This window comes from Xenopus tropicalis, chromosome 1 (assembly GCF_000004195.4).
Source record: "Xenopus tropicalis strain Nigerian chromosome 1, UCB_Xtro_10.0, whole genome shotgun sequence".
Taxonomy (NCBI): Eukaryota; Metazoa; Chordata; class Amphibia; order Anura; family Pipidae; genus Xenopus; species Xenopus tropicalis.
Genome location: NC_030677.2, coordinates 195,635,766 through 195,879,558, shown reverse-complemented (window position 1 = coordinate 195,879,558; position 243,793 = coordinate 195,635,766). Strand labels below are relative to the sequence as shown.

General features: G+C 42.3%; 4 protein-coding genes across 5 annotated transcripts; 1 reads left to right on the top strand and 3 right to left on the bottom strand.

Annotated features, from left to right (window-relative positions):
* The first annotated feature begins 1,061 nt into the window (after positions 1 to 1,061).
* Positions 1,062 to 43,522, top strand: c7 (complement component 7). Its single transcript, XM_031894371.1, has 18 exons — positions 1,062 to 1,169; positions 4,719 to 4,780; positions 5,894 to 5,966; positions 6,707 to 6,848; positions 7,870 to 8,011; positions 8,946 to 9,084; positions 11,460 to 11,597; positions 13,918 to 14,161; positions 18,143 to 18,256; positions 19,509 to 19,675; positions 21,969 to 22,197; positions 24,001 to 24,178; positions 25,004 to 25,091; positions 35,821 to 35,953; positions 36,489 to 36,680; positions 40,026 to 40,122; positions 41,560 to 41,744; positions 43,131 to 43,522. Exons 1-18 carry the CDS (start codon positions 1,077 to 1,079, stop codon positions 43,301 to 43,303), a joined length of 2,589 nt encoding a protein of 862 aa, XP_031750231.1. The 5' UTR covers positions 1,062 to 1,076; the 3' UTR covers positions 43,304 to 43,522.
* Positions 43,523 to 49,993: 6,471 nt separating this feature from the next.
* c6.2 (complement component 6, gene 2) lies at positions 49,994 to 96,847 on the bottom strand. Its single transcript, NM_001006863.1, is given in 18 exon segments — positions 49,994 to 50,622; positions 51,864 to 52,102; positions 59,531 to 59,621; positions 60,652 to 60,843; positions 61,524 to 61,656; positions 62,981 to 63,089; positions 63,880 to 64,051; positions 64,431 to 64,656; positions 65,265 to 65,431; positions 66,639 to 66,761; positions 68,259 to 68,499; positions 70,979 to 71,179; positions 72,634 to 72,781; positions 73,358 to 73,493; positions 90,479 to 90,623; positions 92,698 to 92,854; positions 95,112 to 95,258; positions 96,836 to 96,847. Coding segments are annotated over 17 exon segments (2,805 nt in total). The 5' UTR covers positions 95,255 to 95,258; positions 96,836 to 96,847; the 3' UTR covers positions 49,994 to 50,440.
* Positions 96,848 to 98,744: 1,897 nt separating this feature from the next.
* Positions 98,745 to 130,710, bottom strand: c6.1 (complement component 6, gene 1). Of its 2 annotated transcripts, XM_002940118.5 has the most exons (18): positions 130,251 to 130,708; positions 126,328 to 126,474; positions 125,985 to 126,141; positions 124,827 to 124,971; positions 122,953 to 123,085; positions 119,299 to 119,446; positions 117,625 to 117,828; positions 116,424 to 116,664; positions 114,864 to 114,989; positions 112,119 to 112,285; positions 111,053 to 111,278; positions 109,797 to 109,968; positions 108,323 to 108,434; positions 106,933 to 107,065; positions 104,629 to 104,820; positions 103,165 to 103,255; positions 100,345 to 100,583; positions 98,745 to 99,053 (listed from the first exon to the last, which is right to left on the bottom strand). In XM_002940118.5, exons 2-18 carry the CDS (start codon positions 126,468 to 126,470, stop codon positions 98,878 to 98,880), a joined length of 2,805 nt encoding a protein of 934 aa, XP_002940164.2. In that variant the 5' UTR covers positions 126,471 to 126,474; positions 130,251 to 130,708; the 3' UTR covers positions 98,745 to 98,877. The 2 variants fall into 2 exon arrangements, with proteins under 2 accessions (XP_002940164.2, XP_031750227.1); XM_031894367.1 differs by lacking the exons at positions 98,745 to 99,053; positions 100,345 to 100,583 and having other exon boundaries at positions 103,170 to 103,255; positions 104,581 to 104,820; positions 130,251 to 130,710.
* Positions 130,711 to 153,687: 22,977 nt separating this feature from the next.
* Positions 153,688 to 221,849, bottom strand: plcxd3 (phosphatidylinositol-specific phospholipase C, X domain containing 3). Its single transcript, XM_002940119.4, has 3 exons — positions 221,661 to 221,849; positions 184,565 to 185,273; positions 153,688 to 154,086 (listed from the first exon to the last, which is right to left on the bottom strand). The coding sequence occupies exons 1-3, from the start codon at positions 221,761 to 221,763 to the stop codon at positions 153,933 to 153,935; spliced, it is 966 nt and encodes a 321-aa protein (XP_002940165.2). The 5' UTR covers positions 221,764 to 221,849; the 3' UTR covers positions 153,688 to 153,932.
* Positions 221,850 to 243,793: the final 21,944 nt, after the last annotated feature.

Below are 243,793 nucleotides of genomic sequence, written 5' to 3'. Positions count from 1 at the left end.
GTGAAAGATACAATGAGCCAGAAGCAACTGGAACCATTAATATTCCACTCTCAGATATGTCTGGCTCGGCCCAAATAAACAAGTAAAGGTCACACGCTCTCCTCATCTGCAGAATTATAACCCCTTGCAAAAACATTAAGCAATATATTGTATATATGGGGTTGTACAATATTTTTTTATTAGCCTTAAGGTATGAAGTTCCAAATGATGGGAACACCCTTTGTTGGGAAAACCCCAGGTCCCCAGCATTCCAGATAATAGATTGTATACTTGTAATGTGATATGAATGCATCATTTCTGCCCGGGGTGCTGGAGGGCAAATCCTGTCTCTGTCTCTATCCTGACCGTATTCATTAAAACATTTTAACTGTTTTAACCTTAATTTCTACACAGAAGCATTGTGTTGTACAGTGTATGTTACCATTCTGCTTCTTACCATGGGGCTTCTAGAGATATCCTTAAAGGGTAGTTTTTTAATTATTTCCGTTTTTGTTCAGCAATTCTCTAGCTTGGCGTTTCAGCAGCTATTTGGTTGCTAGGATCCAAATTACCTTAGCAACCAGGGTGTGGTTTGAACGAAAGACTGATACATAAATAGGAGAGGACCTGAATAGAAAAATAATAGTAAAAATAATTAAACTGTAGTCTGACAGAGCAATAGTCGTTTGGCTCAGGGGTCAGTGACCCCCATTTGAAAAATGTAAAGAGTTAGAAGTAGAAGGCAAATAATTAAAAAACTATTACAAACACATAACGAAATAGAAATAGAACTGGCCTTTTGACTAATAGAACTGGCCTTTTTTAATGCATCAAAATGAACCTCCCCTTTAATGAATTAAAAAATGAAATGTTTGGGTATTTTGCAGGCACCAACAGATCATGAAAGCCACATTTGGCTTCATTTGCACTATTATTCTGCACAACATAAGCAGCAGCAGGGGGTTAAGGGCTGATACCAAATGGTAGGGTGCTAATGAGGGTTCAGGGAGAAGAAGGAGGGGGGAGGAATAACAATAAACAGGATGCAGAGTTCACTCAAGGGACTCATCTGATTGGAGGGAAATAGAACCGCTGAGATGCTGAAGTGCAGCCAATCTTCTGCACAGCATTACAGTCTGCAGCAGAGCCTCCTTCCTACAGATCTTCCAGCTCCATCGGCAAACATGAGGGTAAGGGCAGATTATAAGGGGGGCACTTTTTGGGATATCATGTTGCTTAGGAATAGGGTTGCCACCTTTTCTGGAAAAAAATACCGGCCTTCCTATATTATTATGTATTTTCCTTATTAATAACATTGGCATCAAGCATCATTTTTACCAGCCAGGCTGGTGATATATCATGTACTTGGGAAGAGGTTTGTGCTGTTTAATATCCATTAAAATTCAATGAAGATAATCCACTTCAGACTGGATTAGTTTAGCTAGTCATACCTTCTTTTATTGTAAGTCTTATATTTCCTTAAGGTCTTTTTTGTACCAGTAATAGTACTTTCTTAAGCAAAAAAAAATTATATTATTTAGGGATATACAAGAAAATGCAATTCTAAGCAACCTCTCATTCTAAGCAACTTTCCAGCTTGTATTCATCACACATTTTCCGTGGTTTTAAACTTGTTTTTAAATGTAATTGCTATTAAAATGTCTGGATGTTTGTATTCTCTGCACAGCTGGTTCTCACGCTTGAAATGTGGCATCTGTATAACAGATTCGGGTACATTATTTCACGAGTCAAGAAAACTTTAAATTCTGCTGCCAGAAAATGCTTCCTTCCCAGACTGTGACAGTTTCCCAGATTTATGTGATTTCTTCTGTCATATCAACTTGCTCCCTTCTCTATTCTAAGCTGGTCTTTGCAATGTGCATTTTTGTCTTTTCCATGTACAGGTATCAGACCCCTTATCTGGAAACCCATTATCCAGAAAGTTCTGAATTAGGGAAAGCCCATTTTTCATAGACTCCATTTTAATCAAATAATTCACATTTTTTAAAAATGATTTCCTTTTTTTCTGTAATAATAAAACAGTACCTGTACTTGAACCAAACTAAGATATAATTACCCCTTATTGGGGCAGAACAGCCCTATTGGGTTTATTTCATGGTTAAATGATTCCCTTTTCTCTGTAATAATAAAACAGTACCTGTACTTGATCCCAACTAAGATATAATTACCCCTTATTGGGGGCAGAACATCCCTATTGGGTTTAATTAATGGTTAAATGATTCCCTTTTCTCTGTAATAATAAAACAGTATCTGTACTTGATCCCAACTAAGATATAATTACCTCTTATTGGGGGGAGAACAGCCCTATTGGGTTTAATTAATGGTTAAATGATTCCCTTTTCTCTGTAATAATAAAACAGTATCTGTACTTGATCCCAACTAAGACATAATTACCCCTTATTGGGGGCAGAACAGCCCTATTGGGTTTATTTAATGGTTAAATGATTCCCTTTTCTCTGTAATAATAAAACAGTACCTGTACTTGATCCCAACTAAGATATAATTACCCCTTATTGGGGGCAGAACAGTCCTATTGGGTTTATTTAATGGTTAAATGATTCCCTTTTCTCTGTAATAATAAAACAGTACCTGTACTTGATCCCAACTAAGATATAATTACCCCTTATTGGGGGCAGAACAGCCCTATTGGGTTTATTTAATGGTTAAATGATTCCCTTTTCTCTGTAATAATAAACCAGTACCTGTACTAGATCCCAACTAAGATATAATTAATCCTTATGGAAGGCAAAACAATCCTATTGGGTTTAATTACTGTTTAAATAATAAACAGTATAATAATAACAAGATCCGTTCTGAATTATGCCCTGCCGCTCCTATTGTCACAGGGGAACCCCGGAGCTACCGCCACCACATGACCAGGCAGTAGCTCCCTTTCTTACCAGCATCAGTAAGTCTAGTTAGTCTGTGCCTAAAGAATTGGTGTCACTCACACACTGGAAATAGCACCAATTGGACTTCCACACAATTGCGTCAGGTGTAGCAAAAAATTATATTCCCAAAAGCATTTTGGGCATGGGACCCTAAAAGAATTTTTGCTTTTAGACCCAATAAAGATGAGTTCTGTGGCAGTTTGGCCCCCACATGCCCAGGTGCTGCCCCTGCCTGCCCATATGGATACAGAACTGCTGAAGGCTTTCAATACTGTATTTGTGGAAGGCTCCCATTGGAGTGCAAAGAGCTGAATGTGTAAACTGAGGGCCAAAAACATGGTGCTTTGTAAATGAGACCGGCAGTCTCTGGGTTTTATTCCTCTGATATGTAACACTACCTTTATAATTCATTGTGTAGTTAAACATTCCATCAGGGTGAAAGGTTGAAGTAAGAAGGCCCCAGATCCCACCCCGGCTGTACTGTCAAACTGACACTTACCAGGCTAAATTGCTTTAATCTTGGTGTAAACTCTCAGAGATAAGGCGGTTTAGGATTGTATCAAGGTTATCTGCTTTTTTTTTACAAAAGGCTTCTTGACATTGGCAATATTGTCCTATAACTAGGTATTTCGATGGAGGGAAACGTAAATGTCTAACTGTAGATTATTTCAAAATTATTTAAAAGGAGGGTTCTTTGGTTTCTGAGGGAGGATTAATTCATCAACCAAGTTATTTTAGTTGAGTTATTGAAAAACTTGAAATTGCTGTATTTCAAGACACTACACTAAGCACCAGAGGTCTTTATACCCTATGGGTGGGGGGAATTCTGACTTCCAGTGCTTAGGGAAATGTCAGTGGCTGTGTTTTTGTGCTGCTAAAGCTCTGAAAATACAATAAATTGGTGAAACAAGTGCCAGCCCTCAGGCTATTGGGTCCTTCATTGAGTTAGAATCAATATGGTTTCAACATTGCTTTTAGTTAGATACTTTTTAACTGGGTTAAGCCAAGTTTTCCTGTAAGGCCAACAGAACAACACCAGAGACTCATGTATACATGCCATACGATATTGAGGTTTGCAATAAAACAACTGTTGAACAAAGCATCTCTCAAAAACACTTGACCCCTAATTTTATCATACAGGAGAGCTCTACAATATTACATATTTTTTTTGTTAGGCCATCTTTTGAGAGTCAGTGGCACTGCACATGCTCAGTGTACTCTGGGTCACTGATGAGAAGCCAGACTTATGGTAGAGTTGGGTACCCCACGAAATACCTGCAAAACGGTCTGGTTTTGGGCAGAGATCCCCCATTTTTCTGACCATGCAGGCAGTTCACGGGTAATCCACCTGGGTACCTGACTAAGGTTTGGGAATGATCCCTCGCACGCCCTTCTTTGAGGATACAGCAATTTTTTTCCCTTACCCTTCAGATCTGTCTCTAGAGTGATGTCACTTCTGGTATATGGTGACATCACTTCTGGTTTTGCCAGTCAGGGGTCAGTAGGTAAGTTACCTATTTGCTGTCTGGGTGGAGTAGTAGGTCTGGGTCGGGGGACATATTGGGGGGAACCTGTGCCTTACTCTAACTTACAGGTTGTTGGAAATGTTCAAAATATTAGCAGTAATGAGTGCTGAAGTAAAGAAGGATAGCTACCGGGGCACCTTCTGAGGCACAGAGCATTACAGCCAAATGGCCTCAAACATAATGTGTAGTGTTTAGTTCTCCTTTAAATGTGTCTGGTTTAAGTGGCAGAGCCTGTGTATTTTCCAGTTCATATTATTGACAATAATTGAAACATTCATAAGAATTTTGATTTTCATTGTAGGTGGAGGCGGTTATAGCACTTCTCCTGGTGGAAACATTCCATGTGTCTCCTGTGTTCTCCAGGTAAGATACTGAATGAGCACCACAAGCAAGGTCACTAGCGGAGATATATATATATATATATACATACTAGCGGGAAAATGTGTTTTTTCACACACAAAAAAAAAAAATTTCCAAATGACTTTGTTGCATTCGGCACAAGAATAAATGCCCATTGACTCTATGCATTTGCTGCAAGAAGAAATGCAAGAAAAAACGCTCATTGACTTTAATGTATTTGGTGAATATTTTCAGGGAAGTGAAACGCAACAGTTTTGCTTGTCACTAACTACAATATTATAACTGTCTACTAAACACTATTACATTGCAATATACACATTTTTGCTATTATTTATGTTAGGTTTTTTTCAGTTTGTGACTGCGAGTACATTAGACAGTTTAAAAAGTTGGATCCTCGCAGTAAGAAAATGTTAATGTTACCTATAAGGCTAATGGCACGCGGGGCCTTAATAATTCTCTGAATAATAATTTCCCTGAATAATTCTTCCTGTCTGTAAAAGCTGATAAGCTCCGCCCACAAGGAATGGACAAAATAACCCCCACCCATTAAATGATAGTTTATGGCCACGGATTAAGGTGGCCATACACTATAAGATCCAGTCAGTTGGCAAGATTGCCAAATGAGAGGATCTCTTCACCAATATGCTCAACCAAGGTGGCTGATATTGTAGTAATCCGATCAAATGGCAACGATGGGAATGAGACCCATCAGAGCGAGGACTGCATCAATGAGCCAACCAATGGGGAAATCAAACCTGCCTCATCGACATCTGGCCAATCTGACTAGGCCCGTTGGGGACCCCCATACACGGGCAGATAAGCAGGCGAAATGGTGTAAAGGATCCGAAGTAGTATAATGGGAAGCGCTTGTCACTGTGGGTAGAGGCAATTTTCACCCTGAACACACTGTAGTCTGCATTTTTAGGCCAAAAACTGCCAGGTAAGAGGTCTCCATTATACACAAAAGGAGGTGGGTTTCAGATATTTTGTATTTGGTGGAATTACGTGATGAAAAAAATACCTTGTCTCTTTTCTTAGGAGAGAAGGAAAGCAACATTTATGTTTCATGGAATTTTATTCTAGTAAATATGATATCAGAATCAATATTTTTTACAGTGTGGCCCCTGTACATTGCAAATGGAGTGAGTTTGGTTCTTGGTCAGACTGTGATGGCTGTTCTAAAACTCAGGTAAGATCTCATTGTATTGAGTGGGATCCAGCCTCTGGATGTCAGGGGATGCTGGGAATTATAGCACAGCAACAGCTTGAAGGTGGAAATCCCTTATTGTATATGGATGCTGCTCTGCAGGTCAAAGTGTGTGGCCTGGAAGCAAAGCTATTTCGTGGGCTGGTGGGGGCCTACATCTCAATGCCAATTCCACCATTTACTTTCCAAATTGGTCTTCTCCATTCACCCAGGAGATGATGAGGAGTTCATCCTGCACAGGACGTATATGAGCAAAATAACTGTTTTCATTTATTTTTAATGTAATCCTAAAATTAATTTTTACTATGTATCGAGATGGTTTTGTTTCTATTGTATTCATCAAAAAACAGATTCATACTGGTGGTGTAACATATACCACTGGGGCCCCCTGCAAAGAATCTTTGAAGGGGCCCAGCAAGCACCAAAGCCTCTACCAGCCCCCCCACCCCCGCTGAGAACAGATGAAGTACACCCCGCAGTCCTCCCCTCGTTCCCAGGCTCCCCTCATTATAGTTATAACACTGTTCATACTGACCGTGGATTCATTTTTTATTACTCATTTTTTCTTGTCTTTCTCTTCTGGCCCTTTTCTCTTAAATAATAAATTTATTGGCTACAGGTTGCTAAGGCAAATAAAATGGGGGACATAGGGCGCCAAATGTTATTCCTTAGACAAACTTGCCTTTTACATTGTTTCTCCATTTCTGTTCTGATGCTTGCAGACCCGCAGACGGACCGTAGAGGTTTACGCCCAGTTTGGGGGCTTGGAATGTTCTGGAAGTGCCTATGAGACGCAGCCATGTGTTCCTACAAGAGGGTGCCCAATAGAAGATGGATGTGGTGACCGATTCAGATGCTCCTCAGGTAAATAAAGACCAAGAGGCGTGTAGATCAGTGTCTGTCAGCCCTTATAGAGTGATTGTTTGGTCTTGGAGATCACTCTTGGCTAAGATGATTTTCCTACTAAATACAATTTCCTACTAAATTAATTATAAAGGAACAAATGGATATATATATTCTGCTCATTGCTGTCATTGTGACTGTACAAGGAGTATAAAGAGTGCCAACATGGTGAAAAAGAATTAACTGAATCTGGTTTCAGCACTAGAAAGTTGTGATGGTTAGGTTCTGTGTTTTTGGGGCTTTTCTTGGTTAAAGCACCTCTTTCAGGTTCAACATTTGGTCCGACCCTCAAGCTCCAAACAAGGCTGCAATAACCATTCAATCCTGCTCTCAAGAATATCTAGGATGGCAATTTCTGGTTTTATTCTAATCCCACTCTAACTGGCCTTTGGGAATCACTGGTCTAAATAGTCATAAAAACATACATACATAAGATTATAAAGCTACAGGTCGGAAATAGGTAGAAAGAGGAGGACAAGGGGAGAAACAGGCATGGTTTGGAGTGGTTAAGAGAAGTTTGGGCTTGGCCAGGTAAACATATAAAGCCCCATAATTTCTAGGGTCAACTCTGCCAAGATCAGCTGGCAGTTTCCCATCAACCACTGTACCCCAATAATATTATCTTTGTAGATGCAAAGGATCATCTGCCCTGTGGCCATATTCCACATTCTATGCCGCTTTGCTAGAGGCTTTCCCACGATGCTAGTGCTTGGTTTAAAAAGGAAGCTTGATCTGCAGAATGAACAATCCTATAAACCATTAGATTTCCAATTATAATGAACATTTTTTTTACCTAATCATATGACAATCTAGCAATACTTCCTCCCAGAAAATGTCAGTTTTAGAATGGCAGCCTTAATCATTCTCACTACCGCTAGCTCTGTGTATGAGCAGCTATAGGTAGGGCTGGCTGCCAATCCAGAACCGCTGGAGAAAGGCTGGTAACCACTTCACAACAACTGTTTTCCCTTTGTACCACTAGGGCAATGCATCAGCACTTCACTTGTGTGCAACGGGGACCATGACTGTGAAGAGGACAGTCTTGATGAGCACCAGTGTACGGTTTTGCACAAAGTCTGTGATATAGACAAATATCCTCCTAACACGGAACTCACTGGATTAGGGTATGTAACAGGAATTCCATTGTGCCAGTGGATAAAACTAGCGTGGCACCCAGAGCATCTTATTTCTATTGAAAGCATATGGGAAGGTTCCTTCATGTTTCTTGACTGGTCTTCCATCCTGAATACCATATATTGAGGTTGTACATTGGAGGGGGTAGGGTTAATAGTAGTAATGTACAACATTTTTGATGCATCGTGAAGGTAGTTTGAGAAGGCATAGAAAATCCTCTGTGCTTGTGGTATAAATAAGAATTAATTTACTATACATGAAAAAACACAATTATTTTGTGGGAATATAAAATGTGCCTTATATCTTCACCACATCCAATAGAAACCTCACAATTTTATTTACGGCACAACATTTTTCAATCATTGGGTGCAAGTTACACCAAAAATGTAGGCAAACCATTTCCCTTTACCCCCCCACCCACCCATCAACCCATGTGACTCAAGTCTTAAGCTCCACCTTGTGGCCACAAGACATTATTTTAACAAAAGCATTTTTCCATAGAACTTTCATCTTCTTAAGGCATTATACATCAGCTCCAGCAAACAGTATTTTATTACTTGTGCAACCCTCCTTGGGTTTAGAAAGTCCATTGATCCATGAGGTTTGTCCCATGACACCTTCCTGCAGGGATATGTGAGGTCAAAGAGCCATAGACTAACCCGTCAGAATTAAAGCACTGGATCAAGTGCTGCCTAACTCGGGGGGTTCCTAATCCAAGAGAACTCTGTGCTCCCTATCTCCCCAAACAACTGTATTTTATTTGTTTATTTTATTCTAGTCCTTTTGTTCTTGTATGCACCTCTGATCACAGTCTTTTGTAGCCAATATCTTGTCATAGCTCAGCGCTGTTCTTTACACTGTATGACATATTCCTTTCCATAGATATGATATATTTTGACATTTAACTACAAATTCCTTTTCCAGTTACAATGCCATCACTAGGAAGTTTACCAGAAATGTCATTCACACAAGAAGCTTTGGTGGGAAGTGCCGAAAAGTATTTAGTGGGGACACCAGAGACTACTATAGACTGAGTGAGAATGTCCTGACTTACACTTTTAAGGTACAGTATAAGAAATAGCCTGGAACACTGCAAACCTGAATCGCTGGAAGGATGTTCCATTCTCTATTCAAACTGGGCACTTTAGTATTAGAAAATGTGTCAAAATTCTATATATGTACCATTGCATTTCAATTGCAAGCACCTTGTATGAGTTGCTCAGTTAGAGCTTATGGTATGAGGCCCCAGGGATGGTTTAGGAAAGTCAGATAGGACCTTTGCACTGGGCCTATTACATCAAAGAGGCCCTGGAGGTACTTACTGCTTCAGGTACTGCCAGTTTTACCAGTAATTCATGTGTGTGTGACTTAGTCTTCAGTTGTGGAACCTCATGTATGTTGGAGACAGGGTGTTGTAAAACCATATCTCTCAGGTGTAGATCAATAATTGGGTCAAAGTGGTTCTAAAAGAGATTCTGTCATGATTTTTATGGTCTACTTTTTATTTCTAGATTACACTGGTTACATAGCAAATAATTCACTCTACCATGTAAAATTTTATTCTTCAACCAACAAATGTATTTTTTTTAGTTGTAATATTGGTGTGTAGGCGCCATCTCAGTGCATTGTGCCTGAGTCTGAGCTTTCAGAAGGAGCCAGTGCTACACATTAGAACTGCTTTCAGCTAACCTATTGTCTCTCCTACTCCCATGTAACTGGAGAAGTCCCAAGCCGGACTTGGATTTCTTACTATTGAGTGCTATTCTCATATCTATTGGCAGCTGCTATCTTGCTACCTTCCCATTGTTCTGCTGATTGGCTGCTGGGAGGGGGGAGATATCACTCCAACTTGCAGCGCAGCAGTATAGTGTGACTGAAGTTTATCAGAGCACAGGTCACATGGCTGTGGCACCCTGGGAAATGAGGAATATGGCTAGGTCCCTACTCTAATCCTTAATAAGCTCCTTGATGGAGCTCAGGATGCTCACTAACTACCCTATTCCTATCACTCCTGCTGTGATCTATCCAGGATACATATAAGATACAGGATACATACAAGATACAGGATACATACAAGAAACACAAGCCAGTACACACTGGGAATTTCCAAACATGACTTTTATTCAATCAACATTTTATTCCTTACCTGGGACCTTTGTCAAGGTCCAATATGAGCGCAATTACAAGCAACATTTATAGACTTACCCCTGAGTAAACCACAATCAGTGCACACCCCTCACCTCCAACAGCGTTATGGGAAAGAGAGGCAGGAATACAGAAGTGATTAAGAAAAGAAATCTGAAAGACAAAAACCAAAAAGGACATTTTTGGAGTGTCGGCCTGAACCCTCCTGCAGGTTTTGGTCCTGCCCACACATCACTACTGTCAGATTATTATATCTATTATTTATATGATCACTTGCTCGTGTGATCTGGTATTGATTGAAAAGACCTCAAAATTGTCACCTTTGAGTTAACTTTTTGTATGTTGTAGAGCAGCGATCCCCAACCAGTGGCTCGGGGGCAACATGTTGCTCACCAACCCCTTGGATGTTGCTCTCAGTGCCCCCAAACCAGGTAGTTATTTTTGATTCCTGACTTGGGGGCAAGTTGAATAAAAACAAGATTTCCTACCAAATAAAGCCCCCTGTAAGCTGATAGTGTGCATAGAGGCTGCCTAATAGCCAATCACAGCCCTTATTTGGCTCCTCCATGAACTTTTAAGGTGCTTGTGTTGCTCTCCGAGTCTTTTTACATTTTACTGTGGCTCACGAGTAAGAAAGGTTGGGGACCCCTGTCGCAGAGAGTAATATTCTGAAACAATTTGCAACTGGTCTTCATTTTTTATTATTTGTGTTTTTTTAGTTATTTCACTTTTTGTTCAGCAGCGCTCCAGTTTGGAGTTTCAGCAGCTATCTGGTTGCTAGGATCAAAATTACCCTATCAACCAGGGAGCATTTCGAATGAGAGGCTGGTGTATGGATAGGAAATATACTGAATAGAAAAACAAATGATAAAAAGTAACAATAACAATATAATTGTAGCCTCACAGAGCAATAGTTTTTGGCTGCCGGGGTCAGTGACCCCTATTTGAAAACTGGAAAGAGTCAGAAGAAGAGGTCACATAGTTCAAAAACTATAAAAAAATAAATAATGAAGACCAACTGAAAAGTTGCTTAGAATTGTTCATTCTATAACATGACTAAAGGTTAATGCAAAGGTGAACCACCCCTTTAAAGTTCTTTGTCAATGTAATTACTGTTGCAAGTTTGCTTGTCCTTTCCTGCATTGCTGGTTCTGATTGCGACGTACATGTACAACTGAAATAATGCAGTAGAAAGTTCTTCTCAAGCCAAGACTCCAGTTGTACCCGTCATTATGCAGAATTTGTATTTTAGCTTTCAGATCCTTCAGGTTCATTGTTTCCCTTTCTTTGTAGGTGTCAGTAAAGAATGATTTTAGCTATGACTTCTATAGCAGCACCTGGTCTTACGTGAAGGAAACCGAATCAAGAACAACGTCCAACTACGGATACCATCACTATCACAAAAATACACAATCCAACACTAAGGAAAAGGTAAAAGCCTCTCAGAGATTACAGAATGGAGATTTTAGCAGCATTAAATATCTTACACTTTTTATAAGCAGTTTGCGTTCTCCCATTTATAGTTATTTGCTTATAATTTCCTGAGCAGTTGTACCAGTAAGTACAAGGGAATACCAGTGTTGTAGCCCTAATTTGGGGGTATCTCCCTGTGCCTGTCAAAGTTCTGCTTTTGCATCTGCTTGACTGGCCACACCCCCAATGACATCATGGAAGACACCTGGACTACACAATAGGAGGGCAATGGGTAGTGTTTTGGAAGGTTGTGTCCAGCCTGTGTGACTGATTATGAAGGCTAAAACAATAACCTACAAAGGTAACAACTTTGTAGTCCATATCAAAGAAGTATCCCAAACTCAATACAAAGTCTTGTCTTAAAAAAAAAATCAAATTTTTATTCAAATATCCATCTTAAAAGCATACAGACCCCACAGAATGCCACTTTTAAGATGGATATTTGAATAAAAATGTGATTTGTTAATAGAAGACTTTGTATTGAGTTTGTGATACTTCTTTAATATGGACTACAAAGTTGTTGTCCAACTGGTGGCCTGCGGCCCCCCATCTATCTGGCTGCTGTGACTGCTTACCTTTGTGTAACTGATCACACCTCAGACAGACTATAGGAACTGTGCCAGCATTGTGTCACTGTATATACTGCAGTACAAACTGTTTATCTTGGAGTGGTCATGATCAGTTACTTGTGGAGTCATGATATGTTTCCCTGTCTCATTCATTACTCTGCTTGTCCTGCCCTACTCTGCCTGTGCATGCCATACTCTGCCTGCCCTATGCTGCCTGTATGTGCCATACTTTGCCTGCCCTGCCTGTGTGTGCCATACTCTGCCTGCCCTGCCTGTGTGTGCCATACTCTGCCTGCCCTGCCTGTGTGTGCCATACTCTGCCTGCCCTGCCTGTGTGTGCCATACTCTGCCTGCCCTGTCTGTGTGCACCATAATCTGCCTGCCCTGCCTGTGTGTGCCATACTCTGCCTGCCCTATGCTGCCTGTATGTGCCATACTTTGCCTATCCTGTCTGTGTGTGCCATACTCTGCCAGTGTGTGCCATACTCTGCCTTCCCTGCCTGTGTGTGCCATACTCTGCCTGCCCTACCAGTGTGTGCCATACTCTGCCTGCCCTGCCAGTGTGTGCCATACTCTGCCTGCTCTGCCAGTGTGTGCCATACTCTTCCTGCCCTGCCTGTGCGTGCCATACTCTGCCTGCCCTATGCTGCCTGTGTGTGCCATACTCTGCCTGTCCTGCCTGTGTGTGCCATACTCTGCCTACCCTGCCTGTGTGTGCCATACTCTGCCTGTGTGTGCCATACTTTGCCTACCCTGCCTGTGTGTGCCATACTCTGCCTACCCTGCTGTGTGTGCCATACTCTGCCTGTGTGTGCCATACTTTGCCTACCCTGCCTGTGTGTGCCATACTCTGCCTACCCTGCTGTGTGTGCCATACTCTGCCTGTCCTGCCTGTGTGTGCCATACTCTGCCTCTGTGTGCCATACTTTGCCTACCCTGCCTGTGTGTGCCATACTCTGCCTACCCTGCTGTGTGTGCCATACTCTGCCTGCCCTGCCAGTGTGTGCCATACTCTGCCTGCCCTGCCTGTGTGTGCCATACTCTGCCTGTGTGTGCCATACTTTGCCTACCCTGCCTGTGTGTGCCATACTCTGCCTGCCCTGCCTGTGTGTGCCATACTCTGCCTGCCCTGCCTGTGTGTGCCATACTCTGCCTGCCCTGCCTGTGTGTGCCATACTCTGCCCGCCCTTTGCTGCCTGTGTGTGCCATACTCTGCCTGCCCTGCCTGTGTGTGCCATACTCTGCCTGCCCTTTGCTGCCTGTGTGTGCCATACTCTGCCTGCCCTGCCTGTGTGTGCCATACTCTGCCTGCCCTTCGCTGCCTGTGTGTGCCATACTTTGCCTACCCTGCCTGTGTGTGCCATACTCTGCCTGCCCTTCGCTGCCTGTGTGCCATACTCTGCCTGTGTGTGCCATACTTTGCCTACCCTGCCTGTGTGTGCCATACTCTGCCTGCCCTGCCTGTGTGTGCCATACTTTGCCTGCCCTTTGCTGCCTGTGTGTGCCATACTCTGCCTGCCAAACTGGGGAGCTGCTGAACAAACAGTTAAATACATCAAAAACCAACAAAGGAAAAATAAAATTAAGAGCACTTGCAGAAAATCACAGTCTACATTATACTCAAAGTTAATATAAAGGGGAACTACCCCTATCTGAAGGTTTGCATACATCATATAATAATAGTAATACTGTTTCTTTTACATTTTCAGAACTACCAGCTGATGGTTATAAAGAACTATGTAGAAGTCGCTCAGTTTATAAACCAAAAACCAGAGTTTCTCATTCTCTCCGAGCCCTTTTGGAAAGAACTGGCCAGTCTCCCCTCTGTCTATGAATACACCACCTACCGAAAATTTATAGAGAAATACGGCACTCACTTTCTCCAGTCGGGATCCTTGGGAGGAGAATACAAGTTTCTATTTTATCTTGAGTCAGAAAAAATTACTTCAAATGGTAACGTACTGATCCTGTTTTACATTCAGCTCATTGATACCATAGTTACATAGTTACATAGGGTTGAAAAAAGACCAGTGTCCATCAAGTTCAACCCATCCAAGTAAACCCAGCACACCTAACCCACACCTACCAATCTATATACTCACATACATAAACTATATATACAACCACTAGTACTAACTGTAGATATTAGTATCACAATAGCCTTGGATATTCTGATTGATCAAGAACTCATCCAGGCCCCTCTTAAAGGCATTAACAGAATCTGCCATTACCACATCACTAGGAAGGGCATTCCCCAACCTCACTGCCCTCACCGTGAAAAATCACCTACGCTGCTTCAAATGGAAGCTCCGTTCCTCTAATCTAAAGGGGGGGCCTCTGGTGCGCTGATTGTTTTTATGGGAAAAAAGAACATCCCCCAACTGCCTATAATCCCCTCTAATGTACTTGTACAGAGTAATCATGTCCCCTCGCAAGCGCCTCTTTTCCAGAGAAAACAACCTCAACCTCGACAGTCTCACCTCATAGCTTAAATCTTCCATCCCCTTTACCAGTTTAGTTGCGGTCTCTGCACTCTCTCCAGCTCATTAATATCCTTCTTAAGGACTGGAGCCCAAAACTGCCCCCCATACTCAAGGTGAGGCCTTACCAGGGACCTATAAAGGGGCAAAATTATGTTCTCATCCCTTGAGTCAATGCCCTTTTTTATACAAGACAGCACTTTATTTGCTTTAGTAGCCACAGAATGACACTGCCTGGAATTAGACAACTTGTGATCTACAAAAACCCCTAGATCCTTCTCCATTAAGGAAACCCCCAACACTCTACCATTCAGTAGATAGTTTGCGTTTATATTATTTCTACCAAAATGCATAACTTTGCACTTATCAACATTGAACCTCATTTTCCAGTTTGCTGCCCAGTTATCTAATTTTGTCAAATCGCTCTGCAAAGCGGCAGCATCCTGCATGGAACTTATAGTTTTGCACAATTTTGTGTCATCAGCAAAAATAGAAACAGTACTGTCTATGCCCACCTCCAGGTCATTAATAAACAAGTTAAAAAGCAAAGGCCCAAGGACTGACCCCTGCGGTACTCCACTAACCACACTGGTCCAATTAGAAAATGTTCCATTTACAACCACTCTTTGTACTCTATCCTTCAGCCAGTTTTCTATCCAATTACAAATATTATGTTCTAGGCCAATATTCCTTAATTTGATCATTAACCGTCTGTGAGGTACTGTATCAAACGCTTTAGCAAAGTCCAAGTAGATGACATCAACTGCCATTCCAGCATCAAGGTTCCTACTCACCTCCTCATAAAAGGCAACTAAATTAGTCTGGCAAGATCTGTTACGCATAAAACCATGCTGGCACAAACTAATAGTATTGTGAACTGCAATGTATTCAAGTACCCTATCCCTTATTACCCCTTCCAAAAGTTTTCCTACTACTGATGTCAGACTAACAGGCCTATAGTTTTCAGGCTGAGAACGGGATCCCTTTTTAAATAATGGCACCACATTAGCAATCCGCCAGTCTCTCGGCACCATGCCAAACCTCAATGAATCCTGAAAAATTAAGGGAAGAGGCTTGGCAATCACAGCGCTCAGCTCATTTAATACCCAGGGATGAATCCCATCCGGTCCTGGACCTTTGTTTACCTTTACATGTTCAAGTCTCTTTTGAATTTCCTCCCGAGTGACCCATGCGCCAGTAGCTAAATTACTAGAACTGGGCATATTACAAGGGAAGCCTTCATTATCTGGCTCCTCAGATGTATAGACAGATGAAAAATAAGAGTTCAAAATTTCAGCTTTTTCCCCGTTCTCATCAACCAACGTACCCCCCCCGTGATAATAAAGTTCCCACCCCTTCTTGCTTCATTTTTTTACTATTCACATAATTAAAAAATAATTTTGGATTCTTTTTACTCCTAGCTGCAATATCCCTTTCCATCTCTATTTTAGCTTGCCTGATAGCTTTTTTGCATGCTTTATTTGCTTCCTTGTACCTGATGAAAGTTTCCGCTGTCCCAGCTAACTTGAATGCCCTAAAAGCACGTTTTTTCTTACCAACCTCGACAATAACACTTTTATTCAGCCATAAAGGTTTTGCTTTGCGCTGCCTCTCCTTGCTTACAAGGGGGATATACTGTTGTGTATACCTACAAAGCAATGTTTTAAAGATGTTCCATTTTCCTTCTGTGTCTAACCCCATGAAAAGCCTTTCCCAGTTGACACATTGCAGAGATGCCCTTATACTGGCAAAGTCTGCACGTCTAAAATTGAGTGTTTTAGTTACTCCCTTATAGCGCTGTCTCTGCAGCATTATCTCAAAGGAGACCATGTTGTGATCACTGTTCCCCAAATGCTCACCCACACAAAGGCCAACAGCTTCCATCATCCCCTTTTACTAGTTGGTGGGGGAAGCAGGGAGTTGCTGAAGTTTGCCCATCACTGCTTCTGCCTCAGCCTGACCAAGGCATTGGGTGTATGCTGAGTCAATGTGGTCTATTAGAGTTTGGTAGAGTCGTTTGTGCTTTCTTAGAGAAGTATAATCAGATCAAGGCATCTCCTTCTATTACTAAAGCTGGCCATACACGCACCGATAATATCATACAAAACCTCATTTCGTACAATATTCGTGCAGGAGGCTGCTGATATCGCTCGACTCGCCGATCGGTTAAAAGATTTTGATCGGGCGCCATAGAAGGCGCCTGAGCAAAATCTGCTTTCAGAGCTGAATCGGCAGAAGGAGGTAGAAATCCTATTGTTTCTACCTCCTTATCTGCCGTTTCAGCCCTGATGAACGTTAGTGGTGGATTGGAACGATCTTTTGTGCGACCGATGGTCGCACGAAAGATCAAAAATCGCCACGTGTGTGGCCACCTTTAGGCAAGCTTTTGAACCCTTAACAGGATTAATTAGTGAAACACTAAAATAAGAAACCTAAGCAAAACAAAGGAAGCAACTGCACTACAATTTTAATGGCTAAATGCAATCACCAGTGTTTGTGGCAGCTATCCAAATGCCTGTAGCTAGGGTTGCCACCCATCCAGTATTGAATTGGCCTAGCCAGTGAAACACCAGTGAAACACTAGGGGCTAATATTACAAATTTACCAGTAATGTGCTTGTTGGAAAATCTGTAACTCCCTCTCATTTAGACCCTGACTTTCCCTCGTAAGCCATGATCCACTCCAGTTCCGGCTCCAGTTTAAGAATTGTACCTCTTCTTTGCCCTGATTCATGTAGGGTTGCCACCCGTCAGACCTGAGAAGCCTTTCTGAAAATTAGGAAAAATGGGCAGGCAGTTTCTGGTTTTGACCTGGACAGCCCAGTTTTCAGAAGGGCTTTCCTAGATTAGCCTCGCCCTGTTACCATCCCAGCCCCACCCTGTGACATCACTGTCTCCACTCTGTGACATCACTGTCTCCACCCTATGACATCACTGCCCTTCCCTGCCCGGCTTTCGGCAGGGAGAAAAGTGTCAACCCTAGATCTATGCACTGTGTCATCAACCTGCCCACCTGTACATCCAGGCTGGTATTATAGTTTTTTAAAAGTGGCAACCCTACTTGACAGGGTGGGACTGGGGGGCACGTCGGGAGAGGGAGATTGGTGGGCTGGGGGAGCGCTGGCGGGTATTGGGTCTGACATTGACACACACCAGTCAGTTAACCAGCTTGTGTGTTTTTGGAGCGTGGGAGGAAACCCATATACAGGGCTGTATTTAGGTATGGTGCAACCCTAGGCACCGGACTTAAACACACCCCCACTTCAGACACCGGAATTAACAACATATGGTAAAGATCAGGTGACTGTAATTCCAAAATTACATTATACTCCATGAAAAGACCTGAAAATATTTTTTAGTTCCAGCTTTTTGTCTCGAAACTCGAATCTCTCCCAGAATCTTTAAAAAAAATTTATTGTTGTGGTATTTCCAAATTGTGCTTTTTTTCTGTCTAGGTGTCACCATAACAGATATGCAGTCATGTACATCCAAAAGTACAGGTTTCCTCTTCTTTCATCACTCATCGACGGAATGCAAAAAATTAAATGAAGTCATTAAACAATCATCAGGTAAGGATGAGTGACATTTTAATGGTCAGTCTGCACTTATACTGCGCTTATACCCTGTGTAATCCGCCTCGTGGGGCTTTACAGCCTCTAACACACACCTCGTTGTTTGCCTTGTTGAATTGATTGTTTCATTTATAGATTCCTTAACTAAACCACACCCCAAGGAGTATTGATAACACCCCCAAAGAGTAGCGATAGCACCCTCCAAGGAGTAGTTATAGCACCCCCAAGGAGTAGCGATAACACCCCCAAGGAGTAGCGATAACACCCCCAAGGAGTAGTTATAGCCCCCCCAAGGAGTAGCAATAACACCCCCAAGGAGTAGCGATAACACCCCCAAGGAGTAGTGATAGCACCCCCAAGGAGTAGCGATAACACCCCCAAGGAGTAGTGATAGCACCCCCCAAGGAGTAGCGATAACACCCCCAAGGAGTAGCGATAGCACCCCCAAGGAGTAGCGATAGCACCCCCAAGGAGTAGTGATAACACCCCCAAGGAGTAGCGATAACACCCCTAAGGGCTCTGGCACACGGGGAGATTAGTCGCCTGCGACAAATCTCCCTGTTCGCGGGTGACTAATCTCCCTGAGTTGCCATCCGAGAGCCATCAGTTGCCATCCCACTGGCGAACATGTAAGTCGCCGGTGGGATGGCACACGCGGCGGCGCGATTTCGGCAAATCACCAAAAATGCCTCGAGAGGCAACTTCGGCGATTTGCCGAAATCGCCTGCGCAGTGTATACCATCCCACTGGCGACTTACATGATCGCCGGTGGGATGGTAGTTCGGGGAGATTAGTCGCCCGTGACAGAGCCCTAAGGAGTAGTGATAACACCCCCAAGGAGTAGCGATAACAATCCTAAGGAGTAGCGATAACACCCCTAAGGAGTAGTGATAACACCCCCAAGGAGTAGTGATAACACCCCTAAGGAGTAGTGATAACACCCCTAAGGAGTAGGGATAACACCCCATCTTACACAAGCCAAAATTTGGCTCAGTGGCAGCCAGGCCTTATTTAAGCCTGCAAATGAAATGAGTAAAGTGCAATTTCAAGCACAATCACCATGTTTTTTACCTATAATTTTAATAATTTGGTATTGTGGGTAAAAAACATGGCGATGGTATGTGCTCAGTACAGGGGCAAGCAACCACAACTACTAAAAACTATACATGGGGAGCGTTTAACAGCCCTCCCTCTCATGTCTCATGCTTCCACTACTCCCTTGTTTCCATGTGTTGTGTATTGTGCGTAGGATCCTCAGGCAGAGAGGTGCGAGGGGACGTGTTTGCGCAGGGAGGAGAAGCGAAATTCGTTGCTGGGCTCAGCTCTTTCTCTCTAGACAACCCACAGGCAAATGAGAACCGCTATGCCTCCTGGGCTGGGTCTGTGTCCAATCTGCCAAGTGTTATCAAACACAAGGTGCGTATTTGTATTGCTTCCCACACTGTACTGATCATTTCTAATGAATGAGAACCAAATTATCAGTTACAAATGCCCTTAGTGCTTGCATCTTGCTGCATCTGGCTGCAGTGCCTTGAGTGGTGCATCTGCTGAAAAGTGCAGAATACTGTGCTCTCCGGGGGGAAAAAAGCTGCCTTATGGTATAGTATGCACTGTTGCCATTGTGTGTGAGCAGGAGAGGGGAAGAAACTCTATATTCTGCCCCCTTGTCTGGGCACCATGCTTGCTGCCTCCATGGCTATGCTGGTACCACACCTACTGCATGTTAGTATTAATGTACAGACTGAACAGTAGATGTCTCCCTTGGGCAGAGGATCCTACACATCGGCTTCTATATTCAGTAATAAAGCAGCAATATAACCAAAGCTCTTGGTCTGCTGACTCCCCTACTGGAGTGAAAACCTATAATGAACCTATTTACTCTGTGGTGGGTGGGGGAACCCTACGTGCAGTTGAGGGTTGGAGGGTAAGAGGGAACCCCATGTCCCGGTCAGCCATCTGTCCACCACTCCCAAACTTTAAGGGTCTGGAGAGGGGGAATACAATGCAGCAGGCCCCCCCCAATAGCCGTGGGGTCTGCTGTATTTTAGTTACACCACTGTATTCACTGAAAGGTTAAGAGATTGTAAGGCTCATATGTGGGGGCAGGTGGAAGAATGCTCGGCAGTCAGCTGCAATTGGGGTGATTGTATGTGCACCCACAATTGGTGTTTAAATCAGTGGGGGGCACTTGGTTGCTTGCCTATGAAACTAATAATCCCTTGGATGATGCCATTAATGAGGGAAGACTTAGACAAGTTAGAGTTAAAGTTAACGTTAGGTTAAATTAATAATGAAGGGAAAAGGGGCAAAAATGCCCCTGAAAATATCATTACCCTCTTAAGACATTTTTGCCCTTTATTAACAGTTTTTGTTGAATTAAAGGGCTAGCTCACCCTAATGTTACCTTTAATACTCACTCCTATTCTTAGCAACTTTTCCACTGGTTTTATTTTTTATCCTTTTTGAATGAATGACCACATTCTACTTCTACTTCTTTCCAGCTTTCAAATATGGGGTCTCAGCCCCCGGCAGCCAAAAACTGCTGCTCTGCGAGGCTACAGTTTTATTATTACTTATTATTACTTATTATTACTTATCATTCATATTTAGGCCCTCTCTCATGCATATCCCAGTCCATTGTGCAACTTATTGCCTGGTTCCTGGGGTAAATTGCAACCAGATAGCTGCTGATTTAAAAATCTAAATCATTTAATGCCAGAAATAATAAATTAAGACTGATTGGCAATTGTCTCAGTTTGTCACTGTCTGCATCATACTAAAACTTAAGTTAAAGGGGAACTACCCCCTAAATAAAAGGATAAAAGAAAGAGTTAACACTGTGCCATGCATTCCCTGGCTGCCCTCTGGTTCCCTGTCCTTTGTAAGGGCTTCCAATTTGTCATCCACTACTTTGCCTGCCGTTTCTTCTTAAAAAGCCTTGGCGTCTGGGAAGATTGGACAGAAAAAGCAATTGAGGATGTGACTGATACAGGAATGACCTATCTGCATGATAAATGATTTCATGTGAAAATATGTTATCAGTGTGCTCGGCATTCTGCTCACGTCTGCTCACTCAAACCTGGCCCTGCCACAATGTATAGGTGACTGCCAGAACACCCCCGTCATTAATGTCACTTTCCTGTGACCAGTTTGGTGGGACACCTGCGCTGTGAAACTGAGCCCAATTATGTAGACGGACGCTAGCGAACCATGGAAGTCATGGACACGGCCAAAAATCTTTGTTTCCTCGTCTGCTGATTCCCCATCCACATGCTGAAAAGGCACATTGGCATATAGGTGCCTCACTGGACAATCATGAACTTAAAAATCTGCCCCTAAGGTGCCAGGAGGACCAAACGTTCAGCAGTGTGGTCAAAAGTGTCCAAAACGATTGGCCAAGTATGAACGGTGGAAAAGCTAAGAACTGAGATGCTCCTGATTAACCTGATTCTTATATTTTATTCAGGGCGGTTTTAGGGAGGGGAAGAATCATGGTGGTCCCATTGGGAAACATGTAGATTAAAAAGTACATATTAAAAGTATGGGATTCACTGTTCAGAAACCCATTATCCAGAAAACTCCACATTACAGAAGGGCCATCTCCCACAGACTCCATTTTAATCAAATAAAACTAATTTTAAAAATGATTCCCCTTGTAATGTAACTTGTTGCCCAGCCCCTTGGTTCTAATTATCTGATGTGTCTGCAGACAACCCCTCTATATGAACTGGTGAAAGAAGTGCCCTGCGCCTCGGTGAAAAAGCATTACCTGAAGAGAGCCATAGAGGAGTACATGAGTGAGGAGAGCCCCTGCCGCTGCAAGCCGTGCAAGAACAAAGGCGTGCCGGGCGTGGAAGGGACGCAGTGTGTGTGCTACTGTAAGCCCAGCACCTATGGGCCTGCCTGTCAGTATGGAGTTCTGGTCGAGGGAGATCCAGGTATGTTCTACAACATATTCTCTCTCACACACATTAACATGTATTTCCCAGCACATACAGCTATTATGTGTGCACAGAATGCATGCCATTAACTCCACCCAAACATAACTTTTTGAAAAATAAACATAATCTCAAGCAACTTTGCAATATATATCAGTTAAAAAATACGCAGTCTTTTCATGATGTTTAATGTAATAATATGGTTTGGAACAGTTCCCTAAGCCCCGCCCCCTGTTCCCCTGCTGATCTGACTGGCTACTTTGAGACTCAAATAAAACAGTAGTCGCCTGTCCTCAGCCTGCCTTCAGCCTGCATCCTCCCAATCCCACAATTCCCTGCTGCACACGTGATGTCAGTAAGGAAAGGAACATCTCAGTGCAATGCATTGTGGGTTATGTAGTTCCTGCATGCTGTCTGTAAGCTGTGGAGAAGTTGTTACAATTTGTAACATCTGTGTTTTAGTCCCTCCTCCCCTGCGAGAAAGAGAGGAACTGTTTTGCAGCTGTATTTCAGCCTATAAGAATGGTATTTATTCATGCTTTTTTGTAGGAACAGATTACAGTGATAGGTATATTAGGGTTTCGGTGCTGTGTGGGGCTCTTTAACAAATTTTGGTTCAGAAGCCAAAGTTCCCCTTTAAATGCAGACATCCATAATTATATGATACTTACAGTTATCTACTATATGTGCCATAACCACAGAACTTGCCATACACCTTTCATAGATTTATTTACATTCATTTCATGTACTGTACCCTGGGGGGCAAGTGCTAGTGCAGTAGTGCTCCTAATTGAACATTCTGATGCGGGCATTGCCTCCTGATACCTACGTTCCTTCCCTTACCCACCCCACTTGGATCGAGTTCTGCCTAACACAGCTGCAAGAAGGAGTGTAGAAGCCTGTCGCCATTCTTCAAATGCCCCAGATGTGCAAAGTGGGAAACAAATGGTGCATTGTGCATCCTGCATTGTGCTACCCTTTTCTGTGATTTCCAGCAGTATTCCTAAAGGTTTCCATACACGACCCGATGTAGGGGCAGCAACGACGGGCCTGCCCGACCGACATCTGGCCTCAAATCAGGCAGATATCGATCGGGCAAGTTAAAAAATTCAGTCGGATCGGGGACCACATCGGCTCGTTGATGCGGTCCCCAAACCGACTACGCCCATTACCGTCGTTATAACTCGATCATTTGGCCCTGTAGGTGGGGATATCGGCAGAAGATCCACTCGCTTGGCGACCTTGCCAAGCGAGCAGATCTTGACGTGTATGGCCACCTTAAGTGGGGGTCATTCACAATGCAAACCTGTGCTTGACCCAGTCCAATGCATCAATTTATATACCCGCACACATTTGAAGAATGGCAGCTGACCTCCTTGGGAGAGGCACATAGACAGGGCAGAGCTAGCTGCACCTCCTGATGGGGGGCTGTCTTGCTTAGTGCAGCTTTACTTAACGCTCTATTGACAAATGAGTGTATCTATTGACAAAACTGTGGATTCAATATGTTGAGGCTATGGACACTTAGGGGCACATTTATCAAAATGTGAGTTAAGAGCTTAATAAATAAAAACTCACCCATGTTCTGTTTATTACTATGGGATTTTTTGAAGCGTATTTATCAATGGGGGCAAGTTAGAACTCACCATTTGATAAATATGCTTCTAAAAATCCCATTGGAATGAATAGAACATGGGTGAGTTCTTATTTACACAATAAATGGGTGTATACAATGAACATACAGATTTACATACAAAACGACCAATAGGGTACAGTTTTACATGGCTGTGCTTACTTTTGCAGCGGTAGTCGATGGCAGTTGGAGTTGCTGGTCTGCTTGGAGCCTCTGCCTGAGTGGATCAAGGAGAAGAGTTAGGAACAGAGTCTGTAATAACCCAGCACCAAGTGGAGGCGGACTGAAGTGCATCGGAGATTCAATAGAAAGTCAGCAATGTGAGGACTCGGAACTGGAACATTTACGGTATGTTCTCCTGCAATAAAGGGATTTCGATATATCAGAGGTTTCTACACTGTGGAGCTCAGAGCAGTAGCAAGGGAAGCTAAACGGCTGGGTAGGGGTGTCATTAGGCAGAATGTATGTTTGGCCTTACACAGATACTCTTTAAAACAAACCCTGAGTATATTGGGTGCAATTAGAAGCTCTTTGGTATTCTAGGGGCTATGGCTGAATGACTACTACATCAGTGTATCATCAGTGGCTCCTGGGTTTGATTCCAACCAGGGCATCTGTTCTCCCAGTTTCCTCCAGGTACTCCACAAACATACAGACAGGCCCCTGAAATAATTAACCTTAATGTGTGAATGTGATAGGGACCTTAGACTGTAAGCTCCACTGGGACAGGGGATGATGTACAATCTCTGTAAAGTGCTGTGGGAATGTGTCTGCACTATTTAAATACCAGGGGAAAAAAGGCATGTAACCTCGTTAAGGTCACATTTACATTAAATTATAGTATGATGTAGACGTGAAATTCTGAGACAATATGCAATTGGTCTTCGTGTTATATATTTTGTGGTTTTTGCATTATTTAACTTTTTTTCCAGCAGCTCTCCAGTATAGTATTTCAGCACCTGTCTGGTTGCTATGGTCCAGAAAGTCTAGCTTACCCTAGCAACCTAGCAAAAGGTAAACCACCCCTTTCAACAGGGGTTTGAAAATGAAAGATCCAAAAACCATTATAAAACTTAGCATCAACAAGCAACCACAGCCAGATGATTATTCTATGGAGCTGTATGTTTGTTCCTATTTATATGTAACCGTAATGCTTTTTTCCTCGGTCTGTAGTACCGTCGAGCCCCACTGCTTTGATATCTCTATAGTACCTACAGAATTTTGCCCACCCGCTCCTCTTCTGGAAAATGGATTTATCCAGGTAATGCACAGCGGTTATATTCAGTATTCAGCATTTCCATTAACTGACCTGTGTATGTGTGAGTACATGAGGCTTTTCACAAAAAAAATAGTGTATCTATCCACTCACATACAGACCCATACTGACCTATCTATCCACTCTTATACAGACCCATACTGACCTATCTATCCACTCACATACAGACCCATACTGACCTATCTATACACTCACATACAGACCCACACTGACCTATCTATCCACTCACATACAGACCCACACTGACCTATCTATCCACTCACATACAGACCCATACTGTCCTATCTATCCACTCACATACAGACCCATACTGACCTATCTATCCACTCACATACAGACCCACACTGACCTATCTATCCCCTCACATACAGACCCACACTGACCCATCTATCCACTCACATACAGACCCACACTGACCTATCTATCCCCTCACATACAGACCCATACTGACCTATCTATACACTCACATACAGACCCACACTGACCCATCTATACACTCACATACAGACCCATACTGACCTATCTATACACTCACATACAGACCCACACTGACCCATCTATACACTCACATACAGACCCATACTGACCTATCTATACACTCACATACAGACCCATACTGACCTATCTATCCACTCACATACAGACCCATACTGACCTATCTATCCACTCACATACAGACCCATACTGACCTATCTATACACTCACATACAGACCCATACTGACCTATCTATCCACTCACATACAGACCCATACTGACCTATCCACTCACATACAGACCCATACTGACCTATCTATCCACTCACATACAGACCCACACTGACCTATCTATCCACTCACATACAGACCCACACTGACCTATCTATCCACTCACATACAGACCCACACTGACCTATCTATCCCCTCACATACAGACCCATACTGACCTATCTATCCACTCACATACAGACCCATACTGACCTATCTATACACTCACATACAGACCCACACTGACCTATCTATCCACTCACATACAGACCCATACTGACCTATCCACTCACATACAGACCCATACTGACCTATCTATCCACTCACATACAGACCCACACTGACCTATCTATCCACTCACATACAGACCCACACTGACCTATCTATCCACTCACATACAGACCCACACTGACCTATCTATCCACTCACATACAGACCCACACTGACCTATCTATCCACTCACATACAGACCCATACTGACCTATCTATCCACTCACATACAGACCCACACTGACCTATCTATCCACTCACATACAGACCCACACTGACCTATCTATCCACTCACATACAGACCCATACTGACCTATCTATACACTCACATACAGACCCATACTGACCTATCTATACACTCACATACAGACCCACACTGACCTATATATCCACTCACATACAGACCCACACTGACCTATCTATCCACTCACATACAGACCCATACTGACCTATCTATCCACTCACATACAGACCCACACTGACCTATCTATCCACTCACATACAGACCCATACTGACCTATCTATCCACTCACATACAGACCCATACTGACCTATCTATCCACTCACATACAGACCCATACTGACCTATCTATACACTCACATACAGACCCATACTGACCTATCTATCCACTCACATACAGACCCATACTGACCTATCCACTCACATACAGACCCATACTGACCTATCTATCCACTCACATACAGACCCACACTGACCTATCTATCCACTCACATACAGACCCACACTGACCTATCTATCCACTCACATACAGACCCACACTGACCTATCTATCCCCTCACATACAGACCCATACTGACCTATCTATACACTCACATACAGACCCATACTGACCTATCTATACACTCACATACAGACCCACACTGACCTATATATCCACTCACATACAGACCCACACTGACCTATCTATCCACTCACATACAGACCCATACTGACCTATCTATCCACTCACATACAGACCCACACTGACCTATCTATCCACTCACATACAGACCCATACTGACCTATCTATCCACTCACATACAGACCCATACTGACCTATCTATCCACTCACATACAGACCCATACTGACCTATCTATACACTCACATACAGACCCATACTGACCTATCTATACACTCACATACAGACCCACACTGACCTATCCACTCACATACAGACCCATACTGACCTATCTATCCACTCACATACAGACCCACACTGACCTATCTATCCACTCACATACAGACCCACACTGACCTATCTATCCACTCACATACAGACCCACACTGACCTATCTATCCCCTCACATACAGACCCATACTGACCTATCTATACACTCACATACAGACCCATACTGACCTATCTATACACTCACATACAGACCCACACTGACCTATATATCCACTCACATACAGACCCACACTGACCTATCTATCCACTCACATACAGACCCATACTGACCTATCTATCCACTCACATACAGACCCACACTGACCTATCTATCCACTCACATACAGACCCATACTGACCTATCTATCCACTCACATACAGACCCATACTGACCTATCTATCCACTCACATACAGACCCATACTGACCTATCTATACACTCACATACAGACCCATACTGACCTATCCACTCACATACAGACCCATACTGACCTATCTATACACTCACATACAGACCCATACTGACCTATCTATACACTCACATACAGACCCACACTGACCTATATATCCACTCACATACAGACCCACACTGACCTATCTATCCACTCACATACAGACCCATACTGACCTATCTATCCACTCACATACAGACCCACACTGACCTATCTATCCACTCACATACAGACCCATACTGACCTATCTATCCACTCACATACAGACCCATACTGACCTATCTATCCACTCACATACAGACCCATACTGACCTATCTATACACTCACATACAGACCCATACTGACCTATCCACTCACATACAGACCCACACTGACCTATCTATCCACTCACATACAGACCCACACTGACCTATCTATCCACTCACATACAGACCCACACTGACCTATCTATCCACTCACATACAGACCCACACTGACCTATCTATCCACTCACATACAGACCCATACTGACCTATCTATCCACTCACATACAGACCCACACTGACCTATCTATCCACTCACATACAGACCCACACTGACCTATCTATCCACTCACATACAGACCCATACTGACCTATCTATACACTCACATACAGACCCATACTGACCTATCTATACACTCACATACAGACCCACACTGACCTATATATCCACTCACATACAGACCCACACTGACCTATCTATCCACTCACATACAGACCCATACTGACCTATCTATCCACTCACATACAGACCCACACTGACCTATCTATCCACTCACATACAGACCCATACTGACCTATCTATCCACTCACATACAGACCCATACTGACCTATCTATCCACTCACATACAGACCCATACTGACCTATCTATACACTCACATACAGACCCATACTGACCTATCTATCCACTCACATACAGACCCATACTGACCTATCCACTCACATACAGACCCATACTGACCTATCTATCCACTCACATACAGACCCACACTGACCTATCTATCCACTCACATACAGACCCACACTGACCTATCTATCCACTCACATACAGACCCACACTGACCTATCTATCCCCTCACATACAGACCCATACTGACCTATCTATACACTCACATACAGACCCATACTGACCTATCTATACACTCACATACAGACCCACACTGACCTATATATCCACTCACATACAGACCCACACTGACCTATCTATCCACTCACATACAGACCCATACTGACCTATCTATCCACTCACATACAGACCCACACTGACCTATCTATCCACTCACATACAGACCCATACTGACCTATCTATCCACTCACATACAGACCCATACTGACCTATCTATCCACTCACATACAGACCCATACTGACCTATCTATCCACTCACATACAGACCCACACTGACCTATCTATCCACTCACATACAGACCCATACTGACCTATCTATCCACTCACATACAGACCCATACTGACCTATCTATACACTCACATACAGACCCATACTGACCTATCTATACACTCACATACAGACCCACACTGACCTATATATCCACTCACATACAGACCCACACTGACCTATCTATCCACTCACATACAGACCCATACTGACCTATCTATCCACTCACATACAGACCCACACTGACCTATCTATCCACTCACATACAGACCCATACTGACCTATCTATCCACTCACATACAGACCCACACTGACCTATCTATCCACTCACATACAGACCCATACTGACCTATCTATCCACTCACATACAGACCCACACTGACCTATCTATCCACTCACATACAGACCCACACTGACCTATCTATCCCCTCACATACAGACCCATACTGACCTATCTATACACTCACATACAGACCCATACTGACCTATCTATACACTCACATACAGACCCACACTGACCTATCTATCCACTCACATACAGACCCATACTGACCTATCTATCCACTCACATACAGACCCATACTGACCTATCTATCCACTCACATACAGACCCACACTGACCTATCTATCCACTCACATACAGACCCATACTGACCTATCTATCCACTCACATACAGACCCACACTGACCTATCTATCCACTCACATACAGACCCATACTGACCTATCTATCCACTCACATACAGACCCATACTGACCTATCTATCCACTCACATACAGACCCATACTGACCTATCTATACACTCACATACAGACCCACACTGACCTATCTATACACTCACATACAGACCCACACTGACCTATCTATCCACTCACATACAGACCCACACTGACCTATCTATACACTCACATACAGACCCATACTGACCTATCTATCCACTCACATACAGACCCACACTGACCTATCTATCCACTTACATACAGACCCATACTGACCTATCTATACACTCACATACAGACCCACACTGACCTATCTATCCACTCACATACAGACCCATACTGACCTATCTATCCACTCACATACAGACCCATACTGACCTATCTATCCACTCACATACAGACCCATACTGACCTATCCACTCACATACAGACCCATACTGACCTATCTATCCACTCACATACAGACCCACACTGACCTATCTATCCACTCACATACAGACCCACACTGACCTATCTATCCACTCACATACAGACCCACACTGACCTATCTATCCCCTCACATACAGACCCATACTGACCTATCTATCCACTCACATACAGACCCATACTGACCTATCTATACACTCACATACAGACCCACACTGACCTATCTATCCACTCACATACAGACCCATACTGACCTATCCACTCACATACAGACCCATACTGACCTATCTATCCACTCACATACAGACCCACACTGACCTATCTATCCACTCACATACAGACCCACACTGACCTATCTATCCACTCACATACAGACCCACACTGACCTATCTATCCACTCACATACAGACCCACACTGACCTATCTATCCACTCACATACAGACCCATACTGACCTATCTATCCACTCACATACAGACCCACACTGACCTATCTATCCACTCACATACAGACCCACACTGACCTATCTATCCACTCACATACAGACCCATACTGACCTATCTATACACTCACATACAGACCCATACTGACCTATCTATACACTCACATACAGACCCACACTGACCTATATATCCACTCACATACAGACCCACACTGACCTATCTATCCACTCACATACAGACCCATACTGACCTATCTATCCACTCACATACAGACCCACACTGACCTATCTATCCACTCACATACAGACCCATACTGACCTATCTATCCACTCACATACAGACCCATACTGACCTATCTATCCACTCACATACAGACCCATACTGACCTATCTATACACTCACATACAGACCCATACTGACCTATCTATCCACTCACATACAGACCCATACTGACCTATCCACTCACATACAGACCCATACTGACCTATCTATCCACTCACATACAGACCCACACTGACCTATCTATCCACTCACATACAGACCCACACTGACCTATCTATCCACTCACATACAGACCCACACTGACCTATCTATCCCCTCACATACAGACCCATACTGACCTATCTATACACTCACATACAGACCCATACTGACCTATCTATACACTCACATACAGACCCACACTGACCTATATATCCACTCACATACAGACCCACACTGACCTATCTATCCACTCACATACAGACCCATACTGACCTATCTATCCACTCACATACAGACCCACACTGACCTATCTATCCACTCACATACAGACCCATACTGACCTATCTATCCACTCACATACAGACCCATACTGACCTATCTATCCACTCACATACAGACCCATACTGACCTATCTATACACTCACATACAGACCCATACTGACCTATCTATACACTCACATACAGACCCACACTGACCTATCCACTCACATACAGACCCATACTGACCTATCTATCCACTCACATACAGACCCACACTGACCTATCTATCCACTCACATACAGACCCACACTGACCTATCTATCCACTCACATACAGACCCACACTGACCTATCTATCCCCTCACATACAGACCCATACTGACCTATCTATACACTCACATACAGACCCATACTGACCTATCTATACACTCACATACAGACCCACACTGACCTATATATCCACTCACATACAGACCCACACTGACCTATCTATCCACTCACATACAGACCCATACTGACCTATCTATCCACTCACATACAGACCCACACTGACCTATCTATCCACTCACATACAGACCCATACTGACCTATCTATCCACTCACATACAGACCCATACTGACCTATCTATCCACTCACATACAGACCCATACTGACCTATCTATACACTCACATACAGACCCATACTGACCTATCCACTCACATACAGACCCATACTGACCTATCTATCCACTCACATACAGACCCACACTGACCTATCTATCCACTCACATACAGACCCACACTGACCTATCTATCCACTCACATACAGACCCATACTGACCTATCTATACACTCACATACAGACCCATACTGACCTATCTATACACTCACATACAGACCCACACTGACCTATATATCCACTCACATACAGACCCACACTGACCTATCTATCCACTCACATACAGACCCATACTGACCTATCTATCCACTCACATACAGACCCACACTGACCTATCTATCCACTCACATACAGACCCATACTGACCTATCTATCCACTCACATACAGACCCATACTGACCTATCTATCCACTCACATACAGACCCATACTGACCTATCTATACACTCACATACAGACCCATACTGACCTATCTATCCACTCACATACAGACCCATACTGACCTATCCACTCACATACAGACCCATACTGACCTATCTATCCACTCACATACAGACCCACACTGACCTATCTATCCACTCACATACAGACCCACACTGACCTATCTATCCACTCACATACAGACCCACACTGACCTATCTATCCCCTCACATACAGACCCATACTGACCTATCTATACACTCACATACAGACCCATACTGACCTATCTATACACTCACATACAGACCCACACTGACCTATATATCCACTCACATACAGACCCACACTGACCTATCTATCCACTCACATACAGACCCATACTGACCTATCTATCCACTCACATACAGACCCACACTGACCTATCTATCCACTCACATACAGACCCATACTGACCTATCTATCCACTCACATACAGACCCATACTGACCTATCTATCCACTCACATACAGACCCATACTGACCTATCTATCCACTCACATACAGACCCACACTGACCTATCTATCCACTCACATACAGACCCATACTGACCTATCTATCCACTCACATACAGACCCATACTGACCTATCTATACACTCACATACAGACCCATACTGACCTATCTATACACTCACATACAGACCCACACTGACCTATATATCCACTCACATACAGACCCACACTGACCTATCTATCCACTCACATACAGACCCATACTGACCTATCTATCCACTCACATACAGACCCACACTGACCTATCTATCCACTCACATACAGACCCATACTGACCTATCTATCCACTCACATACAGACCCACACTGACCTATCTATCCACTCACATACAGACCCATACTGACCTATCTATCCACTCACATACAGACCCACACTGACCTATCTATCCACTCACATACAGACCCACACTGACCTATCTATCCCCTCACATACAGACCCATACTGACCTATCTATACACTCACATACAGACCCATACTGACCTATCTATACACTCACATACAGACCCACACTGACCTATCTATCCACTCACATACAGACCCATACTGACCTATCTATCCACTCACATACAGACCCATACTGACCTATCTATCCACTCACATACAGACCCACACTGACCTATCTATCCACTCACATACAGACCCATACTGACCTATCTATCCACTCACATACAGACCCACACTGACCTATCTATCCACTCACATACAGACCCATACTGACCTATCTATCCACTCACATACAGACCCATACTGACCTATCTATCCACTCACATACAGACCCATACTGACCTATCTATACACTCACATACAGACCCACACTGACCTATCTATACACTCACATACAGACCCACACTGACCTATCTATCCACTCACATACAGACCCACACTGACCTATCTATACACTCACATACAGACCCATACTGACCTATCTATCCACTCACATACAGACCCACACTGACCTATCTATCCACTTACATACAGACCCATACTGACCTATCTATACACTCACATACAGACCCACACTGACCTATCTATCCACTCACATACAGACCCATACTGACCTATCTATACACTCACATACAGACCCACACTGACCTATCTATCCACTCACATACAGACCCATACTGACCTATCTATACACTCCCATACAGACCCACACTGATCTATATATCCACTCACATACAGACCCACACTGACCTATCTATCCACTCACATACAGACCCATACTGACCTATCTATCCACTCACATACAGACCCACACTGACCTATCTATCCACTCACATACAGACCCATACTGACCTATCTATCCACTCACATACAGACCCACACTGACCTATCTATCCACTCACATACAGACCCATACTGACCTATCTATCCACTCACATACAGACCCACACTGACCTATCTATCCACTCACATACAGACCCACACTGACCTATCTATCCCCTCACATACAGACCCATACTGACCTATCTATACACTCACATACAGACTCATACTGACCTATCTATACACTCACATACAGACCCACACTGACCTATCTATCCACTCACATACAGACCCATACTGACCTATCTATCCACTCACATACAGACCCATACTGACCTATCTATCCACTCACATACAGACCCACACTGACCTATCTATCCACTCACATACAGACCCATACTGACCTATCTATCCACTCACATACAGACCCACACTGACCTATCTATCCACTCACATACAGACCCATACTGACCTATCTATCCACTCACATACAGACCCATACTGACCTATCTATCCACTCACATACAGACCCATACTGACCTATCTATACACTCACATACAGACCCACACTGACCTATCTATACACTCACATACAGACCCACACTGACCTATCTATCCACTCACATACAGACCCACACTGACCTATCTATACACTCACATACAGACCCATACTGACCTATCTATCCACTCACATACAGACCCACACTGACCTATCTATCCACTTACATACAGACCCATACTGACCTATCTATACACTCACATACAGACCCACACTGACCTATCTATCCACTCACATACAGACCCATACTGACCTATCTATACACTCACATACAGACCCACACTGACCTATCTATCCACTCACATACAGACCCATACTGACCTATCTATACACTCCCATACAGACCCACACTGATCTATCTATCCACTCCCATACAGACCCACACTGACCTATCTATCCACTCACATACAGACCCATACTGACCTATCTATACACTCACATACAGACCCACACTGACCTATCTATCCACTCACATACAGACCCATACTGACCTATCTATACACTCACATACAGACCCACACTGATCTATCTATCCACTCACATACAGACCCATACTGACCTATCTATACACTCACATACAGACCCATACTGACCTATCTATACACTCACATACAGACCCACACTGACCTATCCACTCACATACAGACCCACACTGACCTATCCACTCACATACAGACCCACACTGACCTATCTATCCACTCACATACAGACCCATACTGACCTATCTATCCACTCACATACAGACCCATACTGACCTATCTATACACTCACATTCATTAACCATATACACCAACATCAATACTAACTGTAGATTTTAGTTTCAATATGAATGTAACATAATATTGTAAATAAATAATCCATAAACTGTTCAATTTAAGGATTCTAACCCACCTTATCCTGCTGGAAGACGTATTGTATATACATGCAAGGAGGGATACGCTATGGTTGGGGACCCAATAGCACAATGTGGAGAAGACCTCAAGTGGCAGACAGGGCAGATGAGATGCCAGCGTGAGTTTAAGGGGGTTATAGTGATTTTCCAGCTTTGTTTCTTATTAAAAAATGTTGCTAAATTATTTAACAAAGGGATTGGGATTTCTTCATCTGTTATGAAGCTACTAATACAACCAGAGCCTCAGGCCCAGCCTATAGGTATGTGTGAAATTTCACTCTTCTCTCCAGTTAGAAAACACAGCAGATTCTTGTATAAAGTCTAATTCCTTTAATTTAGATACCGTATATTGGCAACCTCGCCAAATGAGCGGATCCTTCCCCCATATGCCCACCTAAGGTTTTGGCCCTAGGGCTAAATAATTAGATTACAATGATGGGGGATATAGGCCATTGGGATGAAGACTGCGTAAATAAGCCAATGTGATCCACAATCCAACAGGAACAGGATTTGATTGCCAAAAAAGAACCAGTTGGTCCATTTTGTCTGTCATGTTGAGCTCCTGAAGGCCAGGCTTAGGATACATGATATAAGATTCCTGTATTTGAGCTGAACATTATACTCTAACACTTTTTCCTGTGCTTTATCACACAGAAATTATGTGTTCACCCCCAGTCCTGCCGGGTATTGTAACATTTGTTCCTGAGAAAGATGCCTATGAGATTGGAGATAAAATAAGCCTTTCATGTTCTTTTGGGTTGGACTTAGAAGGGCCACACACCATTTCATGCACATCCAGTCTCACTTGGTTACCTAGCATCAACAATATCGACTGCTCGGCTAAAGGCAAGTATGCAGAATAAATGTTCTATATTATGTAGGGTCGTGGGGCTGTGGTATTAGGTTTTAGGCCCAAAAGCATATCTGGGGGAAATGTTGTTTTAGAATCTAAAACCATTTTTGGGTGTCTTAAAGTCTTGAGTAAATATTTCAAGCACAGCAGTTTAGTTGTACTCTACAGTGGCACCCCATGTTCAAGGGGAACTTTGACTTCCAAACCAAAATTTGTTAAAGGCCCCCACACAAGACAGATGCCGCTAATATACCTATCACTGTAATCTGTTTCTTCAAAGAGTATGAATAAATACCATTTTTATATGCTGAAATCCGGCTGCAAAACAGTTCTTCTCTTTCTGCATCATTTAAATTGTAGCAGGGGAGGAGGGACTAAACCATTGATCTTACAAATTGTAACAACTTCTCCAAGCTTACAGACAGCATGCAGGAACTACATAACCCACAATGCATTGCACTGTGATATTTCTTTCCTTATTGACATTATGTGTGCAGGGAATTGTGAGATTTGAAGGTTTACAACTGGTTTATCGTCACTTATGCTCCTAGGTTTGCCACCTTTTTTGCTATTAATACCAGCCTTTAGGTTGTGGGCAGGCAGTGATATCACTTGGGGGTGAGGAAATGGGTGGGGTAGGCAAGGGAATGTAACATAGTAACATAGTAACATAGTAAGTTGGGTTGAAAAAAGACATACGTCCATCAAGTTCAACCATAATGCCTATACCTAACCTGCCTAACTACAAGTTGATCCAGAGGAATGCAAAAAACCCCATCTGAAGCCTCTCTAATTTGCCTCAGAGGGGAAAAAATTCCTTCCTGACTCCAAGATGGCAATCGGACCAGTCCCTGTATCAACTTGTACTAAGAGCTATCTCCCATAACCCTGTATTCCCTCACTTGCTAAGAATCCATCCAGCCCCTTCTTAAAGCTATATAATGTATCAGCCAGTACGACTGATTCGGGGAGGGAATTCCACAACTTCACAGCTCTCACTGTAAAAAATCCTTTCCGAATATTTAAATGGAACCTCCCTTCTTCTAAACGGAGTGGGTGCCCTCGTGTCCGTTGGAAGGACCTACTGGTAAATAAAACATTAGAGAGGTTATTATATGATCCCCTTATATATTTATACATAGTTATCATGTCACCTCTTAAGCGCCTCTTCTCCAGTGTAAACAGACCCAACTTGGCCAGTCTTTCTTCATAACCGAGACTTTCCATACCCTTTACCAGCTTAGTTGCCCTTCTCTGGACCCTCTCTAGCTCAATAATGTCCCGTTTGAGCACTGGAGACCAAAACTGAACAGCATATTCTAGATGGGGCCTTACCAGTGCTCTGTAAAGGGGAAGAATAACCCCCTCCTCCCGTGAATCTATACCCCTTTTAATACAGCTCAGAACCTTGTTTGCCCTTGCAGCTGCTGCCTGGCATTGCTTGCTACAGCCAAGTTTATTATCTACAAGGACTCCAAGATCCTTCTCCATTATGGATTTGCCTAGTGCAGTCCCATTAAGGTTATACGGGGCTTGCATATTTTTACATCCCAGGTGCATGACCTTACATTTATCCACATTAAATCTCATCTGCCACTTAGCTGCCCAGATTGCCAGTTGGTCAAGATCCTGCTGCAGGGATGTCACATCCTGGATAGAATTGACTGGTCTGCAGAGTTTTGTGTCATCTGCAAACACTGATACATTACTCATAATACCCTCCCCTAAGTCATTTATGAACAAATTAAACAAAAGTGGACCCAGTACAGAACCCTGAGGGACCCCACTGAGAACCTTACTCCAAGTAGAGAATGTGCCATTAACAACCACCCTCTGTACCCGATCCTGTAGCCAGTTTTCTATCCATGTGCAAACGACTTCACTAAGACCAATAGACCTTAGCTTAGAAAGCAGTCGTTTGTGGGGAACGGTATCAAATGCTTTGGCAAAATCCAAATAGATTATATCTACTGCATCCCCACTGTCCAGCTTCTTACTTACCTCATCATAAAAAGCAATTAAATTGGTCTGACATGACCTGTCCTTCATAAAGCCATGCTGATTACTGCTCATAATGCCATTCTCCACTACATAATTTTGAATGTGATCCCTTAACAAGCCTTCAAATAACTTGCCCACCACGGATGTCAAACTTACAGGCCTATAATTGCCAGGCTGAGATCTTATTCCCTTTTTAAATATGGGAGTGACATTCGCCTTCTTCCAATCACTAGGTACCATACCTGATGAAAGAGAGTCTGATGAATGGATGAAGGAATTGGCGGATGGGGTGGGGAATTGGGGGGGGGGGGTCGGGATGGGGATAATAGGCAAGGCAGAGGCTAGCTTCTATATAAAAGGAGGTGATCTGCCATGGAAAGAGTCAGGGAAGGAAGAGATTGTAGGTAGGGTGGCCACCCATGCAAATCTACCGGCATTTATATTGCCCATAAATTTGTAATACTGGCACCGGCCCTAGCTGGTGATTTGCTATACCGACTGGCTGGCAACCCTATATGGTTCTAATTATATTAATGATCAATTTTCATTTGTAGGAAGAACTTTCACTCCATAAAAGTAAAATAAAAGTAGCATGAAGACCAATTTTTGTGCCCCAGCCCAGGTGAAGACTTCCCAGTCTATTGGCAGCTGAAAGTCACATAGAGATTAGTGCTGCTCGCTAGAGCAGTCAAAGAAAACATAGTTTCTGAAAAACTTGTTCAAAATTTGCCATTGCAAATAACCACATCAGAACGGCAGCAGCAAAGCAACAGAAGCTTGCCCAAGGTCATGGTGTTGGCTTTTATTGCAAGGTGTTTGCTAAACAGTGCACGGGCGGCATATTTAGTCCAAAATTATCTTTCACTTCAGCCTTATTAGCGTTAATGAGAAGCCTAGCAACGTAATCCATGCACAGTAGGGAGATAATTGAACGAAATGTCAGGCTGCTCCATCTTTATTGTCTCTATCAAGTTCATGTTAATGCAGCTGTAAACTCATTTTTATAGTTTGTGGCCTTTAGGATTGTAAGGTTTATTAGACATTATGGGATTAATAGGATTCTGAAAGCTCTTGACATTTTTGTTATTGTGTAGCCTAGTGAAAAGCAGCGGCATCAGGCGCTAGGGCTGCTCCGGCAATCAGCAGTTAATGCTAAGCAGTTGGATTACAGATTGATTTATAGCAGAGGCCCAGCCTACAGTCCTCCATCTGTTGTTGATTATAGTAGGAGATGTTGCTGGACCAAAAGACCTACGACATACAAGCAATATTGGAATTAACCTAAAAATAAGGAAGAGCTTTAACAAATGAATAATCTCCGTGCATTTGATTCACAGCTACGCCAACAACTGCCCAGTCAGTTAGAAGTCAATGTCAACCATGGGAAAAATTTGAGGATGGGAAGTGCTCCTGCAGAATGCCGTATGAGTGCGGGTATGGCCTGGCTTGTTGCATCATTTGAACAAATAACTAAACATTAACACTGTTTGGTAAAGATATATCTAATAAGGTCCCACATTTTAGATAGTTTTTTATGTTTAACTTCATGGCAAGAAGGGTAGGGTACTATTCTGCAGCTATTAAAATACACATACTAAACATTTGGAACTTTATTATTATCCCTATAATGTATTTTTATTGCTGATAATTGCTTGTAACCAGTCCATAAAAGCTCTACATTGCAGCCCTACCATAAGGCAACAGCCAATGTCTATCAGCTTTGTCAGGACACATTTTTCTGGCCAGTCCCTAACACTTGCCACAAGCCACATGGAACCAACTCTCCACCTCGCACTTTACGCTCAACTCTATCTTCCCATGTAACCCAGAGGCAACCCAACATACTGGAAGCCACTCGGGACTGGTCAGACTTCAAAACTACCTACAGTACATACTGACAAGCACATTTTCTGCATACATGTTTAGATATATTAATTATAACACAGAATATGAGAACAGGTCTCTTTAACACATTGTCATTGCTGCAATACTTGTTGTACACTTAGATTGTAAGCTCTACGGGGCAGGGACCTCCTTCCTACTGTGTCTCATACCACATGACACTTATATATATATATATTTATTGTATTTATTTATTATATCACTTGTCCTCCCTGTGTGTAATTTTGTATTCCGTAATATTGTACAGCGCTGCGTACCCTTGTGGCGCTTTATAAATAAAGTTATACATACATATACATACATACATACATAAAAAAATTGCTTTTTAGCAGTGCCAGCAATACCATGCATAACGCTTACTGTTGTGGGACTTTCCATTTATTCTCTAAAAGTTTTTCTGCATCTCCTCTAGATTCACAGAGTTGTTTTGGTAGATGGAGCATTCCTCCAGTGCAATTAGCACTGGTGGCAGGCCCGGACCATGGGGTCTGCTTCCTCTATAGCAATAGAAATCTCCCCTCCCCAACTGCTCAGAGACTGAGGGAAGCAGGGGGGCTAGGGACGCTGGTAGGGGGTGGGGAGTGGATCAGTGCAGAATTCTGGGTAGTAATCACTGTGTGTTGGCCCCCTCCAAAGATTTTTTGCAGGTGCCTCAGCACCATTGGCCAAGTTGTGCCACTGTATTAGCCCTGGAGCCTGCAGATTTTATAGTCAGCTTGTTTTTAAAAGGATGAGGGGGAAGCACTGGAAGCCAATCCTGCTATTCCAAGCATTTAAGAAATGTACTTGAGAATTTTTGGATATATTTTTGGGATAATCAATTACAAAGGCACATCCTATGTTGTTATGTGGAGAAGGAAGTAATAGTTCCCACAGGAAGTCTGCCTTCTCTTTTGTAGTTTGTATATAGAGTTATGAGGTAGTAAAAAAACATGTTTCATTCGCTGAATGTATTTGCCAATATTACAGGGCATCGCTTGATGTATGCGCAGTAGATGGGAGGAACAATAAAAACATCGCACTCACTCTCTGTAAAATGCATGCCCTGCTGTGCCTGGGCAGAAAATACACCCTGACAAGTGACGCAAAGTGCAAGTTCCCTGCGGCCGCTGAAAGATCATGTGACTCATGCTATCCGTGGGAACAATGTAAAGGTAATTAATCCATTATTAGCCTAACTAAAGAAATAGGGCAGAAATGTTGTACATAATGTTTTGTGCTTCTGTACCAGCCCAAGGCAACCCCAGCCCTTTAGCAGGGAAGATCTGTGCCCCCAAAGATGCCCCAGTAGCCCCCCATCTTCTTTTCTGCTGATTCCCTGCTCTGTGCTGCTGTCACTTACCTGAGCTTAGGGAGTGGCTAAAATATGTAGTATACATAGAATATAAATAACGTAATATAAGGCTAATAGTAATTGATTCAGATTCACAGTACGTGGCAGCTCTGAAACCAGTGCAATCTGCATCACACCAGAATTTAATATTCAGCCCTGTAACATCAACTTATATGACCAACCTCATTTCCTGCTTGATAACTTGCAAAGACCCCTAAGCTCAGCTTCTCAACAGCTGCCCAGAGCCCACTGAGCATGTGCAGTGCCACTGACACTTCTAACAAAATCCATAGACATCTGCATAGAGCACCATTGTTGGGAAAAAAGGAGGAGGCACAATTCTAGAAAATGTTTATTGCAGTTTCGTTGTCCATCTAATTATAAATAGTGGCACATGGCTTTATAAAATGTCTGTTAAAACATCTGTGGCCTTCAAAGCCTCTCCAGGTGTCCAAAATGGGACCCTTGCATCTGGAAACACTTTTCATAGCAATACTGCGTACTTTGGGCCTTATAACTTGACCATCAAGACACTCGGTGTCCACAGACTGCACGATTCCAGTCAGTCTGGCCAGACGATTTCAAATGCACGTGGATCTGTTTTGTTTGACCATTTTTTCACATGGCTTATTAGAAAATACAAAATAAGTAGATTTAAACCTGATTTTACTTACCCCTTACCATTTTAAAGGAGAAGGAAAGGCAGTTTGGCATTTTATTGCCAATAGATTAGCCACATTAGTGCTTGTACTGACATTTTAGCTTGGTCTTAGTAGCTTCCTGCTGCTGGTAGCATAGCTCACACATTCTAATGGGAGGGGGAGTGAATTATTATGAATTCTTATGGGAGGGGGAGTAGGAGAAGGGAGAGAGGAGAGAGATCATTAATTTTTCCTGAATTTTAGTTTCTTTTTTTAGACTCTTCATATTCAAATGCATTTTAATGGGAGCCTTTCCCATATTTTACATCATCATTTTGTTCCATTTCCCTAAGTAACTCCTGTTTATCCCCCTGTATTTTCAAGTTTTTTTTATGTTTATGCCATTTTTGCAGAAAAACCCTGATTTCAAGTACCCCCATTTTACCTTTTCCCAGTTTTCTTTTTTTTTTTTTTTTCCAGGTCCCCGGAAAAACATATAAAATCAGGGTTTGGCTGTATTCTTAAATTAGTCTGCTTATTAAACCTTCCTTCCCTTCTATTTGCAGCTCAGACAAAGAAATGTGTCTGCGGAGAAGCTGAGACTTGTGCCAACGAAGGAATCAGCATTTGTGTCAATGTCAATGGCAAACTGCAAACCATGAGCGAATGTGAAGCCGCGATCCGCAAGTGCCAAGGGGAGAATGCTATCATTGTCAGCATAAGCCCTTGTGATGTATAGGGGGATACGCGGAATTTCATGGTTCATTTATTGTGCTGCTATAAAGTATGTCAAAGCAGCTCAGCAGTGCTCCGCTCAGGAATCCATTTGTATGAAGTATTAGAGTTTTCTATGGAAGGAATCAGATTCTGATGCTGAAACATGCCATGTACTTTTTCTTTTTAGATTTTTTAATCACTTTATAAATAAAACTTGGTCCGTTAAACAGGCACCCAATTACCTAATGCTTAATTATTTCTTTTTACAAATTGGTTTTATTCTATTTCCCTTAGATATTTTTGAGCTTTACTTGTCTTATTACTGTGCTTTCTCAATCTCATATACCTAATGCAGTGTGCCGCGGGTGCATTGCCCATTGCTGCTTTGTACTGGAACCAGGTGAGGTCTGTCAGCGACTCCCAGCATCACTGTGTTGCTTGCAGCAAGATGGAAAATGTTAGGGTGAGGAACTCGCAATTAAATTGTTATGACAAGGCTATAGTTAAATGGAGGTACCCGTCACTCCGGGGACTATCAGCTTAAACCAATATCAGCTTAACCTGCAAATTTTTTGAGTTGTCACACAAAAAACAGGGTCAAAGTTTTGTGACTTCGAGGAAAGGGACCTCCGCCATTGACTTCTACATGAACTTTGCAGGTTTAACCTGTCAAATTGTCGAATTCAGCTTTGAGCCATTTAGATGCATAGTAAATCTTAAAAAAGTCACAGCGTTTTTCTCTTGCGAGTTTTAGCACTAAAAATCCAAATCGAGAAAAAAAAAAATCACATGGTAAGTAAATGGGCCCCTTAATCTACAGGTGTGGGCCCCTGTATATGGAGGCTGTACCGTATCTCTCAGGATAAGTCAATAAAATGGCACCAGTGGTTCTTTAACTTAAACAGTAAAGGCTTCATTACCAGGATGTTGCATAGATGTACTGGGGAACAGATAGGCACAAGAGATATGAGCACCCCTCACAAATACAGATTCAGGCTTCCAGTACTTTGCCCCTTAGACTTTTTTATTTTATGTGACCATGACTTTTTCCTCACTTGGCAAATTTTTGTCACTCAGAATGTTTGAAGCGAATCCATGCCTCGCGAAAAAATTCGCTCATCACTAACTTAACTTATCTAAAAGCATACAAAAGGTTTATACAGACTTTTTAATCATTTTCAGTATGCATATGATGACCATGACTATGTGACTATGTACTATGGATATCAGCTGCTTCATTGATGAGACAGGTTTGAAAATGGAGTCTGCTGATTGGCCAGCTGGTTGGATACTATAAGTGATTAGCCCATGTATGGCTGCCCTTAGGTAATTGAGTCACAACCACAATGATGCTGGACAAGTGGCAAACAACTGTGAAATTTTAAGTTAAATACATGATGAATTTCTTCTTAAATTGCACTTTGCATATGGCACATAAATAAGTAAATGACCCTTAATGAGTATTAATGACAAGCCCTACAAGTTTGTTTTTTTACCTAAGTCTGGAAGGTCATTGCTTCTGATTCACAAGGCCAGAACTAGGGTTAGGCAGAAAAGGCAGCTGTCTAGAGCACAACTATGCAGGGGTGCAGGGGTGTGATAACAACAAAATATTAAATGATATACTCAGTTCCTATTCCTATCCTGGGTTACTAGTCCCTGAGTTCCTGAAGGAGCAAGCGGGAGCAGGACTAGGGGAAGACTGGGGTGGTGTAGGACTGTAGGTGGTGTGCTGGGGAGGAGTCTGGGGTAGCAAGCAGAAGTGGGGTCTGCTAAGGCGAGTGTCAGATGGTGGTTGGCTGGGGTAATATATTAAATAAAAACTGGTGGTATTGGGGTTGGCTTGGGTGGCGTGGGGCTGGGGTGATATGTAGGGGAGGTGTTGGGGGTCAAGGGTCACAAGCCAAAGGTGGCTTGTGATGAGCATTGGACAGAAGGTGGCGGGAGGGTGGGGGCACAAGAGGTACCTGCACTGGCTCTGCCAATATACAGTGGTGTGAAAAACTATTTGCCCCCTTCCTGATTTCTTATTCTTTTGCATGTTTGTCACACTTAAATGTTTCTGCTCATCAAAAACCATTAACTATTAGTCAAAGATAACATAATTGAACACAAAATGCAGTTTTTAAATGAAGGTTTATGTTATTAAGGGAGAAAAAAAAACTCCAAATCTACATGGCCCTGTGTGAAAAAGTGATTGCCCCCCTTGTTTAAAAATAACTTAACTGTGGTTTATCAATTTCAATTTTCAATTTCAATATCAATTTCTGTAGTCACCCCCAGGCCTGATTACTGCCACACCTGTTTCAATCAAGAAATCACTTAAATAGGAGCTACCTGACACAGAGAAGTAGCCCAAAAGCACCTCAAAAGCTAGACATCATGCCAAGATCCAAAGAAATTCAGGAACAAATGAGAACAAAAGTAATTGAGATCTATCAGTCTGGTAAAGGTTATAAAGCCATTTCTAAAGCTTTGGGACTCCAGCGAACCACAGTGAGAGCCATTATCCACAAATGGCAAAAACATGGAACAGTGGTGAACCTTCCCAGGAGTGGCCGGCCGACCAAAATTACCCCAAGAGCGCAGAGACAACTCATCCGAGAGGCCACAAAAGACCCCAGGACAACATCTAAAGAACTGCAGGCCTCACTTGCCTCAATTAAGGTCAGTGTTCACGACTCTTTTTAACTGTTTAAACACAGAGGCGGCGCTCACATCAAATAAATGTGATAAATTAAACCAATGATTATTTATTAATTAATTGAAATAGAAAACATTCATATATAAGAATACATCTTGGCATTAAAAATAAAGTACATCAATACATAAATACATAAAAAATATAATCAGAGATATATTATACAATTTGAGAACCTAGAGTGAATATGGGTCTAAAAATTCATAAAAGGAGAAATATAGATAATCGAGGGATATAATCCTTACTAAAATTACAATAGTAAGTTCAATATAATAGGGTAACTACACCAATATCCTAATCCATAATAAAAGAATAAAAACAGACTGCTATAATATCTAGTCCCCGGATGCAGTAATTAAAAGGTGTAAATAACCCCCATAGGGAACTAACTCCCAAGAATACCACCCAATAGGTAGGGGAAGCCAGAAAAAATAATAGTAGTAGTAGTACTGAGGATAAGTGTTCTAATGAATAACCAGACTCCTGGTGTATGGAGTAATAAATAGCGTTACCAATTGCTATATGTTTTACACACAAACACCACTTGCGAGCTGGTATATATAATAGGTAAAGAGAAAATCCCCCACGCTTAGAAATAAACAAAGTGACACCCTCTGTCCCGGCCGGGAACTTACTCAGGTCACAGTGAGTTACAAGCCTTCCGGAGGATTGCGCTCCTACACGCGGCGCCGCCGTTGCGCTCCTAATGATGACGTCACTACAGTGAGCCAAGGATCGTCACTACAGTGAGCCAAGGATCGAGCTACGGGTCCTCCTGGGTTACAAAATCCGACGCGTTTCGCGCACCTGCGCTTAATCATGGATTAGTCAATCACAGGGATCACCTCTCATTTATATACCCCTCAGTATTACATAGACCTACCCCCCTCCCCTGCTGCAAATGTTAACCCTTGGGTGGTAATCCTAAAATCTAATAATCATAAACCCTACCAATTGACCTATAAGCTTATAAATACTAGCTAAATAAAATGAAATGATACAGCCCCACAAGGTTAAATGATCTACCTTCAAAAAAAATAATATCAACAGCAATATCAAAAGTAACTCATAATAATCATTGATTACAACAGATAAAACTACCAATCGTAACCATTAATGAAACTGCCTAAACAAAGGTGCCTGATAAATGTATTGCTATATCAACATATAGAAACATATACAATAATCTTTACGCCTAATATTAGAGTTTAAAGGCGATTCTCATAGCTATCCCCAGGGGTTACCTCACTAGTCCTCCAGTGATGCTGCCATCTAGTGGTTAACTTAAAAAAGATTTTACGTTCCAATTTTCATTAAAACCTATCGGTTCAAAAGTGTTCAATGAGAACATCCAAAAAGATTCCCTTCTATCTAGGGCCATAAGTCTATCTCCCCCTCGATAATCCACTTCTATATGTTCAATCGCCCAGGCCTTAAGGTGTCTAGCATCTGATGTATGTACATCTTTGAAGTGCCTATATAGTGGTATTTCTGTAGATCCTAATCTGATTTTCCGAATGTGTTCATACAGTCTAGTGCGAAAAGATCTTATAGTGCGTCCCACATATTTTCTGTTACAACTGCATTCTATTATATAGACTACATACTGAGACCAACAAGAAATATGGCCCTTAATAGAATATTTTTTCTCTGAATTATAGTAATTAATGCTTACAATCTTCTTCGGACAATAATTACATTGGGAACAGTTACCGCATCTATGCCATCCCCTAGAGGTCATGTTGTCTGTCCTATCTATTCCCTTCGAGATACTGGAAAAATAATTTAGAATAGATTCTCCTTCGAACGTAGAGTTTTTTCTATGTAGTTTTAATACAGTGGGCATTAGGATATCTCTTAAAGTCTTGTCGTGTTCACGACTCCACTATAAGAAAGAGACTGGGCAAAAACGGCCTGCATGGCAGATTTCCAAGGCGCAAACCACTTTTAAGCAAAAAGAACATTATGGCTCATCTCAATTTTGCTAAAAAACATCTCAATGATTGCCAAGACTTTTGGGAAAATACCTTGTGGACCGACGAGGCAAAAGTTGAACTTTTTGGAAGGTGCGTGTCCCGTTACATCTGGCGTAAAAGTAACACAGCATTTCAGAAAAAGAACATCATACCAACAGTAAAATATGGTGGTGGTAGTGTGATGGTCTGGGGTTGTTTTGCTGCTTCAGGACCTGGAAGGCTTGCTGTGATAGATGGAACCATGAATTCTACTGTCTACCAAAAAATCCTGAAGGAGAATGTCCGGCCATCTGTTCGTCAACTCAAGCTGAAGCGATTTTGGGTGGCCTAGTCAAAGTCCTGACCTGAATCCTATTGAGATGTTGTGGCATGACCTTAAAAAGGCGGTTCATGCTAGAAAACCCTCAAATAAAGCTGAATTACAACAATTCTGCAAAGATGAGTGGGCCAAAATTCCTCCAGAGCGCTGTAAAAGACTCGTTGCAAGTTATCGCAAACGCTTGATTGCAGTTATTGCTGCTAAGGGTGGCCCAACCAGTTATTAGGTTCAGGGGGCAATTACTTTTTCACACAGGGCCATGTAGGTTTGGATTTTTTTCTCCCTAAATAATAAAAACCCTCATTTAAAAACTGCATTTTGTGTTTACTTGTGTTATCTTTGACTAATAGTTAAATGTGTTTGATGATCAGAAACATTTTGTGTGACAAACATGCAAAAGAATAAGAAATCAGGAAGGGGGCAAATAGTTTTTCACACCACTGTATCTCAATGGAAAAGATTCTGCTTATGGCAGACACTGCATGTCACCGGGGGACATTATTCTGATAGCTATAGAATTTCGAAGCAATACATAATTGTAGAGCGTTTGCTGCTGAGTATTGAATGGTTTTCTCATGTCTGATCAAAAGTTATTCCTACATGAACACCTGCCCTGCGGAGGTCATTATGTTTCCTTGCCTGAATAGCAATAACCTGCCAATTGCATTTATACAATAAACTGAGTGTAACGATAGCTTGTAAATAATGTATATTTTCAGATTTAAGGGTTTAATACAAGTTTGCACATTCCTGGTAATTTCTCTTTTAACTTAAACACCACTATAACACCGACTTGCTGGATCAGAATAAAGCACATGAACCTGAAATGAATTCCCAGGATTCCAGGGGAGCGAGCACTGACTAAGAATCCTCCTAACCGAGTGCAATTATACCCTTCAATGTGGTAATTTCATTCTTTATTCCTGCTATAAATGGAAGCCTACAGTACATTTGCATGTAAAGGTCACAGCAGCGTGGCGCTTGGAACAATGACGCCGATGGAATAAAATGATAAGATTCTAGTGATTATCACCTTTTTAACAATGCGCCGGTTTTGTTGAATTCGCATACATTTCCAGCTTTGTTTCCATAGCTCCGGTACTGCTATGATCACATGACTTGGCGCAGCACAACAGCCAAAATAACACTTAGCGACTTCATGAAATTTACTGAAAAAAGGAAAATGCCCTGTAATTCAAGTTTACTGCAGGTCAGTCCCAAAGAGCATTGGCTGAGTCTCTCTTATATTTGTATATAATTACACATGTGAAGCCTTTGCTAAAACATATCTCCACCCAAACACAAGTAAAGCTAAATAAACATAATTTCAATCAACTTTGTAATATACATTCATAAAAAAATCTGCAGGCTTTTGATGTTTAATGTAATAATATGGTTTGTAACAGTTCCCTAAGCCCCGCCCCCTGTTCCCCTGCTGATCTGGCTGACTACTTTGAGACTCAAATAAACTGTAACAGTAGTCACCTGTCCTCAGCCTGCCTTCAGCCTGCATCCTCCCAATCCCACAATTCCCTGCACACGTGATGTCAATAAGGAAAGGAACATCACAGTGCAATGCATTGTGGGTTATATAGTTCCTGCATGCTGTCTGTAAGTTGTGGAGAAGTTGTTACAATTTGTAACATCAATGTTTTAGTCCCTCCTCCCCTGCCAGGATTTCAAATGATGCAGAAAGAGAAGAACTGTTTTGCAGTATTTCAGCATATAAAAATGGTATTTATTCATACGTTTTGAAAGTACAGATTACAGTGATAGGTAGATTGTAAAGGGGGCCATACACGGGCAGGTTAAGCTGTCTGTTCAGGTCCTTCAGACCAATTCGTGAGCTTATCTGTTCTTAAATGGGGCTCTCTGACAGGTCTGCTCGACTGAAATCTGGCTTAAAATCAAGCAGATGACAATCATGGAAGCTTGATTTTGCCATCGGATCAAGGACTGCATCGGCATGTTGATGTGGTCCTCGGCCCCATGGCCATTATCCCTGTTGTTGTGATTTGATTGTTTGGCCAAAGGGTCATTTTCTGACAATATAGTGTATTTTGTATTTTCTTCTAAATAATGTAATTCAACTCAATATAAAAATATTACAGTATGTTTAATCCAGTTGCTCAGAAAAAAAAAAACATGGTCCCTGTCGTTGGATCAGTTTGTTGTTGAGCAGGCACCGTCATATAATACTTCAACCTTGATGCTGGCGCATTTGATGGCACCCAATGAACAGAGACTGATGGTCCTTTGTTTTCCTGCAGATCCAACCTTGGCACAGTATTGTACTTCAGAGTTAGGGGGACACTGGGGTGGAAGTAAGCAGAAGCACTCGGACCCTAGAATGAACAGAGAGAGTTAGTGTGAGTCTGCCTCAGCGTCATCTACAAATCTGGTTATTTTGTCAACTGCAGGCCAAGTCATGTGAGATATGTCTACCTGATTTCATTAAAGAGCAATGAAACCCAAAAATCACGAAATCATTAGTTTGGCACCTCCAGTGATAGCTTAATTAAGACACAGGGCCAACACTCCTCTTGTTTAAGAAGTACCCTGGTCCTGTGTAGGTCAGTCAGAGAGAACCAGGACATTTAAGTTGTTCTTCCCAATGATTCTCTGTGGCTCCCGGGCAATTTTCCCTTCTTTTGGTGCAGGGAATTTGTTGGAAGAACAATGGTAGTTGTGCTTTTTATGGAACCTTCCCCAGCCCAGTGCATTTTTTAAAGAAGAGAATTTAGAATGTTCTTGTGTACTGCCCATGGGCAGAGCTGAGCTCTCACAGACTGTTGTAATTACTTTCAGAACCCACTCTTGCCTGCTGCCTGCCAAGCAATGGCCCAGAATAAAACCCTTCTTTTGGGCACTGGCAGCATTGAAATAAGTGATCTCTAGGCAAAAGTGCCTGACCTGCATTCATCTAGATGCCCGGTGTGCTATGAGCCTTAGTTACATAGTTACATAGTAACATAGGGTTGAAAAAAGACCAGAGTCCATCAAGTTCAACCCTTCCAAGTAAACCCAGTACCCACAAACCTATACTTACCAATCTATACACTCACATACATAACTATAAATACAACCACTAGTACTAACTGTAGGTATTAGTATCACAATAGCCTTGGATATTCTGCTTGTTCAAGAACTCATCCAGGCCCCTCTTATAGGCATTAACAGAATCTGCCATTACCCCATCACTAGGAAGGGCATTCCCCAACCTCACTGCCCTCACCGTGAGGAACCCCCTACGCTGCTTCAAATGGAAGCTCCGTTCCTCTAATCTGAAGGGGGGGCCTCTGATGGGAAAAAGAACACCCCCAACTGCCTATAATCCCTCTAATGTACTTGTACAGAGTAATCATGTCCCCTCGCAAGCGCCTCTTTTCCAGAGAAAACAACCCCAACCTCAGGGATGTGTATTGATGGTAACGCTAGACCCAAAGGTAAAAGATATAGTTTTATTTACTTTTTAAACACCAACATTTCAAATATCTAAATTTAATGAACGTTTAGTTTTTCCAGTAGAAAGAAAGTATATTTAAATGTAATATATTTGTATAAACTGAAGCTTAAAACATTGTACCTGAGCACTGCTCCCAGTCATAGCAGAAATCATATCCGCAAGGCTCCTTCTTTGTGCTGCTCACAGCCAGAGACACCCGGGTACGGTACCAGTCCAATTGGTCTCTTTTGCAGGGACCGTTATCCAGAAATTGCAGCTTTTTATGGCCCAGGCAGTTTTCAGCCAAAAATTTGCAACGGGATATGGTAACTGGATTCTGAGTAACAGCATCCAAAATGCAGAGATCTTCAGTAAAATGCCTGAAATAACAAATAAAAGGGGAAAATGCTACATTAGGGGTTATTGTTACCTTTTTCCAGAAATTTTATTTTATTGATAGCTACAGTCAGGTCTGGAATTCAAAATGGGCCCTGGCATTTCAAGTACACAGAGGCCCAAACAACCCCCCACCAGCCCAATAAATAGTGACTGTCAATGGCACCTTACAGCAGCCCCTCTGGCATTTGCCAGAACCCACAGATTGCCAGTCTGGGCCTGGCTATAGCATGTGACTGGTCAGACAGATAAACAGAATGCATAAGGAGACTGATAATGTAAAGCAGTGGCCTCATCCTGGTACCCGCAGGCCCTGCACAAAATTTTATTGGTGGGCCCCCACTGCCTCAAGAAATGTGTGCTAGAATAACCCTCCAGCACTTGAGGTTCAATACAGTAAGGCAGGCAGTGAAATAAGAAATGGTCTGCGCTTACTGAAGTAGACATGATACCCAGGTGTGCCACCCTGGACCACTGGCGCTGGGAGCAGAAAAATGACAAAATATTCATGCAACAAGAAAATGGCAAAGAAAGTAAAATAATCACAGTGTAGAGCTCTTCCAGTTAAAATGAGGGGTCTGCCATCTCTGCAGGATACTTCTGCCAAATGCTACCCTATATGAAAGGTGGGCTAGTGGGCCCCCTATCCTGGTGGGCCCTGGGCAAATGCCCCTTTTGCCCAGTTATTAAAATGGCCCTGGCCTGATCCATAATGATAAAAGAGTCAGGTAGTAAGTTAGAAAAGAACTCGAAAGTTCATACATGCTCTGCAAATTGGTCCCAACAGGGGAACTGGTACCTGCCTCACAGGGGCAAAATAGATTTTATTCTTTTATAGTTTGTTGAATTTATTCTTAAACTGGCACTTAATAATGTATATTTGCTCATATGTACTTTATCTGTACTTTGGCATTTGTATGAGGATGGACAGCTATATAATAACCGGTAACAATCACAGTGCAAGGTCACCGTCAGATTTTGCATTGTGTTTTTGCTTCCCCCATGAATGAGATCTGTCTATAGGTGGGCGCACACTAGCTGTCACTTTACAGTATCTGACCCAGACCTACCTGTGGGTCAAACTGACTAATGTGTGACTGCCAATGACAGGGATGGCCAATTGCTTGGGTTCCACTCCTTTAGGGGATGGCTATTAAACCTATAGTATATTTATGATCACTAGGAGTTCTGTTCTGTTAAAGGGGACCCACTGTTCACTCTATGGGGGGAATTCACAAAAATGTCTGTAGGGACCCATAGGTATTAGAGTCCCTATGGCTTTAAATCCCTACTTCCTAGTTCCTAGTGCTGTTGCTGGGCAAAGCACCATGTATCTAGTTCATACTATATTGTGCCTTATTGGTTTACTAAGTGTAGGGACCCATAGGGTTAAGCTCCCTATGGTGTTATCCCTTATTCTTATCTAATCTGTATTGTTATAGGGCAGAGCCCTCTGATCTCAGGTTACTGTTATTAGGCTGCCCTCTATAGGTTTAGCCCAGGTTGACCACTCCCCTTGGCAGACTATATAGTGTCTTGCACAAGGAAGTGGCTTCCTCTTTTGGCTGCATGCTGTGTTCTGGACAGATCCCAACTGAGCCTGGACCAGAACATAGGCCCAGAAGCCATTTGTACCCTAGGGGACCACCTACCCTAGTGCTAAGTCGGGGACAGGGCCCCGTGAACGAGGTTAAGCCAGCACAGACAGATTTGTTATAGCACCCTCTAGGAGAGGTGATTGTAGTTAGATTATTTAGTAAGGGCAGAAATAGCCCCAACCAGGAGTTGTAACTAAAGGGTTTAGTCTACCCAGGCTTTGTGTGCCATTTCTGAGGACCGCGGTTAAGACGTAGTATTCAGGCAGTTCCTCACCCTGATCAATAGTCGGCCGGAGGGATCCATTCCAGATAAAGGGCATCCATTCCTGAATTCAGCTAATCCTATGTGCATTCTCCAAAGGGGTTATTCTGTGCCTAAAGTGTCACATCTGCTGTACAATCTGTGACCATCATACATTGCTGTGTCTGTGAGTATACCCTGCTGCACTATCACTTTGTGCCTTTCAATAAATTGTACTATAGTTGATCAGCAAGAATCCTCTGGCGTCCATCTTTTATCACCTGCACACCACACATCAGCTAGTTGTAGTTCCACTACACCCTCGCTCCATCCTGATTCTCCCATATAGCGGAGGCTCACCCCTTTGTATTAAGTGTCGCAAATGTAACCCATGCTCTCTATTTACCACTAGCCTGGGTTTATTTCAAATTGGGTCAGAAAAGCGTTACATTTTTGGCGCCCAACGTGGGGCTCGAAGGGTTAAATTCATTTTGAAATTATCGGAGCCATTACCTGAGGGGCTGAGTAAATGTGTGTGTGTTGCTTTAAAACTTGCTGACAGGCACTGCCGGACGCGTTAGGCAAAAGGCACCTGCAGTCCTGATCGTAATTGCACAGTACTAATTGGCCGTGGGTTCGGGCTTGAGGATTCCCCCCGTGAAATCCCATTGGTCGGCGGCGTTGTCAATCACCGCCCCTGAAACTTTGGCGCCCTTTCTGCGAAATCCCGCGAGAGGCGGGTTGTTTGTGAGATTTTGGCGGCCATTTCCCGAGATCGTGACCTCACGGCGGCCATCTTGTGACTCGCATCTGAGCTGAGAGGACGCATGTCAGTGAGCTCCTGCATAGAGCTGTTAGACAAAGTGTTGTGCGGCTGCCAACACCATTCATAAATTACCTGCGCACCTTCTAACAGCATTACCTACCACTGCGGCTGCAGTGGGACGGATATCTGCGCATACCAGGACCAGCGGCTGCGGCCTGGGCAATATTGCACCGAAGTGCACAAGACACAGTGAGTACCCCACGGCTGTGGGTTACCCAATATCTGCATAGCAAGGCGGACCGCGGCTGCGACCGACCTGTAAAGCAGAGACTCTCTAGATAACGGCGATACAGCCTGAACTACTAGCCACAGTAGAGACTGTACATTACGCCTGCCCCGGGATCGCGGCTGCGACCGGGTGAACTGTTACTTCCCAAATAATTGAGCCCCAGGTGCGGCTTCAAGAGGCCATCGCAGTGTGGGACATATTACAGCAAGGAGCTGTGTTACATTGCTGCGGCTGCAGCCATAGTTTTATTTACACTAACATGGCGACCCGCGCTGATAGCCCACCGCCACAGAAGAGATACATGTGGCTGGGTAATTTTGGAGTGGAGTATGGAGATGAAGGGGAGGAAGTGGTAGTGCCATACTGTGGGTGCTGTGGACAGGAGGTCTGTAATGCGTTGCAGGATGTGAGAGCCAGCTGCCCTGCCTGCACCAACAAATGCTGGACCGACCCCATAGTGAGGGTGGAGACCCCCCTCAGAGTCAGTACAAGCCCCATGAGGCCTACTACCCCAATTCCTATCCTAGAACCGAAGGAAATTGTGTCACCACCCCAGGCTGAATCATCTGGGGATATCTTACTGTCCTCTTCTGACCAATCAGGGGAGGTTCTGGACAGTGTCTCAGAAGCGATATGGCCATATAACAGGAAGGCCAAGTCTACAGCCAGTTCTATGGGGGCTGGCATTACCCCTGTGGAAAAACAGCTACAAATGCTGGGGCTCTCTGCCAGGCTGGGCAGAGGCCGTTCTACCGCATCAGAGGGGGCCAGTAGAGGATTATCACCAGGTGGTATACCAATACCTGGACAATCCAGGCGCAAAAACCCCAAACCCAATTGGAGTGCCATGGAGTTCGGGCGCCCCATAGAGAGAGATCCTCAGGGAGAGGAAGCCACTTCTCCACCGTTGCCTCCACAGGAACCGGAGGCTGCCATTGGGATGCCAGATACCCCGCCACCACCTTACAGCTTCAGTAAGGATGAGACCTGCTGGGTGGCTCCGGGCCGTGCAGACCCTGAAAAGTACCGGGCTGTTTCCCGGGTGCAGAGACTGATAAACTCTAAAGTTTATGAACTCTGGCAATTTTATATGCCCTATGCCCCCGAGTGGGTATACGATGAGGTGGACAAGCACCTTGATGAGTGGATCTACGGGGAACTGACCCGTAGAGAGAAGATTGGTTTTGGGGGCTTGCTAACCACCAACCAACAGCGACGCCACCTGGATGTGGACTACCTTGCAAACATCGCCCGAGAGTGGTGGTTTGGCCGGACCGTCCTCAAACACCGGGTTCGTTCTTGTGGCAAGTATCAGGAGGACCGGAACTTCTCCTTGCTGTCTGACCTCCCCAGTGGAGGCAAGATTGATAAGCCCCATCCGGGCTACTACATCTCTTACGAGGCTACGAAAGCAAAGTTTGACCGCAACCTCCATTAGGTGGGTGGAAAACCCCATGCGGTTCTGGATACCCCTCCCTGATGGGATTTTCCCCCGGGTGGGAGGTGGGTAGAATTTCCCTAGCTGTTAAAGGGATTACCCACCATATTTGGGCACCCCTAAAGAGACTGCCGTATTTTTGCCGCCATAGGGTGACCCAGTTCGTTCAGTTATGTCCACAGTGGTGGATTTGTTTCCTATAAGTTGGAACTCTCTCAAGGAGAGACTGTAAAGTTACCAGTTGGGTGAACAAACAAAGACTGCTGCGCCCCATCCCACTTCAACTTCTATTTTCATCTACCTCATCTAAGGGTAGAACCCTCTGCTTGATCCACACCTACGGAGTGCATGTTGGGAGATTCATGAACACTGGGTTAGGGTGGAAGGCCTGGACTTAATAAAGTTGATGGGTGGGGATGTATTACAGTTTAAATTGTGCCCAATAATCGTTTCTTTACAGCCAAGCATGTGCCTGGGGACCCCTGAGTGAAGGCAGGATCGTCCTCATGTGTAAGTGTATCTGTTATATCCCTGTTGCAGGTTACAGGTGGTATATCAAGGATACCTAAGTGTGTACCTGAGCACCACTGTTTAGGGGCAGGAAGGTGACTCAAGAATTCTAAGTATTGTGCCTGTTATACCTCTATTGCAGAGCCAGAAGGTATTTCATGGATCTATATAAGTAAGTGCCTGAGTGATCCATAGTGACACTCATGTATTGTAAACGGTTTACAGAAACGTAACTAGTAACGAAACAGTTAAAATTTTCTGTGCCTTAAAATTTTCCTTTTCAGCTATCCAATGTACCGGATACTCCTCAGGAGAGGGTATCAGAAACGGATGTATGGGTACTGTATTTTTGCACTAAATCAATGCACTACTGTTATTGCTTGAAATGTGTAGTTAATATTATTTGCCATTGCCGGGTCGGAATGGAATTTTCCCCCGGGTGAATGTAGGGACCCATAGGGTTAAGCTCCCTATGGTGTTATCCCTTATTCTTATCTAATCTGTATTGTTATAGGGCAGAGCCCTCTGATCTCAGGTTACTGTTATTAGGCTGCCCTCTATAGGTTTAGCCCAGGTTGACCACTCCCCTTGGCAGACTATATAGTGTCTTGCACAAGGAAGTGGCTTCCTCTTTTGGCTGCATGCTGTGTTCTGGACAGATCCCAACTGAGCCTGGACCAGAACATAGGCCCAGAAGCCATTTGTACCCTAGGGGACCACCTACCCTAGTGCTAAGTCGGGGACAGGGCCCCGTGAACGAGGTTAAGCCAGCACAGACAGATTTGTTATAGCACCCTCTAGGAGAGGTGATTGTAGTTAGATTATTTAGTAAGGGCAGAAATAGCCCCAACCAGGAGTTGTAACTAAAGGGTTTAGTCTACCCAGGCTTTGTGTGCCATTTCTGAGGACCGCGGTTAAGACGTAGTATTCAGGCAGTTCCTCACCCTGATCAATAGTCGGCCGGAGGGATCCATTCCAGATAAAGGGCATCCATTCCTGAATTCAGCTAATCCTATGTGCATTCTCCAAAGGGGTTATTCTGTGCCTAAAGTGTCACATCTGCTGTACAATCTGTGACCATCATACATTGCTGTGTCTGTGAGTATACCCTGCTGCACTATCACTTTGTGCCTTTCAATAAATTGTACTATAGTTGATCAGCAAGAATCCTCTGGCGTCCATCTTTTATCACCTGCACACCACACATCAGCTAGTTGTAGTTCCACTACACCCTCGCTCCATCCTGATTCTCCCATATAGCGGAGGCTCACCCCTTTGTATTAAGTGTCGCAAATGTAACCCATGCTCTCTATTTACCACTAGCCTGGGTTTATTTCAAATTGGGTCAGAAAAGCGTTACATAAGGATGACCACTCCCCTTGCAGACTGATAAAGTGTCTTGCAAGGAGGAGGGCTTCCTCTTTGGCTGCCTTCTGACTCTCAGGTGACATCTCCATCGAGCCTGGGATCAGACTTGGCCCCAGTAAAAGCCATTTGCCCTAGAGTAGCCCCTTGGTACTCTAGTGAAAGTCGGGGACAGGGCCCCGTGAATGAGGTGAAGTTAGCAGAGGGATAGATCCTGTAATAGCACACTCTATATAGTGTGAGACAGGCAGGGCTATCTAGCATGAGCAGAAATCGCTCCACCATAGGAGATCTAAAAAGGGTTTAGCAATACCCAGGCTCTGTTTGCCTTACTGAAGGGACCGCAGTCAGACATAGGTATTAGGCAGTTTCTTCCCCTGATCCACCGTTGCTGTAGGGATCCGGCCCAGTACCAGGTGATCATCCTTAGGATTGCCTATATCTCCTTAGCTACCTCCAACGTGGTGTTACTCTGCATTGCATAACTACAACTGTATTATCTGCTTCACCATCTACCTCAAGATTTGTGAGTATCACCCTGCATCATTCTGTGTGTAACAATAAATGTTAATAGTTGATCAGCAAAGAACCTTCTGGCGTCCTAATTACTAGCACTACTCTATACAGCATCAGGGAGATGTAGTTCAACACCATCCTCATCTCTAAAAACGCTCCTAAAAGTCATCTCCCACTTAGCGGAGGCCCATCCTGGGAAAGGGGGATCGCATGTAACACATGCTCTACCTAATACTAGTCTGGATTGACCCTTTACTGGCCCAACAGGTGTTACATGTCTAAATTGTAGAAAAATGTCTAATTTGCGCCAACTTATTTACAGACCAATTTTCTGTGATTTTTCTATCTCTACCAACATTAACAACATTTTTTAAAATGTGGCAGCATTACAACAAATCAATAAAACTATAAGATACTTTCTGTGAACAGAGCATGGAACTGTGGTGACTTATAATATCTTTATTTATTTAGTACTTATTATAATTATATTATAACTATAATACACACATTTCAGTGTCACGTGATGAAAATTACATCACTAAGAACCAATTATAACTGATGAAATCTCTATATAAGGATACAATTTACAGGATATTTATGGCTCTTGTGTATCATATACATTTATAGTAATATGATGGACAGTTGCCAATGTCAAATATATAAGTGCCTTCCGTTGCTACTCTACTTACCCGCAGTCAGTCTCAGGAGACATACATATACAATCGGAGCCCATCTGCTTCTGTCCTGGTTTGCAGTTCCCTTGTATTACCTTCTGCGTCTCTGCGCAATAAGCAGGAGAATGCAGCGATTAAGACAAATGAATGGTTTTCTTTATTATTTATTAAGCACAAAGTGTTGCTGAGGTTGGCCAGAAGCAGATGTGGATATTCAATGTCATTGTGAGTAACAAATCAGCTATTATTTTAGACCCTGTCTCCTCTTTATGTCCAGCTATGCCCCTGATCTGCCATCTATTCTGCTTATTTTCAAGCAAACCCATTACTTGAACTGCTACTTGCCAAATATGCCCAGACTAATCCAGGAGGGTTAGCTAGTATTCTTTTTCTATTGGTTCAAATAGTGTCTATGTAAGAAGTACTGTGTGAGAGCTTTTGAAAGATTCGCGAAATGGCAAAAATGACGCACGTAAAAAAAATTTGTCGCCCGCGACTATTCTTTTGACGCACGACTATTCTTTTGTCACGGGACTATTCTTTTGACGCGTAACTATTTATTTTGATGCAGCGACTATTTATTTTGACGCCACAACTATTGTTTTGACGCACGACTATTACTGCCCGCAAAATTTTTGGACACAAGGCAAATTTTTTGGCGGCAAATTTTTTATCCGTTTCGCAAAACAATCCGCCAATGGCAAAACGCAGAAATTCGCCGCAAATCAATGCCTGGCGAAACATCACTACTCATGTACTATTAAACCATTACGTGCCATATGAACATAGAACCAAAAGATTCGTGAAACGGCTATTCTTTTGACGCCGCAACTATTCTTTTGACGCTCGACTATTTATTTTGATGCGCGACTATTCGTTTGCCGCCCGCGACTATTTTTTTTGATGCGCGACTATTCTTTTGACATGTGACTATTCTTTTGATGCCCACGACAATTTTGGGACACACAGCGAATTTTGCCTGGCGAAACATTTTGCCCACCACTACTCATGTACTATTAAACCATTGCGTGCCATATGAACGTAGAACCTATGACACAGGCCATAGTGCCTGACAGCTCTTTGATCCCTGCTAGTCTCCCATTTAGAGTTCTCTAAAACAATATAAAGCAATGAACCTTTTCCACAGGTAAGCTGTCTGAGAATGGGTGGGTTCCATTCAAGGTCCCTGCCGCAGGTGTAGCGGGCTGAACCAACAACGACAAAGTCACGGGGACAGCTCACATGGATGCTTTCTCCAACTTTGTAATCAGTTTTATAGTGGTATATTGTTATATCTTCCGATGCTTTTGGCCTGGGACATGTTGTTTCTGAAAGTGAACACACACGTTAGTAATACTGACAGTCTGATAAACAACAAACACGCACAGCAAAGCCCAATGAAACAGGCAATGGAAACAGAGGAGGTAGGAGACTTTTCTGATTGGCTCTTTCACTTTTACTTTTTGAGTCCCCTGATGACTTTGGGCATGCAATGATGGAGGTTTCTTTAAAATGCTGTCCCAGTCCCCAGTGGTCCATATGTGAGATAAAAGGATTTGCTTATGTGTAATTGTGAATGAGGGGGGTGAAGGGGTGGAGGATGGGCATTGCAGTTAAGGGGGGATTTATCAACAATCAAATTGCATTTTTCCCCAATTCAAGTCCTTTTGCAGGAAATCTCCCAAAATTCGAATTATGGTTCAAAAACTCAAATGTCCAATATTTATTAAGGGCAGAAAATCCAAAAAATGAACTTTGGCATTTAAAAGCTTGCAAGTTTAAGTAGAAGTCAATGGAAGTTGTCTTAAGGAAAGTCAAGGCTCCCCAAATCACAAACCCAAAATTTGATAAATAAGCCAATAGAAAGTACCTCTTCAAACACAAATAAAGCCACAAGATCAGTAAGTGCAATAAGCAACTCACCACTCTGTTTTGAATTCCATAGTCAAACTGCTATGTAACATTTTAATGGAAATCATTTAATTTAAGCAAAGACCAAGGCACTTACTAACACACTCTACATCTTCTTGCTTCCATGTTCCATCAGGCAGACACCTTAGGAATGGATATCCAGATAGTTCATATCCTGATACACAAGCGATTTCAATCTGTTCCGCCACATCGTACCAGTTCTTTTCATTCTGTACAGAAGGTGAAGTCTCATTAAAGGGTAGATCAATATTACTAATACACGCCGCCTTTAATTCAAATCACGTAGCTGTTTCTTTAGTCTCCCCAAAAGGCAGAACTTGAGGTCGGCAGAAGGAAGGAGGCCACTAGATAAATCTGTCAGACAGTACTGTGCAAAACTATAAGTTCCATGCAGGATGCTGCCGCTTTGCAGAGCGATTTGACAAAATTAGATAACTGGGCAGCAAACTGGAAAATGAGGTTCAATGTTGATAAGTGCAAAGTTATGCACTTTGGTAGAAATAATATAAACGCGAACTATCTACTGAATGGTAGTGTGTTGGGGGTTTCCTTAATGGAGAAGGATCTAGGGGTTTTTGTAGATCACAAGTTGTCTAATTCCAGGCAGTGTCATTCTGTGGCTACTAAAGCAAATAAAGTGCTGTCTTGTATAAAAAAGGGCATTGACTCAAGGGATGAGAACATATTTTTGCCCCTTTATAGGTCCCTGGTAAGGCCTCACCTTGAGTATGCAGTGCAGTTTTGGGCTCCAGCCCTTAAGAAGGATATTAATGAGCTGGAGAGAGTGCAGAGACTGCAACTAAACTGGTAAAGGGGATGGAAGGGTTAAACTATGAGGTTAGACTGTCAGGGTTGGGGTTGTTTTCTCTGGAAAAGAGGCGCTTGCGAGGGGACATGATTACTCTGTACAAGTACATTAGAGGGGATTATAGGCAGTTGGGGGATGTTCTTTTTTCCCATAAAAACAATCAGCGCACCAGAGGTCACCCCTTTAGATTAGAGGAACGGAGCTTCCATTTGAAGGTGGTTTTTTCACGGTGAGGGCAGTGAGGTTGAGGAATACTACTGTTAGTATTAGTGGTTGTATTTATAGTTTATGTATGTGAGTGTATAGATTGGTAAGTATAGGTTGTGGGTGCTGGGTTTACTTGGATGGGTTGAACTTGATGGACTCTGGTCTTTTTTTAACCCTATGTAACTATGTAAGTTACTGCTTAGCCTGTTATTGTCTCAGCCATTTTGCTGGCTAGATCCTATTATTCACTGCAACTAAAGAGGCTGATGGAATATTCCAACATTTTGCTGGAAAAAGATTTTAGAGACTAACACTGCACCCCACGTCATGGAGACCGGAGGTTTGATGGAGGGCCCTCTGGGGATCGGGCCTGGGCTGCTGGGGCCCACCAGACGGGTTTTTGCCCGGTGCCCCGGCTGCCCAGTCCAACCCTGGGTGGAAACACTGGACTAATAAACTGGATGCCCACTGGGGACACCAGAACAGTTTCATAATAGGAATTAGAAGGGAAATCTTACTGTAAGAAAGGCAATCCCGAGCAGATCAGGTTTAGGGCATCCAGTGTCATGCTCAGGTTGTACCCGATCAGTTTCCTTTTTATCTCCTTCATTAATACACAGGGCTCCTCTGAAAAATAGCAGTAATTGAGAAAGTTATTTAAATTAGGATGATGCTTCACAAACTCACATTAAATGCTTTTAAGTATCCAAGGGTTTTTAGAACAATGGTGGGAAAATCAGTGGAAAAAGCTCAGGGACACTATACAGTGCGTCTAATTGGCGCCATTTCTTAGATTTCTTATAAAGTACGAGGCTGAACAACACCCTTGTTTCATCCCTTTCTGCCAGATGGATCCTTGATGCCCTCCATGCAGATAACTCACCTTTATGAATTAGTACATCCCTGAATAGTAAACGAATAGAACAAAGGCACTTGTATGTATATGTTATATGGGTTTCAGCCATGTTTATCTGTTTCAGCCATGTTTAAATGCAGTGATCCCCAACCAGTGGCTCGTAAGCACCATGTTGCTCCCCATCCCTCTTTGATATTACTCCCAGTGCCCTCAAAGCAGGTGCCCATTTTAACATTTCTGGTTTGGAGACAAATTTTGAAAGCACCAAGACACAGTTTTACTCCAAGCAGAGCCTCCTGCAGTCCACACGGGGCTACCAAATAGCCAATCACAGGCTTTATTTGGCATCTCCAAAGAACTTTTTTCATGCGGGTCCAGCAACACTTTTTACATCTGTGTGTGGCTCATGAGTAAAGAAGTTTGGGGATCCCTGGCTAAATGAGTACATGTTTGTACCCAGTGCACTTGCAAAAGTAAACCAATATTTTATCTGAAGCATTTCATTACAAATAGTATTTTCTACAAAAAACATTACAAAGTGAGCATTTAACTCTCACTTACGTATCTTCAAACAGTGAGATATTACAGTCTTCTTCCTGCGTTGCCTCGCCCTCACAAGGCTTTCCTCCATTACGCGGGTAGGGGTTGTTACATTCCCTTGTCCTTCTTCTGGTAAAGGCTCCATCACATGAGCTCCATGCTTTCCAGCAGCCCCAGGCACCATCAACTACAACTGAATGGAACAAACAAAAATATGTTCAGTTATACAGTTCCCCACAATTAACCACATATTTAGCTCTTGGACCATGTCCCTGTAATGTGTCATTAAGGCATGTGCTTCCATCAGAATGCTAGAAAACTTCCGAATCCTCAAAATGTTGATAAAAGTGGATTATGATGGGATTTTGGTTGATCGTTGGTTGATGTTTTTGTGTCCTCCACCAGTATTTTGCAGAATTCACAAAATACACTTTTATCCACCGTGGTGCAGACAGAGTGGGCACAAATAAATAAATTTAGATGAAAAACAATTTTCACATGCACATTTTGGAGGTATTTTATCAGTTTGGAATAAAATATCCAAACATAACTCTACATATTGTCCAACATACCTGATGTGTAGTCTGGAGTCCTCTTTTCACAGTTATCTCCATATGTCCCAGGCTGACAGATACACAGACACTCAGTGCCTGATAGGACAACCCTGGCGTTATTTGGGCAGGGTGCGCAGATGCATGGGTCAAAGGTCTCCAAATATTTGGCAAATGCTTTCTGGAGATTGCGTTTCTTTGTCACGGCACATGGGATACCAGTAATTAAATCCAGAATTGGTGCTAGCTTTAAGATAAGGGAAGGAGGATCAACATACAGCTGTACTGCTACCATCAAACATTATACTCTGCTCGGTTGGCCTACAGCTGTATAGCTAATAATAATCCCCCACTACCCCATCCTGGCTAAATCATACCACTATGTTAATGTTTCATTATTATGGAACCTATGTAAACTGGACAGTCTGATTTGTGGGTTGCAAAAGAGGCAGGGCTTGCATTGAGAGAGCGTAGGGTTTGAGGGGAACGTCTGTGCTATAGGTGAGCATTATTTTTTTAACTAGATCCCAGTCATCTTCGTTGGCAGGACTTACAACCCAGGGGGCTCAAATAGGCAGCAGGATAATTGTCAGAGGACCTAAGGGGGGGGTTATGGGGCCCCATTATTTCTAATAACAGCCCTGCTGACCCTTAGTACTGTGGGATGCAAGAGCCTAACTCACCTTATGGCAGGATTGACCATGGATCTAACTGCAGGTGTGTCAGCCATAGAAACTGCCATTTGTACGTTTGATGCATAGACCCATCAATTATCATTGCAGCTGCCACTTTATAAGAATTATTAGTAAAAATAGTAATTGCCAATAATATCCATCTAAATGTCATATTGCTTACCTCAAAATCTACAACAACTGGATTGTCAATGGTTGATTTTACCCACTCTTCAAACACAGTGTTTTCTGGAAGTGTTTCTTGCCTCTGCCATGCTAATTTTGCAGCATACTCTGCCCTCCCGCCTTTTATTAGAGAAATAGATTTTTCTGATGCCTGCACAAATGAACCTGCAAAAAATATAGTATGAAGAGTCTCACTATATAATAATTGTCTTTGCTTAGCCAGGATAGACCAAGCACATGGATGAGTAGATCTGAACTGTGGGAAGTACTGTAACTATTCAACCGGACTTGAAAACCGGCCACTGGCTCGTGAGCAACATGTTGCTCACCAATCCCATTAATGTTGCTCTCAGTGACCTTAAAGTTGAAGTTCCTGTAGAAGTTCCAAGCAGTCCTCAGACCTTATTTCGTATCCCCAAAGAACTTTGTTAGGCTTGTGTGGCTCCCCAACAGTTTTTACACTTGCATGGGTAAAAAAGGTTGCGAACTGCTGGTTTAGAGGATCTTAATTTAACATTTTGCCTACCTGGTCCACAAATAAAATAGCAGCCTTGAGCTACTTTATAATATCTCCGAAGTGGACAACACAAAGTGCAATTAAAGCAGGCCACACATCTCCAACCACCAAGGCTAACAACTAGTCTCCTATTGCGATGATCTCTAGACAATATGGTACCTGTGTAAATAGCCTTATTTTTCAAGACCAAGACAAGACTATGTGCAGCAATATATAAGATAAATAAAAACCAAGACCATCAAAATCTGAACCTGACCCAAGACCAAAGAATGGAAGAAGAAAGTCTGACCATTTCATTGTGCCTACGGTATATGGATTTTTGCCTGATTACTACGAGCATAGGAAAGTAGGCTTTCATTATTCATGCTCAGTGTATCTTCGGGCTGCCCAAACATTTGTAATCTTATGAATCTTTTTTTCCAACCCCCTACATAAAACTTTGTAATCTATGTTGATGGCAGATATAAAGTGGCAGATATAAATTTCAACCATTTAAGCACAGTCTGCTTGTGGATTAAGCATACCCAACACAAATATGACTGATGATCAGTCTAATCTCCCTGGTTACAGTCGTAAACTGGTCCCCATGGACCAAAAGATGGAGAAGACCTTATTCATAAATCTAGCACACACGGCAAACTACTTCATCTATCCTAGAAAATATTAACTGTAATATGGCAATCCCAGTAAATGTATTTATCATTAAAAGTAAGTGTTATTAGAAGTAAGTTAATAGCACACAGTTTGTTACTTTTTCCTCTCTCTTTTTTAAATTGGATAAATGGTAGTTGCACCATGTGGTTTATAGGGAACAGTATACAGGGAGTGTGTTGGCCCGTGTGCTTTGTTCTGTACCTTCATAGCGCTCAGACATCTTGTTCCTTGTACACGACTCTCGGACTTTTCTTTTCTTTCTAAAAAACACTCGGTAAGTAATTTCAGTCCTGACACATTCAAGTGACTCTTGATTGGTTAAACCTAATAAAAGAAAAAGGATATTCACTAAAGTTGTCAAGATGGAAAATGTCATTGATATCACATATAACACAGACCAGCGGTTTTCTGAGTTTTTATGTTCAAGTCCCCTTTGTAGCACAAATGTTATAACTGTATAGAAATAGTCCCCAAGTATTCAGGACAACAAATGTCTGCCCCAAGTCTTGGAGATCTGTTTGGTCATCAAACCGGCCACCTTATTCATTGACTTAAACTCCACCTCAAGGAGGACCAGCCTTACAGTTTAGAAGCCTCTGCCCTAGAAGGATGCTGTGCATAATCATTGTCTGGCTAATTTAAATGGGTCTTCATTTATGGAAACGTGTTTCTCCATTGCAATGTTCAGTCTTAAATTATAAGAAGTCTATGAGGAATTCTGGGACCATAGGCTGAAGGTATTATATACCCACAGTGTGACACCTTGTTCAGAAAGTAGCAGCCTGAGTTATAGAACATGATAACAGCTTGCTGTTGGGGATTTTGGGGTGGCTCTTACTGCTAAGCGTATCTAATGCTGCTTTTCTGGAGGTGACCATATATATGATAAGGGATAACTGGTGAGTACTTGGCTATGATGAATGAACAGTAATACAGGTATGGGATCCCTTATCCAGAAACCCATTATCCAGAAAGCTCCAAATTACGGAAATCCCGTCTCCCATAGACTCCTTTTTAATCAAATAATTCAGAATTTTAAAACAGATTTCCCTTTTCTCTGTAATAATAACACAGTATCATGTACTTGATCCCAACTAAGATATAATTACCCCTTATTGGGGGCACAACAGCCCTATTGGGTTTATTTAATGGTTAAATGATTCCCTTTTCTCTGTAATAATAAAACAGTACCTGTACTTGATCCCAACTAAGATATAATTACCCCTTATTGGGGGCAGAACAGCCCTATTGGGTTTATTTCATGGTTAAATGATTCCCTTTTCTCTGTAATAATAAAACAGTACCTGTACTTGATCCCAACTAAGATATAATTACCCCTTATTGGGGGCATAACAGCCCTATTGGGTTTATTTAATGGTTAAATGATTCCCTTTTCTCTGTAATAATAAAACAGTACCTGTACTTGATCCCAACTAAGATATAATTACCCCTTATTGGGGGCAGAACAGCCCTATTGGGTTTATTTCATGGTTAAATGATTCCCCTTTCTCTGTAATAATAAAACAGTACCTGTACTTGATCCCAACTAAGATATATATAATCCTTATTGGATGGAAAACAATCCTATTGGGTTTAATTAATGGTTTATTGATTTTTAAGTAGACTTAAGGTATGGAGACCCAGATTACGAAAAGACCCCTTATCCAGAATACCCTTGGTCCCGAGCAATCTGGATAATGGGTCCTATACCTATACAATTGTTTCCTGCAGTAAGAAGCCTTGGAACAATAATCCCACCAAATAAGTTTTGATGCCATATTTGGTTAATTCGAGTGTTTTTGCAGTAAGATTGTAATTTACCTGAACTTTTCAAATTTTCAGAACTATACTGAAAGAGAAGGTCATAGGAACCACCCATTGAGCCAGCCATGATGTAATGAGTCCCAAAATCATCAAATATCCTGCTATAAAGAGGATAGTTATATTCCAGAGGTAGGTTATTAAGTGCCTTTAGGAAGACATCCGATAGCCAGAGATTGTTCTTCTTCATTGTGAAGTCTGACACCGAGATCACTTTATTGATTCTTATAAATTTAGAACTCTAAAAGGAGAAAAAAGGACAATGTCAATTAATTAGTTAATTGCTCCCTTACTAAATAATGCATAAAGGCTGAATGTGTAAAATAAAGAGTTTATTTTAAAGGGAACTCAGGTAGCAATACAACTGGGATACTTGATGAAGTTCTTAGGGAGTGGTTTAGTTAAATATGCTTCTGCTCCAGGCTACTGCGGTATAATATATAAATCTGTAGCGCTTGATTTATATAGGTATTTGTTTGCAGATGATTTGTCTGTGTATTTGTGTATTGATATCAGCAAACTCAAAAGAAGAAATGAGCATTTTGATAGAGGGCATGCTGGAGAAAAGAAGGAGAAGGCTGGTCTCATTTGTCGTATGCAGAAGAGAACCTTCTAGTCCCTCAGTATCAACCTATACCCTCCATATCAACCCATTGTGCCAGTTTCTGGTGGGGGGAAACCAGTTTAAGGTTGGTGATATCAATATTTATTATGATTTAACCTGTTCTTTCCACTGCCCAATGGTCTCTCTTCTTCTTTCCACCCAGCCTTCATCTCACAGGCCAGCTCCCTCTTTACTATTCACTCTTTATTCTTTCTGCCTCAGGAAAGATTCTCTGCCATTTATTTGTGGATGCCCCAGTTTTGTCCAGGTTAAAGCTCTATAATCTACTAGAGTCATGAATTTATCCTTATAAACTGTGTTTAGTGATGTCATTTCTGTCACAATTCATTGGGACTTGTGTATTATAATAAATAATGCACCCCCTGTTGTAAAATATGAGGATAATAGAAGTCACTTTTAAGTGCCATGACCTGTTATAATGGTTGTGGAACCCCTTGGGGACTTATAAAATCCATATATTTTACAATAGAAATAAAAATTCACCTTACTGATTCACTCACAGCAATTCAACAACAGCCCCTTACTTTAATGGAGAAGGAAAGGTAAAAACTAAGTAAGCTTTATCAGAAAGGTCTATGTAAATACAGCCATAAGCACTCACAGTAATGCTGCACTGAGTCCTCTATTAAAAGAAACACATGATTTCTTGTCTCCTTTTTTGTAAACCTGATATTCCAGTGTCTGACTTCCTCTCTCAGAAACATCCTTAATTCCCGCGGCCAGAGTCTGCGCAGTTCTCTTCTCTCTCCCCTCTCCTGCTCACCCCTCCCAGCAGAATGCTAAGAACTCCCTTCCCCCTCCCTTAGGAATGTGTGATCTGAGCTATAATGGCTAGACTGCCGGCAGGAAGCTACTTATAATGGGCACTAATGTGGCAAATTTATTGGCAGTAAAATGCCAAAATGACTTTCCTTCTCCTTTAAGAGGCCCATTAATCAACATCCTTATTTTCATGGGGTTTTAGAAACCACAAAAAAAACAAATTTTCTCTAAAACCACAAATGCCACGTGATTTATTAAAAACAGCATCATTTATTTTGTTTTTCAACTAATGGATAGTCCAAAAAAAAACCTCCGCTAATACCACGAAGCAAAGAAAGTTCCTTCAGTTGGAATCAAGGGCAGCCGCCTTGGCTTCTCCATGACCTCAACAGCTTTTAGATGGGGTATTTCTACTTTCGGGTTTGTCTCTGTTTTGAAGCATAATAAACACTGAAAAAGTCCCTGTATTGTTTAAAAATGTAATCCCCTGTGTTGTTCACACCTTTTAATCCCTGCATTGTTCACCCCCTGCAGTGTTCACACCTCAGGCTCAGGCTGTAATCACCCACATTGTTCCCCTGTTCACACCTCAGAGTATAGGAGCAGTAGAAACCCACAAATAAACCCTACACACTATAAAAAGAACATATACTGTGGTGGTACTGCAATTAAAAAGTTTTTTAATATATAGTTATTGTGCAGACTGTAGGAGCAGTGCCAGCATTGTGTCACTGTAGGCTGCCTGTGTGCCATACTCTGCCTGCTGTATGCTGCCTGTGTGTGCCATACACACAGGCAGCATAGGACAGGCAGAGTATGGCACACACAGGCAGGGTAGGGAAGGCAGAGTATGACACACGCAGGCAGGGTAGGGCAGGCAGAGTATGGTACACACAGGCAGGGTAGGGCAGGCAGAGTATGGCACACACAGGCAGGGTAGGGCAGGCAGAGTATGGCACACACAGGCAGGGTAGGGCAGGAAGAGTATGGCACACACAGGCAGGGTAGGGCAGGCAGAGTATGGCACACACAGGCAAGGTAGGGCAGGCAGACTATGGCACACACAGGCAGGGTAAGGAAGGCAGAGTATGGCACACACAGGCAGGGTAAGGAAGGCAGAGTATGGCAGGTTTTTGCTGTACTACCACCATTAATATGGCTTTGGTCATGCGATAACATGGGTGTGGTTTTAAAAAGGGGAGTGGTCAAAACTAGCTTCCATTATCGGCCCTCCACCACGGAGGCCAGAAAAATTCCGGCCCTCGGTACCACAGAAGTTGGACAGCACTGATCTAGATAGATGTTTACTCCGTAATTGTATAATCCCCTTTACCTGTTTACGGGAGGCTTGTGCGGCTTCTCTGAAGGATGACGATGAAGTAATTCTTGTGTTGCTCTTTCTGTGGAATAACAAGGGAATCCCAGCAGAGCCCCGTCTTGATGACTGAGATGACCCCGTCCTGCTGTTTTCCTTATCAAAGTCAATCAGGCTGTTGTAAAAAGTGGGCACGGCATCATCCTCTTCATTTCTCAGCTTGTTTGATAAGAAATGGCAGTGCCGTTAAATATACAGTATCAGTAGGTTTCTGGTTCAGGTCTGTGGTCTGTTTGCTGTCACTTAAACTAAATATCAACTATCAAAGGCACTTGCCCTTACCAACCCTTTAAACTTACTGATGTGCATTTGGTTAGTGGACTGTTAAAAAGAATTAAGCTAAAGGATCAAATGATTCACATACACTTGGGTATGATGGCATTGTACTGAGGCTACCTCTTCCCCTGCAATGATTCACATATACTCGGGTATAATGGCACTGTACTGAGGCTACCTCTTCCCCTGCAATGATTCACATATACTTGGGTATGATGCCACTGTATTGAGGCTACCTCTTCCCCTGCAATGATTCACATATACTTGGGTATGATGCCACTGTACTGAGGCTACCTCTTCCCTTGCAATGATTCACATATACTCGGGTATGATGGCATTGTACAGAGGCTACCTCTTCCCTTGTAATGATTCACATACACTTGGGTATGATGGCATTGCATTGAGGCTACCTCTTCCCCTGCAATGATTCACATACACTTGGGTATGATGGCATTGTACTGAGGCTACCTCTTCCCTTGTAATGATTCACATACACTTGGGTATGATGGCATTGTACTGAGGCTACCTCTTCCCCTGCAATGATTCACATATACTCGGGTATAATGGCACTGTATTGAGGCTACCTCTTCCCCTGCAATGATTCACATATACTCGGGTATGATGCCACTGTATTGAGGCTACCTCTTCCCCTGCAATGATTCACATATACTTGGGTATGATGGCATTGTACAGAGGCTACCTCTTCCCTTGTAATGATTCACATACACTTGGGTATGATGGCATTGCATTGAGGCTACCTCTTCCCCTGCAATGATTCACATACACTTGGGTATGATGGCATTGTACTGAGGCTACCTCTTCCCTTGTAATGATTCACATACACTTGGGTATGATGGCATTGTATTGAGTCTACTTCTTCCTTTGTTCAAGACAGAGCCTAACACCCCAAACCTTCTTTTCCCTTTAGACTGCTCTAGCTCATCTAGCCAAATGGACCTTTATCATTGCCCAGTCTAGAAACTGCGACTGTGACCTCATGTTAGCATAAACCAACTGATAAGCTGACTGATCTGTATTCAGTTTGCATATTTGCAAAGTTCAGCTTCAGCAAGTTAGCACATAAATAATGACATTCTGAGTGTATAGTAAGTGACAGTCCCTTGGAAGCGTAATGACAAGTAAATCCATAACAGCACTTGTTAATACAATATGCAGACGCTCGTATTGCTGACTGTGCCAAATGCAAACACTGGGCATGGCGAGCCTTCAGATATGTTCTGTATGTATCATTATCTTGCTGCTTTCAGTACTGGGAAGGTGGCCAAGGAACGTTCAATATGAAACGTGTATATCCGCACTAAAGGCTAAACGCTTACCTCAAATTTAAAGGTATCAAGGTTGGCAGAAAGGCGATATAACTTCCTATTCTGTCCAGTGCCGTTCCCATAAACTTTATCCATTTTTCCACCAAAAAAAGAGTTATCCAGGACTTCTCCCCTGCTTTCCCCAGATAAGTAATTAAATCTGAAAAAGGAGGATTCTGGTTAAAGCCTGTGCATCACATTATTTTTCCATAAGCAATTTATTCATGGTTGTAAAAAGGTTGCAAACTTCGCATATAACACTTTCACAATAACAGAAACATTTCAGTAAATATTGAATAAATGTGATTAAATGTAATTGTTATTAACAGCAGTAACACTTCTATCCCGCACTATTCCCTGTACTGCTGGTCCTGACTATATGTACAACTGAAATACTGAGCCCTTTTTTGCCTCTTTGTTGCCCTTTACAAATGAACCTGATTTACTTTACCCAGGCCAGGATTTGTGGAGAGGCCACAAAGGCCCAGGCCTAGGGCGGCAGAAATTTAGGGGCGGCATGTTGCCCCGCCGCAACAAAATTTTGAAATTTTGCCCCCATACGGAGCAATGGGGACCTCTTCCCACATCTCCGTATGGGAGTTTAAATGTTTGTGCATGTGCGCTCGCGTGCCGTGGGGGGTGTGCAACGGAGGAGGGGGGGCGGATTTGGGGCGCCTGGAACGCAAATCCGGCACTGACTTTACCCATATATAAACTAAAGGCAAAAGGATTTTACCCATTTCCCATTAACTGGATGCCAGGAATGGGCTCAAAGCTTCTCTGTGGTTCTCTTTTTCGACACACTCTTTCATCTGAATTGTCCCCGCAGTCATTATCTCCATTACACTTAAGGTTGAAGGGGATACATCGACCTGTGAACAGAGGAAATCATCATTTATTTTGTATACTGTATATACATATTAACATGTCAGGGCATACTGTATTGGCATCCTTTCAAAAGTTACCAGCAGCAAATGGCAGGGTGCTCTTTCTTTGGTTAACAAAATGAATATTCCCTAGCATTCAGCCTGAATATGAATCCATACAGGTGGAGATTCTGTTCTTTTTTTGTATAATTAAATATTAGGCCCCTAAATGGTCAAAGCTATATTACAGAGTTCCCTTGCTTATAGATGCTAATCGGTACTGTGAATAGGGCTTGTGCCCAACATGATTTTTGCCTATTGTCTTAATCATTAAAAGATATGATTTTTGTTATTAGATTTATAATTTTGGAAAATTCGATTAGCAGTACATAGATAAACCCCCGGCATAAAGGATTTCTATGTTGGTCAGAACCTGTCAAGGCATACTTCCAGGCATGAATGGGCTTAACGGTACATTTGGAGGTCAATGAATGGCGATTTGGGGAGTCTTTATACCTTTTGGTTGAGTTAAAAAAAAATGCATCAGACAGAACATCTTAAATCTCCCCATGCACCATTGCCCTTGTGGAACTTGTAATGTTTATTATGTGATGAATGAAACCGTGCCCTCTTATTATATTATGGCCTTATAATAACATAATACCGTATATACTCGAGTATAAGCCGATCCGAATATAAGCTGAGGTACCTAATTTTACCTAAAAAAACTGGAAAAACCAATTGACTCGAATATAAGCCTAGGGTGGGAAATGCAGCCGCTACTGCTAAGTTTCAATAATCAAAATAAAATACCAATATAGAGAGAAGGCAGTCAGTTATAAGTGAGTTATAACTATGTACCAGTTTTGCCCCCCCATACACAGTACCCCCCATACACAGTATCCCACCCCATACACAGTAGCCCCCCATACACAGTAGCCCCCCATACACAGTACCCCCCATACACAGTAGCCCCCCATACACAGTACCCCCCATACACAGTAGCCCCCCATACACAGTACCCCCCATACACAGTAGCCCCCCATACACAGTACCCCCCATACACAGTAGCCCCCCATACACAGTAGCCCCCCATACACAGTAGCCCCCATACACAGTAGCCCCCCATACACAGTACCCCCCATACACAGTAGCCCCCCCATACACAGTACCCCCCATACACAGTAGCCCCCCCATACACAGTACCCCCCATACACAGTACCCCCATACACAGTAGCCCCCCAATACACAGTAGCCCCATACACAGTAGCCCCCCAATACACAGTAGCCCCCTATACACAGTACCCCCCCATAGGGCTCCACCTTCGTCTTATCACCTTATGTGGCTCCTTGTGTGGCAGCGACAGGCCCTTTTATAAGGTTGCGCCCCGTGCGTAATGACGTCACACGTACCCAGGGGCGCAACCTTATATGGGGGGTACTGTGTGTGGAGGGCACTGTGTATGGGGGGGCTACTGTGTATGGGGGGGCTACTGTGTATGGGGGGCTACTGTGTATGGGGGGCTACAGTGTATGGGGGCTACTGTGTATGGGGGGCTACTGTGCAGGGGGGCACTGTGTATGGGGGGCTACTGTGTATGGGGGGCTCATGTGTATGGGGGCACTGTGTATGGGGGGTACTGTGTATGGGGGGCTCATGTGTATGGGGGCACTGTGTATGGGGGTACTGTGTATGGGGGGGCAAATCTGGTACATAGTTATAACTCACTTATAACTGACTGCCTTCTCTCTATATTGGTATTTTAATGTAGGAGTTGCTATATTGTTTTCCTTAGGTCTTTCAGTATGAGGGTATAGCACATTTGTGTCTGATCCCACCATTTCATCTATATAAAAGGAGTATTTAGTTTTTTAATGGGGTGTGGTAATTGGGGCGTGGCCACAAAAGTGGGCGTGGTAAAAAATAAAATAATAATGCACTGAGATGGCGCCTACACACCAATATTACAGCTACAAATCCATTTGTTGGTTCAAGAATAGCATTTTAAATGGTAGTGTGAATTATTTGCTATGTAACCAGTGTAATTTAGATATAAAACCATAAAAATCATGTCAGAATCCCTTTAATATACCCCAAAATGCATAAATAACTGAGAAGTGACAACTCTCTCATACATTTATGGCCCCCTCAGTAACGACCTTGGAGAATTAGGAAAGACATGTATCCTACAGGGAAACAAATAATCCCAAGCAGTAACAGGTTGGCCAGATGCCCCCTAGCCCTGCAGGAACATTCCCAGGCACAATGATTGTAAATGATTTGGCACAGACAGGACATTTCTGTAACAGTGAATAAACACGGCCAGTCCCCTCTCCTTGCAGGAGAATTAAACACTATTTCTCCATAAAAACTAATTGTTTATAGATTAAAATAAAAATAGTTGCTGTTTGTCACATTGGTAGACAGGTGACATCTCAGCGTTGGCGTTAGGAGCCAGGACAAAATTATTCAGTTGAGTGGAACGGGTTACTTTGTAGAATATTGTTATTAAAAATATTTTTAGCATCAGTATTTTGGCAGAATGTTATGTCCTTAAAGGGCCCATTGCATTTCAGTTCATGTTAAAACAAATACACAAAAATCTTGCATTTGTTTTGCTAAAATCATAGTAAGGGAACTCCTCGATTCTGCCTGTGACAGAGGTCAATACTATATGCATAGAGCTGGCTTTGGGCAGCCAAATCTGGTTAATCTATCCACATCCAGACTGTCAGGGTTGGGGTTGTTTTCTCTGGGAAAAAGGCGCTTGCGAGGGGACATGATTACTCTGTACAAGTACATTAGAGGGGATAATAGGCAGTTGGGGGATGTTCTTTTTTCCCATAAAAACGCCAGCGCACCAGAGGCCCCCCCTTTAGATTAGAGGAAAGGAGCTTCCATTTGAAGCAGCGTAGGGGGTTCCTCACGGTGAGGGCAGTGAGGTTGGGGAATGCCCTTCCTAGTGATGGGGTAATGGCAGATTCTGTTAATGCCTTTAAGGGGGGCCTGGATGAGTTCTTGAACAATCAGAATATCCAAGGCTATTGTGATACTAATATCTACACTTAGTTTTGATGTTTGTATATAGGGTTTATATATGTGAGTGTATAGATAGGTCAGTATGGGTCTGTATGTGAGTATATAGATAGGTCAGTATGGGTCTGTATGTGAGTGGATAGATAGGTCAGTGTGGGTCTGTATGTGAGTGGATAGATAGGTCAGTGTGGGTCTGTATGTGAGTGTATAGATAGGTCAGTGTGGGTCTGTATGTGAGTGTATAGATAGGTCAGTGTGGGTCTGTATGTGAGTGTATAGATAGGTCAGTATGGGTCTGTATGTGAGTGGATAGATAGGTCAGTATGGGTCTGTATGTGAGTGGATAGATAGGTCAGTGTGGGTCTGTATGTGAGTGTATAGATAGGTCAGTATGGGTCTGTATGTGAGTGGATAGATAGGTCAGTATGGGTCTGTATGTGAGTGGATAGATAGGTCAGTGTGGGTCTGTATGTGAGTGTATAGATAGGTCAGTATGGGTCTGTATGTGAGTGGATAGGTCAGTATGGGTCTGTATGTGAGTGTATAGATAGGTCAGTGTGGGTCTGTATGTGAGTGGATAGATAGGTCAGTATGGGTCTGTATGTGAGTGGATAGATAGGTCAGTGTGGGTCTGTATGTGAGTGTATAGATAGGTCAGTATGGGTCTGTATGTGAGTGGATAGATAGGTCAGTGTGGGTCTGTATGTGAGTGGATAGATAGGTCAGTGTGGGTCTGTATGTGAGTGTATAGATAGGTCAGTGTGGGTCTGTATGTGAGTGGATAGATAGGTCAGTGTGGGTCTGTATGTGAGTGTATAGATAGGTCAGTGTGGGTCTGTATGTGAGTGTATAGATAGGTCAGTATGGGTCTGTATGTGAGTGGATAGATAGGTCAGTGTGGGTCTGTATGTGAGTGTATAGATAGGTCAGTGTGGGTCTGTATGTGAGTGTATAGATAGGTCAGTGTGGGTCTGTATGTGAGTGGATAGATAGGTCAGTGTGGGTCTGTATGTGAGTGTATAGATAGGTCAGTATGGGTCTGTATGTGAGTGGATAGATAGGTCAGTGTGGGTCTGTATGTGAGTGTATAGATAGGTCAGTGTGGGTCTGTATGTGAGTGGATAGATAGGTCAGTGTGGGTCTGTATGTGAGTGTATAGATAGGTCAGTGTGGGTCTGTATGTGAGTGTATAGATAGGTCAGTATGGGTCTGTATGTGAGTGGATAGATAGGTCAGTGTGGGTCTGTATGTGAGTGTATAGATAGGTCAGTGTGGGTCTGTATGTGAGTGTATAGATAGGTCAGTGTGGGTCTGTATGTGAGTGGATAGATAGGTCAGTGTGGGTCTGTATGTGAGTGTATAGATAGGTCAGTATGGGTCTGTATGTGAGTGGATAGATAGGTCAGTGTGGGTCTGTATGTGAGTGTATAGATAGGTCAGTATGGGTCTGTATGTGAGTGGATAGATGGGTCAGTGTGGGTCTGTATGTGAGTGGATAGATAGGTCAGTGTGGGTCTGTATGTGAGTGGATAGATAGGTCAGTGTGGGTCTGTATGTGAGTGGATAGATAGGTCAGTAGGGGTCTGTATGTGAGTGTATAGATAGGTCAGTATGGGTCTGTATGTGAGTGGATAGATAGGTCAGTATGGGTCTGTATGTGAGTGGATAGATGGGTCAGTGTGGGTCTGTATGTGAGTGGATAGATAGGTCAGTGTGGGTCTGTATGTGAGTGGATAGATAGGTCAGTATGGGTCTGTATGTGAGTGTATAGATAGGTCAGTATGGGTCTGTATGTGAGTGGATAGATAGGTCAGTATGGGTCTGTATGTGAGTGTATAGATAGGTCAGTATGGGTCTGTATGTGAGTGTATAGATAGGTCAGTATGGGTCTGTATGTGAGTGGATAGATAGGTCAGTGTGGGTCTGTATGTGAGTGGATAGATAGGTCAGTATGGGTCTGTATGTGAGTGGATAGATAGGTCAGTATGGGTCTGTATGTGAGTGTATAGATAGGTCAGTATGGGTCTGTATGTGAGTGGATAGATAGGTCAGTATGGGTCTGTATGTGAGTGTATAGATAGGTCAGTATGGGTCTGTATGTGAGTGGATAGATAGGTCAGTATGGGTCTGTATGTGAGTGTATAGATAGGTCAGTATGGGTCTGTATGTGAGTGGATAGATAGGTCAGTGTGGGTCTGTATGTGAGTGGATAGATAGGTCAGTGTGGGTCTGTATGTGAGTGGATAGATAGGTCAGTATGGGTCTGTATGTGAGTGGATAGATAGGTCTGTATGTGAGTGGATAGATAGGTCAGTATGGGTCTGTATGTGAATGTATAGATAGGTCAGTATGGGTCTGTATGTGAGTGTATAGATAGGTCAGTATGGGTCTGTATGTGAGTGGATAGATAGGTCAGTGTGGGTCTGTATGTGAGTGGATAGATAGGTCAGTATGGGTCTGTATGTGAGTGGATAGATAGGTCAGTATGGGTCTGTATGTGAGTGGATAGATAGGTCAGTGTGGGTCTGTATGTGAGTGGATAGATAGGTCAGTATGGGTCTGTATGTGAGTGGATAGATAGGTCAGTGTGGGTCTGTATGTGAGTGGATAGATAGGTCAGTATGGGTCTGTATGTGAGTGGATAGATAGGTCAGTATGGGTCTGTATGTGAGTGGATAGATAGGTCAGTATGGGTCTGTATGTGAGTGGATAGATAGGTCAGTATGGGTCTGTATGTGAGTGGATAGATAGGTCAGTATGGATCTGTATGTGAGTGGATAGATAGGTCAGTATGGGTCTGTATGTGAGTGGATAGATAGGTCAGTATGGGTCTGTATGTGAGTGGATAGATAGGTCAGTATGGGTCTGTATGTGAGTGTATATATAGGCCAGTATGGGTCTGTATGTGAGTGGATAGATAGGTCAGTATGGGTCTGTATGTGAGTGGATAGATAGGTCAGTATGGGTCTGTATGTGAGTGGATAGATAGGTCAGTGTGGGTCTGTATGTGAGTGGATAGATAGGTCAGTATGGGTCTGTATGTGAGTGGATAGATAGGTCAGTATGGGTCTGTATGTGAGTGGATAGATAGGTCAGTATGGGTCTGTATGTGAGTGGATAGATAGGTCAGTATGGGTCTGTATGTGAGTGGATAGATAGGTCAGTATGGGTCTGTATGTGAGTGGATAGATAGGTCAGTGTGGGTCTGTATGTGAGTGTATAGATAGGTCAGTGTGGGTCTGTATGTGAGTGGATAGATAGGTCAGTGTGGGTCTGTATGTGAGTGGATAGATAGGTCAGTGTGGGTCTGTATGTGAGTGGATAGATAGGTCAGTGTGGGTCTGTATGTGAGTGGATAGATAGGTCAGTATGGGTCTGTATGTGAGTGGATAGATAGGTCAGTGTGGGTCTGTATGTGAGTGTATAGATAGGTCAGTATGGGTCTGTATGTGAGTGGATAGATAGGTCAGTGTGGGTCTGTATGTGAGTGGATAGATAGGTCAGTGTGGGTCTGTATGTGAGTGTATAGATAGGTCAGTGTGGGTCTGTATGTGAGTGGATAGATAGGTCAGTGTGGGTCTGTATGTGAGTGTATAGATAGGTCAGTGTGGGTCTGTATGTGAGTGTATAGATAGGTCAGTATGGGTCTGTATGTGAGTGGATAGATAGGTCAGTGTGGGTCTGTATGTGAGTGTATAGATAGGTCAGTGTGGGTCTGTATGTGAGTGTATAGATAGGTCAGTGTGGGTCTGTATGTGAGTGGATAGATAGGTCAGTGTGGGTCTGTATGTGAGTGTATAGATAGGTCAGTATGGGTCTGTATGTGAGTGGATAGATAGGTCAGTGTGGGTCTGTATGTGAGTGTATAGATAGGTCAGTGTGGGTCTGTATGTGAGTGGATAGATAGGTCAGTGTGGGTCTGTATGTGAGTGTATAGATAGGTCAGTGTGGGTCTGTATGTGAGTGGATAGATAGGTCAGTGTGGGTCTGTATGTGAGTGGATAGATAGGTCAGTGTGGGTCTGTATGTGAGTGGATAGATAGGTCAGTGTGGGTCTGTATGTGAGTGTAGATAGGTCAGTGTGGGTCTGTATGGAGTGTATAGATAGGTCAGTATGGGTCTGTATGTGAGTGGATAGATAGGTCAGTGTGGGTCTGTATGTGAGTGTATAGATAGGTCAGTGTGGGGTCTGTATGTGAGTGTATAGATAGGTCAGTGTGGGTCTGTATGTGAGTGGAATAGATAGGTCAGTGTGGGTCTGTATGTGAGTGTATAGATACGGTCAGTATGGGTCTGTATGTGAGTGGATAGATAGGTCAGTGTGGGTCTGTATGTGAGTGTATAGATAGGTCAGTATGGGTCTGTATGTGAGTGGATGATGGGTTCAGTGTGGGTCTGTATGTGAGGGATAGATAGGTCAGTGTGGGTCTGTATGTGAGTGGATAGATAGGTCAGTGGGGTCTGTATGTGAGTGGATATATAGGTCAGTAGGGGTCTGTATGTGAGTGTATAGATAGGGTCAGTATGGGTCTGTATGTGAGTGGATAGATAGGTCAGTATGGGTCTGTATGTGAGTGGATAGATGGGTCAGTGTGGGTCTGTATGTGAGTGGATAGATAGGTCAGTGTGGGTCTGTATGTGAGTGGATAGATAGGTCAGTATGGGTCTGTATGTGAGTGTATAGATAGGTCAGTATGGGTCTGTATGTGAGTGGATAGATAGGTCAGTATGGGTCTGTATGTGAGTGTATAGATAGGTCAGTATGGGTCTGTATGTGAGTGTATAGATAGGTCAGTATGGGTCTGTATGTGAGTGGATAGATAGGTCAGTGTGGGTCTGTATGTGAGTGGATAGATAGGTCAGTATGGGTCTGTATGTGAGTGGATAGATAGGTCAGTATGGGTCTGTATGTGAGTGTATAGATAGGTCAGTATGGGTCTGTATGTGAGTGGATAGATAGGTCAGTATGGGTCTGTATGTGAGTGTATAGATAGGTCAGTATGGGTCTGTATGTGAGTGGATAGATAGGTCAGTATGGGTCTGTATGTGAGTGTATAGATAGGTCAGTATGGGTCTGTATGTGAGTGGATAGATAGGTCAGTGTGGGTCTGTATGTGAGTGGATAGATAGGTCAGTGTGGGTCTGTATGTGAGTGGATAGATAGGTCAGTATGGGTCTGTATGTGAGTGGATAGATAGGTCTGTATGTGAGTGGATAGATAGGTCAGTATGGGTCTGTATGTGAATGTATAGATAGGTCAGTATGGGTCTGTATGTGAGTGTATAGATAGGTCAGTATGGGTCTGTATGTGAGTGGATAGATAGGTCAGTGTGGGTCTGTATGTGAGTGGATAGATAGGTCAGTATGGGTCTGTATGTGAGTGGATAGATGGGTCAGTGTGGGTCTGTATGTGAGTGGATAGATAGGTCAGTGTGGGTCTGTATGTGAGTGGATAGATAGGTCAGTGTGGGTCTGTATGTGAGTGGATAGATAGGTCAGTAGGGGTCTGTATGTGAGTGTATAGATAGGTCAGTATGGGTCTGTATGTGAGTGGATAGATAGGTCAGTATGGGTCTGTATGTGAGTGGATAGATGGGTCAGTGTGGGTCTGTATGTGAGTGGATAGATAGGTCAGTGTGGGTCTGTATGTGAGTGGATAGATAGGTCAGTATGGGTCTGTATGTGAGTGTATAGATAGGTCAGTATGGGTCTGTATGTGAGTGGATAGATAGGTCAGTATGGGTCTGTATGTGAGTGTATAGATAGGTCAGTATGGGTCTGTATGTGAGTGTATAGATAGGTCAGTATGGGTCTGTATGTGAGTGGATAGATAGGTCAGTGTGGGTCTGTATGTGAGTGGATAGATAGGTCAGTATGGGTCTGTATGTGAGTGGATAGATAGGTCAGTATGGGTCTGTATGTGAGTGTATAGATAGGTCAGTATGGGTCTGTATGTGAGTGGATAGATAGGTCAGTATGGGTCTGTATGTGAGTGTATAGATAGGTCAGTATGGGTCTGTATGTGAGTGGATAGATAGGTCAGTATGGGTCTGTATGTGAGTGTATAGATAGGTCAGTATGGGTCTGTATGTGAGTGGATAGATAGGTCAGTGTGGGTCTGTATGTGAGTGGATAGATAGGTCAGTGTGGGTCTGTATGTGAGTGGATAGATAGGTCAGTATGGGTCTGTATGTGAGTGGATAGATAGGTCTGTATGTGAGTGGATAGATAGGTCAGTATGGGTCTGTATGTGAATGTATATATAGGTCAGTATGGGTCTGTATGTGAGTGTATAGATAGGTCAGTATGGGTCTGTATGTGAGTGGATAGATAGGTCAGTGTGGGTCTGTATGTGAGTGGATAGATAGGTCAGTATGGGTCTGTATGTGAGTGGATAGATAGGTCAGTATGGGTCTGTATGTGAGTGGATAGATAGGTCAGTGTGGGTCTGTATGTGAGTGGATAGATAGGTCAGTATGGGTCTGTATGTGAGTGGATAGATAGGTCAGTGTGGGTCTGTATGTGAGTGGATAGATAGGTCAGTATGGGTCTGTATGTGAGTGGATAGATAGGTCAGTATGGGTCTGTATGTGAGTGGATAGATAGGTCAGTATGGGTCTGTATGTGAGTGGATAGATAGGTCAGTATGGGTCTGTATGTGAGTGGATAGATAGGTCAGTATGGATCTGTATGTGAGTGGATAGATAGGTCAGTATGGGTCTGTATGTGAGTGGATAGATAGGTCAGTATGGGTCTGTATGTGAGTGGATAGATAGGTCAGTATGGGTCTGTATGTGAGTGTATATATAGGCCAGTATGGGTCTGTATGTGAGTGGATAGATAGGTCAGTATGGGTCTGTATGTGAGTGGATAGATAGGTCAGTATGGGTCTGTATGTGAGTGGATAGATAGGTCAGTGTGGGTCTGTATGTGAGTGGATAGATAGGTCAGTATGGGTCTGTATGTGAGTGGATAGATAGGTCAGTATGGGTCTGTATGTGAGTGGATAGATAGGTCAGTATGGGTCTGTATGTGAGTGGATAGATAGGTCAGTATGGGTCTGTATGTGAGTGGATAGATAGGTCAGTATGGGTCTGTATGTGAGTGGATAGATAGGTCAGTGTGGGTCTGTATGTGAGTGTATAGATAGGTCAGTGTGGGTCTGTATGTGAGTGGATAGATAGGTCAGTGTGGGTCTGTATGTGAGTGGATAGATAGGTCAGTGTGGGTCTGTATGTGAGTGGATAGATAGGTCAGTGTGGGTCTGTATGTGAGTGGATAGATAGGTCAGTATGGGTCTGTATGTGAGTGGATAGATAGGTCAGTGTGGGTCTGTATGTGAGTGTATAGATAGGTCAGTATGGGTCTGTATGTGAGTGGATAGATAGGTCAGTGTGGGTCTGTATGTGAGTGGATAGATAGGTCAGTGTGGGTCTGTATGTGAGTGTATAGATAGGTCAGTGTGGGTCTGTATGTGAGTGGATAGATAGGTCAGTGTGGGTCTGTATGTGAGTGTATAGATAGGTCAGTGTGGGTCTGTATGTGAGTGTATAGATAGGTCAGTATGGGTCTGTATGTGAGTGGATAGATAGGTCAGTGTGGGTCTGTATGTGAGTGTATAGATAGGTCAGTGTGGGTCTGTATGTGAGTGTATAGATAGGTCAGTGTGGGTCTGTATGTGAGTGGATAGATAGGTCAGTGTGGGTCTGTATGTGAGTGTATAGATAGGTCAGTATGGGTCTGTATGTGAGTGGATAGATAGGTCAGTGTGGGTCTGTATGTGAGTGTATAGATAGGTCAGTGTGGGTCTGTATGTGAGTGGATAGATAGGTCAGTGTGGGTCTGTATGTGAGTGTATAGATAGGTCAGTGTGGGTCTGTATGTGAGTGTATAGATAGGTCAGTATGGGTCTGTATGTGAGTGGATAGATAGGTCAGTGTGGGTCTGTATGTGAGTGTATAGATAGGTCAGTGTGGGTCTGTATGTGAGTGTATAGATAGGTCAGTGTGGGTCTGTATGTGAGTGGATAGATAGGTCAGTGTGGGTCTGTATGTGAGTGTATAGATAGGTCAGTATGGGTCTGTATGTGAGTGGATAGATAGGTCAGTGTGGGTCTGTATGTGAGTGTATAGATAGGTCAGTATGGGTCTGTATGTGAGTGGATAGATGGGTCAGTGTGGGTCTGTATGTGAGTGGATAGATAGGTCAGTGTGGGTCTGTATGTGAGTGGATAGATAGGTCAGTGTGGGTCTGTATGTGAGTGGATATATAGGTCAGTAGGGGTCTGTATGTGAGTGTATAGATAGGTCAGTATGGGTCTGTATGTGAGTGGATAGATAGGTCAGTATGGGTCTGTATGTGAGTGGATAGATGGGTCAGTGTGGGTCTGTATGTGAGTGGATAGATAGGTCAGTGTGGGTCTGTATGTGAGTGGATAGATAGGTCAGTATGGGTCTGTATGTGAGTGTATAGATAGGTCAGTATGGGTCTGTATGTGAGTGGATAGATAGGTCAGTATGGGTCTGTATGTGAGTGTATAGATAGGTCAGTATGGGTCTGTATGTGAGTGTATAGATAGGTCAGTATGGGTCTGTATGTGAGTGGATAGATAGGTCAGTGTGGGTCTGTATGTGAGTGGATAGATAGGTCAGTATGGGTCTGTATGTGAGTGGATAGATAGGTCAGTATGGGTCTGTATGTGAGTGTATAGATAGGTCAGTATGGGTCTGTATGTGAGTGGATAGATAGGTCAGTATGGGTCTGTATGTGAGTGTATAGATAGGTCAGTATGGGTCTGTATGTGAGTGGATAGATAGGTCAGTATGGGTCTGTATGTGAGTGTATAGATAGGTCAGTATGGGTCTGTATGTGAGTGGATAGATAGGTCAGTGTGGGTCTGTATGTGAGTGGATAGATAGGTCAGTGTGGGTCTGTATGTGAGTGGATAGATAGGTCAGTATGGGTCTGTATGTGAGTGGATAGATAGGTCTGTATGTGAGTGGATAGATAGGTCAGTATGGGTCTGTATGTGAATGTATAGATAGGTCAGTATGGGTCTGTATGTGAGTGTATAGATAGGTCAGTATGGGTCTGTATGTGAGTGGATAGATAGGTCAGTGTGGGTCTGTATGTGAGTGGATAGATAGGTCAGTATGGGTCTGTATGTGAGTGGATAGATAGGTCAGTATGGGTCTGTATGTGAGTGGATAGATAGGTCAGTGTGGGTCTGTATGTGAGTGGATAGATAGGTCAGTATGGGTCTGTATGTGAGTGGATAGATAGGTCAGTGTGGGTCTGTATGTGAGTGGATAGATAGGTCAGTATGGGTCTGTATGTGAGTGGATAGATAGGTCAGTATGGGTCTGTATGTGAGTGGATAGATAGGTCAGTATGGGTCTGTATGTGAGTGGATAGATAGGTCAGTATGGGTCTGTATGTGAGTGGATAGATAGGTCAGTATGGATCTGTATGTGAGTGGATAGATAGGTCAGTATGGGTCTGTATGTGAGTGGATAGATAGGTCAGTATGGGTCTGTATGTGAGTGGATAGATAGGTCAGTATGGGTCTGTATGTGAGTGTATATATAGGCCAGTATGGGTCTGTATGTGAGTGGATAGATAGGTCAGTATGGGTCTGTATGTGAGTGGATAGATAGGTCAGTATGGGTCTGTATGTGAGTGGATAGATAGGTCAGTGTGGGTCTGTATGTGAGTGGATAGATAGGTCAGTATGGGTCTGTATGTGAGTGGATAGATAGGTCAGTATGGGTCTGTATGTGAGTGGATAGATAGGTCAGTATGGGTCTGTATGTGAGTGGATAGATAGGTCAGTATGGGTCTGTATGTGAGTGGATAGATAGGTCAGTATGGGTCTGTATGTGAGTGGATAGATAGGTCAGTGTGGGTCTGTATGTGAGTGTATAGATAGGTCAGTGTGGGTCTGTATGTGAGTGGATAGATAGGTCAGTGTGGGTCTGTATGTGAGTGGATAGATAGGTCAGTGTGGGTCTGTATGTGAGTGGATAGATAGGTCAGTGTGGGTCTGTATGTGAGTGTATAGATGGGTCAGTATGGGTCTGTATGTGAGTGTATAGATAGGTCAGTATGGGTCTGTATGTGAGTGGATAGATAGGTCAGTGTGGGTCTGTATGTGAGTGGATAGATAGGTCAGTGTGGGTCTGTATGTGAGTGTATAGATAGGTCAGTATGGGTCTGTATGTGAGTGGATAGATGGGTCAGTGTGGGTCTGTATGTGAGTGGATAGATGGGTCAGTGTGGGTCTGTATGTGAGTGGATAGATAGGTCAGTGTGGGTCTGTATGTGAGTGTATAGATAGGTCAGTATGGGTCTGTATGTGAGTGTATAGATAGGTCAGTATGGGTCTGTATGTGAGTGGATAGATAGGTCAGTGTGGGTCTGTATGTGAGTGGATAAATAGGTCAGTATGGGTCTGTATGTGAGTGGATAGATAGGTCAGTATGGGTCTGTATGTGAGTGGATAGATAGGTCAGTATGGGTCTGTATGTGAGTGGATAGATAGGTCAGTATGGGTCTGTATGTGAGTGGATAGATAGGTCAGTGTGGGTCTGTATGTGAGTGTATATATAGGTCAGTATGGGTCTGTATGTGAGTGGATAGATAGGTCAGTATGGGTCTGTATGTGAGTGGATAGATAGGTCAGTGTGGGTCTGTATGTGAGTGGATAGATAGGTCAGTATGGGTCTGTATGTGAGTGGATAGATAGGTCAGTATGGGTCTGTATGTGAGTGGATAGATAGGTCAGTATGGGTCTGTATGTGAGTGGATAGATAGGTCAGTATGGGTCTGTATGTGAGGGGATAGATAGGTCAGTATGGGTCTGTATGTGAGTGGATAGATAGGTCAGTGTGGGTCTGTATGTGAGTGGATAGATAGGTCAGTGTGGGTCTGTATGTGAGTGGATAGATAGGTCAGTGTGGGTCTGTATGTGAGTGGATAGATAGGTCAGTATGGGTCTGAATGTGAGTGGATAGATAGGTCAGTATGGGTCTGTATGTGAGTGGATAGATAGGTCAGTATGGGTCTGAATGTGAGTGGATAGATAGGTCAGTATGGGTCTGTATGTGAGTGGATAGATAGGTCAGTATGGGTCTGTATGTGAGTGGATAGATAGGTCAGTATGGGTCTGTATGTGAGTGGATAGATAGGTCAGTATGGGTCTGTATGTGAGTGGATAGATAGGTCAGTGTGGGTCTGTATGTGAGTGTATATATAGGTCAGTATGGGTCTGTATGTGAGTGGATAGATAGGTCAGTGTGGGTCTGTATGTGAGTGGATAGATGGGTCAGTATGGGTCTGTATGTGAGTGGATAGATGGGTCAGTATGGGTCTGTATGTGAGTGTATAGATAGGTCAGTGTGGGTCTGTATGTGAGTGTATAGATAGGTCAGTGTGGGTCTGTATGTGAGTGGATAGATAGGTCAGTGTGGGTCTGTATGTGAGTGGATAGATAGGTCAGTGTGGGTCTGTATGTGAGTGGATAGATAGGTCAGTGTGGGTCTGTATGTGAGTGGATAGATAGGTCAGTATGGGTCTGTATGTGAGTGGATAGATAGGTCAGTATGGGTCTGTATGGGAGTGGATAGATAGGTCAGTATGGGTCTGTATGGGAGTGGATAGATAGGTCAGTATGGGTCTGTATGGGAGTGGATAGATAGGTCAGTGTGGGTCTGTATGGGAGTGGATAGATAGGTCAGTATGGGTCTGTATGTGAGTGGATAGATAGGTCAGTGTGGGTCTGTATGGGAGTGGATAGATAGGTCAGTATGGGTCTGTATGTGAGTGGATAGACAGGTCAGTGTGGGTCTGTATGTGAGTGGATAGATAGGTCAGTGTGAGTCTGTATGTGAGTGGATAGATAGGTCAGTGTGGGTCTTTATGTGAGTGGATAGATAGGTCAGTGTGGGTCTGTATGTGAGTGGATAGATAGGTCAGTGTGGGTCTGTATGTGAGTGGATAGATAGGTCAGTATGGGTCTGTATGTGAGTGGATAGATAGGTCAGTATGGGTCTGTATGGGAGTGGATAGATAGGTCAGTATGGGTCTGTATGGGAGTGGATAGATAGGTCAGTATGGGTCTGTATGGGAGTGGATAGATAGGTCAGTGTGGGTCTGTATGGGAGTGGATAGATAGGTCAGTATGGGTCTGTATGTGAGTGGATAGATAGGTCAGTGTGGGTCTGTATGGGAGTGGATAGATAGGTCAGTATGGGTCTGTATGTGAGTGGATAGACAGGTCAGTGTGGGTCTGTATGTGAGTGGATAGATAGGTCAGTGTGGGTCTGTATGTGAGTGGATAGATAGGTCAGTGTGAGTCTGTATGTGAGTGGATAGATAGGTCAGTATGGGTCTGTATGGGAGTGGATAGATAGGTCAGTGTGGGTCTGTATGTGAGTGGATAGATAGGTCAGTATGGGTCTGTATGTGAGTGGATAGATAGGTCAGTGTGGGTCTGTATGTGAGTGTATAGATAGGTCAGTATGGGTCTGTATGTGAGTGTATAGATAGGTCAGTGTGGGTCTGTATGTGAGTGGATAGATAGGTCAGTATGGGTCTGTATGTGAGTGTATAGATAGGTCAGTGTGGGTCTGTATGTGAGTGTATAGATAGGTCAGTATGGGTCTGTATGTGAGTGTATAGATAGGTCAGTATGGGTCTGTATGTGAGTGGATAGATAGGTCAGTATGGGTCTGTATGTGAGTGGATAGATAGGTCAGTATGGGTCTGTATGGGAGTGGATAGATAGGTCAGTATGGGTCTGTATGGGAGTGGATAGATAGGTCAGTATGGGTCTGTATGGGAGTGGATAGATAGGTCAGTGTGGGTCTGTATGTGAGTGTATAGATAGGTCAGTATGGGTCTGTATGTGAGTGTATAGATAGGTCAGTGTGGGTCTGTATGTGAGTGGATAGATAGGTCAGTATGGGTCTGTATGTGAGTGTATAGATAGGTCAGTGTGGGTCTGTATGTGAGTGTATAGATAGGTCAGTATGGGTCTGTATGTGAGTGTATAGATAGGTCAGTATGGGTCTGTATGTGAGTGGATAGATAGGTCAGTATGGGTCTGTATGTGAGTGGATAGATAGGTCAGTATGGGTCTGTATGGGAGTGGATAGATAGGTCAGTATGGGTCTGTATGGGAGTGGATAGATAGGTCAGTATGGGTCTGTATGTGAGTGTATAGATAGGTCAGTATGGGTCTGTATGTGAGTGGATAGATAGGTCAGTATGGGTCTGTATGTGAGTGGATAGATAGGTCAGTATGGGTCTGTATGGGAGTGGATAGATAGGTCAGTATGGGTCTGTATGGGAGTGGATAGATAGGTCAGTATGGGTCTGTATGGGAGTGGATAGATAGGTCAGTGTGGGTCTGTATGGGAGTGGATAGATAGGTCAGTGTGGGTCTGTATGTGAGTGGATAGATAGGTCAGTATGGGTCTGTATGTGAGTGTATAGATAGGTCAGTATGGGTCTGTATGTGAGTGGATAGATAGGTCAGTATGGGTCTGTATGGGAGTGGATAGATAGGTCAGTATGGGTCTGTATGGGAGTGGATAGATAGGTCAGTGTGGGTCTGTATGTGAGTGGATAGATAGATAGATAGATAGATAGATAGATAGATAGATAGATAGATACTAGATAGATAGATAGATACCAGATAGATAGATAGATACTAGATAGATAGATAGATAGATAGATAGATAGATAGATAGATAGATAGATAGATAGATAGAAAGATAGATAGATGGATAGACAGATAGATAGATAGATAGATGGATAGACAGATAGATACATAGATATACAGACAGTTCCATGGATTTGGCTCTTATGGACCTGTACATGCCCGGGAATATCTAACCATATGTACCCAGCTTGGTTCTGCAGGTGATTTTGTTGGTAAAACAGTTGAAGTTACCTGAGACGCACTGAAATTTCCCAGAACAGTCCAACTGCTCTATTTTGCATAGTTTCGCAGGGACACATATCCGCGATTCAACCAATGCTTCTGTGCAGCCTTCCCCGCCAAACTGGGAGGGACGTTCCAGTGACCGTGTACGAAACTGAAAAAAACATTGTGAGACAGCAAATTTAAAGTTAGACCTCTGATATTATTTAATAAAGGATTATCTGACCAATAATGATTGTAGTCACATGGCTCAGACTGCAGTGGTTTAAGCAGCCATAAATCAGATCATTATATATATCAGATCATAGATTATAACTAATGAACTTAGAGATTTGTGCGTACAGTGTGGCCCACTTGACCACATCCCTAAGGGCTCTGGCACACGGGGAGACTAGTCGCCCGCAACAAATCTCCCTTGTCGCGGGCGACTAATCTCCCCGAAATGTAATCCCACCAGTGAGAATGTAAATCGGCGGTGGGATGGCATACGCGGTACCGGAGATTAGTGGTAGGGCACCTCATGTTTTTGTGTTTCATTGCCCTAACACAGCGAAGCGCTATGCTTTTGCTCTCCGCTTCATCCACACAGCACCCCAGAGATCTGTAAATCAGCCCTATGGGCTGTATGAAAACCTCATATCTCAAATCTGATTGGAGATAAACTGCAACCTGCATGTCTCTGATAATCCGACGGACTATGTTCCTTATGCCTCTGGTTTCAAAGCAATGAAATTGTAAGAGGATGGCCTTTTATCTGAGTACTTCTGGGGCTATCCTGCAGCAAGCCCTTTGCAGACGTGGGGAAATGTTTATTATAGTGTGTAAGCAAACATCATCGGTGATCAAATATGAACTGGGATTCAAAATAGGCCCTGACATTCTAAGTACACAGAGACCCAGACAGCCCCCCCCCCTCACCGGCCCAATCAGGATCGGACTGGGGGGTGCAGGGCCCATCAGGGCTGCCGCCCCCAGTGCCCCCACTGGCCGTGTCCCCCACACCCCCTAACCCCCCCTAGCCCCCCCGCAGGGCCCCCACCCAACGTCCTCCCCAGAGCGTGCATAAGGTTAACACGTCAGGGGGGGAACGGTCAGCCGGGGAGTGCCGGCAAGGGTCGGGTCTGGGCAGCCGGGGCCCACCGGGTTTTTTCCCAGTGTCCCCACGACCCAGTCCAACCCTGGGCCCAATAAATAGTGACTGTCTGTGGCATCTTACAGCAGCCCCTCTGGCATTTGCCAAAATCCACAGATTGCCAGGTTGGGGCTGCTGATTATGTTTCCCATAGCAACCAATAAGTATTTTGCTTTTGTTTTCTAACTTGTAGGTGACCATTAAAATCGAAATGCTTATTGGTTGCTATGGGAAACATCACCAGCGATGTTGGTTTACACACTATAAGAAACATGCCCCATAGTATATAGTCAATATTTCCCTTTAACAGCAAAGAGAGTTGGGCAGAACCATGGAAAACATCGTAACATATAACATATATAATTAGCCAGGTACTGGTACGTACAGCCTTAGCGTACACGATGCAAGGGCCTTGCACAAAAAAGCAGTGACTGGAGAAAACTAGTTTCTATAGGTAAAGTAAACAACTGTTTTGGAACATTATTATGTTATATACTGTATACACTACAGCTGTGTGTTGCTGCACTTTACTGCTATGACAGTTACCCTTTAAGTTACTCGGTACCTCGCTGTCTGAAGGCTCCTTCTATGCCTCTGTCTTCCATTTCACTTCTCTAACCCAAATTATCAGCTCACTTCACATCTGAAAAAGGGCACCTTCTCCGTTATAATTAACTGCTAACTGGCCTCGTGTTTTATGTTTAATTCATTTGCCAATTTAACCTCTGGAAATGAGTCCATTCTGCATGCGGAGCCAGAGGAAAATGATGTATTAATATTTCATCAAAGAGTCAAACCATAGGGATATAGCTGCCTACCCCAGTCCATGTCATTCAGTCCTCCCTGTATTAGTGGCTCTGTATCAGTAACAAATAATAACAGTGTACATTATAGCACTAGTCTGGCATGAATTCAAGGCAAACTAAAATCTATAAAAGAATATGGCTACAAATGATTTATTGTATATACTGAACTTACTGCACCAGCAATGAAGTTCAGCTGCCCTATAACAGTAACGATCCAGGCCTTTAAAGTTGTTTGCAGGAGGTTGCCATCTTGGATCTTGTTAGGCCATTTTTTAATTGGATTGACTTACTTGTTTTTTAAGGCAGGGATCACAATCAGACCAAGAACCAAAATCCCCGAGCTTGCAGTTGATTGGACAGGACTGTTCATTGCATGATCTGGTCTCACGCATTGTGCACAATCCGCCACAGTTATGTTTCCAATAGTAATCATCATAGGAAATAGTCCTGTAAATATGTATATACAGTATATGAAAGAAAATATGTAGCATGTATGTAGAATAATTGCCATTTTGTTTTCGGTTTATGAGTAAGGCTTATCTCTGATTTATTTGCTTTGTGACACAGGGTAAAGTGTAATAATATAATATCAGAGTAAGCATAGGACATATCTATCTATCTATCTATCTATCTATCTATCATCTATCTATCTATCTATCTATCTATCTATCTATCATCTATCTATCTATCTATCTATCATCTTTCTATCTATCTATCTATCTATCATCTCTCTATCTATCTATCTATCTATCAATCAATCTATCTATCTATCTATCTATCTATCTATCATCTATCTATCTATCTATCTATCTATCTATCTATCATCTATCTATCTATCTATCTATCTATCAATCATCTATCTATCTATCTATCTATCTATCTATCTATCTATCATCTATCTATCTATCTATCTATCTATCTATCTATCATCTATCTATCTATCTATCTATCTATCTATCTATCTATCTATCATCTATCTATCTATCTATCTATCTATCTATCAATCATCTATCTATCTATCTATCTATCTATCTATCTATCTATCAATCATCTATCTATCTATCTATCTATCTATCATCTATCTATCTATCTATCTATCTATCTATCATCTATCTATCTATCTATCTATCTATCAATCATCTATCTATCTATCTATCTATCTATCTATCTATCTATCTATCATCTATCTATCTATCTATCATCTATCTATCTATCTATCTATCTATCTATCTATCTATCTATCTATCTATCTATCATCTATCTATCATCTATCTATCTATATTCAGAAATGGATTTCCTTAATACAAATGTGCCTAATTTTATCCTGATTTTGTGGAAAGCTTGGGACAGCATATTAGAACTAGCAGAAATTTATGGAAACCCCCCCCCTCCCCTCCCAAGTAGTTAATCTGTGTCACTTCCCATTCTACTAAATAAACACAGTGAGCACATACCATTATTCTTTGCTAGGGGGCGGCTTAAGGGTTGGAGAGCCTGTTTCATCAGCAGTGTTAATGGTCAGTGTTTATGGGAAGAGCTGGAAAAGCTGCTGATGTGTTGCAACAACTGTGTTGGGAAATGTGTTTTAGAAGAAAATGTTCCCTGTTTTTTATTGTTCCTTAAATATTTGAAGGACCTAAATACTGTATTTATTTAGGTGCCTATGGCTGTATTTGAAGAGAGAAATGCTAAGAACAAATATCCCTTATCTAGAAACCCATTATCAAAAAAGCTCAAAATTGTGGTAAGGCCTTCTCCCATGATGTGAAAGTCGCCCAACAAGCATTTTAAAGGAAAACTATACCCTCAAACAATGTAGTCTATAAAAATACTTTACATAAAACTGCCATTTTAACTACTAAGGGCCGCCCCCTGGGATCATACAATTCATGGTGCACACAAACAAGCCAAGGCACACATACATGCTAGGCCCCATCAGCCAATGAATGGGCAGAGTTCTGCCTTTAACTCCCACACTATTTCCTGTTACAGTTAGAGCTGCATTATTTCCTGTCAGCTGATCTCTGAGGGAGCACACAGCCCATCACTAAATGGCGGCTCAAGGGAAAAGATGTAAAAGGCTAGTATTATATATATATATATATATATATATATATATATATATATATATATATATTGCGGTTTGGTAAGATTCTTTAATAGACCACTTAACATGATATAAACTATCTATTGGTTAAGTATTCATTTGGAGGTATAGTTTTTCTTTAAGTTGCACTTTCAAGTGATGATCATAGGGGGCACTGGAGGGTTATCTCATGTTATTGGTGCCGCACATTTGAGGTTCTAAAGGCAGCAATGGATAAAATGCTGATATTGTCCTCCGTGATCTGTGATCTAATAACAAGAATGGGAATGAGCCATCCAAATACACAGCTATATTTTCAAATAGAGTTGCCCAATACTGAGGCCAGGGTTCCCATTATGTTCTTGTGTGTATATTGGAAAAATGCTATATACTGATTAGTGGGTGAATGCAAGTCAATACTAGATTATATATAAGCATAAAAAAGTTTGTGCTTCAATTATTTGTGTGCACTGCTATATTACAAATACATCGAGTGGGGAAATTGCTTTAATTGGGTCTCCTGGATCAACACAAGCTTTCAGAACCACTGTTATATTAAAATATCTCTGTTCTAATTTCTGAGCTCTCTTTCTTAACTAAACCAATAGTCGGTGTTACCTTGATCTGCTCTGGGTCCCATGATCACACGTCTTAGAACAGCTAGACCAGGAAGTCCATGGATAGTGATCACAGAAGCATGACAAGGCCCCTCCGGCCAATGAGACAATCAAAAGGAATATGATGCACGGTCTGGAACCCATTAATCTAGTAAATGCAATAATATACAGACTTAGTTTTGATATTTTGACTTTATGAGTCCTTAACATGCCAACAGATGATAAAGAATCTCAAGTGTTTTTCTACGGTGCCCCGTTAGCAGGCCTTTGTCTGTATGTACCATGCAATACATTTTGATTATAGCCCAAAAAGTCACTTGTATCTGACACATACACAAGATGGGTCTGTACTTTGAGCACTCTGTCTTGAAAATCATCTCTTTTGCCATTTTTCTCCCAGCATTTGTGTCATATTGAGCTCTTTGTGTATCTGACACTTGTGTTATTCTAGGGCAGTGATCCCCAACCAGTGGCTCGTGAGCAACATGTTGCTCCCCAACCATTTGAAAGTTGCTCCCAGAGGCCTCAAAGCAGGTGATTATTTTTGAATTTCTGGTTAGGAGGCAAGTTTTGATTGCATAAAAACCCAGTGGAATTGCCAAACAGAGTTTCTGTATAGGCTTCCAGTCAACATAGGGGCTATCAAATAGCCAATTATAGCTCTCATTGGCACCTCCAGGAACTTTTTTCATGCTTGTGTTGCTCTCCAAAACTTTTTCCATTTGAATGTGGCTCACAGGTATAAAAGGTTGGGGATCCCTGTTCTAGGGGAACGGTAGCAACACAAGCATGTGGACTGGTGGCCTACAGGAAGCTCAGTTTGGCAGTACCTCTGGTTTTTATGCAACCTAAACTTTACTCCATGCACAGAATTCAAAAATAAACACCAACTTTGAGGCCTCTGAGAGCAACATCCATAGGGTTGGTGAGCAACAAATAGGTATTCAACCGCACAGCCCTTAGATCAGGCTTGATGCATCAACCGCTGAGCCATTCAATACAATCCAAATATAGAGGAGAGCACCATAAAGCAGAATTCTGCTAAAATGCTATTTATTTCAGACCAAAATACACAACATGTTTCGGGAAATGTGACGCCTTTTATCAAGTGGGGTTGGTGAGCAACTTGTTGCTTAAGAGCCACTGCTTGGGGACCACTGTTCTAGGGCATGTCCTGGTGTGAATGGAACCCTGGTATTATCCTCTGAGTACATATGGGTACACTTACCGCTGTGGTGCAATATTACTTACTAAACTTGTTTAAAGAAAACCAATTTTTCAGCACACCTCTTACATATTAAAGGTATTTGCTAGAGTATAGAGGTGTGCTTCTCCCAATACAAGGTATTACTAAACTTGTTCCCATTTCACAAGCAGAAGGACCCTGGGGCACACAAGTTGCCTCCATACAGTAGATACTGCTCGAGACCTTCACCCACAACATTCCATTTTTAGAACCCAATAACAGATAATGGAGGGTGAACACAGTGCTGCAGTAAGGGTGGAAGACCTATTATGATATGTATAAGCTTTTTATGGGGTGCCTTACCAAATGGGGGGAAGAGAGTCCCCTTATTCCCGCATAGTATTCCATTTTGTAAGGGACCTCATAAAAACACATATCATGTAAGACGTTGAACCAAAACTCACACACACCAGCATTCACTGGGCACACAAAGTAGCAAGCGCTGCCTATGGGAAATAGCAGAGAGGTGATTTACTTACCTTGGTGTCTCGCACTCTCTTGCAGCTGTGGCACTGATTAACTGCACTGAATGAAAGTCCAGGCTGTCTGTTTGTACTGGGTAATGTTACACTCTTTGCATAATGTTTGCTTTGGCTAAATACACACATTGCCCCAAGATGCCATTGTTTATTTGTTGTTGCACATTAGAGTGGGCGGGGGCTTCCCAGAATCACAATACAAATACACAATCCTTTAAGGATTTATTGTATAGGGAATGGAACTATTTAGTCTTGGGAGCATAAAATGAAAAATACTAAGATACAATGCACTGGAAACTTATGGTGGGAATATTGTTTCAAAGGAAAAGCAAACCTTGTACATAAGGAACCTGCCTTAGGTATTTGCCCAACTGTGTTTTACATCTCAGTACCAAAGCTCCTGAAATAGTTATAGAATGGAAACCTGGAATAGGTGCTACTGCATTGTACCAAATGAGTGACATTCACAAAACTTGTGCTTTTTTGCATGAATATTGGCCCTTTACACACCAGATGCAGCTTAGCGTGGGGCCACTGTAATTCTAGTGAAGTGATGCATTGTGGGTAAAGAAATACATTCGTAATGAAATGTGAAAACCAGGGCTTTTAATTGCTCTATTGCATGATATCAGACTGAGCAGAACCACTGCAAGCACTTTCAGGGGTTTTACTTTATGGGTGAGGGCAATTTGGGTGCTTCGGCAACAAAATAAAACACAGGGCCATGTGTGGGCTGCTGGATTTCATGGTACCATTAGCCTTTGGGCGAAGGGCGAAGGGGTTGGCAGCCATGCTTGAAATCCCAGCAACTTCTAATTACTAATGTTCCTACAATACAAAACCATGCCAAATGTTTAAAACAGTTAAAACAAAGACAGAAAGTGACACACCTATTTTTTTTTTTTTTACAAACTTTTTTTTAATCTTTAAAACATGAAACTTTGTTTCCATTTTAAATTGAACTGAATCAGAAAAAGAAATGATCTTCCATCTGGTTCCCTGTACAATATCACAGTATAATAATGATACCTCTCTAACTTACTGGCTCATTATCAAATAATAGGCAATACCTATACAGGTATGGGATCCCTTATCCAGAAACCCATTATCCAGAAAGCTCTGAATTACGGAAAGCCCGTCTCCCATAGACTCCATTTTAATCAAGTAATTGAGAATTTTAAAACTGATTTCCTTTTTCTCTGTAATAATAAAACAGTACCTGTACTTGATCCCAACTAAGATATAATTACCCCTTATTGGGGGCAGAACAGCCCTATTGGGTTTATTTAATGGTTAAATGATTCCCTTTTCTCTGTAATAATAAAACAGTACCTGTACTTGATCCCAACTAAGATATAATTACCCCTTATTGGGGGCAGAACAGCCCTATTGGGTTTATTTCATGGTTAAATGATTCCCTTTTCTCTGTAATAATAAAACAGTACCTGTACTTGATCCCAACTAAGATATAATTACCCCTTATTGGGGGCAGAACAGCCCTATTGGGTTTATTTAATGGTTAAATGATTCCCTTTTCTCTGTAATAATAAAACAGTACCTGTACTTGATCCCAACTAAGATATAATTACCCCTTATTGGGGGCAGAACAGCCCTATTGGGTTTATTTCATGGTTAAATGATTCCCTTTTCTCTGTAATAATAAAACAGTACCTGTACTTGATCCCAACTAAGATATAATTACCCCTTATTGGGGGCAGAACAGCCCTATTGGGTTTATTTCATGGTTAAATGATTCCCTTTTCTCTGTAATAATAAAACAGTACCTGTACTTGATCCCAACTAAGATATAAATAATCCTAATTGGATGCAAAACAGTCATGTTAGGTTTAATTAATGTTTTATTGATTTGTTAGTAGACTTAAGGTATGGAGATCCAAATTACGGAAAGACCCCTTATCCAGAATACCCTTGGTCCCAAGCATTCTGGATAACGGGTTCTATACCTGTACTGTATGCTGTGGGAAAGATAACATTAGGGCATTAGGCAGTTGTTGAGGCTAAAGTGAGTCCAGATATCTCTGTTAGGAATCACATTCACCACTGTGGAGCACTTCAACCTTTATGTCTGTACATTTGATGGCAGCGAGGGCACAGAGGCTGATGGAGCGTTGTGATTTGCTTCTTCCAAACTTGGCGCAGAACATCTGGGGGCTGTCGGCAGGACACTGGCGTGGGAGAATGCACAAGCACTCAAATCCTAGTAGAAATAATTCATGGGTTTAGCAGGAATTTGTCCCCAAAAATGCATTTTAGTGTAAATATAATAATATATGTAATACTAATCTGTAATCTGTTAATTCATCTGTAAAAATGGCCCCTTTTTATTGGAGCTTCCCATAGATCCTCTCAGATCCCTGTCCCTGTTTCAAATGAGGGGTGGGTGTATCCTAACGGTCCCTGCCAGAAGCACATTAGGAGGGGAGTAACCAATCATAGCCCTGCAGTCCTTAAGCAGAGACAGGCTTCAGTTCCTTATCAGGGCAGCCTAGCTGCTGATTGGTTCCTGTCCAACAGTGCAGTGTGCTGAGTGCCGCCGGCCCCCCAGTCCAGCCTGGGAAAGGAAGCAGCAGGAAGTGGAACAGATGAATGGGACTAGTAGGGTATTTGAAGAAATTTTCAATAAATCAGCCCAAAACACTACTTTTTAAGGCACATTCCTTTTATATTTAGATGAGTACAATTCATTGGCACAGTATTGTTTTCACACAATATGTCCCCTTTAATACATAATGCAAATATGAGTGGTCCTACATATGTCACTTAACTGCTTCCATCCATCTGGCCTCCCCAAGTCCCAGGTTAGTGCCTGTCAGCCACAGCATGTTCTTACATAGGAAAGGCCAATACCAGAGGAGAACACAAGGAATTAACAGCAATGGCAGTTTCTTTTACTGCAGGGGTCGGGAACCTTTTTGGCTGAGAGAGCCATAAACACCACATATTTTAAAATGTAATTCCATGAGAGCCATACAATATGTTTGGCCGTGGATGCTGCGGGGCAAGGTAGGGTGGATCCCAAGGATGCCGGATGCGATGCAGAGGCGGGCATGGCCTGCGCTCGGCGGATAGAAGAAGTGTTCTAAGGCTTAGAACATGTGTTCTATCTGCCGAGTGCAGGTGCAAGGTAGGGTGGGTGCCAAGGATGCCGTATGCGATGCAGAGGAGGGCGTGGCTTGCGTTTGGCGGATAGGGTGGGTGCGAAGGATGCCGTATGTGATGCGGAGGGGGGTGTGGCCAGTGCTCGGCGGATAGAAGACGATTCTAAGGCTTAGAACACGTCTTCTATCCGCCGAGCGCAGGCCACACCTCCCGTTATTTTTTTTTTATTAAAGATTTGGCAGAGAGCCAGATGCAGCCATCAAAAGAGCCACATCTGGCTCCTGAGCCATAGGTTCCCTACCCCTGTTTTACTGTGTATAATCCCATCCCTAGCCATTCCTCACAGAACCCACTCAGTTCCTTCCATGAACAGCCTTGTGATATTGTACCTGAACATTCCTCCCAATCATAGCAGATATCATCCCCACAAGGCTCCTTCTTGGTGCTGTTCAGCGCCAAAGACACCCGGGTACGGTACCAGTCAAGCTTGTTATTATGGCAGGGTCCTTTCTCCAGAAAATGCATCCGACCTGTACTCAGGCAGTTCTCAGCCAAAAACTTGCAGCGGGACATTGAAACGGCTTCCTTAGCAACAGTATCAAAAATGCAGTGATCCTCAGGGGAATGACTAAATGCAAATGAAATAGACACATACATTATACCTGGGGGGTGCTATCTGTGACCTTCTAGATCAGTGATCCCCAACCAGTGACTCGTGAGCAACATGTTGCTCCCCAAACCCTTGGATGTTTCTCTCAGTGCCCCCAAACCAGATGCTTATATTTGAATTCTTGACTTGGAGGCAAGTTTTGTTGCATAAAAACCAAGTATAAAGCCAAACAGAGCCTCCTGTAGGCTGCCAGTCCACATAGGGGCTATCAAATAGTCAATTATAGCTCTTATTGGCACCACCAGGAACCTTTTTTTCATGCTTGTGTTGCTCCCCAACACTTTTTCCATTTAAATGTGGCTCACGGGTATAAAAGGTTGGGGATCCCTTATCTAGATCTAGTTGGCTACAACTGAAAACCTCTGATTTTGTTTAAGAGTTGGTAGAAAATTTTGACTTTTTATTACATTAACCTTATATAGTGTCAATTGCACACAAAATTAGATGCAAATGTTAAATCCATTCATTAAAGGTCCCTACGGCTAAACATGCTTCTTGAACCTCCATAGAGTTACACTATTGCATATTCCCGATGAATAGACTAGCTGGGGAGCAGAGGGAAAATCCTGGGGAGCAGTTGGGAAGTCTAAGGGGCTGATTTACTAACCCACGAATCCGACCCGAATTGGAAAAGTTCCGACTTGAAAACGAACATTTTGCGACTTTTTCGTATGTTTTGCGATTTTTTCGGATTCTTTACGAATTTTTCGTTACCAATACGATTTTTGCGTAAAAACGCGAGTTTTTCGTATCCATTACGAAAGTTGCGTAAAAAGTTGCGCATTTTTCGTAGCGTTAAAACTTACCTGAAAAGTTGCGCATTTTTCGTAGCGTTAAAACTTAAAAGGTGCAAAGTTTCGCGTAAGTTTTAACGCTACGAAAAATGCGCAACTTTTCGCAAAAATCGTATTGGTAACGAAAAATTCGTAAAGAATCCAAAAAAATCGCAAAACATACGAAAAATCGCAAAATACCGATCATTACGAAAAAAACACAATCGGACTCATTTCGACCCGTTCGTGGGTAAGTAAATCAGCCCCTAAAGCTGGCCATACACGTGGCGATCCAACGTCAGATCCGCCACACACCATTCAGGGCTGAATCGGCAGGTAAGGAGGTAGAAACAATAGGATTTCTACCTCCTTCTGCCGATTCAGCTCTGAAGGGAGAATTTTGGTCAGGCGCCTTCTATGGCGCCCGATCAAAATTTTCTAACCTGGCCGATCGACGAGCCGACCGATTTCAGCAGCTTCCTGCGACATCGGTCGGCTCGCTGACATACCATACACGCACCGATTATCGTACGAAACGAGGTTTCGTACGATAATATCGGTGCGTGTATGGCCACCTTAAGTAGTATTGTCCCACAATCCCAGTTTATAGCAAATATTGACTTTTTATTCCATTAACCTTATATAGGGTCAATTGCAGACAAAAAAGGATACAAATGTTGAATCCATTCATTAAAGGTCCCTGCGGTTAAACATGCTTCTTGAACCTCCATAGAGTTATGCTAAGCACTATTGCATATTCCTGATGAATAAACTACCTGGGGAGCAGAGGGAAAATCCTGGGGAGAGGTTGGGAAGTCTAGGTAGTATTGCCTTGAGCGCTTATACTTTTTGACCTGGCTTTGTCCTAACATCCCAATTGTGTGCATTTTCTCAGCCACAACATTTTATGTGCACAATGGGCACAAGTGGGCAAATAAAGCTCTTGCACCTAAAATCTCATCTATGGTAATAAGCACAACAGTCACATGGGCTTTAGACAAAAGGCAATTTCACAGCAACTGTCATTTTGATGTGTGCATGTTGTTGCACCAAGTGGTTGTACCTGCATTATTAAATCAGGCCCATTATCTGTTTTATTCAACTGCAGCCCTTCGTGTTGTTGGAGGACCTGAAGTTAAAGGCCCACAGATTGGACAGCCTTAAATAATGGGTTCTGAAAAGTATGGTTTACTCCAGCAACACTCCAAATATACTAGCCTGAGGGAACCATAATATTTTAATTAGTGATGGGCGAAATGTTTCGCCAGGCATGGATTTGTGGCGAATTTCCGCGTTTCGCCATTGGCGGATTGGTTCGCGAAACGGATGAAAAAATTTGCAGAGGAAAAATTCACCGCGCGTCCAAAAATGGTCACCCTCGTCAAAAGAATAGCCGCGGGCAACAAAATAATAGCCGTGCGACAAAAGAATAGTCGCGGGCGTCAAAATAATAGGCGCGCGACAAAAGAATAGCCGTGCGACAAAAGAATAGCCGCTGGAGAGAAAAGAATAGCCGCAGGCGGCAAAAGAATGGCTGCGGGCGACAAAAGAATAGCCACGGGCGTCAATTTTCTTGACGCGCGACATTTTTGCAGTTTGGCTTCGCCGAAAAATTCGCCAAATGGCGAAAAATTTGCAAAACGGCAAAAATGTTGCGCATCAAGAAAATTGACGCAAAATTGATGCCTCGCTCATCACTATTTGTAAATTGTAATGACTAGCTACACTATTCCAATACATAACACTTCAAAACCTGTATTTCTTACCCGCAATCTGTCCCCGGGGACATGCACTCACACTCCGATCCCGTTTTCTTTTGCCCTTGATTGCAGTTCCCCTGAATAGCTTTATGTGGGTCTGCATTAGAAAATATATAGTTTTGTGAATCATGTTAAAGTATACATTTCTGCTAAAATCTGTCCATTATGAAGGCATTTTTGTACAGATGGGTAAATGACAGTTGTTAGTTTCATTTCATCATCCTAAAATAAATGTTTTTAACATATTGTACATTTTACTAATGTACATAAGGGGTTCTGATTAGTTGATTTGTGATAAGTAAGCTGATGGGCAGATGAACAGTGGATACAACTTATGGCCAGTCTGCCAGTGAGACAAGGGCCAGCGGCACTCAAAGTCCTGTGCCTAGGGAGGCAGCTTTGGGAGGGGCGCCTCTTGCCTATATGGTAAATAAAACTTTCAGCAAAAAAAAAAGCCCCTTATGGAGACATAATTGCACATGCGCCAATGGGCACTCACTGGTCCGGTGCCTAGGACCAGAATACGCTACTGACAAAGGCTAAAGCTTTAGACTAGCCTGCCAGTGAAACAATGGCTGCCTAGAAAGGCAAAGGCCTTTTGCACACTGGGGCATTTTGTTTATATTGATTTTAGGTTAATTTTTCCATAATAAGAATTGTGTTCCTATTAAATTATCCAATTTTGTTTCCAAAAGTCCAATTTTAGCCTTTTATTGCAGCACCACATTGCATTTTTACTTAAAGGAGAACTAAAGCCTAAAGAAGTAGGGCTGAAACACTGTACATTATGTTTTTTGCTTCTACACCAGCCCAAGGCAACCCCAGCCCTTTAGCAATGAAGATCTGTGCCCCCAAAGATGCCCCAGTAGCCCCCCATCTTCTTTTCTGCTGATTCACTGCTCTGTGCTGCGGTCAGTTATTGAGTTTAGGGACCCATTTACAATATACTGTGTTTATGGAATATAAATTTCACAATATGCTCATTAGTAATTAACACAGATGATTACTGCATTGCAGCTCTGAAACCAGTGCAATTAGCATCAGACTTTAATCATTAGCCCATTAGGATCAGCTTATATGACAGACAAACATTAGTTTCTTTGCTTGCTAATTTGCGACGGCCCCTTAGCTCAGCTTCTCAACAGCTGCTTAGAGCGCACTGAGCATGTGAGTGTCGCAGACACTGCTAACAGACGTGTCCGGTATGGTCACCCCCTGTGACAACTTTAAAGGACTGGATTATTACTACTATAGAGATGCCTTTAGGCTAGTTCAATAAGTTCATTATATAAAATATGGCATGTCTAGCCATATACCCTACTGGGCATGCACCGGCCCCCGAGATTCGGAAGAGCGAAGACAGACGGAAGCAATTACAATACTGGGGGGGCCTAATATTTTGGCACCCCCCAGTGATTTTACCTTTCCTTCTCCTTTAAAAACTACTGTTGAGTAAAATGGAGGAATGACCTTCTATGCAGCTGAGCTGTCCCACAACAGGGGGGTTCCATTCCAGACTGCTTTCACACGTGTATTTTCTTTGTCCCGATGAAATGAAACCACTTGGACATATTATTTCAATGCTTTCTCCAACTTTGTATTCTTTTTTATAGTAGATTATATTAACATTTTCTGATGTTTCTGGCCTGGAACACGTTATTCCTGAAAGAAAAGGATACAAAAAGAATGATTGATTATTCTCTCAATCACTAATAATTGATTACCCTCTGAAATAACTAGGAAGAGTAAACATCTGCGGGTATCGGACCCCTTATCCGGAAACCCATTATCCAGAAAGATCCGAATTACAGAGAGGCCATTTGCCATTGACTCCATTGTAATCAAATAATTCACATTTTTAAAAATGTGAATTATTTTTCTCTGTAATAATAAAACAGTACCTGTACTTGATCCCAACTAAGATATAATTACCCCTTATTGGGGGCAGAACAGCCCTATTGGGTTTATTTCATGGTTAAATGATTCCCTTTTCTCTGTAATAATAAAACAGTACCTGTACTTGATCCCAACTAAGATATAATTACCCCTTATTGGGGGCAGAACAGCCCTATTGGGTTTATTTAATGGTTAAATGATTCCCTTTTCTCTGTAATAATAAAACAGTACCTGTACTTGATCCCAACTAAGATATAATTACCCCTTATTGGGGCAGAACAGCCCTATTGGGTTTATTTCATGGTTAAATGATTCCCTTTTCTCTGTAATAATAAAACAGTACCTGTACTTGATCCCAACTAAGATATAATTACCCCTTATTGGGGGCAGAACAGCCCTATTGGGTTTATTTCATGGTTAAATGATTCCCTTTTCTCTGTAATAATAAAACAGTACCTGTACTTGATCCCAACTAAGATATAATTACCCCTTATTGGGGGCAGAACAGCCCTATTGGGTTTATTTAATGGTTAAATGATTCCCATTTCTCTGTAATAATAAAACAGTACCTGTACTTGATCCCAACTAAGATATAATTACCCCTTATTGGGGGCAGAACAGCCCTATTGGGTTTATTTCATGGTTAAATGATTCCCTTTTCTCTGTAATAATAAAACAGTACCTGTACTTGATCCCAACTAAGATATAATTACCCCTTATTGAAGCCTAAACAGTCCAGTTGGGTTTAATTACTGTTTAAATTACTTTATTAGCAGACTTTAGGTAGGAGAAAAGACCCCCTATCCGGAAAACTCCAGGTCCTGAGTATTCTGGATAACGGGTCCCATACCTGTATATGGAATCATGACTGGATCACACTTTTAGACTAATGCAGTAGTTCCCAAATAATCAGGCTGGAGAAGTGGCAGAGATGCTTGTCCTGATATATAGTGTGAGATTTAGGGCTCTGGCACACGGGGGAGATTAGTCGCCCGCGATTAACTCCCTGTTCGCGGGCGACTAATCTCCCCGAGTTGCCTACCCCTGCCATCCCACCGGCGAACATGTAAGTCGCCGGCGGGATGGCAGACGCGGCGGGGCGATTTGCGCGAAATCGCGCCACCGCGTCTGCCATCCCGCCGGCGACTTACATGTTCGCCGGTGGGATGGCAGGGGTAGGCAACTCGGGGAGATTAGTCGCCCGCGAACAGGGAGTTAATCGCGGGCGACTAATCTCCCCCGTGTGCCAGAGCCCTTAGGGCAATAATGCCTATTTGTTCTGCTAGATAAGTTAAGATGAGATTTGGTACTGAACACTTATTTCCACATATAAATATTCTTGCAGCTATAGAACAATGGCGGAAACATGAAGTTGTCCTACATCAGTAACCTTGTATTAATTAAGGGGAGGTCCTGGCCAACGATTGTTGCTCCAAAAGGTGCATGAACCGAAAGAAATCTGACAACCACTGGGCTAGGGCCCATGTCAGTCCCTTTACATAGGAATAGTCTTCTAGAATGTATGGCCCACTGTCCAGCCAAGCCTGTGAATCTGACCGAATCAAGGGCTAAAGCTGACATAATCCTCTTCACTAGAATAACTCACCATAGACAGAGTCACCTAGGACAAAAGAAGCCTTCTAAATGCTGACATATACACCATCACTCAGTTTGGATAGTGTAAAGAAGTATGATTTCCTCTAAAAGTGTATCCTGGTTTCCTAGACCTAATATAAAGTCATCACCGATGAAATGCATCTCAGGGGTTTGTAAATAAGTAAAAACATATACACCATAGAGATGTCACATACTGTATATGTGATGACTAGAGAATATGGTATACTGTAAAGCCATTACGTCCAAGAAACTGACACTTACTCACGCATTCCACATCTTCTTGCCTCCATGTACCATCAGGAAGGCACCTAAGGAACTGATACCCAGATAGTTCATATCCTGAAACGCACTGTAGTTCAACCTCTTCAGCCACAGAGTACCATTTTTTTTCATTCTGTGAAATTAAAAAAAAACCCAAGACCTATAGGTCACTCTTGCACGCAAACATACCTAGATCAATAGTTATTGTTACCTACTACTTTCTAGGTGTGAAGTTCTGGTTATGCTCTAGATGCCTTCCAGAACTCATCTAGGGGTTCCCTGACAATCCAAACTGAGTGCTTTAAATGTAGGATTTGTTACTTAGGGTGGCCATACACGTGGCGATTTCGCTCGTTGTGCGATGAACGATTATATCGACAAACGATCGTATGGCGATCGAGTTCCCATACGATATGCCATCCACGGGCAACGATAATTCGGGAAAGATTTTGTCGCATCATTATCGTAAAATACCTACGATCGTACATCTACGTACGATAGATGTCGTTGCTGGCAATCGTGACATGCGCAGAGAACAATCGTTGAAAGACAAATGTCTGACACTCACACCAACTGGCAGATTTTATCGTTAAACGACCAAAATTTTTAAACCTGGCCGATCGATTTTGGGGACGATAATGTCGGCTCGTTTAGTGGGCCGACGATCGTTCGTACACCACCAACAATACGATAACTTAACGATAGCATCGGATCGTTCGGGAATCGGTCGTTTGTAAGTAAAAAATCGGTCCGTGTATGGCCACCTTTAGAGTCAAATGCTTTTCTTTCACTGGGAATATTGGCACCAGCATCCATGTCTTTCTCTTCAGGTTATGGTCCTTAAAGGAACAGTAACATCAAAAAATGAAAGTGTATAAAAATATTTACGATACTATGTACTGTTGCCCTGTGCTGGTACAGCTGGTGTGTTTGCCTCAGAAAGACTACTATAGTTTATATAAACAAAGCTGCTGTGTAGCCATGGGGGCAGCCATTCAAAGGAGAAAAGGCACAGGCACATAGCAGATAACAGATAAAGCCCCTTATATTCTACAGAGCTTATCTGTTATGTGCTATGTAACCTGTGCCTTTTCTCCTTTTTTCCAGGTTAAATGGCTGCCCCCATGGCTACACAGCAGCTTATTTATATAAGCTATAGTACTGTTACTCTAGCAAATACACAAGTTTACCAGTGCAGGGTAACAGTACATTATATTTTAAATACTTTAATACACTTTCATTTTTGGCGTTACTGTTCCTTTAACCATTTTGGTTGCACCTACAGCCCTATCAGAACTCTGCAGTTGTAGGCGATCAATACTCATGCTCTTTCTGGAATCAATTTGTGTGTAATTAGTTTAACAACAAATGGAAATGATGGAAATCTTACTATGATATATGTATTTTCAGGCAGTTCCGGGCTTGAGCATCCACTATCATGTTCCGGCTGTTCCAGATCTACTTCCTTTTTGTCTTCTCCATCGTTAATACATAGGGCTCCACTAAAGGTAAGAATATTGACATTGTGATTGGACTTCATATCATCGTCATAATCAATAGAGTAACTGCACCTCCATATACAGTATCTAGTAGAATTAAGTCTAAAACAACTGGATTTTTCCTTGAAAACTTTTCACCACTCATCCGAGTGGCTTCTTCAGTTCAAATGACTGGTAGGGAATTCCCCGGCATTTATACCCTTGAGGGTAGTACAGTCACAGACATCCAATCACAATGGTTCCATTGAACTTATTCAGTTAGGTGTTGGCTGAAACTGACAGTTGTAAGAAGGTATGATCCAATCACAATGGTACCAGGATTCTCATTGATGCAGGTGTTAATCCTCCAAAGTACATGACTGGAAGTGTGAACTGTTGTTATTCCCTACCAGTTACCTGAACTGAAGAAGCCACTTGGATGAGTGGTGAAACGTTTTCAAGGAAAAAACTCAGAAAAGTCCAGTTGTTTTAGACTTAATTCTACTAGATACTGTATATCTTGACCTGGATGAATGAGAATCTTCATAGACATATTGCACCTCCATAGCTTTGGTGCTGGTTTTGGTGCAGGTTAGGATACATCACAACAGAACTGGAACTTTACCTGCTCCTACCTTAGTGGTGTAACTAGGGGGTATATATATCATGCTGTGTAAAAAGTGGAGTAAAATTTCACCGGTGATGTTGCTCACAGCAGCCAATCACTGTTGAGCTCTAATTGCTGATTGGTTGCCCTGGGCAACATCACCAGTAATGTTTCACTCCACTTTTTACACAGCATGATAGATATACCCCTTCATGTTGTGGTGCCACAGCAAAGCCATCCCTAAACAATGGGAAAGAAGATCTGCCTACAAATGCACTCGCATATGGCTCCCACTTGGGCAGCCAAACTGGTTAAAGATCCTCTTATTACACAAACTTGCCACACAATCTTGTTACGTATTCCCAGCAGCACAAGTTAGGTTACCCTTAACATTTAATGAAACAGGAGAGAATTGCTTAGAAGATTAACTCAGCAAGTTTTCTGAGCACTGGACTTACTTACGAGACTCAACGTATAGACCTTTTACAAATACCAGACTGTACATATGATTTACAGCTCCCCATTATCTTTATTTTTCTCTTCCATTTTCTTTACTCTGTTTCTTCTTCTTTGAATTCTTCCACATTTATTATTTGCTGATCTCTAATTTACCCAGTGATTCTATCTTACTGCTAAACCAATTATCCCTTTTATTGCCCCTCTCCACTTCTACATTCTTTTATTCTCCTTTGTTTTCCTTTCAATCCTGCAATGGCTAAATCAACAGTTTATCCTTAAAACAATGAAATGCCTACAAAAACCAACTGCCTGTTACTTACGTATCTTCAAACAGTGAGATATTACAGTCTTCTTCCTGCGTTGCCTCGCCCTCACAAGGCTTTCCTCCATTACGCGGGTAGGGGTTGTTACATTCCCTTGTCCTTCTTCTGGTTAAGGCTCCATCACATGAGCTCCATGCTTTCCAGCAGCCCCAGGCACCATCAACTACAACTGAATGAAGGAATATTAACTCAGTTAGGGTACCATTATTTATTCCATGCTTATTTCTTCTTTTAGTGAGATTTCCCAGGATGTAAAAACCAAGTAGATTCTTTATTTATTGTAAAAGCAGAGGTAGGTGCACACTTTTTGTGTTCTCCAAACTCTGGCCTAGGACTAACCCCCATATGAAATAAAAGGCACTAAGTTTGCCCAGGAGCAGTAAATCATAGCAACCAATAAGATGTTTGTTTTTAAACAGGTGACCAGTAAAGATACCTGCCGATTGGTTGCTATGGGTTACTGCTCCTGGGCAAACATAGTGCCATTTATTAAATATCCCCATAAGTGTTTGTAGAAAACACTGCCGAATTTTGGTCATAAAGTGCCCGCTCCCTATTCAAAGGGTTGGTTTTGTTCTCTTATTTTTGCATTTAGGTCAAATTATTTGTACCTGCAGGCACTTACTGTTAGATTTGCTCTTTGTGCACCTTATTGGAACGAACAGAACCAATAATAAACTAAAACACCTGAATCCCAAGTTTACTAAGTTTGCCCAGGAGCAGTAAATCATAGCAACCAATAAGATGTTTGTTTTTAAACAGGTGACCAGTAAAGATACCTGCCGACTGGTTGCTATGGGTTACTGCTCCTGGGCAAACATAGTGCCATTTATTAAATATCCCCATTAGTGTTTGTAGAAAATGAAACACTGTTGAATCTTGGTCATTAAGTGCCCGCTCCCTATTCAAAGGGTTGGTTTTGCTCTCCTCCAGACTTTGGTAAGCTATCCGACTAACACTTATGGCAATTTCTTTCTTTTATTTTTGCATTTAGGTCAAATTATTTGTATCTGCTGGCACTCACTGTCAGATTCGCTCTTTGTGCACCTTATTGGAATGAACAGAACCAATAATAAACTAAAACATCTGGGTCCCATCATAAAATTTGGATGCCAAGGGCCCACCAAATAATTGTATCAATATTATCGTTGCAAACTGTAGCTTATGAAAAGATTCTGTTATATATATATAAGCTGGGCCCATAAGGAAAAAGTAAAGTAAATAGAGTACCATTTGCCTGCTGTCCAACATACCTGAGGTATAATCTGGGGCTCTCTTTTCACAGTTATCGCCGTATGTCCCTGGCTGACAGATGCAAAGACACTCAGTGCCAGAAAGGAAAGCTCTGCCGTTATTGGGGCAAACGGCACAAATGCAGGGGTCAAATTTCTCCATATATGTGGCAAATGCTCTCAGAAGGTTGCGTCGCTTTGTCACGGCACAGGGAATTCCGGTAATTATATCCAGAATCGGCGCCAGCTTAAGCATAAGAAATACATGGATCAAAATTAAAAATTGCTTGGAAGAGATATAATATCAAGGTACAGGAATTTAGTGTTATCTTAAGGCTTAAACAGAGAGACTGGCTTCAAGGCCTTGGTCACGCCAGACTTTGTATGGCCTGCTTATAGTAGGACAGCGCAACCTTTGGCTTTCAACTGTTTCAACTTATTGTAGATTTTAGTATCACAATAGCCTTGGATATTCTGCTTGTTCAAGAACTCATCCAGGCCCCTCTTATAGGCACTAACAGAATCTGCCATTACCCCATCACTGGGAAGGGCATTCCCCAACCTCACTGCCCTCACCCTGAAAAACTCTAAAGGGGTGACCTCTGGTGCGCTGATTGTTTTGATGGGAAAATACAACATCCCTTATCTGCCTATAATCCCCTCTAATGTACTTGTACAGAGTAATCATGTCCCCTCGCAAGCGCCTTTTTCCAGAGAAAACAACCCCAACCCTGACAGTCTAACCTCATAGTTTAACCCTTCCATCCCCTTTACCAGTTTAGTTGCAGTCTCTGCACTCTCTCCAGCTCGTTAATATCCTTAAGGATTGGAGCCCAAAACTGCCCCCCATACTCAAGGTGAGGCCTTACCAGGGACCTATAAAGAGGCAAAGAGGCCAGGAGCAGCATCTTACCTCATACCATCATACCTTCTCCAGCTGAGGAGTACATAAGACCCGAGTTTCATTAGATTTTTTCATGCAGACAAACAATAAAGTACCCTTTGCTGTAAGATTTCTACATGTCACACACATATACCGTAGCATAAACATCTACTACTAACAATCTAAATGAATATTTTAACTTACTTTATATTCAACCACATCTGGATTGTCCACGGTAGATGCTACCCACTCTGTGAACACCTTTTCATCTGGAGACGCACCTTGTTTCTGCCATGCTAATTTCGCAGCAAATTCTGCTCTTCCGCCTTTTACAAAGGAAATGGATTTTTCTGATGACTGCAGAAATGAACCTGCGAGAAACACAAAGAATGCTGTATCTGAACACTGTTATGTTTAGGGTGTTTGGCCCGTGGCCTTCAATCAGCAGTCTACACTTCTAAGAAGATGTTGAAATTTGAGGTTTCCAATTTGTTAGGCATTTTATGGACTTTTCTGGGGAGCAAGCTACCATAGGGTTGATTCACTAAAGTGCGTTAAAACGTGCGCTATTTATAGCATGCGTTAAAATTTTTATTGCGTCTAATTTTTCGCGTTTTAATGTACGATTCACTAAAAGCATACTTGATCATTTAGACGCGATGTTGCTTGTGTTATTTAAGTCGCAAAGACTATTTTTGTGCGGTATTTGATGGAACGCGCGCTAATCAACGCATTGCGCACTAATAGTTGCTGCGTGTGAAAAAACGCTGCCATATTAGCCATACACACCATTACTGTCGTAAAACTACACTCTTCTGAAAATGCCCATTTCCCTGCAAACTGGCGGCTGCATCACTCTGGGGCCAACACAGACTTGAATAAATCCCACTGCAAAGTCCTTATTGTGTTGCCAAAAGCTCATGAACTGTACTTTTCTATAATTACCGCCTGCCCCAAGTAGGTGTTAATTAACGCACAGGCAAATGCAATATTTAGTGCGTCTTAGTGTTTGTGAATCATGCATTAGTATTATTTTGGCACGCAAATTAGTCGCGATATGTGACTTAATGCATGCGTTAATACTTTAGCGAATCGCGCATTTTTTAACGTAAAAAAACTTGCGATAAAACTTATCGACCTTTAGTGAATCAACCCTCATGTTTCTTCACCTCCCAGGTGAAGGTGGGCTTTCATAGCATAGGTATGGTGTCCATTGTAGGACATCATCCAGCAATTTACATTTCCTACATGCAGCATTTACCGTATATACTCGAGTATAAGACGATCCGAATATAAGCCGAGGTACCTAATTTTACCTAAGAAAACTGGAAAAACGTATTGACTCGAGTATAAGCCTAGGGTGCAGCCACTACTGAAAGTTGAAGTGATATCACCCCCCTCCCAGCAGCCAATTAGCAGAAAAATGTGAAAGCATCAAGATAGCAGCTCCCAGTATATATCAGAATAGCACACAATAGTAAGAAATCCAAGTCCGGCTTGGGAATCCCCCAGTTACATGGGAGTAGGAGAAACAATAGGTTAGCTGAAAGCAGTTCTAATGTGTAGCAATGCACTGAGATGGCGCCTACACACGCAAGGAGCGCATTGCATCAGCGAATCCATAGGCAACTACTGTATATTCTCGAGTATAAGTCGAGGGTTACTTTTTAAGCACATTTTTGGTGCTCAAAAACTCGGCTTATACTCGAGTATATACGGTACTTTGTCAGTTGTCAACTTTCAGAAAAATGTATGTGAAACATACTCAACAATCTGCCTCATTTATCAGAGTTCAGGAGTCCTACCTCCATGCTCAGATCCCCTCAATATAATGTCAGCCCTCCTGCATGCGTCATCAGTCCTCCTCGCTTCTAATGTTTACAGTGTCCCAAACCCTAACCCTAAATCTGTAACTTTAGGGTTAGTGTTAAGGTAAGTGTTAGGGTTAGGGTTGAGGAAATCTCAGCAGTAAATGGGAGCACAAGGGAGGTATTACTGTCACATTCAGGGAGGCACCATGAGGGATGTTGAAGGCTTGATTGGAGGGATGGCATAGTGAGAAGGAAACATGGAGGCATAGTCTGAAAGCTGAAGGGGAATGCTGCAGGGAAAACAAACCAGGAAAGAGAAAGGGATATGGGGAGGGTAGTAATGAAAATCCATACTAGGTGATGCATGTGGAGTGGTTTGGGGGGGGTGGGAGTGTAGCTTTATGGATACAGGCAGGCATGGATTTGCTGTGAATTTTTTTTAAAATTTTTTTATTATAGTTTTTATTTATGTTTATATATCAATCGGGTTCCACATATGCATGATATTATCTTTTACAAGAAAAGAAAAATTAATATAACAAGGGGTTTTGTATATATGATATCAGTACAAAACATGGTGTTATGCATACATATTTGATAATCTTGAGATTTAAAACCGTTGCATTAATAGGCTTATTGAAAGTTTACAGATAAATGGATGGTGGGTAATTGGCTATTTCACGCTTAGGTGTGCCAAATTACCCTAAATATAAAATGGTGGAGGGTCCGATTGGTAGGTAAATCAAACAAACAAATATGATGTAAAGCTTCTAATAAAATTAACATGAACTATGTACATTTCCGTTCACCGGTTCTGGAGAGGGTTATTTGGGGTACCTGTTACCGTTACCTGTTGCCGTTTTTTTTTCGAGAAACGGGCGTCAGAATTTGCTGTGGAATAATTTGCAGCACATCCAAAAATTGACGCCCACATCAAAAGAATTGTCCTGCTCGTCAAAGGAATTGTCATGAGCATCAAAAGAACTGTTGCGCGTCAAAAAGAGTTGTCTCTCATCAAAAGAATTGTCTCTCTTGTGGCAAATAGAATTGTCGCGTATGAAAAACCCGTGAGACAAAGCGAAACGGGACAGATTCACTCATCACTAATAATAATACACGTTAGAAAAGATGTCCTTACCGGAGTATCGCTCTGTCATCCTATTGGTTGTGCATGAATGTTTAACTTCGGTTTCAAAAAAAAAAAAGAATTTTTGTCTTCGAATTTCGGTCACTATGCAGTAAACTGCTTGTTCGTCAGTTAAACCTGTGGAAGGATAAACAATGGCTTGAAATTGCTGTTACCCACTAGCCGGGGCCTATCCCATTTGCTAAGTCATCTGTATAATTGTTAACTTTACGCACCATAAATGCTAAGGGTAATCCTACTGTACTTAAGCTGAGCAAAGGGAAATGTCCAAGTTGCTTTATGGTATCACTTTGTACAGGATATAAACAATCCTTACAAAGAACTTGCTTCTCCGGCTACACCACCTGTTGTCTTCTGGGAAGCAGAATTTACATTGCAGCATGGATGCCCCACTTATAAAAAGAGGCATAACAGTCAGGTTGGGGATGTGTCTGGGTGCAGCTTGGTGTGGGTTGGTGCAGATTAGGGAGAAGGTAAGAAATTGAGGGAACTGTTTTCTCCAACAAAGGCAGTTTCTCTTTATTGAACACTGGAAATTCAACAGCCAGGTATTTAGGCCTACATTACATCAAGAACTGCTCTCCCTCCACAAATCACTCTCTTATAGGGGTGTATTTATTAACACTAAAGACAAAGCTCACTGGTGATGTTGCCCATAGCAACCAATGCTTTTGTTTTATAACTTGTAGGTGACCGTTCAAATCTAATTGCTATCTTTTCCACTCCTGCAATCATTCAAAACTAAGCAGGTTTTTGGTCAAATTGCAGTTTCTATTTTCATTAAGGACCTATGAAAGCCAGTTACAGTAAGATTGTGTTTATTTGCTTCTCTAGATATCCCTGATCTTACTCTTATAACAACGTTTTTGTATGTCCGTATGACCATATTTGTATTGATTGTGCCCCTGCAGGTAAAAATATTTAACCACCCATGGCACCCAACAGCCCTAAAACAATGAGGTTAATCCTTTATTAGTGGATGAGCACCCAGTTTCCAGGGCCACACTGGGGTCAGGCTTTGCTTCTCTGGCCATATGGATGGGCAATGACTGGTGGTGCTGCCTGCTAGCGGTATGAGTGATTGGTATGTACATGTTGCCTAGCAATGGCACCAGGTTTGGGCACATTATGCCTGCTAGCGGTATGAGTGATTGGTATGTACACATTGCCTAGCAATGGCACCAGGTTTGGGCACATTATGCCTGCTAGCGGTATGAGTGATTGGTATGTACACATTGCCTAGCAATGGCACCAGGTTTGGGCACATTATGCCTGCTAGCGGTATGAGTGATTGGTATGTACATGTTGCCTAGCAATCGCACCAGGTTTGGGCACATTATGAACACTGGGTGCATGTGCACATCCACCAACACAGGATTAACTTTATGGCATTGGCCCTAGGGCCAAATGATCCCATCAGCCCAATATTCTGCTAGCTCAAGCTGTATGAGCTGAAGATAAGCTGTTTGAACCCAAATCATCTGCCTTAATCTAAAGGCTTTATAGACAAGTAAAGGCAAAACCTTGTCCATGTTAACGTCTGTATTTTACCTGAACTTTGCAGATCTTCTGCGCTATACTGAAAGAGAAGGTCATAGGAACCACCCATGGAGCCTTCTGTAATGTAATGGGTCCCAAAATCATCAAATATCCTGCTATAAAGAGGATAGTTATATTCCAGAGGTAGGTTATTAAGTGCCTTTAGGAAGACATCCGATAGCCAGAGATTGTTCTTCTTCATTGTGAAGTCTGACACCGAGATCACTTTATTGATTCTTATAAAGTTAGAGTTCTAATGAGGAAATCAGACAGTGTCAATTCATTATCCGCATGTAATTACAAATAACTGTATTTGCAGCTGTAACTCCCCTTCATGACCCATAAACCATAACTTGGTTTTATCAGGCAAGAAAATGTAGAGCTCAGAGATAGGATTTTCCAGTCATTTTAATCAGCAATTAGCACAAGATGTTTGTGCCATGTAAAACATAAGTTCAACTGGTAGGATTTACCTAGACTGCCCCTCAGATAGTTCATGTGTAGCCAAGGCACAGACAGGTTGGTATACTGCAGTCTTTGATACTATTGGTTCTCCAGGTTATATAAATCCTGCACTGTATGTAGGTCCAATGCCTCCCTAGGCACCAAACCTAAGTGATGTGACATACTGTATGTGTATATATATATATACACACACATATATATATATATATATATATATATATATATGTGTGTATGTATGTATCTATGTATATATACTATATATATACTGTATACTATATAATGTCACCGCCGACACGCAACCATCAGTGTGATACCCCTCACCCCCCAGCTCCACCACTGGATTAACAAGCCAAGTCCTGGCAGCTGGGGAGAGTTTTTAAAACATATAGGCACCCCAAAGACTACCCCCCTAAAGCTGCTGTTCTAGGCAAAGCCCCTCAGGTGCCTATATATATAAATATGAGCCTGCATGAATCCAGTTGGGTTGATGGTTCTGTAAGAGTCCAAAGGGCCTCCCATCATTTGTGAAAGATACTTAAAGGGGTTTGAAATCTTCATGGGCTTCACAACTCCTTGTGACATTTGCTTCGTTTGGAAGATGTCTCCAGTTGGGATGACACCAATCATTCCATACATAGCATTTACTAGACATATATGAATGGGTTTCTTGATGTAAACTTTACACCTGTCATTATATAATCCCCTTTATGTTTCATGTAACAGATCTTTATATCATCTATACATTTACCTTTTGCTTTGTGGCTGATACGGCCTCCCTGAATGAGGAAGATGACCAACTTCTTGAAGATGTTCCCGTGTGCCATAACAAGAATATTCCAGAGGAGCTGTATCCTCTTCCAGAAGATGCTCCATGCCTTTGGTTTTCCCTACTAAATGGGATTAAACTCTTGTGTAAAGTGGCCGAAACTGTATCATTTCGTTCATATGCCAACTGCACTTGAAAGGAAAAATGTCTGTATTAGTGTGCTGTATTGTGTGACTTTTTATCTTATTATTAATGATAAAATAAAGAGTTTTATCAGCAGGGAAAGCTGGAACAAACATGCAGTCATATCAACATGCCATGGAAGAAATGTTATAAAAGGGGAACTGTCACAAACATGCACCTTTAGATATCTTTATTATGGTTTTATAAATGTGGAGGAGGGTAAAGGTTTTGCAAATCTTTAATTCTTTAGTTTCCCCCAGGAGGGTTAGGGACAGCTCATAAATTCCAGAAGGGTGTCAAGTTTCTCTTGTCCACATATGCTTGGTCTCTTTTGGTCTACCCACTTGCTGGAGGGAGTGGTGTAGTGCTTGAGGGCCTAGGACAGAGGTAGGTTCCAGTAGGAGTAGTGAGTGCCAGGAGAGGTTTCTAATAGTTACTCTAGTAGTGAGAAGCAGGATCAGGGTAGTTAGTAGAGAAGCCAGAGGCTCCAATGAGGAGGCCAGTAAGGGTTAATACCCTGCAGTGTTTATGCTGCCAGAAGCAGGATTAGGGTAGTTAGTAGAGAAGCCAGAGGCTCCAATGAGGAGGCCAGTACGGGTTAGAACCCTGCAGTGTCAATGCTGCCAGAAGCAGGATTAGGGTAGTTAGTAGAGAAGCCAGAGGCTCCAATGAGGAGGCCAGTAAGGGTTAGAACCATGCAGTGTCAATGCTGCCAGAAGTAGGATCAGGGTAGTTAGTAGAGAAGCCAGAGGCTCCAATGAGGAGGCCGGTAAGGGTTAGTACCCTGCAGTGTCAATGCTGCCAGGATAGGGACTCAAGCGATCAGGCTCAGGAATAGAGAGATTCCTAAAGTAATTAACCACTGTGAGCTTTAACTAGCTCTGGGGATTTTCACCAAGGCATTGAGTACTGCCTCTTGGTGTTGTGAAAGCTACATCTGTAATTGTGTAAGTAGCAACTAATTTGAGAAAGTGCTTAAAACATTAACTGATGCGATATTGTACCATCAAAGTCAACTCCCACCATTTCAAATTGTGTATCCATTAAATGAAATTGTTTCTTTTTGGAAGGGATCCTCCATTTTTGCATAATGAAAGAATATATCTAAGCAACTCAAAACTGAGATTCCTGAAACCTTTTCAGTGGGTTTATTGTCATTTGTAAATATCATTGCAGTTTCTATTCTCTGAACGCCTAGTTCTGTCCCCTCTAGGACTAATAAATGGATTTTTAGTTTGATTTTTTGATTTCACAGTTTTGAAGCCAGCTACAGGAGATGTAAACCCAAAAATAAATTTTTCCAAACTTTCCAATATACATTAATTCAAAATATTTAATGGGTTTATTTGTAAATGTAATAGCTATTGAAAATAAATGCTGGAGCTCTGCACTGTGTTGTGTGCTCCCAAGATGGCGGCCACAGACCAGTAGGGTTAGGGGTTTATAGCTGCAAAAATCCTGAAAAATACTTACATTAAATCTGAAAGTATCAATATTGGCTGGGAGACGGTATAACTTTCTGTTCTGCGCTGTGCCGTTCCCTGAAATGATATCCATTTTTCCGCCAAAAAATGTGTTGTCAAGGACCTCTCCCCTGCTCTCCCCAGACAAAATATTAAACCTAGAAAAAAATAAGAAAAGCCAACAGTACATATAATGCTAACTTGTGACTTTAACAGGACTTTAACTTGTTTCATGTATTCTTTATCAAAAACACACCAGCCAGATTTTTCCAACCAAATTTTTTGTATTAGCCTAGTGCATAATTCTCTTAATAGAGAACCAAACCCTAAAATGAATATGGCTAAAAAAAAGCCATATTTAATATACTTATTGGACCAGCCTAAAGGTTCATTTTCTCTATAATAGTATTGATCCAGGTCTTCAAAATTATCACAGGAGCTCCCATCTTTGATTTTGTCAGGCAGTGGCACTGCACATACTCAGTGGGCTCTGGGCAGCTGTTGAGAAGCTGAGCTTAGGGGTTGTCACAAATTTTCAATCAGAAAATGAGGTCTGTATGTCATATAATCAGCCTTATATTGTGCCATTTATATTCTATATATACAGTATATTGTGCCATTTATATTCTATATATACAGTATATTGTGCCATCTATATTCTATATATACAGTATATTGTGCCATTTATATTCTATTTATACAGTATATTGTGACATTTATTTTCTATATATACAGTATAATATCCCATTTATATTCTATATATACAGTATATTGTGACATTTATATTGTATATATACAGTATATAGTGAGTGGGTCCCTAAGCTCAGGTTATACTGTGACATTTATATTGTATATATACAGTATATAGTGAGTGGGTCCCTAAGCTCAGGTTATACTGTGACATTTAAATTGTATATATACAGTATATAGTGAGTGGGCCCCTAAGCTCAGGTTATACTGTGACATTTATATTGTATATATACAGTATATAGTGAGTGGGCCCCTAAGCTCAGGTTATACTGTGACATTTATATTGTACATATACAGTATATAGTGAGTGGGTCCCTAAGCTCAGGTTATACTGTGACATTTATATTGCATATATACAGTATATAGTGAGTGGGTCCCTAAGCTCAGGTTATACTGTGACATTTATATTGCATATATACAGTATATAGTGAGTGGGTCCATAAGCTCAGGTTATACTGTGACATTTATATTGCATATATACAGTATATAGTGAGTGGGTCCCTAAGCTCAGGTTATACTGTGACATATATATTGTATATATACAGTATATAATGAGTGGGCCCCTAAGCTCAGGTTATAGTGTGACATTTATATTGTATATATACAGTATATAGTGAGTGGGTCCCTAAGCTCAGGTTATATTGTGACATTTATAGTGTATATATATACAGTATATAGTGAGTGGGCCCCTAAGCTCAGGTTATACTGTGACATATATATTGTATATATACAGTATATAGTGAGTGGACCCCTAAGCTCAGGTTATACTGTGACATTTATATTGTATATATACAGTATATAGTGAGTGGGCCCCTAAGCTCAGGTTATACTGTGACATTTATATTGTATATATACAGTATATAGTGAGTGGGTCCCTATGCTCAGGTTATACTGTGACATTTATATTGTATATATACAGTATATAGTGAGTGGGTCCCTAAGCTCAGGATATACTGTAACATTTATATTGTATATATACAGTATATAGTGAGTGGGCCCCTAAGCTCAGGTTATACTGTGACATTTATATTGTATATATACAGTATATAGTGAGTGGGACCCTAAGCTCAGGATATACTGTAACATTTATATTGTATATATACAGTATATAGTGAGTGGGTCCCTAAGCTCAGGTTATACTGTGACATTTATATTGTATATATACAGTATATAGTGAGTGGGCCCCTAAGCTCAGGTTATACTGTGACATTTATATTGTATATATACAGTATATAGTGAATGGGCCCCTAAGCTCAGGTTATACTGTGACATTTATATTGTATATATACAGTATATAATGAGTGGGTCCCTAAGCTCAGGTTATATTGTGACATTTATATTGTATATATACAGTATAATGTGTGTGGGTCCCTAAGCTCAGGTAAGTGAAATCAGCAGAAAAGAAGATGGGGGGCTACTGGGGCATCTAAAGAAGCAATGATACACAAATAATCCTGACTGATTTATATGTACCGTGGATATCGGCAGCTCTTCAAGTCCAAGAATCTATCACTTGACAATGGCACAAGGTAAAGGAGGAATTGAATTACACAGTGAGCCTAAGGGGGTTGGGAAATGGTCCCAACAAGTCAAAGATAGGCTATCATGGTTTCCTTTTAATCTGAGGAATCACATAACAATTAACATGTTAATTAAATTCAGATTACATTGCAAATCATTTTGCTTAGGCTATAGTTTGTTTTTTTTTAAATGTATTTGTTAAACCTATATTATTCCATAATTGCATAACAAGATAATATGCAAGAGAATATTGTATCGTACTATAGAGAAGACTGCATTGCTTGTAATTAGAAATTAGCTCTTTTCAAACTCATGGATTCAAGTTGAGATGCGATTCAGTTCAGAAAAACTTATCTCAAAGTTAATCACATGAAAAACTATTGAAGTCTATGGGAAAAAACTGAATTTGGAGAAAAAAAATTCTTCTTGAGTTCAATCTTGTCCATAAGTTTTCATGTGATAAACCATGAGATAACTGTTTCTCCCTGAACTGATTCTGACTCTAAATGTGATACCCCCAAAATGCCTACTTATTACTTCCTTCTTTGCTTCCTTCTCCAGCTGTATTCATAGAGTGTTTTACTTGCAGAAACTTCTACCATGTGACTCCACCAATTCCTACTTAATGTTCTACCACTTGCCCCATTCACAACTTCATAATGTCCCTGGAATATTATTTCAGACTCTACTACAGGGGTCCCCAACCTTTCTTAACGTGAGCCACAGTCGAATGTAAAAAGACATGGAGAGCAACACAAGCACCATAAAAGTTCATGGAGGTGCCAAATAAGGGCTGTGATTGGCTATTAGGGGCCTCTATGCACCCTATCAGCTTACAGGGGGCTTTATTTGGTAGGAAATCTTGTTTTTATTCAACCAAAACTTGCCCCCAAGTCAGGAATTCAAAAATAACTACCTGGTTTGGGGGCACTGAGAGCAACACCCAAGGGGTTGGTGAGCCACTGGTTGGGGATCACTGCTACTATACTCAGTGTCTAAATAAATTAGGAGCAGCCTTATGGCCTACACTTTCAGGGGAGTTTACATTCTTGCCATATTTTCTTATATTAAAAAAATGTCACTTACAGTAGATGTCAAATTAAAATTGTCTCAGTTTGGCTAAAGAAATTCTATGTAATCTGGCTACATTGCTCTGATCTCACCAATCAGCCAGATGGCTTGTATTACTGTTGTGTGCTCCGTGATGACTCTATATATACACATCAGCTGAAGCTCAGTGGGGAATCCATTTTGGCTTTCCACTGTGGCTGATAGCACAATTAAAATAATAAAAAAAACAAACAAAAAAACCCAATAAAGCCATATCTGCATGTTAAATTGTTAACGCACTGTATCTTAAGACAAACCTATACTGCGGTTTAAAGCAAATTACCCATTGCCCATTAGTTGAACTCCAGGTATGTTCTCATATATTCTCTGTACTTTTTTTCGACAACCCCTCTCATCAGAATTATCACCACAGTCATTGTCTCCATTGCATCTCAGGTTTAAGGGAATACAGCGGTCTGTAAGTAAAAAACAAATATAAGGAATATATTTTTACAATTTTTTTTAAGAAAGTTGGGCTCCTGCTAGTAATTCCCATAGTGCTATCAGCCATAATGGCTCCTGTGTCATGACTGATGATGGAGGATGCCATCTCAAAACCCAGTAGCCTCCCAATGAACACAGGTGCTAAATGCATCTGTCAGTAGTAACCAATGAGCAATTACCTTTGAAGAGGTAACTGTACTGGAGCAATTTAGCATCTATAATTATATCTTAGTTGGGATCAAGTACAGGTACTGTTTTATTATTACAGAGAAAAGGGAATCATTTAACCATTAAATAAACCCAATAGGGCTGTTCTGCCCCCAATAAGGGGTAATTATATCTTAGTTGGGATCAAGTACAGGTACTGTTTTATTATTACAGAGAAAAGGGAATCATTTAACCATTAAATAAACCCAATAGGGCTGTTCTGCCCCCAATAAAGGGTAATTATATCTTAGTTGGGATCAAGTACACGTACTGTTTTATTATTACAGAGAAAAGGGAATCATTTAACCATTAAATAAACCCAATAGGACTGTTTTGCCCCCAATAAGGGGTAATTATATCTTAGTTGGGATCAAGTACAGGTACTGTTTTATTATTACAGAGAGAAGGGAATCATTTAAACATTAAATAAACCCAATAGGGCTGTTCTGCCCCCAATAAGGGGTAATTATATCTTAGTTGGGATCAAGTACAGGTACTGTTTTATTATTACAGAGAAAAGGGAATCATTTAACCATGAAATAAACCCAATAGGGCTGTTCTGCCCCCAATAAGGGGTAATTATATCTTAGTTGGGATCAAGTACAGGTACTGTTTTATTATTACAGAGAAAAGAGAATCATTTAACCATGAAATAAACCCAATAGGGCTGTTCTGCCCCAATAAGGGGTAATTATATCTTAGTTGGGATCAAGTACAGGTACTGTTTTATTATTACAGAGAAAAGGGAATCATTTAACCATTAAATAAACCCAATAGGATTGTTCTGCCCCAATAAGGGGTAATTATATCTTAGTTGGGATCAAGTACAGGTACTGTTTTATTATTACAGAGAAAAGGGAATCATTTAACCATGAAATAAACCCAATAGGGCTGTTCTGCCCCCAATAAGGGGTAATTATATCTTAGTTGGGATCAAGTACAGGTACTGTTTTATTATTACAGAGAAAAGGGAATCATTTAACCATGAAATAAACCCAATAGGACTGTTCTGCCCCCAATAAGGGGTAATTATATCTTAGTTGGGATCAAGTACAGGTACTGTTTTATTATTACAGAGAAAAGGGAATCATTTAACCATGAAATAAACCCAATAGGGCTGTTCTGCCCCAAATAAGGGGTAATTATATCTTAGTTGGGATCAATTACAAGGTACTGTTTAATTATTATAGAGAAAATGGAAATCAGTTTTAAAATTCTGAATTATTTGATTAAAATGGAGTCTATAGGAGACAGGCTTTCTGTAATTTGGATATTTCTGGATAACGGGTTTCCGGATAAGGGATCCTATACCTGTATATGTAACTGCATAAAAACTCCTTTCTTGAAAGTTCACTTTAATTTTTATGCTGATGAATGTTTATGCATTTGAATATATATATTTGCTTAAGCAATGCATTGGTCCTTTGATAAAACTACCCCACAAGTAAAATCAGGTTCACAGTAACAATTTCATGTCAATATTGTAAAAAAAATAATAATAATTACTTGTGGCACATTTAAATTTCTTTTTACAGTCTAATTGCTCTATTTTGCAACGTTTTGAAGGGACACAGGTCCTGGATTCGACTAATGATTCTGTGCAGCTCTCGCCACCAAACTGAGACGGGCGCTCCAGAGCTCGTATGCGGAACTGAAAAGACAATTTTGTACAGTCTGTAAGAATAAAGAAACATTACATTTACTAATGCAGGGAGCCCAAGGGGTTAATTTCCCTACTGGTTCACAAAGCTCCGATATCTGTTACCCTGGGGGAGGGATGTGTACCCATTGGTCCAGGGGTTGTGTGACCTGATCCTGCCCATAATTTATTTAATGGGGGGAAGCACGTGACGCCTTCTCTTTGGGCTTCACCTGGTACCAGGAGCAGATGTACTTGGGAGCCTGAAGCATAAGGCCCTAGTAAGAAGATTGTGCCCAAAGGGATCCTACCCCTTAGTGTAAACAGGGTAGCTAGAAGAGCAGTTTGTGTTCCATAGAGGAGATGTAGTGTGAGGTAGTTCCCCTGGTGACGCTCTCCAAGTGTAGAGACTTAAGTGTGTAGGACTCAGGGAAGTCTTTGGAACACTGAGACAATGTGGGACACTAGTACCATCTAGTTCAGTGGTCCCCAAACTTTTTTGCACCACGGACCAGTTTCAAGCAAGGCAATTTTTCCAAGGACCGGGGTTGTGGTTGGGGGGTTGGTGCAGCCAATGCATAGTATATAATTGAATTATTACATATATGATGTAAATGTAATTATTATTGCACTTTATTTTATTATTATTATTATTATTAAATATAATACAGCTCATCATAATGCAAACTCAGTGGGGGACCTGAGCTTGTTTCCCTGCAACTTGATGTGCCCAGCCGCCTTGCTGTTCTTACTCCCACCTAAGGCTTGACATCCTCTGATGCTTAGTATGGAACTTTAAGTACTTTGGCCCTTGTCGCAATCAGTAGAAAGCTCCCTGGGCTTCACATAGCTGTTGCCATGGCTGTGTAAAACATTAGAGAATTGGGATATCAGGTATTTAGGACCAGAGGTGGCCCAGTTTCAGCACAGCCCATGGCCCGGCACTGGTCCCCGGCCCGGTGGTTGGGGACCCCTGATCTAGTTATCTCTTGCAGTCTATCAAAGCTCTGTTGTGTTCATCGTACTTGCTTTTTGAGGCAGGGATCACAAACAGACCATGGACCATAATCCCCAAGCTTGCAGTTGATTGGACAGGCCTGTTCATTGCATGATCTGGTCTCATGGGTTGTGCACGATTCGCCACAGTTATTTTTCGAGTAGTAATCATCATAGGACATAGTCCTGTAAATATAAATATACAAAAGTATTTTTTATTTTTTATTTTTAAAAACATCAAAGCAACCATTCATCTACAGTCCAGTATACTTAATTAGGCTACATGCAAGATCATGAAGTCAGTCAATAAATGGAGAAACTTAGCCTTTCTCATTTATATATGCTTTTGGTAAGCCAGGTGGTAGTACTTACCGTGATCTGCTCTGAATTCCATGAGCACATGTCTGAGAACAGCTGGACCAGGAAGTCCATGGATAGTGATCGCAAAAACACGACAAGGCCTCTCTAGCCAATAAGACAGTGAGAAGCAATATGATCTGTAGATGGGAACCCATTGATCTAAGATATAAAAGCGTTGGGGGGAAACATTGTTATTAGAACAAAAATACTAGACAATAAGTGCAATGAGGGTAGTCCAACCTTATGGGCTGGATATAACAAGAGATTTCATAGCTCCCATCATGCCCAAGGTCTTCATAGAACTTTGTGTATAACATAATTTAATAAAAATAATCTGCCTCACTGGCAGCTGCTTCCTTTTATTCAGTATAAGGAAATCCCATTACCTGTGGCCAAGAGGAATGTGTATATCAAGGTAATGAGAACATTGCTTGCATATAATTTTAGAATATAAGGTTTGAGCACAAACCCTACTGAAACCCCGATGTGAAGCAACAGCTATAATAATCACCAGTAAAGGTGGCCATACATGCACCGATATTATCATACAAGTATTATTGTACAATATTCGTACAATATTCAGTGTGTTTTTGGTGGGTTGACGAGACTCCTGAACATCAGTAGTCGGTTTATTCTAAATCATCATATTGGGGTAGAATTCTATTGTTCTATTAGTTCTACCTGACACTTAGGGGCTGATTTACTAACCCACGAATCCGACCCGAATTGGAAAAGTTCCGACTTGAAAACGAACATTTTGCGACTTTTTCGTATTTGTTGCGATTTTTTCGGCTTCTTTACAAATTTTTTGTTACCAGCTGGATTTTTGCGTAAAAACGCGAGTTTTTCGTAGCCATTACGAAAGTTGCGTAAAATCTGGCGCTTTTTGCGTAGTGTTAAAACTTACGCGAAAAGTTGCGCTTTTTTCGTAGCGTTAAAACTTACGCGAAACTTTGCACCATTTAAGTTTTAACGCTACGAAAAAGGCGCAACTTTTCGCGTAAGTTTTAACACTACGCAAAAAGCGCAACTTTTTACGCAACTTTCGTAATGGCTACGAAAAACTCGCGTTTTTACGCAAAAATCGTATTGGTAACGAAAAATTCGTAAAGAAGCCGAAAAAATCGCAAAATACCGATCATTACGAAAAAAACGCAATCGGACTCATTTCGACCCGTTCGTGGGTTAGTAAATGTGCCCCTTAATGTTCTTAATGTTACATAGTTACATAGTTACATAGGGTTGAAAAAAGACCAGTGTCCATCAAGTTCAACCCATCCAAGTAAACCCAGCACACCTAACCCACACCTACCAATCTATACACTCACATACATAAACTATATATACAACCACTAAAACTAACTGTAGGTATTAGTATCACAATAGCCTTGGATATTCTGCTTGTTCAAGAACTCATCCAGGCCCCTCTTATAGGCATTAACAGAGTCTGCCATTACCCCATCACTAGGAAGGGCATTCCACAGCCTCACTGCCCTCACCGTGAAAAACCCCCTACCCAACATCCCCCGGCAGGGCATTCCCCAACGTCACTGCCCTCACCGTGAAAAACCCCCTACGCTGCTTCAAATGGAAGCTCCTTTCCTCTAATCTAAAGGGGGGGCCTCTGGTGCACTGATTGTTTTTATGGGAAAAAAGAACATCCCCCAACTGCCTATAATCCCCTCTAATGTACTTGTACAGAGTAATCATGTCCCCTCGCAAGCGTCTCTTTTCCAGAGAAAACAACCTCAACCTCGACAGTCTAACCTCATAGCTTAACCCTTCCATCCCCTTTACCAGTTTAGTTTCAGTCTCTGCACTCTCTCCAGCTCATTAATATCCTTCTTAAAGACTGGAGCCCAAAACTGCCCCCATACTCAAGGTGAGGCCTTACCAGGGACCTATAAAGGGGCAAAATTATGTTTTCATCCCTTGAGTCAATGCCCTTTTTTATACACGACAGTACTTTATTTGCTGTAGTAGCCACAGAATGACACTGCCTGGAATTAGACAACTTGTTATCAACAAAAACCCCTAGATCCTTCTCTATCCAATTACAAATATTATGTTCTAGGCCAATATTCCTTAATTTGATCATTAACCTACTGTGAGGTACTGTATCAAATGCTTTAGCAAAGTCCAAGTAGATGACATCAACTGCCATTCCAGCATCAAGGTTCCTGCTCACCTCCTCATAAGAGGCGACTAAATTAGTCTGGCAAGATCTGTTACGCATAAAACCATGCTGGCACAAACTAATAGTATTGTGAACTGCAATGTATTCAAGTACCCTATCCCTTATTACCCCTTCCAGAAGCTTTCCTACTACTGATGTCAGACTAACAGGCCTATAGTTTTCAGGCTGAGAACGGGATCCCTTTTTAAATAACGGCACCACATTAGCAATACGCCAGTCTCTCGGCACCATGCCAAACCTCAACGAATCCTGCAAAATTAAGTGAAGAGGTTTGGAAATTACAGCGCTCAGCTCATTTAATACCCTGGGATGAATCCCATCCGGTTCTGGACCTTTGTTTACCTTTACATGTTAGTGAAGTGGACAAACAATCTTTCTTGCAACCAATGGTCTCAGGACAGATGGTTATTGTAACGTGTATGGCCACCTTATTCCTTCATTTAGAATGAATACTGTATATTATTTATTATGGTAAAGTTATTACCATAACTTTTGGTCCAATATTTTGCTGAACCCCCGAGCTAATAATGAGGTTACAGGTATAAAAAACAAATGTTTGTCGCAGTCAGTCCACTGTAGTTACGTAGCTATGCAGACCTTTAAGGCTGAGTCCCACCATTCTTTGTTTTGGGAACCATTGCTTTATTAGAATGCACTACGCTTAGCAGAGAACAGCTGATAATGACTGACAAAATGTAAGATATATACTGAAGCTGGCCATACAGGGGCCCATGAAAGCTGCAGACCCTCTGGCAGTTTGCCAGTCCGGGCTTGGTTGGCTGCTAGGAGGCTCCATGCAGACCTGAATGGAATTTTGCAGTGTTACTGATTTAAATCTAAAAGGCATCTTTTTGGCTCTGATTGCAAAAAATCCATCTGTGTGTCAGTACCGGTATAAGACCCATTATCCAGAATGCTCGGGACCAAGGGTTAGGGTTTAGTGGAAGTTCTTCTTGAATAAAACAAAGCAACAGTATATATATATATATATATATATATATGGGGTGGGGAGGGAAGGCATTTCTTAGTAGCTGAATGCACAGAAATGTCCTAATGTCCTATTTCTACATATTGATAATGGGTGAGTGCAGAGGATTTTTTGCGGTTGTTTATATGTAATTTGTGGTCACAGCCTCATTGCACCCCCGCCTAATGGTTTACAATTTAGTGGTTGAGCACAACTTTCCCTTTTTCTTGTGTTATTGTTTATACAGGAGCAGTGGCCAGCTCCATGTTGTAGCCCCCACTATTCCCAGCTACAGTCAGGTGATCCCAATGGAGCCAATAAAAGGGCAACCATATGGGAGTTTTAACCTTATACGCAAGCATGTTGCAGGTAAAACTTAGTCCCTTTGCTCAGTACTAATCTTAAATTACTTATATAGGTCAGTCAGTGTAGGACTGGCCAGAAGGGATGACTTTGACGTAGTTGGCCAGCTTGAAGTATATTGCAATGTACGGACAAACAATCCCTCTTTTTGGGGTGGGGAGGGAAGGCATTTCTTAGTAGCTGAATGCACAGAAATGTCCTAATGTCCTATTTCTACATATTGATAATGGGTGAGTGCAGAGGATTTTTTTGCAGTTATATACATATATATATATATATATCTCCCTTGATTAAAATAAGGGCTATTTTACTTATAACCCAAAGCTGAATTTTCTAGATTTGGAAAGCTGAAAATCAAAGGCTAAATAAAACGGATCCCAGGAGTGAAACGGAGGAGCATTTACGTACCTTGATGTGCCTCACTAGCAAGGTTCTGATGGGTCGGTCTCGCCTGAGCTGCTTTAATACAAGTTCAGGGTTCCTGTTTGCCCTGGTTAATGTTATATTGGCATAAAGCAAACATACACACCGTGTCAATAAGTCTGCCTCTGCTTTTGTATCATAACCTGTCGCCCAGGATAAAGATAAAGAAGCAAATTTGCTAAAGTAGAATATATTTATCATACAACTTTCATATAATGCACAGATATTTAAATTGTACCTATAAATTTGCAGTCTAATAAACTCAGTGACCAAACACCATGCAGAAGGCAATAGCTTTGCGTGTACAGTCTCACTGTCTGGCAGTCTCCGGCTGGACTTACTGTAAGGAGGTAACTGGTTAAATGGTCAATGCCCTCGTCTGATAAAAAAAACAAAACATATAACTACATGAAAATAAAAAGAAGCCTTTGAATTAAAAACTTATTTGACATACCCTTGTGCAAGGCATTATCACACATTAGTTAATGTTCTTTAGGACTAATAAAAAAGTAAATACAGGTATGGGATCCATTATCCAGATAGCTCTGAATTACCAGAAGGCCATTTCCAAAACACACTATTTTAACCAAATAATTAAAATTTTTAAAAATGATTCCCTTTTCTCTGTAATAATAAAACAGTACCTGTACTTGATCCCAACTAAGCTATAATTACCCCTTATTGGGGGCAGAACAGCCCTATTGGGTTTATTTAATGGTTAAATGATTCCCTTTTCTCTGTAATAATAAAACAGTACCTGTACTTGATCCCAACTAAGATATAATTGCCCCTTATTGGGGGCAGAACAGCCCTATTGGGTTTATTTAATGGTTAAATGATTCCCTTTTCTCTGTAATAATAAAACAGTACCTTGTACTTGATCCCAACTAAGATATAATTACCCCTTATTGGGGGCAGAACAGCCCTATTGGGTTTATTTAATGGTTAAATGATTCCCTTTTCTCTGTATTAATAAAACAGTACCTGTACTTGATCCCAACTAAGATATAATTACCCCTTATTGGGGGCAGAACAGCCCTATTGGGTTTATTTAATGGTTAAATGATTCCCTTTTCTCTGTAATAATAAAACAGTACCTGTACTTGATCCCAACTAAGATATAATTACCCCTTATTGGGGGCAGAACAGCCCTATTGGGTTTATTTAATGGTTAAATGATTCCCTTTTCTCTGTAATAATAAAACAGTACCTTGTACTTGATCCCAACTAAGATATAATTACCCCTTATTGGGGGCAGAACAGCCCTATTGGGTTTATTTAATGGTTAAATGATTCCCTTTTCTCTGTATTAATAAAACAGTACCTGTACTTGATCCCAACTAAGATATAATTACCCCTTATTGGGGGCAGAACAGCCCTATTGGGTTTATTTAATGGTTAAATGATTCCCTTTTCTCTGTATTAATAAAACAGTACCTGTACTTGATCCCAACTAAGATATAATTAATCCTTATTGGAGGCAAAACAATCCTATTGGGTTTATTTCATGGTTAATGATGTTTAAATTATTATTTAGTAGACTTAGGGGCTGATTTACTTACCCACGAACGGGTCGAATGGAGTCCGATTGCGTTTTTTTCGTAATGATCGGTATTTTGCGATTTTTTCGTATGTTTTGCGATTTTTTCGGATTCTTTACGAATTTTTCGTTACCAATACGATTTTTGCGTAAAAACGCGAGTTTTCGTATCCATTACGAAAGTTGCGTAAAAAGTTGCGCATTTTTCGTAGCGTTAAAACTTACGCGAAAAGTTGCGCAATTTTCGTAGCGTTAAGTTTTAATGCTACGAAAAATGCGCAACTTTTCGCGTAAGTTTTAACGCTACGAAAAATGCGCAACTTTTTACGCAACTTTCGTAGTGGATACGAAAAACTCGCGTTTTTACGCAAAAATCGTATTGGTAACGAAAAATTCGTAAAGAATCCGAAAAAATCGCAAAACATACGAAAAAGTCGCAAAATGTTCGTTTTCAAGTCGGAACATTTCCAATTCGGGTCGGATTCGTGGGTTAGTAAATCAGCCCCTTAAGGTATGGAGATCCAAATTACAAAAATATCCCTTATCCGGAAAGCCCCAAGTCCTGAGCATTCTGTATAACAGGTCCTATACCTGTATTACTATAATAGCGATGTGGGGGTCGGACATCTTCCACGGGTCCAGCGGGTTTCAGGCCAGCCTGTACATCTCACAAATATGCCATAAATGGGCCTTTAGGCCCGGCAAGCAACTTTAGGTCCCTCTAGGGGTCCAGTCCCACACACCGTGAATAACCAGATCAGATAAAAACATACCTGTATCACTTGCATCCAGAGGGATGTACTGCCAACATGAAAGGGTCAGTAAATCAGGTTTTCCTTCTTATTTGATGTCTTTTGGCTGCACTATAGTTGGGTATCTATTGCATCAAAGTTTTGATACATATGAACTAAGGGAGTTTGCCTGCCCAAATTTTAAATAAAAAAATAGGAGTCTGTTCTACATATATATATATCTGTTCTAGTAGGTTAATACATTTATGCCTGTTTCACGGCTGTGGCACCATTTAAAGGCAACCAGCAAATGACTGTCATATTACAACAGAAATGTATAGCTAAAATGAGAGGTCAAGCAGAGCTTTAGCTTGAGATTCATATAAAGGTTCTTACAAAGAAATATACATATTCATGTTAAAGGTTTTTTTCACCCTTCTCTTAGCCTTTTCTTAATTGCTTCTAAATTTAGCCAAGAATGACATTTACCTATTGCATGTACCATGACATTGTGATAGAGTTTTTCTTTTTTATGTTTTATACTCACTCTTGATAATACAAATCAAATTCCATTTCTAACATATCCATCATTTCCAGTTATTTTCCCATTTCAAAGATTACTTGTAAGTCAGCGAGTGCAAGATCCTGCTGTTTAGCAGGGCAGCGGTTTAATGTGACAATATAATGCAGATGCTGGAGTCTATCTGCTGAAAATGCTGAATATACAGTAAATAACACATCAGGGTCAGCTCTTTTCATTTTCCTTATCTGCAGTGTTTACTTGAACTTTACAACACAAAAGTATTTCAGTAGTTCCAGAGAAATGTTGAGACCATAGTCATTAAATATCACCCTCCCTCCTCTGGAGAAAACGTAAACCTACTGCTAATATGCAATGTAACGCAGTGTTTATTGGTACCTGTGCCAACTAATTAAACGTAATTAATGTAAGTGTATGGTAATTACACTCATAAGACTCTTCATGCTCAGACTACATAGTTAATCCTGTGTGTGAGAGATTATATGTTTAAACGTTATTATTGGGTTTTTGTGAACACAAATGTTTTTGTGAACACTTACAGAAAATTGGAATAAATGTAAACTATGCTTTTTTTAAGGGGAGCATTAGGGCTCTGGCGCACGGGGAGATTAGTCGCCCGCGGCAAAACTCCCTGTTCGCAGGCGACTAATCTCCCCGAGTTGCCTACCCCTGCCATCCCACCGGCGAACATGTAAGTCGCCGGCGGGATGGCAGACACGGTGCCGCGATTTTGCGCAAATCGCCGAAAAAGACTCGCGAGGCTTTTTTGCCGATTTCCTGAAATCGCCCCGCCGCGTCTGCCATCCCGCCGGTGACTTACATGTTCGCCGGTGGGATGGCAGGGGTAGGCAACTCGGGGAGATTAGTCGCCCGTGAACAGGGAGTTTTGCTGCGGGCGACTAATCTCCCCGTGTGCCAGAGCCCTTAAGCAAAGAGTCATCAAAAAGAAGTATTTTGGCCCATTCTGCGCTGTCGCTTCTGACTCCAAGGGGCTGATTTACTAAGACACGAATTCGAATCCGAATTGGAAAAATTCCGATTGGAAAACGAACATTTTGCGACTTTTTCGTATTTTTTTCGATTTTTTCGGCGCCTTTACGACTTTTAGGAAATTGTCGCGACTTTTTCGTTACCAATACGATTTGCGCGAAAAAACGCGAGTTTTTCGTAGCCATTACAACTTGCGCGAAAAAACGCGAGTTTTTCGTAGCCATTACGATTCGCTCGTATCTTGTCGCGACTTTTTCGTATTGAGCGCTCGTAAGCGGCGGGCGAAACTTTCAGACTTAGCATGATTTTGGAAGCCTCCCATAGGACTCAATGGCACCCTGCAGCTCAAACCTGGCCCAAGAAAAGTCACCATACTGAAGCTTGAATGAATCCGAATGTTTCGTACTCGGCGCGAAAGCTGCGAAAAAGGCGCGACTTTTCGCGCAAGTTTTAACGCTACGAAAAAATCACCAGATTTTGCGCAACATTCGGAATGGCAACGAAAAAGTCGCGACAATTTTCCGAAAAATCGCCAAATACCGATCATTACGAAAAAAACGCAATCGGACGCATTCGGCCCGTTCGTGAGTAAGTAAATGTGCCCCCAAGACTCCTTTTATCACAATGCCATGTTTGCTTCTTCATAGGTCTGTTAATCAAAGAAAGCATTAAGAATTATGTCACAAGGGATGGACATGTTTAAGACCTATAAATAATAAATTGTTGTAAAACAGCTATTAGGAAGCTACCGATAGAAAATGAATAACTGATTGCATCACAAGCACGTTCAGTCACTGTGGAGAGGCTAGCAGATGGGAGCCTAGGTAACCCGGAGTATACCTGTAAATGGCAGAACTGAGATGTGATCGCAAAGCTTTTATTAAGACAAAACACGAAAGCTTCAGGAAAACAAAAATAGATATACAGGCCAGTGGAAGTCGTAATATGCAGGCTAAAGGTGGCCATACACGGGCTGATTGTAGCTGCCGATATCGGTCCCTTAGACTGATTCGGCAGCTTATTGGCCCGTGTACGGGCACAAATGACCGACATCTGGCCTAAAATCGGGCAGATACCGATCGGGCAGGTTAAAAAATTTAGTCGGATCAGGGACCGCACCTACTACCCCAGGGCCAAACGACCCCAGGGCCAAACGACCAAATTAGCCTAAATTCACCCGGTAACGCCCACCCGTAGGTGGGGATATCGGGAGAAGATCCGCTTGCTTGGTGATCTCGCCAAGCAAGCAGAACTTAATGGGTATGGTCACCTTTAGGCAAAGTCCACTAGTGGGTCAGATGTTGGGACAGGCAGCAGTCAAGCGAAGTCCAGTATCAGATCAAAGGTCAGGCCAGGCAGCAGACAAACAGCAAGGAACAGGCCAAAGGTCGGAACCAAGAGACCCACCAAAACAGGTCTTGGAAGGGCATTGGAAGTTAGCAACAAGGAGGGGAACAAGATACCAGGAGGAGACTCAGGGACTAGGAAACTCAGGCACAGGGAATCACGGAACACAGGAGGCCAAGATCTTAATGATGAAGCAAAGAGCAAAGCCCAGGGGCAAGCTTTTAAAGGGTCTACATTGATTAATGGACAGCACATGGAGATAACGAGGTGGGCAGAGAAAGGTAGCAGAAGGCAAGAATACAATAGGACTGCACAAAGGACCTCCAGTGGCTCAGATGGTAAATTTACCTGGGACTGAATCCCAGCAAGTCCTGACACAAAGACTATATCATGTATATCAATAGTTAAAAAGATGCTGGTTGAGAGTGGGGCTCCTGGGCAGTTATGGGCCCCAGTCCCTAAAGGCTGTGGCACACGGGGACTAATCTCTGATCTCGCCCGGCAACTAATCTCCCCGTGTGTCACATAGTTGGGATCAAGTACAGGTACTGTTTTATTATTACAGAGAAAAGGGAATCATTTAACCATTAAATAAACCCAATAGGGCTGTTCTGCCCCCAATAAGGGGTAATTATATCTTAGTTGGGATCAGGTACAGGTACTGTTTTATTATTACAGAGAAAAGGGAATCATTTAACCATGAAATAAACCCAATAGGGCTGTTCTGCCCCCAATAAGGGGTAATTATATCTTAGTTGGGATCAGGTACAGGTACTGTTTTATTATTACAGAGAAAAGGGAATCATTTAACCATTAAATAAACCCAATAGGGCTGTTCTGCCCCCAATAAGGGGTAATTATATCTTAGTTGGGATCAAGTACAGGTACTGTTTTATTATTACAGAGAAAAAGGAATAATTTAACCATGAAATAAACCCAATAGGATTGTTTTACCCCCAATAAGGGGTAATTATATCTTAGTTGGGATCAAGTACAGGTACTGTTTTATTATTACAGAGAAAAGAGAATCATTTAACCATGAAATAAACCCAATAGGACTGTTCTGCCCCCAATAAGGGGTAATTATATCTTAGTTGGGATCAAGTACAGGTACTGTTTTATTATTACAGAGAAAAGGGAATCATTTAACCATTAAATAAACCCAATAGGGCTGTTCTGCCCCCAATAAGGGGTAATTATATCTTAGTTGGGATCAAGTACAGGTACTGTTTTATTATTACAGAGAAAAAGGAATAATTTAACCATGAAATAAACCCAATAGGATTGTTTTACCCCCAATAAGGGGTAATTATATCTTAGTTGGGATCAAGTACAGGTACTGTTTTATTATTACAGAGAAAAGGGAATCATTTAACCATGAAATAAACCCAATAGGGCTGTTCTGCCCCCAATAAGGGGTAATTATATCTTAGTTGGGATCAAGTACAGGTACTGTTTTATTATTACAGAGAAAAGGGAATCATTTAACCATGAAATAAACCCAATAGGGCTGTTCTGCCCCAATAAGGGGTAATTATATCTTAGTTGGGATCAAGTACAGGTACTGTTTTATTATTACAGAGAAAAGTGAATCATTTAACCATTAAATAAACCCAATAGGACTGTTCTGCCCCAATAAGGGGTAATTATATCTTAGTTGGGATCAAGTACAGGTACTGTTTATTATTACAGAGAAAAATGAAAAAGTTTTTAAAAATTAGAATTATTCGCTTATAATGGAGTCTATGGGAGACGGGCTTTCCATAATTTGGAACTTTCTGCATAACGGGTTGGCAGATAGTGGACCCCATACCTGTACAGAAGAATAAAGGATAAAAAATGAGCTAAGTGATCACATAAGTAAAGCAGAAGAGATAATAACAGAGGAGTTATGGGATATAGAAATACTTAAAACACATTCTCTTTTTCCAAGAAACACTTACATGTTGAGAATCCCAGTAGAAATTCCAGCTCCTCTGCTAATGAATTCATAAACGGGGCTAAGAATTATCTTTTCAATCTCAGAGCACTTTTAAAATATCAATTAGAAAAGGTCAACAAGAAAGAGGGAGCTGGGTATTCCGCTCCATGGCGGTTTATAAGTGCAGTCTCTGCTCCGTTACTTAGCAACTCGCCATTGCAAAAGTCCTTTTATCTGCCTTCAACTACAAACTGAAAAAAAAAGAATTGACAACGTTTTATACGATGTTAAAGTTTCTGGAACCCACAAAAATTAATTTAGAAGTTTGTTAAAGTGGCACTTCATCTTCCAAACCAAAATTTGTTAAAGAGCCCCACACAATACCGAACCCCCTAATATATTACTGTAACCTGTTCCTTCACAAAAAATGAATAAATACCATTTTTATATGCTGAAATCCAGCTGCAAAACAGTTCTTCTCTTTCTGAATGATTTAAAGTCCTGGCAGGGGAGGAGGGACTAAACCATTACAAATTGTAACAACTTCTCCACAGCTTACAGACAGCATGCAGGAACTACATAACCCACAATGCATTGTACTGTGATGTTCCTTTCCTTATTGACATCACGTGTGCAGGGGATTGTGGGATTAGGAGGATGAAGGCTGAAGTCTCAAAGTAGTCAGCCAGGTCAGCAGGGGAACAGTGGGCGGGGCTTATGAAAGCCCCAGGATTCTCTTTGAGTTTGAAGGCTGTTTTATAGCTACAACCCCAGTTTAAATTCATCCTTAACCCCTGTACACAATTTGTGGTCTTGTAGTCCCTAGAACCCCCCTCCCCCATCATTGTTTATTATACTGTAGGGACCCATAGGGTTAAACTCCCTATGGTGTTATCCCTAATCCCTTATTTTCCTTATCTGTACTGTTATAGGGCAGAGCCCTCTACACTCAGGTTACAGTTATTAAGCTATTCCCTATAGGTTTAGCCCAGGTTGACCACTCCCTCTGCAGACTATATAGTGTCTTGCAAGGAAGAGTGTCTTCCTCTCTGGCTGCTGTTGTCTCTGGGCTTCACATCATTGAGCCTGAGGCATTAGGCCCCAATAAAGAGAACCAGCCATTTCTAAAGTCGGGGACAGGGCCCCGTGAATGAGAACTAGCCAGTCCGTTCTATGTCAGTCAGTTCTATGTAATAGCACCCTCTAGGAGTGGTGAGTTCAGATAGCTTATTTAGCAAGGGCAGTTAATAGCCCCATCCAGGAGTTGTAAAAGGGTTTAGCCTACCCCAGCTCTGTTGTTGTTCTTTAGGGACCGGTTTTTAGACACCAGGTACCAGGTTAGGTGCTCGCCCCTGGACCACAGTTGGCCGGAACACTCCCTACTGAAAGGTCTTCATCTCAGGTATCAGCTAATCCCCTGTGCATCCTCCAATTGGGATATTCTGTTCCTAAAGTGTCACATCTGGTTTCTCCATTGTGACTAAAGTTCTATACTGCTGTGTCTGTGAGTATATGCCCTGTTGCACTATTCTATATGTGCCTTGTCAAATAAACCAGTTATTATTGCATCATAAGAATCCTCTGGCGTCCATTATTCTCTATTGGCACTACACACCTCAGCTAGTTGTAGTTCCACTACACCCTCGCTCCATCTTATTTCTCCCATATAGCGGAGGCTCACTCCTTTGTATTAAGTGTCGCATGTAACACATGCTCTCCAATACATTACTAGCCTGGATTTGTCTTATTTAAGTCAAATAGGTGTTACAATACATTTTATTTTCAAATACATACATGCATATTCCATTGTTGTGAATAAACTATTACTGAAAATTACCACTTTTGTTGGTGTCTGCCTGGAGGAGGTAAGCTTACTACTACTTCCTCTGAATTACCCATTGGGTTTTTAAGTGTTTTTAGCTAATTTTATCCTTTTGGCGCCTCTGTTTTGTCTTATCACTATGCATATTCCAGGGTTTGTCTTTCAATGTTTTCTAATTATAGCTCCAGCTGTGAAACAACTAAGGGGCAGATTTATGAGCATTTTTTTTCCCTCAAAGTGAGAACAAAAATTCTAAAACGATGCCATCTAAACCTGCCGAGGGCATGTAGAAGTCAATGGGGGCCGTCCTTTGCAACTGTAACATTTTTACTTAATTCAAGGTTTTTTGGGGGGAGGGGCTTGCTTGCAATCTCACGAAAGTACACAAAGATTTTGAGGTATTTTCTTTCATTTTGAGATTTGTTCCACAATACTTTTCATATGTGCTTTTTATATTCTTTTTTTTTTAAAAAAATCTGAGACATTTGTGCTTTTTCTAAAAGTTTGTAGTAGAAAACACCATAAATATGACACAAATATGAATCTTAAAAGGGTCGCCCACCTTTTCTCAGTACTAAAAAAAAAACAAAAAATGATAGATTATATTCCCCTGAGTATGATCATATGTGCCATGCAAAGACTGTGTGTCTGTGTGTCTGAATAAACTGTTTAAAACTTACTGCAATAGCTGCAGTTTACACCAAAAAATCAGGGAGGAGGAGCCTTTCTACTCTGCAGTGTGAGTCACATGGGAGCCACTCCCCCTCCCTCCCTGAATGTTCATAGCAGGAGACAGCAGCACGGGATCACGTTATGTGCCTGTAACTTTAGTAGCCAATCAGAGGAGAGACAGGAAGAAAAGAGACAGTCAGGAAGCAGACATGTGCAGTAGCTTTAGAAGCTCCTACTGCCAGTACTCAGGGTTACACAGAGCTTCAACTCTCTGACACAGGCTTGTGCAGAAAGGGGCCGGCAACCCCCTCCCCTGGTGCTTCCACTGACTCCTGCCTTATACAGAAACACTATCTTCAGAGGTAATGCTCTCAAAAACACAGACATTTTCTTAAAGAGTTGGTCATTTTAATAAAATATGTACTGTATCTACATTATATATCTTATTAAAATGACCAACTCTGCTAAAATAGCGGGCCAGGCCAGCGTTATGCCCAGGGCTGCCATCAGAAATCATGGGGCCTCTCAGCTCCCCCAGCATCCCACCCAGCATCCTCCAGCTCCACTCCCCAGCATCCTGCAGCTCCCCACCCCAGCATCCTGCCCAACATCCTCCAGCTCCCCCCCAGCATCCTTCAGCTCCCCCCTCAGCATCCCACCCAGCATCCTCCAGCTCCCCCCCAGCATCCTCCAGCTCCTCCTAGCATCCTTCCCAGCATCCTCCTCGACATCCTCCCACCAGCATCCTCCCTCTAGCTCCCCCCAGCATCCTCCATCTCCCCCCCAGTGACCTACAGCTTCCTTTGTCTCCACTCAGCTCCATCCACCAGCGACCTCCTGCTTCCTCTGTCCTTCAGCAGCGTCTGTGCAGCTCCTTGCTGCATCCGTTTATACAGTTTCGCCCCGTGCGTGCTGACGCATGGGCGCAACCAATCAGGGCCCGTAATTCTTTTAAGATTAAAAAGGCCAACGGGCCATAGTTTGCCCACCCCTGCCTTAGGGGGTATGTACACATAGGAACACTACCCATTCACTGCCCATAGAAATGCAATGCACCTTAGATGGGTGATATTTGTATGTAAACACACCCAACTATTGTGCAGAACTGCGCAATATGTTTGACCTCTATAAATACATTTTAAAATGGTTCATTACAGTTATCTAAAGATATGGCGCAAGGAAACAGACAAGGAAACCAATTCATATAAAACAGCAAGACAGAAATCTACAAGTACCAAGTTTATTAGACTTTTCACCAAATACAAATTTTTACATTAAATGCACATCCTTGTCATAGAAATCCACATGGTGTACTTTATACAGATATTGTATGGAGCAACAACCACTGTCTGGATCCTAAAGGAAAGGCGCAGTCTTGCTTACCTATATTTCTCCCTTATTTTGCTAAATGCTATAATGAAAATCAATATTTTTGTTAGATTCAGAAAAACCAAATATATATTTTTTTTTTTGCCATAATTTTTTTCACAACCAATAAAATGATCTTAAAATGAAAAAAAGAGTTATAAAGTGATCTGTATTTGCACACATTTGGCAAAATGCCCCAGTTTACTCTATAATACTACAGTATGTTATATTATATACTCCCTTGCAGGGTATAAGCAAAGACCCACCCATTGAGCCCATTATTTTCAATGTCATGTCACATTTATGACACAAGTATTTTTGTTTTGCAATTTCTCTCTCCCCACAGTATTGTAAGAGATGAAATGGTAAAATAAATGTCTCCATTTTACATTTTGAAAGTAAAAAATTATAGAAAACATACTGAAAAATAGGAGATTTTTTTGTGCTAAAACTCCCAGTATTGGAATTAAGGTTTAAAAACTAATTTCCTAGGGGCACATTTACTAACCCACAAATCCGAATTGGAAAAATTCCGATTGGAAAATGAACATTTTGCGACTTTTTCGTATTTTTTGCGATTTTTTCGGCGCCTTTATGACTTTTAGGAAATTGTCGCGACTTTTTCGTTACCAATACGATTTGCGCGAAAAAACGCAAGTTTTTCGTAGCCATTACGATGCGCTCGTATCTTGTCGCGACTTTTTCGTATTGAGCGCTCGTAAGCGGCGGCCGAAACTTTCAGACTTAGCATGATTTTGGAAACCTCCCACAGGGCTCAATGGCACTCTGCAGCTCCAACCCGGCCCAAGGAAAGCCTCCCATAGGGCTCAATGGCACTCTGCAGCTCCAACCCGGCCCAAGGAAAGCCTCCCATAGGGCTCAATGGCACTCTGCAGCTCCAACCCGGCCCAAGGAAAGTCTCCCATAGGGCTCAATGGCACTCTGCAGCTCCAACCCGGCCCAAGGAAAGTCTCCCATAGGGCTCAATGGCACTCTGCAGCTCCAACCCGGCCCAAGGAAAGTCTCCCATAGGGCTCAATGGCACTCTGCAGCTCCAACCCGGCCCAAGGAAAGTCTCCCATAGGGCTCAATGGCACTCTGCAGCTCCAACCCGGCCCAAGGAAAGTCTCCCATAGGGCTCAATGGCACTCTGCAGCTCCAACCCGGCCCAAGGAAAGTCTCCCATAGGGCTCAATGGCACTCTGCAGCTCCAACCCGGCCCAAGGAAAGTCTCCCATAGGGCTCAATGGCACTCTGCAGCTTCAACCCGGCCCAAGGAAAGCCTCCCATAGGGCTCAATGGCACTCTGCAGCTCCAACCCGGCCCAAGGAAAGTCTCCCATAGGGCTCAATGGCACTCTGCAGCTCCAACCCGGCCCAAGGAAAGTCTCCCATAGGGCTCAATGGCACTCTGCAGCTCCAACCCGGCCCAAGGAAAGTCTCCCATAGGGCTCAATGGCACTCTGCAGCTCCAACCCGGCCCAAGGAAAGTCTCCCATAGGGCTCAATGGCACTCTGCAGCTCCAACCTGGCCCAAGGAAAGTCTCCCATAGGGCTCAATGGCACTCTGCAGCTCCAACCCGGCCCAAGGAAAGTCTCCCATAGGGCTCAATGGCACTCTGCAGCTCCAACCCGGCCCAAGGAAAGTCTCCCATAGGGCTCAATGGCACTCTGCAGCTCCAACCCGGCCCAAGGAAAGTCTCCCATAGGGCTCAATGGCACTCTGCAGCTCCAACCCGGCCCAAGGAAATTCACCCATAGGGCTCAATGGCACCCTGCAGCTCCAACCTGGCCCAAGGAAAGTCTCCCATAGGGCTCAATGGCACTCTGCAGCTCCAACCAGGCCCAAGGAAAGTCTCCCATAGGGCTCAATGGCACTCTGCAGCTCCAACCCGGCCCAAGGAAAGTCTCCCATAGGGCTCAATGGCACTCTGCAGCTCCAACGAATCTTTCGTACTCGGCGCGAAGGCTACGAAAAAGTCGCGACTTTTCGCACAAGTAGTAACGCTACGAAAAAATGTTGCGCAACATTCGGAATGGCAACGAAAAAGTTGCGACAATTTTCCGAAAAATCGCCAAATACCGATCATTGTGAAAAAACCGCAATCGGACGCATTCAGCCCGTTCGTGAGTAAGTAAATGTGCCCCCTAGAGTTCTCAAAAGCCTCTTATGGAGTGTTCAAATTTTTTCTTCGATTCAAATGTTTTTGAGCTAAAACTCACAATATTTGAATTATGTTTCAAAAACTCAAATGTTCGATATTTATTAAGTGAAAAAAAACTCAAATATAAAACTTTGGCATCTAAAATCTAGTGAGTTCATATAGAAGTCATTGGGAGTTGACAGAAATTCAAGCCATTTTTCAGTTTTTTTGAGCTTGTAAACTCACAAATGTGAGGTGTTTGAGTTTTTTTTACACAATTTTATTCAATCAAGTTTTTTAAATTCAGATTTTTAAATAAATAAGCAAACTAGGGATGCAGTGAATTGGTTCGGTACACAGCCAAGATTCGCGTTTTTCAGCAGGATTTGGATTCAGCCTAATCCACGGTCCCGGCCGATCCTAAAAATCGGAACATGGAAGTTGAAAATTTTTCGCTGCGCGTAGCGAGATTTATTTGGCTGAATCCTTTACAAAGTGTTCGGGAGTTTGGCCGAATCTATGTAAATACAGCCATAAGCAATCACAGAAACACTGAGCCCTCTATCAAAAGAAACGTGGGATTTCTTGTCTCCTTTTTTGTAAACATGTTCTTGGGTATCAGACTTCCTCTCTCAGAAAAATCCTTCATTCCCAGGGCCAGAGTGTGCGCAGCTCTCTGCTCTCTCCCCTTTTATGCTCCTCCCTCCTAATAAGAATGCTAAGAACTCCCTCCCCCCTCCCTTAGGAATATGTGATCTGAGCTCCAATGGCTAGAGCTGCAAGCAGGAAGCTACTTAAAATGGCAGCTGCTATCTTAAACAAATGGAGGGAGCTTCAAGGGCTGTTTACTCAGGTATGGCAATGCTTTCTGCAGAATAAATATAGCATTCTAGGTGACACTAATGTGGTGAATCTATTGGTGGTAAAATGCCATTATGACTTTTTTGGCAAATATAAGCTTCACCCTTTTAAATATGTGAAGTGCCATGCAAAAAAATATGATTTCTGCCAGCTATATGAAAAACCAAATGAAAAAGTTTATTTTATTGGAGACCTAGCTTGTAATACTGCCCTCTGGGGCGTGCTATTGGCATATGCCTGACCAGTATAGCCATTGAGTTTGTCAAGTGCTATATAGTAGCAGTAGTAGTAGTAGTATATATAGTAGCAACATGTTCAGTGTTTGCATGGCTGTACAATTACACCCCGGGGTGCATATGCAATATACGAAGACGTATGGATCTTATTTGGTGCCCTACTTTATGCATTTAACATTTATTTCCCCTAGGGGCACATCATATGCCACACCATTATGATTCCTTCAATCTAAAAAACATAAGACCAATGCATACATCTATATTTGATTCATTAACATTTTTTTTAAAAAAATACTGCTTAATTTGAATTCATTGGATATTTTTAACTGATCTACTTTTCCCTGCCTAACCAATTACAGACGAAGAAGAAAAAGTGCTGAATATGCATAGAAGTCTATATATCATATATATTACTATATATCACTTTATATTTACTTTTTTTGGCTTTGCATTCTATGCAGAAACACTTTTCACATTTCTTAACATAAATAAGGTATAACAAGACTAAGCTTTTCCTTTAGAATGTGTTGTATTTTTTTTTTTTGTCAAATGAGCATACGGTACATCAGCAATATTTACAAAACAGCACACTTGAACTCCAATAGATTGTAAGTAACACTGTACTGCATGAAACATTGTATTTCTTACCAAAGCAGGGGGTTTGATGTTTCCCCAGAATCACAGCTAAAAAAACAATATTAATATGTTTGAAAAATGTTGTTAATGTCTAAAAAGATATCAAAATGGCTGCAAAATGAAGTGAAACTAAGGCATTTATCTGAAGAATTTATTTTGAGGAGTAACTCTGGAATTACCTGGATAACCGGGAATGATCCTCTTTATACAGGGGGGGTCAAATGTTTTTGAGTTATAGATAGTGATGAGCGAATCTGTTCCGTTTCGCCCAAAAACTTGCGAATCTTTCAAAAGATCCGCGAAACGGCGAAAAATTCTCGAAACAGCGAAAATGTTGTGCGACAAAAAAAATAGTCGCCCGTGGCTATTATTTTGTCGTGCGGCTATTGTTTCGTCGCCCGCGGCTATTGTTTTATAGCCCGCGGCTATTGTTTCGTCGCCCGCAGCTATTATTTCATCGCCCGCGGCTATTATTTTGTCGTGCGGCTATTGTTTCGTCGCCCGTGGCTATTATTTTGTCACCCGCAGCTATTATTTTGTCGTGCGGCTATTGTTTCGTCGCCCGCGGCTATTATTTTGTCACCCGCAGCTATTATTTTGTCGTGCGGCTATTGTTTCGTCGTCCGTGGCTATTACTTTATCACCCGCAGCTATTATTTTGTCGTGCGGCTATTGTTTCGTCGCCCGCGGCTATTATTTTGTCGCCTGCGGCTATTATTTTGTTGCGCGGCTATTCTTTTGATGCCTCGATTATTCTTTTTTGACGCCCGCGACTATTCTTTTTTGACGCTGGCGACAATTTTTGGACATGCGGCGAATTTTCCAGCGGCAAATTTTTTCATCTGTTTCGCGAAACAATCCGCCAATGGCGAAACGCGGAAATTTGCCACGAATCCATGCCTGGAGAAACATTTAGCCCATCACTAGTTATAGAACTCACAGGCAGTGGTTATAGATGTGTTTATACTTTAATACTAAGACAGTTTGAATATGCCAGGAGCTTCTTTTCAGCACTGATTAAAAATATTTTAATAGAGAACATTTCTAATCATGGAAATTGCACCGAATCCAGGATTCGGGATTTTGCCAAGATTCAGCCTTTTTTCAGCAGAATTTGTATTCCGCCGAATCCACGGTCCTACCTGAAATCCTAAAAATCATGTGACTTAAAAACATAGGGACATGGACGTTAGGATTCCAATTTGGTTCTGTATTTGGCCAAATCTTTTACGAAGGATTCAGGTGTTCGGCTGAATACGAAAAGGTGGATTTGGTGCATCCCTAGTGGAAATACCTGTGCCTGTACCGTGTTATAAATAGCAGCCATGTTTGTGTAAGCCTAGGTAATTAACTCAATTAGTAGATTTATTGCACATGTGTAATTTGATATCATTTCTACTAGTTTGGTACAAATTGTTTCACCTGATGGCATAAATAGTTGTAGGGTATCTTTCAACCATTTAGTTTGCCGAACTGTAGCTCTCATAATAGTACAGTTTTATACAAGGTACATGGGGAGGCATATCTATCAACAATTGTTTGTGAATTTTCGAGTTCTTTTTAATTATGAAGACTCGAAAACTCCCAAACTCGAATGCGTGCTTACTTATTAAATACACAGGGGGGCATTGACTAATGTTTGTATTTCTTCACAATTTGCATTTCTTTGCACTTAAACTTGATTTTTTTTGCGGGGAAATAAGTGCTAATTTTCAGCATTTATGTAGAAACTGAGATCAGACTAATCACCCTTATATTGTGCCATTTATATTCTTCCCTGCTAAAGGGCTGGGGTTGCCTCGGGCTGGTAGAGAAGCACAAAACATAATGTGCAACATTTCTGCCCTACTTCTTTAGTTAGGCTTTAGTTACCGGTTATCCAGAATGCTTGGGACTTGGGTTTTTTTACGGATAAGGGGTCTTTCTATAATTTGGATCCCCTATCTTAAGTCTGCTAATAAAATTATTTAAACCCAATAGGATTGTTTTGGCTCCAGTAAGGATTATTTATATTTTAGTTGGGATTAAGTACAGGTACTGTTTTATTATTACAGAGAAAAGGGAATCATTTAACCATGAAATAAACCCAATAGGGCTGTTCTGCCCCAATAAGGGGTAATTATATCTTAGTTGGGATCAAGTACAGGTACTGTTTTATTATTACAGAGAAAAGGGAATCATTTAACCATGAAATAAACCCAATAGGGCTGTTCTGCCCCAATAAGGGGTAATTATATCTTAGTTGGGATCAAGTACAGGTACTGTTTTATTATTACAGAGAAAAAGGAAATCATTTTTAAAAATGTGAATTATTTGATTAAAATGGAGTCCATGGGAAATGGGTTTCTGGATAAGGGGTCCAATACCTGTATTGATTCCAAATTTGGCAGACTTATTGAAAATGATGAGTAGAACGTGATTTCATTGTGTTGGAGTCTTTTCATGTTTTTATGCAATTCTGGTTTTGAGGTTTTGAGATCTCTGTTTTTTTTTTTTTTTAAATAGTAACTAGAATGAGAAAATTAGATTTTTGAGCAATATGCCTCCCGAATAAACCTGAATAAATCTGATTTTCTGAACTAGGGAAATTAACTTTTCTGAAAGAGAACTTTGAAATGGGTGAAATAATTTGACAGGCATGGATTTGTGGCCAATATCCACGTTTCACCACAGGAGGATTGTTCGTGAAACGGGGCAACAAAATTTGCTGCGGAAAAATTCACCTTGCGACAATAAATAGTTTGCCGCACAACATCTTCGCTGTTCCGCGAATCTTTTGAAAGATTTGTGAATTTTTCGGCGAAGAGAAACTGGACAGATTCGCTCATCACTAAATCAAAATCATTTTTTTAGGGGCTAATATGTATGCGCTGAAGCCTACAAAGTATTCCCTATTAATGCAAGATGTATTATTTGTGATTGTGATACATAGTCCTTATACGCGCCTCTGTCACTGTAATCTCAATATAATCTATAAACTGACACCTAATTTGGATTTTTTTTTTTTAAATATTTAAAATATGTTACAAATGATATTAAATAAAATTCACACTTTATAATTCCATAATCAATAATTATAATAAAATAACTTTGATTTAACAGATTTACATTTCTCGCTAAAATATAATACAATTTTACAAACCAGCCATTGACTTGCAGTAAAAGTAAAACTCATGACAGAAAAAGAAACATCGTACAAATGAGCAGGAAACAGGTTGCTATGTCATTGTACCGGCACAACGGGCAGAAATAACTCCCGGCTGCAGTTCTACATATAAAAACTTAATGAAGACAAGCAATTTTACATGGCAAAAAAGAAACCGAAATACACACATCTTATTTAAAAAAAAAAAAAATGTCTGCTTTCAGATGATACATTCACATTGCAATAAAATAGCATTTGATTTCAGCGTACGAGTTAATCTAACAAAACTATATTATAATTACCAGCAACGGTTTCATTATCACTTACTTCCATATTAAGGCAACATTATTTACCCTCTGCCACTCAAAATGATGTCTCCCTTGGAAAATAAAATCATGTATATAGTTTAAAGGGGAAGGAAAGGTAAAAACTAAGTAAGCTTTATCAGAAAGGTCTATATAAATACAGCCATAAGCACTCACAGTAATGCTGCACTCTATCAAAAGAAACAAGGTTTTAGTAGGGATGTACCAATTCCAGTTTTTCGGGGTTCGGCCGAACCCCCAAATCGACCGTAAGGGATTCGACCGAATCCGAAAAAGCATATGCTAAGGATTTGGAAGGGTTAAATGTCGGTGCACGCAAAATTCGCGGCACAAAATGCTCCACTCCCATGTTAACATGAGAAAATGTCATGATTTTTTGAAAACAGATTCGGTTTGGCCAGGACCATGGATTCGCCGAATCTGAATCCTGCTGAAAAAGGCCAAATCCTGGATCCGGTGCATCCCTAGTTCTTAGGGTATCTGTCTTCCTCTCTCAGAAAAATCCTTCATTCCCAGGGCCAGAGTCTGCTCAGCTCTCTCCCCTCTCCTGCTCCCCCTCCCATAAGAATGCTAAGAACTCCCCCCCTGGTAGCTGTGTGATCTGAGCTACCAACCATACAGCTGCAGCAGGAAACTACTTAAAATGGCAGCTGCTTCTAGGGCTGTTACTCAGGTATGGTAATGGTTTCTGCAGAATAAATATATAGTTCTAGGTGGCACTAAGGTGGCAAATCTATTGGCAGTAAAATGCCAAAATGACTTTCCTTCTCCTTTAAAGAACAATGCTGGTAACATTACAGTTGCTTTGCGCATTAAAAAAACAAGAATTGGAGAAAGAAGATAATGGTGTGTATTGTTTTGAAAGCACCATTAAAATAATAATAAATACGAATGCTGTGCATACAATTTTTAATCACAACTTCAAAGCTCTTTTTAACACACAATATTTGCTTGTTACATGAAAACATGATATAAAAAAGTTATACCCTATGATCTTTTTTCATAGAACATGTGCTTCCTGTTTGACTTTCAGAAGAGAGACTCCCTGTACAGTTAGACACTAGCGGATAACACAGAACACTTTATCTTTAATGCAAATGAAAATGATTTTTTAAATTGAATTAAAATAAATTCTACAATTTTGTCAAATCATAAAAATGAATAGGATTTTTCAGTATTTAATTTTGTCCGATTATTACACCGAGCACAACATGAAGGGGCCGACAGGAAATCCACATTATCAAAAACAAGGAAGCCTGTGCTTTTGATTTCTACAAGTCTTACATATAAAAGGAAGGAACAGAGGAATTCACTGTAAAATTAAACTTATATGAAACTTTCATTTATATTTTTTCCACTTTTTCAAAGCTTTTAAAGGACAATGAAAGGTTAATATAAATTAAGAGTAAGTCTAAAGGCATTCTTTTTAAGTACTTACTGCATATCTAAATTCCCAGATCCCTGCTTGCTTCTCTGAGATATGGTGCTGGCAGCCTACAGCAGTGTGAAGCCTACAGTGACATCACTGAAATCTCTCTCCCCTTCCTGTAGGTGCCAGCGGCAGCCTTCCTATTCTCTGAGCATGTGTGTAACTTGATCCTGTCTCCTGTTCTGAGCTACACATGCCCACCAGCCAATCAGAAGCGGATCTGCCAGAGGGGAGGGGGGGGAGGGAATGAAACACATGTGCAGTATGAAGCAAGGAGGGAAAGGAAGGGAGAATACCTTTTTAGAGATGGCTGTGACTGAGTAAATATGTGATTAGGTGAGCCAAAAGTGTGGCGTTTTTACTAAACAATAGGAGGACTATTGGGCAGTATGCTTTTTATATTTTGACTTGCATTCTCCTTTAAGACAGCAGAACACTCAGTTTGGCCAAAAACACAGGGAATGACTAAATAATAAATCCAGTGCAAAATTATTATCCAAAAAGTAGACGTCCACCAGTAATGAGCAAAACTCCCGTTTTGTTTTGAAGAAAAATTCATGAAACTACAATAAAAAAAAGCCAGAATTTTGCAGAATTTCTGCCAAATGCTTTGGAGTCAATAGTTGTTTTTTCTCTGTTTTTTTTGTCAGTGGGGCTCATTTCTAAACAAAGAACAAATATTTACTTGGCCGGTAACCTACGGCAAATGTGTGCTTTTATTGTTAAACCTTCAGCTGCCTTGAAAAAAAACAGTTACTATGGGTTACTGCCTAGGTACAAAATTTGCCCAGTGTTTATAAATGAGCCCCAATGGGTATTATTTTCTTGTGTTTTTTTTTTTATGTGATTTTTATTCTGGTGAAACACATGGCAGAATTCTAGTGTACTGTAGATTCATGAAAACGCACATTTTGCCACAAATCTGGATCAAGCAAATATAATTCCCTCGTGCCTACTCACCAGTAAAGGAGACCAGCACCATTGGCGCAGATCCCCAGTAGTGATGGGCAAACATTTTCACCAGGCATGGATTTGTAGCAAATTTCTGTGTGTCAGCTTGGCAGGGGTTTTTTTGCGTGAAATGAGCGACAATTTTTGGCAAAGTGAAACGGGACAGATTCACTCATCACTAATCACCAGGATAAGGGGACAGGCATTAGAGCAGGGGTCCCCAACCTTTCTTACTCGTGAGCCACAGTCACATGTAAAAAGACTTGGAGACCAACACAAGCACCATAAAAGTTCATGGAGGTGCCAAATAAGGCCTAAGATTGGCTATTAGGGGCCTCTATGCACACTATCAGCTTACAGGGGCTTTATTTGGTAGGAAATCTTGTTTTTATTCAACCAAAACTTGCCCCCAAGTCAGGAATTCAAAAATAACTACCTGGTTTGGGGGCACTGGGAGCAACACCCAAGGGGTTGGTGAGCAACATGTTGCCCCGAGCCACTGGTTGGGGATCACTGCATTAGAGAAACCCACACCCAGCTGGTAAAAGAAAAGTAAGGTCTATTGTAGGAATATGATAAAAATGAGCCTTAGTCACTTTATCATTAATTCCCATGACTGCGTGCCTTCCAGAACAAAATGCATAAGGTTTGCTTTTGGCATGTTCATAAAATAAATATTGATAGTCTTCCTTACCGACCTGGTGTGGGCTTTGTGCGTGCTGACCCCCTTCCCATCTCCAAAAAAACCCATACAAATCAAAAATTCCTTTTTATAGCGAAGGGGACATTCAAATAAAGCGGAGCTGTTGGCTTTTTGAGGCTATTTACTTACAGTCAAAAACTATGTTGTGTGATATTTGCATCTGTTTGGTCTTACAGTAATATTTAACATTTGGATAGCAAAAATATTTTATCTGTTTTGGCTTGGAAAAAGAAGACATAAGCAAACTAAGTCTTTGGTGTAAATATGAGCAAAGAAATAAATCACTAAAGGGGCTTTATCAGTATTTCAGATTGTGTTTAAATACTCAATAATATTTTTGAAAACTCAAATAGTCAAAATCTATTCAAGCAAAAAAAAACAAAAATGTGCATACAATAAATGCCATATGAACCATATTTCAAAAAAATTTGAGTTATGGAAAAAATGTTGAATTTGAACATAAATGAGCCCCTCAGTGCCAGTATTACATTATGCATAGCAAGCACATAGACAAAATGGCACTAACTAGCAAAGCGCCTACAGACTATACGATGAGAAAATCAGAAGGGAAGTCATACTAATAACATCTAAACATTTTTGGAGACCAGTGATGCCAACAATGGAAATCCAACGTGTGCTTCTGCATAATTCTGCCTCCTTTCCAGAGATTATTATATTTTTTATTTAACTACATCTATGGTGAGTAGAGAGGTTTTGACCCTGATACTAAACAAGGGGATTTTTAAGTAAACGCCATGGGTAGTGATGAGCGAATCTGTCCCGTTTTGCTTTGCCTATAAATACGCAAAACGACAGCAAAATTCGCAAAACGGCTAAAAAGTAGCGAAATTTGTTTGTCCCGTGATTTTTTTTTGTCGCCCGTGTCTTTTTTTGTCACCCACGCCCATTTTGACGTGACCGCGCTTTTTTTTAAGTGACGACACCCTTTTTTGACGCGGCCGCAGCCTTTTTTGACACGCCCGCACCCTTTTTTAAAGCGACCTCGCCCATTTTTACGCAACCGTGACTTTTTTGGACCTGCACTGACTTTTTTGGCAGCAAATTTTCACCGAAGTTTTACAAAACAATTCGCCAGTGGTGAAATGCGTAAATTAGCTGTGAATCTATGCCTGGTGAAAAAATTCGCTCATCACTAGCCATGGGTTGAAACTCTGTGGGTTATAGGATTATCCCCAAGTTCAGGGAGATATGTAGCAGCCATTAAATGCTTGTGATTGTATTTAAAGAAGAATATAGGAAAAAAAACACTGCCAAAAAGAGAAAAAAACGTCAAGTTAAGATAAAATATAAAATCTTCATTTTATTGTTACTGGCCCTTTGACTTATGCAAGGCTATCTCCTATATACACCAATGGGAAGTCAGTGCATGGGGATCAATCATGGGCATGGCTGCACCATGACTAAAATAGGGAGAGAGATACTGTAAGCATGAGAATAAACATACAAATAATGAAGTAATATAGCAATAGTTTCAGAAGTTAAATTTACATCTTTTAAAGGAGAAGTAAAGTTAAAAATCACAGGGGGGTGCCAAATGTTAGGCTCCCCCAGTGGTTGTAATCGCTTACCCTGGGCCGGTGCTCCTGTTAGGAGAAAACCCCCCAGCCCGGGGGAAGCTGTGAGAGAGTCTCTCTTCCTTCTGTCTTCTGAATCTCAGGGCCAAACTTCAGCTTTTCTCTCTACTGCGCAAGTGGGACGAAGACAGAAGAAAGAAGGGGAGACACTTGCTCGGAGATACTCCGGGCTGATGTGGTTTTCTCCTAACAGGGGCACCAACCCGGGGTATAAGGTAAGCGATTAAAGTCACTGGGGGGTGCCTAACATTTTGGTACAACCCAGTGACGTAGCTTTTCCTTCTCCTTCAATTTCCAAGATTGCTTTTGGGGAGATTTCAGAAAATTCAAACCTTTTTGAGCATTTCCTGCTCAGACAGAGGTGCCAGTTTGCAAATCAACTGCCTGCCCCCATCCCATAGCCAACCCTATCATACTTTTCCTCTAAACGCTACTTTAAAAGTAAAAAGCCTACATTTTGGGGGGGGGGGGGGCGGGGTAAAGAGCAAAGCCCACTAAATCTATATAAATACCATAAACCATCCGAAATGTCTTTCGTTTCATATGCAATTGAAAAAAAAAAGTACGTTTAAGCACCCCCTTAGCCCTCTAGCCACAAGACGCAACTCAGAAATTCATGATGTGGTAGGAAGATTTCTGTGTGTGACAATATCACTGCTAATACAATTACACTGCAGCATTTAGTGTTCGGAGAAGGGGCCCGGGAACCATCAAGTCATGCTGTCCTCTTCGTCCAGGAGATAGTTCAGCCTTATGACAGTGCTGATAAAGTCGCCTAATTCTACAAAATCAGCGGTGACGATATTGATTCCACTTTCTCCGGGTTTCTGAGTCCGAACCCAATGCATCATGGCGGGGAGAGCCCTACAGAAAAAAAAAAAATACAAAGATGCATTAATTAATATTACATGGTTATTATTTAAAGGGACCACTCCCATTTTTTGTGTGATTTTACACAATTTTCTAATATACGTTTCTTTAAATATTCAATTGGCTTTAAATTGATTTGTATATGTAATTCCCAGCTCCTTGGGTTAGCACTAGGGTTGCCATCTTTTTTATTCTTTAATACCAGCCATTGTTTCATGGGCGGGCCATGACTTCACTTAGGGGCTATGACATAAGGGGCGGGGAAAAGGGCAGACCAGGTGGGGACAGGGTGAATGTGATTGGCAAATGGGTGGGGAAGTGGGCGGAGTGGACAAGGAAGTGGGCGGACAGAGGTGAGCTTGTGAGTATAAAGCTTGATCAGCGCTGAGAAGGTGAGGAAAGGGGGATATTTATAGGGTATCACAAATTTACCGGAAAGGACATTACAGGTAAATTTGTAGTACCAGTGCCAGCCGTAACTGGCAACATGGGAACTGGAGTACTGCTTGCCCTGGCCAAGGCCTCTTCTATAGACTGCAATAAAACAACCCCCAACTATTGGTGTGAGCTCACCTGAAGCAAACAATATGGCAACTCCCAAATGAATCTAATAATGCTGGGCAGAAACTGAGAACATTGAAGTTAGATAAAATCAGGCACCAAGCATCAAATGAAGGCATCTAAAGGTGAATCAGGGTTAATATAAATATGTAACTGTCAACTTACAGCCCTCCAGCAGTTACTGAAATAGAGGATAAGTGGATACTGTACTGTTGTAACTTAGCCCTTTGAATGAGGGGTAAAATGTTAACTCAGTGACTCAGATACAGATGTAAAGATACTCAATACAACTACATATTGTCCTACCCCTACAGATACTCAATACAACTACATATTGTCCTACCCCTACAGATACTCAATACTACTACATATTGTCCTACCCCTACAGATACTCAATACTACTACATATTGTCCTACCCCTATAGATACTCAATACTACTACATATTGTCCTACCCCTACAGATACTCAATACTACTACATATTGTCCTACCCCTACAGATACTCAATACTACTACATATTGTCCTACCCCTATAGATACTCAATACTACTACATATTGTCCTACCCCTACAGATACTCAATACTACTACATATTGTCCTACCCCTACAGATACTCAATACTACTACATATTGTCCTACCCCTACAGATACTCAATACTACTACATATTGTCCTACCCCTACAGATACTCAATATAACTACATATTGTCCTACCCCTACAGATACTCAATACTACTACATATTGTCCTACCCCTACAGATACTCAATACTACTACATATTGTCCTACCCCTACAGATACTCAATATAACTACATATTGTCCCACCCCTACAGATACTCAATACTACTACATATTGTCATACCCCTACAGATACTCAATACTACTACATATTGTCATACCCCTACAGATACTCAATACTACTACATATTGTCCTACCCCTACAGATACTCAATACTACTACATATTGTCCTACCCCTACAGATACTCAATACTACTACATATTGTCCTACCCCTACAGATACTCAATATAACTACATATTGTCCCACCCCTACAGATACTCAATACTACTACATATTGTCCTACCCCTACAGATACTCAATATAACTACATATTGTCCTACCCCTACAGATACTCAATACTACTACATATTGTCCTACCCCTACAGATACTCAATACTACTACATATTGTCCTACCCCTACAGATACTCAATATAACTACATATTGTCCCACCCCTACAGATACTCAATACTACTACATATTGTCATACCCCTACAGATACTCAATACTACTACATATTGTCATACCCCTACAGATACTCAATACTACTACATATTGTCCTACCCCTACAGAAACTCAATACTACTACATATTGTCCTACCCCTACAGATACTCAATATAACTACATATTGTCCTACCCCTACAGATACTCAATACTACTACATATTGTCCTACCCCTACAGATACTCAATACTACTACATATTGTCCTACCCCTACAGATACTCAATATAACTACATATTGTCCCACCCCTACAGATACTCAATACTACTACATATTGTCCCACCCCTACAGATACTCAATACTACTACATATTGTCATACCCCTACAGATACTCAATACTACTACATATTGTCATACCCCTACAGATACTCAATACTACTACATATTGTCCTACCCCTACAGAAACTCAATACTACTACATATTGTCCTACCCCTACAGATACTCAATATAACTACATATTGTCCTACCCCTACAGATACTCAATACTACTACATATTGTCCTACCCCTACAGATACTCAATACTACTACATATTGTCCTACCCCTACAGATACTCAATATAACTACATATTGTCCCACCCCTACAGATACTCAATACTACTACATATTGTCCCACCCCTACAGATACTCAATACTACTACATATTGTCATACCTGTACAGATACTCAAAAAAACTAGACACTGCCCTACCCCAACAGATATTTCATACAACTAGACACTGTCTGACTATAAATCTTCTGAGGTTATTTTGTAATAAGCAAATAATGCACAAGTCCAGTAGCCAAAAACCACAGTCAGATGTTGGCTTTCATTTGATGTTTGGTGCAGGAAACAAATTTACATGGGGGCAACAAAGACAATGAATTTTAGGAAGGCAAATTTTAGCTCCTTAAGGGCAGCGCTTCAGGGCATAGATTGGGGCATTATGTTTTCTGATAAAAACACAGAGCAGAAATGGTTGTCATTTAAAATGATATTAAATCATTACTGTTCTCAATTTATTCCATTAATAAGAAAAAGTAGAAGTGTTAAGAATCACCCTATGTGGCTTAACTCTGAGGTAAAGAAGTTAATAGGGAGAAAAAGGAAAGCTTTTAAGAAATATAAGTCAGAGGGGACAGTAGCTGCGTTTAATGAATATAAACACTATAACAAGTGTTGTAAAACAGCAATCCGGAAGGCAAAGATAGAAAATGAGGAGCGCATCGCGGCCGAGGCCAAGACTCACCCCAAAAAGTTTTTTAAGTATATTAATAGTAAAAAGATGCAGGTTGAGGGTGTGGCCCCATTGAGTTATAGTAACAATATGGTTACAGCGGATACAGAAAAGGCAGATGTGCTTAACCAGTTCTTTTCTTCTGTGTATACAGTAGAGGAGCCAGTGGGCCAAGTCCCACCCAATAGCTACACTGTTGCCTCAGCTCCAACTACACAGTGGTTGGCACAGGATATGGTGCTTAAAGGGTTACACACGATAAATGTAAACAAGGCACCTGGGCCAGATGGAATACACCCTCGGGTACTGAGAGAGCTAGGGGCAGAATTGCAGGGGCCCTTGTTTCTGATATTCTCAGACTCTCTTTCATCAGGTATGGTACCTAGGGATTGGAAGAAGGCGAATGTCATTCCTATATTTAAAAAGGGAGTAAGATCTCAGCCTGGCAATTATAGGCCTGTAAGTTTGACATCCGTGGTGGGCAAGTTATTTGAAAGCTTGTTAAGGGATCACATTCAAAATTATGTAGTGGAGAATGCCATTATGAGCAGTAATCAGCATGGCTTTATGAAGGACAGGTCATGTCAGACCAATTTAATTGCTTTTTATGATGAGGTAAGTAAGAAGCTGGACAGTGGGGATGCAGTAGATATCATCTATTTGGATTTTGCCAAAGCATTTGATACCGTTCCCCACAAACGACTGCTTTCTAAGCTAAGGTCTATTGGTCTTAGTGAAGTCGTTTGCACATGGATAGAAAACTGGCTACAGGATCGGGTACAGAGGGTGGTTGTTAATGGTACATTCTCTACTTGGAATAAGGTCCTCAGTGGGGTCCCTCAGGGTTCTGTACTGGGTCCACTTTTGTTTAATTTGTTCATAAATGACTTAGGGGAGGGTATTATGAGTAATGTATCAGTGTTTGCAGATGACACAAAACTCTGCAGACCAGTCAATTCTATCCAGGATGTGACATCCCTGCAGCAGGATCTTGACCAACTGGCAATCTGGGCAGCTAAGTGGCAGATGAGATTTAATGTGGATAAATGTAAGGTCATGCACCTGGGATGTAAAAATATGCAAGCCCCGTATACCCTTAATGGGACTGCACTAGGCAAATCCATAATGGAGAAGGACCTTGGAGTCCTTGTAGATAACAAACTTGGCTGTAGCAAGCAATGCCAGGCAGCAGCTGCAAGGGCAAACAAGGTTTTGAGCTGTATTAAAAGGGGTATAGATTCACAGGAGGAGGGGGTTATTTTTCCCCTTTACAGAGCGCTGGTAAGGCCCCATCTAGAATATGCTGTTCAGTTTTGGTCTCCAGTGCTCAAATGGGATATTATTGAGTTAGAGAGGGTCCAGAGAAGGGCAACTAAGCTGGTAAAGGGTATGGAATATAGGGACCCCAAAGAATTGGGCCCTTCCAGGATTAGTTCCCCTTTAGACAGGCACCATGAGGGTGGCCTTATGAGATTTGGACACCTAAAGGTGGTCCTGGGTGTTTATGTGTGAAAAGGGAGTTTCCCTGCAAGTTAACAGCCACCACAAGATGTCGCTGTGCTAAAAGTATAAAAGGGAATGACTCCCAGTTTCAGCAGGTCTTCGTCCTGGGACTGCTTCTTATAAAGAAGCGTATAACAGGCTTGTGTTCTAGTACAGGAGGTACTGTAACAGGTCACTCTAGGAGTGACAGGCAGGCTAGAGAGAACGGGCAGTGATAGCCCCAACAGGAGAGAGAGGAGTTAAGACCCCCCAGCACTCATGGCTGGAGTTAAGGATCTGTAGTGTGTAGTAAGAGGAGCCAAGTCAGCACCTGGGAGTGTTCCCAGTGAAGGGGCCCTACGCGTGGACCGGGGTGAGTTCCTAGGTGGAAGCATCCGGCAGGAGTACCGGGGTTAGCCCAAAGAGAGAGTGTGTGACTTGAGCCGTCTGTGTGACATCCTCTGAAGTGTTCTGCCTGCATCAATAAACAAGTTCATCTGGTTCACCATTTTAACCAGTGTCTTGGTGGTTCATATACTGAGGATCCTCAACTGCCTGGTAAGCAGCTACCCCAAGGGAGGGGCAAGGCACCGGGAGTTGCTGGGAGTCTGGGTCCAAGGAGGACCTCATAGAGTTTTCCCAGGGAGGAGACATATAGTTCTACCTATACCTACCCTGGGTGGAGGCACGCCATTCATTTATATTACACCTGTCCCCCATAATAAGCGGGGGCTCAGGGCTCCTGTAGCGCCACACGCAGGTGATTGCGTGTTAAAAGTACAACCGTAGCCAAAATAGGGTTACAGGAAAGTCTCAGTTATGAAGAAAGACTGGCCAAGTTGGGTCTGTTTACACTGGAGAAGAGGCGCTTAAGAGGTGACATGATAACTGTGTATAAATATATAAAGGGATCATATAATAACCTTTCTAATGTTTTATTTACCAGTAGGTCCTTCCAACGGACACGAGGGCACCCACTCCGTTTAGAAGAAGGGAGGTTCCATTTAAATATTCGGAAAGGATTTTTTACTGTGAGAGCTGTGAAGTTGTGGAATTCCCTCCCCGAATCAGTCGTGCTGGCTGATACATTATATAACTTTAAGAAGGGGCTGGATGGATTCTTAGCAAGTGAGGGAATACAGGGGTAGGGGAGATAGCTCTCAGTACAAGTGAGGGAATACAGGGGTAGGGGAGATAGCTCTCAGTACAAGTGAGGGAATACAGGGGTAGGGGGGATAGCTCTCAGTACAAGTGAGGGAATACAGGGGTAGGGGAGATAGCTCTCAGTACAAGTGAGGGAATACAGGGGTATGGGAGATAGCTCTCAGTACAAGTGAGGGAATACAGGGGTAGGGGAGATAGCTCTCAGTACAAGTGAGGGAATACAGGGGTATGGGAGATAGCTCTCAGTACAAGTGAGGGAATACAGGGGTAATGGGAGATAGCTCTCAGTACAAGTGAGGGAATACAGGGGTAGGGGGGATAGCTCTCAGTACAAGTGAGGGAATACAGGGGTAGGGGAGATAGCTCTCAGTACAAGTGAGGGAATACAGGGTAGGGGAGATAGCTCTCAGTACAAGTGAGGGAATACAGGGGTAGGGGGATAGCTCTCAGTACAAGTGAGGGAATACAGGGGTAGGGGAGATAGCTCTCAGTACAAGTGAGGGAATACAGGGGTAGGGGGGATAGCTCTCAGTACAAGTGAGGGAATACAGGGGTAGGGGAGATAGCTCTCAGTACAAGTGAGGGAATACAGGGGTATGGGAGATAGCTCTCAGTACAAGTGAGGGAATACAGGGGTATGGGAGATAGCTCTCAGTACAAGTGAGGGAATACAGGGGTATGGGAGATAGCTCTCAGTACAAGTGAGGGAATACAGGGGTAGGGGAGATAGCTCTCAGTACAAGTGAGGGAATACAGGGGTATGGGAGATAGCTCTCAGTACAAGTGAGGGAATACAGGGGTATGGGAGATAGCTCTCAGTACAAGTGAGGGAATACAGGGGTATGGGAGATAGCTCTCAGTACAAGTGAGGGAATACAGGGGTAGGGGAGATAGCTCTCAGTACAAGTGAGGGAATACAGGGGTAGGGGAGATAGCTCTCAGTACAAGTGAGGGAATACAGGGGTAGGGGGGATAGCTCTCAGTACAAGTGAGGGAATACAGGGGTAGGGGAGATAGCTCTCAGTACAAGTGAGGGAATACAGGGGTAGGGGGGATAGCTCTCAGTACAAGTGAGGGAATACAGGGGTAGGGGAGATAGCTCTCAGTACAAGTGAGGGAATACAGGGGTATGGGAGATAGCTCTCAGTACAAGTGAGGGAATACAGGGGTATGGGAGATAGCTCTCAGTACAAGTGAGGGAATACAGGGGTAGGGGAGATAGCTCTCAGTACAAGTGAGGGAATGCAGGGGTATGGGAGATAGCTCTCAGTACAAGTGAGGGAATACAGGGGTAGGGGAGATAGCTCTCAGTACAAGTGAGGGAATACAGGGGTAGGGGAGATAGCTCTCAGTACAAGTGAGGGAATGCAGGGGTATGGGAGATAGCTCTCAGTACAAGTGAGGGAATACAGAGGTATGGGAGATAGCTCTCAGTACAAGTGAGGGAATACAGGGGTAGGGGAGATAGCTCTCAGTACAAGTGAGGGAATACAGGGGTATGGGAGATAGCTCTCAGTACAAGTGAGGGAATACAGGGGTAGGGGAGATAGCTCTCAGTACAAGTGAGGGAATACAGGGGTAGGGGAATAGCTCTCAGTACAAGTGAGGGAATACAGGGGTAGGGGAGATAGCTCTCAGTACAAGTGAGGGAATACAGGGGTAGGGGGGATAGCTCTCAGTACAAGTGAGGGAATACAGGGGTAGGGGAGATAGCTCTCAGTACAAGTGAGGGAATACAGGGATATGGGAGATAGCTCTCAGTACAAGTGAGGGAATACAGGGGTAGGGGGGATAGCTCTCAGTACAAGTGAGGGAATACAGGGGTAGGGGAGATAGCTCTCAGTACAAGTGAGGGAATACAGGGGTAGGAGGGATAGCTCTCAGTACAAGTGAGGGAATACAGGGGTAGGGGGGATAGCTCTCAGTACAAGTGAGGGAATACAGGAGTATGGAGATAGCTCTCAGTACAAGTGAGGGAATACAGGGGTAGGGGGGATAGCTCTCAGTACAAGTGAGGGAATACAGAGGTATGGGAGATAGCTCTCAGTACAAGTGAGGGAATACAGGGGTAGGGGAGATAGCTCTCAGTACAAGTGAGGGAATACAGGGGTAGGGGGAATAGCTCTCAGTACAAGTGAGGGAATACAGGGGTAGGGGAGATAGCTCTCAGTACAAGTGAGGGAATACAGGGTTATGGGAGATAGCTCTTAGTACAAGTGAGGGAATACAGGGGTAGGGGGGATAGCTCTCAGTACAAGTGAGGGAATACAGAGGTATGGGAGATAGCTCTCAGTACAAGTGAGGGAATACAGGGGTAGGGGAGATAGCTCTCAGTACAAGTGAGGGAATACAGGGGTAGGGGGAATAGCTCTCAGTACAAGTGAGGGAATACAGGGGTAGGGGAGATAGCTCTCAGTACAAAGTGAGGGAATACAGGGGTATGGGAGATAGCTCTCAGTACAAGTGAGGGAATACAGGGGTAGGGGAGATAGCTCTCAGTACAAGTGAGGGAATACAGGGGTAGGGGGATAGCTCTCAGTACAAGTGAGGGAATACAGGGGTAGGGGGGATAGCTCTCAGTACAAGTGAGGGAATACAGGGGTAGGGGGATAGCTCTCAGTACAAGTGAGGGAATACAGGGATATGGGAGATAGCTCTCAGTACAAGTGAGGGAATACAGGGGTAGGGGAGATAGCTCTCAGTACAAGTGAGGGAATACAGGGGTAGGGGAGATAGCTCTCAGTACAAGTGAGGGAATACAGGGGTAGGGGAGATAGCTCTCAGTACAAGTGAGGGAATACAGGGGTAGGGGAGATAGCTCTCAGTACAAGTGAGGGAATACAGGGGTAGGGGAGATAGCTCTCAGTACAAGTGAGGGAATACAGGGGTAGGGGAGATAGCTCTCAGTACAAGTGAGGGAATACAGGGGTAGGGGGGATAGCTCTCAGTACAAGTGAGGGAATACAGGGGTAGGGGAGATAGCTCTCAGTACAAGTGAGGGAATACAGGGGTATGGGAGATAGCTCTCAGTACAAGTGAGGGAATACAGGGGTAGGGGAGATAGCTCTCAGTACAAGTGAGGGAATACAGGGGTATGGGAGATAGCTCTCAGTACAAGTGAGGGAATACAGGGGTATGGGAGATAGCTCTCAGTACAAGTGAGGGAATACAGGGGTATGGGAGATAGCTCTCAGTACAAGTGAGGGAATACAGGGGTAGGGGAGATAGCTCTCAGTACAAGTGAGGGAATACAGGGGTATGGGAGATAGCTCTCAGTACAAGTGAGGGAATACAGGGGTATGGGAGATAGCTCTCAGTACAAGTGAGGGAATACAGGGGTATGGGAGATAGCTCTCAGTACAAGTGAGGGAATACAGGGGTAGGGGAGATAGCTCTCAGTACAAGTGAGGGAATACAGGGGTAGGGGAGATAGCTCTCAGTACAAGTGAGGGAATACAGGGGTAGGGGGGATAGCTCTCAGTACAAGTGAGGGAATACAGGGGTAGGGGAGATAGCTCTCAGTACAAGTGAGGGAATACAGGGGTAGGGGGGATAGCTCTCAGTACAAGTGAGGGAATACAGGGTAGGGGAGATAGCTCTCAGTACAAGTGAGGGAATACAGGGGTATGGGAGATAGCTCTCAGTACAAGTGAGGGAATACAGGGGTATGGGAGATAGCTCTCAGTACAAGTGAGGGAATACAGGGGTAGGGGAGATAGCTCTCAGTACAAGTGAGGGAATGCAGGGGTATGGGAGATAGCTCTCAGTACAAGTGAGGGAATACAGGGGTAGGGGAGATAGCTCTCAGTACAAGTGAGGGAATACAGGGGTAGGGGAGATAGCTCTCAGTACAAGTGAGGGAATGCAGGGGTATGGAGATAGCTCTCAGTACAAGTGAGGGAATACAGAGGTATGGGAGATAGCTCTCAGTACAAGTGAGGAATACAGGGGTAGGGGAGATAGCTCTCAGTACAAGTGAGGGAATACAGGGGTATGGGAGATAGCTCTCAGTACAAGTGAGGGAATACAGGGGTAGGGGAGATAGCTCTCAGTACAAGTGAGGGAATACAGGGGTAGGGGGAATAGCTCTCAGTACAAGTGAGGGAATACAGGGGTAGGGGAGATAGCTCTCAGTACAAGTGAGGGAATACAGGGGTAGGGGGGATAGCTCTCAGTACAAGTGAGGGAATACAGGGGTAGGGGAGATAGCTCTCAGTACAAGTGAGGGAATACAGGGATATGGGAGATAGCTCTCAGTACAAGTGAGGGAATACAGGGGTAGGGGGGATAGCTCTCAGTACAAGTGAGGGAATACAGGGGTAGGGGAGATAGCTCTCAGTACAAGTGAGGGAATACAGGGGTAGGAGGGATAGCTCTCAGTACAAGTGAGGGAATACAGGGGTAGGGGGGATAGCTCTCAGTACAAGTGAGGGAATACAGGAGTATGGGAGATAGCTCTCAGTACAAGTGAGGGAATACAGGGGTAGGGGGGATAGCTCTCAGTACAAGTGAGGGAATACAGAGGTATGGGAGATAGCTCTCAGTACAAGTGAGGGAATACAGGGGTAGGGGAGATAGCTCTCAGTACAAGTGAGGGAATACAGGGGTAGGGGGAATAGCTCTCAGTACAAGTGAGGGAATACAGGGGTAGGGGAGATAGCTCTCAGTACAAGTGAGGGAATACAGGGTTATGGGAGATAGCTCTTAGTACAAGTGAGGGAATACAGGGGTAGGGGGGATAGCTCTCAGTACAAGTGAGGGAATACAGAGGTATGGGAGATAGCTCTCAGTACAAGTGAGGGAATACAGGGGTAGGGGAGATAGCTCTCAGTACAAGTGAGGGAATACAGGGGTAGGGGGAATAGCTCTCAGTACAAGTGAGGGAATACAGGGGTAGGGGAGATAGCTCTCAGTACAAGTGAGGGAATACAGGGGTATGGGAGATAGCTCTCAGTACAAGTGAGGGAATACAGGGGTAGGGGAGATAGCTCTCAGTACAAGTGAGGGAATACAGGGGTAGGGGGATAGCTCTCAGTACAAGTGAGGGAATACAGGGGTAGGGGGGATAGCTCTCAGTACAAGTGAGGGAATACAGGGGTAGGGGGATAGCTCTCAGTACAAGTGAGGGAATACAGGGATATGGGAGATAGCTCTCAGTACAAGTGAGGGAATACAGGGGTAGGGGAGATAGCTCTCAGTACAAGTGAGGGAATACAGGGGTAGGGGAGATAGCTCTCAGTACAAGTGAGGGAATACAGGGGTAGGGGAGATAGCTCTCAGTACAAGTGAGGGAATACAGGGGTAGGGGAGATAGCTCTCAGTACAAGTGAGGGAATACAGGGGTAGGGGAGATAGCTCTCAGTACAAGTGAGGGAATACAGGGGTAGGGGAGATAGCTCTCAGTACAAGTGAGGGAATACAGGGGTAGGGGGGATAGCTCTCAGTACAAGTGAGGGAATACAGGGGTATGGGAGATAGCTCTCAGTACAAGTGAGGGAATACAGGGGTAGGGGAGATAGCTCTCAGTACAAGTGAGGGAATACAGGGGTAGGGGAGATAGCTCTCAGTACAAGTGAGGGAATACAGGGGTAGGGGGGATAGCTCTCAGTACAAGTGAGGGAATACAGGGGTATGGGAGATAGCTCTCAGTACAAGTGAGGGAATACAGGGGTAGGGGAGATAGCTCTCAGTACAATTGAGGGAATACAGGGGTATGGGAGATAGCTCTCAGTACAAGTGAGGGAATACAGGGTTATGGGAGATAGCTCTCAGTACAAGTGAGGGAATACAGGGGTATGGGAGATAGCTCTCAGTACAAGTGAGGGAATACAGGGTTATGGGAGATAGCTCTTAGTACTAGTTGATCCAGGGACTGGTCCGATTGCCATCTTGGAGTCAGGAAGGAATTTTTTCCCCCCTGCGGCAAATTAGAGAGGCTTCAGATGGGGTTTTTGCCTTCCTCTGGATCAACTAGTAGTTAGGCAGGTTATATATAGGCATTGTTGAACTTGATGGACGTATGTTTTTTTTCAACCCAACTTACTATTGTAACTGCAGCACACTAGGGGAAGCTAACTGATGACTGGAGTCTATTAATTGATAATGTCATACAAAGATATCTATACAGCCCTAGAGAAGGCCAGGGGACATAAAGGAGGGCCACATAGGGCTCCAGTTGAGTAGCTCTGCCCCTCAGCACATAAATGAGCTCAGCGCACATTGCACAACAAGCATTACCCAGTCTGTTAGCTAATTCTGCTTTACGGACACCAGATGGCAGTACTATGCAGAAATAGAAATAAATATAAAAGAGTTCTAAAGAATATATATACCTTATGTCTTTTTAACACTGAACCACCTCTTGTGTTTCTCTTCAGTAAAACATATGGGCATACATTACTCTGCATTTTATTCCATGTTATTTGTCTGCATGTATATCCAAAGTAACAACATATGAGCAAAATCTTATGTACCTCTTCCTCCAACTCCTCTATCCTTCCTAGGATACATTCTCCATAGCAAAGGTACCTTATCTTTCCTAAGATATATTCTCCAAAGCACAGGTACTTTATCCTTCCAGTAATGTATATTCTCCATAGCACAGATACATTATCCTTCCTAAGATATATTCTCCCTACCACAGATACTTTATCCTTCCAATAATATATATTCTCCATAGCACAGATACATTATCCTTCCTAAGATATATTCTACCTACCACAGATACTTTATCCTTCCAATAATATATATTCTCCATAGCACAGATACATTATCCTTCCAATGGTATATTCTCCATAGCACAGATACATTATCCTTCCAATAATATATATTCTCCATAGCACAGATACATTATCCTTCCAATAATATATATTCTCCATAGCACAGATACATTATCCTTCCTAGGATATAATTCTCCATAGAACAAGTACTTTATATATTCCTATGATTCATCCTCCACCCTTCCTATGATATATTTTCCATTGTATTAATACTTAATCCTTCTTATGATATATTCTCCATAGCACAGGTACTGTATCATTCCTATATATTTTCTATCCTTTCTATATATTCTCCATAGCATATCATTCCTCCATTTATATATTATATGATATAATCTCTATAGACAGAAAAGTTATTTTATCTTTAAATGCAAGCAAGATGCCTCCCAAAAATCCCCCCTCCCCTGCTGTAAATATACCACATATTTATTACAGCTGAGCTACTATGTGCTGCATTTGGGAAACATCAGACACCCAGATGCAATCGTGTAACTAGAACACTCATTTACATTAAACATCACCAACTCAGTTTAGTTGAAAAATGACACTTGATGCTTCATTTAAACCAATTAGGAAAGAGCACTTTGGTTGCAGATAAGTTTTGAAGTTGACAAAGGAAGCAGGTAAAGCCAAAAATAAGCTTTTTTTTTTCAAGCCAATTCAAAAACTGCAGAATAAAATAAAAGCCCTGTGGAGACTGAAATTACTGAAGCCTAAAACCAGCAGGGTCCCCGGAGAATGCAGCTAAATACTGACTATCCAAGATTTTATGACTTCAATTGGAAAATAAACACTCCGTCGCTGCACGATACATCACTAAGCTTGTGATTGAAATTTTTATGGGCAAGATTCAAAAAATCATTAATCCAGGCTATCAATCTAGCATCAACTGTTCCATTCCAGGTCATAACCAGAGAGGCAGAGAGAGAATATTTCCGTCCTATTATATTAATGAATCACGCGTGCTGAAAGTCAAGCTGTTTTATAGGCGAGGGTTTAACTGTGACAATTACGGATATTTATGCAGTTGTTTCCGTGCCCTGACAGAATTTTTAGAAGCTGAGCCCCCTGACCTAAGTGAAATCAATACTCTTCACCGCCAAAAGCTGGAGATTTGTTGCCGGAGATAAAGTTGCGCCTCACAAACAAGCACCAAAGCTGCCCTATATTCTGTGCTTGCAAGTCGTGCCGGTGGCCTAGAATGTTCCGCTGCTTCTGTATCATTACTTCCCAGATGACGAGGCGTTGGTTGACAGCTCTGCCGCTTATATAAGAGTCATGTAGCATTTGTGACATCTCGGCACTGATGTTCATTATACCAGCTCACATATTGGTGCAGACACTGTGAAGCCCTATCCCGGCTCTGACGGGATGCTATGAATGCTAGGCTTAGAGCAGACACCTACAATTCATCTACGGTATCTAGGGTTAAACGTGAAGCTTAATCACCTCACCTTATTAGTTTCTTTGTTTAAAGGTTTTAATGGAATTAGGATAATGCAATGAGGTTGGTTCAATGTTACAACCTATACCTTGGCCACATTTATAACATTGTCCCACCGCTCTGAAACTCATCGCTGCCTGAAGCACCAGGAACACCACGGAATTAAACTGGCACTCATGCTTTTACATATAAATAAAGTTCATTTAATTATTTTTACATATAATATGTCAGCGATAGAATGTTCATCTTAATGAAAAAAGCCTTTCAGCTTCTATTTGCGTGGCTTTCTGACCAACACCACCAATGCAGGGATGTAATTATAGAGACGGCAGAGCCCACATTTGCAGTGGGGCTGTCAGGGTTCCTGTCAGGTTTGTAGTCAGGACCAAGATGGAAGCTAGAGTTCAGGCAACCAAACAGTCCAAAATGCTGTATCAGAAGGGTTAAAGAGTCTCAAAGTTGAACAGCAAACAGCAAAGTCAGGATTAAGCAGAAACCAAAATAACAGTCCAAAAAAGTAGTGCTTGGGCATTAAACCCGGGTCTCTGGCATCTTTTTACTTTAAACTTGAGTGACAAATTGCGTCATGATGACATCAAGCGGCGCCACATTGCGCAGATGTAGTGCTGCAGCAATGGGTGCCATTTTGGAAATGTAGTGGAGAGCTCCTAACTGGAGAACTCCTTACAGGAGGACAAGGGGGCCTGAACTGCAGGGTCTGCTTCCTCTGTAGCACCTGGGCCTATAACAAAGGAAAGCTTAAACCCTATTCCTTATTCCACTGACGGGGACGATAACTCCCCATTTTCAACTGCCACTCAGAGACAACATTTCACTATCACAGTTGACCCTTTAACAAGTTGTGATGCTGTTTAACAATGGGGCAGAATGTGAACACTTTCTTTCAGTAGCTGAACATGAATTGAGTTCTTCCCCCAACTGAAACCTTTCTAGAGGCTACATAAAAAGGAATCAATGATGAAGGAAAGTTCGTAAGCTTCTACTTTTCAAAAGTGAATGATAACTTCTCCTACCCTGGATCATCCTTGATCTCAAAAGTAACGCCACTGCTCTACTTGTATTCACCAACACAAACAGTTACCATTTCATGATAAATTTCTTTCATCATCCTTTATTACTTAGACACTTGCTGAAATCCTATGATGGGGCTAACCAGCACTTTCTTTACACTAACCTATTAGGAGCAAGAACCATAATAGCCATCCCGCTCATAAAGCAAATAGGCTTTCTAAGTATTTTTGAAAGGAATTCTGGGAAAGAATTCCAAAGAGCTCCAAGAAAATCCCATTTACATGAGTTTATCCTATATCAGATTCCCAACTATAGGATAATCCCATGTAAATGGGATTTTCTTGGAGCTCTTTGGAATTCATTTCCAGAATTCCTTTTGTTTATTTGTATCTGTATGAGGCAATCTCCTCAACCCTAATGATTTGTTTAAGTATTTTTGAAAACCTCATTTGAGCAGCTTCTGCACCGGTAGGAATCCTGGCATTTTAAACCTTAAGGAAGATACAGTCACCGACATCCAATCCCAATGGTTCCATTGACCTTATTCACGTAGGTGTTAGCTGTAACTGTGAAAAAGAGATCCATTTACAATGGTACAATGCATACAATGAATACATTGAACGCAGTTGCTTTAGACTTATCTTTATTAGATACCGTATATCATGGCCTAAATGAAAACTCATCATAAAAATTTTTTTTGGGTGTTAATCAGGGTATTTTTTATGTAGTTAAATGATATATTTAAATATCTTTTTATTGGTTTTCCAAAAGAAGAACAGCATAAAAAAAATTAGGAACAATAGGAACAAAGTTCACAATGAATTCAATTGTAATACAACCTTTTAACTGTTCCAAAGTGGGAAGCGGAGGGGAGAAGAAGGCATGTTAATAAGGGCAGAGAGGGAACATGGGAGAGCAGTCCGACCTTATCTGCTGAGGTGAGGGCCTTCTACTAAACCCATATCTAAGAGTCATGTCTTGCCATAATTAGAGTATTTGTGCTCATCTCCAGGCCATCCAGAGTGCTGTGTTACGGTCTTTCCACCCTAGGTTATTGTCCAATAGTTCTTCCAAGGTCTTCTTTATTTGGGTTTCTATGAGGACCTGTGCTAAGATGGGAGAGGTACTGGTTTTTCACATTCTGGCAATTAATGTTCTGGCAGAAAAAAACACGTTTGGAGGCAGCACGTGAAGAAGGGCCATCGTGGCCATGATCTCAACTTGTAGGTTGATCTTGGTCTTGAGTATTTTGCTACTGTCCTGCAATAAAGGTTGTACACTGGGGTAGTCCCAAAGGGTATGCACTAGTGTGCCACTGTCCCACATTGCCTCCAACAGAATGGAGATGTCCCGGGATATATATGGGGGCGGGTCTGTATGGTGTGAAATACCATTTAAGGAAAATCTTGGAGTATTGCTCCACCTGGTGACTCTCCATATCTCCTGGAACACTTTTTCCCAATCGGAAAGGTCTAACTGAACCTGGAGTTCCCTTTCCCAGTATTGCATATATGCGCTTTTGGCCTCTGTACGTTCTGTTGGAAGCAGCTTATAAAGCATGGATATTATGCCTTTTGTGTATGAATCTTCTAAGCATATGGCCTCCAACCATGTCACTTCAGGCAGGGGGAAATCTGCCACAGTGGTTAGGTAGATTAGCCTGATTTGTAAAAATTTATAATGGTCTGGTCTGTATGAGGTATAGATTATACCAAGTCATTAAATGTGCGTATTTGTTTTTTTCCTAAGAGTTCTTCTCTGTATGCATAGGCAGGGGAGGAGGGACTAAACTTTTTTGTTACAAATTGTAACAACTTCTCCACAGCTTACAGACAGCATGCAGGAACTACATAACCCACAATGCATTGCACTGTGATGTTCCTTTCCTTATTGACACCACGTGTGCAGGGAATTGTGGGATTGGGAGGATGCAGGCTGAAGGCAGGCTGAGGACAGGCGACTACTGTTACATTTTATTTCAGCCAGATCAGCAGGGGAACAGGGGGCGGGGCTTAGGGAACTGTTCCAAACCATATTATTACATTAAACATCATGAAAAGGCTGCATATTTGTTAACTGATGTATATTGCAAAGCTGCTTGAAATTATATTTACTTTATAAAAAGCTTGTTGTGTTTGGGTGTAGTTCCCCTTTAAGGAATGGCAAGCAGCAAGATACAGCAGCAGGATAGCAGTAGTAGATTCCAGCTGTCTGCTAGAGATTCATGAGTAACATTACATCACTGAAACACTGACATTTACTATCAAGAAGGCAGAACTGACAAACATCAAGACAAACAGATACATCTTCTCTAATTATGTGTCAGGGCATTAAATCAAACCCATCCTAAATTACAACACTGAAACTTTAATCAAATTCTTGAATATTTTACATTTAAATAACAAAATGTGATGGATCTGTTCCCTACATGCAAGTTTAACAGGACGTGATTTATTACATAAAGACCTTGAACACAATGAGAAAGTTGCCAAAAGCAAATTCAGCAGGAACACACGTACTAGCTCATTTGGCCAGCTTGCCTAACATCTCATTGTAAGGGAAATAATATGAAGTTGGTCCTTTCTTGCTGCTAAAACAGACTTCACCCTCTACATTTCTGGGAAGGCTATGCAGTAGATGTTAAACAATTGTTGGTGGGATTTGATTCCATTAATATGTAAGGTATTATGTAATATAATATGTACGATATGTAATATGTTTGACACTTATGTTGGGCAACTGGGTCTGGCTCGCCTTGATGGCACCTGTGTTGGCAATGATGGCTATGGCTTAAATAACCAATTCCTAGATTTAGAAGGGGTGTCCACATACTGTTCCATAGATAGCACAATCCCAAAGATATATAGCATAGGACACAGCAAAACAATAAGGCATTGACTACCCAGGTCCCATTCCAACATTCTATTCCTCTGGCACTCTTATGCCAAAATCACTAAAAAAGGGCAAATGATTTTAGTAGAGAACTCAGCTACCCCTACTATAAAGCCTACATTTTGTCACTGTTCATAGCCCCAACATCCCTACCCGTCACTGTTCCCCACCAGTCATGCCTATTCCTAAGCAATGATTCCTCTCTAACTTGATCCCTATACCACAGGAGGGCAGTATTTAGATACTATCCCCCTAGCATGGAATTGTTGCTCTTATTATTTGATTTTGGAATAAGCTTTTTCCCTGGTTAATATGGCATCATTGACAAGAGGGTAATCTCCACCCCCACCTCTGACTGGACAGAGCACATCATTTAGCAATTAAAGAATTAACAGTGTGTATATATGCATGCCCTACCCCCCGGTTCCTTTGTCTTTTTTTACTCTGTCCTACAACTGACTGGAAGGATTTTTTCTGGGAATCTATACAATAATATAGCTTCCATTACCAGGGAGTTTTATTTTAGGCTCCACTGAGGAGCTCGCATTGTTTTGCCTGGTGGCCTGACAGCGGGCTAAAAAAGATAAGCATTGCTATATCAGCGCTGCGGGGATCCTTACCTGATGGAAGGGAGGCAGCGAAAACACTGGTCAGACCTGATGGCTGGCATATTAAAGTAACCGATGCGCACGGAAGCGCAATAGAGGGATACAGGACTTCCGCGTTTGACGTAAGGGGGCGGAGTTATGACGCGGTCGCGTCTCTTAAGGAAGTGACTGCAGGCGCGCGGCGCCGCCGCCATACAGCACCTTCGTGAACGCAGAGGGAGCAAGCAGTATAAGCGAACAGGTACAGTCGCTACTGATTTATTTTGCTTAAGGGAAACCAGCAGTATGCTAGAATGGAAAGGTCCCTTATAAGCATGTTTATTATCATTAACAGGCATGGAAGCTCGCCACTCACACAGCCCAGAAGGCACTAATAGAGAAGATAGGAGGTAAAAAAAAAACCCTATATTTTTAAAGATGGAGAAGGAAAAGAAATTTAAAGACATTTGTATTTTGTCTCTCTGCTTGTGTCTCCCATGCTTCTTCAGTGTGTCTACCCCAGTAAGAACAAGAGAAAAATCAAGATGTGCAGCTTGTGATAATCCAGCGGCCAGACATGCAAAATTTTGTCAGTCATGTACAAAAAAGCTGTCAGGAGAGACCTCAACAGAATCAGTTGACATCATGGCATGGATTAAAGATGCAGTGGCACAAGGCATAAAAGAAGCAACAGCGCCTAGCACTTCAAAGCAAGTTCGAAAGAGGGCGGCAGAGAGAGAAATTTTCACCAGAGACGATTCACCAGTAGAGGAATCATCAACAGGGGAATTATCTGAAGAAGAGCAAGAAGAAGATTTGGAAGAATGGGATAAAATGGATGCTAGATTCACAGTCCAAAATAAAATCCAAAGGTTATATCCTTTTTCTCCAGATCAGGAGAAGGTTTGGGAAAGACCACCAAAGGTGGATGCAGCGGTGGCTAGGCTATCCAAGAGAACAGTCCTGCCAGTGGATGATGTGTCATCTTTTTCAAATCCTATGGATAGAAAGATGGAGACTATACTAAAAAAGAACTATTTGGCTACAGCAGCGGCTTGCAGACCAGCCATAGCATTGACATCAGTATCCCGAGCCATGCAAGCCTGGCTGCATGGGATAGAGAGAGCCATTAAGCATGGAGTGGAGAGAGAAGAGATTATAAAATCTCTGTCAGACTTAAAACTAGCAACAGATTTTGTTGCCGACGCATCGATTGATTTGGTAAAGTCCTCTTCTAGAGCACTAGCATTGTCAGTGGCGGCAAGACATGCACTATGGCTTAGATCCTGGAGTGCAGATAAGGCCTCTAAGGCAAATTTATGCAACATGCCTTTTGAGGGGGATATGCTTTTTGGAGCAAAACTAGAAGACTTGATAAAGAGAGTCACAGGAGGAAAGAGCGTTTTTCTGCCGCAGGAGCGAAGGCAAAATTTTTCTTCTTCAGGCCCAGGTTCAGATAGACAAAGACAATCCTTTCGGGATAAGCAAAACTTTAGAGATCAGAGAGCATACAGACCTGGAAGAGAATATACACAGGCACAGAATTGGAGGAGAGATACCAATATGACGGCCAGAACCTCTAGAGGTAGAGGTTCATCTTCAAGAGGTGCAAGGAAATATTTTTGAAGGGGGGACAGCTCAGACCGAGAAAATCCCCAGGAGATTATCAAAATTTTTAAAGGTCTGGGCAAAGTCAATATCGGACGCCTGGGTGTTGAAGACAATAGAGAGAGGATATTGTCTGGAGTTTCTAAAGATTCCCCAACAGAATCATTTCGTAATTTCCCACATTCCACACGACAGACAAAGGAGAGAAATATTGTTAAATTACGTGGACCAATTGAAGAGGCAAGGAGCAATCAAGGTAGTTCCAACCTCGCAGAGGAAGAAGGGGTTCTATTCACCCTTATTCATGCTAAAAAAGAAGACAGGGGACTTCAGGCCAGTACTAGATCTCAGAGACCTCAATCAATATTTATGGATAAAAAGGTTCAAGATGGAATCATTATACACAATAATTCCAGAAGTAAGGCCAGGAGATTGGATGATTTCCATAGATCTAAAGGATGCCTACCTACACATACCAATTGCAGTGTCGCATCAGAAGTTTCTTCGATTCACAGTCGGTCCCTGCCATCATTACCAGTTCACATGTCTGCCCTTTGGGCTTGCAACGTCACCAAGAGTATTCTCAAAGGTTCTAGTAACATTGATAGCAGAGTTGAGAAGGAGAGCAATCAACATCTACTATTACCTGGACGACATCTTGATGTTAGCAAGGGAACCTCACATCTTAGAAGTACAAAAAGAAGAAGTTATTGCATACCTACAGAGTCATGGCTGGATAATAAATCTAGACAAGAGCCAATTATTTCCCTCGCAAGATCTAACATATCTAGGAGCGAGATTCTGCACAGACAAAGAAGTGGTGACATTACCAGAAGAGAAGAAACAAAGGATAAAACAGAAGGTGCAATGGTTTCAAGAAAGATCAGTCTGCTCAGCAAGACAGTTCATGGGGCTGATAGGCTTATTGACGTCGGCGATACCGATGACTCAATGGGCAAGATGGAATATCAGAATCCCTCAGAGAGAATTCCTGTCCCAATGGGACAGGTTAAGTCCAGACTGGGACCAGAACATTTCTATTTCAAGAGAGCTGAAGACAGCCTTAGAATGGTGGTTAGAAGACAATCATCTGTCAAGAGGCAGAAGATTAGGAGACATATCCTGGGAGGTGCTGACCACCGACGCCAGCTCGACAGGTTGGGGAGCTTATTGGAGGTCAGAGGTGGCCCAAGGAGGTTGGTCTGTACAAGACAGTTTACTCCCAGCGAATGTCAGAGAATTGAAGGCAATGGCATTGGCCCTAGCAGATTTTGGGCACTTGCTAAGCAGCAAATCATTACTAATCAGGATGGACAACATCACAGCGATGTGCTATATAAAGAAACAGGGGGGCACAAAAAGCAACCAGCTGATGCAGGTACTGCAACCAATTATGCAATGGGCGCAGGACAATCTGGAAGATCTGTCAGCAATGTTCCTCCCAGGGAAAGACAACAAGATTGCAGACTTCCTAAGTCGATACCTACTAAACAGGCACGAGTGGGAACTCAGTCAACAAATATTCGAAAGAATAGTGAACATGTGGGGCCAGCCAGACATAGATCTAATGGCGACACAAACCAACAGGAAGGTGAGCCAGTTTTATTCCAGGATACTGGAACCGAAAGCGAGAGCGACGGATGCGCTAATGCAAGATTGGAGCTCAGGGCTTCTGTATGTCTTCCCACCAATCCCAATGATATCAAGAGTTCTAAGAAAGATAAGACAAGATCAAGCAGAGGTTATAGCAATCATCCCAGATTGGCCAAGGAGACCGTGGTATCCGCTGCTCAGACGGATGACGGTGGGGATACCCATGAGATTACCAAGAGTACCATGGCTATTGAGGCAGGGACCAGTTCAGCATCCAGAGGTACATACTCTAGCCCTCAAGGCATGGCGTTTGAGAGGAAGAGATTAAGAGACTCAGGCCTTTCATCACCTGTGGTAGACACAATGATGAATTCAAGAAAGGGGGCTACATATAAAACATACCAGAAGACCTGGAAGGTATTCATGAGCTATCTGAAAGAGAGAGAGATGACAGCAGACCAGGTTACTGCTGTACAGATTTTAGAATTTTTACAGAAAGGCTTAGAGAAAGGCCTTAGCATGAGGACACTAAAATCACAGGTCTCGGCAATTTCAGCCTTTACGGGAAAGGCTTGGGCTCAAGAACAAACTGTCATTCAATTCATGGCAGCAGTTATAAGAATAAAACCGCCAAGAAAGAGTGTCGCACCTTCATGGAATTTGCCTTTAGTGCTAGAGGCTTTAACGGAACAGCCTTTTGAACCTTTGCTAGAGGCTTCAGACACAATAATGACTTATAAGACAGTCTTACTAACAGCTGTAACATCAGCAAAATGAGTGAGTGAATCGAGAGCCTTGTCAGCCCAGGAGCCATATACGATATTTCTTCTGGATAAAGTTATCCTAAGACCTAACCCAACTTTTTTTACCAAAGGTAATGACTTCTTTTCACTTGAATACAGAAATTGTGCTACCAGCCTTTTTTCAGCAACCACAATCAGACCAGGAAGAGAAATGGAGTACATTAGACCTGGTCAGGTGCTTATCCATCTATTTAAAGAGGACAGCAAAATACAGAAAAACACAACAGCTGTTTGTTATTCCGGCAGGAGTAAAGAGAGGTCAAGCAGCGGCAGTATCCACGATAAGTCGTTGGATAGTGATGGCCATACAAAAGGCTTATTCTTCTAAGGGGAAACAGATGCCAATTGGCATTAAGGCACACTCCACAAGAGCAGTGAGCACTTCATGGGCTGTAGAAGCGAATGTTCCACCAGATGAAGTCTGCAGAGCTGCAGCATGGAGTTCCTTCTCTACATTTCTAAGACATTATCAGCTAGACGTCAAATCAACGTCAGAAGCAGAATTTGGACAAAATGTTCTGAAAGCAGTCCAAACCAGAGGAAAATAAAAATATTTTGTTTTTTCATGCAGACAACAGTTTTGAATTTCATTTTTTTCAGAGATACCCTCCCAGGGCATTGCTTTGTAAATCCCTCTTGTCAATGATGCCATATTAACCAGGGAAAAGAGAAAATTAATACCATACTTACCGAAATTTTCTTTTCCTGGTTAATAGATGGCATCATTTACAAGATCCTCCCTAAAAGGCTTAATAACCAAGACAAAGGAACCGGGGGGTAGGGCATGCATATATACACACTGTTAATTCTTTAATTGCTAAATGATGTGCTCTGTCCAGTCAGAGGTGGGGGTGGAGATTACCCTCTTGTAAATGATGCCATCTATTAACCAGGAAAAGAAAATTTCGGTAAGTATGGTATTAATTTTCTCTTTTCTTTAACCAGCTGGTCGGGGCACAAATTGAGTGCCCCTAAAAGGCAAATGCTAATGGAAGCCTTTACTGCCCCTGATAGGGCATAAAGAAACATATCCTTATGGGTTTTATACAATTATCTTCCCAATACAATACAGATTTATCTCTAAATTTCTGAAACATGCCCACACTCTGGTTGGGTAATTAGGCCAATTCTGATGATAAACTGTCCTTCAGGGCATTTACGTCATACTGGGAAGTCAGTTTTGCAATCATATCAGAAACCCAATCAGGCAATCAAATAACCTTATTGGCCAATGCCTCTTCTCGGCAGGTACATTGGGCAGTTGCAGAAGGAATAGGCTAATTGACAACATTATCCTTTAGGCTTTCAATCCTCTTTAACTGCACTTAATATATGATATATATTTTATATAACAAAGTAAATGATAAAGTAACACGTCCTATAATTACTTCTTTAATATATGTGGGAAAATTCCAAAATGTTCCAAACAGAACCATCTAATCTGAACCCAGCTGCTTCAGTAAACTCTGGTTCACAACACAGGGACGTGAGTGCAGCCATTTCTCAGCTAATTTATAATTAATAGGAGCACATTATATTTAAAAGCTGCAGCTCGGGCTGGATCTTACCTCATTATTGACTAATGCAGGATGTTTCAAGGGCTGCTGGAGAAAATAGATTTTTTGTCTGGGACTTTTGCAAAGAACTAACTGCTCTTTGGTGACTGACTACGGCATTGCTCTTCAAAGTCCTCTGGCTTCTAAAGACGAGGTAAAAGGAAACGATAAACGGCGGATCTGAAGGTAATGGCGTTCATTAGGAACTCATATCCTAAATAATTCATGGTGGCCTTAATATTTGTTATTGGAAACAGTCAGTCAAAGCACGCCATGTTAACTTCTGATTCAATTGGGCTCTGTGAAATGCATCATATATACACCTAAACAGAAAACTCCCTCTTGCAAAGGAACCTCTAAACCCCTTGCCTTTTGCCCCCCCCCATCAGCCTCCATCAGTCAGACCTTGTCCTGATCTGGCCCAATCCCAACCCTTTGCATCTTCTCAGTTCCCCGCACCTATGTTGCAATAGAAAAGATAGCAACCCTAACTCCTACCCTTTTGTCTCATAATCCCTAGGGTTCTCCAGTTAGATCAGTGATCCCCAACCAGCGGTTAATGAGCTCCATACTACTCACCAACCTGTTTGATGTTCCGTCATGTTGCCTCAAAGTGGGTGTTTATTTTTGAATTTCTGGCAACTTTTGAAGGCATTAAGACCATGTGTACTGCTGAAAAGAACCTCCTGTAGTCTGCCAGTCCACATTGGGCAACTAAATAACAAATCACAGCTCTTATTAGTCACTCCCTAGGAACTTTTTCTTGCCTGTGTAGCTCATGAGTAAAACTGGTTGGGGATCCCTGATCTAGAACGTGAGGGCTGAAGTACAATGAAAGAAACCACAGGGTATATGACTATTATGCAAAGAACACCATGAGGTGCCCAAACAAAATCTGGAGGGCAGCAGGTTCCCAACTTATTATAGACAAAATGCAAAATTACCCTTCAAAACCAATGACAGCACTGACCTTGAAAAATACCCCTAGATGGTGCAGTTAGGTGTTTAGAGAAGATATATTGTATATAACTGCATAATTAGCACTTCTCCCTGAAGGATAAGCTTTCTGTTCTGTAGACTGCCAGGAAGGCAGAACTTTTTCTTTGAGCTCAGATTGGCCAGATTGATAGAAAAATGCATCTGCCAATCAGAAATGAGCATAATCACAGAGCACGGCCTTATAAAGATGGATTCCAGGGGGGAAAGTTGCACGGTGAGAGCTTTTGTTTTAGCACTTTGCATCTGTAAATAAGTCCCTATAGCTTCCCATGGTGTCGGCATATTTAGGATAGTACAGAGGATCAATGCACTCACAGGGCACCGCAGAGTTAATATTCAATAATGAACTGGATGAAATAGGCAAGAGGTAGAAAAAAAACGTTGCTATGTGTGCGCAGATTGCACTGTGAATGGCGTGATCTGTTTTGTATATTGTACAATTCACAGTCTTATTAAATCAGCTGGATGCAATTTTCTAAGCCCTTTTGGTGGCCATGGAAACCACTTTTTTTTTTTTTTGCCGAATTCCATTATTCATGACCAGGTTTCAGCTGACAGCAGACATGCCATGTGTCTAAATTTCCACCTTCTTCCTCAGCATATGATTAGCTCAATAACTTCTACCCAGTGGCAGCAACGGGACACACGTTATCCCAGCCATTTGCAAATATCACACTACAACTCCCAGAATGCCCCGAAACGGGGGCGCTGAGCATTAAAGTTACTAAATAAGTAGAACCATGATTTTTTTTTTCAAATGCCAAAAATGGGTTATTCTTATGCATTCTTATGCAATTATTTCTCACAAGACAGTTTTAGGGATATTAGAGAAATGTTAGCGCTCAGCAGGACCCATCCCTGTATAAGCTAAATTTGGAACCGAAGGTACAGGGAGATTTAATGACCTGACTTGGGCCATAGGGAGTTGACAGAACAGCTGACATGCAAGTCAGATTACTGTCACAGGCAGTTAGCTATAGATGACTCGGAAATTACACACATACTATATACTATTATTAGTAAGAAAAAATATAGAAGACAAATGAAATGCAGAAATCAGGGCATAAATAACCAGAGGTTGTGCCGAATAACATAATAATAGCTGCTAAAATGTCAGTACAAAACAGCTACAGAGAGTGATGATGAAGAAGTACAGGTAAAGGACCTGTTATCCAGATTGCTCATGATCTAGGGTTTTCTGGATAAGGGATCTTTCCGCAATTTGGATCTCCATACTTTTTCTAATAAAAAATCATTTAAACGGTAATTAAACCCAATAGGATTGTTTTGCCTCCAATAGGGATTCATTATATCTTAGTTGGGATCAAGTACAGGTACTGTTTTATTATTACAGAGAAAAGAGAATCATTTAACCATGAAATAAACCCAATAGGGCTGTTCTGCCCCCAATAAGGGGTAATTATATCTTAGTTGGGATCAAGTACAGGTACTGTTTTATTATTACAGAGAAAAGGGAATCATTTAACCATGAAATAAACCCAATAGGACTGTTCTGCCCCCAATAAGGGGTAATTATATCTTAGTTGGGATCAAGTACAGGTACTGTTTTATTATTACAGAGAAAAGGGAATCATTTAACCATGAAATAAACCCAATAGGGCTGTTCTGCCCCCAATAAGGGGTAATTATATCTTAGTTGGGATCAAGTACAGGTACTGTTTTATTATTACAGAGAAAAGGGAATCATTTAACCATGAAATAAACCCAATAGGGCTGTTCTGCCCCCAATAAGGGGTAATTATATCTTAGTTGGGATCAAGTACAGGTACTGTTTTACTATTACAGAGAAAAAGCAAATCGTATTTGATTAAAATAGAGTCTATGGGAGACGGCCTTTCTGTAAGATCATTCTGGATAATGGGATTTCAGATAATGGACCCCATACCTGTAAAACATTTTGGATGATGATTATGAAAGTATAATTGGGGGTAGCCAAAAGGAAAACCTAAATTGGTGGAGTTGTGACATAAGGGTCAGGGTTAGCTGTATCATACACTCACAAGACAAGCAGTGTAGATAGTACAATTGAGAAAATGCCCTTATGCAGAAGAGATGATATGCACCTTTTTATCCCACCTCTTGGTAGAGTCTGGGCCGGGATACACACCTTATCAACCAGTACCCCTTCGGAGGTAGTCCAGGTAATAGGGACTCCAGGGTGAGTAGGATCAGGGGTTGTACTGCCTGTCACTATCTCTACTCCGTGGCCCTGCACTGAGGCAACATTGCCGGATAGGAGACTACTCCTGGCCCTAATCACTCCTTTGGTGGGGCTAATGACTGCCCTTTCTAGCTAGAGCTGACTATGCTCACTTTCCTAGAAAGTGCTTTACTGTAATCTGCTGTGCTTGCTTATCCTCGTTCACGGGGCCCTGTCCCCGACTTTCACTAGAGGTATAATGTCCTCTAGGGTACAATGCTTCTGGGGCCGACAGTCCCAGGCTCAGATGGAGCTCTGCTTGGGACACAGCATGCAGCCAAAAGAGGAAGCCACTCCTCCTTACTAGACACTATATCAGTCTGCAGGGGGAGTGGTCAACCTGACTAAACCTATAAGGAATAGTGTTAGAACTGTAACTCAATAACAATAGAGGTGAGAAGAGGTAGGGAATAAAGCCATAGGGAGCTTAACCCTATGGGTCCCTACATTATGAAAACTGGAAATGATTTCTCAGCAACAGTAACCTTAAGTACGTGTAGCATGTGTGGTATATGTGTATGTACAAGCATGAATTTCCATGTACATACCAATATATAGCTATGCACAGGGGTACATCAGGGCTTTGGGCAAATGTCTGCCTGGTCACACCATTATAATGGCCCTACGGCTAGTAATACATTTGTTCACATGCTATAAATATAATTATTTTTTCAGGCATTTCATTATCATTTTTGCCAGCAAACATTTCAGCTCACCATAAAATAAACAGCAGCCTTGTAATGTTAATATGAGCCTTATGTGCACAACAGGAGTCTGGCACACAGGAAAAGTCATTTCATTCTATGGAGTATTGTCTAGTTTTCATTCAAAATTAAAGCATTTTATACTATAAACAAATATCTAAATAATGCACCTAGGCAGGGCTGCTCCGGCTATGAGGCAAGGTGAGAACATCTCCTCGGCCAGCAGTGAGCTGCCACTTACCAGGGGTGGCAAAAAGCCGCTTTGGGTCTTCCTCAGAACCCACCCAACAATTTTAAACTACTATGTGGCTTTTTTTTAAACTCATACTACTGAGGTCAAATCAGAAATCTTGTGTCCATCTTGAGGCTGCATCTTACCACAACTCTGGTAAACCTTCATTACTAGGTATGGTTACAGTTTGTAGGAGCTAGGCTTGCCACCATGCAGGGCTTAGAATTTTATAAAGGGCACAAGTAGTAAATACACTGGGGGTGGGTTTCCAATTTGTAGAACTGCTAACATTTTGCCCCAGGACAGAGCCCCTCTTCCACAACAACACACAGCAGCCCCGGGGCACATAGTTGCAGAGCATCACACTATGCAATGTTCTGATGTATCCTTTGAGCCAATTCAAGCTGGGTGTGACAGTAAGTACTACACTGTACATTTGCCCCACCCAGGGCAGCACAAGGGAAACTAAAGAAGACAAATTATCATGGACCAGACATCTGTAATAAAGTAAATTGGCCCCTTACTTTTTTTTAGGATTTGCTTCATAAGGGGTTGCCTAACAGTTGGACACCCTGAGTGTTTTCTCCTTTAGCCAAATTGATTTTCTTAATGAAAATACATGTTGGAACATTTTCCCCGATTGCTATGAGTATCTTCACTGGTCCAATTTAGCGACTATGTTAGTAAATTAGCCCCTTGCCTTTGTGGTAAGAGCCAAGAACTGATTGCGCCCCTATTTGCTTCCCTTAAATACAGAATATGATGCAGGCAAGAACCACTTGAGACATCTTGTCTGCCCATTCTCTGCTCCACTCCGAGAGCTCAGACAGACTTTGTCCTTCACTAGTGAAGATTATCCATGTCTTTATTCTCCTTGTTGCCATAGCACTGCTTCTCATGGTTTAAAAGAAACTGGTAAGTTTTCAATTGACAACACAGGATTAGAAAAGCTTGGGGCTAAAATCTTCGATGCCGTCTAAGAACTTACAGAAATATCCTGTTAAAGCCTAGAATGCTATGAATACAGGGAATTGGTGTATCTGCCCACCCCTATATGCTTTTGAACTAAGTCCTATTCGTATTCCTAAGAAGGAGAAAGTTATGTAGTGGCATAAATGTTCTACCTATTAATGGCTAACTGAACAGAAATATTAACAACTCACATTATATAACTGTAACTGTAGCTGTACTTGAATATCTTAAGCTAGGGCCAAGTCCTAACTATGAACCAAGCAGTCAGTAAACCCACCACAACACCTAGAACTACACCTAGTACCCTGGAGTCCTACTGACCCTCCAAGGCCATGCTAGGTAGGAAAATAACAAAATGTGCCACTACTGCTCCAGTAATAGGTAATGTAGCTGTGCAAAGGCAAGATACAAAAGCCCACAACTGAAAAACATACACATTCAACAGGTTTTGCTCCTGATCAATTGATCTTTATTTGTGGTTTTGGAGGGTTAGTGAGAGACCAAGGGTACTAGCTACGTGGTGTACTTAGCCATTGTTGTGTACATTCCTTAGGTAACGCAATATCCAATTCCTAGGAAAATGAGTAGGAAGGGACATTACATGGTTTCTATTTGAGACCCATATTTTATTATTATACTACTCTAGATTTTTATTTCAGTCACTTTAAGCACAGAGAATGTTAGAATATGGTATAGAAATAGCATTGGAGTTACTTTATAATTCTAGAACATATCTTTGTAAATGCAAAACCTTAGACTTATGGCTTTCATAAGAGGCAGTTAATGAAGAAGTGCAGTATATCCATTTAATAAACCTCCACTTATATTTCCTCCCATTGTAAATACCTAATTGAAATATTAAGAGTATGATTATTGTCCCCTTGCTTCGCCCAGTTTTCATAGAGCTTTGTGTAAGTTATATACAAACACTGTATTGGAATAGCAGTATCTACTTGCCTATCAGTAAGAGAGGTAGCTACTATGGTACCTATTACTCTCCTGTATTTTACCTCCTCTAGCCTTCCTGTTGTGTTACAATCTTTTTACAAGAACCCAAAAAGGATATGGCCAGGGGCATGGAGGTATATAACCTGGGTTTGGTCAGTAAGCAATAGCTAAAATGAAATTAAACAGGCTTAGTAGGAACAAGACCCCCAGATATGTTTATGGCCTGCACACAGAGATACCATAAAACCATATCAGCATAGGTATTAACTTGTATTATTATTACACAATGCGGAAGGAAATTCTGTAGCACCTCATCATGGCAAGTAAAGCAATAGAGCAACCATATCAAGTTAAACACTAATAATGCTATTACGCTTTACCCTATGTCTTTTACTTACCTTTCTGTTATCGTTTCTCTGAGGCCACTGGCCACTCCTTTGACCACAGTACTAGCTTTGGGCGTAAGTACCACCTGAGATATAAAAAATGAACCTTTCTTCCTCCGCTCAGTGATTGAAGACTGCAGGAACTGAATCAGTTTTTCAGTGTCTGTTGTATTTGCCCAGGGAGCCGGCATCATTTGCCCTGGCCATAGGAAAGGAACTTCAAGGGCCACTGGACTATGATAAAACACCAAAATTTGATAATTCCTCTCCCAGAGATACTTAAGACACACCTCCTGGGCGAATATAACTGGGCAGATTTTCTTCCCAAATATGTCTCTGAGCATCTGTACAAGGTTTTCATGATGGTATTTTTGCATCCCATAGAAGTGATTGAAGTCCAAGAACACCACTTCTTTAGTGTGGTCAGACAGGTAGGCATTAATCTCTTCAAGGCCTTCATTGACTTTGGCACTAAATAATCCATGAGCAAAATACAACTCATTATCAGGGTCTCTAGGCTTCGTTGAGATGCGGAGATCAAAGTACCGTATCCCCGCCTCTAGCTGATTTGTGAAATTCATGGTCTGTGTGGCCAACCACTTTCTCATGAGCTTTTTAGCCACAGTACCGAACACAGAGACAAAGTTCTGGACAGTTTCTGGCTGCTCTGGTCCAACAGGAGAGGCCTCATCAATGTAGAAACTGAAGGAATCATGAGATCCTAAAAAAAAAAAGCAAAACAGGTCACTTTTTGGGGGCAAACCAATTAGTTTGGAACAGTGGGGTGTCATAATAGCTGAAATAACATGAAAGTGTTGGGCCTAACTGGATGCCAGGGCAAAAATCAGATAGGGGCCTTTGTAGACACATTGACTAATGACCATACTCTAAATCAGTGATTTCCAACCAGAGTTCATGAGCAACATGTTGCTTACCACCCCCTTTGATGTTGCTCCCAGTGGTCTCAAAGTAGGTGCCATTTTTACATTTCTGGCTTGGGGGCAAGTTTTGGAAGCCCAGAGACACAGTTTTACTCTAAGCCAGTGATCCCCAACCAGTGGTTCGTGAGCAACATGTTGCTCCCCAACCCCTTGGATGTTGCTCTCAGTGCCCCCAAACCAGGGAGTTATTTATGAATTCCTGACTTGGGGGCAAGTTTTGGTTGAATAAAAACAAGATTTATTACCAAATAAAGCCCCTGTAAGCTGATAGTGTGCATAGAGGCTACCTAATAGCCAATCACAGCCCTTATTTGGCTCCTCCATGAACTTTTATGGTGCTTGTGTTGCTCCCCATGTCTTTTTACATTTGACTGTGGCTCACGAGTAAGAAAGGTTGGGGAGCCCTGCTCTAAGCAGAGCCTCCTGCAGGCCAGCAGTCCACATGGGGCTACCGAATAGCCAATGATAGTCCTTTTGCTTGTGTGGCTCACCAACACTTGTTACAACTGAGTGTTGCTCATAAGTTGGGAACCCTTTCCTAAATCATAAAGCATTATTCAGTTAAACATTCTCAAATTTAAGCTGGTACTAGATGGATACAATAGTTTGGAAGGCTCTCAGTGTGGTTGCATTCACATAAACATGTGTCAGCTGGCACAACTGGTAGTACTGTACTTGCCATAGACCAGCTCTGCCCATTGCCTATACATACAAACCTACGGTACTGAGCTCCTGAAACATCAACAGGGTTCCAGTCCAGCCCCTGCCTCTGCACAGCTCTGGGAAGGACACAATCATTTTATTCCGTAGACGGGAAATTTACACATTATTGGGGCACAGTGAGGCTCTTGAATTACAGTGCTGTAACTATATGCAATTCAGTGAAGAGCCCTCTGTTTAAACAAGTCCTTCCCTTTTTCCTATTTGGAAATGGAAGTGTTGGGGGAACACTTTGTACTCTGTGGGGGTCGAGTTGGGGCCATGGTTGACATGAGGGATGTCCAGCCTACAGTCGTACAATACAGCAAATTAAGTTGTAGTTCAATAGATGCAGGACCACTGATTGGACATTCCTTAGGTAATGACCCCCCCCCCACTCTTGTGAGGGACACAGTCTTTCTTTTCTTTCTAGGGGACCATATGTAAATAGCAAGATAAGGAAAACAATGAAACTATACCCCCAAAATTAATACTTAATTATTAATATTGCCATAAACCATTAAGTCATAGATGGGGCCTGTAGCTCGTCATAAATGTTTGCCCCCCCCATTTTTGTGACCATGCCCCATAAATACCACTCCCATTTGACTAAATATGGCAGGTTATTTAAAGTTTGAAGATATTTCTGGGGATTTTGGGGTCTTGTTTTATGTGTTATTACAGTTTTGCTAAAAAAGGTGAAATTGTCATTAAGCTGCAAGTCTCTGTTCCCCAAGAGACTTGTTTAGCTTATTAGTTACAATTGTATCTCAGTGCAGGGGGTGAGTATTCTGGGCTCTGCCAAAAGCCTACTTGTCTAATTAAGTTTGAGAAACTTTGTATCTTTTTTTGGCATTTAGTGCAGGAGATCAAAGGGAAATGAGGGACTTTTCAGCAAGAATCCAGGACTGTGGGCTGAGCTGTTAAACATTGGACTGTCCCGTGAAAATCAGGACAGTTGGGAGGTATGAGAGGGGGCTAATGGTGAAAGAAGCTAAAGAGCCAGACAGTTGCCTATCTCTGCCCTACACAAAGCAAAACAAGAAGATACACAGCCTACTGCTTGCAGGGCTATGAATAATGCCGCTCTTTGTTTTTCTATATAACACCAGTCTGCAGAAAACAAACAATTTTGCTCTTTTCCAAGATGTCTGTGCCTCGAAAAATAATTTGTAAAGTATCCAAACACAAGTGCAATACTCTCCAATCCTTCCCCCCACACACATCCCCGCTGAATCATGATTCCAGGCACATTTAGCAATAAATATGTAGGCCACCCAATTTAAACAGCCATAAACATACAGAAACGGCCTGTTTCCAGCTCCCGCCGGTACAGGGCTATGAAACTAATGTGCTTGTACATTACTGAAATTTACTGTTGGAAATCTCACTCAGAGGCTGAATGTCTATAAATGTTATGGAAAACAGAAGCAATATATGTGCCGTATTCTTAATTCTAGTTTTATAGTTGCATAGCTCAGAGGGATAAATTCAACCAAAGAAATATGTCAATAGATTAATCACTGATGAAAAACACAATAAACCAATAAAAATTAGGTAAGGGAAAATGCTACGCAAGAATGGGCCTCCGCCTCAGAGGATCAGGCGGCTCCAAGCTTAGGTCTGTGGGTTCTTCTAAGCCATATTTTTTTTTTTTTTTTGCCACCAGAAATCAATAGTATATTGTCAGAATAACACAAAACGAAATAAATAAAGAGCTCGTACATAAAGGCAAGCTCGGATTTAAAAGGCGTAGGGCAGCAAAAACGGGGGTGATGGGGGAGTGACATTGACACTGGGGACAGAAAGCTCTGGCTAGGGTTATCACTTACATCAGTGTTCTTACTGACCAGGTTGGGGGGGGGGGGCTGGTCAACGAGGGGGCAGGTCTGTGACATTGGGGCAGGGTTTTGACATCATCGGCGAGATTCAAGGGTAAATAGGGAGCAAGGAGCATCAGAAAGGGAGCTGGAAGAGGGGATAGGAGGTGGGACAGGGTCAGATCACAGGGGAGTTGGGGGCAGCGGACAAATTATTACCGACCCCAGCCAGTGTCGGACTGGCCCACCAGGGTACCAGGGAAACTCCCGGTGGCCCCGGTGGCCCAGTGGGCCCTCCTGCTCACCCAACCATTTGCCTTGTACGCCTATACCGTGGCCATTACTCAATTCTATATGAAGAATCTGAGAAATGGAGGAAAGAATAGATAATAGTATGTTAAAAAAAAGTGATTAAGAGATTAAAGAAAGTGAATGAACAGAGAAGGGGAGAGGGGGCCTAAGGTCTAAGGTTTTCTGGTGGGCCCTTGGCACGCAACCCTAGCTCCAGGTCTGGGTAAGAGGGGTTGAGAGGGGTGGAGAAGGGATGCAAGTGATAAACCTAGGGGAAGTGATTGATAACAACTGAGCAGAGGGGGTTGTAAGTGGCAGTGAGGGGCCACAGATGGAGGGGGAGCGAAGTGACAGGCCTAAGGGTGCAAAATCTAATAATCCAGCCCTGCATAAAGGTAAACATTCCATTTAATATTTAACTGGAAATGGGATAAGGAATAAAATAGACTTGCATAATACAGTATAAGGGCTCACTTGCCTCCCAGGGTGCACAAGTGGGCGCAAGAGCTGGGTAACCCAACAGCCAAAGAAACAAATCTAAAATATAGTGATGCACATTGTTAGCATAGCAAATTAGCCCTTATTTTAAGCATGCAATGAAAAAATCAGCAGAATTCTGTTTTTTAAATTTTAAAATAACATTTGGGCAATGAACTTTGACTTTTTAATAAGAATGTGCATCATGGGCAGTTCATTTAATGGCTAATTCATTGGCTCGTAGGCAGGGATTAATAGTGCTAAGAGCCACCATCTATTTAAATTCAATGGCTTTAAGTAATGTCCTGTGTGCGAGTAATGGCCTATTTAATGATAATGGAAGCGCATGAATCACTCATAAGTGTTCCATTGCTCAGCATAACACCCTTACATAATTCTGGATAAACTGTCAGGGCCCCGCATAAGAGAGCATTCTGAGAATTTGCGGCTTATATTTATTTCTTCCTGTCTGCAGAAAATGATGGCACTCTGGGCATAGCAACCAGACGATTGCTGAAATGAAAAGATAATACAATATAAGTGTTTGTCTATCAGCGGGACCAGGATATGGCGAGGGAACCGAGTCGCACCGGCATTAACATCTAATCCTGGGAAAGGAGAATATAGATGTGTACATTAGGCAACAGCAGAGGCGAAAAATAGAAATATGGGTGGTTGGAGAGCAGCCATCAGTTGAAATGTAATTTAATAAAATGTGTTTATGCTTTACAAACCAAAGGACAGAAAAAGTCTGGAGAAAAAAACACAGACTGAATAATACGCCTCTATTAAACGCTTGGGGTGAGACAGCGGCAACAAAATCATTCTAGGTAATCCGGAGCAGCCAGCTGAGGTGTGGTGTGAAATGAAGGGGGCGCCTTCTTGTTTCTTATGATATACTGCTATAATTAAATATCACTGCTATCGAACGTTGGGAGGCCAGGCCTTCAGAGCAGGAGTAAGGGGCACAACCCAAAAATCTAAAGGGGCCCCATAAGGAAAAAAGCATTGTGAAAGTTACAAACAGAACACCACTGGTAACATCTGTGCCCAAAATGCCTCTTAGTAGCTACTCCCCAGTAGAGCAAAGTGTTTATTGAACATACTTACCCTTAAGCTGTCCATACATCAAAATCTGGCCATAATCAAAAGATCTGGTTGTCTGGCAACCACCTAGATATGCCCGCCTTGAAGCCCAAGTACCAAATGACCAGATTACAATGAAGGGAATGCAGACCTTTGGGACAAGAACTAAATCAACAAGCCTATGTGGTCATACCCACCAAATGAGATTTTTAAACCTGTCCCATTGATATCTGGATATTGGACATGCAGGCCCTTGGGAGAGTCCCATACATGGCCCGGTGGCCCAATATACTGCTGACTTAGTCAGAAGTGGGACTAGCATATATATAACGCAAATCAATAACTCAATAATAAGTTCTTAGGAACTCCCAGAACTATTCAAAAGGGATAATCACAGCCAATGAATTATCCCATACTGCTGATAATGGCACTAGAACTAACGCTCCTCTATGCAGCATTGGGTTGCTCACTCGAGTATTTTGTTGCCCATGGGGCAAAAATTCAGTGGGATATTAGGCAATTTTCCATAGCAACCAATCAGCTGGTAGAATTTACTGGTCACCTGTTTAAAAGCAAACATCTTATTGGCTGAGATGGGTTTCTACTACTGAGCAAACAATGCATTTTATTACACATTGGGGATAAATGTTATATAACTAAGGGCCACATTCGGAATAATTTATGCCAGGGTCGGCAAACTAGAGACTTGTGGGCCAGATGTGGATCTGTGTAGACTATTTAAGGTTTGTGGTATTAAAATTTGGTGGAGTTACCATGATGTGGGTGGGGTTTAGGAAGGAGTCTTAAGGTGACTCGGCATACATGGTTGTGTGGGAATGTTGGGATGTATAAAAATATAGGGGAACAGGATCACAGCTATGGTTTTCACTGAACATTTGCACAAAAAGGAGCACGTGGTATAAGGTTAGTAAGAATGAAACATTATCCTTTAAAGGACGCCATTCCTGGTCTGGCTGCCAGCCATCTACATCTCACGGAAATTAATTACCCAAAATCCATATTTAATCAATATCTTTTGGGATTATTGCCCAGAACTCATTCTTTACTGTATAACATTGACAGACTATATACAGGGATCAAACAGACAAGAAAATTCAATACAGGCAGTTTATACACCACACATTGTGCACAAATTCTAATAGCACTTGTTATATGCATCTCCCAATTGGTTATAATAGATTTATAATAGATCCTGTTGGAAATGCTAGCTCAGCCACAAGTTGTATTGAAGAGAGTGAGCCTGGCCTTAATAATCCTCATAATCATCATTAACATCTTCAATAAATTCTCTCTCCTCTGTTACTTCAGTTTGTTTGTAAATTCATCTTCCTCCTAGAAACAGTACTTGCTCATTTAGCCTAATAACAACGATCTACAGTGAGTTTTTGTTCCGGTCCCAGTCCATACCCTTATCGTGTGGGTTCTTTTATACTGACCCTATTAACCTATGTAGGGATCCCCCGATTTGGGCCCTAGGTTGGGTTCCCCTTTAGACAGGCACCAGAGGGTGGCCTTATGGGTTATGGACACTTAAATGTGGTCCTAGCTGTTTATGTGAGAAAAGGGAGTTTCCCTGCAGTTCTAACAGCAACCACTATGTGTGCTGAAGTATAAAATGGGATGGCACACTTGTGCAAGGTTTTAGTCCTGGAACCCCCCCTCTGTGAAGAGGTTATCTACAGGCTCTAGTTCTAGATTAGGAGTTTATATTATAGTTCGATCTAGGAGTGACCAACAGGAATATCTAGAAAGGGCAGACGGAAGCTCCACCAGGAGGTAGCGAGGTTAAGACCTCCCGGCATTCATAGCCGGAGTTCACGGTAACTAAGTGGTCAGCTCAGGTGGAAGCAAGGGGCCACACAGTGGAGATTTCCTAAGCAAGGGGTATCCCTGCGTGAGTACCGGGAGTGTCGCTCTGTCGGGAGTACCGGGGAGAGCCCTAAGAGAGGATCTTCTGGCGAGAGTACCGGGGTGAGCTCCCAAAGAGGGTCTTCTGGCGAGAGTACCGGGGTGAGCTCCCAAAGAGGGTCTTCTGGCGAGAGTACCGGGGTGAGCTCCCAAAGAGGGTCTTCTGGCGAGAGTACCGGGGTGAGCTCCCAAAGAGGGTCTTCTGGCGAGAGTACCGGGGTGAGCTCCCAAAGAGGGTCTTCTGGCGAGAGTACCGGGGTGAGCTCCCAAAGAGGGTCTTCTGGTGGGATTACCGGGGGTAAGCCCAAGTGAGAGGGTCTCCCAGAGGAAGTAAGAGGAGAATACCTGCAATGCATGTTACACTCCTGGATATCCTGTGTGCATCAAATAAACAAGTTGTTTGGTTATTCAGCACATCCAGTCTCCTGGTCAATTCCTCAACTGCCTGGTAAGCAGTTACCCCAAGGGAGGGGCAAGGTACCGGGAGTTGCAGGAACTGAATCTGAATCCTAATTAGCATATGCTAATTAGCATTCAGAAAGGGTTAACCGGTCAGGGGGAAAAAATTAACCCCTTCCGATCCTAATTGGCATGTTTATTAGGACGCGGATTTGGTTCGGGACTCCGTCAGGGTGGGTTCGGTGCATCCCTAGTATATATATATATACCATATACCAATGGCAGATGGAGGTGGAACCTAACTTGTATATACACAGACCACTGCACAAATAAGTACAATACCCCATTTTGCTTTATGTACATGCAAGATGGAGTGGGACCAAGAAGGAAACCAAGCGATAAAACACTTCAGTTGTTGGGAAAAACCTGCATTTTATTTCTTTCTCTTAATTGTGTGTTAGATTTCAGCATTTCAATTGCTCCCCCCCCCCCCCCCCCCCCCCCCCGGTTCCATTAGGCACAGCCCGGTTTCTAGTGCCTGCCGCTGAGGAAAGCAATTTGAAACTTCTTGCTTCCTTTTTCCTGGTTTCTGCTACGGTAAATTACCCAGACATGCATTGATTCTTATCTGTATCTTGGATCTGACTCACTAAGAGCCACTTATCCCTCTAGGCTAAGTTCCCCTTTAATCCCTCCCGATGCTAATGCGTAGAGTTTTACTAGCTCATTACAAGCTATTCAGAGCAATCAACTTTTCCAGGTTTCTATTGTTTTCCGGGTGATTGAAAAAGAGATATATTCCTGTCCCTGGCTTTTGTGCTGAAGGAATAATATATTAGCGGATGCTGGCTAATGCAGTCTGGGAAAGCAAACAGATGGTACCTTTTCCTTGTTGCTACCGACTACCGCAAAGTCAATACTGGATTCATTTTTGCAGATATAAAAAAAAAAGCTGCGGATACATTAAAAAGCAAATGCACCTATTAATATCCATCAGCCCACCAGCTGCCATGTAGATTAGCAACGTTACAAATGTGCAAATAAATGTATGTTGGTATAATCAGAAATGCTTCTGTTTTGGGATTAAAAAATTCAAGTTTGTTTTCCCCACAATGCAGGGTTTTTGGCCCAAAATTCCCAGACAACTGACATAAAATTCGGAGTCTGGATATTTGTGATTCTGCAAATTGTATGCAACTTTGTGTCATGGGAAGGACTTGGGTGTACAGTAAATATAATCATATAATCATATTAAAAGTTAATTTAAAGGTAAACTACCCCTTGAAGCACACAAATGTATAGAGAACCCCCAACAGAAGTGCACGTATGAATGCTGTTACATCCTAAGCATTTTAGGGTTAAAAAAAAAGCCCTCCCACCCGCACTTTTGGGGCAAGAGGGAGTTGGGAGGTTAATTTTTTTCCACTAAGTCTCACTTTAGCTTTAGGTCAGTCTGTGTATGGGCCATCTTTAGCCTCCCCAAACAAAAAAGTCTCCCTCCGCCTATGCTAGTAAGGGGTAATTATATCTTAGTTGGGATCAAGTACAGGTACTGTTTTATTATTACAGAGAAAAGGGAATCATTTAACCATTAAATAAACCCAATAGGGCTGTTCTGCCCCCAATAAGGGGTAATTATATCTTAGTTGGGATCAAGTACAGGTACTGTTTTATTATTACAGAGAAAAGGGAATCATTTAACCATTAAATAAACCCAATAGGGCTGTTCTGCCCCCAATAAGGGGTAATTATATCTTAGTTGGGATCAAGTACAGGTACTGTTTTATTATTACAGAGAAAAGGGAATCATTTAAACATGAAATAAACCCAATAGGGCTGTTCTGCCCCCAATAAGGGGTAATTATATCTTAGTTGGGATCAAGTACAGGTACTGTTTTATTATTACAGAGAAAAGGGAATCATTTAACCATTAAATAAACCCAATAGGACTGTTCTGCCCCAATAAGGGGTAATTATATCTTAGTTGGGATCAAGTACAGGTACTGTTTTATTATTACAGAGAAAAGGAAATCAATTTTAAAAATCTGAATTATTTGATTAAAATGGAGTCTATGGGAGACAGCCTTTCCGTAATTCGGAGCTTTCTGGATAGCGGGTTTCCAGATAACAGATCCCATACCTTTACTGATTTATTATTACAGAGACCGCCCCCCAGCCCACCCCTCACATTCCCCCTCCCTTCCCACTAGTTCTCAGGTAAGAGTGATGGGGAGGGGGTTTGCTAAAGCTACACAGGAAGCAGACCCTGCATCCGGGCCCCACTGTCCCCCAGCAGCCGTGGGGCTTGCTTCCTCTATAGTTACGCCACTGGCGATCTAGTTGTCATGGAGCAAGTTTAGCTATTACAGCTTTAACGAACCCCAAGAATTATCATATATCCATAACAAAGGTGACATCTAGAAACTCAACCCAATATTGTTCTGTCAAGTAGCCAGGCCAACTAATAGACATGATGATAGGCGAGGCAGCTGCCCGGCAGGTACAGATAACTTTAAATATGCCTTGTGGTTATTTACATTTTCATTAGCCCCCAATTTACAGTGTATTAATACAGGCACGTTTTTAGCCTTTTTATGATCATGGAAACATGAGTGCATTTACTTAAACTTATTAAATATTTAAAGCAAATAATATATAGGTTCGTTAGGTTTACGATAATAGGTCTTACTGTACTCATTAGGAGTCTAATTAGTAGACCATGTGGATTTCCATGAACTACATTTACTGTCCCCTTTAGTAACCTGCAGTCAGATTTAATTTGATGAGAAAATGTTTCCTCATCAAACTGAATCTGGCTCTTTGTGTAAAGGTGGCCATACATGTTAAGATACGCTCTGATTTTCTCCCCGATATGCCCACCTAAGATGGGCTGTATCAGGCCAATTCAATCACTTGGATTCCTTGTGAGAGAATCGGTGGTGGGAAAGAATTTAGGGGAGATTTGTCATCCACGGTAGCCTAGATTTACCCGCTGGGTAATGTGACATTACTCTTAAGTAGTGATCCCCAACCAGTGGCTCAGGGGCAACATGTTGCTCACCAACCCCTTGGGTGTTGCTCCCAGTGGCCTCAAAGTAGGTGCCATTTTTAAATTTCTGGCTTGGAGACAAATTTTGGAAGCCCAGAGACACAGTTTTACTCCAAGCAGAGCCTCCTGCAGGCCAGCAGGCCACATGGGGCTACCAAATAGCCAATCACAGTCCTTATTTGGCCCCCAAAGAACTTTTTTCATTCTTGTGTGGTTCCCTAACACTTTTTACATCTGAGTGTGGTTCACTAGTAAAAAAGGCTGAGGATCCTTGCACTAAAGGAAGTCATATGGATTTTGAGACAATGTAGGCTTAGTGCTGAGAAAACAAAGGCATTGGGTGGATGATGTTATTTATTGTTTGTAAGGCCAAGAGTCTATAACGTTACACGATGGTTTGAACATGGTCCACAGGCCTGAACACCCATGAACAAGTCCACTGACAAAAGATATTGAGAAAACATGACTTAAAGGGCACCTATCACCCTAAATGCTTCCCACGACAGAGGTGCCGGCTAATAGAGCCTGCACTCCAGTTGGGGGAAACAGTAGCTTTTCTTTTAAAAACAGTGCCAGTGCTAGGCCGCCCACACTGGGAGGGAGCTCCTGGCATGGCAGCCATGTTATTTAGGTTGCATGGGCATAATGAGCAATAATAATAATAATGAGTGCCACAACATGGCTGCCCAAACTCTTATTAATGACCAAGTAAAAGTGGAGAAAAAACATAAAGGCCAGTGGTACTAAAAGCCATAGCAGAGCGCTGTAGAGTAGCATCAGGGAATGTGGCTCCTTGTATGTAGGTGGTTTGATTTCAGTGCTTAAAAGCAATTGTTCACCTTGTGCCTACAGCAAAGAACTATGTAGCCCAATGATCCCCAACCAGTGGCTCAGGGGCAACATGTTGCTCCCCAACCCCTTGGATGTTGCTCCCAGTGGCCTCAAAGCAGCTGCTCATTTTTTATTTCCTGACTTGGAGGTAAGTTTTAGTCAAAACCATGAGTTCTGCCACACAGAGTCTCCTGTAGGCTGCCAGTCCACATACCAGTGGCCAATCACAGTCCATAATTGGTCCCCGTGTTCTTTTTGAATGCTTGTGTTGCTTTCCAACTTTTTTACATTTGAAATATGGCTCAAGGGAAAAAAGGTTGGAGACCCCCGATGTAGCCGTTCTACACTTTGAGAGCAGTAGATGTCAGGCATCTGTAGCAGTCCACTTCTCCTGCAACCAAGACCCCGATATCCACAATGCTTTGAAAGTCTTGTGACAATGGCCATGCGAATGATGAGAATTGTGCGAAGCATTGTGAGAACTGGAGACTACGACTACATTGTTTTTATAGTAAATTTAGTCTAAACCAGCAGTGGGAAGAATAGCAAAAGGCAGAAAGATACTATTTTCCAAATAACATTATTCCACTTAACATTTACTGGAAAGGTGTTTAGAATGACATTAGATTTAAGTATATATCTCCTTTAAAGGGATAATGTCAAGAGAAAACATTTTACAAGCACATTAGTTAATAGTGATTCTCCAACAGAATCCTGGACTGATTTTTTTAGATTTAATTTTGATATCTGACATGGGGCTAGATATATTGCGGAGGCAATTTTTTGCACCAGTTGAAACGAGAGTGACTCCCTTTTTTGTATTTGCACTAGATATATTCTTAGTTTCCCAGGTTCCCTCAGTCATGTGATTTGTGCTCTGATAAACTTCAGTCACACTTTACTGCGGCGCTGCAAGTTGGAGTGATATCCCCCCCTCCAGCAGCCGATCAGCAGAACATTGGGAAGGGAGCAAGATAGCAGCTCCCAGTAGGTATCAGAATAGCACTCAATAGTAAGAAATCCAAGTCCGGCTTGGGACTCCTCCAGTTACATGGGAGTAGGAGAAACAATAGGTTAGCTGAAAGCAGTTCTAATGTGTAACGCCGGCTGAAAGCTCAGACTCAGGCACAATGCACTGAGATGGAGCCTACACTCCAATATTACAGCTACACATACATTTGTTGGTTCCAGAATACAATATAGAATCAATTATTCGCAAAGTGAACAGTGTAATATAGTAATAAAAACTATACCATAAAAATCACGACAGAATCCCTTTAAATATGCAGATTGTAAAATAAAAATATAAGTTCCGAAAGTTCGACCTGCTTTCATTTTGTTGAGGAACATCTTTGCCTTGCACTCTCCGCTAGTAACGCGCGTTCTACCCTTTGCAGCATGTGTGGATTACAGTATTTAGAGCTGAGCGGGGCTGCGTGGGTGTTTGCCGTGTGTGCCACTTATTATAGGCTTCTGGTAACTAAGTTTGAGCTTTACTTCTGGGTGAAAGCATTTGGGAGCCAGCTGGGTTTCTGCAAATTATTATTGTCCAAATTTTGTCACCGCAAAAGGGGCCTTTGCATTTCCAATTACTGCTTTTAGGGAATATTGCCATGACCGGGGAATAGGGAGAAGCGCCCAGGTTCTGCAGTGAAATTACAGCTGTTAGGCAGGATTTCAATGGAAGCTGACGCTGGGTTTTATTTGGCATTTATATATTTATTTTTCTGCAAATGTCAGAAATGTACAGTGGCATTTTCTTTTCACTTGGTGAATAACATAAAATGCTGTTGCCAAAGCAACTGGCATTTACCCTAAATTTAAAGGAGAACCAACCCCTATTTTACTTAAGAGGGTCCCAGCCCTAGCTGCTCTCCCTGAAAGGGGTTGATGGTCTTTCCCCCTCTGAGCTTTCCCTGCTGTGATTGCTGCGGTGGATCTATGGTTGCCCCTTGGCTGGTATTTCATTGGGCTAGCTGGTAACATACCAGCCAAGGACAGTAAATTTGTAATCCTTAGTTTCCCACCTACAAACTGCCCTAAAAGCCTCAATTCCCTTCCCCGAGTGCCCCTAAACCCTGCCTGCTTACTTGTCCTTGTCTATTCCCACCCTCACAACCGTCACAACTTTGCCCCCTTGATGTCATGAACCAGCCCCTTCTCGGATCCACCCATTACATCCTCATCCAGTGAAGGCCAGAAGAAAAGATGGCAACCCTAGTTGGATCTTGCACAATGATGACTGACCTAGTCCTGGTTTCAGCCTTCATCCTGCTGGTCAGTAGCGCATGCCTAGTTGCACCAATTTTTATCTCTGCATTTGTGATGCCACTTCCTGGCTCGCAGCTCAAACTAGGCTGAAGTCAGTTCCGACTACTGTGAAATGGGCTAGACAAACTCCTGGGTTCCCTTGTATCAATGCATGCACTTGTGCATTATTGGAGGAAGCTCATAGCATTCTTAATTTTGGCCTCTTAATTTTGCTTCCATTGCAATTGTAAATGAGCCGAGACAAGTTAAAATGTCCCACTTTTTTTTCTCAAGCCTTTCTATAAGGGGTGATAAACTGCCCCAAGAACAGTCACCAATCCAGGGTTGTGTGTAACTTCACCAAAGAGGAGGCCAAGTAATCCCACTAACTGGGCCAACAGCATAGGAAAGATCCAGTTCATCTGCAGGACACTGCTGTCTGTGGCAATCTGTATAATTATGCATTGGAAATAAGGCAAAATCCAAAGGTGTACTGGAGGCTTAATTTGCCCCTGCATACTAAGTATTATCAGAACCACTCTGGAGGACGTCAGAAAGCTGTCAGCACAATGGCAATGCTACAAGGAAAAGTGCCAGGTAGTAATGAAGATGGGGAGAGGGGTCTTCTGTGCAAATAGTGTAGGGCCCTAGTTATATAACAGAATCCCAGCAACTTTTAAAACCATAAATGCACAACTCATATAAATCTTTAGAACTGTTACTTGTCATAGATCAGGGGTCGCCACACTTTTATACATGTGAGCCTCATTCAAAAAAGGGTTGGAGAGCAACACAAGCATTAAAAAGTTCTGGGAGCGCCAAATAAGTGCAATGATTGGCTATTTGGTAGCCCCTATGATGACTGGCAGCCTACAGGAGGCTCTGTTTGGCATAACATAGGGTTTTTATGCAACCAACACTTTCCCCCAAGCCAGGAATTTAAAAATAAGCAGCTGCTTTGAGGCTGCTGGGAGCAACATCCAAGGGGTTGGTGAGCAACATGTTGCCCCCGAGCCACTGGTTGGGGATCACTGTCCTAGATGATCCCTACACTCAAAAGAATAGATAATTTAATTCTAGTGGAAATGTTTGTCTATGAGCTCGTGTGCCCACTGAACCAATCACAGCTTCCTCAGCATACCCCATTTCTACATGGACACAAGTGCAGCACCACTGGGAAGCCTGGAATTATTCAATTGGTGGAACATTTCTAGTAATCTTAGCCACAGTATGGCAGGTACATCTACACAGTAACAGGTTTTAGAAGGGGATTGGGGTACAAAAGCCTAAAAAATAGGTCTGGTTGTAAAAAATGCATTCTGCCTATCCAGAAATTCTGGATTTATTACATTTAAATGGGCGAAGGTATCAACTAAGAAAAATAAACATCTCATAGAAACGGTAGCCAAGTCTCCGCTAAGAGTTACCAAGACTAATACAGACAATTTAGACATAATTTGTGAGCTCTGGGCCTCTGTTGGCTTCTGTACCATATGGAACGTTATTATATTTATATTAAAGATCTGCCAAGGCAGTGAATACTTATAGCACTTTCACCCCGATGCTCCTCAGAGTAAACTGTACATAATGTAGTTCTGTATTTCCACTCCCCAGGTAATCTGTATCTAAAGCACACCATATGTTTATTTATTCAGCGTTTATTCCCCCCTTCTTTCCACTCCACTCTTCCAATTTGTACTATTTTAAATGGGTTGTTCTTCTTCGGTATTTATATGCAAAATGATTTCCATTTGCATTTGTTCTTGGTATTATAATCTTGGTGGTATTAGATTTAGCTTTTTGTTCTGCTGCTCTCATGTTTGGAATTTAAACGATTTGGTTTCTAGCGTCCTGTTTAACATGGCAACCAGGTATTGATTTTCAAAACAGACCAGAAGAAAAACATAAGGGGTTCTTAAAATAAATATTAGGGATACAAATATTATTACATAGTTTCAAAACAAATCTACTTTTTGATTGTGGGGGGATGGGGGTCCATTTTTTTTTTTTTTTTAAATACTGGATAGAATGCCAGAAATGGAAAGAAAATAACTCCAAATCCACAACAAACAGAGCAATATCTCCATTATACTGATCCCATTGCAGTCAAGTAGTCACTCTATAGGATTTTTTGGCTTGTTACTTGTTTTTTGGATATATTCACTTCATGTTCTGGCCGAACAAGAGGGACACACAGCTCAGCTTGTAGGCAACTTTCACAGAGTACAATTTAAGGCAGTTTGGGAAACTAAAAAACTGGCAGGCAAGAACCTGAAAACAGTCTTCTGTACCAATGATCTAAAATATACCCTATAAAGCTAGCACAACATTTAGCAGTGTGACTTGTTAAGAGCCAAAGGGAGGTCTCTGTCTGAGCTCAACTGCAAAGACTGGAGGCTAAGGAAGAGGTTCTGAGCTCATCTGCAAAGACCTGAGGCTAAGAAAAAAATGGTTCTGAGCTTAACTGCAAAGACTGGAGGCTAAGGAAGAGGTTCTGGGCCCACCTGAAAAGTCTGGATGCTAAGGAAGAGGTTCTGAGCTCAACTGCCAAGACCTGAGGCTATAACAATTGGTCCCGAGCTCTACTGCAAAGACTCGAGGCTAAGAAAGAGGTTTTAAGCTCAATGGCAAAGAATGAATGGTTCTGAGCTCAACTGTAAAGACTGGAGGCTAAGCTCTAAGCTTGGCTGCACAGTCTGGGGTCTAAGAAAGAGGTACTGAGCTCAACTGCAAAGACTGGAGGCTAGAAATAGGTCCTGGGCTCTACTACAAAGACTGGGTAGTAAAAATAGGTCCTGAGCTCTACTGCAAAGACTAAAGGCTGAAGAAGAGATGTTGAGCTCAACTGCAAATAATGAAGGCTAAAAAAGAGATTCGGAGCACAATTGTAAAATCTAGAGGCCAAGGAAGAGGTTGTGAGCTCAGCTGTAAAGATTGGAGGCTAAGGAAAAGGTTCTGAGCTCAACTGCAAAGACTGGAGGCTAAGGAAGAGGTTGTGAGGACCAGTGGATTTAGGGAGATTATGAATTTGAGACTATGACTGAGGATTTCTGGATTAACACTGGTGTTGTTGCAGTATCTATTGGAGATAAGTCTAAAGCAACTGGACTTTTTCTTTTTTCAGTTCAATTCAAAGGTAGTGAATGCCTAATTTCCCTGGCATTTATGGGTAATACAGTCACCAACATCCAATCAATGGTTCCATTGATGTTCACACCAAATATGTTACCAACATGTTACCAAACGCTAGGGTTTAAATAGAGCTTTTGGTCTACATGTCACTTAAAAATAAAACACAACATGAACATCTTATTTCAACAAAAGGGTCACTTTATATCATTATTTTCATCATTCTAATTTTCCATGGAATCTAAAATGTACTTTGATAAAAAAGAGAAACATTAGTCGCAGGAAAGAGCCATTACTGATCATGCAGTCTCCTGTGGATATTGCCATATTAAAATGTGACTCACTCAGCATAACCATCACCATCTTCTAAATTAGTAGGAAAACAGGCAGAAAGCCAGTTTCAATTTGTAAGTGTAATTTTATATGATATTAATTTGAAGAGATACATATTTTGCCCCGCTCGCTGCTTCCATGCCTGGGAATAATCAAACACACTGACGCGTTCTGTGCAGTGGGGACTATAAATGACTGTAATTCAACATCAATTTCTAATTGAATATATAAACAGCACGGATTGGTGTAGCAATCAAATAGCCATTGTTATTCAGATATACACTTCAAAAGCTCCCTTCAAAGTCACAATTTTCATGTTTATAAGAAAAAAAAAACCCTCCATTGTTGCGGGTTTCATTTGATAAATATTCTGTTAATCAGAAATAGGTTGTGAGTTCAGAGCGGGGAAAGCAAAACAATCATTTCCTACACAAAGGCAGGATTCAATATGCACAAAAAGTTAATTGCAACCATTACAAAAGTTCTCTAATTTGGGGTAAAGGGAACAGTATTTGTTTCATCAAGGTTACACGGTGATGTTTTATTAACAGAGAATTCATTTTTGTATAATTATATATTGTGGTATACACTTATATGCAGTCATAAATAATCAGTTCATACTGCGTAGCTTCTATTGCACTAGTAAACACTGTAATAAATCCTGCATTGAATTTGTATTATATTTAGGGTTGCCACCTTTCCTTAATCTTTTTACCGAGTCCAAAGGGGGTGTGGAGGGGGCGGGTCTGTGTTGTCAGGGGCGGAGCTGTGCCATAAATGGGGGCAGGCATGACTATGGCAGGCGAGTAAGGCAGCTGTGATCACACAGTTAATAGAGCTTCTCCAGTAGAATCCTGCATTAAAATCAATTTTTTAAAAGCGCAAACAGATTTTTTAATATTTAAGTTTGAAGTTTCACATGGGGCTAGCCATATTCTTCATGGTGCCACAGCCATGTGATCTGTGCTCTGATAAATTTACTTTACTGCTGCAAGTTGGAGTGATATCCCCCCCCCCCAGCAGCCGATCGGCAGAACAATGGGAAGGGAGCAAGATAGCAGCTCCCAGTAGGTATCAGAATAGCACTCAATAGTAAGAAATCCAAGTCCAGCTTGGGACTCCTCCAGTTACATGGGAGTAGGAGAAACAATAGGTTAGCTGAAAGCAGTTCTAATGTGTAGCGCTGGCTGAAAGCTCAGACTCAGGCACAATGCACTGAGATGGCACCTACACACCAATATTACAGCTACAAATACATTTGTTGGTTCAAGAAAATTTCCTTTAAATGGTATGGAGTGAACGATTTGCTATGTAAAAAGTGTCATTTAGAAATAAAAAGTAACCCATAAAAATCATGACAGAATCCCTTTAGGGTTACACTATGGGAAAAAAATTGTTATTGTGATATATCCTTATTGCTTCTATGCCAAAAGCTGGCAAGGAAAAAAGCCATGCTAGCAGCTCAGTATCTAATACAGAAGTGCTACCTCACCTAATAAGACCTGATATCTGGCCTAAATAATTCTATTTTTGGAGCTACAGCAGCTTGAAAAGACACAACTCCAAGCTATAGGGGCACAAAGGCATATGGTGCTGCTATCTGACCCCATTTAGTTGCAACCCAAATTCCAGTGCTCCATGACTAGGTCTGTATGGTACAACACCAAGTCCATCCATTATCCAGAACAAGTGGAAACATTATGTTAAAGGGGAACTCCACCCAAACACAACTAAAGCTTTTTGAAAAGCAAACATAATTTCAAGCAACTTTGCATTATACAATGCAATGCATTGTGGGTTATGTAGTTCCTGCATGCTGTCTGTAAGCTGTAAGGATTTCAAATGAAATAAAGAGAAGAACTGTTTTGCAGCTGGATTTCAGCATATAAAAATGGTATTTATTTATACTTTTTGAAGGAACAGGTTACAGTGATAGGTATATTAGGGGTTTCTGTGTTGTGTGGGGCTCTTTAACAATATTTGGTTCAGAAGCCGGAGGCCTAACATTCATCAAAGTGGGCTAGAAGTACTAGCTGTTTAGGGCCTTCCTTAACGTAAGCATATTATTTATTTAAGAAATAGCAGGGATCTAGATAGTGGGTGCTTGAGCCTCAATTGCCCACCTCAGACTTTCCTGTATTAGTTACACTGAACCAGATCCTGACAAAGATTCTAGAGAGAAACTGCTGAAGGGGGTCCTGGTTGTCAGTAAACCTATCCCTCACCCCAGAGCCTCTAGAACTAGAATCACTTTAATTCCCAGCATCTCCAGACAGAAGCAACACATCTGCCGTATCTCCAAGATCAGCCCTTGCTGATATATACTGAATAATACACATAAACAAAACTGCCCATACGCAAGAAATCACACAAAGCCCTCTTCTCACTCAGCTAATGGTTTACGTATATACAGGATGTTTTTGGCCCAACAAAAGAAACAGACAAATTGAATTGGAATCCATTGGCCATTAATGTGTGAAACCCAATAGCAGATTAACTACTGATGGAAATTCAATAAAGCCTTAATAGAAAGGGAAATCCTCCATCTCTAACTGCATTATAATCTCCAGCCCCGAAGGTGTAAAGTTGCAATAAAAAGGGTTAGGGCTACAGCTATTTCTCTTCTACCATCGGTTCCAAAACTCTAATGAATGGTTCTGCTTCACCATATATATTATATTTCTGCATCAGTCTAGAACCCCAAGGGACCCAATATAATCACCTCACCTTGTCAGCAACTGATAGGCCCACTGCCCCCGTTGTGAAGCCCCTGCCCAACCCTCAGCATAATAGGTGCCACAAAGTATAGAAACCCTTTTGTGTTATTTAGTTATAATTGCTATTGTGTGTATAAGAGTTCCCATGTTAAAGGTGACTGTGTAAAGCCAAATAGAGAGGGGAGGAACAATGCAGAAAAGCTCTAGTAGAAATATGATTATTCAGTTATATTACTCAATTTCAAATCATAATACTCTTAGCGAAAGCATTCAGAAGAAAAAAGTGGTTTATTTTTGCTATAATGGAAGTGGAATGAGCCGAGATTTCGTTGCGCTTAAACCTCGCACAGAAACTGGAAACGCGAGCTGAATCCCTAATGCAATGCCTTCTTCTAAAGAAGAAATCTTCTGTCAGATATACCATATACGTCTGCAAATAAGGCACAAATTACAGACGGTTCCTAAGAAATCAATAGGCGCTGTCAGCAAATAACGCTGGCGGCACTGGCTGCCCATAGCCCTGGGTAATACCAATATCACAATAAGCAGTCCATCAAACATGTCTGTGGGGAGCATTTAGCAGACCAACAGTAAAGTTTAAATATAATGAAGTGTTAAGAACATATTAAAAACCATTATATTTAACTCCCACTATGGTTCATTTTCCGCTATTGATTTTCAGAGCAGCAAATTTCAGTCTCCAGTGAACAGATGTCCATTCATTTCTTTCTCAACTTTCCCTCACATTAGAGAAAGAAGACGGTGTTGCTGGGTTGGTTCTGACACACCTAGGGTTGCCATCTGGCCGATCTAGTTGAATTTAATTTTCTATGTCTTTATTCATATTTATTCTTATACAAGCTGTATCTCTCTTTTTAAGGTCAATGGTGGTCATATAAGTATTTCACTACATATCGTACTGTGTATGACTGTGTATGTGACAAATAAAATTTGAATTTGAATTTGAACCAGCAAATCACCAGCTAGGGCCATGCTGTGTTACAAATTTACCAGCAACATATTTGGCAGTAAATTTGAAATGGTGGCAACTCTACCTATACATTTTCCCTTCCCTGACCCTCTCCATGGCTGATCACTTCCTTTTAAGGTAAAGGCCCACCCCTGCTCCACCCATTTCTCCGCCCCATCCATCCATTACCTAAAGGCCCCCATACACGGGCCGACTATAGCTGCCGATATCGGTCCCTTGGACCGATTCGGCATCTAATCGGCCCGTGTATGGGCAGAACAGAGCGGCCTGGCCGACCGATATCTGGCCTGAAATTGGGCAGATATCGATCGGCCAGCTTAGAAAATCCAGTCGGATCGGGGACCGCATCGGCTCGTTGATGCGGTCCCCGAACCGACTGCCCCATAACCTTAAATGTAATCCGATCGTTTGGCCCCAGGGCCAAACGATCGGATTTTTTTTTTAAGTCCCTTGCTACCTGATATCGTCCACCCGTAGGTGGGGATATCGGGTGAAGATCCGCTCGCTTGGCTACATCGCCAAGCGAGCGGATCTTATAGTGTATGGGGACCTTTAAGGTCCCCATACATGGTAAGATCCGCTCGCTTGGCGAGATCGCCAAGCGAGCGGATCTTCCCCCGATATCCCCACCTACGGGTGGGCGATATCGGGGAGCTTGAAGTTAAAAAAAAAAATAATCCGATCGTTTGGCACTGGGGCCAAACGATCAGATTACATTTAAGGTTATGGGGCAGTCGGTTCGGGGACCGCATCAACAAGCCGATGCGGTCCCCGATCCGACTGGATTTTCTAACCTGGCTGATATCTGCCCAATTTCAGGCCAGATATCGGTCGGCCAGGCCGCTCGTTTCTGCCCCTACACGGGCAGATAAGCTGCCGAGTCGGTCCGAGGGACCCATATCGGCAGCTTCTATCGGCAAAAAAAGTAGGTGGCAACCCTAGACACACCATTTTTTAAAGAAAATTTCCCTCTACATACTTTAATTCTGGAAAAACAAGGATTTCTGTAATAAAGTTTAGATTGTAAGCTCTTGTGAGCAGGACCTTCTTCCTTGAGTTTTATTGTAAGTCTGCACTTTCTTATTTTGGAACAGTTCAGTTTGCCCATCACCAAACTGCTAACTAACTGCTTGTACAGTGGTAAATACTGGGGAATTACTTATAGAATAATGTGCCCCATTGTAAAAGGATATTCTATGTAACCAAGGAGTTTTATGACCATATAAATGAGACCATAAGGCCGAGTGATACAGTTCATGGAACCCCAAGGTGACTCAAGGCTTGAGAAAGGGTTGGTGCCCGAAACGTTGCCTGGCTTGTTGGCACAATAAACACTTTTCACAAGGATGAGAGTGCTGCAGCGTATTCATTCGCTAGTTACTTCTTACTGTAAATCTCCCACAATGAATCACTCACATTTTAACATCTTAGTACACAATCCCATAATCCTTGTACACAAATTAGCACAATTTAAAGTCAATTAGCACTGTATTAATATTATACAAGGAGTTTTACAAGGAGATTTATCCACACCATGTGTCTGCCATCAGTAAACCCAGATTCTCACAGTATGGTTCTATCATTTCACTCTCTCTCTCAGTCCTGTCAGTCCTATGCACTTAATTCCCTACAGTCTGATGGAGGGTGAAGGACAAAGCTGCTCTTACTTGTTCACAACCTCTGCAATGTCCTTCCGGCCACTAACCTCATTTATGGGGCCCTTATACCCAACTCGTAACCTCACTTATGGGGCCCTTATACCCATCTAATATCCTCACTTATGGGGCCCTTATACCCATCTAATAACCTCACTTATGGGGCCCTTATACCCAACTCGTAACCTCACTTATGGGGCCCTTATACCCATCTAATAACCTCACTTATGGGGCCCTTATACCCAACTCGTAACCTCACTTATGGGGCCCTTATACCCAACTCGTAACCTCACTTATGGGGCCCTTATACCCATCTAATATCCTCACTTATGGGGCCCTTATACCCATCTAATAACCTCACTTATGGGGCCCTTATACCCATCTAATAACCTCACTTATGGGGCCCTTATACCCAACTCGTAACCTCACTTATGGGGCCCTTATACCCAACTCGTAACCTCACTTATGGGGCCCTTATACCCAACTCGTAACCTCACTTATGGGGCCCTTATACCCATCTAATATCCTCACTTATGGGGCCCTTATACCCATCTAATAACCTCACTTATGGGGCCCTTATACCCATCTAATAACCTCACTTATGGGGCCCTTATACCCATCTAATAACCTCACTTATGGGGCCCTTATACCCATCTAATAACCTCACTTATGGGGCCCTTATACCCAACTCGTAACCTCACTTATGGGGCCCTTATACCCAACTCGTAACCTCACTTATGGGGCCCTTATACCCAACTCGTAACCTCACTTATGGGGCCCTTATACCCATCTAATAACCTCACTTATGGGGTCCCTTATACCCAACTCATAACCTTACTTATGGGGTCCCTTATACCCAACTCGTAACCTCACTTATGGGGCCCTTATACCCAACTTGTAACCTCACTTATGGGGTCCCTTATACCCAACTCGTAACCTCACTTATGGGGCCCTTATACCCAACTTGTAACCTCACTTATGGGGCCCTTATACCCAACTTGTAACCTCACTTATGGGGCCCTTATACCCAACTTGTAACCTCACTTATGGGGCCCTTATACCCAACTTGTAACCTCACTTATGGGGTCTCTTATACCCAACTCGTAACCTTACTTATGGGGTCCCATATACCCAACTTGTAACCTCACTTATGGGGCCCTTATAACCAACTTGTAACCTCAGTTATGGGGCCCTTATACCCAACTTGTAACCTCACTTATGGGGCCTTTATACCCCACCTTCACTAAGGTATCAAGCTAAACTTAGGATCCTAGCTTCTCCTTACTAAATCCTCTTTCCTCAGGCTCCATCCGCATCTACCGCCTCCATGAAGTGGAGTCCGAGGACACAAAACCATGTGTTCCCTCTACTTTTAATGACTGCCCTACGTAGGTCAACTGGGAACACAATAAGGATGCTCAATTCCTTCATATCCCCTGCTACAAATATAATTTGTTGGAATTAAAATATAGCTCATTACACATTACACATTATGACTGCAAAGCAAACTATTATGATTCCTTGCATAAGTAACAGGTGTAGTTTGTCCTCCCATATGACATTACAATCTATAATGTATTGAGGTATGTTAATGGGATGTCACGCTGACAGAGCTGCTTTGCAGAACGTTCCATACGTTGCATATGGAGCTGCAATTATGTGTGAATACATCAAACGCCATTAAATCCTATATCATTTTTGATGGTCTCCAAGCTGTTTCTTGTCAGAAAGTGATACACCCACGCCATTTCTGATAGTTTTGTCTGGATTAAAGCGTTCGGATGCTGTAAAATACATCTTCCTTCCTTGGTCTAAATATGAGGTAGGATTGTTGAAGCTACAAGATAGAGGAACACCTGAAACTTCAAAAGACAAACATGCTTTGGATTGTGGGGGATATCACTCTGCGAGTAGTTGACATTTGAAAGATAAGAATGGCCCAAAAATGACAGAAATTTGATTTTGCAGACCAGGAATCTGATTGTCTAGTCCAGTTTAAGTGTACAGCGAACCCCAGCACAATATAGGTATGATCAAAAGCAACACGCGGGGTTGGGTTCTTTATAAAAAAAACCAATAAAATATTTCTAAATATTATAAAATAAATTAGCTCCAAAATGTGGTGCCGGCCTCCATCAGCGATGTTGAAGCCTAGAATGCCATAAGACTTCTGCCCTTACTGGTAGGAGGAGCTGCTTGATGCAGCTGGCATGGCCATCCAACATATGAAGAACTATCCAGCAGAAAATTGGTGTTTAGTTGTTCTTTAAGATCAATTTAAGTCAACTGGATTGGTTCTCTTTAAATAGGAATATCTATTCATGGATAGAACCATGATTAGATTATACACATTGATAGAGTATATTGCGTGGAAGAGTAAGAGAGAATGCCCAGGCAATGCCTTGGCGTGACTTGTCTGCATGCTAATAGCTTCCATGGTCTGAACTGAACCCAATTACTAGAGCAAGTCCTTTCCAATGGGTTTTAATGTGTCTCTTTTCTAGATTTTATTAATAAAGGTTAACTTTCTAAATAATGAAACTGTAATTAGATAGAAGAGGCTGAGTCATGACTGCTCGGACTTATTCTGTAGTGTAGAAAGTCAGTTTCAGAAATGTCTATTAACATGCAACTGCCAGCAGGGAAGAGGGTGACACTTAGGGGCACATTTACTAATCCACGAATCCGAATCCCGAATGGGAAAAAATCGGATTGGAAATGAAAATTTTGCGACTTTTTCGTCGCCGCCGCGTTTTTTCCGTATTTTGCACGATTTTTTCTACGGTGTCATGACTTTATCGTATTTTGCGGGACTTTTTCGTCACCGCCGCAATTTTTTCGTATTGAGCAATTGTAAACAGCGGAAAAACCAATCTGATTTTTTCGCGACGGCGACAAAAAAAGTCGCGAAAAATATACGATACAGTAGTAACGGTGACTAAAAAATCACGGGACATACAGAAAAGTCGCGACGGCGATGAAAAAGTCGCAAAAATACAGACGATTACGAAAAAACGCGTTTGGACGCTTTTGGTCCGTTCGGGGATTAGTAAATGTGCCCCTTAGGGTTAGGGATCCAGGGCCGGAACTAGGGGTAGGCAGAAGAGGCAGCTGCCTAGGAAGCAACGATTGAGGGGCGCCAGGCAGGAGCCTCTCCTGCCTACCCCTAGTGCTACTTTGTCATTAGCGGCGGAGGCAATGACCGATCTAATCGCCCCCCCCCCCCTGCACCGCCTCCTGTGCTTTGGCACGCATGCGTCGTTCAGGGGGGCAGGGAGGTGGGCGGAGTTGGCCGACCGGGTTGCCTAGGGCGCCCGGTCGGCTTGGCCTGCCCCTGTAGGGACCCATGGATGCAAAGTACTTTCTTAATACTTTCTTTTCCATTTTATCTTGACTTCCATGGGTGCAAACTGTCAGTAGATCTGTGCATTTACTGCTGTTTGCAAAGGGCCCTTGGGAGCCCACAGGCAATAAGTGTGGCCTCAACACAGACAGGAGATAGAAGGTAAGTGTTTATTGCCATAGTTTCACACAGTGTAAATAAGCCCCACTGATTTCAAAACTATTTAGCCATTAATTATATTTAGATTAGGAGATTTACATTAGTCAAAAAACTAAAACCATTCTGATTACGCTTTATTAACCGCCATCCTGTAAAATAAATCTATAAATGAGATCACTCGGCATCTGCATCTTCCAGCTGTTATCCTGCAATTTCAGGGCATCAAGCTCATTAGCGTATATTTTATAAACATCCTTTATCTTTCCCTGATTACAAAGTTGGCTCCATAAATTAATGGAGAATATATTCAATTATGTATCCGTCGGTGTTGTTGCCGCCTTCTCTTTCCGTTCCATTCATTAAGTTAAAAAGCTTTGTTTCTCGCGCAGCCAACAGACGTGCTCCTGTTTGTTCCTATTTTTATAACAATATATTACAGCAATGACAGGCTTCACTTACACCAGAATTATCAAGGTTTTGCAGGTAAATGAAAGACAGGGTATGGGGAGAACCAAATCAAAGACTTGGCTGTAAGGGAAGGGGTATTAGTAGCAGAAAGAATGACAATAATTTGACACTTGGCCAATGGTGAGACCTCATTGGCCATTTGGTGATGTGGCACAGAAAGTGGGGGTCCGGCCCACTTAAGGAACAAAGCAATGGCTGAGAGGGCCGAGCTTGGAGACCAGTGAATGTTTTCACCTACATACGTCTAGAAGCTCAGTGAGAAGGTCACATTGGCTAATGGTCAGAGCTTTGGAACTATAGCAGTATGAATATTGAGCTTTATCATATCCAGATCCTGACCCAAACTTATACCAAAAGGGTGACGTTAAGCACAAAAAAGGGAGCTTTATGCCTAAAAACAATGGAAATGTAATGTGTCATATCAAGGAACATGTTGCCTCCATTGAATTGTACTTAAATGTTTTTCCATGCTTGTCATACTTTTATATTCTAAACCAGTGCTGTCCAACTTATTACATGTAGTTACATAGTTACATAGGGTTGAAAAAAGATCAGAGTCTATCAAGTTCAACCCTTCCAAGTAAACCCAGCACACACAACCCACACCTACCAATCTATACACTCACATACATAACTTTATATACAACCACTAATACTAACTGTAGATATTAGTATCACAATAGCCTTGGATATTCTGCTTGTTCAAGAACTCATCCAGGCCCCTCTTATAGGCATTAACAGAATCTGCCATTACCCCATCACTAGGAAGGGCATTCCCCAACCTCACTGCCCTCACCGTGAGGAACCCCCTACGCTGCTTCAAATGGAAGCTCCGTTCCTCTAATCTAAAGGGGGGGCCTCTGGTGCGCTGATTGATTTTATGGTAAAAAAGAACACCCGTATCTGCCTATAATCCCCTCTAATGTATTTTATTACTTCTCATAAAGCATGTTCCAGGGCCAAATTAAATTAAAATCATGTCTTACAGTGTCTTACAGTGAAGTCTATGGAGGCTTTGAGCAAACTGGGGGCCACTGAAATCATTAAGAGGTTCACATCCGGCCCGTGGCCTTCCAGTTGGACAGCCCTGTTTTAAATAGTGCACCACACTAGCCGAGTATAAACAAGAGTAGTCCCAATAGCCCACTTTTTTGGTGTGCTCACCCCACACTGGCAGAGAAGAGCTAAATGGAATAAATGGGAACAGACTAATTTAATACCTTTTCCACAAAGTACTGATTTCCACTGCATCACTTGCCTAGCTGCTCTCCATTAGCCAATGTGCCACATCCCAAGCATACACCGCTGCCTATAGGGCATGTGTTGGAAATTTGAGTTACTACTTATCTTTACATTATACCATCTGGTCAGACATATTATGGATCTTCTGAGTACTTTGAGGCAGAACAATATTTTAATACAGTATGTAATATTAATGAAATCAATGTCATCTTATATATGGTACGATATCATGATATTGGATTGCAAGGTAAATGGAAAGCACAGGATGACAGTAGTACATTAGTGAAACAATAATTGTTCTGGGAAGATATCAAAACAGTGTAAGGCAGTGGTTGTTAATCTTTTTCAGTTCCTGCTGGTCCAACAAGGACACGGGAATAGGAAAACATTGGTGTATCAGTCATTCAGCTGATAAAAAATACAGCTAATGAGGTTACACCACAACTCTCACCATAATTGACCTTCAAACTGGTATTGGATTGTAGGGGTGCAAATATGCAGTCTCCCCAAATTGTATCCTTACTGGTATTCAGGCTCAGCCCCTGCTACTGCGCCCACCAACCCCTATAGTTTGGGAACCACTGGTGTAAGTTTAAAAATCTAAAGTACATAAAAAACGATGAAGAAGAGAGGGGATTGGGTGGAATTAGGTGAAAAATATACTGAATATCCTTAGTACCCAGCAATGGGGACTACTTTTAGTAGGAGATTTAAAAATGGATGGGATGGATGCTCCAGCAGCAACACGTGCATATAACAAGGATACAGTGGTGGAGGCCAATGCAAGAAGATTTTCAGTGGTAGCACAGGTATTAGCAACACTAGCATCAAGTAAAAAATGGGAGTTATGTATAAAAAAGCACACAGTTTAGTAATCCAAAGCAACCAATCTGATCTTTGCTTTCAAACAACAACCAGTAAACTCTACTGCTGATTGGTTGATACCTCCACAAAGGGCCACTGAGCAAGAGCATCTGCCCTGGAAGCTGACCTGATCATAACAAGCATTGATCTCATCATCTAATTGGAGAGAATATAATGGGGTCAAACATGGCAGCCACCCAAGGGGTGTCTAAGAATAGGTGGCTTTCCATACTTCTATATGGAAGTTGGTCTCTTTTTGGGGGGCTAAGACTGCCTATACCTTCATTATCCTCCACCTAAACAATTCTGCATTAGTGAGGGGGAACAGCACTCCTTAGCTTAATGTGGATAAACGGGTGGGGCTGTGTGGGGAGGGGGCTTCATGTAAGAAAAGCATTGGGGTGGCTAAGTTGCCTTTTACACAGTTGTGTTAAGCCCTGTGACCGTTGTTCCCCCTTGAACATTTTACAACCCAGGAACAGCTTTCTACCAGTGGAATGAAGAATACAGAGGAAACCTTTACCCTGGAAGCAACTCAAGAAACGTTGCCCCATCGAGTCCCCTACAGCTTTATCCAAATGGCAGTTGTATCTCTGCAAAGGCACCAAATTTGTGTGTATGTGAATATCCCATGTGCAATGTAATGGTAAGTGTAGTGTAAGTGCATATACCCATAATGTGGCACAGTCACAAAAGCTTTTTCTGTCTAATCCTGCTATGGCTGCACATTACTGGGGCTCCAAACAGCTGCTATCGTTGAACTATGTCCCCTTAATAAATAACTTAATTCTAATGACTTTATCATATATATATATATATTTATATATTATTTTTTAATAGAAGACAAAACTACTTAAAACTTTGTAGGATTATTTTTTTCTAGGTGATTATGTGGCTACAGTTACTAGGAAAATACTATGTGAAAGTTATTATTATTATAGCGCCATTGTCACCTGCAGTCCTATGGCATGAAATCTTTCTCAGTCATATCTAATCCCTTATAGAAGAGCTGCCCAGACACAGCCAATGTAGGGGGATTCTGCCATTAAATCAAGATCTGCCTCTGCAGCTGCACTGCCAGAATGCTATTATAGCGCCATGGAAAATGAAGCTTAATTCCATTATGCTGGGAGAAAATACAGTACATATTGTTACAACTCAATGGACAGCACCCATCCCTCATGTCTAATTATTAAAGAGAACTGCCAGGCTGGAAACAGACCTTGTCATGGACAAAGCTTTCGCCATAATAAGTCTCTACCCCTAACAATCATATACATCCAATCATCATGCAGTGCAACTGCACATCCCTTCAATACTAACCAATCAAAACACACAAACAGACACTGCCTATGCTCCGCTTGGCTCTTCCACATCTACAGAGGAAAGGCAAAACAAGGAGAGAACAGAAGAATTAGAAAGTGAAGGGAAGAACAAAAATTCATTGAAATCAATTTAAATCCCTCATCCCCTGTTCATCAAAAAGTATGTGGCCCCCTGCCTGTCCACCATCTAATTACAAAACCAATGGGCTTGATTTTAGATTGGCCTTTTCTGTTCTGCTAAAACTTCCTTTACCCTCAACTCTTCTCAAGGTGCTTTCCACTAGACCAGTGATCCCCAACCAGTGGCTCGGGGGCAACATGTTGCTCCCCACCCCCTTTGACGTTGCTCCCAGTGGCCTCAAAGCAGGGGCTTATATTTACATTTCTGGCTTGGGGGCAAGTTTTGGAAGCACAGAGACACAGTTTTAGGCAGGCTAGAAGTCCACATGGGGTTACCAAATAGCCAATCACAACCCTTATTTGGCATTCCCAAATAACTTTTTTCATGTTTGTGTAGCTCACCAAGAGTTTTTACATCTGTATGTGGCTCTTGCACTTCTATATCTCAAACCCATTTTGTATGGACTTCATTTTGTGCATGGGGTTTTTATCCAGCTAGACTAGGTAAGGGCCTAAACGACAAGGTAGGAGGCACAGAATTATCAAGAACATCAGTCTCTGAAATAGCCAATTGCAATCTGTTGCAATTGATGGATAATGGTCAATCTAACTGAAATGTTTTTCAATGTTTCAATGTTTTTTGAAACAGTTGCCCCAGGGTCTACTAGCAGATAACAATCAAACATTTTAGGAACCACTGCCTTAAGCAATTTCTGAGATAATTAAACTTTACTACCTACATATTAACCTTGCATTTATATTCCCTTAAGGGGGGGCAAGGAGCATTAGCTAGGCATAAGAGGGTAAAAGGTGGGGCATAAAGGTTGTGAACCAGATGGTTGGAGTCCCTGTTACTATAGAAATAATTACAGTGTAATGGGTCTAAAATAACATCCAAGCTGATATAATAAGTAGTGCAACATTAGATCGAGGTCCACTAACTCACAGTAGCCAATCAGATATTTACTTTCATTAACAGACAAATAATCAATACCCCCTGACTGGTTGCTATGTGTGTCACTAGCCCTATACAATGTCTGTCCCATTTATTTCTGTACCATTTACAATGGAACGCAGAGTAAAAATCACAGAAAATAACATTATTATTGAGTGAATGAATATCGCCTTCACATAATGATGCTCTGTTTTCTAAATCCCATAGAATTTGAATTATTTTCTATGACATATATATTTATATATTTAGTTGAAAGTGCGTTGAAGTCTTCCAGATGTAGACCTCCCAAGGCAGCAGGGTAATCAGTGTAAACAAGGCATTGAGATAAAGGGTAAATAATCCGGCTCTGTGTCTTGGGAGCTTATCGCTGTGATCCTGAGTGTGTGTCTCGAATACGTACCATGAAGTGACACAAGCCTGATGCTATTCCCGAAATACAAAAGATAAACTGCCCCAAATACTGACTAGGACTTTTTAGACGTACAATGAATGCATTTTATTCAAAAATGACACACACACACAACATGTGTATAGGGCCACACTAAAACCTACAGAGACTCTAAAGCAGGGGTCCCCAATCTTTTTTATCCAAGGGCCATATTTAAGCATAAAAAAGTTGGGGAGCAACACAAGCATGGCTATTTGCTAGCCCTATGAGGACTGGCAGCCTACAGGAGGTTCTGTTTGGCAGTACATGTGGTTTTTATGCCTCCAAGTCGGAAATTAAAAAATAAGCACCTACTTTGAGGCCACTGAGAGCAACATCCAAGGGGTTGGGGAGCAACATGTTACCCCTGAGCCACTGGTTGGGGATCACTGCTCTAAAGCAGAGCCCCCTGACCTGATCTTGGGTTTAATGAGGCTTTACAGCTTCCCTTTATCCTAGAGAGGGAATCTCTAAGAAAAGACATGATGGGCCTATTAGTAATTTCTCCTTTTTATCATGACTGGGTGTCCCCAAATTGCAGGAAGCAGGTCTCATTTAATAAGAAACATACAGAAAGCACTTACGCCTCTTGTTCCTATTACAGTGGAAAGTGCCAGCAATCCTTCTCTTTTACCAGGTGGAACCCCCAGGAGAGGTACCCTGCACCCACATACTCTTTTTTGTGTCCCTGAAATTGTGCCCAGGTTAAAGTCCTAACCTTAGAATTCTGGTGGTACATATACAATTTTGAGGGTATGCTGGAATTATGGGGGAAATGCACACTTGGGCAATATAGTAAATAAAACACTGACAAGGCTGAACAAGGCTGGATCCACATCTAGTGATGAGCGAATATGTCCCGTTTCACTTCGCCATAAAATTAGCGAAACGACAAAAAATTTGTGAAATGCTTTTGTCGCACAATTTTTTTTGTCGCCCATGCTTTTCGGCACAAGCACTCCCAGTTTTGCTGCGACAGCATCCAATTTGCTGCACGACAATTTTTAGTGACGCACAACAAATTTGCCAGTCGCGAAATGCGGAAATTAGCTGCGAATCCATGCCTGCTGAAAAAATTTGCTCATCACTATTCACATCTTATTCTCACAATAGGAAACTAACACAGGGGCACAAAGGAGATAGGGATGGCTATTCTATGGGTCCTTACATGGGTAACAGATAAAGTACTTACCAACAGAAGCCCAAAACAATAGACAAACTAGAATAAAACTTTCATTTTGTTTCCCTTTTGGGGTCACATGAATTTCTGTTAAGTAACATGTGAGGGCTTATTTGCCCATAGGTGCTAACTTGTACAAATGCTGATGCCAATAGAAACCAATCAGGTCTTTCCCATCATTTTTAAAATGTTCTTGACTATTCAAAACTGACTGCTGATTGGTTGCTACTGGCAACTACACTTGTGCACCTTAGCACCTACGTTCATAAATTAGCTCCATAATGTTTTAATTAAAGCTACTAAGTAGTACCTGTAGGACCACAGAAGTGATTTTTTTCCCACAGTAGGCACTAGGATTGCCACCTGTACAGTTCTGACCCAGACTGCCTGGTTTTGGAAAGGCTATCTAGGTCAAAACTGTCTTGCCGGTTTTCCAAATTAGGAATCAGGCTGATGCAGTGAATGGCCATTTGCCAGTTGCCATGTTATAGCCCCACCCCCTGCCTGGAGTTAGCTGCAGGGAAAGATTTTTTCAAATCCAAAAATTTTTTAATTTATTTTCAATTGAAAAAAGCCCGAAATTTTACTCCACAAAAAAACTGAACACAAAAAGCTCAGTAGAACTAAACCATGTAAAGCAACTCAAACACACTGAATTTGTATTCTCAATGGTTCTACTCTCAAAAAATGAAATAAATTAAAAAAACCTCAAATTGAAAACTCCCCCCCATCCATTTTGGGTAGGACCCCCCCTACTGACTTCTCCATGGACTCGCAAGCCTTTACATGCAGAAGTTTTACGTTCACGTTTTTAGAATTTTTTGGCACTTAATAAGAATCAAACATCTGAGTTTTGGAAACCATTATTTGAATTTGGGAGTTCTGAGTTTGTGAAAAATTCAAATCGTGGAGAAAAATTGAAATCAAATGTTGATAAATCGTGCCTTGAGTTCCACCTCTGGTTCTTCTACCTCCTTCTCTTTTATTCTTCTAGTAATTTATACCCCCAGTTTCTCCCTCTCACTCTTGTGCTCCCCCTTCTGGCTGCTTTATGTTTTGCTCTTTAATGTTAATGTTGCCTTGACCTTTTGTTACCGCCATGTTTCCTGTTTTCTACTAATTCCACCAAATTTCCTCTGTTTTATATTCATCCCTTCTACCTTCTGATTGGGCAGTAACAGAGACTTAAGGTCCCCATACACAGGCCGATTCTAGCTGCCGATATCACCTCCTTAGACCAGGGCCGGAACTAGGGGTAGGCAGAAGAGGCAGCTGCCTAGGGCGCAACAATTGGGGGGCACCAGGCAGCAACCTCTCCTGCCTACCCCTAGTTCCTTTGTCATTGCCCCCGCCACTTGGGGGCAATGAATTATCGCATTGCACCCCCCTGACATCGCCAAGTGAGCGGATCTGAAGGTGTATGGCCACCTTAATGCATCTGAGTAGTTTGAGGGGCGTGGCCTGTGTTGTGACTGGTGTAATGTGATTCTGGGAATAAGAGTTTACTGTGCAAAGTATATAGCAATGAAATGGGCAAAGTTTGGCTTAAAGGCAACGTTAACCTTTAAAACAAATGAATGTGTCAGGGTGCTCTTATAAGCCCTTTTATATTTGTTTTTTTTTTTTCTAGTTTTCAAGATTTTTGAAGTTTATAAACTCCTAATACAATGAATCTGAAACAACAGCCCCACCTATTCATTTCAGCTGACTGGCTAAGGAGATCAATGTAGTGAGGAAAGGAACATCTTGTGATGTTGTTTGAAGTCACGACGTTTCCCTGGTCAGCACAAGACGTTAACTTTTCTGATTAATTTCCAGCCAACTGTAGCCAGTCGGATGAAATGAACAGCAGGTGGCACTGTTATTTCAAATTCATTATATAAGCAGCTTAAAAACTGCTAATATCTTGAAATACATAATACACGAGGAGCGCTCTGAGCAATGTTTCATTCATTTTAAGGGTCTAAACTTAATTTAATGAAATAATCGGTTATAGAATTTAGGAGGGGACCTGGGGGGCACTGCATGGGCATGGGGGGGCACTGCATGGCATTGTGTATGGGCAGCTTTACATTGAAGTAGTTTATGGTAAAAGTGCCCCATTGTGTTGATACTACGTTTGTATTCAGCCCCTCTCCTATTTCCTCTATCTTTCAGCCTGCCATTCAAATCACTTTTTGGTTACTAAGGTAAGTGAGATCCTAGCAACAAGATACCAGTTTAATCTGGAAACTGAAGAGCTGCAGAACAAAAACTTATTTCAGCAACAACAATGGATAAAAAATAAAGATAAATTGCTCATTGTCTTCCAACACCAAGGTGACCTGTCCCTTTAATATTTCCAAGATCTCAGGGTCAGCCCAAGTTGTACAATTCTCTTTTGTATATCATGATGCAAAGATCTCCAAGAAAGGACGTGATTATTACTACAAATCCTATTATCCCCCTCTGCAAGTGCCGTTTCCTGATAAGCCCCGAGTGTCAGCCAGCGGCTGAACAGATGCCGGGATCGTTGGCACTTAGGAGTTAATGGCTTCTGTGCAAGTCATCAGAAAGGTTGCAGACAGCTTGGAAGGTACAATTCGGCTTGGGGCAAACAGATTCACATTAAACTCATTTAGCAGCTGACAAGAGGCTTCCAGCAAATGAAGGTTTAAGCACTGTGTTTCCTAGATTTAATTTAAGGAGACAATCATGTGGCTGATGGTCAGCCTGGGGGGGCAGTTTAATGGCAGGCGCGTGTGTTACCTGCCCCCCAGTGCATTACGCCACCCTCCCTCTCAGCTCTAACATGCGCCGAGCCATACAAACTTCTCTTCCAGGGAGACTGGGGAGGAATATTAATGACTTGGGAACAATGCCAATGTGTAGCCGAAAGAAATCATTAGAGGAAATGCATCCGATGCCAGGGAAATGTAAGGGGAGCTGAAGGTGAACACTAAAATAAACCGTATGAGGCTCCCATGCCGTCATAGAACTGATCCGTGTGGCCTCGGGCAGGTGGGGTGGGGTGAGAAGGTCATTTTCCCTACTGTAGAGGTCGTTCCTGCAGCTTTACCCTCGTATTGTGTAGCGGCACTTCCTACCCGATGCCCAGTATCACTGGTGCCCAATGTGGCTTTGGCAACGTACCTTATATCCTTCTACAGCCAATGTATTCTAGGGGAAGAGTGTGAGATCTAGGGGACTATGGCAGCCACTGGCACCCTCTGGAACCATCCCACCCATGGGTGCAGCAGGGCTCATACTCACCTACCTGTCTAGCTATCAAATCTTCTAGAGCTACAAATATCTGGGGAAATTAGCCAAAAAGCAGCAAATGTGCAACTAAAAGTAACCAGGTCGCACATGGTGTAGACTCATCTTTTTCTCTTCTTTATCTTTTATTAAATCCAGACAAGATGTAAAAAAGGGCAAGTACAGCAGACGGCACTTGCAGGAGCTATGTTACCCAGCAGCACATGGTTACACTATTCAACCTCTCCTTAGTTGGGGTGTTTTGTGGGGCAACTATGACATTTGTGGTTATGTAACACATGTGCCCTAAAAGGCAAATATTAAGCCACTTCTTTGACTGTCATTGTCCAGAGCCAAAAAGTGATGGATTTGGGAAAAGAATTAGATGCCCCCCACATTACCAACCCAACCCAGCAGTCTATCAACCCTATGTCTCTCACTGGGATCAGCCAAGAGGTGATGGAGATCAGCACTGAGATTTGGGAAAATAATGAGATGTCCCCCAAATTACCAACCCAACCCAGCAGTCTATCAGCCCTATGTCTCTCACTGGGATCAGCCAAGAGGTGATGGAGATCAGTACTGAGATTTGGGAAAAGAATTAGATGTCCCCCAAATTACTAACCCAACCCAGCAGCCCTACCTCTATCATTGGGATCAGCCATGGGATGATGGAGATCAGTACTGATATTTGGGAAAAGAATTAGATGCCCCCCACATTACCAACCCAACCCAGCAGCCCTACCTCTATCATTGGGATCAGCCATGGGATGATGGAGATCAGTACTGATATTTGGGAAAAGAATTAGATGCCCCCCACATTACCAACCCAACCCAGCAGTCTGTCAGCCCTATGTCTCTCACTGGGATCAGCCATAAGGGGGACATTGGCAGATTTTAGGTAAGTAATAGACCCCTCTCGGAGGGGAAATCACACACCCTGTACATAATAAATACTGCAAGGTGATATTCCCTAAACTATCCAGGAATATTCAGTAACAGAGCTTCCATGTTCATGGATATTTAATATTTTTATTAAAGACGTCTACATATTGCTAAACATATCCCAACATACAGACCCATACAGGCAGACATAATGCTAAAGGTGAGCGCTATTACCGCCTCCTTAGCACATGGCTAATAGTAAGTATCGCAGAGCAGACACAATAGGGGCGCAGTTTGGAAGCCTACCTGGAATAGCCAAGCTGGTTAGGGGGACCCTGTGGATCCTTTCGGGCAAACTTGCCATCCACTCGGCGAACTGCAGATCGCTCCTGCCTTGAGATGAAGCCATCCTCGCTTGTGTGACTCCTGCCTGTGCCTGTAATCCGGAGTCAGTGGCTTCTCCTGCTCAGCGAAAGCGCGCCCCCGCCACTCCCACGGGATTGCGCATTTACATCCATCATTCGCCTCTGTCAGTGCGCTGCGCTCCGGCCGCTCTTAAACGCCTGGCAGCGCTCTGTGCCGCGGAAAGCGCTGTAATAGAACCAATAGGGGCCCAGCGTTAGTCTGCCCGGGCCGGACAGCTCCGTGGTGCTGAAATGGGCTTTATACTGGCAGAATACTTATAGTTCATCTGGCTTTGATTGGATCATGGCAAATAGGGGCAGAATGGGTTCCTGGGTTCCTCTTTCAATTTTTTTGTGGCTCCTAAAATAGAAAGGACATTCATTTTAAGGTTAACATTGAGCATGATGTAGGCAATGACATTTGAAGACAATCACTGTTAGAGTCCCAAAGCAAGTTGGGTACCCCTAGGTTGCCCCACCCAAAAAACTAGTTACCCTGTGGGTTCTGGGTAGGATTTTCAGATGCAGGTATAAATGTGGGTTGCGGGTCTGGGTTGTGGGTCTGTATATTTCTTAACTTATATCAATGACCCACTGGGCCACCGGGAAAAAACCAGAGGGGCCCCGGCGGCCCAGACCCGATGCCCGCAGGGCACTATACCGAGCCGCAGCTCTCCCTCCCCCGACGCGCTGACCATAGGTTTGGGGGAGGAGGTCGGACCGGTGGCAGGGGGGTTGAAAGGCTGTGGCGGGGGCCATTGTGGGGTGCGGGGCCCCCAAGGAAGAAGCCCCAGTGAGCCCTGCACCCCCCAGTATGGTGACATAACTATAGAGGAAGCAGACTCTGCCGTTGCAGGGGGTCCAGACCGTGGGCCTGTTCCCTATATAGCTGCTCTAGTCAGGCAAGTCTGGGTTGGGTGCAGGTTTAAAAAATTGGTTCCATGCAGAACTTTAATCTCTGTATCTGTTTTTTTCATTAGATTTGAACTGGGATATCATTGGCCCAGCAAATCAGATCACTAGTAGGCTACATTTTTCATGCCAACAAGGCTAACCTTCATTTAAAATGATGCCTTTGCCTGGATGTATTCATTTAGCACTGCAGTTTGCAACTTATGGAGCACTTGCCTCTATTTCACCCAAAGCTAGCAGAGAAACACTCATTTTCATGTCGGGGTGAGTATATGCCACAGCAGGGCATCAGCTAACACAGTGAATCCCAATGGGCAGTGACTCCCAGCATTAAGATACTTGAAGCTTCAGAAGTCACAGTGGCTGCGAGCTTTTAAAGCACAGCGACCCATAATGTTTAATAGCACGCTGACTGCTAGCATTAAATGTCACATTCACCCCCATGTCACTTACATAAGGCAGCTCTATAACATATGAACAGCAGCATATGTGAGCACACAAGCTATATCCCCATACTGTTCTATTTTATGCCAGTTATATATATATATATCAATCCAAATGGTGTCCGCACTCCAAGGCTCAATATTCTGCGGGGTGCTAGCCAAAATTATGTCTGTATAGAAAATAATCATCTGTGGCAAGCACACCCTTCAATGTTTTATCAAATTTTTTTTATTGTAGATATATTGTTAAAACCAACGTTTCGGTCCTTATTAGGACCTTTCTCAAGGATTATATATATATATATATATATATATATACACAATAACACTGATACAGATTTTGTGTATTGACTGTTAATGATTATTAAACCAAACCATCTTTAGAACACAGCAGTATGAATCTCCCTGCGTATGTGTTTGTGCCTCACAGCCGATCACTGGACTGTACAGCGATGATCATTACCAGCTCACAGAACAGCAGAGTCAGAAAATAAACTCTCAGCGTCATTCCATGGACTGTCTCTCCCCCACTGGGTCCAGATGGGCTGCTGATTCAGCTCAGATGGATGGGCCAAAGCCCTTATCATTTTGGATATATACAAAGGGGGTTATGATACAATAGCTGAGTGTGGTCAATACCCAGACTGGCAATCTGTGGGTTTTGGCAAATGCCGGAGGGGCTGCTGTAAGGTGCCATAGACAGTCACTATTTATTGGGCTGGGGGGGCTGTTTGGGTCTCTGTGTAATTGAAATGTTTTAAATCCCAGCCTAAGCATCGCTTGGCCAATAGAAGTCAGCAATATGCTGAGCTGCCCAAATGATGGAACATGGGTTAGGCAAAGGAGTAACTGCCCTCAGTGTGATGTTACCCACCTTATCTAGGTGTGTAATGTGTTGCCTTAAGCCATTGCAGCTATCAGTACAGGTATCGGACCCCTTATCCGTAAACCTATTATCCAGAAAGTTCCGAATTGCAGAAAGGCTATCTCCCATAGACTCCATTTTAATCAAATAATTCACATATTTAAAAATGGTTTATAGATATATATATAGATATAATTACCCCTTATTGGGGCAGAACAGCCCTATTGGGTTTATTTAATGGTTAAATGATTCCCTTTTCTCTGTAATAATAAAACAGTACCTGTACTTGATCCCAACTAAGATATAATTACCCCTTATTGGGGGCAGAACAGCCCTATTGGGTTTATTTAATGGTTAAATGATTCCCTTTTCTCTGTAATAATAAAACAGTACCTGTACTTGATCCCAACTAAGATATAATTACCCCTTATTGGGGGCAGAACAGTCCTATTGGGTTTATTTAATGGTTAAATGATTCCCTTTTCTCTGTAATAATAAAACAGTACCTGTACTTGATCCCAACTAAGATATAATGAATCCTTTTTGGAGGCAAAACAATCCTATTGGGTTTAATTACTGTTAATAATGTTTTAGCAGACTTAAGGTAGGAGATCCGAATTAAGGAAAGACCCCTTATCCGGAAAACATCAGGACCCGAGCATTCTGGATAACAGGTCCCATACCTGTACCAAGCGCCTTGTCATGCTATATATATATATATATATATATATATATATATATATATTGGCCCTACTCTGCAAATACCTGTTGATTCAGTACCCAGTGGGCCCATCTCTAAATTCTCCTTCTTCCAACTACTGCCTGAGCCCCACAGCAGCTGCAGAGCGGAACGTTCTTCATATTCTTTGGAAGCTTTAGTAATTGGTTGCTATCCAGGTTTTCCAGGAAAACCAGTAATAAATTGTTATTACCTATTGATAAACTCCAGCAGATATCTCTAGGTTTAATGATTTATAATAGCACTGAGATGTGAAGGGACTATTGAGAACCCTATTACACTGTATATTATATAGCACATAACTTTTCCTTGAGAGTGTCAGTCTTTTCACAACCGCTCAGAAAATTTATATTTAATAGCAAGTCGAATGCGTTCAGCTAAAGAAAACATCCCTGGCAGCGCGCAGAATCCTTTCCGTGCCACAATCCATGCACTGAATTAATACCCAAGGTTAGAAGAAAACACAGGTTAAGGTAAATAAAGCGTCAGGCAGCGGAAAGGAAAGATATTAAATCCAGACCCTCCAGCATGTGAATGACAAAGAAATCGAGGCCAAAGTCATTGTAAAGCTTCCATTAGCACCATTCAACTTAATGCTACACAGGGTTCTCTGCAAAGAAATCAAATACGCACAAGAAGGTACAGAAGCCTGGAGGGGCCAAGGGATATTTTTAACCACAGGTACACAGGGACATACACATATAATTGCTTCCTTTTGATAAAGAAGATACTTTGTGCAACCTAAATACTGTAGACTAGATGAATATGGACAGTGCTGAGTTAACCTTCTGCATACATAGCATTATTTATAGCTAGTTAGTAAATATGAGGGTAATCTGCATGTATAGAACATTCCCCTGGCCGGGGCTTTCTCCATATACCTGATAGCAACATCTGCTGACTGTAAATATGCACAAATGCAGAGCAGGATTTCTATGTTCATTGCTGTTTATATAAAGGGCATTAATAATAAGGTCTGAATAGGTTACATCTCTCTTTGAAGGGGGTTCTTTTTCCTCTGTTGCAGTTTCTCTTTTTAACATGTAATGGTATCAAGAGGTGAATATTTATTTTTCTATGTTTTCCTTAGCCCTTGGTTTGCTTGCATATTCACCTTTGCCTCTAATTCAGCTGTTTTAGGTCTCTATGGCCACAAGCTTTCTTATCACCTCCCATAGCCATCCTGTTATCTGTGGAGCATAGTGGCTGTGGCTCCATGAAACCATCTGTTGTAGATAACATAATATAATATGCACTTTTCTCAGTATGTGTATTACCCTGTACTAACTAACTAACTAATCAGAAGAGAATAGTGACTCTCTCAGTGGTATAACTATAGAGGAAGCAGACCCCATGTGTGGGGGAGAGGCCTGGACAGCAGGGTCCACTTCCTTGGCTCGGGCGGGTTTGCTGTGTGGGCCAGGCACCTGTGAAAATTTCCTCTGATTTGGAGCTTTCTGCATAACGCATTATTGGATATGGGATCCCATACATGTACCTATATGCAATGTTGTATTTAGGTCCATGCCACCCCAGGCACAGGAAATTAGCAAGTCCCCCAACCCTGCAACCTATGCATGTGTGTAACGTACGTCCAGGTTCGTGTGATGTTACTTGCACTGGTGCTGGGTAACTAAGGCCCAGGTACCCCTCACCCCCTGCACTGCCCCCAGTAGTAGACCTGAATAGGAGGCCTGTATGGCACAGCTTGGCCTTGCTATAATGGGGTTACTGCCCCCAGCAGTAGTGCTGAATAGGAGGCCTGTATGGCACAGCTTGGCCTTGCTATAATGGGGTTGTTGCCCCCAGCAGTAGAGCTGAATAGGAGGCCCGTATGGCACAGCTTGGCCTTGCTATAATGGGGTTGTTGCCCCCAGCAGTAGAGCTGAATAGGAGGCCTGTATGGCACAGCTTGGCCTTGCTATAATGGGGTTGCTGTCCCCCAGCAGTAGAGCTGAATAGGAGGCCCTTATGGCACAGCTTGGCCTTGCTATAATGGGGTTACTGTCCCCCAGCAGTAGAGCTGAATAGGAGGCCCGTATGGCACAGCTTGGCCTTGCTATAATGGGGTTACTGCCCCCAGCAGTAGTGCTGAATAGGAGGCCCGTATGGCACAGCTTGGCCTTGCTATAATGGGGTTACTGCCCCCAGCAGTAGTGCTGAATAGGAGGCCTGTATGGCACAGTTTGGCCTTGCTATAATGGGGTTGTTGCCCCCAGCAGTAGAGCTGAATAGGAGGCCTGTATGGCACAGCTTGGCCTTGCTATAATGGGGTTGTTGCCCCCAGCAGTAGTGCTTAATAGGAGGCCTGTATGGCACAGCTTGGCCTTGCTATAATGGGGTTACTGCCCCCAGCAGTAGTGCTGAATAGGAGGCCTGTATGGCACAGCTTGGCCTTGCTATAATGGGGTTGCTGTCCCCCAGCAGTAGTGCTGAATAGGAGGCCTGTATGGCACAGCTTGGCCTTGCTATAATGGGGTTGTTGCCCCCAGCAGTAGTGCTGAATAGGAGGCCCGTATGGCCCAGCTTGGCCTTGCTATAATGGGGTTACTGAATCTGATAGCTGCATGGCACTGGTTTATAGATTCTGCTGTAAAGGACAGCGGCACTGGATCTGGTGCCTCTATTTCCTTCTGCATCACCCTGCTTATTTCTGATGTTATGAACTAGTCCCCATTAGGGGAAGTATTATCATAAATGATATTCTTTTGCTTTTTAATACAAAACCACATTGCAATATGCAGACACACTTCACAGGCAATGCAACCACAATACCATAGGCGTTTGACCTTGAGCACCAAGTTCGAGCGATTTGCTACATGGTATCGGTTCTTTGGCTGAAGCAATTTCTTTGTGCATATTCATTCATTTATTATTAAATGTAAAAGAACAATTTTTTATTTTTTTTTGAAGATGGAGCTGGGCTGGATACATGTGGTGTTTGCTAACAAAACATAATGGCACACTCAAAATCATTTTGTCATATTACAGTGATCAAACATGCACCTTGCTGAGTATATTACCCAGAAGCATGTCTCTTTAGATAGTGTACATCAAAGCCCAAAGTCCTTCTCATGTCCATCAAATTGCTTCTCAGAATGAGACTTAATTAGACCATTACAGCTACATATGTTGACAATGTCGACAATGACAGCTCCTTTTGCTTCACCTCTACTGGGGTCTGAAGCTTTTGTTTTCCCTTCCCAAAATGTTGTTAAGATATACAGTACATATGTGTATATGTGTTTTATAATGATACTGTATACACAATAGAGAGTTTCTTTAGTTGCAGTATAGGAGCAACAAGAGAGATAGTTTTAAAGGGGTTGTTCACCTTTTGATTAACTTCTAGTATGATGTAGAGCTTGATATTCTGATACAATTTGCAACTGGTCTTCTCTTTTTATTTTGTATGGTTTTTTGATCATTTCGTTTTTTGTTCAGCAGCTCTCCAGCTTGGAATTTCAGCAGCTTTCTCGTTGCTAGGATTCAAACTTCCCTAGCAGCCTGGCTGTGGTTTGAATAAAAAACTGGAATATGAATAGGAGAGTGGTTAAAGATTCTTCATAATAAGTAGCAATAACAATAAAATTGTAGTCTCACTGAGAAACATTTTTTTGGCTGCATTTGAGAGCTAGAAATATCAGGAGAAAAAGGTAAATAATTCAAAAACTAGAGTAAGGAGACAAGTGGAAAGATGTAATACGATGCAATGAAATGCTTTGAAGGCTATGTTAGTCAACATTTACTTCAAGAAGCTTTAATAAAGATTGTAACAGAGGAGGAGAAGGTTCTCTGTAGGTGAAAGGAGGATCTGACAGCAGAGTCCGACAGGAGTCTGGGATATGGTTAATAGTAGGTTGCAGTAGTCTGGTTGGGATAACATAAGGGCATGGATGATTGTTTTAATAGTGGCTTGAGATAGGATTATTACAAAGGAAAAAGCCAGAGTTTTTGGCAGTGGCACTATAATAACAGAAGGAAAGGCCCAAGTCAAAGGCTTCCTCCAGGCAGTGCGCTGAACCATTAGGGCTAATGGGCCTTCCATCAGTATTAATTATATCAGTATGAACATATTTGAATCCAAATGAATGGATTTTGTCTTCCAAAGAGAAAGATGGTGAACAAATGGCCAAGTACAGAATCTTAAGGTACCACAACAATAGGTAGAACAGTAGCAGTATTTGGCAACATACAAGAGAGACGATTAGAAAGAGAACCAGAAGGAACCTTGATTGCACTATGGCTCTGAAAGTATGTATCAGAATGGAATGGTCAACAGAATGAAGAGAGAATGGTGAACATATAGGATTGTCTTTTGTCTTTGAATATAATTTGCAGCGGTACGTAAGGCGTCTCAGTACAGTGTGCAGGTAAAAATCCAGATTGAATAAGGAGCAGAAAATATAGGTGCAGAGAATGTTACCAAGAAGGAGAGAAGATAATAAATGACAGAATTCTAGAGGTTAGTGGTAGACATGGTTAGTTAAATAGACTAGATGGTTCCAGTGTGATGTTTTGAATAAAGAGGGGGGAATTGAATAAGAGCTGGAGCAAGGATAGGTAGCAAGTTGTACCTGGTGAGGGCAGGGGGCTGAGAGACTTCAGACTTAGTCACAGGACCACAAGAATGAAAGAAGGAGAGAGGAGGCTTCGGAAGCACGGTGACTTGCTGATGGGATATATTTGCTTTGGAAGAAGTCAGATGATAGTGTAGAAAGGTGATACTGTTGGTGAGGGAAGTAGCACAGAATGTGCAAAACAAGTAGACTTGTGCATGGGTTTCCTCCAAGTGGCTTGGCAGAGACAGAGATTATAAACCTGTGTGCTTTGGGGTTGTACTGTTGGGGGTCCTGGGACTCCTGCTGTTACATCCAAGTTTCCCTTGTGCCTACACAAACAATTATCTTGCACCAACTGTATTGCACACTAACCCCAACTGAGCCTGGGTAAGGAGGAGAGGGATCTCCTAGGGATATCATTCCAACACATAACATAGGGCTGCCACTAGTTAAATAATTGGGGCAAATATTGCACTATATATACTGTATATATATTTATCCAGTACCCCCCACATACATTTGAAATGAAATGAAGCAGAACTTCATTGAAGGAGAACAATTAATTGTGCCCCCAGCCACTGCACAAAAGCTGAAGGCATTCATATATATATATTTTCTGCTGCAAAAGAACATTTTTTGGGACAAGCTATTAAGGGATCCTATCATTTTCTGGGCATAAATAATCATTTGTAGGAAGCAATCAAATCCCAAAAATAGATTCATCTAGATTTCTACCTATGTATACGGATAAAGGATACATGCTAGGGAAATACTATTTAAATTGGATATCACTATATGGAATGGTCTTACAGACACTAAATAATTGAATTTGCCTGAAAATAATTATTTCTTGTGCTTACATAACAAAGTAAGTACTTTCAGAACTCCCAGTATCCCACTGACAGCTGAAGACTGTTGGGCAGATGCTGGAAGTTGTAGTTTAATTATATCTGGAGGGACAAAAGTTGCCAATCACTGATGTAAACAGAATTGGAAGTATGTGTGCAAAGTTATATTCTTAGCAAAGGAGAACAATTGTCAGGAAATAGTGCTTCTAGTGTGTATAATAGTATATAGGAAATAATTACAGCTGGGATACGAGGCAATGTATTAGCAGTGGGGATAATAGCCTCTGGGAAGGGACTGGGGCTGTGGGATAGCAGGTATAGTAGGGAGAGATGGTGCCTAAAGTAGCAGTGGGGGGATAATAGCCTCTGGGAAGGGACTGGGGCTGTGGGATAGCAGGTATAGTAGGGAGAGATGGTGCCTATAGTAGCAGTGGGGGGATAATAGCCTCTGGGAAGGGACTGGGGCTGTGGGATAGCAGGTATAGTAGGGAGAGATGGTGCCTATAGTAGCAGTGGGATAATAGCCTCTGGGAAGGGACTGGGGCTGTGGGATAGCAGGTATAGTAGGGAGAGATGGTGCCTATAGTAGCAGTGGGGGTATAATAGCCTCTGGGAAGGGACTGGGGCTGTGGGATAGCAGGTATAGTAGGGAGAGATGGTGCCTATAGTAGCAGTGGGATAATAGCCTCTGGGAAGGGACTGGGGCTGTGGGATAGCAGGTATAGTAGGGAGAGATGGTGCCTATAGTAGCAGTGGGGGGATAATAGCCTCTGGGAAGGGACTGGGGCTGTGGGATAGCAGGTATAGTAGGGAGAGATGGTGCCTATAGTAGCAGTGGGGGGATAATAGCCTCTGGGAAGGGACTGGGGCTGTGGGATAGCAGGTATAGTAGGGAGAGATGGTGCCTATAGTAGCAGTGGGGGGATAATAGCCTCTGGGAAGGGACTGGGGCTGTGGGATAGCAGGTATAGTAGGGAGAGATGGTGCCTATAGTAGCAGTGGGATAATAGCCTCTGGGAAGGGACTGTGGCTGTGGGATAGCAGGTATAGTAGGGAGAGATGGTGCCTATAGTAGCAGTGGGATGATAGCCTCTGGGAAGGGACTGGGGCTGTGGGATAGCAGGTATAGTAGGGAGAGATGGTGCCTATAGTAGCAGTGGGGGGATAATAGCCTCTGGGAAGGGACTGGGGCTGTGGGATAGCAGGTATAGTAGGGAGAGATGGTGCCTATAGTAGCAGTGGGGGAATAATAGCCTCTGGGAAGGGACTGGGGCTGTGGGATAGCAGGTATAGTAGGGAGAGATGGTGCCTATAGTAGCAGTGGGGGGATAATAGCCTCTGGGAAGGGACTGGGGCTGTGGGATAGCAGGTATAGTAGGGAGAGATGGTGCCTATAGTAGCAGTGGAGGGGATAATAGCCTCTGGGAAGGGACTGTGGCTGTGGGATAGCAGGTATAGTAGGGAGAGATGGTGCCTATAGTAGCAGTGGGGGGATAATAGCCTCTGGGAAGGGACTGGGGCTGTGGGATAGCAGGTATAGTAGGGAGAGATGGTGCCTATAGTAGCAGTGGGATAATAGCCTCTGGGAAGGGACTGGGGCTGTGGGATAGCAGGTATAGCAGCCATGGCAATAATAGCCTTTTGATTATGAAAAAAAATGGCACTTTGTAAACTGCAAATCTTTGAGGACCCCCTAGTATTATGATACAGTACAGAGGCAAAACAAAAATAACAAATATTTCCTACTTGAGTATTTCCTACTTGTTAGAATACCTACAGGCCGACAGAAGCCAAAATGTCTCAGTTCATTCGTGACAAAACCAAAGAAGTCTCAGGGCTTGCCGGCACATAAGGACAATGACCTAATGCAACTTCCGCCTCCATAATTGTTGCTTTCAGGATATCTTCAATTGTCAGTTCCAGTTTCCTTTCATTTCCTTTCAGCTTTGATGAAAAGGCATTCAGCTTTTCCTTCACACAATCTTCTGTGGCTGCCAATACCTCTTTCCCCATCATCATTTTATTGCTTTTACAGGGAGAAACCCCTGTGGTTGTCATTTACAATTGGCCCTATGTTGGCTTTACTGTGTGCGCATAGCGGATGCCATTGTGCTTGACCACTCAAATGTGCAATCAATGGACTTGAAACGCTGGAAACCAAGATTCTTTATACGTTGCAAAATAATATATATAACCTTAAACGACCCAAAGAAAAATGGTAAAAATGAGCCAGCTTCATGAGATAAGTGTAGCCTTTCCCATAGCTGTAAGAATATGCCCAGAGTTAATAATCATCATTTCTTTGGCAGCAAGTTATTACATTTATGCACATTATTAATTATAGCTTACAGGAATGTTAATTAAGCTGTTAGCACTTGTGTTTTTATATTAAAGATTTTTTTGCTGAACAACTTGGACCTGAGTCAAAATGGGGATTATCTAATGATACAAGAGTTACATATTTACAGAATTAATCTATAGGATAAAGGTGGCCATACAAGGGCCGATTCTAGCTGCCGATATCGGTCCCTTAGACAACTCATCAGCTTATCGGCCCGTGTAGGGGCACAAACGACAGGCCTGCCCGACCAAAATCTGGCCGGAAATCAACCAGATATTGATCGGGCAGGTTTGAAAATTTAGTCGGATCAGGGACTGCATTGGCTTGGTGATGCGGTCCCCGAATCGACTGCGCCTATGCCTGTCGCTCTAATTCTGGGGCCAAATGACCAAATTAGCCTGAATTAGCCCGATATCGCCCACCCGTAGGTGGCAATATCGGGAGAAGATCCGCTCGCTTGGTGACCTCACCAAGTGGGGGGATCTCCGCATCTATGGCCACCTTAAGGCAGTAGATGTCTCTGGTCACCCCTATCCAATGTTGCAGAGACACCAACCAGGATCCCTTCAGTTCCAGGGTAGTCTTGTTCCCCCCAGCCACACCCTGATTTTACCTAAACCACACCCCTATTCTCTCCCCTCCCATTCTCTCAGACCATGACACTGCCCCCTTCCTCCACAGGCAGAACTCCATGAACTCGACAGCTTCTTTGGACTGAGGTGACACTTATATGCTTTTAAAAGCTGAGAGTAAGGTGAAAATTATTGACAGCACTTGACTTGGTGAGGGTCAAATTAGCTCCTAAATGTGTGGGTAAGTTGACACGTCTGTAATTGCCTGATTGTAGGTCTATGTTTCCCTGTTGTTGAGACAGCTACCCATGCCAACCTTGCCTGTCTTGTATATCCTGCAAGGTCTCTGTTCTACCTGACCATTCCCTGCATCAACTTGGTACTAAGAGTTCATTTCAGTAACCTTGTGTTTTGTTGCTTTTGCTCAAAAGTCAATTTATGTATGTATGTACGTATGTATGTACGTATATCTTTATTATTATTTATTATTTTATTTATAAAGCGCTACTTATGTACGCAGCGCTGTACAGTAGAATAGATTAATACAAACAGGGGGTTAAGATAATAATAGATAAATACAAAGTATAACAATAAATACAAATACAATACAAGGTACAGTTGCAATAAGTTAAGAGTCAAATTTCAACTACTTCAAGGAAAAAATTCCACAATGTCCCAGCTCTCACTGTGACAATCCTTTCTTCTGGACCCTCCTTTCTTCTAATTGGAATGGATTCCCTTGTGGGGAATTGAGGGCCATTTTAATAAATGAGCAAAAGAGCCTTAAGGCCCACCCTCAAACCTGCTATAACTTTAAGAATCCCTTAGAAATGGCAGACTGGAGAGCTCTACATAACCCTTTACAAAAATGTTCCTTAGGGATTTGTGGTATTAGTGATTATGGTTTAACTGCTTGCAATGCTATTGGTCCAGGGCAGTGTGCCTGGATGCCATGTCTACTTCACTAAGTATAGGCTATTTCTTAATGAAGGGTCCCAGGAACCGTTCTATAACCACTTTGGTGCCAAAAAAATGTGATTTTGGAAGACACATGTACACATTATGCTGATGTCCCACGGGGAGATTAGTCGCCCGCGGTTAAATCTTTGCTATCACGGGCAACTAATCTCCCTAAAATGCCCATCGGCAACAAAGTAAATCGCCACTGAAAAGGCATACGCATCATTTCATTTTCCAAAGTCTCCCCGTAAGCTGAGCCTTAATGTACAGTATATCTATATTCCCCACCGGTGCATTAAAGCTTCCCTGCTTCCTTCATTTTGAGTCCTGGTGGTATTTAAAGAAGAAGATTTTCTCCCCCAGTAAATTGCTGTACAGCCTTCTGGGATGCACAAAGGCCCGCTGATACATCCAGGGTAAGGCTCCCAAGCCTGGAACCAAAGCCAGCTTAAGAAAAAACTGGTGATCCATGAAATAAACTATTAAATCCTCGGTGGAAAAAATTGGACTTTTCTCACTAATACAATAAGTAGCACAAATGTTTTTGAAGGTCAGCTAAGGAAAAACATTTTTTTAATGGGCTTGTTTAGTTTAGACTTCACACAGGCACAAGGCATGATCTGCACCATGTAAGTCTAGCAGCGGAACTTGCCATTCAGTGCCCTTCTCTCCTTAAAGGGGAACTCAACCCAAACACAACTTGAGCTTTTTGAAAAGTAAACATAATTTCAAACAATATTAATTATTAAAAATATGCAGCCTTTTCATGATTGTTAATGGAATAATATGGTTTGGAACAGTTCCCTAAGCCCCGCCCCCTGTTCCCGTGCTGATCTGGCTGACTACTTCAAGATTCAAAAAAAAAAAAACTGTAATTGACTGCCCTCAGCCTGCCTTCAGCCTGCATCCTCCCAATCCCACAATCCCCTGCACATGTGATGTCAACAAGGAAAGGAACATCACAGTACAATGTATTGTGGGTTATGTAGTTCCTGCATGCTGTCTGTAAGCTGTGGAGAAGTTGTTACTATTTGTAACATCACTGTTTTAGTCCCTCCTCCCCTGCCAGGATTTCAAATGATGTAGAAAGAGAAGAACTGTTTTGCAGCTGGATTTCAGCATATAAAAAGGGAATTTATTCATACTTTTTGAAAGAATAGATTACAGTGATAGCGGTAGGCAGATAAGGCACATGCCTAGGGTGCAATTGTGTGGGGGCGCTAGGTACATTTCTCTTCTGCCTTTGCACCCCTAGTTCAGGCCCATGGGTATCTAACATACTGCCACTTTCAGCCATCCCCTGCACTCTCCCAGGCCCCTCCTCCCACTCATCAGCATGCAAATTCTTGCACACAGGGGGCGGGGACACACACGGGCTGCCTAAGGTGCCCATTAAAGGTTTCCCAGCCTTTGTGATAGGGATATTAGGGGTTTCTTTGATCTGTGGGGCTCTTTAACAAATTTTAGTTCAGAAGCCAGAAAACTGGCTTAAGATCTCATAGAACAGAAGAGGACTAAGAGGAAGCCGCAATACCAAGGAAGTCATCAATATGTCACTGTTACTCAGAATGTAATGGCTGCGCCAGCAGTGCTTCCAAACAGAGGGGCACGGCAGATGGGAAAACCCTCAGAAGGACAGCCAGGAACAATGGGGGCTATGTTGTATCTTGGCTATATAGGACTAGCGTTTTTGGGAAACTATTCAGAAAGTATAAAGGGGTGACATAGTGAGACCTGTGTTTGTTTTACATAAACTGAGTAACTTTATGTGTTAGTGAAATACAACTCCCAGCACAGGTTAGATAACTCGTATTGTGACAACAGCTGAAAAGCCATGGGCTGTACAGTGCTACCTTCTTATACACCATGCATACCATGATCTTTATAGGTTTTTTCCAATTCATCTTTCAGTTTAGGATAACTGAATATGAGTATGGATAGGGGACATGTATTAAGGGATTCAGCATTCAAAGCTGGGACAAGTATCCCACATATGCAATAAATGGCACAAAGTCTGCCCAGGTGCAGTAACCCATAGTGGCCAATGAGATGTTTGCTTTAAACAGGTAACCAGCAAATGCTGTGTGCTGATTGGTTTCCATAGGTGACGTGAACTGTAGCAAACTTTGCTCCTTATATTATATAACCCCATATGTTTTTAACATGTAACCTGGCAGAACAAATATGAGCTTCCATCCTTGGCTTCCATGGATTGCTGCCCAGGTGATAATTAGCCTAGTGTTTATAAATGAGCCCCAGGTGTCTGCTATGTGCCTTCATTTAAAGTATATCTCCCATCTGCCTTCTTTGCCAGTAAATGAGTGAGTATGACTGCATATGACTAGTGATGGGCGAAATGTTCCACGTTTCGCCATTGGCGGATTGTTTCGTGAAATGGATGAAAAAGTTTGCTGCAGAAAAATTTGCCACACGTCTAAAAATTGTCGTGGGTGACGAAATAATAGCCGCTGGCTACGAAATAATAGCCGAGGGGGACAAAATAATAGCCGCTGGCTACGAAATAATAGCCGAGGGGGACAAAATAATAGCCGCTGGTGACAAAAGAATAGCCATGTGACAAAATAATAGCCGTGCGACAAAATAATAGCTGCTGGCGACAAAAGAATAGCCGTGCGACAAAATAATAGCTGCTGGCGACAAAAGAATAGCCGTGCGACAAAATAATAGCTGCTGGCGACAAAAGAATAGCCGTGCGACAAAATAAAAGCCGCGGGCGACAATTATTTTTGCAGCACGACATTTTCTGCGTTTCGTGAATTTTTCGCCGTTTCACGGATCTTTTGAAAGATTCGTTCATCACATGATGCCAACAGGTACAGAAAAGGGGTGACAGAAGATAGGAGTAGGCTAAACAGATCCAAGGGGGGGGTAGGGGGCGAAGAACCAGGGAAAGGAAGGAGCAGGAGGGAGAGGGTAAAGAATTGGAGACGGACACATGTAGGGCAAAGGATCAGGGACAGGCAGGAACAAGGTGGAGCAGGCACAGGATCTTGGATAGGACTGAGCAAGAACAGGTTGAGAACAAGGACAGGGCAAAGAGCAGAAACAAGAGCCAGGGATATGCTACAATGCTCAGGTAAAGGCCAATGCTCAGGCAGAGGACATGGGAAGGGTTGGGCTTATATAGGGAAGAGTCAGCCCTAATTGGCTGACTCCACCCAACGTATAAGGCTGCTGGGGTAATATAAGAATAGTAATAGCCAGGGATCCGGGTTAAAAGGAGCGCTTCCTGGCTGCTCTCCTGGCCCAGTGATTAGGTCCCAACAGACTTTATTAAAGCAAGAAACAGCAATTCTACACATTATTAGAAAACAAATACAGTAAATACAAAAAAAACATAATAATTTGCTGGTCTATGTTCAAGGAGTAGCTTCTTAGAACTGCCTACTGGAAAATATGCCCTAAATGAATTTCTGCAATATTGCCGGGATCCTTGTGATAATGAGCGCTGTAACTTTAGAACTTATTTATTATTCATTAATGATCGATGTTTACTCGTGTGGTTAATGAAAGGTGTTATACATCCATGGTGGCGTGATTAAATCCTCCATCCAGCAAGTGCACTATCTCACAGTTCCAGCTGAGTAATGGAAGGAACGGAACAAAGTCTAGGAATAAGGATATAAATATGGAAGGAATAAACCTTATTGAGAATAATACAGCAGAGTGTTGGCTGGAGGAGGGAGGCAGCAGTGACATTTCTTATTTCAATTTTATCAAACTTTTCTATTTCTGGGAAATATATTGAACAGCATTGTAACCTGAATATCCCAGGCCCCCCTTAAAAAATAATTCCACATTGTGTTACTGTGCCACGCCAACTGGAACCCTGCCTTCCACATGCCCATGGAACAGTGTGGGTGCAGACAGGAGGTATAATGCGGGGATTACCTCAAACAGTGAAAAATGATTTATTTACTAGTGATTTGTATCCCATACTTGCAGAAATGGCTTATTTAAAGCAGAAGTCCTGCTTTTATTGAAGCTCCATTGTGTTCAGGGCAACGTAAAAGAATACACTTAGTGGAACCTCATCAGGGAAACTGTTGGTTGGCTGCATCCAGGCTCAGACCTATGGGATCCCAGAAATATAATGTTATTTCCTATGGGAAGACAGGATTTTTTTGGTAACTATGTTTACAACCTTTGTACAAGCTATAAATGGGTCCCCCATCCATGGTTCTGCAGTGGTGAATTCATAAAGAACGCACAAGCACCAGATTTCCCATTCAGCGCTGGTTGCAAGTGCGCTGGTCCAAGGGTCACATTCTGAGGCAGGCCAAGCCAGCCGGGCACCCTATGTAATCTATCTGGCCATCTCGCCCACATGTGGGTGACGTCACACAGCGATGAGAGGGGGTGGGGGGATAAGAGACCAGACTAGGGGTAGGCAGAAGTGGTATCACTTAACTTTTGTGATGTTGCCTTCGCTTGTCCAAGTACCTGAACACCCTAACCCCCCCCCCTCCGACTCCCAAGTCCCTGTCAGCGGGGGGGATTTGTAATTTAAAAAAAAAAATCTATTATATAGGCACCGCCCCTAAAAAGCTGCCCCCCCCCCCCAAGCAGTTACCTCTCCTGCCTACCCCTGATCTGCACTCCCTTGCCCACCACTTGTCATTGCACAGCATTCCCTCCACAACGTCAGTGCATATGTGCGCTTCTTCATTGGCTCGCGGGCACGCATGTGGGGGGGAGGACGCAGGGGTGAGGTGCAGGGTTGGACTGGGCTGCCGGGACACTGTGAAAAAACCCGGTGGGACAGACCCGACCCTTGCAGGTGCTCCCCTAGCCGACAGTTGCTCCCCTGATGCCTTAAACTGCGCTCAGGGGAGGACGTCGGGTGGGGGGTCCCTGCGGGGGGTTACCGAGGCTCAGTGGGGGGTAAGGGAGGATCAGTGGGGGCCCCACCAGGGGGGGTTAGGGGGTGTGGGGGACGCGGCGTGCCCCTGGGACAACAGCGCCCATGGGCCCTGCACCCCCCAGTCCGAGCCTGGTAAGGTGGCTGGCGGGTTGCCTAGGACGCCCGGACTACTTGGCCCACCCCTCTATATAATGTAGCAAATTTTTTCAGCAGGCATTGATTTGCATCGAAATTCCGCATTTCGCCATAGGCAAATTGTTTTGGCGTGACAATTCACCATTGTGTCTCAAAGGGTCGGCAGCATCCATGGTTAGCAGATTTTTCGGCATTTTGCAGATTTTTCTGTAGTTTCGCCAATTTTGCGGCAAAGCAACGGGACAGATTCGCTCATCACTATGTACAAGACTTTCTAGACAGCATAACCAATACCCTGTGATAACTGCATATATAGTAACATTAAGCCATGGAGCATATTTTCCCTTTGAGCATCAGATTAGTATAGGTATGAGAGGATGTGAGTATAAACCCCTGGAGTTGGTAATAGTGATTGAAATGCATTTATTCTAAAAGCAGAAATCCTGTTCCAAACCTGTCACCAGAAGCCTCGCAGCGTTCATTTTAACTGCTTCCACCTACGTTTGTGATTGAAAAGCAAATCGCAAGGAGCTGTTCCTTTCTCAGGTGGGAAAAGCAAAAGCAAACATGAGCCGGCAGGTCTGGGCCCCAGAAGCGCAGTGTTTAGGCTGTAATACACTACTTATTAGGGAACAGAATAAACGAATTCGAGGGGAAAACGATATCTGCTGGAAAACCTGTCACATTGCAAATTGTAATAAATGCCGTAATTCATTGCTAAGGCTCCCAGCCTTTTCACACATTACTCATGGAGAGAATGTTAAATTGAATACAAGAGTTTTTGTGGGCAGCAAAACTACTCTGTCATGTAGAGAACATAGAGGATACGGACACGGACAATTCAGGTTAAAGAAAGGACAAATGGCGTTACTGTATGTAATAAAGGCAATAAGTATTCCCAGGAGCTGTAACCTATAGCATCCTATCAGCAGGGAGCATTTGCTGGTCACCTGTTTGAAAGAAAACATCTTATTGGTTGCTATGGGTTACTGCTCCTGGGAATACGTAGTGCCTTTTATTACATGCAGAGGTTAGGGTTCTAAAATGAAGGGGTGGTTCACCTTTACATTTACTTTTAGACTGGCCAAATCTAAGTTTTCAAATGGGCTTCATCTTTTAATTTGTATAGTTTCTTGATTTATTTGCCTTCTTCTTCTGCCTCTTTCCAGCTTTCAAATGGGGGTCACTGACCCCTGCAGCCAAAAACTGTTGCTCTGTGAGGCTGTAATTTTATTGTTATTCTTACTAATCTTTCTATTCTGTCCTTTTCCTATTTATATTCCAGTCTCTGATTCACACCGCTGCCTGGTTGCTAATGTAATTTAGACCCTAGCTCCAAGCGACGCTAAACAATTCAAATACCACAAATAATACCAAATGAAGACCTATTGCAGATTGTCTCAAAATATCACTCTGTACATCTTGATAAAAATGAATAAAAAGAACTGTGAATGGAAACTTTGGAATGCTCAAACTCTTCTTTGGTTCTCCATTTATAATGGAAGGAGAAAAAAAACATAATAAATGACAATAAAGAAGGAGCTAAGCTTAAATGTCATTATTTACCTCTTTGTCTATAATTCTATACTATCTCACTGTCTTGTGCTGGCTTGCAGCATCCCATAATACTTAACTTTAGGTCTGGCCTACTGAGATCATTCTAATGGGCATTTGCTTCAGTGGCACACATAGACGTGGAACCTCATCAGGGAAGGTTTTGGTTGGCTGCATCCAGGCTCAGACCTATGGGATCCCAGTGCATTCCGTGCAATATAAAATATTATGTTTTTTCCTATGGGAAGAAAGGATTTTTTTTTTTTTTGGTAAATATGTTTACAACCTTTGTACAAGTTATAATTCGTAAAAAGAATGCAGAGGCACAAATTTCCAATTTAGCAGTGGTAGCAAGTGCTTTTAGAATGAGCCCTAAGGGTCACATCCAGAGGCAGACTAAGCCAGCCGGGCATCCTATGCAACCCAACTGGCCACCTTGCCCACACAAGGGTGACGTCACAGGGGAAGCACACAATGACGGGCAGAGCTGGGGGAACAATAGACCAGACTAGGGGTAGGCAGAAGAGGTACATGCCTGGCACCCCCAACTGTTGTGCCCTAGACAGGTGCCTTTTCTGCTTCCCCCTAGTTCCGGCCCTGGTCATGCTTTTACTCCTGACTAGAGCTTGTATGTATTTAGCTTATTATAACCATTTATATACAGTATATATATATATATAAAGAGAGAGAGTGAGAGAGAAACTCTTATAGAAAGAACATATTGTAATGTGCAATACATATTAGGTTCTACTCAGCCCTCACATGATTTAAGCATTTTTGTATCTAGGCAACAAAATAAATTGCACACTCATTTATCTAAAGAGAAAGGCATCAGCATTTAACCTAAGCTAAGTGCAAATTACCTTAAATAAATTACATATGCACATATAGATTTTTTTTCCAGGAAAACATCCAGATGATGAATTTCAGATGATACTGGTAAGAAACTTGCACTTTCCCATTCAGCAGGCATGGTACCCTTTGCCCAAATTACCTGCCTGCACAACCACCTTGTGAAATGTATTTACTTGACATCTGGTGACGTTAAAAAATTGCATTAACTGACATTTTTTTTGCATTGCCCAGGCATTTTAAGTGTCAAAATGTTTGATAGGTCACATCTGTTGCTGCCCCCGTGGAGCTTACATTCTAATTTCCTTACAGTTGGCACAAATAGAGCAGGGTCAATGTCATCAGAAGTCAATTAACCCATCAGTACGCCCTTGGACTGTGGTATGGAACTGGATCACCTGGGGGAACACCATCAAACCTAAGTAGAACATCCGAACATCTTCTGCAATCACTGCACTCATTCTAATTCAATGCCATGGGGTCTTTGCACATCCCCATCCAATTCCTCACAACATCTGCCCAGATACATCTAGAAAATATAGCACATATGCTGCTTTCCTAGAGAGGAACCTGCCAAAATAATTTTGCAAGAATTACCTGTAAATCTGCCTCTATTACAGTATGACTTCTCATGGTAAAGTCCAACCTGTAACACTCTAGTCAACAAGGTTCTACCCAAGGTCACAAAACTGATCTCCAGATATTATCCAAGTTCAATGTAAAATCCTTTTAAGACTTCACTAGAGCAGCGCCCAACCTAGGGAAATTCTTTTTAAAACCCTCAAACTCAAAACTTCTTTGTAGCTCATCTTTCTGCTCCTAACTTTGTATCCCCATCATAAATCTACCTGTACAGTTATATACTTGCACCTTTTGACTCATACCGTCCCTGTATGTCTTAGACTGCAAGTTGGCAGGGACAAGAACCTGAATGAAGTCAAAGACCCACAAATGAAGAAATGAAGTCAAGGACCTGCAGATGAGACACATGTTCCAGCCCAAGTTGGCAAGCATTATTCTTTTAGTTGCAATTCAGAACCACAGCTTTTTGCATTGTAGCCATAAACATATGGTAGGGAGCAGCCTACAATTGGCACATATGTAATAATAAATGTTACTGATGCCAAACTCCTGCTAGGACACAGGAACACTAGGTACCATTCATCTTAGTCCTTACTTTCGATGGGTGCATGCCTCTGAATACCGGAACTCACTTAGTCTCAGCCATAAAACAGCCCTACTATCGCTCCATTGGGACCATTAAAGGAGCAGTATCCCCCTTTGTTCAACATACACGCAATCTATAGGGCTTGGCATGAAAATACTTTTTGCCTATACAAAAATTCTATGATTTTTGCTATTTCTTAACTTGATCAAATTGGTCCTTGCAAAGTATGTCATTAGATTACCAGGATACAAACCCCTACCTTTCCCCCTTTGTTGTGACTGTTTTGGAAGCAGAAGACCGTTATGCAGGGGGATTATCTGTGCACTGGTAGTCTAATTATCTGGCTTCCAAGAGTTTCTTGCTTCCCCTGTTTAGCTCACGAAATAACACTGCCATTCATTAGAATTAACACTATTTTCCTTCTTTTTCAGGACTTAGCAAATCATTATGATGTTATAGCTCTTTGCTGATGCTGAACTCCCCATGGGAAAGAATTGAATTTGATAGTTTAAAGGACACGTGGTGTTTTCTCTGCTGGCAGATTTTGGGCCGAAATCTTCCCCTACATTGGTGTCACACTGATTTCCATTACAGTCAATGACAAACAGCATGGTCAGGCTCTGGTGACAAAATGTAGAGAGAAAAGATCACGTGTACCAAGAGTCTTAGGATCAGTGTCACCCACTATTCTTTCCCAAGGAAACGGTTAAGGGGAACAATTGTGAAAATTGAACTTTAGCAATTGCTTCATCTCATGGAAATAAGTGAATAAATGGCACAGAGCGTTTAATTGATTATATTTAGACAGTTTCTTGTTTCCATCAGATAAAGGGTTGTTTTTTAATTGTCATGGTTGCGAAAGTTTTCATTTAGTAAGCAGAATATTTCTAAAATATAGAAACTCAGGTTCTGGAGTCTAGAACTCCTGTTACAAACAATGACATAAATGCTGTTTTATGAGGTAGGACATAGACGCAGCCACACAATGGCTACAAAATACACGCAGACAGAAAGCGCTTGTAACTTTTTAAATATGTAATAAACTAATGAAATTATTTTGCAGCTGCGACCTGTGTTTTTCAATAATTAACTGCAAATGTCACCTGTGCCAGCAGATAAATCCCGCTGCATCACCACCATCATTGCCCAATAACTGTCAGTTAGTGTGCTGAAGGGGAGTCAAAGAAAGGACAGTTATA

What these genes read in the sequence shown, in the direction of transcription:
- plcxd3 (XM_002940119.4), bottom strand. Translation starts at nt 221,763, where the DNA reads ATGGCTTCATCTCAAGGCAGGAGCGATCTGCAGTTCGCCGAGTGGATG. An exon ending in AACCAGCTTGGCTATTCCAG is followed by an intron (nt 185,274 to 221,660) that starts GTAGGCTTCCAA and finishes TTTTTTTTTTAG; the next exon opens with GATCTCATGATTCCTTCAGT. An exon ending in AGAGAAACGATAACAGAAAG is followed by an intron (nt 154,087 to 184,564) that starts GTAAGTAAAAGA and finishes TTTTTTCTGTAG; the next exon opens with GGCTCTCCCCGCCATGATGC.
- c6.1 (XM_002940118.5), bottom strand. Translation starts at nt 126,470, where the DNA reads ATGGGTTCCCATCTACAGATCATATTGCTTCTCACTGTCTTATTGGCT. An exon ending in GATGACAGAGCGATACTCCG is followed by an intron (nt 112,286 to 114,863) that starts GTAAGGACATCT and finishes TGTTTCTCGCAG; the next exon opens with GTTCATTTCTGCAGTCATCA. An exon ending in TGATTGGGAGGAATGTTCAG is followed by an intron (nt 99,054 to 100,344) that starts GTACAATATCAC and finishes TATTTCTACTAG; the next exon opens with GATTTGAGTGCTTGTGCATT.
- c7 (XM_031894371.1), top strand. Translation starts at nt 1,077, where the DNA reads ATGCTGAAGTGCAGCCAATCTTCTGCACAGCATTACAGTCTGCAGCAG. An exon ending in AGTCATTAAACAATCATCAG is followed by an intron (nt 18,257 to 19,508) that starts GTAAGGATGAGT and finishes TATTGTGCGTAG; the next exon opens with GATCCTCAGGCAGAGAGGTG. An exon ending in TATCGACTGCTCGGCTAAAG is followed by an intron (nt 36,681 to 40,025) that starts GCAAGTATGCAG and finishes TTTGATTCACAG; the next exon opens with CTACGCCAACAACTGCCCAG.